Source organism: Chlorocebus sabaeus, chromosome 6 (genome assembly GCF_047675955.1).
Source record: "Chlorocebus sabaeus isolate Y175 chromosome 6, mChlSab1.0.hap1, whole genome shotgun sequence".
Lineage (NCBI taxonomy): Eukaryota > Metazoa > Chordata > Mammalia > Primates > Cercopithecidae > Chlorocebus > Chlorocebus sabaeus.
In genome coordinates this window covers 44,158,842-44,434,672 of record NC_132909.1, presented here as the reverse complement: position 1 = coordinate 44,434,672, position 275,831 = coordinate 44,158,842, and the positions used below count along the sequence as shown (strand labels likewise).

The following is a 275,831-nucleotide window of genomic DNA, read 5'->3' as shown; positions in this document are numbered from 1 at the left end:
GGCTGGAGTGCAATGGCGCGATCTCAGCTCACCGCAACCTCCGCCTCCCAGGTTCAAGCGATTCTCCTGCCTCAGCCTCCCACGTAGCTCGGAGTAGAGGCATGCACCACCACGTCTGGCTAATTTTGTATTTTTAGTGGACACGGGGTTTCTTCATGTTGGTCAGGCAGGTCTCAAACTCCCAACCTCACGTGATCCTCCCACCTCAACATACCAAAGTGCTGGGATTACAGACGTGAGCCACCATGCCTGTCCTTTTTTTTTCTTTCTTTCTTTTTTTTTTTTTTTTTTTTTGAGACAGGGTCTTGCCCTGTCACCAGGCTAGAGGGCAGTGGCATGATCTCAGCTCACTGCAACATCCACCTCCCGGGTTCAAACGATTCTCCTGCCCAACTAATTTTTATATTTTTAGTAGACACAGGGTTTCACCATGTTGGCCAGGATGGTCTGGAACTCCTGACCTCATGATCTGCCTGCCTCGGCTTCCCAAACTAGTTTACCTATATCTCTGCCTTTTTTTTTTTTTGAGATAGGGTCTTACTTTGAAACCCAGGCTGGAGTGCAGTGGCACAATCTCAGATTCTCAGATCACTGCAACCACCTCTACCTCCTAGGCTCAAGCAGTCCTCCCACCTCAGCCTCCTGAGTAGTTGGGACCACAGGTGCAGCATCATGTCCAGCTATTTTTTTTTTTTTTTTTTTTCTGAGACAGAGTCTCGCTCTGTTGCCCAGGCTGGAGTGCAGTGGTGCAATCTCGGCTTACTGCAAGCTCTGCCTCCCAGGTTCACGGCACTCTCCTGCCTCAGCCTCATGAGTAGCTGGGACTACAGGCGCTGGCCACCACACCTGGCTAATTTTTTATATTTTTAGTGAAGATGGGGCTTCACCGTGTTAGCCAGGATGGTCTTGATCTCCTGACCTCGTGATCCACCCACCTCGGCCTCCCAAAGTGCTGGGATTACAGGCGTGAGCCACCGCGCCCAGCCCAATATTTATATTTTTTGTAGAGATGAGGTTTCCCCCATGTTACCCAGGCTGGTCTCGAACTCCTGGACTCAAACAATACTTCCACTTTGGCCTCCCAAACTGTTGGGATTATAGGAGTGAGCCACTGCCTTGATTTACCTCTGCCTTGCCCTCTACGCTGGAAGAGCCCCGAAGTCTGGGAAGCCTTTGTTGTTTCTCATTGTTATAGCTAGGAGACTTGCACAGTGCCTGTGGCACAGAAGGTAGTGGTGGGGTCTCATGAAAACCACTGAGGAAGGAAGGGAGGTTGGACAGCCAGAAAAGATGGCAGCACAGCAGAGCTATGTAAGAAATCACCTGGGGGGGGGTGGTGTGGTGGCTTATGCCAGTAATCCCAGCACTTTGGGAGGCCAAGGTAGCTGGATCACTTGAAGTCAGGAAATCTAGACCAGCCTGGCCAACATGGTGAAACCCCGACTCTACTAAAAATACAAAAACTAGCCGAGTATGGTGGTGCACACCTATAATCTGAGATACTGGGGTGGCTGAGGCATGAGGATTGCTTGAACCCCAGAGATGGAAGTTGCAGTGAGCAAGACCCTGTCTCAAAGAAAAGGAGAAAGGCCGGGTGCGGTGGCTCACACCTGTAATCCCAGCACTTTGGGAGGCTGAGGCGGGTGGATCAGGAGATCGAGACCATCCTGGCTAACACGGTGAAACCCCGTCTCCAGTAGAAATACAAAAAATTATCCGGGCATGGTGGCGGGCGCCTGTAGTGCCAGCTACTTGGGAGGTTGAGGCAGGAGAATGGCGGGAACCCAGGAGGCGGAGGTTGCTGTGAGCCAAGATTATGCCACTGCACTCCAGCCTAGGGGGTAGAGCGTGAGACTCCACCTGAAAAAAAAAAAGAAAACGAGAAAAAATCACCTGGGAAGGGGCATGAAATAATCCCTGGGCGACTCCACGGTCTGAGGGATTTAGACTATTCCCCATCTATCACTGAACCCCAGTTTTTAACTGTTTTTATTTTTTTAACTTTTTTGTTTTTATAACCTACCTGAACCCCTATGTTTATATCTGCACAGTGGAGTTCCTTCTGCATCTCTGTTACAGGGGCAGGAGGAATTGCACTAAACAACAATACTAATAAAAGAAACAAGTCTCGGCTGGGCACAGTGACTCACGCCTGTAATCCCAGCACTTTGAGAGGCTGAGGCAGGTGGATCACCTGAGGTCAAGAGTTCGAGACGAGCCTGGCCAATGTGGTGAAAATTGTCTCTACAAAAATTACAGAAATCATCCTGGCTAACACAGTGAAACCCCGTCTCTACTAAAAAATACAAAAAAAAAAAACTAGCCGGGCGAGGTGGCGGGCGCCTGTAGTCCCAGCTACTCGGGAGGCTGAGGCAGGAGAATGGCGTAAACCCGGGAGGCGGAGCTTGCAGTGAGCTGAGATCCGGCCACTGCACTCCAGCCTGGGCGACAGCGCGAGACTCCCTCTCAAAAAAAAAAAAAAAAAAAAAAAAAAATTACAGAAATTAGCCGGGTGTAATCCCAGCTACTTGGGAAGCTGAGGCAGGAGAATCGCTTGAACCCGGGAGGCAGACGTTGCAGCGAGCCAAGATCACGCCACTGTATTCCAGCCTGGGCAACCTAAACCTGGGTAACATAGTGAGAGCCTGCCTCTACAGAATATTTATTAATTTATTTATTTGGAGACACAGTCTCCCTCTGTTCTCCACGTAGAGTGCAGTGGAGCAATCTGGGCTCACTGCAATCTTTGACTCCCAGGTTCAAGCGATTCTCCTCCCTCAGCCTCCTGAGTAGCTGGAATTACAGGCGCCTGCCATGACACACGACTAATTTTTTTTTTTGAGATGGAGTCTCATGAGGCTGAAGTGCAATGGCATGATCTCGGCTCACTGCAACCTCCGCCTCCCGGGTTCAAGCGATTCTCCTGCCTCAGCCTTCCTAGTAGCTGGGATTACAGGCACCTGCCACCATACCTGGCTAATTTTTTGTATTTTTAGTAGAGATGGAGGTTCCAATATGTTGGCCAGGCTGGTCTCGAACGTGTAATCTGACCTGACCTCGTAATCTGCCTGCCTCAGCCTCCTGAAGTGCTGGGATTACAGGCATGAGCCATCACGCCCAGCTTCTACAGAAAATTTAAAAATGTAGTCCCAGATAAATAGGAGGCTGAGGTGGGAGGGATCCCTTGAACCCAGGAGGTCAAGACTGCAGTGAGTTATAATCAAAGCTCTGTACTGCAGCCTGAGCAACAAGGCAAGACGCTGTTTCTAAAATAATAATAATTATTATTATAAATAAACAAGCTACTAAAATAAACCACAAAATAACACCACCACCACCAATAATAATGGCTGGCACTCATTGAACAGGTATTTGCAGGCAAACATTTTACTTATATTTACTTTTCCCTTTTTTTGAGACAGAATCTTGCTCTGTCACCCAGGCCGGGGTGCAGTGGCATGATCTCGGCTCACTGCTACCTCTGTCTCCCAGGTTCAAGTAATTCTCCTGTTTCAGCCTCCGGAGTAGCTGGGACTACAGGCGCTAGCCACCAAGCCTGGCTGATTTTTGTATTTTTAGTGGAGACGGGGTTTCACCATATTGATCAGGCTGGTCTCGAACTCTTGACCTCAGTTGATCACCTGCCTCAGCCTCCCTAAGTGCTGGGATTACAGGCGTGAGCCACCATGCCCAGCCTACTTTTCCCTTATAAAACAAATACTTGGCTGGGTGCAGTGGCTTACACTTGTAATCCTAGCATTTTGGGAGGCCGAGGCAGGTGGATCACCTGTGCTCAGGAGTTTGAGACCAGCCTGGCCAACATGGTGAAAACCCGTCTCTACTAAAAATACAAAAATCAGCCAGGTGTGGTGGCAGGCGCCTGTAATTCCAGCTACTCAGGAGGCTGAGGCAGGAGAATCGCTTGAACCCAGGAGGCAGAGGTTATAGTGAGCCAAGATCACACCACTACACTCCAGCCTGGGCGACAGAGTGAGACTTGATCTCAAAAACAAAACAACAAAAATACGCTACTTGGAGGCCATATCATTGGCTTCATGCAGAGTTGTAGTTGTTGTGTTTCCTGGTGAACTGAACCTTTTTTTTTTTTTTTTTTTTTTTTTTTTTTTGAGATAGAGCCTCACTCTGTTTCCCAGGCTGGAGTGCAGTGGCAAGATCTCAGCTCACTGCAGCCTCTGCCTCCTGGGTTCAAGTGATATCTCATGCCCCACTCTCCCGAGTAGCTGGGATTACAGGCACCTGCCACCACGCCTGGCTAAGTTTTGTATTTTTAGTTGAGACGGGGTTAAACCATGTTGGCCAGGGTGTTCTCGAACTCTTGACCTCAGGTGATCCACCTGTCTCGGCCTCTCAAAGTGCTGGGATTGCAGGCATGAGCCTCAGCGCCGGGCCTGAACCGAACCTTTCATTGTTAAGATGTGCCCCTCTTTACTTCTTTCATTTTTGCCTTAGAGTGCACTTTGTTAAGATTGCACACCTGGTTGCGGTGGCTCACTCCTGTAATCCCAGCACTTTGGGAGGCTGAGGCGGGCTGATCACGAGGTGAAGAGATTGAGACCATCCTGGCCAACATGGTGAAACCCCGTCTATACTACAAATACAAAAATTAGCTGGGTGTGGTGGCACACTCCAGTAATCCCAGCTACTCAGGAGGCTGAGGCAGGAGAATTACTTGAACCTGGGAGGCAGAGGTTGCAGTGGGCAACCTCTTTGAGGTTTTTACTTTGACTTTGTGTCTATTTTTTTAAATATTACAGTGTTGAGGATTTCAAAAAAACTTAGACCAAGATTGTCAGAAAATAACCACAGTAATTATCCTATTCAACATTCTAATCAACGCATTAATCTGTACAATATCTACAAAAGTAGACTTTCAGATTCCAATTGGGCCTATTAATATACACACATATACATACATCCTTTTATTACCTCAGTGAATCTGATTCTTATTTGGGACAATTATAAAAATTGAAACCAGTGCGCCACTGCACTCCAACCTGGAGACAGAGCTAGACTCCATCTCAAAAAAAGAAAAAAAGAAAAATTACACACCATTTCTCCTTGGTTGATGTTTTCTTTCTTTCTTTCTGACACAAGGTCTCACTGTGTGGCCCAGCCTGGAGTGCAGTGGCACAATCAACAGTCACTGCAGCAGCTTCAACCATCCACGCTCAAGCAATCCTCCCAGCTCAGCCTTCCCAGTAGCTTCAACTACAGGTGTGCACCACCATGCCCAGTTACTTTTTTTTTTTTTTAATATATTTATTGTTTGTAGAGATGGAGTCTTGCTATGTTGCTCAGGCTGTTCTCAAACTCCTGGGCTCAAGCAATCCTCTGACCTCGGCCTCACAAAGTGCTGGGATTAAAGGCATGAGCCACCATGCCCGGCTCCATCTTTTTTTTTTTTTTTTTTGAGATGGAGTCTTGCTCAGTCGCCCAGGCTGGAGTGCTGTGGCAGGATCTCAGCTCACTGCAACCTCCGCCTCCCGGGTTCAAGCGATTCTCCTGCCTCAGCCTCCTGAATAGCTGGGAGTACAGGCACATGCCACCATGCCCAGCTAATTTGTGTGTGTGTGTGTGTGTGTTTAGTAGAAACGGGGTTTTACCATGTTGGCCAGGCTGCTCTTGAACTCCTGACCTCAGGTGATCCACCCGCCTCAGCCTCCCAAAGTTCTGGGATTACAGGTGTGAGCCACCGTGCCCGGCCTCCATCTTTGTTTTTTAACTGGGGGATTTGGTCTATGGGTATTTAATGTAATTATGGACATATCTAGACATAAATCTGTCTCCTTAGGTGGTTTTTCTATCTCTCTCTCTTTTTTTTTTGAGATGGAGTCACTCTGTTGCTAGGCTGGAGCAGTGATCACGCCATTGCACTTCAGTGCAGGCAACAGAGTAAGACCCTATCACACACACACAAAAAGAAATGAAATGGAAAAAAGTGGCAGAGAAACCCTTCCAGTCCCCAAACCTGACCCCCCAATGTCCCCATCTCTGAGCAGACTGAATGTTCCCATAACTTTCTATCCTCTCCCCTGATCACACAAAAAAACATGTTTTTGTCTCAGGTCCAGTGTGTAGAAAACATCAGGGGAGCTGGGCGCTGTGGCTCAAGCCTGTAATCCCAGCACTTTGGGAGGCCGAGACGGGCGGATCACAAGGTCAGGAGAGTGAGACCAGCCTGGCTAACATGGTGAAACCCTGTCTCTACTAAAAAATACAAAAAACTAGCCGGGCGAGGTGGTGCCTGTAGTCCCAGCTACTTGGAAGGCTGAGGCAGGAGAATGGCGTAAACCCGGGAGGCGGAGCTTGCAGTGAGCTGAGATCCGGCCACTGCACTCCAGCCTGGGCAACAGAGCGAGACTCCATCTCAAAAAAAAAAAAAAAAAAATACAAGAATTATAGCCAGGCGCAGTGGCTCATGCCTGTAATCCCAGCACTTTGGGAGGCCGAGGCAGGCGGATCACAAGATCAGGAGTTCAAGACCAGCCTGACCAACATGGTGAAACCTGGTCTCTACTAAAAATACAAAAATTAGATGGGCATGGTGACGGGCACCTGTAGTCCCAGCTACTCGTGAGGCTGAGGCAGGAGAATCGCTTGAACCCGGGAGGTGGAGGTTGCAGTGAGCCTAGATCGCACCACTGCACTCAAGCCTGGGTGACAGAGTGAGACTGTGTCTCAAAAAGAAAAAAAAAAAATTGTAGCCAGGTACAGTAGCTCACACCTGTAATCTCAGTACTTTGGGAGGCCAAGGCGAGTGGATCACCTGAGGTCAGGAGTTTGAGACCAGCCTGGCCAACATGGTGAAATCCTATGTCTAGTAAAAATACAAAAATGAGCCAGGTGTGGTGGTAGGCGCCTATAATCCCAGCTTCTGGGGAGGCTGAGGCAGGAGAATCGCTTGAACCCAGAAGGAGGAGGTTGCAGTGTGCTGAGATCGCACCACTGCACTCCAGCATGGGTGACAAAGTGAGACTCTGTCTCAAATTAAAAAGCAACAGGCTGGGTATGATACCTCATGCCTGTAATCCCAGCACTTTGGGAGGCCAAAGTGGGTGGATCACAAGGTCAGGAATTCAAGACCAAGCTGGCTAACATGGTGACACCGTCTCTACTAAAAATACAAAAATTAGCTGGGCGTGGTGGCGTGCACCTGTAATCCTAGCTACTTGGGAGGCTGAGGCAGGAGAATGGCTTGAATCCGGGAGGCAGAGGTTGCAGTGAGCCAAGATCATGCCACTGCACTCCAGCCTGGGCGACAAATCGAGACTCAGTCATCTCAAAAACAACAACAACAACAACAACAAAAACCAATTGTTGAATTAAATATATAAGAATTCCAGGCCGGATGTGGTGGCTCACGCCTGTAATCCCAGCACTTTGGGAGGCCGAGGTGGGTGGATCACGAGGTCAGGAGATCAAGACCATCCTGGGTAACGTGGTGAAACCCCGTCTCTACTAAAAAAAATACAAAAAAAATTAGCCGGGGGTGGTGGCGGGCGCCTGTAGTCCCAGCTACTCAGGAGGCTGAGGCAGGAGAATGGTGTAAACCCGGGAGGCGGAGCTTGCAGTGAGCCGAGATCCGGCCACTGCACTCCAGCCTGGGCAACAGGGCGAGACTCCGTCTCAAAAAAAAAAAAAAAAGAATTCCAGTCCTCATTGACTTCTTTTTCTTTTTTCTTTCTTTTCTTTTTTTTTTTTTTTTGAGACTGGGTCTCCCTCTGTTACCCAGCCTGGAGTACAGTGGTGCAATCCTAGCTTACTGCAGCCTATCCTAGCTTACTGCAGCCTGGAACTCCTGGGATCAGGTAATTCTTCCGCTTCAGCCTCCCAAGCATATGGGACTACAGATGTGCACCACCATGTCCAGTTAATTTTTTTTAGAAACAAGTTCTCAATGTTTCCCAGGCTGGCCTTGAACTCTTGGGCTGAATGGATCTTCCAGCCTCTGCCTCCCAGTCGTTGACTTTCCCATGAATGATGACAGCAGAACCTGGGAGCGATATTATCAACAGTGTACTGTGGGCTTACTGTGTTCCAACTCTTGTAAGGATTTTGCCTACGTGATTTCATAAAGTTAAGCCTCTTGCCCAAGGCCATTCAGTTAGGATGTGACAGAGCTGGATTTAAAACTCAGGTATGTGTAATTCCAGGGCTCTGAAACAGTCTTCATGTGCCCAAGAACTTGTGTGTTTATCTTCCAAGCTCTCAACAACCGTCAGAGATAGATGTTGTGATTACACAGACTTGCAATTAACAGAGACTCAGAGAAGTTATAAATATAATTCATAACATACACACCGTATGGAATCTCAATAACAATAATTACTTGTAAATATTAATTTTATTTATTTATTTATATTTTTAGACAGCATCTCACTCTGTTCCCAGGCTGGAGTACAGTGGCACGATCTCGGCTCACTGCAACCTCTGACTCTCTGGTTCAAGCGATTCTCCTGCCTCAGCCTCCCGAATAGCTAGGATTATGGCCATGCGCCACCACGCCGAGCTAATTTTTGTAGTTTTTTTTAGTAGAGACGGGGTTTCACCATGTTGGCCAGGATGGTCTTGATCTCCTGACCTCGTGATCCGTCCGCCTCGGCCTCCCAAAGTGCTGAGATTACAGGCGTGAGCCACCGCACCCGGCCTAATTTTATTTATTAAACCTAATGACACACTTCTCAAAAGCAAACATTTATGTAGCGATTACTATTCACCTTGTTTTGTTCAAACATTTAACTTGGATTATCTCACTTTAAAAAAGGCATCCTAGCGGACAGGAGTGGTGGCTCACACCTGTAATCTCAGCACTTTGGGAGGCCGAGGCCAGTGGATCACCTGAGGTTGGGAGTTCGAGACCAGCCTGGCCAACATGGAGAAACCTCGTCTCTACTAAAAATACAAAATTAGCAGGGTGTGGTGGCGCATGCCTGTAATCCCAGCTACTGGGGAGGCTGAGGCAAGAGGATCCCTTGAACTCGGGGGGCGGAGGTTGTAGTATGCTGAGAGTGCACCATTGCACTCCAGCCTGGGCAACAAGAGCGAAACTCCATCTCAAAAAAAAAGGCATCCTAGGTAGGGTGCGGCGGCTCATGCCTGTAATCCCAGCACTTTGGGACGTCTAGGTGGCCGGATCACCTGAGGTCAGGAGTTTGAGACCAGCCTGACCAAATGGAGAAACCCCACCTCTACTAAAAATACAAGATTAGCTGGATGTGGTGGCACATGCCTGTAATCCCAGCTACTCAAGAGGCTGAGGGAGGAGAATCACTTGAACTGGGGAGGCAGAGGTTCCGATGAGCCAAGATCCTGCCATTGCACTCCAGCCTGGGCAAGAAGAGCAAAACTCCATCTCAAAAAAAAAAGGCATCCTTGTCTGGGCGCGGTGGCTCACTCCTGTAATCCTAGCACTTTGGGAGCCCGAGGCAGGTGGATCACGATGTCAGGAGTTCAAGACCAGCCTGGCAACAGTGTAACCCCGTCTCTACTAAAAATACAAAAAATTAGCTGCGCATGGTGGCAGTAATGTCTCACTTTGTCACCCAGGCTGGAGTGCAATGGCATGATCTCGGCTCACTGCAACCTCCGCCCTCCGGGTTCAAGTGATTCTCCTGCCTCAGCCTCCTGAGTAGCTATGATTACAGGCACCTGCCACCACGCTAGGCTAAATTTTTTTTGTATTTTTAGTAGAGACGGAGTTTCACCATGTTGGCCTGTCTGGTCTCAAACTCCTGACCTCAGGTGATCCACCTGCCTTGGCCTCCCAAAGTGCTGGGGTTACAGGTGTGAGCCACTGCGCCTGGCCTGTTTGTTTTTTGAGACTGGGTCTCACTCTGTTGACCAGGCTGGAGTGGGATCTTGGCTCACTGCAACTTCTGCTTCCTGGCTCAGAAGATCCTCCCACCTCAGCCTCTTGAGTAGCTGGGACCACAGACTCGGGTCACGGGCCCATTTTTTTTTTTTTCCCCCAATTGTAGCTGTGAGGCATTTTTATTACAGAAACCTGGTGCTCGTATACACAAATTAGTATGAACTTAAAATTCATCATACATTTTCTTCCTTTTTTTTTTTTTTTTGAGACAAAGTCTCACTGTTGCCCAGGCTGGAGTGCAGTGGCGCCATCTCGGCTCACTGCAACCTCCGCCTCCTGGGTTCATGCCATTCTCCTGCCTCAGCCTCCAGAGTAGCTGGGACTACAGGCGCCCGCCACCACGCCCGCCTAATTTTTTTGTATTTTTAGTGGAGATGGGGTTTCACCGTGTTAGCCAGGATGGTCTCCATCTCCTGACCTCGTGATCTGCCCACCTCGGCCTCCCAAAGTGTTGGCATTACAGGCGTGAGCCACCGCGCCCGGCCCATTTTCTTCATTTTTTAGTTTGTCCTTCTTTGTTTTTGAGACATGGTCTTGCTCTATCGCCCAAGCTGGAGTGCAGTGGTGCGATCTTGGCTCACTGCAACCTCTGCCTCCCGGGTTCAAGCGATTCTCCTGTCTCAGCCTCCTGAGTAGCTGGGATTACAGGCTCTCGCCACCACGCCCGACTTATTTTTTTTATTTTTAGTACAGACGAGGTTTCACCATATTGGTCAGATTGGTCTCGAACTGCTGATCTCGTGATCCGCCCGCCTCGGCCTCCCAAAGTGCTCGGGTTACAATTACAGGATGTGAGCCACTGCGCCCAGCCCGTAAACCCTTTTTTAAAAATTCCCCAGCGCATTCCTCCAAAACAACGTGGAAGTGTAAATGGAAACCAGTATTGGGCGCGGTGGCTCACGCCTGTAATTCCAGCACTTTGGGAGGCCGAGGCGGGCGGATCACCTGAGGTCGGGAGTTCAGGACCAGCATGACCAACATGGAGAAACCCTGTCTCTACTAAAAACACAAAATTAGCCGGGCATGGTAGCGCATGCCTGTAATTCCAGCTGCTCGGGAAGGCTGAGGTAGGCGAATCGCTTGAACCTGGGAAGCGGAGGTTGCGGTGGGCCAAGATCGCGCCATTGTACTCCAGCCTCGGCAACAAGAGCTTAACTCTGCCTGGGGAAAAAAAAAAAAAAAAAAGGAAACAGACTAAAATCAGCAAAAGTGGAGCAGGTTTGTCTGAACACAGATGAGTCTGATTCCCTGCCTGGAAAGCAGGACACCTGAGTGTGCTTTGGTCGCTGACCACTGTAGCATTTACGACCTTGGGGAGGGTTACCGCTCTGGTACGCCAGTCAGTTACACCATCTATAAAAATGGGACACTTCCCAGCCTTCCTTCTTCCGGGCTGCTTTGAAGTCTGGGCTTCTGGAAATACGCAGGCGCGAGACGAACTGTTTGATTGGCTATTCATTGTGACGCGCCCGCGAGCTGCCCCTCCGTCTAAGCCCCGCCTTTTCCTGTCGTGACTCCACGCACGCAAGCGGCTCCAGGGTACGCCGCCCCCACGCGCGCTCGCACGATCGGTGCGTGGTGACGTTGCGCCGGCGCGGGCGCCATCCCGGAAGCGCGAGCAAGGCCGCCAGATGTGCAGGTGCAGCCGCTACCGACGCCGGGGCCGAGTTTGGGGTGGGGCTGGGGACTCCAGGGCCTCGGGGAACCGGTCCGGGTTGGGCGCGGCCCCCGGGCTGCGGTCGGATGGGGTGCGCCGCTGGCCACATCTGGTCATTCCTGCTGCGCACAGGCATCAGTTTCCCCGTCTGCTCAATGGATACGCAGGCGGCGCCGCGGGCTGGATCTGGATCCGGATCAGGGGCATAGAAATTGGGGCCGCCTGTGTTCTGGGTGTGTCGTGTAACCTGGAGCTGGGCGTTGCCCGGTCTGTGCCTCAGTTTCCCCGTATTGTAGGGGACGGGGCGTGAGGGGGTATTTGAGCCCCTCCCCACTTGGGGTTTTTCAGAGCTTGGATGGCTGAGTTAAATTCTGTTAAATAACCTGGATATAGAACCGTGGTGCTTCTCTCTCTCTCCGTGTGAGTTTTGGCAACTGAGCCCGCCCCTGTGAGCCTCAGTTTCACTCGGAGATGATTGTGTTTGCCTCGTAACAGTGATTGAGGATTAACTGAAGTGCTCTACAAGTGTTTGCCCGTAATATGTTCTTAGAGACCCCTGGGATGCTGTCAAAATGTTGATTCCCGGACCCTGTCCCGGGACTTCTTCACACTCCTCTTGGAGAAACAGCCTGTCCTGAGCTCCACTCATTATCACATTTGGTTTCAGTTGCCACAGACAGCACTGTGAGATCGTCATTCTACCTTATTCCCGTTTTATGGTTGAAAAAAACTGATTCAGAAGGGTGAAGTGGCTCTCCCATGGTCAAACAGCCTACCTCTCTGCGTTTCTTCAATAAATCTACATTTGGAGTTGGGATCAGAGCTTTTGCTGGGTCAATTTCACTGTGTATGTGGAGCAGACTAGCAGTAATCAGAGAAGGCTTCTTGTGATAGGAAGTTGCTGAGGGACGGGAGGGAAGTGCCAGGAACCCCCCAGCCCTCACATCTAGGAGCCAGAGACAGAAAAGAGTCCTGTTTTGAAGCAGGAGTGTATCCTAGAAGGTCCCAATACTGTGCGTCTGTGGCACTAGCTATGGACCTCCCTCTCCAGGTGTCTTTCTTTTTTTTTAAGTTGAGATGGAGTCTCCCTCTGTCGCCCACACTAGAATGCAGTGGCTTGATCTCAGCTCATTGCAACCTCTGCCACCTGGGTTCAAGCAATTCTCCTGCCTCAGCCGCCTGAGTAGCTGGGACTACAGGTGCCCGCCATCATGCCTGGATAATTTTTGTATTTTTAGTAGAGATGGAGGTTTCACCATGTTGTCCAGGCTGGTCTTGAATTCCTGACCTCAAGTAGTCTGCCCACCTCAGCCTCCCAAAGTGCTGGGATTACAGACGTGAGCCACCACGCCCGGCCTCTGAAACCCTTTCTGATCCAGTAGAAGTAGGTTTCTCTGTTTCTTGGCTATTAAGTGTGTGGGCCTCAGAGGCAAACTATATCAAGATCCTAGATTTTTCCTGAACTCCCTAGGAGGGTTAGTGCAGTAGCCCCTCCTCCCCTCGTTGCTTCTGGAAGTCCCTGCCTGCCATTACAGTCATCTGTGTGCCAGTAAAACTGGGAACCTCAGAACCATCTGGGTTACTGGGGCCCACGGATTGGCTGTGAGTGCCTGCAATTATTGGCTTTAGTTTGCTAATAAAAGTGTCATGTCATGTAATCTCAGCACTTTGGGAGGCCGAGGCGGGCGGATCACGAGGTCAGCAGATCGAGCCTGGGCAACAGAGTGAGACTCCGTCTCAAAAAAAAAAAAAATTAAATTTAAGAAAGTGTCATGTCAGAGCTGAGTTTGAAAAGTTCTGTTGCCCTTCCCTACAACAACATTCTGACATTCTGGCAGCCCCTTGCTATGAACCAGGTTCCGGGTCAGGCTCTGGTGACAGACATGCCTCTTCCTTTTTTTTTTTTTTTTTTTTTTTTTTTTGAGACAGAATCTGTTGCCCAGGCTGGAGTGAAGTGGCGCAATTTTGGCTCACCACAACCTCTGCATTCCGGGTTCAAGCGATTCCCCTGCCTCAGGCTCCCAAGTAGCTGGGAGTACAGGTGCCTGCCACCATGCCTGGCTAATTTTTATATTTTCAGTAGAGACGGGGTTTCACTATGTTGGCCAGGCTGGTCTTGAACTCCTGACCTCAGGTGATCCACTGGCCTCGGCCTCCCAGAGTACTAGGATTATAGGCGTGAGCCACCGTACCCGGCCACCTCTGCTTTTTTGGAGCTGACATTGTTGTGGGGGTGACAGGCAAATGGGTTAGCTGATGACTAGGATAATTTCATGAAGATGTGAACCAGTGAAGCAATTAAATCAAGGTAAAGTGTGGCTGGGTGCGGTGGCTCATGCCTGTAATCCTAGCACTTTGGGAGACCAAGGCAAGAGGGTCGTGTCAGCCTAGGAATTTAAGAGCTGCCTAGGCAGCATAGCGAGATCCTGTCTCTTAACAAACAAACAAAAACAAGGTAAAGTAGGCTGGGTGCAGTGGCTTATGCCTGTAATCCCAGCAGTTAGGGAGGCTGAGGCGGGTGGATCGCCTGAAGTCAGGAGTTCAAGACCAGCCTGGCCAACATGGTGAAATCCCGTCCCTACTAAAAACTACAAAAATTAGCCAGGCATCGTGGCAGGCACCTGTAATCCCAGCTACTTGGGAGGGTGAGGCAGGCGAATCGCTTGAACCCGGGAGGCGGAGGTTGCAGTGAGCTGAGATCGCGCCATTGCACTCCAGCCTGGGCAACAGGAGTGGAACTCCGTATCAAAAAGAAATAAAAAAGCAAGGTCAAGGAGTAAGAGAAGCAGTAAGAGTGACCGGAATAGGGGTCCCTGACCTCTTGGGAGAGGAGACATTGGAGGTGGTGATGATTTGCTGAGGCAGCCACACACGTTCAGCTTGTGAGGACAACAGGTGTGTGACGGGGGATGAGGGAGGAAGCTGGCAGATCTGTGCAGATGAGAGGTGCCTATGGCCTTGGGCTCATGGAAGTGGGAGGTGATGGGATTCTAATGTGCTTGGGTACAGTTTACAAATACAACCTCTCCTAGTTTGCCCAATACCTCCAAATTCCTGGGCTGGCACACCTGAGGTTCAGGTGGCATGACTGAGCCACAGTCACACATCCCCACTGTAGGATACCACCACGGTTGGGTTAGATTCCAGCACATGGGGTTCCCGGCCTGGCCTCTTGGTCCCACCTCACCTGGTGACTGGTGCAGACCACTCTGTTCTTGCCTGTTTCAGGCAGCGGAGGAGGAGGAAGAGATGGACCTCCCGGACTCGGCCTCGAGGGTCTTCTGCGGCCGCATCCTGAGCATGGTGAACACAGATGATGTCAACGCCATCATCCTGGCCCAGAAGAACATGTGAGTGGCGGCTGGGGGATGTGAGTGTGGGAAGGAATCCACGGGCTGGCCAACATTCTTGTCTTGCCCGCCCCTACCCGGGGCCCACACTGGTGATAAAATGAAGGAAATGAGCAAATCTGTCGCTGGCTCCAAAGTAAATTCCTTGTCTGCCTGGAGGCGAGGCCTTGGCATGGGAAGCAGGGCTTTGGGGAGGTTTTGCAGCTGCGGACGGCTTGGCGGGGGCCGCAGGGGCTCCTGTCCCGAGGCCTGGGGTGGGGAGAGTTGAAGGACCAGAGGGGGCCATATGCAGTGTTTTTTGTTTATTTGTTTCTTGTTTTTGAGACAGAGTTTCACTCTTGTTGCCCAGGCTGGAGTGCAATGGCTCGATCTCGGCTCACTGCAACCTCTGCCTCCTGGGTTCAAGTGATTTCTCCTGCCTCAGCCTTCCAAGTAGCTGGTATTACAGGCATGTGCCACCATGCCCAGCAAATTTTTGTATTTTCAGTAGAGGCGGGTTTCAAGTCAGATTCAGATGTGACTCTGGGGAACTTCCAGACTGAGGGGAGACAAAGCCAGACACAGACCCTCCTGGCCCTATGGTGTCAGGGCTGGGCCAGAGGAACAACCTGGGGCTAGTGGAGTTAAAAGAGTCTGATTGGGCTGGGCGCAGTGGCTCACGCCTGTAATCCCAACACTTTGGGGGGCCAAGGTGAGCAGATCATGAGGTCAGGAGATTGAGACCATCCTGGCTAACATGGTGAAACCCCGTCTCTACTAAAAATTAAAAAAAAAAATTAGCCAGGCGTGGTGGCGGGCACCTGTAGTCCCAGCTACTCGGGAGGCTGAGACAGGAGAATGGCCTGAACCCAGGAGGCGGAGCTTCCAGTGGGCTGAGATCGCACCACTGTACTCCAGCCTGGGCAACAGAGCAAGACTCCATCTCAAAAAAAAAAAAAAAAGAGTCTGATTGAATGAAGAGGTAGACAAGGCTACATGAGAAGGACACCCTTAAGTAGGGTTTTGAAGGTTGAATAGGAGTTTGCTAGGTGGCTCAAAGAGTAGGTAGAACTCTGCAGGACAAGGGAACAGCCCATGCAGAGGTTGTGAAGCAGGCAAGGGCTTGGCATGAACAGTCAGCTGTGCCAGGTTGGGCAGGGCCCCGAAGCTGGGCAGCTCATGCCCTCTCTCCACCATCAGGCTGGACCGCTTTGAGAAGACCAATGAGATGCTGCTCAACTTCAACAACCTGTCCAGCGCCCGCCTGCAGCAGATGAGCGAGCGCTTCCTGCACCACACAAGGACCCTGGTAGAGATGAAACGGGACCTGGACAGCATCTTCCGCCGGATCAGGTGGGTGCTCAGCCCCACCCCAGGGCCCCAGCTGACCTCTGCCTCCACCTCCCCATCTAAGCCTCAGTTTCCTTCACATACCAGTATAAAGGGGAGATTTCTGTTTGTTTTACAAGGCTTTGCTGTGCACTTAAGTGTCTGGGACAATTCCAACCTTGGGATAAAATCTTGACGTAAGTTTATTTACTGATTGATTAATTGATCAAGACAGAGTCTTGATCTGTGGCCCGGCTGGAGTGCAGTGGCGTCATCTTGGCTTACTGCAACCTCTGCCTCCCGGATTCAAGCGATTCTTGTGCTTCAGCCTCCTGAATAGCTGGGATTACGGGCATACTCTACCATGCCCAGCTAATTTTTGTTGTTGTTGTTTTATTTTCGAGATGGAGTCTTGCTCTGTTGCCCAGGCTGGAGTGCAGTGGTGCAATGTCGGCTCACTGCAACCTCTGCCTTCTGGGTTCAAGCGATTCTCCTGCTTCAGCCTACTGAGTAGCTGGGACTACAGGTGCATGTTGCCACGCCCAGCTGATTTTTTGTATTTTAGTAAAGATGAGGTTTCACCGTGTTGCCAAGGCTGGTCTCGATCTCCTGAGCTCCGGCAATCCACCTGCCCTGGCCTTGTAAAGTGGTAGGATTACAGGTGTGAGCCTAATTTTTGTATTTTGTGTAATTTTTGTATTTTTTTTAGTAGAGACAGGGTTTCCCCATGTTGGCCAGCCGCATCTCAAACTCCTGGCCTCAGGTGATCCATCCACCTTGACCTCCCAAAGTGCAGGGATTATAGACATGAGCCATCACGCTCAGCCTTGCAGTTTATTTATTCTTCAAAAACGTAACATAGTGCAGCTGAGCGTGGTGGCTCACACCTGTAATCCCAGCACTTTGGGAGGCTGAGGCAGGCAGATTACAAGGTCAGGAGATCGAGACCATCCTGGCTGACATGGTAAAACCCCGTCTCTACCAAAAATACAAAAAATTAGCTGGGCGTGGTGGCGGGCGCCTGTAGTACCATCTACTCGGGAGGCTGAGGCAGGAGAATGGTGTGAACCCGGGAGGTGGAGGTTTCAGTGAGCCAAGATTGCGCCACTGCACTCCAGCCTGGGTGACACAGCAAGACTCCATCTCAAATTAAAAAAAAAACAAACAGGTAACATACTGCTAGACACATAATGAAAAGGCAGGAATGGCCAGGCACAGTGGTGCATGCCTGTAATTCCAGCAGTTTGGGAGGCTGACGCAGGCAGATCACCTGAGGTCAGGAGTTTGAGACTAGCCCGGCCAATGTGATGAAACCCTGTCTCTATTAAAAATACAAAAAATCACCAGGCGCGGTGGCTTACGCCTGTAATCCCAGCACTTTGGGAGGCCGAAGCAGGTGGATCACGAGGTCAGGAGATCGAGACCATACTGGCAAACACGGTGAAACCCTGTCTCTACTAAAAATACAAAAAAATTAGCTGGGCACAATGACGGGTGCCTGTAGTCCCAGCTTCTCGGGAGGCTGAGGCAGGAGAATGATGTGAAACCGGGAGGCGGCGGAGCTTGCAGTGAGCCGAGATCGTGCCACTATACTCCAGCCTGGGCGACAGAACGAGACTCCATCTCAAAAAAAAAAAAACAAAAAATCAGCTGAGCATGGTGGCACGTGCCTGTAATCCCAGGTACTCGGGAGGCTGAGGGAGGAGAATCATGTGAATCCAGAAGGTGGAGGTTGAAGTGAGCCAAGATGGCACCACTGTACTCCACCCTGGGTGACAGAGCGAGATTCTGTCTCAAAAAAAAAAAAAAAAAGTTAAGTAGAGGCGGCCACATGTAAGAAGGGGCCTTGTAGGGGGAGCCCCCAGCCAGTGCCTAGGCTCAGAGCACCCAGAGTCTTAACTAGTTGGGGGTTGTTGCCTACCCTGGGGCTGGAGGCCGGCTGGTGGGCGACTGTCAGGGCTGTGGCTGTTGGGCCACTCTGTTAGAGAGAATGAAGATGTGAGGTGATGAACAGTGTGGCGTTCTCACTGCCGTCTCCCCTTGCCCTCAGCCGGCAGCAGGGGCCTGTGACTGGCACAAGGCCTGGCCTGCCTGCTCAGCAGGTTAAGCCCTGTGTGCCTTCTCTCCCCTGCAGGACGCTGAAAGGGAAACTGGCCAGGCAGCACCCAGAGGCCTTCAGCCGTAAGTGTCACGCAGGGCTCCGGCTCCCGAGCATGTCAGCACTCTCCGCCCAGGGCAGGCTTCTGGAAGGCCACCTTGGGGCCTGATACTGAGACCAGGCTGTAATGGGCAGTGGGTCTGGAGAAACCTGGGGCAGGGTCGGGGGCGGGGTGCTGGCCTGGTCTTCTCGGCAGCCTACAAGGCTGGCGCTAGGACGGGAGTCCGTGCCCTGTGGGGAGGCCGCACAGGGAATGTGGATAAGCGGCATGATGATCCTTATCCCTGTGTGCATCATGAGCCCCTGTGAACCAGGCTGTTACCCACAGTCACCCATGAAGTGAGGACTGTGAGTATCCCCGTTTCATGGAGAGGGAAACAGAGGCCCAGAGGGGCAGGACTTGAGTGCACATCCGTCTGGCTAGAAAGCTCGTCTGTTCTCTGGGGTACCACTCCATGTTGCCACCACCTTAAAGGGCTCTGCAGGCTGAGCCTGGGTTCACCCCACCTGTTGAAAAGGCCGACGGCTCTCCATCCTAGGGCCTCCAACAGCAAGTTTACAGAGCAGAGAGCCGGGCTGAGGGGAGGTCATGTACCTAGCCCAGGTAGTGCAGTGAGCCAGGCTTGCCCTCACGGCTCCTGTAGGCCCAACCCCAGAGCTTGTGTCCCTTCCTCACCTCACCTTGAAGAGAGAGCTCTTCCCTGCCTGGACCTCAGTTCCCTCCTCTACAAAATAAAAATGGGCCAAGTCTGCCGGGCGCGGTGACTCATGCCTGTAATCCCAACACTTTGGGAGGCCGAGGCGGGTGGATCACCTGAGGTCGGGAGTTCGATACCAGCCCTACCAACATAGAGAAACCCCGTTTGTAGTAAAAATACAAAAGTAGATAGGCGTGGTGACGGGCACCTGTAGTCCCAGCTACTCGAGAGGCTGAGGCAGGAGAATTGCTTGAAACCGGGAGGCGGAGGTTGCAGTGAGCTGAGATTGCACCATTGCACTCTAGCTTGGGCAACAAGAGTGAAACTCCGTCTCAAAAAAAAAAAAAAAAGGGCCAAGTCATGCCCCATGGGGTGAGGGCAGCCATTATGGGTCACATGGACAATAAATCCTACATCACAGTGCTCGGCAAGGTGACAAAACCAACTCTTGGGCCTCCTTCCTCCAGATATCCCAGAGGCATCCTTCCTGGAGGAAGAGGATGAAGACCCCATCCCACCCAGCACCACGACCACCATCGCCACCTCAGAACAGAGCACGGGCTCATGTGACACCAGCCCCGACACTGTCTCGCCCTCCCTGAGCCCTGGCTTCGAGGACCTGTCCCATGTCCAGCCTGGCTCCCCAGCCATCAACGGCCGCAGCCAGACAGATGATGAGGAGACGACGGGCGAATAGACCTACTGCCCAGTGCCTTGAGGGGTCTCAGGACAGCGGCATACAAGGTGGCAGCGGGTAACCCTGCCTTGTTCTGTCACCCAGGGCTCCTTTGCTGCCCCGTTCTGTCACCCAGGGCTCCTAGGGGAACAGGGCTGTCTCCCGAGGGGTGTGAAATTCCTGGGGGGTCTTTAATTCTGGCTCCTTCCTTCCTCAGAACACCTCTCTTCTGCAAGACCCCTCTGCCATGCCAGGGCACGCCCATTCCGGCTGGAGTCGCAGGGCTGGGCACGGGAATTTTTCCAGAGCTGAGCCTGACATCTGCTCTGAAGAATGCTTGAAAGGTTCCCAGAGACCAGAGCCAGATGTCCCCCACCCCCGGTCAGGACCTCCTTGAGGTGCACAAGCACGGTCTCCTCTGAGTTCACCCCAGCCCACCCCTGCACCTACTAATTCTGCTTTTCCTGCCCCTTGCTCCGTAAAAGTATCAAATACTGTCTCCTTGGTATCTCAAAGAGGTTTCTGAGACAGGTAGAAGTCTTGAGATGGAGGCTGGCCATCCATTCAGCCCTGAGCATGCTGAGGCCTGTGTTTCTCTGAATAGAGGCGTGGAACCTGAGGGGCCAGCAGGCCTCTCTGAGGGCCTCCATGGAGCAAACGGAGCCACCTTGGGAAAGAGTTTAATGGAATATTTTTGTACCCAATGTTTACAGATGCTGTTGGGAAGTTATCAATAAAAAGATACCATTACTAAAAAGGGAAAAGTACACCTAGCCATGGCTTCTTCCATCCTTAGGCCAGGCAACCCAAAAGATGGGCAAGTGCTGGATGTGGGGCTGGGGACCCTGCTGGAGGGAGGTGCAGACAGTCAGGCACCACAGACCTAGAAAGAGACGTGGCCCTTTTTTGGAATCCCCCTGGTGGGAGCTAGAACTACCCAAGTTCCCATCACCTGCTAGGTCTTCCCTCACGCTGCTCTCAATGCTCACAATACTACCGTTCCCATCCTCCTTTCATAATTCCTCCTCCAGATCTCAGTCTTCCTCCAGATCTGGGAGCCACACTAAATCCATTCCCCATCAGACACACTCCGAGGGTTACCTCATCTTCTGAGTACTTAGAAATTATGTTGTTACGACCGGGCTTGGTGGCTCATGCCTGTAATCCCAGCACTTTGGGAGGCTGAGGCGGGTGGATCACCTGAGGTCAGGGGTTCGAGACCAGCCTGGCCAACATGGTGAAACCCCGTCCCTACTAAAAATACAAAAATTAGCTGGGCGTGGTGGCGCACACCTGTAAACCCAGCTATTTGGGAGGCTGAGGCAGAATTGCTTGAATCCAGGAGGCAGAGGTCACAGTGAGCCAAGTTCGCATCACTGCACTCTAGCCTGGGCAACAAGAGCGAAACTCTTGTCTCAAAAAAGAAAAAGAAATTATGTTCCTAAAGGCATCTTCCCAGACATGAGAGTATCTGCTTTTGCCTGGTATAGTAGCGCCTGCAAATGTTCAAGGAAATAAACAGGTACCCCTGTCAAGCCTATAGGTGACTTCACATTGCTCCCCATCTTCTCAGTACTCAGCACTTTTGTATTTTTTATTTTTTTGGAGACAGCATCTCTCTTTGTTGCCCAAGCTGGAGTGTAGTGGTCCAATCATGGGTCACTGCACCTCAAACCCCTGGGCTCAAGCAATCCTCCAACCTCTTAAGTAGCTGGGACTACAGGTGCGCACCACCACACCTGGATAATTAAAAAAATTTTTTTGTTTTTTTGTAGATTCAGGGTCTCGCTATGTTTTCCAGGCTGGTCTTGAATTCCTGGCCTCAAGTAATCCTCCCTCTTTGACCTCCCAAAGTGCTGGGATTACAAGTGTGAACCACTACACTCGCCCTGGCACTTTCTTTCTTTTTTTTTTTTTTTTGAGATGGACTCTCACTCTGTCGCCCAGGCTGCAGTGCTGTGGCATGAACTCAGCTCACTGCAACCTCCACCTCCCAGGTTCAAGTGATTCTCCTGCCTCAGCCTCCTGAGTAGCTGGGATTACAGGCATGCACCACCATGCCCACCTAATTTTGTATTTTTAGTAGAGATAGGGTTTCTCCATGTTGGTCAGGCTGGTCTCCAACTCCCCACCTAAGGTGATCCACCTGCCTCTGCCTCCCAAAATGCAGGCGTGAACTACCGGGCCCAGCCTGCCCTGGCACTTTTTAGCCACCCACAAATCTGGATCCTACGTTGAAAAGAGACCCTCCCGGGTGCAGTGGCTCACGCCTGTAATCCCAGCACTTTGGGAGGCCGAGGCCGGCGGATCACCTGAGGTCGCGAGTTCGAGACCAGCCTGAACAACATGGAGAGACCCCCCCCCCCCCCCGTCCCTACTAAAAATACAAAATTAGCTGGGCATGGTGGCGCACACCTGTAATCCCAGCTACTAGGAAGGCTGAGGCAGGAGAATTGCTTGAACTCGGGTAGCGGAGGTTGCGGGGAGTCGAGATCCCGCCACTGCACTCCAGCCTGGGCAACAAGAGCGAAACTCCGTCACAAAAACAAAAGACCTTGAGTCCCGCTTGGAACCTTTTGTCAGGCACCACCACCTTTCTGGTCGAATGCGGTAGTTCCGTCAGCTCTCCCTGCTGCTGTCCTGAAATCCATTTAGGCACAGCGGCCGAGAGCTTGATAACAACCGATTCCAGGTGTTAGGTGCTTTCCAAGCCCCGATTCGTGCGTCCTGGACCCGCAGTCCTCTGCTTAATACCTTTGCTTTATTAGAAAATGTTCTCCTCTACTCCGTTCAAGTATTCGCTGAGGGCCCGCCAAGCGTCAGCGGTTGTCAGTGGCCCAGAGGCAGCGGGCGCAAACACCGGGAGAGGTGCAATCATTTCCTCTAGTGACTCGGCGGGCGGGGCCCATACCCGGAAGCGGGTGGGCGACGCTCACCCACGTGCGCTACGGCTTCGTTTGCCAGCATCCAAGATGGCGGCAGGACGCGGCCCAAGGCGCGGCGCGAATTGTGACGCAGGCGTCCGGCGTGCTCCGTGCGCAAGCGCCTTCGGCGGAGATTAGGTGGTTTCCGGTTCCGCCGTCCTCTTTTTCTTCAGCGAGGCGGCTGAGCTGGTTTGGTGGCGGCGGTCGAGCGGGTGGGCGCCGGTCCGAGGGCGGGTGGGGGCCTGCGGAAGGCCGCAGGGGCCTGGGTGGCAGAAGAGGTGGCCCTGAACCGGCTCATGCGGGCCAGTCTCGGCGGGGTGACTGGGCAAGGCTCTCGAGGTCGCGGCTCCGAGCCCAAACTTGGGCCCAGGAGGCGAGCGCCGTTTTGGAGAGGAGCCTGTGTGCTCTGCCTGCCAGCGTGACCCCACGAGGCCTCGGGCGGGAAGGCGTCCTCTGGGCAGATCCGAGTTAATGAGAGAGGGGTATTGAGCGTGTAGCGTTAACTCTGCCAGTCACTGCGTGTAAATACTTTGGAAATACTAAATTCCTCGAGCTGAGTGTTCATACCTGGCTCCATTACTGTGTCTGTAAGGAGGGGCTGGTGGTAGCGTCTGCCTTTTAGATTCTTCTTTAGACTATTTGTATTTTTTTCAGAAGGAGTCTCGCTCTTTCGCCTAAGCTGGAGTTCTCGGCTCACTGCAACTTCCACCTCCCGGGCTCGAGCGATTTTCCTGCCTCAGCCTGCCGAGTAGCTGGGATTACAGGCGCCCGCCACCACGCCCAGCTGATTTTTTGTGTTTTTAGTAGAGACGGGGTTTCACCATGTTGGCCAGGTTCATCTTGAACTCCTGACCTCAAATGATCCGTCTGCCTCGGCCTCCCAAAGTGCTGGGATTACAGCCTTGAGCCCCTGCACCCGGTCGATTCTTTTGCCTTTTTAAGTCAACTTTTATATGTAAACAATGCTTGGCAAGTGGTTGGTAGATACTAAGTGATGTTTGTGGTTTGGGGTCAAGGCAAGAAGTGGGGTCTGGAGAGTTTTGGCGTAATTGAGAAGGAAGCTAAGAGTGTTGGGTGCCCCAGCTTGGAGTTGGAGAGAGGAGAGACGCTGCGACAGGAAGGCATGTGTGTTGTAGGGGATGGCTTCCCATCCAGGCTGGCAGCAGGAGCAACTTGTGGAGGAGATCAGGACGTGGCTGTGGTGGGAGAGGGTGGGACGGTTCTCAGGGAAGATGGATCTGGCAAGATGATGCCAAAGGGTATTTATTCCATCAGGAGATACTGACGAGTCCTGCTGCTGCTAAGCCTAAGGAGAATAACCACAGTCTGTGTTCCTGAAGAGCGCCCATGCAGTCAGGAGGGTGGAGGACATGTGGTCCTTAGTTCCAGGACATGTGTAGACTCCAGGCCAGGGTGTGTGAGAAGCTTAGTAGGGCCAGGCTTGGAGGAGTGGAAGGAAGACAGGTACTGGGGCAGGACCAGTTGGGCTCGGTGCAGGCAAAGGGATAGCATCTGGGGTGTAGGCACCTGAGCTTGCGCCACTCAGGCATGCATTGCTCACCAGTCTCTCCTGCCTCCCTTCCTCCAGCAGACGCAAACATGCAGATCTTTGTGAAGACCCTCACGGGCAAAACCATCACCCTCGAGGTCGAGCCCAGTGACACCATTGAGAATGTCAAAGCCAAAATTCAAGACAAGGAGGGTGAGTCGGGACTGGGTGTGGGGGCTTTGGCTATGGACTGGGAATCCCTCTCTGCCCAGGGGAGTTTCAGTCCTGAGTGGGTTGCTGCTGGCTTTAGACAGACCTGTTTTGCCCATGTTTCTCCATGTGATCTGAAGAACATCTGTTATCTCTACCTCAGTTCGCCTTTTGAGAGACTGGGGGTAGTGCTGGAACTCCCCTGCCGGGGACACTGCCAGTAGTATGCTCCACAGAGCCTCTAACTGAGCCTTCCTCCCCCTCAGGTATCCCACCTGACCAGCAGCGTCTGATATTTGCTGGCAAACAGCTGGAAGATGGCCGCACTCTCTCAGACTACAACATCCAGAAAGGTACCAGGGTTGGGGTTGCTGGGCAGGAACCCAAGATCCCCAGGTTCTAGGAAAAGAGCATTGATGGCTTTAGTCAGGGGTTGGGGAGCAGTTCAGATGACTTGTGTTTTGTTAAAAATAATGGGACTGGGCACAGTGGCTCACGCCTGTAATCTCGGCACTTTGGGAGGGTGAGGTGGGTGGATCACCTGAGGTCAGGAGTTCCAGACCAGCCTGGCCAACGTGGTGAAATCCTGTTTCTATTAGAAATACAAAAATTAGCTGGGTGCAGTGGCTCAGGCCTGTAATCCCAGCACTTTGGGAGGCCAACGCAGGCAGATCACGAGGTCAAGAGATAGAGATAATTCTGGCCAACATGGTGAAATCCTATCTTTACTAAAAATACGAAAATTAGCTAGGCATGGTGGTGCATGCCTGTAGTCCCAGCTACTCAGGAGGCTGAGGCAGGAGAATTGCTTGAACTTAGGAGGCAAAAAAAAAAAAAAGAGTCCGGTGGCTCACGCCTGTAATCCCAGCACTTTGGGAGGCTGAGGCGGGCGGATCACAAGGTCAGGAGATCGAGACCATGATGAAACCCCGTCTCTACTAAAAAATAGAAAAAAATTAGCCGGGCGCAGTGGCGGGCGCCTGTAGTCCCAGCTACTCGGGAGGCTGAGGTAGGAGAATGGCGTGAACCCGGGAGGCGGAGCTTGCAGTGAGCCGAGATTGCGCCACTGCACTCCAGCCTGGGCGACAGAGCGAGACTCCGTCTCAAAAAAAAAAAAAAAAAGTCATAATGTGAATTTTTTTATCATTGCAATAAGGAAATTAGTGTCACTTATTGGAGTGACAAGAATTCAGTGTTCTTTTTTTGTGAGACAGTCTCACTCTGTCACCCAGGCTGGAGTGCAGTGGCGTGATCTCTGCTCACTGCAACCTTCGCCTGCCGGGTTCAAGCAATTCCTCTGCCTCAGCCTCCCAAGCAGCTGGGATTGCAGGTGCCCCCCACCACGCCCGGCTAATATTTTTTGTATTTTTAGTAGAGACAGAGTTTCACTATGTTGGCCAGGCTGGTCTCTTAAAGTGCTGGGATTACACGCGTGAGCCACTGCGCCCAGCCTAGACTTCAGTGTCTGACCTTGCCTGAACCACTTAGAAGTCGGCTTCCATATTAGAAACTCAGATGGATACCTCAGTTGGCATGTGTGTCTCAGACTCCCCCAGAGCTCGTGGTCAGTGCTGAGATGGAGATTTCATGGGGCAGGCCTGGCTGGGACAGTGTATCTTCCACACATAGAACACTCGGGGGATCCCGACTTGGTGTCCCCATCACACTTGAGAAAGCACCAGACTATAGGCCCTGGAGGGCCCTGCCCCTCTGACTGAGAAGCTAGGGCTGGGCTCAGTCGCCGTCCTTCTGGCTGTCTCCTGCAGAGTCCACCCTGCACCTGGTGTTGCGCCTGCGAGGTGGCATTATTGAGCCTTCCCTCCGCCAGCTTGCCCAGAAATACAACTGCGACAAGATGATCTGCCGCAAGTATGTGTGCTCCGATGCTTGGGAGGCTGTGGGGGCTGCCACAGTCGGAGTATGCCCTCATCTGCCCCTCCTGTCTCTTTGCAGGTGCTATGCTCGCCTTCACCCTCGTGCTGTCAACTGCCGCAAGAAGAAGTGTGGCCACACCAACAACCTGCGCCCCAAGAAGAAGGTCAAATAAGGCTCTTCTTTCCTTGAAGGGCAACCTCCTGCCCAGGCCCCGTGGCCGTGGAGCCTCAATAAAGTGTCCCTTTCGTTGACTGGAGCAGCAACTGGTGTTCTCATGGCTGGTCTGTCCAGGGAGGTAGCTAAAGAGTGGGCATCTCCCTTAGGGACTCTACTTAGCACTCCATTCTGTGCCACCTGTGGGGTCCTCTGTCCTAGATTCTGTCCCACCTGCATTGGTCCCTGTCCTATGCCCCTGACTCTGGATTTGTCATCTGTACTCCATCCTGGCAAACACGGTGAAACCCCGTCTCTACTAAAAACGCAAAAAAATTAGCCGGGTGTGGTGGCGGACGCCTGTAGTCCCAGCTTCTCGGGAGGCTGAGGCAGGAGAATGGCGTGAACCTGGGAGGCGGCAGAGATTGCAGTGAGCCCAGATCGCGCCACTGCACTCTAACCTGGGCGACAGAACGAGACTCCATCTCAAAAAAAAAAAAACAAAAAAAACCTCAGTCCTGTAATTGGTGGGACTGAGGATTAGTTTTGTCATTGCTGGGATCCATCAGGCACTTTCAGGTGTCCCTCAGGCCTTGGCCCTGAAGTGCCTAGGTGTGTGGAAATGGGTAGAAAATTAGGTACACCCAATGGTGTAGAACATTGGTTCTCAAATTTTTTTATTTTATAGAAATGGGGTCTCACTGTGTTGTCCAGGCTGGTCCTGAACCTGGGCTTAAGCTATCCTCCCACCTCAGCCCCTCAGTGTTGGGATTACAGGCAAGAACTGCCATTCCTGACCCAGTTCTCAGTTTTTTTGGGGTTTTTTTGAGACGTAGTTTTCATCTCTTGCTCTATTTTATTCTCCTTTTTTTTTTTTTTCCTTTTTTTGAAACGGAGTCTTGTTCTGTCGCCCAGGCTGGAGTGCAGTGGTGCTATCTCGGCTCACTGCAAGCTCTGCCTCCTAGGTTCACGCCATTCTCCTGCCTCAGCTTCCCGACTAGCTGGGACTACAGGTGCCCACCACCACGCCTGGCTAATTTTTTGTATTTTAGTAGAGACGGTGTTTCACCATGTTAGCCAGGATAGTCTCGATCTCCTGACCTTGTGACCCGCCTGCCTCGGCTTCCCAAAATGCTGGGATTACAGGCGTGAGCTAGCATGCCTGGCCCAGTTCTGTTTTGAACCTGAGGCCATGACATCACTCTCAGTCTGCAGTCAGTGCTGTGCCTCTTAAGAAGGGCAAGCCTTGGTGTTTTCCCCTTAAGGTCACCCAGGCTGGAGTGCAGTGGTGTGGTCATGGCTCCCTGTACCCTGGAACTCAGGCTCCGGTGATCCTCTCTCCTTTGCCTCCCAAGTAGCCAGGGCTACAGGTGTGCACACCACCACGCTCAGATAATTTGGTGTTTTTAAAGTTTGTAATTAGTAGGCTGAAGCGGGTAAATCATAAGGTCAGGAGTTTCTTAGATGTGTTGGGGTGAGCAAAGACTTAATTCCTGTTGTATTATTTACTGATGTAAAATTTTGAGACAGTCTCACTGTCACCCAGGTTGGGGTGCAGTGGTACGATCATAGCTTGCTGCAGCCTTGATCTTCCGGGATCTTGCCTCAGCCTCCTGAGTAGCTGGGACTACATGCTTGTGCCACCACACTCGGTTAATATTTTGTAGAGATGGGGTCTTGCTATGTTGCCCAGGCTGGCTTCAAATTCCTCAACTTAAAAGCCTCTTGTTTTTTTATCACTGTTTTTTTTTTTTTTTTTTTTTTTTTTTTTTTTTTTTTGAGATGCAGCCTTGTGCCCATTGTGCAGGCTGGAGTGTGGTGGCGCAATCTCGGCTCACTGCAGCTTCCACCTCGGATTCAAGCGATTCTCCTTTCTCAGCCTCTTGAGTAGCTGGAATTTATCGTGTACGCCACCATGCCTGGCTAATTTGTGTTTTTGTTTGTTTGTTTGTTTGTTTGTTTTGAGACGGAGTCTTGCTCTGTTGCCCAGGCTGGGGTGCAGTGGCCGGATCTCAGCTCACTGCAAGCTCTGCCTCCCAGGTTTACGCCATTCTCCTGCCTCAGCCTCCCGAGTAGCTGGGACTACAGGCGCCCGCCACCTCGCCAGGCTAGTTTTTTTTTTTTTTTGTATTTTTTAGTAGAGATGGGGTTTCACCGTGTTAGCCAGGATGGTCTTGATCTCCTGACCTCGTGATCCACCCATCTCGGCCTCCCAAAGTGCTGGGATTACAGGCTTGAGCCACCGCGCCTGGCCCCTGTTTGTTTTTTTTTTTTGAGATGGAGTCTCACTCTGTCGCCCAGGCTGGAGTGCAGTGACCAGATCTCAGCTCACTGCAAGCTCCGCCTCCCAGGTTCACGCCATTCTCCTGCCTCAGCCTCCCGAGTAGCTGGGATTACAGGCGCCTGCCACCTCGCCCAGCTAATTTTTTTTTTTTTGTATTTTTAGCAGAGACGGGGTTTCACCACATTAGCCAGGATGGTCTCAATCTCCTGGCCTCGTGATCTGCCCGTCTCGGCCTCCCAAAGTGCTGGGATTACAGGCTTGAGCCACCGCGCCCGGCCTAATTTTTCTATTTTTAGTAGAGATGGGGTTTTGCCATGTTGGCCAGACTGGTCTTGAACTCCTGACCTCTTGTGATTCACCTGCCTCGGCCTCCCAAAGTGCTAGGATTACAAGCGTGAGCCACGGCACCTGGCCTTACTACGTTTTTTGTTTTTGTTTTTTTTTTTACATACATAGTCTTGCTATGTTGCCCAGGATGGTTTTGCACTGATTTCAAGCAGTTCTGCCTCAGTCTTCCAAAGTGCTGGGAATACAGGGGTGAGGCACCTTGCTGGCCCGTTTTCAGTGTCAGTGAAGCCAGTGCATGGGCAATGATGCATGCTAGCAAGGGGTGGAGTTGGTGGGACTTCCTGGGCCACTTTGGGGACTTTCACAAAAGACCCCCGTGACTCAGGGTTTTGAGTTTTTTGTTTTTTTGAGACAGAGTCTCGCTCTGTCGCCCAGGCTGGAGTGCAGTGGCGCAATCTCAGCTCACTGCAAGCTCCGCCTCTTGGGTTCACGCCATTCTCCTACCTTAGCTTCCTGAGTAGCTGGGACTACAGGTGCCCGCCACTACGCCTGGCTAATTTCTCGATCTCCAGACCTTGTGATCTGCCCACCTCAGCCTCCCAGAGTGCTGGGATTACAGGCCTGAGCCAACGCGGCCGGCCCTGAGTTCTTAACCAATGGAGTGAAGGATTCAAAATTAACCACTCCAAGGGGGGACTGAAAGAAGAACCACTCTTGATGGACAGAAAGGGGAGGAAGTAACAGTGCCAATGAGCCCTAGCCACCCAAGCCAGCAATGACAACCCTTCTGGGTCCCCTTCCAGCGCATGGAAGCTTTCGTTTTGTTCACTAAACTGAACTGCTGCTCACTCTCCTGGTCCGTGGACTCTTTTTGAACTGTTAACACTCACTACAAAGGTCCTCTGCTTCATTCTTCGAAGTTACCGAGACCAGGAACCCATTGGCAGGAAAAACTGACTCATCATGGGGGCTCACCTGGGATTTCCAAAGCAGTAACATTGGAACTCTTCCGCTTGCTACTCTGCTCTATTTTACTTTAGAATTGAGGACAAACACCAGACACCTGTTGGCCATTTAAAAACAAGCAGCATGGCCGCCAGACTAACGACACAGGTGTAAGGGTTTCTGAGAAAGGGCTGACAACTCCCGTTTTGCCTAAAAACCAGTTTCCACTTCCTCTGCATTTTCTGGGTTGAACCAACGGCTGGCCAAGGGTGGAAAACAGTATCCCTGAGCTCCCAGTACCGCCCGGTCGAAATGATGGTGCTGTGTGAAACCTTTGTTAAACAGCCGCCCACACGTGCTTCACCCACCCTTCTAGAGGCATGCCTCCTGGATCCAAACATCTGTAGGGAACTCTTGAGACCCTGTCTCCAGGATTCTCTCTATCCCCGGGATGAAAACCCTCTAGATTAGGAATCTAAAACAATTAGGATGGCAACCCTCAGATTCATGTTCCTGATGTCCCATGGCTTATTGATTTATTTTGAGATGGAGTCTCGTTCTGACGCCCAAGCTGGAGTGCAGTGGTGCGATCTCGGCTCACTGCAATCTCCACCTCCAGGATTCAAGCAATTCTGCCTCAGCCTCCTAAGTAGCTGGGATTACAGGCATGTGCCACCACGCCCGGCTAATTTTTGTATTTTTTGTAGAGATGGGGTTTCACATGTTGGTGAGACTGGTCTCTGTCTCCTGACCTCATGATCCACCCACTTCGATCTCTCAAAGTACTGGGATTACAAGCATGAGCCACCGTGCCCGGTCCCCATGGCTTATTCTAATGTAGATGGGCAACAATACAAATATACAGGACCTGTTCCCCATATTCGATACCCAAGGCAACACCCAGGACAATATAGTGTGTGCCAATGGCTACTGGAAGGCTTAGGCCATTTTCTGTCGTCCCCACCTCACTGGGAACCATATCACCTATCATCTCTCTTGTTTGGGATCAGCAGTTCGAACTGTGGAGCTCTTCCATTTGGGATACCACTCGCATTTGTGGGAGTTAAGTAATATAATAGACCATGGACAGGGAGATCAAAAGTCGTATTCTTTTTTTTTTTTTTTTTTTTTTATTTTTTTTGAGACGGAGTCTTGCTCTGTTGCCCGGGCTGGAGTGCAGTGGCCGGATCTCAGCTCACTGCAAGCTCCGCCTCCCGGGTTTACGCCATTCTCCTGCCTCAGCCTCCCGAGTAGCGGGGACTACAGGCGCCCGCCACCTTGCCCGGCTAGTTTTTTGTGTTTTTAGTAGAGACGGGGTTTCACTGTGTTAGCCAGGATGGTCTCGATCTCCTGACCTCGTGATCCGCCCGTCTCGGCCTCCCAAAGTGCTGGGATTACAGGCTTGAGCCACCGCGCCCGGCCAAAAGTCGTATTCTTATGATGGAAGGTTGGGACAAAAGGCCTTAGTATATGAGATGCCATTTCAGCCTTGGCCCAATGCCCCATTGCCCTCCCCACCTTAAAATTGCTATGTCTATGTACAATCTTTAAGGAGTTCATCTTACTGGGAAGATGAGGGAAGTATAAACTATAATACCATCCTGCAACTACATCTGTTTTGTAAACGAGAAGGCAAGTGGAGCGAGGTACCGTATGTTCAGACCTTCTTCCCATTAAGGGATAACCCACGATTGTGTAAGACATGTAACCTGCACCCCACAGGGAGTGCTCAAAGTCTATACCCCATACCCAGGCCTCCCCACGGCTCCTCCTCCTAATGCTGAACCTCTCTGGCTTCTACAGCCCAAAAGGGAACAAAGAGCCTTCAAAGAGCCAAGAGACCCCATTGGCCCCTGACTATGTCCTCTTCAGGCTGTAAGAGGGGAATTTGGCCCAACCCGAGTACATGTTCCCTTTTCCCTCTCTGATCTAAAGCAAATTAAGACAGACTTAAGAAAGTTCTCAGATGACCCCGACAGATACATAGATGTCCTACAGGGTCTGGGACAATCTTTTGACCTTTCCTGGAGAGAGGTCATGTTACTGCTTGATCAGACCCTAACCTCTGATGAGAAGAATGCTGCTTTAACAGCAGCCTGAGAGTTTGGGGACACCTGGTACCTCAGTCAAATAAGTGATAGAATGACATCAGAAGAGAGCGGTTTCCTACTGGCCAGCAAGCAGTCTCCAGTATGGATCCCCACTGAGACCCTGACTCAGATCATGGGGACTGGAGTCGCAAACATTTACTGACCTGTTCCCTAGAAGGGTTAAGGAGAACTAGGAAAAAGCCCATGAACTATTCAATAATGTCTACCGTAACCCAAGGGAAGGAAGAAAACCCTATTGCCTTCCTCGAAAGGCTGAGGGAGGCCTTGAGAAAGTATACTCCCCTGTCACCAGATTCCCTCAAAGGCCAGTTAATTTTAAAGGACAAATGTATTACTCAGTCAGCTGCAGACATTAGGAAAAAGCTCCAAAAGTTAGCCTTGGGCCCCGAGCAAAATTTGGAGGCATCATTAAACCTGGCAACCTCGGTGTTCTATAACAGGGACCAAGAGGAACAGGCCAAAAAGGAAAAGCGGGATAAAAGAAAGGCTGCAGCTTTAGTCGTGGCCCTCAGACAAACAAACCTTGGCAGTTCAGAGAGGAGAAAAAAATGGAGCAGGCCGATCGCCCAGCAGGGCTTGTTATCAGTGCAGTTTACAAGGACACTTTAAAAAAGATTGTCCAGGCCGGGCGCGGTGGCTCAAGCCTGTAATCCCAGCACTTTGGGAAGCCGAGACGGGTGGATCACAAGGTCAGGAGATCGAGACCATCCTGGCTAACCTGGTGAAACCCCATCTCTACTAAAAAATACAAAAATCTAGCCGGGTGAGGTGGCAAGCGCCTGTAATCCCAGCTACTCGGAGGCTGAGGCAGGAGAATGGCGTGAACCTGGGAGGCGGAGCTTGCAGTGAGCTGAGATCCAGCCACTGCACTCCAGCCTGGGCAACAGAGCGAGACTCCCTCTCAAATAAAAGGAAAAAAAAAAGATTGTCCAGTGAGAAATAAGCCGCCACCTCACCCATGTCCACTTTGCCAGGGTGATCACTGGAAGGCACACTGTCTCAGAGGACGAAGGTTCTCTGGGCCAGAAGTCCCCAACCAGATGATCCAGCAACAGGACAGAGGGTGCCGGGGGCAAGCACCAGCTCATATCATCACCCTCACAGAGCCCCGGGTAAGTTTAACCATTGAGGGCCAGGAAATCGACTTTCTCCTGGACACTGGTGCGGCCTTCTCAGTTCTACTGTCCTGCCCTGGATGGCTGTCCTCAAGGTCTGTTACCATCCAAGGGATCCTGGAACAACCTGTAACCAGGTGTTTCTTCCACCCCCTTAGCTGTAACTGGGAAACCTTAATTTTCTTGCATGCCTTTCTCGTCATACCTGAGAATCCCACACCTTTACTGGGGAGGAACATACTAGCCAAAGCAGGAGCTATCATCTGTATGAATACAGGGAACAAAACATCTATCTGTTGTCCCCTACTTGAGGAAGGAATCAACCCTGAGGTTTGGGCATTAGAAGGACAATTTGGAAGGGCAAAGAACGCCTGTCCAGTCCAAATCAAACTAAAAGACCCCACCTCTTTCCCTTACCAAAGACAATACCCCCTAAGACCTGAAGCTCAAAAGGGATTACAAGGTATTGTTAAAAATTTAAAAGCCCAAGGCCTAGTAAGATGTTGTAACAGCCCCTGTACCAACCGCAATTCTAGGGTTACAAAAACCAAACAGTCAATGGAGGTTGGTGCAGGACCTCAGGCTCCTGAATGAGGCCGTAATTCCTTTATACCCAGCTGTACTCAACCCTTATACATTACTCTCTCAAATACCAGAAGAAGCAGAGTGGTTTACAGTCCTGAATCTTAAAGATGCCTTTTTCTGTATCCCTCTATACCCTGACTCTCAATTCCTATTTGCCTTTGAGGATCCCTCAGATCAAACATCGCAGCTCACCTGGACCGTCTTGCCCCAGGGATTTACAGATAGCCCTCACCTGTTTGGCCAAGCAGTCGCCCAAGATTTAAGTCACTTCTTGCACCCAGGGACCCTAATTCTTCAATATATGGATGACTTATGTCTAGCTACGTGTTCGGAGACCCTGTGCCATCAGGCTACCCAAAATTTTTTAAACCTTCTAGCTGATGGAGGTTACAAAGTATCTAAATCAAAGGCCCAGCTTTGTTTACAGCAGGTCAAATACCTAGGGCTGGTTTGGGCTAGAAGAACCAGGGCTCTCAGCAAAGAACGTATCCAGTCTCTATCTCTATTGGCTTATCCTCACGCTAAGACATTAAAACAGTCGTGAGAGTTTCTTGGAATAACCGGCTTTTGCTGACTGTGGATCCGCAGATGTGGCGAAATGGCCAGGCCACTTTACGTTCTAATTAAGGAGACCCAAAAAACTAACACTCATTTGATACAATGGGGACCAGAGGCAGAGGCAGCCTTCAGAACCCTAAAACAGGCCCTCACACGAGCCCCAGTTTTGAGTCCAGCTACGGGACAAAATCTCTCTTTATATGTCACAGAAAGAATGGGATAGCTCTTGGAGTCCTTACCTAGACTCAAGGGACTACCACACAGCCAGTAGCATGCTTGAGAAAAGCAATTGATGTGGAGGCAAAGGGTTGGTCTCATTGTCTACGGGTGGTAGCTGCAGTGGCCATTTTAGTATCAGAGGCCGTCAAAATAATACAAGGGAGAGACCTCCCTGTATGGACTACTCATGATGTAAATGGCATGCTAAGTGCTAAAGGAGATTTGTGGCTGTCAGACAATCGCCTACTTAGGTACCAGGCCTTATTATTTGAGGGACCAGTGCTTCAGATGCGCACTTGTGCAGCTCTTAACCTGGCTTTCTCCCAGAAAAAGAAGGACCAATAGAACATGACTGTCAACAGGTCATAGCCCAAACTTAGGCTGCCCGGGAGGATCTTTTAGAGGTACCCTTAACCAACCCTGACCTCAACCTATATACTGATGGAAGTTCATTTGTAGAAAAGGGATTACGAAGGGCAGGATATGCCATAGTTAGTGATAAAGCAGCTTCCCCCAGGGACCAGTGCCCAGTTAGCAGAACTGGTGGCGCTTACCCGAGCTTTAGAGCTGGGAAAGGGAAAAAGAATAAATGTGTATATGGACAGCAAATGTGCTTATCTAGTTCTATATGCCCATGCTGCCATATGGAAAGAAAGGGAGTTCCTAACCTCCGGAGGAACACCCATTAAATACCATGAAGAAATTATGAAATTATTACAAAAACCTGGCTGGGTGCAGTGGCTCACGCCTGTAATCGCAGCACTTTGGGAGGCTGAGATGGGCAGATCACAAGGTCAGGAGATCGAGACCATACTGGCTAACATGGTGAAACCCCGTCTCTACTAAAAATATAAAAAATTAGCTGGGCGTGGTGGCGGGCGCCTATAGTCCCAGCTAGTTGGGAGGCTGAGACAGGAGAATGGCGTGAACCCAGGAGGCAGAGCTTGCAGTGAGGTGAGATCGCGCCACTGCATTCCAGCCTGGGCGACAAAGCGAGACTCCGTCTCAAAAAAAAAAAAAAAAAAGAAAAAGAAATTATTACAAAAACCCAAGGAAGTGGCAGTCTTGCACTGCCGAGGCCATTGGAAAGGCAAAGGAAAGGAGGCAGAAGGAAATTGCTGGGCAGACGCCAAGGCCAAAGTTGCCACAAGACGGGACCGCCCATTAGAAACACCTATGGAGGGACCCTTGGTATGGGATAACCCTCTTCAGGAGACCAGGCCCCAGTATTCCCCTGTGGAAATGGAATGGGGACTTTCTTTTTTTTTTTTTTTTTTTTGAGACGGAGTCTCGCTCTGTCTCCCAGGCTGGAGTGCAGTGGCTGGATCTCAGCTCACTGCAAACTCCGCCTCCCGGGTTTACGCCATTCTCCTGCCTCAGCCTCCCGAGTAGCTGGGACTACAGGCGCCCACCACCACAGCCGGCTAGTTTTTTGTATTTTTTAGTAGAGATGGGGTTTCACCGTGTTAGCCAGGATGGTCTCGATCTCCTGACCTCGTGATCCACCCGTCTCGGCCTCCCAAAGTGCTGGGATTACAGGCTTGAGCCACCGCGCCCGGCGGAATGGGGACTTTCACAGGGACATAGTTTTCTCCCCTAAGGATGGTTAGCTACTGAGGAGGAAAAGGTGCTCATACCCGCAGCTAATCAATGGAAAATACTTAAAACCCTTCACCAAACATTCCATATGGGTATTGAGTATGCCCATCAAATGGCCAAATCTCTGTTCACTGGACGAGACCTCCTTAAAACTATCCAGCAGATAGTCAAGGCCTGCTAAGTGTGCCAAAGGAATGACCCCCTTGGTCCATCACCAACCCCCTCAGGGAGAACAAAGGACAGGCCGCTACCCTGGAGAGGACTGGCGGTTAGATTTCACTCATATGCCTAAGTCACGAGGACTTCAATACTTACTAGTTTGTGTTGATACCTTCACGAATTGGGTTGAAGCCTTCCCCTGTAAGACAGAAAAGGCCCAGAAGGTAATCAAAGCCCTGGTCCATGAAATAATTCCTAGGTTTAGACTTCCCTGTAGTTTACAAAATGATAATGGCCTGGCTTTCAGAACCACGGTGACTCAGGGAATTTCCAAGGCGCTAGGAATACAGTATCACCCTCATTGTGCCTGGGGACCACAATCCTCAGGGAAAGTCAAGAAGATGAATGAAATACTCAAAAGGCACTTAAGGAAATTAACACATGAAACTCACCTCCTATGGCCTGCCTACCTTCTTGCCCATAGCATTATTAAGGATCCCAAATTCTCCCTACAAGATAGGACTCAGTCCTTATGAAATGCTATATGGACGGCCTTTTCTCACAAACAACCTCTTACTTGATCGAGAAACTGCCAACTTAGTCAAGGACATAACTTCTAGGTACCAACAAATCCTTAAGACATTACCCGAGGGATGCCACTGAGAAAAGGGAAAAGCATTGTTCCATCCCGGGCATCTAGTATTAGTCAAGTCGCTCTCCTCTACCTCCCCATCCCTAAATGTATTCTGGGAAGGAAGATATTCAGTTACCCTCTCCACTCCAACTGCAGTCAAGTAAAGTGGAGTCTTGGATCTATCACACCCAAATCAAACCTTGGACGCAGCCTGAAAAACCCACAGAATCATTAGTTCGAGAATCTAAGAGTCAGCCAGACAAACCTTCTTATACTTGTGAGTCATTGGAAGACCTACGTATCCTCTTTCAGAAGGAAAAACCACAGGAAATTAATCAGTGCTCGTAAGTTCTACCTCAGTTCTTGCTTTAAAATCAGAATGTACTCTAACATTCTACCTTTCCTTGCCTTTGCCCAAGTCTTAACCTTTTCCCGTTCAACCTCTTCCCCTAATCTTGAGGGAATTATAAACATGTCCTCCAGGTTTTTTTTTTTTATTTTTATTTTTATTTTTTTTTGAGACGGAGTCTCGCTCTGCCGCCCGGGCTGGAGTGCAGTGGCCGGATCTCAGCTCACTGCAAGCTCCGCCTCCCAGGTTCCCGCCATTCTCCTGCCTCAGCCTCCCGAGTAGCTGGGGCTACAGGCGCCGCCACCTCGCCCGGCTAGTTTTTTGTATTTTTTAGTAGAGACGGGGTTTCACTGTGTTAGCCAGGATGGTCTCGATCTCCTGACCTCGTGATCTGCCCGTCTCGGCCTCCCAAAGTGCTGGGATTACAGGCTTGAGCCACCGCGCCCGGCCCAGGTTTTTTTTTTGTTTTGTTTTGTTTTGAGAGGGAGTCTCGCTCTGTCGCGCAGGCTGGAGTGCAGTGGCTGGATCTCAGCTCACTGCATGCTCCGCTTCCCGGATTTACGCCATTCTCCTGCCTCAGCCTCCGAAGTAGCTGGGACTACAGGCGCCTGCCACCTCGCCCGGCTAGTTTTTTGTATTTTTTAGTAGAGACGGGGTTTCACCGTGTTAGCCAGGATGGTCTCGATCTCCTGACCTCGTGATCTGCCCGTCTCGGCCTCCCAAAGTGCTGGGATTACAGGCTTGAGCCACCGTGCCCGGTTGTCCTCCAGGTTTTTATTTGAAGCACATCCCAGCCAGAGTAACTCATCCGATTGGGTTTTCATGAACGCTCATTCCCCCTTATATATAGCAGTTCCGGCCCCCCTCAACATATGGGTGGAAAGCTCTACAGCCTTATACATAGCTAACACTTCTAAGGGCCCAGGATTTTTTCATCCTAGTGATAGGTCCAATTTCCCTGACAGGGCTCAAGCAGCCTTAAAAGCAGTCGCTGCCATTCTCCGACAATTCACTATATCAGTCATCCCAATCATAGGTTCTGTGGGCACAATAACCTCCTTCTCTTCGCCTCTACTCCTTTGTATCTCCCGTCAAGTGTTCCCAGGATCACAAGATGTGGGACACATGGCTGGCTGCAACTATACGCTTCCCTTGGATCTAGAGTTCAAATATCCTAATTCCTACAGTATCACTACTGGCACCCCTACGTTTTGTGGAAATAAACATGAGCTCCTTGGAAACCCTATTTCAGTCACCTGTCCCTTAAGATTTACCAACCCAAGTCACATAATTTCCCCACCAGAGGCCAAAACAAGCAATTACTGCTGGGGCAGACTTCCCTTTGCCCAGGATATTCCCCTCCTGGGACTTTGTTCCTCTCTCACAGGCGAAGGGTTAAAAAAACCCCATTGCTCCCTGCTTCCTGTCTGTGGAGCATGAGTTTTTCTTATTGCTGCTAGCCACCGGTTTGCCTTAGAGGAACCCCGTAATACGTCCTTGGCAAATTATATTCAGCTCCAACCGCAAGGAGTCGTCTGTTTGTCCCAAACCCTCAAATCATGGGAATGAGAAATGAATTTAGACCAACCCCAGCCCTTATGAGATTTTCAGCTACAGGGGTGTATAGAACCCTGACAAGGAGTTTTCTTTGTGTGTGGAAGATCCTTCTATATTTGCCTCCCACCAACTGGACAGGAACTTGTACTTTAGCCTACATAGTACCTCCTGTGACTTATTCCTTTTCAGAAGAGGCAGTAGCTGTGCCCATTCATGGTAAGCTTCAGCGGAGAGCAATCTCACTACTTCCTCTATTGGCTGGTTTAGGATTTACTACCACCCTAGGAACTGGAACCACTGGGCTCACAGTATCCTTAACTCTCTCTAAAGAACTAAGAGAAAGCCTAGATGAAATCTCTCTCCAACTTACTCAAATCCAGGACCAAACAGCCTCATTAGCAGCCGTGGTTCTCCAGAACCGGCGAGCACTAGATCTCCTCACTGCTGAAAGGGGAGGAACATGCCTTTTTCTGAGCGAGGAATGTTGTTTCTTTGTCAGTAAATCAGGCATAGTCAGAGATGGAATTAAATTACTTCAGAATAGAGCCAGCAGACTACACAGTGGGACAACCGAAGCTACCTCAGGGTTCTCACAGCGTGTTCTCTCCTGGCTTCTTCCATTTTTAGGTCCCCTCCTTATTCTTGGAGTAACCTTTGGCCCATGTCTTTTCAATTCCCTCATCTGCTTCGTTTCTTCCTGAATAGAATCAATGAAACTAGAAATGGTACTGCAGATGGAACCTTGGATAACTTCAACCAGCACCTATTATCAGCACCCTAGATGGCCAGCCCATACCCGGACGTTGACACCCAAACCACCTCTCACGAGGAAACCTCAGCTACAGGACCCGTTCTATGCCCCTATTTAGCAGGAAGCAATTAGAGCCGTCATTGTCCCACACCCCAACAGCAGTTGGGGTCTCCCGTTGAGAGAGGGGACTGAGGGGTGGAGTTGGTGGGACTTTCCGGGCCAGTTCAGGGATTTTTACAGAAGACCCCTGTGACTCAGGGTTTTGAGTTCTTAACCAATGGAGTGAAGGATTCAAAATTAACCACTCCAGGCCGGGTGCGGTGGCTCACGCCTGTAATCCCAGCACTTGGGAGCCCAAGGCGGGTGGATCACGAGGTCAGGAGATTGAGATGATCCTGGTCAACACAGTGAAACCCTGTCTCTACTAAAAATACAAAAAATTAGCTGGGCGTGGTGGCACCCTGTAGTCCCAGCTACTCGGGAGGCTGAGGCAGGAGAATGGTGTGAACCCAGGAGGCGGAGCTTGCAGTGAGCCGAGATGGCGCCACTGCACTCCAGCCTGGGTGACAGAGCGAGACTGTCTCAAAAAATAAAAAAAAAGAAAAAAAGAAAAAAAAAAAACAAAAAACACTCCAAGGGAGGATTGAAAAAAGAACCACTCTCAATGGACAAAAAGAAAGGGGAGGGGGTAACACCGGGATATAAGCCCTAGCGAGCCAGTAACTGCAACCCTTCTGGGTCCCCTTCCAGCTTGTGGAAGCTTTCCTTTCGCTTTGTTCAATAAACTGCGCTGCTGCTCACTCTCCCGGTCTGTGGACTCTTTTTGAGCTGTAACACACACCGCGAAGGTCCACAGCTTCATTCTTCAAAGTTAGTGAGACCACGAACCCATCAGCAGGAAAAACTCCTGACTCACTAACAGCCTAGTCCCTTCCCCCTTGAAGGCTGGTGTCTGTCACCCCATACCTGAGCTGGTCCCTCTTCACTAGGTTAGGCTACCAGCATCTTCCTACTCCTCCGGCTGGGCCCCTGGAAGAGGAAGCTTTCCAAAGCTCAATCTAGCCCCTGGATCCCTCCAGCAGGAAGCTCCAAGGCCTTCTCTGTACTTTGAGGTCGTACTGGCCCCTGCTATGCCCCAGGCTCAGGGCTATTACATAAGACACCCAATTCAATTCGGAGGGCCGTTGACACCGTCCCTGTCACTGAATCTTGTCTTCACCCCTGTGATTCTCTGGAGAGCCAGTGAATCTCTGTTAATGTCGGTGGAGTTCCAGCCACTGCACTTTTATTGAGGCAGTCTCACTGTCGCTCGGGCTGGAGTGCAGTGGCACGGTCATAGCTCATGGCAGCCCCCAACTTCCAGGCTCAAGCAATCCTCCCACCTCAGCCTCCCGAGTAGCTGGGACTATAGGCGGGAGCCACCATGTCGGGCTGTTTTTTCTGTAGAGAGCGGGCCTCCCTAGGTTGCCCAGGCTTACTTAACGCTCTTGAATGTCAAAACCCACGCTCAATACCCGCTTCACGTGGAAGTCGGTGTTGAGATACAAGCATAGAAACGAACTCAAGGCTAACAGCTGTTCTGTATTCAGAGCCGCACATTCAAGGAAAAACGCGATCGCTGGACCGGAACAAGAAGGGTGGGTGGAGGATGGAGGGCTTGCTTGGGCGGCCCGCGGTCTTGGCTGGCCTTTCTTCCCCGAGGTCTCGTGGCTGGCCAGCCGCAGGGTGGGGGGGTCCGTGGACCTCCCGGCCTGTAGGGGGCGTCGGACGCAGTGGAAGGACCTGCTCCGGAGCCTGGCCAGGCTGCGCAGTCATGATCACCGAGACCGCGGCGGAGCCCACGGTCCCCGCAGCGCCCGCTGCTGAGGAGACCACCGAAGCTCCCGGACGCAAGGAGCCGGCGTGGCCCTGGGTGAGTCCAGGCCCGAGTGGGAACGGGCGCGGGCCGGGCGGCGGAGACCCAGGGGCGCCGGTTACATACCCCAGCCGTGTCCCCCGCCCCACAGAAAGACGCCCCGATCCGGACGCTGGTGCAGCGCATCCACCAGCTGCAGGCTGAGCGCGCGCAGGGCTTCCGCCGACTGGAGGAGTGAGTGGGGGTGCGCAGGGGTTCAGGGTTCAGTTCCCCGCCCGCTCTGGGCGTGGGCGTGCTTTCGGCGGGCGTGCCTGGAGGAGGAGTTGGGTCCTCGCGCGGCTGCAGAGTCAGATGCGGCGGGGATTTCGGGGCACCGAGTCCTCACCTTCACGAGAAAGGCCCCACAGCACGTCCTCACTACCCGACGACCCACTCCTCGTGGCTTCTCTCTCCTCCCCAAGAGCAGGGGTGGGCCTGTCTCGGGTTCCCCTGCGGAAGTCAGGAAGCGTCCTTCCAGCTACCAGTCCTCCCCTCTGGGGTCCGGGGACACTTCCTGGGGGCCTTTTAGGTGGTTGGCGCGGGTGCAGAGCCTGAGAGCCGGGGGGCGCGGCCTCAGGGTCCCCACCTGCCGCAGAGGCCACCGCCAGTACCTGCGCAGCGGCCCGGACTACGACTTCGCGCGCTACCGGAGCACAGTGCACGAGGTGACTCAGGCCTTCGCCGCCGCCTCGCGGGAGGTGCTGGCGGTGGAAGCAGAGCTGGCCGGGCCTCGCAGGCAGCCGCTGCTCGCCAGCCATGTGCGCAGCCTGCAGGAGCTGGAGCAGACGCGGCTGGGCACGGTGAGGCCACCACCCATTCCCCGCCGCGTCCCTAGTACCCTGAATGGTTCCTCTCGTGGCGCACCCCTGGTTGGTGGACTTGGGGGTGGTCCCAGTATCTCATACACAGACGTCACCCCTTACAGTCCCACATCAATCCTGTATTAAGTCTTCACTTGAGGATTCTTGGACCTTGCCCTTGCTGTTTATCCCCAATTTTTTTCCAAGTTTTGTTCTTATTCCTAGAGCACTCCCACTTTCTCCCAGCCCCGCCTAAATGCTATTCCAGCACGCCCAGGTCCCGCCCCAACAATGCTCCACCCACACTCTTCCGCTTCTGCTGTCCTACCCTCAACCTCCCGTAGATACAGGCGAGGGGGTTCCCAGGCTATGCCTCCTCCGTATTCCTCCATCACAGCTTTAGTTTTTTTGCCTATTTCTCTCCTGCGATCCGCCTACTAGGCCCTGCAACCATGCGTGTGTGTGTGTGTGTGTGTGTGTGTGTGTGTGTGGCCGGTCACATCTACGTAAAGCCACGCCCACACCGATTTCTGCTCTGGAATTCCTAGGCCACGCCCCCCATGAGCTACCCGTCTCAGCCTCTTTTTGGCCTTTTTTCTTTTCTATTTAAAGACAGGGTCTCGCTCTTGTCACCCAGGCTAGAGTGCAATGGCGCGATCTCGGCTAACTGCAACCTCTGCCTCCCTGGTTCAAGCAATTCTCCTGCCTCAGCCCCCTGCGTAGCTGGGATTATAGGTGTGCCCCGCCACGCCCGGCTAATTTTTGTATTTTTTTTTTTTTTTTTAGTAGAGACGGGGTTTTGCCATATGGGCAAAGCTGGTCTCGAACTCTTGGTTTCAAGTGATCCGCCCTCCTCGGCTTTCCAGAGTGCTGGGATTTCAGGCGTGAGCCACCGCATCCAGCCTTTTTGGCCTACTTTTATCCTGGAATTATACCAATAACACCCTGGGTCCAGTCCTTGGGACCATGAGGCGCAGCCTAACCCACCCCTACAGCCACTGCCTGGCTAAGACGTCACTTTTCTTCCCAGGCCACGCCCACATCACGCTCAGCACTGCCTCTGGCATGCTCGCTGTCTGCCTTCTGAGAGCCCCTCTAAACTGAATTTCGGACTCTTCCTACACAAAGCACTGCCCCTTGTGGTTCTACCCGGGCACTGCCTTTCTGGGTGCCTCTGTCTTTTCCTGAACATCCTGGGAGGACAGGGGGTGGCTTCTGCCGGTGGAGACATCCTTCGCGTTGCTCATTCCCCCACCAGGTGGCCCTGCTGCAGCTGATGGAGACGCCAGAGCTGGCGGGGCAGGAGGACGCTGTACAGATGCACCAGCTGAAAATGAAGTGAGCGCTGCTGCCCAAGCCGCCTGGCTATGCTTGATTTGCACCAGGGTTGGCACGGTCAGACCCAGCAGAGGAACCCTCTGCCTCTGTACAATGGTGTTCTCATCTGGTGGCCCTCAGATATACACTTCTCCAGACGGCATAGTCGTGAAACTTCACGTCAATTTCGCCGTGCATTGCTGGGACACTGCTGTATACCTCGACACATGCCAATCCTGCACACGTGGCCGTCCGTGGAGCTTGGATATTGTCGCCCATGCCCCACTGAGCACAAACCTTCAGATGCCTGTTCTCAGCCCCCAAGCACACACACTCATGTACATACACATTTGACAGTCATGCTTCATAACCTCCTGATGCTACACATCCCACCAAGATGGCCTTTTTTTTTTCTTTTTTGCTGAGACGGAGTCTCACTCTGTCGCTAGGCTGAAGTGCAGTGGCGCGATCTCAGCTCCCTGCAACCCCCGCCTCCTGGGTTCAAATGAATCCCCTGCTTCAGCCTCCCAAGTAGCTGGGACTACAGGCATGTGCCCCACGCCCAGCTAATGTTTTGTATTTTAGTAGAGACGGGGTTTCTCCATGTTGGCCAGGATGGCCTCGATCTCCTGACCTCGTGATCTGCCCGCCTCAGCCTCCCAAAGTGCTGGGATTACAGGCATAAGCCAGCACTCCCGGTCCTTTTTTTTTTTTTTCGTTTTTTTCTTTCTATTTTTTGAGACAGTCTTGCTCTGTCACCCAGGCTGGAGTGCAGTGGCGCGATCTTGGCTCACCTCAACCTCTGCCTCCCAGGTTCAAGCGATTCTTCTGCCTCAGCCTCCCAAGTAGCTTGAATTACAGATGCCTGCCCCCACGCTTGGCTAGTTCTTGTATTTTTAGTAGAGACGGGGTTTCGCCATGTTGGCCAGACTGGTTTTGAACTTCTGACCTCAGGTGATCCGCCTGCCTCTTCCCAAAATGCTGGATTACACGCGTAAGCCACTGTGCCCAGAGCCCAGATGGCCTTTTCTTTCAGCCCACTGTGACCTATGGGGCCACCCCTTCTCCCAGGCACCTAAGCGGTCCCTCTTGCTGCTAGTGCTGCCTGGAGGTTTGGCGGCGGGCAGGAGGGCCCGGGGCTCACCACAGCCACAGCCCTCTTGCAGCTTCGCGGCAGCAGCTAATTCGCCCCATCTGGGTTTTATTTATAGTTCCCATCCGCTCTTGTAGGGTAATTAAAACCATGGAGGCGATCAGCGAGGTTCTCCAGGACCTCAGGTTTGATGCGGAATCTGCCGAGTGATGGCGGCTCCCCAGGGATGCGCCGAGGGAGATGGGAAAAGGGGCGGATGGAGTCCAGCCCAGCCCTAACCGCCAGCTGGCTGGGGTCGCGCCCCACTGCGCTGCTGACCTTTGTGCAGTTCCAGACACCTCCCACAATAAAAAGCCCTTCCTCTGTAGCTGCTCTGCCATCTCTGTGTCCTAGGGTACTGCAGCCAGTGTGCCTGGGGAGGGGAGGACCCCCACAGGGCCAGGGATTATGGGTAGAAGACTCCCACCCTCCCTAAAAACTCTGAGGTTTTTTTGCTTGAGACAGGGTCTTGCTCTGTCACCCAGACTGGAGTGCAGTGGTGAGATCACGGCTCACTGCAGCCTTGGCTTCCCCTGGCTCAAACGATCCTCCTGCCTCAGCCTCCCAAGTAGCTGGGACTATAGGCACATGCCACCATGAACCCAGTTCTTTTTTTTTTTTTTTTTTTTTTTTGAGATAGAGTTTTGCTCTTGTTGCCCAGGCTGGAGTACAGTGGTACCATCTTGGCTCACTGCAACCTGCACCTCTTGGGTTCAAGTGATTCTCCTGCCTCAGCCTCCTGAGTAGTTGGAATTACAGGCATGCGCCACCACGCCCAGTTATTTTGTATTTTTAGTAGAGCTGGAGTTTCTCCATGTTTGTCAGGGTGGTCTCCAACTCCTGACCTCATTTGGTCCACCTGCCTTAGCCTCCCAAAGTGCTGGGATTAGAGGTGTAAGCCACCGCGCCCAGCTGATTTTTTACTTTTAGTAAAGATGAGGTCTCCCTTTGTTGCCCAGGCTGGTCTCCAACTCCTGGCCTCAAGCAATGCTCCCAGCTTGGCCTCCCAAAGTTCTGGGATTATAGGAATGAGCCTTAGGGACCAGCCGACTCAGGTATTTTGAATCACATTCTCCAAGGAGTTCAGAATCAGACCTTGCAAATACTGGAGAGACAGTCTGAAGTCCTGGGAGGTGAAAATTCTCATCTCAAAGGGTCATTAAGATGCCTCACATTCCCCTAAAATCTTACAGCCCCCACCCCAGGCCAAGTAGGCCCCAAACTCACCTTCACAATCACAGCACCTAAATAGCTCATTTATTTAAAAGGACTCTTGGAGGGGTCCTAGGTAGCGGGGAGTAATGACTCCCCTTCTCACCCCCAGCCCTGGCAGGGGTTCTAGGCAACTCAACCAACCCTCACACACACACACACCCCCAATGGGGTGCACCCAAAGGTGGCCTCACGTGGGAGTCAGAGCTGTTATGGCCGTTGGAGCTCAGTGGCCACCCCAGCTCCTGCTGAGGGTGGCTCAGGTGCCCTGAAGTGAGGGTACAGAGGTGGCCCAAGTTTAGGTTCGGCCTCTGCATCTCCATGTGGCAGGGAGGGTGGCCTGCGCCCCTAGAGCTTATCTGGCAGGACCTGCAGGCAGAGGGGAAGCCGAGCTAAGCAGGGAGCCCGGGAGAGGGCTGCACCACAGAGCCACTGAAGGAGCCCTCATTCGGGTCCTGTTCCCACCGTTTCTGGCTGTGTGACTTTGGGCAGGATCCTGCCCCTCTCTGGGCCTTGGCGAGGCTATCTGAGCTGCAGGTAAAGCATTTGGTGCGGGGCCAGTATGCAGTAGGTGCCCATACATTGCTAACTAGGGTGAGTATGTTCATTCATTTCGGAGGAGATTCCACTCGGACATTTTCAGGGCATTGAATGTTCTTAGGCTAAAGGAGACAATACCAGTTATACAGTAAGTACTAAATAAATGCTGATAAATAACAAAGGAAGAGGACGGATTCCATCTCAGCGACTCTAAGGCTGGGGTTGGGAGGCGTGGGGGTGTGAACAAGACCTGCAGCCACCGGAAGGGGCCCTCCCCTTGCTCCCTCCCGCACACCCATTCAGGCCCACCTTACCTCTCGCCGTGCCCCGTCTGCCCGAGAGCAGGATCCCCTCGTCCTGTGCTTGGAAGGAAGGCAGAGGTGTCGTGGGGACTGCAGACCTGCGTCCACAGCCTGCTTTCTTCCCCCTCCCCTGTTTCCTGGGCCCCCCAGCTCCCTGTCCCCACCCACGCCCGCGGGTCTCTCCTTCCTACCTGGTTGCGGGTTTTGTGCGACTTCTGCATCCAGGCACGCCACTGGTCGTAGAGGCGGAAGCTGAGGTTGGAGCAGTACGCGTGCTTCTTGAGCCAGCCCAGGAACTGCTTGAGCTCGCGCCGCACCGGCCCCGAGCTCGGCTCTCCGCCCCGCGGCTCGCACGCCCCGCCGCCCGGGCCCGAGCGCTCTGGTGGTGGGCGGAGCGGCAGTGTCAGGGCGCGCCCGGCAGGGGGTGCGCGCGAGCAGGAGAGGGAAGACCCCGGCGCGGCAGGACCATGTTCCCCTCGGGGAACCTCCCTCCCGGTTTCTCAGGGACCGAGTCCTCCCCAGGCCCTGCACAGCAGCCCAGCTGCGCCCCTGGCCCGGTTGCGCCCCTGGGGAGGTGGGGGGGGCGGGGGAAGGAAGGGGCTCCTCCTCCACATCTCCTCCAGGAACCCGATTCCTGTGGCCTGAGCCAGGTGCGAGTGTAGTAGGGGGAGGGGAGAATGAGAGAGGCCAGAGCCGGGGGGGATGAGACACAGAGACAGACAGAGCAGGGGGCTGAAAAAGAGAAAGGAAGAAAGATGCACGGATGAGAGAGCCGAGGCCAGGGATGGAGAGATGGAGACGCAGGGTAGGTGAAAGCGAAGGGGGTCAGCCCAGGAGGAAAAGGCCTGATCAGGGTAGGACAGAAACCCTGGGGACATAGGGACAAAGAGATCGAGACATAGACACAGAGGAAGAGTGACAGATGAAGGGAGACCAAGTGCAACATGACCCCATGGGACAGTCCCCAGCATGGGCCCATGGGACAGGGAGTGGGCCGGGAGGACCAGGTGGGAGGCCTGCCTGTCGGTCCAGCTGCCGGCTGCAGCCAGCCCCCCAGTAGGCCGGCGGATAAGGACATCGGCCTCACGTCATAAATAAAGCCGGGGACCCGCTGACAGGCCCTGGCACGGCCCCGGCCCCCGCCGCCCCTGCTGGCCTTCCCCGGCCTCCCCAGCCTCCCCTGCGGACGCAGCGGCCTGCTGGCTCCTGTGCAAGAATCGCAGGTGCCGGGCACGAGCAGGGGCCAAGGCTCAGGCCCCTCCCGGCTGCGCTTGCTCCCGCCCACCCCCGAACCTGGAGGGGCCCGGGATAGGGGCTGGGGAGCTGACTGGAGCCTGACTCTACCCCTCCCTAGCTCTGGGACCCTCTCAGGGCCTCAGTTTCCCTATCATCTCTCATGCCAGAGTGAGCTTGGACTTCCCTGTGAACTAAGTTCAGACCCGTGTGACCTCCTAGAGCCTCAGTGTCCTCACCTGAGAAAAAGCGGTCTCCCTTGCAGTGAAACCCTGGGGGGACGGGACAATAAGTACCTCCATGCCAACTGCCTGCAAGCACTTAGGTGGCACCCACCATGTGGGCATTTGCCACAAATTATGTCATCCAACCCTCACGACAGCCCAAGGCAAGTGGGATTCTCGACCCTACCTTCCAGATAGGGAAACGGAGGCCAGACATTCCAAGTAACAGCTTTTGTTTCATTTCACAAAAGAGAGAGTAGAGGCCTGTGGACCCGGAGAAACCCCAGACAGCAAGAGGAGGCAGATCTAGGCACCTAATCATTCCCATCCCCCTGCCTTGATCAGAAGGGGAAACTGAGGTCCATCAAAGTGGGAGTTGGCAGCCCATTGGCCTTAGAAGCAGGGGTCTCAAACTCGCTGGCCCTCTTTTTTTCTTTTTTTTCTTTTTTTTTTTGAGACGGAGTCTCTTGCTCTGTTGGCCAGGTTGGAGTGTAGAGGCGCGATCTCGGCTCACTGCAAGCTCTGCCTCCCAGGTTCCTGCCGTTCTCCTGCCTCAGCCTCCCAAGTAGCTGGGACTACAGGCGCCTGCCACCACACCCGGCTAATTTTTTGTATTTTTAATAGAGATGGGGTTTCACTGTGTTAGCCAGGATGGTCTCTATCTCCTGACCTCGTGATCCGCTAGCCTCAGTCTCCCAAAGTGCTGGGATTACAGGCATGAGCCACCGTGCCTGGCCTCACTGGCCCTCTTAGGAGGGAGTCTGAGTGTCCAAAACAGGCCAGGTGGGGATGGGCAAATGGAGAGTGAGGGTCCTGGGAAGGGGTGACCACTGCTGATGGGGGCTGTGGGCCATGCTGTTACATTTTCTAGAGAATTTGTTTTTCTAAGGAATCTAGGATATTTGTGTAAAAACTTCCTGGTTTTAAATTTCTACTACTTGGTCGAACTTTTTTTTTTTTTTTTTTTTTCCCCAAACAACAGGCCAAAGAAAATAGATCCAAGGGCCACATTCAGCTCTGGGGGGGCCACAAGTTTGAGACCTCTACTCTCTTGGAGACAACCAGGAAACAGGCTGGGCATGGTGGCTCACACATGTCATCCCAGCACTTTGGGAGGCCGAAATCGGCAGATCACCCGAGGTCAGGAGTTCGAGGCCAGCCTGCACAACATGGTGAAACCCCATCTTTACTAAAAAATACAGAAATTAGCTGTGCATGTTGGTGCGTGCCTGTAGTCCCAGCTACTCGGGAGGCTGAGGTAGGAGAATCCCTTGAAACCGGGAGGCAGAGGTTGCAGTGAGTGCAGATTACGCCACTGCGCGACAGAATGAGACTGCATCTCAAAAGAACAAAAAAAAAAGAAAAGAAAACAAAACAAGGAAACAGAGGCTCTAGCTGGTTTGGGACTGGCCGCTGGATCACCCAGCCCTAGGGGGTTGCTCACCACTGCGGGGGGTGGAGGCGGCTGTGGGGTGGCTCCACTCACTCCAGATCCCGGCTTTCTTGGAGCCGTAGATGCCAAAGGGGTTGCAGCGCACTTGCACGAAGTACACGGTGCCGGGTTTCAGGCCGGCCAGGCGGCAGGAGGTCTGGTTGCTCACATCGTCCACCACCTGGACAGCCAGGACAGGGTCAGAGTAGAGGGCGGGGCCTGGCAGGAGCGGGGGCGGGGCCTGGCAGGAACAAGGGCGGAGTCAGGGAATGAGCGGGTCACCTTCCAGTCCACACTGTCCTCCACTCGGTAGCGGATCTGGTATTTGGCTTGAAAGAGGAAATCCTTGAGGGCGGGTGGCGACACCCAGCGCACGCTCAGCTGGTCCTCCAGGCCCCCAACGCGGCTCACGTGCACATCGGGCGGGGGGTCCGTGGTCACTGCGGGGCGGAGGAGGGCCCCTTTCAGCCTGGAACTGTTTGCGTTTAACTCCCCCCAGCAGTGTGACCCAGGGCACTTGGCCCAGATGGCACCTGCCTCTGTTTTCCTCCGCCTCCCTCTGCCCCCACTTCCAGGATTGGTGGATTACACCATATATAATATTGGAGAAACACTCAGCACCTAATTAATGTTAGCTGTTATCACCATTATTATCTGTGACGGGCGAAACATAATCCTATCTTCAACTGACTATGGGAAAGCAGACATTGCCGGGTTGATGATATTATTATCATGCTTAGGAGGTCAGGGGACTGTCAGGCCGTCAGCCTTCTGGGAACCCCCCTGCCACCCCCGCCCGACGCTCACCTCCCTTCCACTCTTACTGAAATCTTTGATGTGACATTTTGCTGGGTGCAGAGAAGCAACTGAGGCTTAGAACTTTCCCACTGTAGCTTTAGGATGTGGGGAAGAGTGAGGCTGCGGGGGTAGGGATGGGGGCTACAACCCTGGAGTACGTGTGTGTTGGGGGGGCTGAGGATCCTTCTGGGGGCCCCTGAGGGCAGCAGGGTGAGGTGGCCTCTCCCCCTGAGGCCTTGGTGAGGGGCCTAAAGGGTTAAGGCACAGGCCTGCTTGGGGCTGAGAAACACCCTAATTAGATTAGGCTCAATTCTGCTCACAGATCATCCATTTCCTGCCTCCCGCCCTGCGCCCCCCAGCTCCAGGCCTCGGCTTCCTGGGGCGCCTCCCGACCTGGGCGTCCCCTCCCCTCTCCCCAGGGCCCCCTCCTGCACACCTGGGCTGCCGAGGGGGAGGTGGCCAGGCCAGGTGTTCTCCGTGGAGTAGGGGTATCCTGGCTGTTTCTGGGGGCTGCGGACTGATGAGCGGATGCTCAGCTACTTACCTACCTTCCCTCTAACTAACAGGGACAGCCCAGGAGTTGCCGGGCTGGGGAGGGGCAGGCGGGATCCCAGGAAAAATGAGAAGGCGCAGGGACCTCTTGGGATGCCCAGTGGGCGGGGCTGGTGCCGAGGGAGGGGCCTAGCAGACACTGGGGGCTCACCCACATCCAGGATATCCAGCGTGAGCACATCGGAACGGGCAGAGCCCAAGCGGTTGGTGGCCTCCACCCAGATCTCATAGGGCGTAAAGAGAGCCAGGTCCTTGGGGATGTGGCAGGAGTGGGGCCCCACTGTGTGGTACTCCTCACACGTGTTGTCCTGCCCATACCACCTGCAGGGATGGGAGGGGGACAGGACATATGAGGGTTCCTTCTGGCCCCCAGACCTCACCATGGCAGTCTCAGGGTGCAGACAGCGCATGGGGGCTCAGAGAGGGTCCACGTTGGTCAAGGTCACACAGCCAGTCTGGGACACACATATCGCCCTCGGGCCACCACTAACCTAAGCTTGTACTTGAGGGAGTAGTTGGTGTGGAGGAAGGTCTCCCCGTGGGCCCCTGGCGTCCAGCGGCAGGTCAAGTCCTTCATGTTCTTGGACCAGCAGCTGATGTTGACAGGTTTCTCTGGGGGCACTGGGAGAGGGGGAGGGTGCAGGAAGCAGGCTGAGGGTCTGGACCAGCTGAGCCTGGGCCAAGGGGTTGCTGCCCACCCGCCAGGCCCCCACCTTGGAGTGGAAGGAGGGCAGATAGGACAGTCTCAGCCCTGTGCTGAGAAGTGTCAGCACAGTTGGTGTGACACCTGCACGGGCTCTTGACAGGCTGGTGATCCGATCTCCAGGTTCTTTTTCTTTTTTCAAGGCAAAGTCTCGCTCTGTCCCCCAGGCTGGAGTGCGATGGTGCCATCTCAGCTCTCTGCAACCTCCACCCCCGGGGTTAAAGCGATTCTCCTGTCTCAGCCTCCCAAGTAGCTGGGATTACAGGTGCCTGTCAGCACACCTGGCTAATTTTTGTATTTTCAGTAGAGATGGGGTTTCTCCATGTTGGCCAGGCTGGCCTTGAACTCCTGGCTTCAAGTTATCCACCCACCTTAGCCTCCCAAAGTGCTGGGCTTACAGGCATGAGCCACCTCGCCTGACCGGGTCTCCAGGTTCTCATTCCCACCTCAAAGACCTGCATAGCCATGCCAGTGTGCCCACCACTCATCCCCCGGCCAGAAGGCCCACGATTCATGCCTCTCTCCAGAGGGAGATGCCGCTTCCAAGGGCTACCCCTGGGGTATTCTGGGTGCCGACTTACAGCCAACATAGAGGCAGGAGCCAGCCAGGATGCTGCCGTCGCGGGCGTGGCACACAAGGTTGTCCCCTGACTGCTGCCTGGACCCGTTGAGGTTGGCCAGGGCCAGAGCCAAGGTAGAGGCGTTGAGCACACGGGAGAGCTCGGGGGGCAGGCGGCGTCCGTTGAGGGTCCAGTAGAGGCCCTCAGCAGTGGCTCCTGGCGGGTCTCCGTGCACTGAGCAGGTGGCCAGCAGGGAGGAGCCGATGAGAAGCGTGGGATCCTGGGGGCTGATTACAGCTGTGTCTGGGGTCAAAGAGGAGCACGTGTCAGGCCAGGGTGGGGACCCTTCAAGCCCCCGACCGTGCCAGGACCTCCAGGGTTCATGGCGGTCCTGAGAAGGCACTGTTAATAATTGTCCCCCATTTTACAGATAGGGAAGGTAAAGATCAGTCGGGTTAAATGCCCAGGGCAACACTGGTGGACAAACTGACAGACCTAGAGTTGTCCAGGTCTGTCTGACTCCAACACTGGAGCCTTTCAAAACTCTTCATCACTGGCCCGGCGCGGTGGCTCAAGCCTGTAATCCCTGCACTTTGGGAGGCCGAGAGGGGCGGATCACGAGGTCAGGAGATCGAGACCATCCTGGCTAACATGGTGAAACCCCGTCTCTACTAAAAAAATACAAAAAAAAAAACTAGCTGGGCGCAGTGGCGGGCGCCTGTAGTCCCGGCTACTCGAGAGGCTGAGGCAGGAGAATGGCGTAAACCCGGGAGGCGGAGCTTGCAGTGAGCTGAGATCCGGCCACTGCACTCCAGCCTGGGAGACAGAGAGAGAGACTCCATCTCAAAAAAAAAAAAAACAAAAAAAACAAAAAAAAAACTCTTCATCACTGACGTGCTTAAGGTTCTCTGAGGGGTCACACAACTCGGGCATACAGGCTCATTCGGGTCCAAGTGACTCTTGCTTAGCACATCGTTATGATAAACACTATGCTTTGCTTTTTTTTTCCGAGACGGAGTCTCGCTCTGTCACCCAGGCTGGAGTGCAGTGGCGCGATCTCAGCTCACTGCAACCTCTGCTTCCCGGGTTCAAGCAATTCTTCTGCCTCAGCCTCCAGAGTAGCTGGGACTACAGGTGTGCACCATCACGCCTGATTAACTTTTGTATTTTTAGTAGAGATGGGGTTTTACCATATTGGCCAGGCTGGTCTCGAACTCCTAACCTCGTGATCCACCTCCCTCGGCCTCTCAAGTGCTGGGATTAGAGAAGTGAGCCAACACACCCAGGCATGCTTTGCTTTTTATTTTTTTAGTGACAGGGTCTCACTCTGTCGGCCAGGCTGGAGTGCAGTGGCATGATCACAGCTCACTGCAGCCTCGATCTCCTGGGTTCAAGCGATTCTCCCTCATCTCAGCTCCCGAGTAGCTAGGACTACAGGTGTGCACCACCACACCTGGCTTTTTAAATATTTTTTCAGAGATGAGGTCTTGCTAGTTTGCTTAGGCTGGTCTTGAACTCCAGGCCTCAAGCGATCCTCCCACCTTGGCCTCCCAAAGTCCTGGGATCACAGGCATGAGCTACTGTGCCTAACCTTCTTTATTTTTCATTCTCATTTTGTTTTTCTTTTTTGGCAACTAGAAACAAAAGATTGTGGGTTCTTCCTGTGATACTCCCAGAGCCTCACACATAGGTGTTTCTGTGGGGGAAGGGCACTGCTTAAAATGAAAGCCCTGACCCTTACTTGAATCATTAAGAGCACCATTTATGGTTATTATTATTATTATTTTTTGAGACAGAGTCTCCCTCTGTCACCCAGGCTGGAGTGCAATGGCACTATCTTGGCTCACTGCAACCTCCACCTCCCAGTTTCAAGCGATTCTCCTGCCTCAGCCTCCCAAGTAGCTGGGATTACAGGCGCCCGCCACCATGACCGGTTAATTTTTGTATTTTTAGTAGAGATGTGGTTTCACCATGCTGGTCAGGCTGGTCTCGAACTCCTGACCTCGTGGTCTGCCTGCCTCAGCCTCCCAAAGTGCTGGGATTACAGGGGTGAACCACCGCACCCAGCCTGTATTTTTAGTAGAGTCAGGGTTTCGTCATGTTGGCCAGGCTGGTCTCGAACGCCTGACCTCAAGTGATCTACCCGCCTCAGCCTCCCAAAGTGCTGAGATGACAGGCATGAGTCATCGCACCCGGACTAAGAGCACCATTTATTGGGCACTTGTTGTGTTCTGAATACAGGGCTAAGACTTTACCTACATTTTCTCGGCCAATCCTGCTCATGTTAAGGATGAAAAAACTCTGGCTCTGAAAGATTGAATTTCCTTGCAGGAATGAGGGAAGGCCATACTAGTTAGGCCCAGATTTTCTGGTCTCCAAAGTTCTGCTCCACACTGCCTACCTCTGGGACTAAAGGCAGCCCTGGCAAACTGCACGTCCCCAACTTCCATCCAAAGGGACTTGACATCATTGCTCTTTCCCTCCACTCAGTTTTCCTCATCTGCAAAGTGGGAACGAGAAAGCTCTTTGTCTCCTGGGCTACTGTGAAAGTCAGAGGGGAAAGGACTTCCTGAACCAGATTGTGTGTGAGTCGGGTGCTAGGCACAGGAGCCTTGGAGATGCCCATGGGTGGTTGATGCCTCCTCTCCTGCTGGCCATCAGGGCAGCCCAGGAGTTCCCCTTCTGGAGACCAGAACCTAAGAAGAACCTATTTTGTCCATAGGGAAACCAAGGCCCAGAGAAGGAGGAGGGGGTGCATAGGCCAACCTCCCAATGCCTCTCTGAGTCTCAGTTTCCCCATCTGGGAAGTGGGCATCATGGCATCAATGTCATAGGGTTGGCTGGATGTGGTGGCTCACGCCTGTAATCCCAGCACTTTGGGAGGCTGAGGTGGGAGTAATACCTGAGGTCAGGAGTTTGAGACCAGCCTGGGCAACATGGTAAAACCCTGTCTCTACCAAAAATACAAAAATTAGCCAGGTGGGGAGGGGGTGGTGGCCCATGCCTGTGGTCTTAGCTACTTGGGAGGTTGACGCAGGAGGATCACTGGAGCCTGGGAAGTTGAGGCTGCAGTGAGCCATGACTGCACCACTGCACTCCAGCCTAGGTGACAGTGAGACCGTGTCTCAAAAAAGAAACAAAAAATTTAAATTAAAATTTAAATTTATAAAAACCAACAAAACAAACCTCACGGGGTTGTTTGAGTAGAGTGAAAATACTGTTGGAGACAACATTTTCCCACGAGATCTTTAAACCAAGTTGACCCGGGCTCGAATGCCCACAGCCTGACTCAGTGTTTTACCTTTTTTTTTTTTTTTTTGAGACAGAGTCTAACTCTGTCACCCAGGCTGGAGTGCAGTGGCACAATCTCGGCTCACCGTAACCTCCACGCCCAGCTAGCTAATTTTTGTATTTTTAGGAGAGACACAGTTTCGCCATGTTGGCCAGGCTGGTCTTGAACTCTTGACCTCCAGTGATCCACCCGCCTTGGCTTCCCAAAGTGCTGGGATAACAGGCGTGAGCCACGGCACCCGGCCTCAGTGTTTACTTCTCTGAGCCTCTGGAAAGGGGCTTCTCCTTCCACCCAGAGTGGTTGTAAAGACTCATCCACTCCTTTGTTCCCTCACATGTTCATCTATTCTTTCACAGAGTACCTACAGTTGTGTCAGGATCTGTGGGCACTGGGATGATGACCAAGACACACAAAAGTCCTGCCCTTGTGGGCATCAAATCCAAGGAAGCAGCAGGAAAAATAAATAAATAAATATCTAAGACAATAAATAGGGGAGAAAGTACAGCAGGAGCTGGAGGAAGACAGAGCAGCGGCAGGAGCTCCGGAGGCCTGTCTGGGGAGGTGACCTTTGAGTAGAGACCTGAATAAAGTAAGAGAAGTAGCTGTGACATTATCTAATAGAGCATGTCCAGGCAGTGGGAGCTGCAAGTGCCAAGGTCCTGGGGCAGAAGCGGTGGGAAATGAAGTTTGAGAGGTCCGAGATCCTGACCTGCAGGGAGGAGGGATTCCAGGGTTCTCAGCCGGGGAGGGAGGGATGCGGTGAGATTTGCATTAAAAGGACTCCCCAGGCGGCTGGAAGAACGGACTGCAGGAGGCAAGGGCAGCCCAGCTTCGCAGAGATGGCAGCCAAGGACAGGGTGATCCCGGCCCCCCGGGAGGCCCCCTGAATGCCAGCGCTGCCCGGCACTTGCCCTCACTGCCCCAGATGGGCGAGGTGGGGTGGACACGGTTCTTGGGACGGCCCTGATGATTTTCCGGGGCAAACTTGGCTCGAGGGCTCTGTCTTGCTGGAGCCTGGAATCGCAGTTGCGCTTGGGGCTTGGCCCAGGGCTCGCCGGAGGTCTCCCCGTCCGTGCGAAGGAGCCGGCTGAGCGGGCCAGAGCCGAGGAGGCGGGGGCGGCCGAGGGGGGCGGGGGGCTGGGGGCCAGGGGGCCGCCCTGGAGGTCCCAGGCAGCCAGCCGCCCGCTAATTCGGAATTCCTTCTGCATGAACTCGGGCGTGCCAGCGTCTCTGCCCTGGCCCACCCACCGCTTCCTGCCTGGGCCCCCCCAACAGAGTGGGAGGCACGGCCAGGCCTGCCCAGACCCCAGGCCCCTCTCAGCCCTCCTAGAATGGGTCTCGCCCCTCCGGCCTCCACACCCGCCACCATGGCCTGGCTAGGAAGGGGCTCTCTGGGGGGTCCTGGCTGGGGGGCACTGCCCCTCTGCCACACCCGCCTGGCCTGGGCTGGCGTGGCTCACTTGCCAGCAGCTGCAGCTGCCCTCCCGGGGCTGGGCGGGGGACACGGAGCGGTGACGGGTTGTGGGGGGAAGGCAAGGCCAGGCGGGCCTGGACAGGCCAGTCTCCCACCCTCTTAGCCCCAGCCGGTAAGGTCAGAAGGACACTTTCTCCTCCCAGGATATGGGTGCAACCCCAGTGGGAGAACCTGGGCAATTGACTTCCCCTCTCCAGTTCTCAATTTTCTCCTCCATAAAATGGGAGGAGAAATATGTTCTACTTGCTGGGGAGATCAATGAGATGTGATTGCAATCCAATGTCCAGAGGGCTCAGAAGCCTGCAGCCCCCAGGAACTACAAAGATGACAGCCCCTCCCAGTTCTGGGGTCCCGGCTGACTAGGCACTCCCTCCAGGCCTCCACAAACAATGGGCTAAGGCACTGGGGACAGGGACGCACGCATTCCAGGCCAGGCGGGGGAGCAGCTCGGAACAGCCCACTGAGCTGGAGTTGGTGGGGGCTTGGCTTGGTTTGGAGGGCCTCCTAGAGGGCTCCCCAAAGCAGATCCCTAGGTTGCGCTTTTGAACAGCCCCCTTTTCACTCCCTGCCTCCCCTCCTTTCCCGCAGAGCTGGGGCCTTTAAAAGTTTTTTCTCTCCTCTTTTCCCAATCTGGAGCCACTGCCGTTATTAAAAAGGAACACCATGTGTTTTAAAAGGGAAAAGTGTGAGATTCTCTGCAACCAGGGCGGAAGGGTGGCCTCCATCCCAGGGTCCCCACGGGGGTCCCCATCTCCCGTTCTGCTGGTACCTGCAGACACTTTACGACCCACCCGCCTGCTGGTCAGGTGCTGAGACACACCGTAAGTAGAAACATATTGCCGAGGTGTGAGAATCTTTTATTTAATTTCTTCCCCCCTTAAAGGAAAAAACACACTTACAACACCCCCCCCACCCCCACACACCTTTGCCTGCTGCTCTACTGGCTGAAAACAAAGCTTGGCGCTCACAGTGGCACTCACAGGCGCTGCCCACTGCCTGGCAGAGCCATCAGGGGCCCTGGGAGGGCCCGAGGTAGCCCCTCACCTGCTCAGATGCCAGAGGAAAGCCAGGCTTTCAGCAAGTGCCCCTAGAGGATGCCCGCACTCTGCCCCTTCTCGGAGGAGCCCTACAGGCAGCCCGAAAACAGCCCAGCACAGGGTGGGTGAGCCTGGGAGCCGTGTGTGCTCGTGGACCCCCGGGGTGGCCCCTGCGCCTGGATGGGGTGCGTGGACTGAACGTCTAGGGCGAGTGGTGCCTGCCTCTGAGCCCCTGGGTCGCCTCCCCTGTGGGATGTGTGTGACCATGAATGTGTGTGTCGGGGATGGAATGTGTGCGTCCGCGATGGTGTGCGAATGTGCATCTGGGATGCAATGTGCGCGAGTTTGAGGGCGAGGGTGACGGGCCACAAGCCAGTGTGATTCTTTGTGTGTCTCTGGGTGTGTCCCAGAGCGGGTCTGGATATGGAGACGTATCCTTGCGGGGGTGTTCCTTGGATGGGGGGCCCCAGAGTGCCTGAGGCCAGAAGTCCCTCCAGGGCGGGGGTCTTGGCCCGTAGGGCAGCGGATTCCCAGTGGGCCCCCTCAAAGTTTGGGCCCGCCGGTGCCCGGACTCACTGGCTCCCGCTCCCTCTCCCTCTCACCCACTCTCTCACAAAGATTCCTCTCGCTGGAGGTTCTCTGCCCGACACAGCCTGGTCGAAAACAGTTCTAAGCGCCGCTGGTGGCGGGGACTCCGCGGATCCCCGCGCACCGGGTCCCGCAGGGGGAGGGCGGTGGCGCCGGCCCGTGGAGAGGCAAGTCCCCGGGGACCCCGGGCTGCGCGCCAGGCGGCCAGAGCGGCCCCCCTGCAGCCCCGCCCTCCCCGTGGGGCTCATCCCTCCGCTTGGGGGGGCCCGCTGGGGGCCCGCACCCAGCGCGCCAACCGCGTGCGCCCCCGCCTGGGAGCGGTGCCCTGCAGTCCCAGCGGCTCAGAGTCTACCGAAGCAGACGCGTGCGCCCGCCACGTCCTGGCGTGCAGAGGGTCTCAGGCCGCGATCTTTCCAGCCCCCGGGGGCCTGGCCTGGAGCCCTCGGCCCAGCTGCCCAGGTAACAGGGCCTCGGGCGCGGAAGCAGGACTCTCTGGGCAGTGGGCTGCGGCGCCGTGTGCCCCGCAGGTGAGGGCGCCCCGAGGGCTGCGCCGGGGGCGCCTTCCTTTGTTTCCCAGCCGTCCAGGTGGCGCCCGCGCCCCCTCCCCCCGCGGCTGCCCCCGGGGCGCCCGCCCTCTGCTCTGGCAGGGGGGAAGGAGCGGGGCGCAGGGTACTCACGGGCTCCTGATCCGGCTTGCGGCGCCCCGAGGACGCAGAGCAGCAGCAGGGACAGCAACAGCGGCGGCCGCCGCGCGGATTGGGCGGCGGGGCCCCGGCGGCCGGCGGGCATGGGGCCGGCGCTGCCGGGGGCGCGCGGTGGGCGGCGGCTCGGCGGCGGCGGCGCAGGGCGCGGGACGCAGGCCGGGCGCGGGAGGGCGCGGGCCAGGCCGCCCGCACGTCGCTGGGCGCGGACGCGGAGGCCGGAGCAAGTCTGAGCAGCCGAATTGACAAGGCGCTAATGCGCCGCTGGCCCCGCCCGGCCCCGCCCCCGGCCCGGCCCGGCCCCGGGGGGGCGGCGGGCCCCGCACCGGCCTCCCCGCCGCCCGCCAGCCCGCGGGCACCGCGCGCCCCGCCCGTCCGGCCTCCGCCCCTCTGCGAACCGCGCGCACCCTATCCCGCGGCCCAGAGCCCACTTACTCAACCCCTACCGGCCCAGGACCTCCCTCTCCAACCCTGCCAGCTCCAGGCTTCCCACCCCCAGTCTGGGACCCGGCACCCGCAATCCCGTTTCCATAACCCTGCCCACTTCCCTGCACCCTCCTCTCAGCCCAGTGCCTCTTCAGTGGCCCCTTTGGTCCCCAGCTCCTCCATTCCCCCCTCCACCGCCCAATCTTCTGTCTCGGCCCCCACCCCAGCTCTGGCCCCGCCCCCCCACCGAGCGGTCCCTGAGTCCCGCCTACCCCCATCTCCAGCCCCTCTGCCTTCCCAGGGGCCTAAAAGTCACCCCCAGCCCCACGCCCTCGGCGCGCGGGTCCCAGCCCTCCCACCTCATCCTTCCTCTTTTCGATTCTCCGCGGGTAGCCTCGGCCCCAGGCTTTGCTGGAAGAAAGGAGAAAAAGCAGGAAGGCACGGAGTCCTTCGCCTTCTCCCTGGCTGCGCTGTCCCCCTCGCGCGCGGGATGGGTTTGAGGTTGCTCTGGGCGCCCCGGGGGCCTCGGGAGGGAGCTCCTGCGTGGGCAGACGGGGAGATGTAGTCCCCTGTGGGAGCGGGGACCCAGGCCTGCGCGGGAACTGGGTCCCGCACCGCAGTAGTAGGGATTCCCAGGAGGAGAGCGGTAAGAAGCTCTCCCCCCGGGACCTATTCACACCCCGCCACGGAAAAATCCACTCAGCGGCCCGCGGGTGGGGTGCGCCACGCGGTGAGTAATCGCTCCGGCGGCCGCCGCCCGCCGACTCCAGGTAACGCCGGCTGCCCGGAGCGACGCAGTTTGTCTTCCTTCTTTTGCGCAAAGAGCCTTCTCCGTGTTATTATTTTTGGCCATTGCTCGAGTTTCGGGACCCCTCCCGGCCCGGGCGTCCCATCTCCCTCCTCCCGGTCCCCACCCCCATGCGGCCCCCAAGAATAAAGGGTTCCTGGCCTCCAAGGCTGCTGCGGATGGGGGTGCCTGAAATGAGAGTTGGAGGGTGCAATTACCCACTTTGGGTCGCAGCCCCGCCCCCAGCTGCAGCGCCCAGGGAACGGAACGGCTCCAAGTCCCCTTTTCCAGGAGTCCCTTAGAGGCCTGGATTATTTCCCCAGGTCCCCAACCAGTCAAGGGGGCAAAAGTGTCTCAGGGGGGCTCCGGAGCCCCCATTTTTCTGCCCAATACTGAAGCCCCACCCTCTTCTACTTAAATCTCCAGTTCAGACTCCAGACTATCAAAAAACAAGATTGGGGGATGGGAGCCCATACGGGCCCAGGGCGCCCCTGCCCCATCTGAACTCTGGATGGAGAAGAGAGACAAGGAGAGACGCTGGCATTTACTTTGGAAAACCAGGCCTTTTGTGCCTCAGTTTCTTCCTCTGCACAGTGGGCACCACCCAGCCTAAGAGCTTCCGTGGGAAGACGCAAGGCAGCAGAAGTCTCTACAATCCAAGCCCTTAGCACAGCACTGGAGGATCTCCTGGAGCAGAGGTGACCCCCAGGCCTGCTTGTCCCCTCTGAAACATGGAGCCATAGTCCTACCTGCCAGGGGACCTTGAGGTTAAGTGGAGGTGGCAGTTGTTGGCTGGAATTGAGTTTTTAGGATACTCACCACTACTCCCCCATGGCTCCTGTTTGCAGATGCTCTCAGCCCCTTCCGGGAAGAGACGCCTCACCCCCTTCTGGGAGGATTTCAGGCTTCTGGAGCAAAACCTTGATTTTATTCCCCCCTCCATTTCTACTTCTCTTCCAGTCATTTTGGTTTTGGGAAAGGGCTCCCGCATCCATCCAGGTGCTCAGGCCAGAGACCTGGAAGTGCACGTGACAACTCTCTCCTTCGCTCATCCCTCATGTCCAATTCATCAGCAAATCCTGTTGGCTCTGATTCCAAAACACATCTCCATTCTGAGACTCCGACCCCTTCTCCCCACCCCATTCAGATCCAGGCCCCACGGTCTCCCTCAGGGATCCTTCCCGGCCTCCTCGGGGCTTCTCTGATAACCCTTCTGCCTTTCTCTGCACACCAGGCAAAGGGAGCTTTTAAAAGCAGAAAAAGCAGATCTTTGCCCTATCACCCTCTCGCCATGCTCTCCCCTCCTCTTCTTTCCTCTCCTCTTCCCCCTCCTCTCCCTCATTCCGCCCCAGCCACTGGAGCCTTGTTTCCCCAAACATACCAGGCTTGTTACTATCGAACAGCTTCTGCGTATTGGCTGTTCCCTCTGCTGGAATGCTGTTCCCCACAGGTTCCCCAGTTAGCTCCTTCTCCTCCATCAGGTCACAGGTCCAGTACCACCTCCTCAGAGAGGCCCTCCACCCTTCCCCCAGCACTCTCCCTCTCCTTCACTTTGTTTTATTGTTTTTGAAACACAACTCTTCCAACCATTTCATTTCTTGTGCAACTGATTTTCTTTAGACTGTGGGCAGCCTCAGCCCCTTTGGACCCCATGGTGGGCCCAGTGAGGGCTGAAAGCAAAGCACTCACTAAATATTTGCAAAAGCAGAGGATGGAGAACTTAGTCCTTCCAAGGAAACTCAGTCCCAGCAAGTCATGCTGCCTGGGGTCCAAGCCTGGAACACACTCTCTGTCTTGCTGTGTGACCCTAGCCAGTAGACATCCCTCTTGTTCTTACCCATAGAAAGGGAGGGACCATTTTCCAATACTGCCCAGCCCCACCCTGGAGTGTGACCTTTGCCCTTGGGTGACCTTTACCCCACACCTTTGACTTCAGGGAAAGGGAGTTGACCCCAGAGTGCCCTTAGGGCCCCCAGAAGTTTAACCCATTCCTCCCCAGTTCCATCATCTCCTTGAGGACAAAAGGGAGCTAGCGTCAACGGAACTTCTGACAAATATTGACCCAAGTACTTGAAGTTGGCTGGGAACGTATAAGGGGCAGATGGAGGGAGGGCCTCCCCTCGGGCGGAGGGAGGGCCTCCCCTTGGGGTGGGGGAGGGACCCCTCCTTAGTCCTGCACCCTCCACTCAAAAACGTCACTTCTGGATTAGAGGTATTAGGTTGGGGGGTCCTCCATTCCCAGCTCCCTCATGATTCCAGGGCACTGAGGGTGCACCAGGGAAGGGGCAGTGGAAGTGGCACCTTCAGGGTCCTGTGGGGACCCACAAGCACTGGGAGGGAGCAAGGCTGAGAGCTGCCTCTCCCATTCTGAGAGCCCCATGCTCAAGACCCCCCCAGTATGGTGTTCCAGGCAGGTGCTTTCAGGAACTAAGGGGCAGTGAAGGTCTGGACACCTGGTTCAGGGTCTGTGGCATAGGAAAGTAGGGCCTGTGTGTACCCTAGGCTTTATAATTTCTGCCCTGGAGGCTGAGTCTGGAGAGAAGGGATGCCTGGGTCCTCAGTTTAATGCACTCTGGACTTCAGGAACTGGAGGCGGGGCCTGGGGAGTTGCAGACCTGCCTAGGGGATCTGCCTAGAAAGTTGCAGACCTGCCCCAGGGAGGCCAGTTTCCCTGCCCATCTGTACCCTGAGAAACCTCTGAAGTCTGGATCCCAGGAGGCACCAGCTGCTTTAGGGGGGCAGCCACATCCCTCCTTCCTCCCCCAACAACCCTCAGCAACAACCACCGGCGCCATGGTACCCTGCCTCCTCCCCAGCCTGTACCCTGCTTGGAGGTGGGGGTCAGCAGGGTCGTGGTGAGGGCGGCAAGGGACAAAGGGCGCTTGTCCGCTGCCTGCCTTGACCTCGGCTGCTGTGGCTTCCCGGACGCCTGGCCTGCCGCTGATTCACGCCCAGGCCGGCCTCAGCGCCCCCCGCCTGCCGCCCCCGGCCAGGCCGCCCCGGGGGGTAGGAAGTGGGGGGGGGCGAGGGCGGCGCCGAGTCAACTTTCCCTCTTAAGCCCCGAAGGAATGTCGGCGGATTTCCTGAAACCCGACCCTGGCCGCCCGCCGGCCCGCCCGCCCCTCACCTGGACCGGCTCCCCCGGGAACAGCAGGAGGGGCGCGGGGGCTCACCTTGGGGGCCGGGGTCAAGTCCTCTTTCCGCTCAACCCCCCCAGCGGCCTAGTGCAGCGGAAAGGGGGCTGGGTGGGCGGTAATCAGCCTCTTTCCCTTCTCCCCTCGGGCAACCTGGGTGATCGACCCACTCCTCCAGCCTCAGTTTCTCCTTCTGCAAAAGGGCGCGGGGTGTCCCTCCTCCCTGATGAGCTTTAAGCAATGCCTCTTATGCCCAAAGGTCCCCTCCCATCATTGGCAGGGCTCTGCCGGCTTTTCTTTGCTTCTCTCCTTGTCACCTGGACAGAACCACTTTGCAGTCTGAGCATGTTTCCTCACCCCTATAAAAGGGCAACGCTGCTGGTACCTATCCTATAGGGTTGTTGCAGGAAAAAGTGTTTTGTTGGAATGAATGAAGGACAGTAATTGTGGAGGGGTTAGGCGCACGCGGGCCTCTGGAATTAACATGTGTGGGCTTGAATGCTGTCTTTGCCAACGCGTCCCGGAGCCTAAGTTTCCCACCTGTGAAATGGGGGACAGTATTGGTCACAAGGCACAGGGCTGTTTCCCAAGGTGCGGACCTGGCGCGCTGGTGGGTTAGAAGCGGAATTCTGCTGGATTCTGGCGCAAACTGCGGGCTGGAGGCCCTAGCCGCCGGGTCGCAGCGGCCTAGCATGGGAGGGGAGGGGCGGGGCGGGGCGGGGGAGGGGCCGCACCGGGATCCAGATGTTCGGGGTCCGCCAGGCACAGCCGCGCCTGATTAAGCCACGTGGGGGCCGGCCCGGGGCAGCTGAGATGAAAGCGCGGCCGCAGGCCGGGGGAGGGGGTGCGCCAGGCCCCCACCCGGGACAACCTCCTCCCGGGCCGGAACCTGAGCCGCCCTCTGACCCGCCGACCCTGCGAGGCTGTCGCCCCGTCTGCAGGGGCGGAGCGTAGGTGGGGGACCCGCGGGCGGCTGCGCGGCTCTGCAGGCACCTGCGCCAGGCATGCCAGCGAAAGCGGCGGCATCTTTGCAGAGGATCCGGGTTTAGAGGGGCGTCCCCACTCCCGTGCCTGGCGGAAAGGAAGCTGGGGGTACCCCCTAACCCGAGATTCGACTCCTGGGGCTACAGTCCATCGCCCTGGGGTGTGATGGTTATGGAGGTCAGAAGTGTCGCTATTTGCCCCGTTTTCCCACGAGAATTAGAAATGTTAGCATCTCCCCCTCCCCTCCTGAGCATACCTCTGTGTTCCCTCCCACTAAGCCCCAGCCCAGGGGTCTCCAGCCTTGCGGAGATAGGGCCAGATCCCCTAGGTCAGTGGATCAGGGCTGGGCCAGAGGCAGGCGAGGTTGAAGGAGAAAGGGAGGGGCTCAGAGGGCTTCCCGGAGGAGGCAAACTGCGCACAAGTTGTCTCCTTTCTAACCTGGGTGTCAAAGGAGAAGATGCCAGGCTTCAGCTGCCAGGTCCTGCGACCCTCACCTTCCTCCCTCTCCCTTCCCTGGTTGGACTCCAGCCCCATCGCCCTCCCTCCTCCTGCAACAAGCTCTTCGCCTCAGGATCCTCGCTGACCCTTGTAGCCTGGACACCTCTTTCTCCTCTTTCCCGCGTGGTAGGCGCACACATCGCCTTCTCCTCCAGGCTTTCTACTCTCCTCGACATCCCTGGCCAATAGCCCCCTCCATCCCATCCCCCTATATATTTCCTTTTGGCACCAAGCGCCAGCAGAGATCCACCCCCCCCACCGTGGGCACCAGGGAGGTGTCCTGGGATCCCCGCGATGGGATAGACAGTGGGGGCCGTGATGCACCTGCCCTGCCCGACCCGCACCCCGCGGGTGCCGCAGCTCGGCTCCCCCGCCCGCTCTCCGCATCTCCCACCCCCCCTTCCCAGGCTGCCTCGCTCGGGTGACGTCAGCGCCCCGGTCCCCGCCGCAGCCGCTGCATCCTCCGTGCCCGGCCTGAGCCGGAGTCCCCCGCAACCCCCGCGTTCCGCCCGGCCATGGCTGCGGTGGCACTGGTGCCACTGCCGCTGCTGCTGCTGCTGCTGCTGCTGTTGGCATCGCCGCCCGCCGCCTCCGCGCCGTCCGCCCGCGATCCCTTCGCCCCCCAGCTCGGTGACACGCAGAACTGCCAGCTGCGGTGCCGCGACCGCGACCTCGGCCCGCGGCCCTCGCAGGTGAGGCGCGTGCGGTGCCAGGTGCCAGCGGGGGACGCGTGATCTCTCCGAAGGGGGAGGCGTTGGGATGGGCTTATCTTGGATGACAGCAGGAGACTTTGGTGGTGGTGGGGTATCCCTGGGGAGGTAGGGGTCGGGAATGCGGAGATTCCTCCGGTGGAGGACGGGATGGGGTTCCCTCTGATGGGGAAGGGCTTGGGGATGCAGGTCCTTGTGATAAAGGGCTGATACCACCTCTCGGGCTCCCTCCACACACTGCTGCGTAAGGACCCTCCAGCACCCAACCCCCAGCTCCCTCAGGCCTGACGGTCCCCCCACCTCACTCTTCCTCCACATCGTCTTCCCTCCCCACTCAGAGCTACAGCCCCTGCTCATATCACCACTCCCCAGGATTCAAGCCTGATCTGAGTGTGACCAAAACCCCCTCCTGTGAGCCTCCCCCTCCTCCTCCAGGTCTGAGAATCTTTCTCCATCTCTCCCCTCCTCCCTGGAGCCTGGTTGGGGGAAGGCTCATTTCTCTCCACCTTCACTGTCCAGTTCTCTTCTCAAGCTCCCTCCCCATCTCCCTCCTCAGAGCTAAGAGCCCCCACTATTTGTAGCCTCTCCCAACTTCATCTCCATCTAGCTAGATTTGGTGGGGAGCGGGGAAGCCTTCCCCTGCCTCTCCTGAATGCTCCAGTCCCCCCACCCTCCTCCCACCCCTCCCCATGACTTAAGCTCCGTGTCCCACCCTCCCCCAGGCGGGGCTGGAGGGCGCCTCGGAGTCTCCCTATGACAGAGCTGTTCTGATCAGCGCTTGCGAGCGTGGCTGCCGCCTCTTCTCCATCTGCCGATTCGTGGCCAGGAGCTCCAAGCCTAATGCCACCCAAACTGAGTGTGAAGCAGGTGAGGGCCCGCCGGCAGGGTGTACCAGGGTGGGAAGAGGTGACCTGGGAAGGGCCGTCCCCAGTCACCCCCTCCCACTTCCCACAGCCTGCGTGGAAGCCTATGTGAAGGAGGCAGAGCAGCAGGCCTGTAGCCATGGCTGCTGGAGCCAGCCTGCGGAGCCTGAGCCGGAGCAGAAGGTGGGCCTCTGACTGCGCCTGGGTCCCTTTTCCCAGTACTCCCCCCTGCTTGACCCCATGGGTAATCTTCATTCAAAAGCAGAGACTCTGCCAGACTCTGCGTTCTTTACCAGGCCTGCCGGGCAACCCCCATCCAGCCCCGTCATGTCTCCAGCCTTAGTTGTCATCTCTGTGACATGCAACAGTGCCCCCCATGCCCCACCACCTTTTGAGGAATAAGTGGCAGAAAACAGCCACCGTTTATCAAATATCTGTCCTGGTTCGAGCCTGACTTCAACCTGTCCCAAATGTCTTTGTGTCTCTCGGAGGCACCAGGGACAATGTCACCCCCATTTAGTGTCCAGGGGGCAACCTCCCAGGTCATACACAGGGCTGTGCAAGGGGTGAGATTTGAAGCCACCAGGGCTGTGGCCACTCCTCACCTCACTCATCTTAGGCACCCCCTTCCCCTGTGATTAGCTGGTGGTCACTGTCACCTGGAGGGGCTCAGAACTGCGACTCAGAGTGGAGCAGCCTTGCCTTGTGAGCATGCACACGCTGCCTTGTGGGAGAAATAATAACGGCTCGTCGATGTAGTCCAAACAATGCTGCATCAGGGGAAACTGAGGCACAGAAAGTCATGTAGCATAGCCAGAGACCTAGGGGCTGGGACTCTGCAGAAAGCCCTTTTACCATTTCTCCCATTTTTCCTCCACCCCTTCCCAGCTTTCACTGCTGTTCAGAAAAGCTCACTGCACTGTCAGCCCTTCCGATTCAGAGCTCCCTCTTTTTCGTTTTGTTTTGTTTTGTTTTGTTTTGTGTTTTGTTTCGAGATGAAGTCTTGCTCTGTTGCCCAGCCTGGAGTGCAGTGACACAATCTCGGCTCACTGCAGCCTCCGCCTCCCTGGTTCATGTGGTTCTCCTGACTCAGCCTCCTTTGTAGCTGAGATTACAGGCACCCACCACTACAATCGGCTAATTTTTGTATTTTTAGTAGAGACAGGGTTTCATCATGTTGGCCAGGCTGATCTTGAACTCCTGACCTCAAGTGATCTTCCCACGTTGGCCTCCCAAAGTGCTGGGATTACAGGCGTGAGCCACCATGCCTGGCCATTAGAGCTCTGTCTTGACGCTGTCAAAATAAGAATAATGAGGATGATGATATTTTTAGTCATAGGGACTACTACGCATTAAGTGCCTGTGCTGTGCCAGGCACTTGGCAGGCATCCTCTAGTTGAAATTTCATGGCTACTCCATGAGGGAAGAGAATGGTACACATTTTAGGGCTCAGAGAGCACAATCCACTTCCCTAAGGGTACACAGGAAGCCAACTGCCACGCTGAGATCTGTGTTCACTGTAAGAAGTCCAATTGGCTCAAATCACTTAGCCACATCCAATCCAAGTGAATTCTCCCAGCTCCCCTCCTGTTAGTTTATTTATTCATTTATTTATTTGAGATGGAGTCTCACTGTTTCACCCAGGCTAGAGTTCAGTGGTATGATCTTGGCTTACTGCAACCTCTGCCTCCCGGATTCAAGTAAATCTCATGCCTCAGCCTCCCGGGTAGCTGAGATTTCAGGCGTGCACCATCATGCCTGGCTAATTTGTGTATTTTTAGTAGAGACAGGGTTTCGCCATGTTGTCCAGGCTGGTCTCGAACTTCTGGCCTCAAGTGATCTGCCTGCCTTGGCCTTCCAAAGTGCTGGGAATTACAGGCATGAGCCACCGCACCCTGCCCCCTCCCATCATTGGTTAATACCCTATTTTGGTGCCATCTTTGTGTCTTGGACCTTTTTTCATCAGAGAACGGTCCTGGAGGCTCCAAGTGGGGCCCTCTCCCTCTTGGACTTGTTTTCCACCCTCTGCAATGACCTCGTCAACTCAGCCCAGGGATTTGTCTCCTCCACCTGGACATACTACTTGCAGACTGACAATGGGAAGGTGGTGGTGTTTCAGGTGAGACCCCTGACAGGGGCCATGCCACAGTGGCAGATGGGTGGGCAGGGTAAGAAGCTGGGATGCATTTACTCTTGGCTCATGAGATGCAAAGTCCACAGTGGGTGAGCTTCAGGCACAGCTGGATCCAGGGGCTCAGTGTTGCACTCCATGCCTTGACTCTGCTTTCTTCTGTGATGGCTTCATTCCCAGGCATTTACTTCCTCTTGGCAGTAAAGTGGATGCCAGAGGCTCTAGGTCATAAACACTTTGGTTTTTTTTTTTTTTTTTTTTTTGAGATGGAGTCTCATTCTTGGTGCAATGGCATGATTTCAGCCCACTGCAACCTCTGCCTCCCAGGTTCAAGTGATTCTCCTGCCTCAGCCTCCCACCTCAGCCTCCTGAGTAGCTGGGATTACCGGTGGCCACCACCACACCTGCCTAATTTTTGTATTTTTAATAGAGATGGGTTTCCACCATGTTGGTCAGGCTGGTCTCGAACTCCTGACCTCAGGTGATTTACCCGCCTCAGCCTCCCAAAGTACTGGGATTACAGGCGTCAGCCACTGCGCCCAGCCCCATCTGGGGTTTTAACTGAGCTGGGATTTACTCTGATTGGCCCTGGATGGATCATATGATCATCTCTCAGGCAATCCACTGGCTTGGTCTGGATCATGTTCCTACTTCCAGAGCTAAAGGATGGGGTTAAGGCAAATGGAGGAGTCCATGAAAGCAGAAAACAACATTCCTGACATCAAGCCCACAGCGCATGGGATGGTGTCCTCTCTACTGTCTCCCCAGGAGAACTGGGTATCAGCTGGGCGTGGGACATGGCAGTCACAGAGGGTCTGCCTGGGCCCAGGAATGCTGTTCTCACAGGCCTCTCTGTGCTGTCTTGTTCCCGGCCCAGACCCAGCCCGTAGTGGAGAGCCTCGGCTTCCAGGGGAGCCGTCTGCAGCGCGTGGAGGTGACCTGGCGAGGCTCCCACCCTGAAGCCCTGGAGGTGCACGTGGGTAAGGAGCAACCTAGACCAGTGTTCCTTCCATGGGTGACCCCACTGCCACAAGGAGTCTGCCTGGCAAGCAGACCCTCTAGGATTGGGATCTCCATCTCTCAAGTCCTGGGTTCTATGGCTCATCCCCCAGGGCTCCACGGCCCATCTCCCGGGGTTCCATGGTCCATCTCCCAGGGTTCCGTGGTCTACCTCCCAGGATTCCATGGTCCACCTCCCAGGGTTCCATGGTCCATCTCCCAGGGATCCATGGTCCACCTCCCAGGGTTCCATGGATTCGTCTCCTAGGGTCATCTCCTAGGGTCCATATCCCAGGGTTTCATGGGTTCATCTCTCAGGGTTCCATGGTTCATCCCCTAGGATTCTGCAGTTCATCTCCCAGGGTTCTGTGGTCCAACTCCCAGGGTTCTGTGGTTCATCCCCGAGGGTTCTGCAGTCCATCTCCCAGGGTTCCATGGTCCCTCTCTCAGCATTCTGTGGTCCATCTCCCAGGGCTCTGATCTCCATTCCAGGACTCCATGACCCAGGTCCTGACCTCCTCCCTCCTGGTCATGGTTATTGTGGCTGCTTGGCAAAAGACCTAGTGGTCGCTGAGTGGTAGCTGATCTCTCAGACCCTGTAGGCCCCCTGGACAAGGTGAGGAAGGCCAAGATCCGAGTCAAGACCAGCAGCAAGGCCAAGGTGGAGTCTGAAGAGCCGCAGGACAATGACTTCCTCAGTTGCATGTCCCGGTGGGTGGCAGGACCCTGGGGGTGGGAGGGGGGTGGGACTGGAGGTGCGGGTCTCCCTGGTCCCGGCCCGGGCAGCTGAGTGGTGCCTGCCGGGCGGGGCAGGCGCTCGGGTCTGCCTCGCTGGATCCTGGCCTGCTGCCTCTTCCTCTCCGTGCTGGTTATGCTGTGGCTGAGCTGCTCCACCCTGGTGACCGCGCCTGGCCAGCACCTCAAGTTCCAGGTGGGTGGGATCTGTGAATGGTGCTGGGCTGAGGGAGGGGATGGAGGCAGAGAGAGCTGCTTGCTGGCCCTGGATTTGGCCACCTGCTCCCACAGACACCAGGACCTCAGACTTTTTTTTTCTTTTTTTCATATATATATATGTATATTTTGAGACAGAGTCTAGCTCTGTCGCCCAGACTGGAGTGCAATGGCACCATCTCGGCTCACTGCAACACCCACCTCCCGGGTTCAAGCAATTCTGCTGCCTCAGCCTCCCCAGTAGCTGGGATTACAGGTGTGGGCCACCATGCCCAGCTAATTTTTGTATTTTTAGTAGAGATGGGGTTTCACCATGTTGGCCAGGCTGGTCTTGGACTCCTGACCTCAGGTGATCCATCCGCCTCAGCCTCTCAAAGTGCTGGGATTACAGATGTGAGCTACCACGCCCAGCCTACATATATATATACATATACATATATATACACACACACACACACACACATATATATATATATTTAAGACAGGATCTCACTCTTTCACCCAGGATAGAGTGCAGTGGTGCAATCACAGCTCACTGCAGCCTCGGCCTCCCTGGCTCAAGCGATTCTCCTGCCTCAGCCTCCTGAGTAGCTGGGACCACAGGCACTTGCCACCATGCCCCACTAATTTTTGTATTTTTTGTAGAGATGGGGACTGTGTTGCCCAGGCTGGTCTCAAACTCCTGGGCTCAAGCGATCCTCTCGCTTTGCCCTTCCAAAGTGCCAGGATGACAGGCATGAGCCAACTCACCCAGCCAGGACCTCAGACTTGCTGCATGACCTGGAGCCAGTTTCACTGCCCTTTGAATTGGCAGAAGAACCTCCACTCTTCTTCTGCTTTTTTTTTTTTTTGAGATGGAGTCTGTCTCTGTCACCAGGCTAGAGTGCAGCGGCACAATCTCGGCTTACTGCAACCTCTGCCTCCCGGGTTCAAGCAATTCTCCTGCCTCAGCCTCCCGAGGACTAGAGGCACACACCACCACACCTGGCTAATTTTTGTATTTTTAGTAGAGATGGGGTTTCACCATGTTGGCCAGGATGGTCTCGATCTCTTGACCTTATGATCCTCCCACCTCGGCCTCCCAAAGTGCTGGGATTACAGGCATGAGCCACTGCACCCAGCAGAACATCCACTCTTAGTTGGGGAGACAGGAAGTCAGAGGTGGCCACACTTCTGTGGTGTGGGCCTCACCTCTGTGGTGCCCAGGTATGTTGGTGACACCTCTGTGGTGCCCAGAGCCTGGGCAACATAGTGAAACCTAGTCACTACAAATAATTTAAAAATTAGCTAGACATGGCCAGGCACAGTGGCTCAAGCCTGTAATCCCAGCACTTTGGAAGGCCGAGGTGGGCGAATCACCTGAGGTTAGGAGATTGAGACCATCCTGGCTAACACATTGTTAAACCCCATCTCTACTAAAAATACAAAAAAATTAGCCGGGCGTGGTCACGGGCGCCTGTAGTCCCAGCTACTTGGGAGGCTGAGGCAGGAGAATGGTGTGAACCCGGGAGGCAGAGCTTGCAGTGAGCCGCGATCACGCCACTGCACTCCAGCCTGGGTGACAGAGAGGAGCACGACTCTGTCTCAAAAAAAAAAAAAAAAAAAAGAAAGAAAGAAAGAAAAGAAAACAAAAAATTAGCTAGACATGAAGGTGCATGTTTGTGATCCCAGCTACTTGGGAAGCTGAGATGGGAGGATCACTTGAGCCTGAGAGTTCAAAGCTGCAGTGAGCTGTGATGGCACCACCGCACTCCAACCTGGACAACAGAGCAAGACCCCGTCACACACACACACACACACACACACACACACACACACACACACAGAGTCCAGGTGGCTCACACCTGTAATCTCAGCACTTTGGGAGGCTGAGGTGGGCAGATCACTTCAGGTCAGGAGTTCGAGACCAGCCTGGCCAACATGGTGAAACCCTGTCTCTACTAATAATACAAAAATTAGCTGGGCGTGGTGACGTGCACCTGTAGTCCCAGTTACTCAGGAGGCTGAGAAAGGAGAATCCCTTGAACCCGGGAGGCGGAGGTTGCAGTGAGCCGAGATGGCGCCACTGCACTCCAGCCTGGGCGACAGAGAGAGGCTCTCAAAAAATAAAAATAAAAAAAATCAGAGGTGGGAAGGAGACTCGTCAGGGTCGGGGGCTTGGCTGCTCTGCTTCTCTCCACTTCCCTCCTCCCCTCTCTTCCTGCAGCCTCTGACCCTGGAGCAGCACAAGGGCTTCATGATTGAGCCTGATTGGCCCCTGTACCCTCCGCCGTCGCACGCCTATGAGGACAGCCCGCCACCCTACAAGCTGAAGCTGGACCTGACCAAGCTGTAGGCCTCCGCCGGCCCCATCATTGCTAACTGCAGGGGCCCCTCGGGCCTCACTTGCCCTGAGCCCAGAAGTCCAAGGGCAGGGTGGGTCCAGCCTTGAGCCCCTCCACCCCCAAATCTTTCCTCTCTTCCCAGTCCCACCCCTTGCCCCACAGAGTCCTGGGGACGCAGTGACCCAGCTGGGAGGAGGGTGGGATTGGGCGCTGGTTCTTCCTTGTCCCCGCTTTCTCCGGGGCTTGCTACTTTTTGTCTTCTATTGTGTGGCTTTCTCAGTATTTGAACCCCAGTCCTGTGTCGCCATCCTTTTTCCTTCTCTGTCCCCTCTCTGGGGGGGCTGAGGCCAAGGGGGAGCTGCATCTTGCTAAGGCTTCCCCCTTCTCCCCATCCCGATCTCCAGAGACCCAGCTTCCGAAAGATGGGGTGTGGGCATCTCCATGCCCTGACAGTGTGTGCCTGGGGCTTGTCTGGGGCTGGGGAGGAATAAACCATGTATATAAAAGAGTCTCAGGCTGAGCCTGCTTCTGTTCAGTTGCCTGTCTGCCCTTGGGGTGTGGCCCATGCATAGCTGTGACCCCTGCCGAGCAGGACCTTTCTGACATGGGAAAGTCCTGGAAACCCAGGTGGCACCAGGGACTGAAAGTAGCTGTCCCTCGGAAGGGCACTCCCTCTGCTCTAACTTCCCTGTGCTGAGAGTCACCCTCTCAGCTACAGATATACCTGGAAAACTGGCTTGTGGCCAGGCGCAGCGGCTCATGCCTGTAATCCCAGCACTTTAGGAGACCGAGGCAGGAGAATCACTGGAGCCCAGAAGTTCCAGACTGTCCTGGGCAACATAGCAAGTCTCCATCTGTACCAAAAAAAAAAAAAAAAAAAAGCATATATGTATATAATTAACTGGGTGTGTGTGGTGACTTGAGCCTGTGGTCCCAGCAACTCGGGAGGCTGAGGTGGGAGGATTGCTTGAGGCGGGGAGGTGGAGGCTGCAGTGAACTATGATTGCGCCACTGAACTCCAGCCTGGGTGACAGAGCATGACTCTGTCTCAAAAAAAAAAAAAAAAAAAAAAGGGCTTGTGCCACCCATCTGACAGGGGCAGTTCAGCGTCCCTTCCTGTGCCTGATGTCCCTCCTATGAAGGGACAAGTTGCATGTTGAAGAGGACTTGATTTTGTAGCCACCTGGCTTCCAGTCTACTTTTTCTTGAGACAAAATCTAGCTCTGTCGCCCAGGTTGGAGTGCGGTAGCATGATCTCAGCTCACTGCAACCTCCGCCTCCTGGGTTCCAGTGATTCTCCTGCCTCAGTCCCCAAGTAGGTGGGATTACAGGCACATGCCACCACGCCCAGCTAATTTTGGTATTTTCAGTAGAGACGCAGTTTCACCATGTTGGTCAGGCTGGTCTTGAGCTCCTGACCTTAGATGATCCGCCCACCTCAGCCTCCCAAAATGCTGGGATTACAGGCTTGAGCCTCTGCGCCCAGCTAGCTTGATTTATTTATTTTTCAAAAAATGAGACAGGGTCGGCCGGGCGCGGTGGCTCACACCTATGATCCCAGCACTTTGGGAGGCCAAGGCAGGCGGATCATGAGGTCAGGAGATCGAGACCATCTTGGCTAACACGGTGAAACCCCATCTCTACTAAAATTACAAAAAAATTAGCTGGGCACAGTGGCAGGCCCTTGTAGTCCCAGGTACTCCGGAGGCTGAGGCAGGAGAATGGCGTGAACCCAGGAGGCGGAGCTTGCAGTGAGCCAAGATCGCGCTACTGCACTCCAGCCTGGGTGACAGAGAGAGACTCCGTCTCAAAAACAAAACAAAACAAAACAAAAAATAAGACAGGGTCTCACTCTGTCACTCATTCCTGTCTGTTCTGCAGACTCCTCCAGATTCATCTCGTAATTCCGCTTTGAGATTCAGTTAACTTGAGTTGGTTCCTGTTGCTCGAAACCAGAGATTCCTGATTGATATAGGGCCTCATCCCCTGGGCAGAGCTCGGGATGAGGAGCATGACGGCCCCAGCCCACAGGCAATGGGGTGGAGATTCCCAGCGATTCCAGGCTGTCAGAGTGACAGTGGGTTGGCAGGTTGGAGCAGCAAATTAGATGATGGCTACTAGGGCTGCGTGTAAGACTCTCCACCCTTCACCCTACCCTGATCCTGGAAGGTTGATCCACTTGGGCCCTATTCTTTCCACTGGAGTCAGTCAGAGGGACCACTGGCAGGAAATGAGAGGAGGGAGGAGTCAAGGTCTTTCCTGGTGTCCTTCCCAGCATCCCCTGACCCAAGACCACAGCTTGACCAAGTGGCCTCCCCTGGAGATATTCAAGATCTCTGGAGGGGATGGGCGTGGTGACTCACGCCTGTAATTCCAGTACTTTAGGAGGCAGAGGAGGGTGGATCAACTGAAGTCAGGGGTTCAAGACCAGCCTGGCCAACGTGGTGAAACCCCTGTCTCTACAAAAATACAAAAATTAGCTGGGCGAGGTGGCGCAAGCCTGTGTAAACCTAGCTACTCGGGAGGCTGAGGCAGGAGAATTGCTTGAACCCTGGAGGCAGAGGTTGCAGTGAGCTGAGACTAGACCATTGCACTCCAACCTGGGCAACAAGGGCAAAACCCTGTCTCAAAAAAAAAAAAAAAAAAAAAAAGCCCCTTGGCCTGGCACGGTGGCTCATGCCTGTAATCCCAGGACTTCGGAAGTCTGAGGCGGGAGGATCACTTGAGTATAGGAGTTTGAGACCAGCCTGGGAAATATAGCCAGACTCATCTTGACAAGAAATTAAAAAATTTAGCCAGGCCTAGATGTGGGCACCAGTAATCTCAGCTGCTGAGCTGAAGCAGAGGCGGAGGTATCACTTGAACCCAGGAGGACAAGGCTGCAGTGACCCATGATTGCACCAATGCACTCCAGCCTGGCTGAGAAGAGTGACCAAAAATAAATAAATACATACATAAAAATAAAAGGCTGGGTGCGGTGGCTCATGCTTGTAATCCCAGCACTTTGGGAGGGTGAGGCAGAAGGATTACTTGATGCCAGGAGCTCGAGACCAGCCTGGCCAACATGGTGAAACCCCATTTCTACTAAAAATACAAAAAAATTAGCCGGGCGAGGTGGCGCATGTCTATAATCCCGGATACCTGGGAGGCTAAGGTATGAGAATTGCTTCGACCTGGGAGGCGGAGGTTGGAGTGAGCCCAGATCACGCTACTCTACTCTAGCCTGGGCGAAAGATTGAGACACTTTCTCAAATAATAACAATAATAGGCCGGGTGTGGCGGCTCCCGCCTGTAATCCCAGCACTTTGGGAGGCTGAAGCGGGCAGATTGCCTGAGCTCAGGAGTTCAAGACCAGCCTGGGCAACATGGTGAGGGACCTGTCTTTTTTTTTTTTTTGAGACTGAGTTTCACTCCGTCTCCCAGGTTGGAGGGCAGTGGCGTGATCTCAGCTCACATCAACCTTCACTTCCCAGGTTCAAGCGATTCTCCTGCCTCAGCCTCCCGAGTAGCTGGAATTATAGGCACATGCCACCATGCCCAGCTAATTTTTGCATTTTTAAAATTTTTTATTTATTTATTTTTTTTGAGACAGAGTCTCGCTCTGTTGCCCAGGCTGGAGTGCAGTGGCGCGATCTCGTCTCAGTGCAAGCTCCGCCTCCCAGGTTCACACCATTCTCCTGCCTCAGCCTCCTGAGTAGCTGGGACTACAGGCACTCGCCATCATACCCAGCTAATTTTTTGTATTTTTAGTAGAGACGGAGTTTCACCTGTTAGCCAGGATGGTCTCGATCTCCTGACCTCGTGATCTGCCCTCCTCGGCCTCCCAAAGTGCTGGGATTACAGGCGTGAGCCACTGCGCCCGGTCAGCATTTTTTTATTAGAGATGGGGTTCCGCCATGTTGGCCAGGCTGGTCTTGAACTCCTGACCTTAGGTGATACGCCTGCTTCGGCCTCCCAAAGTGCTGCGATTACAGCGTGAGCCACTGCACCCAGCTGAGGTACCCGTCTTCATTTAAAAAAAAAAAAATTGACCAGTTGTGGGGGCATGTGCCTCTCGTCCCAGTTACTAATGTGGCTGAGGTGGGAAGATTGCTTGAGACTAGGAGTTTCACATTAGCTCGGGCGACATAGCAAGACCCTTTCTCTAAAACAATTTTTTAGGCCAGATGCAGGCAACAAAGCAAAGCCTTGTCTCTACAAAAAATATACATATATACAAAATTAGCCAAGTATTATGGCAGCTGCCTGTAGTCCCAGCTACTCCCAGATGCTTGGAAAGTTAAGGCGGAAGGATTGCTTGAGCCTGGGGAGGTTGAGGCTGCAGTGAGCTGTGTTTGCACCACTGCACGCCAGCCTGGGTGATAGAGTAAGATCCTGTCTCTGACAAGACATCATGTCAGGCTAATTTTTTAATTTTTTTTTTTTTTTGAGACACAGTCTTTCTGTTGCCCAGGCTGGAGTGCAGTGGCACGATCTCGGCTCACTGCAGTCTCTGCCTCTTGGTTTCAAGCGATTCTCGTGCCTCAGTCTCCCAAGTAGCTGGTATTACAGACACCCACTATCATGCCTGGCTAATTTTTTGTGTTTCTAGTAGAGACGGGTTTTCACCATGTTTTCCAGTCTGGTCTTGAACTCCTGACCTCAAGTGATCCACCTGTCTCAGTCTTCCAAAGTGCTGGGATTACAGGCATGAGCCACTGCGGCCAGCCCCACTGTGGATTTAAATGGCTACTGTCACTGGTCAGCCCAGTTTGAAAGGGACTTCATTTGGACTCACTCTGTCTCCTTGCCTGGCCCCCACTTTCTCATCTCAGTGGCTCTAGACATCTGGGCTGCATCTTGATTCTTAACTGTCCTCACCTCACTTCATTCCATCAGCACGGCTTGTCCCCTAGGCCTGCAAAGCATACCTCTAGCCCACAAGCATCTCTTTGTCTCCATGGCAACCACCGAGGTCCAAGCTGCCCCAGCCTCTCACTCAGCAACGGTGCCCACTTCCTCCTCTTGGGGCTTCCGGCCTCTCCAGCCGCGCTCTGGTTCCATCTTGGATAAACCAAATCTGATCCCAGAGTTCACACCTTTCTGGGGTTTACCGTTGTCTTGAGGAGCCCAAATATCACCAGACAGCAGAGATTCCCACGATTGGGTCTCACTAACACCTCCAAGCGCTTCTGTGAGACTCTGCCCCTCACTCCTTCTGCGTGAGGTTCTATCTGGATTTCTTGAGCCTATCTTTTTCCTTCCAGCCCCAGGGCCTTTGCACATGCAGTCCCCTCTGCAGGAGCACACTCCTGGTCCTGCTTCACCAAGTTCTCAGCCACGTCAGCATCCCCTAGGATCCCCATGTTTCAATTCCTGTCCATCTTCCCTGCTCTGATGACATTCATCATTGATTAAGAATTAATTGTTGGCTGGGCGCAGTGGCACATGCCTTTAATTCCAGCACTTTAGGAGGCCGAGGTGGGCAGATCACCTGAGGTCAGGAGTTAGAGACTAGCCTGGCCAACATGGTGAAACCCCGTCTCTACTAAAAATACAAAAATTAGCCGGGCGTGGTGGTGCGTGCCTGTCGTCTCAGCTACTCAGGAGGCTGAGGCAGGAGAATTGCTTGAACTGGGGAGGCAGAGCTTGCAGTGAGCCGAGATCACGCCACTGCACTCCAGCCTGGGCAACAGAGCAAGACTCCATCTTAAAATAAATACATAAATAAAAATAAAAATAATACAGGCCAGGCATGGTCGCTTATACCTATAGTCCCAGCACTTTGGGAGGCTGAGGCAGGTGGATGGCTTGAGGTCAGGAGCTCGAGACCAGCCTGGCCAACATGACAAAATCCTGCCTCTACTAAAAATACAAAAATTAGCTGGACGTGGTGGCTTAGGCCTATAATCCCAGCTACTCAGGAGGTTGAGGGGGGAGAACCTAATTCTCCTGCTCACCTATGAAGAGCTTTTGATCTTTGCCAGCCTGGCAGCCACCTCTTCTGTGCCATCCCTCCTGCCTTTTGGTCTTGGAGACCAAAATGCGCTTGTCCTCATTTTGAATCAATGGTCCGGCCTCGGAGTCTTTTCCACAGCTCCCCTTTGCTTTGCAATGCTGTTACGGACTTGGTAGGCATCTGCCCGGCACCTGCAGTCTTCCTCCTTCCTTTGTTTTGTTTGTTTGATTTTTGTTCTTTCACCTGTTGTCCAGGCTGGAGGGCAGTGGTGCAATCATGGCTCACTGCAGCCTCGACCTCTCAGGCTCAAGTGATCCTCCCACCTCAGCCTCCCAAGCAGCTAGGATGACATGTGAGTGCCACCACAAGGGCTAATTTTTTAAGTATTTTGTATAGACATGATCTCCCTATGTTGCTCAGGTTGGTCTTGGTCTTGAACTCCTGGGTTCAAGCGATCTACCCGCTGTGGCCTCACAAAGTACTGGAATTCCAGGTATGAGCCACCGAGTTGGGCTGGCAGTGTTTTTGTTTGCTCTTTTCACAGCTGTGTGTAGTTGATCACTTTTTTTTTTTTTGAGACAAATTCTTGCTCTGTCGCTCAGGCTGGAGTGCAGTGACGTGATCTCAGCTCACTGCAAGCCCCGTCTCCTGGGTTCAAGTGATTCTCCTGCCTCAGCCTCCCGAGTAGCTGAGGCTACAGGAGTGAGCCACCACGCCCGGCTAATTTTTGTATTTTTAGTAGAGATGGGGTTTTGCCATGTTGGCCAGGCTGGTCTCAAACTCCCGACCTCAGGCGATCTGCCCTTTTTGGCCTCCCAAAGTGCTGGGATTACAGGTGTGAGCCACTGGGCCTGGCCTTGATCACTTCTTGAATCCTGTGACCAGCCTAGGATTAGGTCTAGAGTGGATGCCTCACAAATGTAGAATGAGTCATGCCAGGTGGTATGGGCACAAACAGTGAGCTCCATAGGTGTGTGGAAGTGGGAGGGGAGTCCCTTCCAACCAGGTGGTGAGTGATGGCTGCCTGGAGGAGATGGCAGTCAAGTTGGGTTTTGAGAGATGAATATGATCTGGGGAGAAGGGAGGGTATCCCAGGTGGAAGGAAAAGCATTGTGTGGGTGTGTGCGTGTGTGTGTGTTAGATCTGTCTGTGCATGTAGGTGTGTCAGAGGCGTCCTGGGGTGTCTGTGTTTGCCTACAATGTCTTCAACCCTTTCTCTCTCTCTTTTTTTTTTTTGAGACCAAGTCTTGCTCTTGTTGCCCAGGTTGGAGTGCAGTGGCACAATCTCGGCTCAATGTAACCTCCGCCTGTCAGATTCAAGTGATTCTTCTGCCTCAGCCTCCCAAGTAGCTGGAATTACAGGCGTCTGCCACCACGTCAGGCTAATTTTTTGTATTTTTAGTAGAGACAAGGTTTCACCATGTTGGCCAGACTGGTCTTGAACTCCTGACTTTGTGGTCTACCTACCTCAGCCTCCCAAAGTGTTGGGATTACAGGCGTGAGCCACTGTGCTCAACCTATTTACTTCTTTAAGGGTTCATTTTCTGCCTCCTACATCACTCAATACTGGGCTCACTGGGAGGGCAGGGCTGGGTCAGCTGTGATCCCAGCACCCATAAACGCAGATCGCAGAGGAATGACCCAACAAAGGTGTCTGGGAGAGAACCCTGCATGCCATGCAGAGGCCTTAGGGCTGCTCTGCCCAGTAACCAACCCCTGACCCTATCCTGACTCCCAGGAGAGAAAGGCCCCTTTGACCATGTGGCTGAAGGCCAGACTCACCGCAGCTCTGTCTCCGAGCTTCAATTTCCTCTTCTGTCCTAGAGCCCTGCCCCTCCCTCCATTTTCATCCTGAGCTGCACACAGACCTGGTGGTGGGTGGGTGGGTGGCTGGCGTCATGGCAATGGTAGCACAGGGTTGCCATGGCAACTTGGTTCCCTAGTGACAGCCCTGAGTTTCTTAGCCCAGGGGTGGCAATCCACCGGGAAGAGATGGGGAGAGGGTGTCCCCAGCATCCAGCTGGCACGCAGGGGACATTCTGTAAACACTTGGGGGGTAGGATGGGGATGTCTTTTCCTGGGGCACAAAGAGGAGACTTCAGGTCCCTGCTGGACTCCACACAACTCCTGGCACACTCTCCTTCCTCAGGGCCCCCATCCAGGCTGTTCCCTCTGCCTAGAGGCTGTGCCCTCTTTGCTCCTTCTGGCCAACTCTTCAGCCTGACCTCCTGGCTCAGCCTCAGCTTTTATCATGGTGACAATTAAGTGATGGCTTGTTTGCTTGTGCGATGATTGGTTTAATAAATGTTCCCTCTGCCAGATGCGACGCGCTAGGCGTCTCGGTCACAGCTGTGTCCCACACACCAAGGAGGCTGCTCTCAATACATCTTTGTCGACACTCTGCATCCTTGCTCTGCCTTGCCCACTTCCTCCGAGCCAGTGCAGCCTCATCTCTATCCCTTGAGCTTTTCCTGGCACTGGGCTTAGGTTCTTCACATTATGTCCTCTCAGAATATTATGGAACTTTGCACAACGTTCTGGAATGTCCTGGAATATTCTAGAACATTCTGTCCCCTGCTTTTACTGAAGCTGGGACATCATCACCTCTTCAGGGAGGCTCTCCCTGATCTCCTGGCTGAAGCAGTACTCCCTCACCCAACACACACTTGATCACTCTCAGCTCATTGCCTTCAAGGCAGTTATTGCCATCTGAAATGGCCTTGGTCATTTATCAATTATGTATCTCAGATTTGTCTTTCCCATGAGAATGTACCTTTCAGAATATCTTGGAACATGAGGTCAAGGGTTTTTTTTTTTTTTTTTTGAGGCGGAGTTTCGCTCTGTCGCCCAGGCTGGAGTGCAGTGGCCGGATCTCAGCTCACTGCAAGCTCCGCCTCCCGGGTTCACACCATTCTCCTGCCTCAGCCTCCCGAGTAGCTGGGACTACAGGCGCCCGCCACCTCGCCCGGCTAGATTTTTTGTATTTTTTAGTAGAGACGGGGTTTCACTGGGTAGCCAGGATGGTCTTGATCTCCTGACCTCGTGATCCGCCCGTCTCGGCCTCCCAAAGTGCTGGGATTACAGGCTTGAGCCACCGCGCCCGGGCGGTTTTTTTTTTTTTTTTTTAGACGGAGTATCTATTGCCCATGCTGGAGTGAAGTAGCGAGATCTTGGCTCACTGCAACCTCCACCTCCTGGGTTCAAGCAATTCTCCTGCCTCAGCCTCCCGAATAGCTGGGATTACAGGCATGCGTCACCACGCTTGGCTGATTTTTGTATTTTTAGTAGAGATGGGGTTTCACCATGTTGGCCAGGCTGATGTCGAACTCCTGACCTCAAGTGATCCGCCTGCCTCGGCCTCCCAAAGTGCTAGGATTACAGGTACGAGCCACCATGCCCGGCTAAGGTCAAGATCTTGTCGGATGGGCTGACAGTTGAATCCCCAGCAGCCTCTCAGCACCCTAGTCCCCAGAGCTGGGGGATCCCAGTTGGTCACCCCCCAAGAGGTAGTCCTAGTTCTATCACATTGGGTGGATTTCACCTTTTTTTGTTTTTCTATTGGGTTGGGATCTCTCTATGTTGCCATGGCAGGTCTCAAACTCCTGGACTCAAGTGATCCTCCTGCCTCGGCCTCCCAAAGTGCTGGGATTACAGTCTTGAGCCACTGCAACTGGCCTGAGTTTTTTTTAGTAAATCAGCTTTAATAAGACATAATTTATATCCAATGGCACACCCATTTTAAATGCCCAGTTCAATGAGTTTTGGCAAATGTAATCCTCTTAAGATACCCCTATAATCAAGATATACACTAGGTGTGGTGGCTCACACCTGTGATCACAGTACTTTCGGAGGTTGAGGTGGGAGAATCACTTGAGGCCTGGAGTTCGAGACCAGCCTGAACAATATAGTAAGACCGTCTCTACCAAATTTTTTTTTTTTTTAATTTTGGATGGAGTCTCGCTCTGTCGCCCAGGCTGGAGTGCAGTGGCCGGATCTCAGCTCACTGCAAGCTCCGCCTCCTGGGTTTACGCCATTCTCCTGCCTCAGCCTCTGGAGTAGCTGGGACTACAGGCGCCCGCCACCTCGCCCGGCTAGTTTTTTTTGTATTTTTTAGTAGAGACAGGGTTTCACCAGGTTAGCCAGGATGGTCTCGATCTCCTGACCTCATGATCCGCCCGGCTCGGCCTCCCAAAGTGCTGGGATTACAGGCTTGAGCCACCGCGTCTGGCCCAAAATTTTTTTTTTTTTTTTTTTTTTTTTTTGAGGCGGAGTCTCGCTCTGTCGCCCAGGCTGGAGTGCAGTGGCGCGATCTTGGCTCACTGCAAGCTCCGCCTCCCGGGTTCACGCCATTCTCCTACCTCAGCCTCCCCAGTAGCTGGGACTACAGGCGCCCGCCACTGCGCCCGGCTAATTTTTTTCTATTTTTTAGTAGAGACGGGGTTTCACCATGGTCTCGATCTCCTGACCTTGTGATCCGCCCGCCTCGGCCTCCCAAAGTGCTGGGATTACAGGCGTGAGCCACCGCACCCGGCCCAAAATTTTTTTTACAAAATTAGCCAGGTGTACTGGCACACACCTGTGGTCCCAGCTACTCCAGAGGCTGAGGTACGAGGCTCATTTGACCCAGGAGATCAAGGCTGCGGTGAGTTATGATTGTGCCACTGAACTCCAACCTGGGCAACAGAGCGAGACCTTATCTCTAAAATAAATAAATAAATAAATAAATAAATAAATAAATAAGGCCTGGCGTGGTGGCTCATGCTTGTAATTCCAGCACTTTAGGAGGCTGAGGTGGACAGATTGCTTGAGCTCAGAAGCTCAAGAACAGCCTGGGCAACATGGTGAAACCCCAACTCTACAAAAAAAAAAAAAAAAAGCAAAAATTAGCTGGGTGTGGTGGCCCATGCCTGTGGTCTCAGCTACTCGGGAGAGTGAGGTGGCAGGATCACTTGAGCCCAGGAAGTCAAGGCTGTAGTGAACTGAGATTGCACCACTGCACTCCAGCCTGGGTGACAGAGTGAGACCCTGTCTCAAAATAAATAAATAAATAAATAAATAAATAAATAAATAAATAAAAATAATAAAATTAGAAAGGCATGGTGGCACGTGCCTTATAGTTCCAGCTACTCAGGAAGCTGAAGAGGGAGTATGACTTGAGCCCAGGAATTGGAGGTTACAGTCAGCTATGATCGTGCCACTGCACTCAGCCTAGGTGACAGAGCAAGATGAAGACCCTGTCTTTTTTTTTTTTTTGCGCCAGAGTTTTGCTCTTGTTGCCCAAGCTGGAGTGCAATGGCGTGATCTTGGCTCACTGAAACCTCCGCCTCCTGGGTTCGAGAGATTCTCCTGCCTCAGCCTCCTGAGTAGCTGGGATTACAGGCATGCGCCACTACGCCCGGCTAATTTTGTATTTTTATTTATTTACTTATTTATTTTATTTTTATTTTTATTTTTTTGAGACGGAGTCTTGCTCTGTCACCCAGGCTGGAGTGAAGTGCTGTGATCTCGGCTCACTGCAAGCTCCGCCTCCTGGGTTCACGCCATTCTCCTGCCTCAGCCTCCCAAGTAGCTGGGACACCACCACACCCGGCTAATTTTTTGTCTGTTTTAGTAGAGATGGGGTTTCACCATGTTAGCCAGGATGGTCTCGATCTCCTGACCTCGTGATCTGCCTGCCTCGGCCTCCCAAAGTGCTGGGATCAGAGGCGTAAGCCACCGCACCCTGCCAAGACCCTGTCTTTTAAGAAAACAGATAAATAAAACATAAAAAAGAAGGTAGCCAGGCAAGGTGGCTCATGCCTCTAATCCCAGCACTTTGGGAGGCCGAGGTGGGCAGATCACCTGAGGTTGGGAGTTTGAGACCAGCCTGGCCAACATAATGAAACTCTGTCTCTACTAAAAACACAAAAATCAGCCAGGCCTGGTGGTGGGCAACTGTAATTCCAGCAACTTGGGAGGGTGAGGCAGGAGAATCACTTGAACCCAGGAGGTCAAGGTTGCAGTGATACGAGATTGCACCACAGAACTCCAGCCTGGGTGACAGAGTGAGACTCTGTCTCAAAAAAACAAAACAAAACAAAAACAATAAAAATTTAAATAAATAAATCAAACATAAAAAAAGAAGGTGGGGCCCGTGCATTCATGACTTCAAGGAGGTGCAGGAGGCTGCTGGCTGGGGTGACAGAAAGAGATCATGGTGTTTTCAGCAAGCCCCACTCATGATCCTGAAAGGAGGTGCTGCCTCCATTAAAAATAATTTAGGGCCAGGCGCGGTGGCTCACACCTGTAATCCCAACACCTTGGGAGGCTGAGGAGGGCGGATCATGTGAGGTCGGGAATCCAAGACCAGCCTGGCCAACATAGTGAATCCCCGTCTCTACTAAAAATACAAAAATTAGCCAGGTGTGGTAGTGCATGCCTGTAATCCCAGCTACTTGGGAGGCTGAGGCAGGAGAATTGCTTGAACCTGGGAGGCGGAGGTTGTGGCGAGCCAAGATTGTGCCACTGCCCTCCAGCCTGGTGCCAGAGCAAGACTCCGTCACAAAAAAACAGAGTTTGTTAGGAGAAAAATCAAACAGGCCTGAGGACAGGGAGTTGGTGTCGGGGGACCTTGAGCTTGCCCCAGGACCACTCTGTGGTGACCACCCGACAGGGTAGACACTGTCCCCAGCCTAAAACCACAGGAACTCGAAGCCTTCCCCCAAGGCTTCACTTTCCTCCTCCATAACACCTGGGGATTATAAGGGCGGCCTCCAAGCTCTGACCTGGGAATGTGAGCCTTGCAGCTGGTCTGGAGTGGGAGAGCAGGTGGCGTGGCCCCTGCCTCCAGGAAAGCCATGTCAGCTGTGGGCCAGATGGTGGCCAGGCCTGTGGACGCTGCCTGCTGTGTTCCTGCCTGCCAGCTCTACCAGACCACAGGTCAGCATTATTGGATAAGCGTGTGCAGTCACCGGCGTAGGCCCTCCAGGTCCCCCCACTTGTCTCTGTTGCATCCCAGTGATAGTGGCCACTAGGGCTCAGGCCAACAGCTGTGGCAGAGGTCACTGGCCTCACTCTGCCTCGCTCAACATCCCATCTGTTCCATCTCTTTTTGGTCCCACCTGCAAAGTGCATCTCAGCTAGGACTACCTCCCACCCCTCCATGTCCACCACCCTGGGATGAGCCCTACCATTTTTCCCTGGATTATATGCCTCCTAACTCATGTCCCAAATTCAAGATATTGTCCCCCAATTGTCAGATACTGTTAAACAGTCAGACACTGTAACACTGTTAAATTGACACCATTAAAACCAATGTCAGCTGGGTGCAGTGGTTCACTCTATAATCCTGGCACTTTGGGAGGCCGAGGCGGACAGATCACTTGAGGTCAGGAGTTCGAGATCAGCCTGGCCAACATAGTGAAACCCTGTCTCTATTAAAAATACAAAAATTAGCTGGGCATAGTGGCACATGCCTGTAGTCCCAGCTACTTGGGAGGCTGAGGCAGGAGAATCACTTGAACCTAGGAGGCAGAGGTTGCAGTGAGCCGAGATTGTACCACAGCACTCCAGCCTGGGTGACAAAGTGAGACTCCGACTCAAAAAAAAAAAAAAAAAAAAAAAAAAAATTAGCCAGGCGTGGTGGCTCATGCCTGTAATCCCAGCTACTTGGGAGGATGAGGCAGGAGAATGGCTTGAACCTGGGAGGTGGAGGTTGCAGTGAGCCGAGATCGCACCACTGCACTCCAGGGTGGGCCACAGAGAGAGACTCCCTCTCAAAAACAAAACAAAAACCCAGTGTCAATTACATTGCCACTGCTTACAAGCCCCCTCTCCCTTCTCATTTCATGCAGAGGACCCCAAAAATGATCCCCAAAGCCCTCAGGACCTGAAGCACCTCGTGTTGCCTCCCACCCATTCTCCTCCCCCCTCCTCTCCCTCTTCCTAATTTTTCTTTGTCAGGCCACCCTCTAGGCACGCTCCTGGCCCAGGGACATTGCACTGGCTGCCCTGTGCTATGTGATCTTGGAGGACAGATCACACAGTGTGTCTAAAGTGCAATGAGTCTACAGCACACTGTGTGTGCACACAGCCAGAAGCCCAGAGAACCTCTTTTTTCTTATCTTCAGCTGTGTGTCTGTGTGTCTGACATATGGGTCAAATCTGGATGTTTATGAAGTGTGTATGCATATGGACACCATTGACTTCAGATGTTATTTGTGGCGGGTGTGTCAGCTGTAGGTCGCTGCTGAGTGAGGTTTGATGCCTGCATGTGGTTCGTCTGGAACAAAGACTTCCGCGGTGGTGCTGACTTGGGGCAGGCGAGGGTGTGTGTGTGTGTGTGAAGAGCTTGCCGGAACGTGAGCTGCTCATGCACGCGTGCATTCAACATTTGTGGAGTGCTTACTGTGTATTGGAGATGCTAGCAGTTCCCTTCAGCACTTGGTATCTGTCAACTTGCACACGGTCATCTGAGAGCATTTTGTGTAACAACTGGGCACCTACTATTGTATCAGGCCCTCTGTTGGAGATGCTGGTTGAGTGTGGTCCAACTGCAAGAGTCCACCCAAGCAGGCCCCTTCCTTCTTTCTATGGGGTCTCCAGCCCCATAGCCACCACCTTCTAGCACTGACTGGAGAGAGGGCTTTGAGCTCCTTCTGGATCCCTGCTCTCTGCCTGAGACTGCACAAGTCAGAGTTTTCTGACTTGGAGGGTAAAAGAATAAATGAGCTCCAAGCTACAGAGGGGATCCTGGGAGCTTGGACCCTACCGGAGTTGAGGGGGTGAGGGGTGCCCCCAAGAGCTCTAGATGCTTTAGATACCTATAGATGCAGGGCTTTGAGCCCAGGCTGAGGGTCAGTGTGTCGGGAGGGCTGGTGCTTGGGGATCTGAGGGTGTAGGGTCCGGTGGAATAGACTTTAGGGGTGTAAGGTTTGAAGGATCTGTGGGCAGGAATTTTGGGGAGTGGGAGTTGAGATTTGAGTAGAGGATGGGAGATAATTGGATGTGGAGGGTTTTAGAGTATGAGAAGCCAGAATGTATGAAGCAGGAGGCTTGGGAACCTAAGGGCAGATGATTGGGGTCTGAGGGTGGAGGCTCTGAAGAGAGTATGTCAGGGGAGGGTGGGGGCCCATGAGGGGCTGGAAGTCTGAGGCCTGGGCATGGGTGAGTTTCGCCCCTGAAAGAGGCCTGGGAAGGAGGTAAGACTGGAGTCGGGTGTGCAGGGTGGGGAGAGGGAGGGTGTGGTTCTCAGAGCTCAGAGACCCATTTCTCCATGCTCCATCTCACGCTACCGCCCACCCTACCCATAGCTCTCTTCCCTGTGGCTCTCACGCCTCAAAGTATAACCACGCCCAGCCAACGCCCCGGGCACGCCTGACAGCGCCCCAGGTGACTCACAGACACTCCTTAACACCTGCATGTGCCCCGCCCCTCCTCAGATCTGCCGTTCACTTAGCCCGGCCCCACCCCCATCAGATTAGGCTCCGCCCCTCAGGCCCCGCCCTTCCGCAGACCAGGCCCTCTCTTCGCTTGACCACACCTATCCTCACATTCCTCCCCTCTCCTGCCCAGACCCGTCCCATCCTCAGACCCATCTTCTCCTATCTACCTCCCCGACCACGCCCCCACCGCATTCCTAACCTCCACCTTGTCCCTTCTCAGACCTGGCCCCGCCCTTCAGCCTGCGCCCCGCCTCCTCCGCAAGCCGGACCCTTGTCCCTCCTCCTCTTGCCCTGGGCCTGCCCCTTCTTCAGACCCCGCCCCGCTCCTCAGCCCAGGGACCAACCCCATCCCGCACCTACTTGTCCTGGCTCCGCCCCGGCCCCACCTATCCACAGACAGCACGCCCTCTCAGCCCAGAAAGGCCTCCATTTCAGACTTGGTTCCGCCCCTCACGCCAGGGCCCCGCCCCAATTCCGCACCCCTAGCCCAGGCCCCGCCCTGGACCCGCCCTCTGCATAGCAGGCCCCTCCCTTTATCCCAGGCCCGCCCCGGCGCTCCGTAGGCCACGCCCCGCTGGTTCCGGGCCTGCCCCAATCCTTGGTTTCTGGTCCCGGCCCCGCCCCTCCACAGACCTGGCCCCGCCCCGCCCCCCGCGTCTCGGTTTCCCGGGCCTGCGCGCGCGGCTCCCGTCACTCGAACGCGCGACGGCGGGGGAAAGATGGCGGAGTCCGGCGGTAGCAGCGGCGGTGCTGGTGGCGGAGGTGCTTTCGGCGCGGGCCCCGGTCCCGAGCGCCCGAACAGGTGAGACCCGGCCCGCAGGATAGACCTGCACCTGTCTTGGAGCCCAGGGCACCTGTGGGCAGTCTTGGGCGTCCTGAGGGGTTAAGGGGAGGCCTGGCACGGCTCGAGGGTCTTTCGCTGAGAATTTGGACTTCACAGGGCCGTGGGGTACTGGAGGAGCCGAGGGCTACTAAGGAGGTAGCTGGAGCGGGGCTGTCTCGAGGCGTCCCTCGAGCGACCCTAGGTGCCTGAGAATCGTGGGGGTCTGAAGGGAAACCGAGGGGCTCCTGACTGTGTTGGGCCGTGGGGCAACTGGGGATGTCAAAGGGCCTGGGCAGCAGAGAGGGCCTGAGCTGGGGCCATGGCCAGTCTGAGGGTGGTAAGGTGTCTTGGGGGCTCTGAGGAAGGGGCTAAGGCCCAAGGCTTCCTGGGAGGTGCCGAAGGGCCCCGAGGTGGCTAAAGGTGGTCCTGAGAGCGTGCTGAGGGGCCCTGGGAGGAGTGGAGACTGTGGGAGGCTCTCGGTGGGGGACTCAGGTGAATCTGGGAGCCTGAGATGGGGAAGCTGAAAGGGCCTGGGGGTGCCAGGGCCCCTGAGGGGCTGGGGTGGGTCTAGGGAACCTGAGGTGGATGGGAGAACTCCAGGGGTTTATAAAGAACGTAAAGAGGGTTCTTCTTTAGTTCTCATCCCTTCCATCCCCATGGGGTCCAAATCCACATCCCCAACAGGCTAAAGGACTTATAGAAAGGTCTTGCCCTCAGACAAGGGGACAGAATTCACCCCTTTTGTCAGAGGGAGGCCCTCTTTCCCCATGGCCCAGTCCTGATATGGATTGCTTGAACCTCAAGGTTTACATGACAATTAGTTATCATCGGTAACTAATGATATGTGCATGCATGCATTGTATTGAATTGTCGAAGGGAAAGAACACCTGCCTTAGGGAGTGTGATCTCCTGCTCTTTTCCTATTGGGCAAAGCCAGACCCTCCCACCCCAGCTCCTCCTCTAGCCTGCCACCCGGGTCAGGCCAAGGAGGAAATTCAGGCTTTTTCTTGTTGGTGAGCTTCCAGGAGCCAACAATTTCAGTCAACATGATAAATGATGAAGTTATTGATACTTACGTGCTGTGGAGTTTTGGACCTCTGGGCTGGTGCTGGAGGGAATGGCCTGATAACCTGGCTGTGTGATTTGGTACTGAATGGAACATGCATGGGATGGGTGAGGAAGGGAGGAGGGATGGCTGGGCTGGGGCACAGAGGAGGCAAAGACCCTGCCTGTTCCTGAGGATGCTGAGTGGCACGTTGAGACTTAGGTCTGTGGGCATTGAGTCTGGTCTGCCAGAGGGGCCGTGGGGAACCCAGGACGTTTGTGTCCAGAGGGGTGATCAGCCTTCTGGGGTATGTATGGGGCAAGATTGTCTTGCAGTAGGGAGCCAGGAGATATCAGAGGATTTTCAGAGATATTCAGGGAGTGGCCAGGGCTTGAAAATTGGGTATGAGGGCCGGGTGCGGTGGCTCAAGCCTGTAATCTCAGCACTTTGGGAGGCCGAGACGGGCGGATCACAAGGTCAGGAGATCGAGACCATCCTGGCTAACACGGTGAAACCCCGTCTCTACTAAAAAATACAAAAACCTAGCCGGGCGAGGTGGCGGGCGTCTGTAGTCCCAGCTACTCGGGAGGCTGAGGCAGGAGAATGGCATGAACCCGGGAGGCGGAGCTTGCAGTGAGCTGAGATCCGGCCACTGCACTCCAGTCTGGGTGACAAAGCGAGACTCTGTCTCAACCAAAAAAAAAAAAAAAAAGAAAATTGGGTATGAGTTGGCAAGTAAGGGACAGGGAAGAGGGACAGTGAACCCCAGGTCCCTGCCTTGGGCACTGGAGTGGGATAACCTGGGGCTAGGGCTTTTATTTTCTTTTTTTTTGAAACCTGGTCTCGCTCTGTCACCCAGGCATATAGGCTGGAGTGCAGTGACACCATCAAGACTCATTGCAGCCTGAAACTCCTGAACTCAGGTGATCCTCCCACCTCAGTCTCCGGAGTAGCTGGGACTATAGGTGTGCACCACCACACTTGGCTAATTGTTACATTTTTTGTAAAGACCAGGTCTTGCTCTGTTGCCCAGGCTGGTCTCAAACTCCTGGGCTCAAGCAATCTTCTTGCCTTACCCCTCACTAAGTGCTAAGGTTACAGATGTGAGCCACCATGCTGCGCATGGCTCTTTTTTATAAACAGCTTTATCGAGATATAATTAATTGCATGACATACAATTCATTCATTTTGTTTTTATTTATTTATTGAGACAGAATCTTGCTCTATCGCCCAGGCTGGAGTGCAGTGACACAACCTCTGCCTTCCAGGTTCAAGGGATTCTCCTGCCTCAGCCTCCTGAGTAGCTGGGACTACAGGTGCGTGCCACCACACCCAGCTAATTTTGTTTGTTTGTTTGTTTGTTTTTTGAGTCAGAATCTCGCTCTGTCGCCCAGGCTGGAGTGCAGTTGCATGGTCTAAAGCCCAGCTAACTTTTTATATATATATATTTATTTATTTATTTTATTTATTTATTTTTTTTTTGAGATGGAGTCTTGCTCTGTCGCCCAGGCTGGAGTGCAGTGGCCGGATCTCAGCTCACTGCAATCTCTGCCTCCCGGGTTTACACCATTCTCCTGCCTCAGCCTCCTGAGTAGCTGGGACTACAGGCGCCCACCACCTCACCCGGCTAATTTTTTGTACTTTTAGTAGAGATGGGGTTTCACCGTGTTAGCCAGGATGGTCTCGATCTCCTGACCTTGTGATCCGCCCGCCTCGGCCTCCCAAAGTGCTGGGATTATAGGTGTGAACCACTGCGCCTGACCATTTTTGTATTTTTTAAGTAGAGACAGGGTTTCAGTGTTGGCCAGGCTGGTCTGAACTCCTGACCTCAGGTGATCCACCCGCCTCAGCCTCCCAAAGTGCTGGCGTGAACTACTGTGCCCAGCTAATTCATTCATTTTAATTTATCAGTTCATTAAGTTTTTTTTTTTTTTTTTTTTTTTTTGAGACAGAGTGTTATTCTGTTGCCCAGGCTGGAGTGCAGTGGTGTGATCTTGGCTCATTACAACCTTTGCTTCCTGGGTTCAAGCAATTCTCCTGCCTCAGCCTCCTGAGTAGCTGAGACCACAGGTGCACGCTACCATGCCCAGCTAATTTTTGTATTTTTAGTAGAAATGGGGTTTTGCCATGTTGGCCAGGCTGATCTTGAACTCCTGACCTCAAGTGATCTGCCTGCTTCAGCCTCCCAGTGTGCTCAACCCAGATCATTAAGTTTCAGTACATTTACTGAGTTGTGCATCCTTCACTACAATCCAGTTTTTTGGAATGCTTCCATCAACCTAAAGAGTTCCCCCAACCTCGTTTGCAATTAACCCTGCTCCCCCAACATCTAGCCCCGGGGACATCCTGATCTGCTTTCACTCTCTGTAGCTTTGTCTTTTCTAGAAATTTCCTAAGAATGGAATCAGACATGTGGCCTTTGCGTCTGGTTTCTTTCCTTAACATAATGTTTTTGAAGTTCATCTGTGTTGTTGTATCAGAAGTTTGTTCTTTTTCACTGTGGAGTGAAAATAAACAAACTATGTCCATCCAGACGAGATTGTATGGATGGACACAGTTTGTTTATCCATTAACTGGTTGATGGACCGTTGGGTTATTTCCATTTTGACAACTGCAAATAAAGTTGCTATGAACATCTGGGTATGTGTCTCTGTGTGGACATATACTTTCATCCTCTTGGGTAAATACTTAAGAGTGGAATGACTAGCTCATATGGTAGATGTGTTTAAATTTTTTTTTTTTTTTTTTTGAGACAGGGTCTCACTCTGTTGCCCAGGCTGGAGTGAAGTGGTGCAATCACAGCTCACTGCAGCCTTGACCTCCTTGGGCTCAGGTGATCCTCCTACCTCAGCCTTCTAAGTAGCTGGTAGGTACCACAGGTGTATGCCACCACACCCAGCTATTTTTTCTGTGCTTTTGTTGAGACAAAGTCTTGCCATGTTGCCCAGGCTGGTCTTGAATTCCTGGGCTCAAGCAATCTTCCCACCTTGGCCTCCCAAAGTGCTGGGATTACAGGTGTGAGCCACCACACCTGGCTATGTTTCTATATATGTGTGTGTGTGTGTGTGTGTGTGTGTGTGTGTGTGTGTGTGTGTGTGTGTTTTGAGATGGAGTCTCTCTCTTTGCCCAGGCTGGAGCGCAGTGGCGTGATCTTGGATCACTGCAACCTCTGCCTTCTGGGTTCAAGCTATTCTCCTGCTTCAGCCTCCTGAGTAGCTGGGATTGTAGGCATGCGCCACCACACCCAGCTAATTTTTGTATTTTTAGTAGAGACGGGCTTTCGCCATGTTGGCCAGACTAGTCTTGAACTCCTGACCTCAGGTTATCCACCCGCTTTGGCCTCCCAAAGTGCTGGGATTACAGGTGTGAGCCACCGAGCCCGGCCATGTTTTAATTTTTAAGAAACTGCCAAACTCGTTCCCAAAGTGGCTATACCATTTTGCATCCCCACCAGCAATGTTCAAGAGTTCCAGCTCCTCCTCATCCTCACTAACACCTGGTATGGCCTGTCCTTAGTTTTAGCCATTCTTAAGGTGTATGCTGGTGTCTTCATTTGGTGTTTTTATTTATTTATTTATTTATTTGTGAGATGAGGTCTCACTCTGTCGCCCAGGCTGGAGTGCGATGGTGCGATCCCAGCTCACTGCACCCTGGAACTCCTGGGTTCACGCAGTCTTCTGGCCTCAGCCTCCGGAATAAGTGGGATTACAAGCATGCACACCACTGTTCCCAGTCTTATTTTGGTTTTAAGTTGCATTTCTCTAATAACTAATGATGTTGGACAGTTTTTCATGAGCTTCTTAGCTATTCGTATCTTTGGTAAAGTGTCTTTTCAAATCTTTGGCTTATTTTTAAGTTGTGTTGCCTGTATTTTTTCTGTTTTTTTTTTTGACTGAGTCTCGCTTTGTCACCCAGGCTGGAGTGCAGTGGTGTGATCCCGGCTGATTGTAACCTCCACCTCTCGGGTTCAAGCGATTCTCATGTCTCAGCCTCCCGAGTAGCTGGGATTACAGGTGCATGCCACCACACCTGGCTAATTTTTGTGTTTTTAGTAGAGATAGGGTTTCTCCATGTTGGTCAGGCTGGTCTCGATTTCTTGACCTCGTGATCCGCCCGCCTCGGCCTCCCAGAGTGCTGGGATTATGGCATGAGCCACTGCGCCCGGCCCTCTTTCTTAAAAGACATCTTTGTCATTGTCCCCTTTCCTCTATCCTAGTGAAAAATCACTGTTTGGAGCAACTGATAGGGGTGTCTCATGCCTCAGGTGCCAGTGTGGGGAGAACCCCTAATGTGGCAAGATGGAGCATGCAGAAAATGGATCATATTTTGACGGAGATTGGTACAAGACATTCTCCCAAAAGTCATTTTGAGACATTGAGTCTTTGTAGAGTTGTTCGTCTGTTCCTTCATTTATTGCAAGTAGGACAGCCAGGCCTGGTGCACGACCCACCTCCTTTTCTCAACTTGCCAACACCTCCTTCCTCTTCATCCTTCCACTCTCCAAGGTTCTGACTCCTCAGAGCTACCTGCCTGACCGTGCAAGCTCAAGTAGTCCCCAGGACACTTTTTCTAGTTACCTAGTTGTGTGTGTGTATGTGTGTGTGTGTGTGTGTGTGTGTGTGTGTGTGTTTGAGATGGAATTTCGCTTTTGTTGCCCAGGCTGGAGTGCAGTGGCATGATCACTGCAATCTCCACCTCCCGGGCTCAAGCAACTGATTATCCTACCTCAGCCTCCCAAGTGACTGGGATTATAGGCACCTGCCACCAAGCCCAGCCAATTTTGTATTTTTAGTAGAGATGGGGTTTCTCCATGTTGGCCAGGCTGGTCTGGAACTCTTGACCTCAGGTAATCCGCCTGCCTGGGCCTCCGAAAGTGCTGGGATTACAGGCGTGAGCCACCACGCCCAGCTTGTTGTGGTTTTTTGTTTGGTTGGTTGGTTTGGTTTGAGGCAGAGTCTCTGTCGCCCATGCTGGCATGCAGTGTCATAGCTCCCTGCAGCCTTCTGACCTCCTGGGCTTAAGCAATCCGCCTGCTTCAGCCTCCCGAGTAGCTGGGACTACAGGCATCTACTATTGCACCTGACTAATTTTTTTTTTTTTTTTTTTTTTTTTTTTTTTTTTTTTTGAGACGGAGTCTTGCTCTGTCACCCGGGCTGGAGTACAGTGGCCGAATGTCAGCTCACTGCAAGCTCCGCCTCCCGGGTTTACGCCATTCTCTTGCCTCAGCCTCCCGAGTAGCTGGGACTACAGGCGCCCGCCACCTCGCCCGGCTAATTTTTTGTATTTTTAGTAGAGACGGGGTTTCACTGTGTTAGCCAGGATGGTCTCGATCTCCTGACCTTGTGATCCGCCCATCTCGGCCTCCCAAAGTGCTGGGATTACAGGCTTGAGCCACCGCGCCCGGCCTGCACCTGACTAATTTTTAAAAATTGTTTTGGGCTGTGGGCGGTGGCTCACACCTGTAATCCCTGGACTTCAGGAGGCCGAGGTGGGTGGATCACTTGAAGTCAGGAGTTTGAGGCCAGCCTGGCCAACTTGGTGAAACCCCTTGTCTACTAAAAATACAAAAAGTAGCCAGGATTGGTGGCACGTGCCTGTAATCCCAGCTATTAGGGAGGCTGAGGCAAGATAATTGCTTGAACCTGGGAGGCAGAGGTTGCAGTGAACTGAGATCACTCTACTGCACTCCTACCTGGGCGAGAGAACCAGACTCTGTCTGAAAAATATATATATATTATTTTATAGAGACAGGATCTCATTTTTGTTGTTGTTGTTGTTTGAGACGGAGTTTTGCTCTTGTGGTCCAGGCTATAGTGCGATGGCACGATCTCGGCTCACTGAAACCTCCACCTCCCAGGTTCAAGCAATTCTCCTGCCTCAACCTCCCGAGTAGCTGGGATTACAGGCATGTGCCACCATGCCTGGCTAATTTTGTGTTTTTAGTAGAGACGCGGTTTCTCCATGTTGGTCAGGCTGGTCTCAACTCCCAACCTCAGGTTATCTGCCCACCTTGGCCTCTGAACGTGCTGGGATTACAGGCGTGAGCCACTGTGCCCAGCCGAGACAGGGTCTCATTATGTTGCCCAGGCTGGTCTTGAACTCCTGGGCTCAAGTGATCTTCCTGCCATAGCCTCCCAAAGTGCTGGGATTACAGGCATGAACCACTATGCCCAACCTGTATTTTTGTTTTTTGTTTTTGAGGTAAAATATATATAACAAAATTCACCCACTTTAAGTGAACAATTCAATGGCATTTAGTACATTCACAGAATTGTACAACCATCACTGCTGTCCAGTTCTAGAACATCTTTGTCCCCCGCAAAAGGTGACCCCATCTTCATTAGCGCTGACCCCCTATTCTCCATTGCCCAGCCCCTGGCAATCACCAATCTGCAGTCTGTCTCTATCTGTTTTCAAGTTTTATAAATAGAATCATATACTATGTGGCCTTTTGAGTCTGGCTTCTTTTACTCAGCATGATGCTTTGGGGGTCATGCATGTTGTAGCCTAAATCAGCACTTCATTCCTTTTTATGGCTGAGTAATATTCCACTGTGTGGATGCACCACATAGTTATCCATTCATCTGTTGATGGACACTTAGATTGGTTCCACCTTTTGGCTATTATGAATCATGCTGCCATGAACGTGAGTGTACACATTTTTGTCTAAACACTCATGTTCAGTCCTTTGGGGTACACATCTAGGAGCGGAATTGCTGGGGCGCATGCTTGTTGTATATTCTTGATCATGCTGGTCACCACCTAACGTAGTTGTTGTGTTCCTCTGCAAGTGCCTTGAGGTTGGAGAGCCTGTCTCTCTTGTGTCCTCTTGTGTGCCTGGAACATGAATGACACAGGAGGAAGTGTCCCAGAGACGTGGCCGAGAGAGAGGGAGGAAGGGAGTGATGGGGGTGTGCAAAAACTTCTTGCTCTCTGAGGCTTGCAGTCTGGCAGGTGGGAATTCCCTTCTATGGGATCAGGTCGATCTTTGGCCTTTCCAGGGAGGCTTGTGGGGCTGCTGGGGGGCACTGGGGGCTGGTCTTAGTCTCTGTGACTGCCTTTCTAGCCTGCCAGGCAATGCCCGCATCTGCCTTTTTGTCCCACGAAGGTTTTGTCTTTTGGCCAGGGGCGGGGGCAGTTCCTGTCTTCCCCTTGGCCCTTCCAGCGGTACCACAACTCAAGAAACTGTCCCCAGGAGGGACTGTGCTCCCCCACCTCCCACCGCCCCCAACGTTATATAACTTGTTTGTTCCAACTTCTGTCTTCTGCAACCAAGGGGGAAAAAAGAAAGAGAAAAGCTTATTCTCCTTCCTTCCTATCTCGAGGGATCAACAAAAAACCCGTTGCCTAGTAGAGATGGTCGTTAACGACTGAGCCGAACCTCAGGGATGGACAGAGTGGGGCTGCCCTGGCTGAGGTGCACGGAGAGGAGGTGGGGTCCTTGCTGCAGGCACAAAGGACACTTGTTCACCAGCTGGCCTCCTCCCAGCTTGGGCCGTGGGGTCTAGACTCCTTGGAGGGAAAGGAGGCCTGGGCCACTTGGGGTGTTGCAAGGGGAGGCAAACCCTCTGGGGAGTTGCACCTCCCCAACTAAAATTCTGTGACTGTGAGGTACCTGGCTACCAGAGTTTTGGAGGAACCTTCTGGCCTCGCAGCCTCTCCAACATGGACCTTTGGCATCCACACTTTTTGGCCTACGCTTCCTGGAGATGTCTGGGTAGGGCCCGGGCTTGCTGAGTCATGCTGTTCCTGGGGGTGAGATGGGGGGATCTGGGTGAGGGATGTGCAGTCTTCAGGCGTTTGCATAAGAAGTGGTGGCTAGGCTGGGCGTGGTGGCTCACGCCTGTAATCTCAGCACTTTGGGAGCCTGAGGCAGGCGGATTACAAAGTCAGGAGTTTGAAACCAGCCTGGCCAACATAGTGAAACCCCATCTCTACTAAAAATACAAAAATTAGTAAGGTGTGGTGGTGGGCATCTTTAATCCCAGCTACTCAGGAGGCTGAGGCAGGAGAATTGCTTGAACCTGGGAGAAGGAGGTTGCAAGCCGAGATCGTGCCACTACACTCCAGCCTGCGCGACAGACTGAGAGTCCATCTCAAAAAAAAAGAAGTGATGGCTGGCTGGGACGTTGTGCCCAGGGGCTTTGCTGCCTGCTGAAAGTGTTTGCATGGAAAGTTGTGGCCGAGACGCTGCGCCCGGTGGGTTCGTCACAGTCAGTCTGGCTCAGTGGACTTTGCCTGTCGAAGATTTCTCCACAATCTAGATCATCTCCACCAAGCCCAGAGGCCTTGGAAGGGTCCAGCCCCCCAGCTCCTGCTAGGAATACCTGGGGGAAGAGGTGGCTTTCCAAGGAGGTTCTTGCTACTTTGGGGAAGTTCTCTTTCCTTTCGCCTCTTGCCCCTTTCTTTTTTATTTTATTTTTTTGATGTCACTCTGTTGCTCAGGCTGGAGTGCAGTGGCATGTTCTTGGCTCGCTGCAATCTCCGCCTCCTGGGTTCAAGTGATTCTTCTGCCTCAGTCTCCCAAGTGGCTGGTACTACAGGCGCCCGCCACCAGCCTGGCTAGTTTGTATTTTTAGGAGAGATGGAGTTTCGTCATGTTGGCCAGGCTGGTCTCGAACTCCTGACCTCAGGTGATCCACCTGCCTCAGCCTCCCAAAGTGCTGGGATTACAGGCATGAGCCAGCGTGTCCAACCTCGTGCCCCTTTTAGAAGGAAGATTTTGACCCTTCCAAGACATGGACTCAAGTCCTTCTCCTGGAAAATGTGGTCAGATATCGCGGCATGAGGTGTCTCATCACACCCATGGGTGACTGTGGGTCCCTCTTTGTGGGGTGTGGCTGTGACAGATTCCTCATCTGGGAAATGGGGCTCTAGGCCCACCAGGTGGGGGGTGTCTGGGAGGAAATGAGTGGGGAGAGGCCGCATGTGCCTCATCAGTGTTACTGTGGCGGTGCTGACATCGCCCATGATGGGGACATTGCCATCCTGCCTGCCACGCCCGCATGGGCCTTGAGGGGATCATCGGTGCCAGCAAGGCTTGATGTGGCGTGCGTGTGTCAGGCAAGGAAAGGAGAGGGTCAGCTTGAGCTTTTGGGAAGACAGTAGTGCCATGATTTGGTGGCCGTGAGAGGGACAGCAGCAGGGGCAGCAGGAGAGTAAAGCACATCCAGCGTGAGCTGGAGAGGGCAGGTCCGGCCAGGAGCAGGCCTGGGAGCAGGAGCTCAGTGGGGGAGGGGGCGGGAGCATCTCAGCAGGGATGGGGGCAGGTGGAACTGGGCCAGCTCAAGAGGGGCACTGACCTGCAGGCCAGGCCATATCCAGGCCACTCGATCTGCCCCTCACAGCTGAGCCCCTTCTCTGGGAGGGAGGCCACCGTCTCCTCCCCTCCTTGTTGGCAGGTCCCGAGAGCTCTGGGAGTGGAATTGCTCTGAGAGCACTCACTTCACCCTGAATCGCACAGTGCGATCGTCACAGCTGGACTGTTTCCACCCGGTAGCTGTGACCTCCGGGACGGCCTCCTTGTCGTGGTCCATAGTTACTGGGGAAGAAAGGTTTTATTACCCTCCCCCACAATCGCACCATCTCCAGGGAGCCCGTGCGAATGTCATCCCACCTCCCCCACAGCGATTACTTTTTATCTCACCCATCTCTGTTCAGACACTATAAAAGTGAGGCTTTCTCCTCACTCCAGCTCTTTCGTTTTTTCCTTTTTCTGATATTTGCGTGTGTGCATGTGTGTGTGTGAGAGAGAGAGACCTACCCTTTGGTTTTAGGGGATGTTTTAGATTTGGTGTTGAGAGGCCCTGGAGGAGGAAGAGAGCAGGAGGAGGAAGAGTGGAGGAAGAGAAGGAAGAGATAAGAGAGAGGAGGAGGAGAAAAAGGAGGAGGAGGAAGAGGGAGGAGGAAAAGAGGAGGAAGAGGAAGAGAGGAGGAGAGAGGAGGAGAAAGATGGAGAACAGGAGACTGAGGAGGGAGAGAGGAGGATGAAGGGGAAGGACAAAGATAGAAATAATTCAGCGACTTGGGGCCTTGGATCCTGGAAGAAGCGGGTGGGATCTACTGAAGGCATGGGGTGACTGGATAGCATGTGTCCCGGCATCCCCAGCTCTTTGCTCTGTGGACAGGATTTGTTACACACCTTTCTCTGCCTTTGTGTGGGTGCCACAGTCTCCTGTGTCCTCCTGTGCCAGGTGCTGGACATGCAGGGTCCATGGGACAGATGGGTCCTGCCCGTGGGGCGCATACATGCCAGCAAGAGTTAGAGAACATCGTGCGGTCATTTCTGGGCTGGCTGGGCCAGGGGGCCAGGGCAGGGTTTGGGTGAGGGGCATATCGGTCAGCCTTCTGTTTTGAAAGGATCCCTCTGTAGGCCGAGTGCGGTGGCTCATGCCTGTATTCCCAGCACATTGGGAGGCCGAGGCGGGTAGATCACTTGAGGTCAGGAGTTAGAGACCAGCCTGGGCAACATAGTGAGACCCAGTCTCTACTAAAAATAGACAAAACTAGCCAAGCGCGGTGGCGGGTGCTTGTAGTCCCAGCTGCTCTGGAGGCTGAGGCACAAGAGCTGATTGAACCCAGGAGCCAAGATTCCACCACTGCACTCCAGCCTGGGCGACAGAGCAAGACTGTTTCAGAAAAGAAAGGATCCCTCTGGCAAGAGACAAGGGAGCCTCAGCCAAGGTGGGCCCTGGAGGGATGGAGAGGCGCGCGCAGGCTTGGGGATGCTTGGAGGTTGAGCTTGTGCTGACCGATAGTGGTGGCTGGTTCCTCCCCACTGGGCAGGCTGAAGGTCCAGGTTGTCCTTGGTCCTGCGAGGCTGTATTGCCTGCAACAAGCAAGGGACTTGGAGACGCCACCTGGCCTGGGGGATTCGCAGCCCTGCCTGTGTTCCAGAAAAGCCCTTCATGCCTCTCCTTGCTCAGGGTTCGTGCCACGTGGAGCTCCCACAGTCCTTGAGGGCTTCAGGTCTTCCCACCAGCGGGTCCCAGTCCTGGGAATGTCCCTCCTCCTGAGAGAAGGCCTCAGTCTGGCTGCAGCTGCCCGGGAGGTCCCCAGGTAGCATCTCTCGTGTGTTCCACCTTCGAGCCACAGCCTGGAGCCAGCCCCTCCTGCCGTCTCCTCCCCATCCCAGCTCAGAGCCACTCCTGGCTCTTCCCCTCCTGGGTGTCATCCCTAACTCCAGCCAGCAGGACCCTCCTCAGGCAGGCATCAGACCACCTCACTGCACCGCCGGACACCTGCCAGTGGCTCCCTCACTCTCAGAACAAAATCTACTTCTTGATGTGACCCGCCGGGCCCCTGAGCTTCTGCAGCCCTGATGGCTCTGCTGGGCTCTGAAGCACGCTCACTGGAATGTCCTGTCCCAGCGATTTGCACGGCTCAAGTGTTGTCTCCTCGGGGCCTGGCCACTGTGTCCGCCGTGGCGCCACTGCTCGCCCTGTCGTCATGGTACATTCTCTGTGCTTGAGGACCCATGTCCCTGTAGAATGTGCGTTCCCCAAGGGCAGGGCTTTATCGGTTCTCTTTATAGTGGTGGTCCTGGTGCTGGCACAGCTGCTGGCACAGGGTGGATGCTCTTGAGTACAGCTCCAATGAGTACCCCACCCCGCACAGTCTTCGACGCATACCGGAGGGGAAGCCTCCTGGCCTAGCTCTGCATGCCCAGGCTGGCCGAGGGTCATCCACCTCTTCCTCTTCGCTTCATTGAACCAGCAGGGTGTGGGCAGAGCAGCAGAAATTCACAGGCGTGTTGTCAGTAACCCAGCCCTGTTACAGAGCCCAGGGCACCGTACCATTTTCCGTGTGCTGTCTTTAGTGAGTGAGCAAAACCTCAGCCCTGCATGTTAAAGCAAAGGCGGCAAACGACAGCCGCTCTCTCCCTGTCCAGCTGTCTGAAGTGGAAGTGGGGGCCAAGCCCACTGGGTTCCTGCTGCCGGCAGCCCCGCCCTCCTCCTCTGGTAGCCGCTCTGCAGCTGTGCGGACCTGCTCTCTTAACACTTGTTAACCCCAGCCTCCAGTCCCTTCCTGCCCCCCACCCCGCCCCTTCCACATGTCTCTCCGGAGAGGGCCGTGCAGAATTCACAGGACTCGTCTCCAACGGCAGCGCCAGCAATTCCCTAGCATTCCTCCTCTGCAGAGCGGATTTTGGTGCATGTCCAGCGTGATTTCAGACCCCTCACCGCGCAGCGGAGCGCCTGATCGCTCTGTATGCACCACCACGGTGCACACTGAAAATATTGTGATCCGGGAGGAAGTAACCGGCACCTTGGGGGAATCACAGACCTTTCCTGCGAGGGCAAGGGCTTCCGGAATTGAACAGGCTGGGCCTGGAGGAGACCTTGAGGGGTGGACCTTCAGGCTTGTAAAGGCCTGGAGGGGGGTCACCCGAGGATCGAGGCCGAAGATGTTTACTGACGCCACAACTGTGAAATTCCACAGGGGTCAAAGACGGACTCGGGCGGGCGGGAGCGGTCTGGGCTGGATATCCGGAGAGTTCTGCTCTCCACGGGATGTTAGAATTTGAGGCAGTCTGCCGAAGGAGGCAGAGCAGAGAGGCATGTGATCACCCAGATCGTCTGTTACTGGAGCTGAGAGCGGGACATTTTCCCGGAGCGGGGTAGAAGGAGTGTCAAGGTGACTGTGAGGTGACAGACACGTAGGGGAGCCCCACAGAGGACCCCCAAGGCACCCTCTCTGTTGCCATCAACCTGAGTCATCCTCTCTGAAAAACTTCCAGGACTGAGGTTCGAGTCAGAAGTGTGCATTCTTCTTGGTGAAGTCTGTCCTGTCCCAGGAGGGCTTCTCTAGGTCTCTCCTCTGGCTCCCCCTCCTCGGGTCCTCGTGGCTCTCTGTCGTGTGAAGCGGGGGGTCAGGAGCACACAAATGTTTACACTCCACGTGAGTCACTTGCACAGATGACGGGTGATGTTTTCCTCGCCAAGGCTGATGGCACCGGGCCCCTCTGCCGTTCCAGGCTCAGTCACGCCTCCAGTCTGTTAGCATTTAGAGCTGCTGAACTTTCGCATTGGTCAGGGGCGCGGGCAGCTTGCTGACCTTTTCTGGGAGTCGTGGCGGACGGAGTGGAGCCGTCTGTCTTGTCACAGACAGGCGGGGCTGCGGCTGGGGATGGCCACCGCCCACTCGCCCTCAGAATGGCCTTCGTCGGGGCTTACTCGCCCCTCAGCCTGGGTAGGAAGCTCGTGTGCACTGTAGGGATAGGCGGCAGCTGGAAAAGTGTTAAGGCCACAGCGGTTTTTCCAGAGGCTCGTCTGGAATGCTGTGGACGGATCTGAGGCTCCTGACATCCGAGGCCCCTCTTGGTGGGGAGAGCCAGAAACCCAAGACACTGCTGTCAGTTAAAGACTCGAAGTTCACATTTTAAAAAGTGCAAGGAGACACCCGGTTTTAGGTACGTTGGGGTGCGAGGTCTGAAGGCTGGAATCTGTGGTTCCCTTCTTTCAGCCCTGCCATTCCTCTTGTCTGGGTGCTGCCCACCTGGTAGAAAGGGGACCTCACTTTGCCACTCCTCTAGCCCGCCAACACCTCTGGGAAGGTGACCCTTCATCCTGGTGGCTCCAGTAAAAATCCCAGGGAAGGCTCTGATTGGATCAGAAAGGCCAAGTCCCAAGTCCCCATCCCAGGATGAATCCCTACGACCAGGGGCCCCAGAGCCTCTGTCCAGTCTGCGTCACATCCATATTTTCAGCCCAGCAATGGGGTCTGCCTGATCTCCAACACTGGGGCTAAGAATAGACAACAGGAGGTTCCTGAGGAAAACAGGGTGGCCTTATGAGAAGAGGCGAGGGATGGTAAACACCCCAAAAATGAAGATATTCATGACAGACCTCCTCTGACACTGAAATTTGTGTTGTCTTTGGAAGGCTCTGGGCTAAGCTGTGGAGTGCCTGCATCTGGCCCGGCTCTGCTGGGGATGAGCAGTGCCGTGTGGCAGCCCTGTCCCTTCTGGGGCTTCAACACCTGTCCTGCCAGTGGAGACAGTGGAGTGGGCTGCCTTGCAGCACGTTGCCACCCCGAGATGCTAGATTTCAGCAGTGCTGGAATTTCGCTGGGTTTCCAAGCAGTGCTCTGGGGCTGTGCAGTCATGTACCTACTTGCCTGAACTGTAGAGTGAAGGGATTTGCTCATTCAAGTGGTCCCTGCTCCTGGCCCAACGCAGTGGGACCGAGTTGGGGGATGGGCTGTCACAGAAGCAGTCTCCCCTCAGTGGGAAGGAATGGGAAAGGGAAGCCTCAGGCCGAAACCTGCCCACTCATCAGCCCTGGATGGGCACCCAACTGGGCCATGAGGGTGAGGAAGGCCATGGCAGAGAAGGCTCTGGGGTGGAGGCAGCAGAGGGGCTGAGCGCAGAAATGCTGGTGGGCTCAGGAGTGCAGTGGAGAAGGGAGGGTCTGAAGGCAAGAGGGTCGGCCACTGAGCACAGAGCACAGCATGAGCAAAGGCCCAGAAACTGGATGTGCAGGAGAGTCCCGCTGCAGGCTTCGTGTGGATCCCAAAGGATCACATGCACTAGGACTCAGGCCAGGAGGTCACATGGAGAGGAATGAGCAGTGAGCTAAGATAAGAGTTGGGCTCCAGCAGGCCAGGTGCGGTGGCTCGCACCTGTAATCCCAGCACATTGCGAGGCATGAGGCCGAGAGTTTGAGACCAGCCTGGTCAATGTGGTGAAACCTCATCTCTATTAAAAATACAAAAATTGGCTGGGTGCGGTGGTTCATGCCTGTAATCCCAGCACTTTGGGAGGACGAGGCGGACGGATCACGAGGTCAGGAGATCAACACCATCCTGGCTAACACGGTGAAACCCCGTCTCTACTAAAAATACAAAAAAAAAAAAATTAGCCAGGCGTGGTGGCGGACTCCTGTAGTCCCTGCTACTCAGGAGGCTGAGGCAGGAGAACGAACCCAGAGGCGGAGCTTGCAGTGAGCAGAGATGGCGCCACTGCACTCCAGCCTGGGCCACAGAGGGAGGCTCCATCTCAAAAAAAAAAAAAAAAAAATTGGCTGTCGTGGTGGCAGGCGCCTATATTTCGGGAGGCTGAGGCAGGAGAATCACTTGAACCTGGGAGACGGAGGTTGCAGAGAGCTGAGATTGCACCACTGCACTCCAGCTTGGGTGACAGAGCCAGACTCCATCTCAGAAAAAAAAAAAAAAAGAAAAAAAAAAGAGTTGGGCTCCAGCCCAGTGCTGCCACCTGGGAGCCATCCACCTGCCACCTCACCCATCCACTCACCTTCAAACCCCACCTCCCTTGCCAGCAGCAAGCTCTCTGCCGCCACGGCACCCCTCCCATCCTGGCTTGTACCTGGACCACAGTGTTGGGGTGTCCCCATCAGAACAGCCCCCACGAACCGAGGGAGCGCCCACTTTGTGCAAGGCCATCAGCTGGGGTGGTGCAGTTCTGGTTCCTGGCTCTGTTGTTGGCAGGCAGCCTAGAAAAGGGGCACGGCTATCATCCCATTTTACAGATGGGGAAGTTGAGGCACAGAGAGGTTCAGGGGCTCATCCAAGGCCACACAGTAAACAAGAGGCAGAGGGACACTAGGTGTGGCCAGCAGAGACCTTCCTTGGCCAGCACACAGGTGCTTTTTGGCCTTTTCCTGGTCCCAAGTGGGTGGGCCCTATGATCATGACCATGATGCAGATGGGGAGACTGAGGCTTAGAGGGCTGAGACTGCTCACCAAGGCTCTGCCTGATCCTGGAGGATGGATGTGGAGCAGGAAGAACAAGACAGGGGCTCTTCAGGGAAGGCCCAGTGCAAAGATGCGGATTTATCTGTCCATCCATCCACTCACCCTTCATCCACCATTCATCTGTCTGCCACCCACTCACTCCTTACCCACCTGTTCACTCCTGTGTCCACCAGTTCACCCACCCACCTGACCATCCATACCTCCACCTGTCCATCCACCCAACCACCCATCCACCCACCTGCCCCCATCCAGCCATCTTTTCATCAGTCCACCCTTCCATCCACCACCCACCCACCCTTCCATCTACCCACCTACCCATCCAACCACCCATCCATCCATCCATCCATCCATCCACCCATCCATCCATCCACCCACCCGCTCTTCCATCAGTCCACCCTTCCACTCACCCATCCACCCACCCTTCTGTCTACCCACCCACCCATCCACCCTCCCTTCCATCTACCCACCCACCCACCCACCCACCGAACGTTCCATCTACCCACCCACTCATCCATCTACCCACCCACCCATCCATCAGTCCACCCTTCCATCCACCTACCCACCCACCCTTCCATCTACCCACCCTTCCATCTACCCACCCACCCACCCACCCACCCTTCCATCTACCCACCCACCGACCCACCCACCCTTCCATCTACCCACCCACCCATCCATCTGCCTGTCTGTCTGTCACCCACCCACCTGCCCTTCCATGCACTCATCCATTAACTCATCTACCTGCCCATCCAGCCACCCTTCCATCTATGCATCCACCTACCTACCACTATCCATCTACCAACCTACCCACCCATCCACCAATCCACTCATCCACCATCTGCCCACCCATCCATCCACCCATCCACCTGCCCATCCAGACACCCTTCCATCTACCCACCTATCACTATCCATCCACCAACCCACCATCCACCAATCCACTCATCTACCATCCACTGACCCATCCATCCACCAACCTATGCACCTGTCTATCCACCCATCCACCCATTCTTTCATCCATTTATTCACCCATCCATCCATCTACCCACCCAGCTATCCACCCATCCATTCATCTGTCCATCCAGCCATCTATTAACTCACCTATCAATCCACACGCCCTTTCATCCACCCATCCATCCACCCACCCATCCATCCATCCACTCATCCATTCACCCCTCCATCCACCTACTCACCCATCCATTCACCCACCCATTTACCCATCCACCCACCGATTCACCCATCTACCCACCCATTCATCTGTCCATCCACCATTCGCCCATCCACCCATTCATTTACCCATCCATCTACCTGTCCATTCACTTGACTGCTTGTCCACCTATCCAGCTGACAAGCATGACTGAGCTCCAGCCATACTCTAGGCATGGTGGTGAGCACCAGGACATTGCAGGAGACAGAACCCTGCCTGCCCAGCTTCCATGGGGTTCCCCTTTCAGCTGTGGGGAGACAGGCTGGAAACAGATGATGTGGCAGATGGAGTGAGGAGCAGGGAAGACAAAAACGGCCCAATTGGGGATCAGGGAGGTGGGGTGGCTGATGAGCTGTAGACTGAGACTCTCCCAGTGGGACCTGGCAGGCACTGCCCCCTCGTCTACAGAGTGGGGTTCCCTCTCTTGCAGGGTAGCTGGAGGACTAGTGGGGTAAATCCACATTCTTGCCTGGGGCCAGCCTTGAAAAGCCCATCTTGCTCTTCCTGCTGTTCAGCTCCATGTCCATCCTCCCAGCTCAGGCAGAGCCTTGGTGAGGTGTCTCAGCCCTCTGAGCTTCAGTCTCCCCATCTGTGATGGTCACGATCAGAGGCCCACCCACCTGGGGCTAGGGAGAGACCAACCAGCACCCGTGTGTTGGCTGAGGAAGGCCTCCTTTGGCCAAGCCTGGTGTCTCCCCTCTCTGTTTACTGTATAACTTTGGGTCAGTGGCTGAACTTGTCTGTGCCTCGATTTCCCCATCTGTAAGATGGGATGGTAGCAGTGCCCCTTCAGAGACTGCCTGCCAGAAGGTGGGCCAGGAGCCAAGATTGCACAGACTGGGTGTTCCCTTGGTCAGTGAAGGCTGTTCTGATGGGGACACCCCAGCATTGTCATCTGGACATGAGCCAGGATGGGAGGGGTGCTGTGGGGGCAGAGAGCTTGCCACTGGTCAGGGAGGTGGGGTCTGAACACCCCCTTGTCTTCGTGCTGTGGAGGCAGAGAGCTTGCAGCTGGTCAGGGAGGTGGGGTCTGAACACCCCCTTGTCTTCTGGGCCTTTGTCTGGATGGTGGGGCTTCCTTCTTGATGGCCTTGAGAAGTGGCTGGAGTTGGGCAAGGCCAAGATGAGGGGCGCTATGCATAGCATCTTCCTGTCCATCGGCCGCAGTCAGAGCCCCACACATCCTGGACTCCCGGTGGCATTGGTCAGAGGCTGGGATTAGGGCAGGAGATCACAGCCTGGCCTTGAGGGCACTGGGCTTATGGTGACCCCTGAGGAGCGGGTGAGAGGTGGCCACATCCATCCATCATCCACCCACCCATTCCTCCAGCCCACTTCCTCATCTAGAATGCCCCCATGCTCCTGAGATGACAGCTTGCAAAGCACTGCACCTCTGACCCCCTGTCTTCGGGAAGGTTTAAGCAAGGCTCAGGGAACAGGAGGCCACGAAGCTTGCCCTGGCTTCATAGTGGGGTTTGCGGGGGAACTGTAGGATGGGGGTGGGCGGGCCTCAGCCTTCTACTCCCAGCTCTGTGGGCTTCACCTCTCAACCTGCAGAGCCTGAGAGGAGGGAGTGTCTTCTGCCACCTCACTGGGTCCTTGGGGTCATTGGTGGTGGTCCTTTCCAGTTGATCCTGGATTCCGAAACCTGCCTGCCTGCCCTCCCTGAACAGCTCGCCACCCTCTCTGAGCCTTGGCGTCCCTGGCCGTCACTTGGGGGCTGTCTGGGGGTGCCAGGTGGTACAGTGGCCTCCTGCTAGGCACTCCCAGATGCCCTGTCTCCTGTCATTCTGTCCCCACCCAGCAGGCACAGACAGGCTGAAGCCAAGGACAGACAGGCAGGGAATGGCTCCGGATCAGGAGGCTGGGAGGAAGGGGAAGGCCAGGGCTCCTTCACAGGGGTCAGAGGGCATCCATGCAGGACGCTGTGAGTTGGGCCAACAGGTGCAGCTCATGGCAAGCCCTGTCTGCCTCAGTGGCGCGGGGCTTTTGGAGGAGGCTTGAGGGTGGGTGGGTGGGGAGGCTGCGAGGTTCGGGTGGCTCTGACCCTGCCTGGCCTGCCCAGCACACCTGCCCTCCCAGCACAGAGGGGGAGTGTGGGGTTCCTGTTCAAAATGATTTGTGAGGATATCGGAGAAAACCAGCATGTCAAGCAGGAGGGAGACACAGACAGCTGCACCCTGGCGGCCCCTGAGCTGCAGTCTCTGTCTCCCTGTCTCTGAGTCTCTGTCCCTCTCTCCCTGGGTCTCTGTCTCCCTGTCTCTGGATCTCTGTCCTTCTGTCTCTGTGTCTCTGTCTCTGGGTCTTTGTCCCTCTGTTTCTGCATCTCTGTCCCTCTGTCTCTGGGTCTCTGTCTCCCTATCTCTGGGTCTCTGTCCCTCTGTCTCTGGGTCTGTGTCTCCCTGTCTCTGGGTCTCTGTCCCTCTGTCTCTGGGTCTCTGTCCCTGTCTCTGGGTCTCTGTCTCCCTGTCCCTGGGTCTCTGTCTCGCTGTCTCTGGGTCTCTGTCTCCCTATCTCTGGGTCTCTGTCCTCTGTCTCTGGGTCTCTGTCTCCCTGTCCCTGGGTCTCTGTCTCGCTGTCTCTGGGTCTGTGTCTCCCTGTCTCTGTCATGAGAGAAGGTATCAGTGTGGTTGGAGTCTTTGTCTCCCTGTCTCTGGGTCTGTGTCTCCCTATCTCTGAGTCTCTGTGTCTTCATCTCTGGGTCTTTGTCTCCCTGTCTCTGAGTCTCTGTGTCTCTGTCTCTGGGTATATGTCTCTGTCTCTGGGTCTCTGTCTCCCTGTCCCTGCGTCTGTGTCTCCGTCTGTGAGTCTCTGGATCTCTGTCTCCCTGTCTCAGAGTCTCTGTGTTTCTGGGTCTCTGTCTCCCTGTCTCTGTCTCTGGGTCTCTCTTTGTCTCTGTCACTGTGTCTCTGTCTCCATCTCTGTGTCTCTGTCCCTCTGTTTCTGGGTCTCTGTCTCCCCATCTCTGTTCCTCTGTTCCAGTCTCTGGGTCTGTCAGTGACTGAGTGTCCTGGCCTGCTGGGACACTGCAGTGGGGCCCTGCACCCGCTCCTGGGCTCTCCCACTTGTCTATCCAGAAGCCATTATCTTTCCTCCACTCCCACGGGAACCCAGGGAGGCAGAGAACAGCAGGTGCCTTGGAAGGGGCGGCCCCTTATCAGGAGGAATAACCCCAGGAAGTAGCCTTGGGCAGTCTGGGGGAGAAGCAGGGCGGGCCAGCCTCAGGGGCCTCTGAACTGTCCCATGGGAAAGCTTGCTGACGTGAGTGTGGGGGCCGGAGCGTTTGAGGGCCAGCATGAGGTGCCGGAACCCAGCGACTCCATCCTGTGGGCTGGGAGCTGTCCCCAGTGCGGCGAAGCATTGTGGTCACCATGGCAACAGTACTGGGGGAGCTGCCTTTGTGGAACGGGTGGGACCCTGCCTCTTTGTACCTTTTACCCTCGAGGCGCGTGCCCAAGAGCCAGCGAGGACTGCAGCTGCTGGTGGCCAGGGGTGGGGGGAGGGCGGGGGCACGCTGGGCCGAGGTGTTCTCATCTTGGAGAAGGATACTGAGCCTGTGACCTCCCCGGCTGCTGGGGATTTGCGAGGCTGCGTGTGAAGACCTGTGCCTGCTTGGTGAGGTCAGAGTGGGTGGGAAGGGTCATGAGAGAAGGTGTCAGTGTGGTTGGAGAGCAGGGTGGTGGCTGTGAGGCTGAGAGGTTGGTGGTGGGACTCCAGGCCCCCCACAGCTCTGGCACCCAAGCCCCACACCACCTCCCACACTGCCAGGTTGCTGTCACCCCCACCCCTGCCACCATCTCTGCTTCCCCTCCTTTCACTGGCTCTCTGTTCCTCTCTCCCTATCTCTCTCTCTCTCTCTCTCTCTCTCTCTCTCTCTCTCTCGGTCTCTGTCTCCTCTCTGGGTCTCTCTCTCCCTCTCCCTCTCTCTGGGTCTCTATCTCCCTGTCTCTGGGTCTCTGTCTCCCTCTCTCTAGGTCTCTGTCTTCCTCTCTCTCTGGGTCTCTCTCTCCCCCTCTTGCTGGGTCTCTGTCTCCCTGTCTCTGGGTCTCTGTCTTCCTCTCTCTGGGTCTTTTTCTCCCCCTCTTGCTGGGTCTCTGTTTCTCCCTCTCCCTCTGGGTCTGTCTCCCTGTCTCTGGGTGTCTGTCTCTCTCTCCCTGTCTCTGTCTCCCTCTCTCTGGGTCTCTCTCTCCCTCTCCCTCTCTCTCCCTCTCCCTTTCTCTGGGTCTGTCTCTCCCTCTCCCTCTCTGTGGATCTCTGTCTCCCTGTCTCTAGGTCTCTGTCGTCTTCTCTCCCTGGGTCTCTTTCTCTCCCTCTTGCTGGGTCTCTCTCTCCCTTTCCCTCTCTCTGGGTCTCTCTCTCCCTCTTCCTCTCTCTGGATCTCTTTCTCCCTGTCTCCCTGTCTCTAGGTCTCTGTCTTCCTCTCTCTCTGGGTCTCTTTCTCCTCCTCTTGTTGGGCCTCTGTCTCTCCCTCTCCCTCTCTCTGGGTCTCTGTCTCCCTCTCTCTGGGTCTCTGTCCCCCTCTCTGTGGGTCTCTGTCTGTCTCCCTGTCTCTGGGTCCCTGTCCCCCTCTCTGTGGGTCTCTGTCTGTCTACCTTTCTCTGGGTCCCTGTTCCCCTCTGGGTCTCCGTACCCTCTAAGTCCTGTCCCTTTATCTCTGAATCTATTTCTCTCTCTCTGGGTCTCTGTCCCCTTCTCTCCGGGTTCTGTTTTTCTTTCTCTGGGTCCCAGTTCCCCTCTGGATCTCTGTCCCCTCTCTCTAAGTCTCTGCCACTCTCTCTCCGAGCCTCTGTTTCCCTCTCTTGCTGGATCTCAGACAAAGCTCTCAGGATGGTCTTGGTCCAGTTGCCGACCTGGGACTGGCTGGGAGAGAGGCTAGAGAGTGGGCAGTGGCTTCTCAGCTGGCCCTGATGTCCCCTGCTGTCCCCTGAAGTACAGACTCTTCCTCACCCATGCACTGGGACCCTGGGGCGGCATCGCATCAGCCGGGGTGGGAGCCAACCAGCTGTGCTGCGCTGCTGCGCTCCTTCGAGCCACATGGACAATAAAACCAAAATTGGCTTTGAAAGTGGAAGTGCTCTCCTCATTGAGGGGAAGTGAGGGACTATGCGCGTCAGAACCGCCTGTCAGGGGCAATGCCGGCAGGCTCCGTTCTGGCCCAAGCACTGGGCTCCGCGTGGGGGTGGGAAAGGATTTTACAAAACCCCAAAGAAATGTTTCCATGAAATTCTTTCTTGTTCTTGCCTTTTTTTTTTCTTTTCTGGACATTCCAATGAAAAGAACCGTTCTGGGGCTTTGGATCGCTCCTCGTGTATTGGGAAGCCGACCATGGAGATGAGGCCAGCCCGGGGCCAGAGGAGGGGCGCCTGCTCTGACAGGTGCGTGCCCCTCACTGTTGGCTCCCGAGGCAGCCCCCACCTCCCCCGCTCCTAATCCTCCCACGAGGCTTCATCACTAGGGCGCCGGGCCACAGCCCCTGCAACTCTGAGCTTCCTGTGACCTACCCCACATGGCCATCCTGCCTTGGGCTGGGTTCCCCCAGAGCAGACTCTCAGGCAAGGGTTCGAGGGCCCCACGGAGGACCTGTGTGGGGAGGGAAGGAGCCTCCACAGAGTGTGTCAGTAGCAGGCAGGTGGTCCCCGGGCAACCCTTAGAGATCTGGGGAATCCCATAACAGGCGGTCCACCTGGGGGAGTTTACCCTACCCGGGCTCCATGGACGTCAGCCCCAGCACACCCCTGCACCGGGACATCTGAGAGAAGCAGGGGTGGTGTCGCCAGGGCAGACCTGGGCGTGTCCTCGGGTCCAGCACAGGCCTGGGCCTGGCTAGGGTGCCCGATGATATTGCTGAGGGGATACAGTGGCAAGCGGGTGTCAGAATGGCCCCCAGCCTGGGCCAGGCCTGTAGCGGGGGCGTGTGGCCACTCAGAGGCCAGATTCGGGCAGAGGGTGCAGCCAGGGCGGGCAGCAATGGCCTCTTGAGACGGCCCTGACCGGGGCTGCTGACGCATTGGCTCCGATGACTCACGTGCGGGTGACCGTGACTTGAGTGGCCGTCTGGAGACTCGGACCAGCTCAGGGCCACCGCCTTCCTGGGGGCCTGTGGCCCCGTCGTGCCGGCCGCCCCCTGTCTGGACCGGCCTGAGTAATGGGTCCTTCCCCTCCTCCCAGTGGCCGGCTGGAGAGGACCTTAGTCATCAGCCCTGGCCCCAGCCCTCCCTCCTCCTCCGCCTGCCCACCTCCGCCCAGGCTGCGTCTCGCTTCTCTGTCCAGGCTGGGGGACTCCTGCCCCTACTGGCCTCCTCCCTCCCTGAGTTCCCCAGGAGGGGCTGCAGCGGGGTGGGTTTGGCTTCATAGGGGCAGCAGTGAGGATGACGTCAGGGGCCTCAGGGACAGTTGTCCCATCCCTAAGATGAGAGGAAGGAAACAGCCATGTGGAACGCGTCAGGCATCACCAGGGCACGAGGAGGAGGCCTGGGGAGGACAAGCTGCTTCCTCCCCTCTTTGGTCCAGTGTGGGCCCTGCGCCCTGTAACCAGCAGTGAATGGGCCTCACCCTGCTTTCTGGGCCTGGGGTGTCCTAACTTCCAGATGGGAGCATCCAAATTCTCCGAGTGTGTAGTCGTCACGTGCTGGTGGCAGCCTGGGTCCCAGGGCTCTGCGTTTGCTCATCTCATCCTCCAGTGGCCCCGGGGCTGGGGAGCTGGATGGTCATTTGCCCCTGCTTTGTAGCTGAGGCCTGGGTGGTTGAGTGACTGCTGAGTTCCCACTACCCAGAGCTTGCTTGGCCCAGGCTGCTGGCCCCTGATGTCTGCTCTGAGATGCCCTGCCAGCCAGCTGAACTGATCTTGCCTTCTGGGTTCTGGGCACCCTCTCCGCTTGCTGGGGAACCCAGAGATCCCATGCTTGGAACACCGGCCCACCTCCCTGGTTTCCTGTTCCTCAGTCATCAGAACAGCAGGGGGCAGGGCAGCGGCCCCTCTCCTCCCCAGAGGGAGGTTCTCTCTGTCCAGCTTCTCAGTTCTCCAGGTATGTTCTGTGCACTCATGGGCAGATGCATATGTGTGGCACTTTGAGCCCAAATCGCATCCCACTGTGTGCACTCTGCCTCTTCCTTCCTCCTGCAGCCTTGACGTCATCCCCTGGATGCGACATCTTCCCAGGATGCGTCGGCCTCCTCACCCAGCTATAGGGCAGCCCTCTCTTGGAAGGTGCTGTGATTCTGCATATCTCCTCTAAGGGTGGTTAGCTTATTTCTCGTCTGTGGCCCCTAGAGACTGTATTTGGGTAAGTTTCAGAAATGGAGTTGTTGGGTAAAGGACATGAACCTTTAGAGTATTGCTGGGTCTACCCAGCTGCCCTCCGGGGGGTCACCTTGCTTCATAAACCCCCCATGAGTGTGCTTCCCTGACTGCAAGCGAGGCTGACTCTTACATCCTTCCAGCCAGCTCTGCTTGCTTTCCTGGGAACCATCAGCCCACATTCTTTGTGCATCTTTCGTTCTCACTCTGTCGCCCAGGCTGGAGTGCAGTGGCACAAACATGGCTCACTGCAGCCTCCACCTCCTGAGCTCAAGTGATCCTCCCACCTCAGCCTCCCAAGTAGCTGGGACCACAGGCTCACGCCAGCATGCCTGGCTCATTTGTATTGATTTCTTGATGCTCTTTATATATGGAGGAGCATGGTAAATATGCTCCTAAGGACTGAGTGGCCCCATGATGAACTTGCCCCAGTGCGACGCGTTTCCTTTGATGAAAATGTACACATGCACACCTGCCTCCAAGGGCTTTAGAGGAGGCACAAGAAGTCCTCCCATCCTTCCCCCCAAATCTCCTTGAACTTTTAAGGAAAAACCAGAACAAAAGCAAAATGGCAAAGGCTGGCAAGGCCCATGCATACTTCTGGGAGACAAGTGTCCACAGAAAGACCGCAGGAGTCACCTGGAGCCCAATGGCACAACCCTTGCCACAGCTGCAACATGAAGCTGATTCTGGGTGATCTGACCTCTTTTGGTTCCCGTTGCCTGGACCACATGCCCATGAGGACGGGGCCTACTTTATCTCATTCACGCTGCATCCCTGCACGCATGGGCAGGGAAGAGGAGTTGGCAAAGCCAGTGAGGCAAGCTAGGGACAAAGAGGGACGTGGTCACCTTGAGGGTACTCAGAGGCACATGCAGGATGCGGCTTTGGCTCCAGGCAGCCTGGACACCTCTCGAAGGGTGTCGGTGAGAGGGCGTGGCATTCATGGGAAGCAACAAGACCCTGCCCCTGGAGATGTCCAGGCAGGTGCTGGACCCCTGTTGGGGAGGCTGGACAGGGGAGGGCAGCCCATGAGCCTGTGACATGTTCCTCACAAGCCTCGGAACTGTGGATCTGTCATGGGTCTAGGGAAAAAAGAGCCGAGGCTTGGCTCACCGCAGCAGCCTGGTCAAGTGCGATTGGGGCGGATGTGTGGGGAGGGGAGGAAGGGAGGAGTAAAGGTGAGTGTCCCCTCCACTTGGCAGGGGAAAGGCCATGGGGACAAGCCAGAGTCTCAGGATGCATTTGAACCCCTTTCCTTCCCTGCCCTTGTCAGCTTTCAGAAGGCTGCACCCCCACCCTCCGCGGCAAACTGCACCCCTGGCACCGCATCATTCCTGGCCAGCCCAGATGACCGTGGCATTGGGCTCTGAGTAGCATATGTCCTGCCTCCCCAGGGACTCAAAGGCTTTCCACTGAGCATAGGCCCCACACTGGGTCCTCCGTGCTGTGTCCCCACCCTCTAGGACATGGAGCGCCTTGCAGGCAGGGATAGGGCTTGGGCAACTTCTCTGCCTGCAGTGCCTTGCAGGCCTGTGGTCAGCGCCTGGCCCTTCAGCCCCTCTCCCCAGCAATTTGTCTTGGTCACCTACCCTTTCCCAAGGGTCTCTGGAAGGGTGGCCTGAGGGGAAGGTCAGAGCCTTCTGGTGGCAGCTGCTATGTTGACTGAATGCCCACTGTGCACCCTGTGTTTGACGTTGGCTCTTTAATGCCCACTGTGGTTTTGGGGCTGGCTGGCAGTGGGGCCAAGGAGCCTTCCGTCTCCTCCCGCTTTCTTGGAAAGATCAGTGCCCGCATTCCTGGCCCTCGCTTACGGGCAGGCGTGGGTCCCAGGAATGGGAGAGCAAATTCCAGAGGGCAGAGGCCACGAGGACACAGCAGGGTGCCTCAGCCCGGTGGGGGTGAGGGTCTTGGAGGGAACTGACCCTGGAGGTGGCACCAGGGTCCACCCCCTGTTGTGTTGTGAGGAACAAGTGGTGTGTTAATGGCTCCTAAGGTATTCATTCATTGATCCGTTCAACAGTTTTCTCAAATGAAATTGCAAAGGGTTGGTGGGGCTGGAGAAGAGGGGACAAGGGGGCAGTAGGGGCAGTGGGGGCTGGACCACAGAGGGCTTGTATACTCTGGGTTGCGAGGGGCTGTGGCGGGGCTTGCAGGGGACTCAAGAAGGCTCCCATGTGTCCTTTGGTTTTTTTATTGAAGTGAAATTCACATGACATAAAACTGTCTTAAAGTGGACAATTCAGTGGCATTTAGTAGATTCACATTTAGTAGAGTGGTGTGCAAACACCACCTCTATCTAGTTCCAGAACATTCTCATCCCTCCAAAAGGAGACCCCACCCCATCAGCAGTCACTCGCCCCTCCCCTCCCCCAGCCCTTGGTGGCACCATGTGCTTCCTGTCTCTGCCGATTTACCTGTTCTGGGCATTTTGCGTCGGCGGAGTCATACGCAGTGCGGCCTTTTGTGTCTGGCTTCTTGCACTGAGTGTTGTGTTCAAGGTCGTAGTGTGTGTGTGAACCTCTGGGCTGTGTCCCCACCTCTGCTCTCCCCACAGCACGGCGGACAAGAACGGGGCCCTCAAGTGCACCTTCTCGGCACCCAGCCACAGCACCAGCCTCCTGCAGGGCCTGGCCACCCTCCGCGCCCAGGGCCAGCTCCTCGATGTTGTGCTGACCATCAACAGAGAGGCCTTTCCTGCACACAAGGTTGTCCTGGCCGCCTGCAGCGACTACTTCAGGTAAGCGCTGGCCCTGGACAGCTGGAAGGGGTATCTGCCTGTGGGGACAGGGACAGGGCAGATGGCACCCACTTTCTTTTGTTTTTTTTCGAGACGTAGTCTCGCTCTGTCACCCAAGGTGGAGTGCAGTGATGCAATCTCAGCTCACTGCAAGCTCCACCTCCTGGGTTCACGCCATTCTCCTGCCTCAGCCTCCCGAGTAGCTGGGACTACAGGCGCCTGCCACCATGCCCAGCTAATTTTTTTGTATTTTTAGTAAAGACGGGGTTTCACCGTGTTCGCCAGGATGGTCTCGATCTCCTGACCTCATGATCCACCCGCCTCGGCCTCCCAAAGTGCTGGAATTATAGGCGTGAGTCACCACGCCTGGCCCGATCTGTCTCTACTTGATGCCTGCTGTATGCCAGGCACTATTCTAGGCCTTGGGATCCAGCAGGGATGAGAGAGTGAAACGGGCACAAGCCCCTACCCTCAGGGCATCCTCTCAGGACACCTGGAGCAGGACAGCTGAGGGACTGGAGGGGCATCAACGGCCGCAGGGACCCTGTGTCTGCCAACGCCGTGTCCCAAGCTCTGTCTGAGGCCCGAATGAGTTCTCCTGCCTGTCACCCTGAGCCGTGGACACTTCCCCCATGTGACAGGAGAGGCCATGGCAGGCACGAGGGTCTGTCTGTCCCTGTGCCATGGCCAGGCCAGAAGTGAGAGCACCACAGAACAGGGCTGTGGGGTGGGGGGTGCATCTTCCTCACCAGCTGGGGGCTGTTACAGGGCTGGGTGATCTCCCTCCCTGGGTGACCAGCAGGTGAGCCTCCTTTCTGCCAGGCAGTGACCCTGCCAGAGAGAGCTGGGCCGCCCTGGGGCGGTTCCCAGGCCCCAGGCCAGGTGTGCCACTCAGCCGCACGTTCCCCGAGGCCTGGGCCGCCTGCCCCATGGGCTCAATGAGGCTGTTGTGGGGGCCGCAGCAGCCGAGCCAACTGGGGCGCTGCTTCTATTTTTATTTTGGATTTGGGGACGGGTGGGCCAGCCCAGCCAGCCATGCCCTTTAAAGGCTCCCCTGTGCTGGCACTACAGCCAGCGAGACCTTAAAAGGCAAAGCTCCCTCCTGTCGCCCGCGACCGCCTCTGCCTTCATCATATCATGCCCAAGGGCCAGCGGGGACCCGTGGGGACAAGCGGGGCAGGGTCTGGATTGCTGGCAGTGTAGTTCCTGCTCCTGGCCCGCTCAGAGATGCTGAAGAGCGGCTCGTTGGGCAGATGTCAGTGGGCAGCCCAGAGACAGCGCCCTGGTAGCTGTCTTTGCCCCTGTAGCCCTGAACCTGGCTCACATGAGGCGCAAGACTAGGGGACAGTCCTCTGTAGGTCAAAATGCACAAGGGATGTTCTGTCCTCCTCAGACAGCCATCAGGGGAGGTGCACCGACTGGAGTGAGAGTTGCTATGCCATGCCAGTGCACCTCCTGGAAGGAACCACCCATTCCCCTGGAGCTGGGGTGCTCTCCCCTCTTCTGCTGGGGAACACCCTAAACGCCGTAGGGGAACTGTGACCTAGAGCCCTGTGCCTCCCCACTGCCCTCCCTCACGGGGGCCTGTGTCACCTCCCCCTCTCATGTTCTGCCTCCCAGAGCAGAGCAGTACAAAGGCGGAGCTGGGGTCTCAGTGGAGGCTGGGGACATAGCTGTTGGGTGGGAGGCACTTCCCTGACCACCTGAGCCTGTCTCTGGAGACAGCAGTCACCCCAACACAGCCTCCTGGTGGGGGATCCATTCCTGGGGACCCACATTACCTTCCCCTCTTCACATGATGATTGTTGAGACTCGGGCTGGGCATGTCAGAGCTGCCTGCTTAGGTCAGTGAGCAGGTGAGGGCTGAACTGTGGTGCACGGCACCTCCAGAGCACTGGCCTTGTAGCTCCTGAGCTCAGGTGTCAGGTGGGGCTGCATATCTGTCCCCAGAGCCACAGGGTGTGTTCTCTTCCTGCACTGCCATACCTGGCCCCTCCAACTGCCCCCCACTAGGCACATTGTGGGTGAGGCTGACCCGGGCCACTGCTCCTGCAGCTCCAACACAAGAGTCACGAACTAGTCATGAAGGGGCAGGGGCAGGGCTCCCTGCAGAGGGGCCAAGCAGGGAGTTGCTGTTTATAGGAAGATGCATGGCTTGGGTGGGATTCAAAACCTTTTTTTTTTTTTTTCACGTTTTGTTTGTTTGTTTGAGACACAGTTTCGCTCTTGTCGCCCAGGCTGGAGTGCAGAGGCATGATCTCGGCTCACTGCAACCTCAGCCTTCTGGGTTCACGCAATTCTCCTGCCTCAGCCTCCCGAGTAGCTGGGTTTACAGGTGCCCACCACCATGCCCAGCTAATTTTTTGTATTTTTAGCAGAAACGGGGTTTCACCCTGTTGGCCAAGCTGGTCTTGAACTCCTGACATCAGGTAATCCACCCACCTCAGCCTCCGAAAGTGCTAGGATTACAGGTGTGAGGCACTGCGCCCAGCCTTTGCATGTTTTTTTTTGTTTTGTTTTGTTTTTTGTTTTTTTGAGACTGACTCTTGCTCTGTCTCCCAGGCTGGAGTACAGTGCCCTGATCTCGGCTCACTGCAAGCTCCGCCTCCTGGGTTCACACCATTCTCCTGCCTCAGCCTCCAGAGTAGCTGGGACCACAGGCACCTGCCACCACGCCTGGCTAATTTTTTGTATTTTTGGTAGAGATGGGGTTTCACCTTGTTAGCCAGGATGATCTCGATCTCCTCACCTCATGATTCACCCGCCTCGGCCTCCCAAAGTGCTGGGATTACAGGCCTGAGCCACCGCGCCTGGCCTCTTTGCATGTTTTTAATGAGCAGTCCGCCTACTTTCCTCTTGCTGGTTGTGCCCTGCATTCTGTGTCCCGGGGCCACTGTTCCCCAGGCCAGATCATTCCTGGCTGGCCATAACGCCCCTCAGCCACTGTGAGCCACACACTGTGTTTCTGCCCTCCAGGGCCATGTTCACCGGCGGCATGCGGGAGGCAAGCCAGGATGTCATCGAGCTCAAGGGCGTGTCAGCCCGCGGCCTGCGGCATATCATCGACTTCGCCTACAGCGCCGAGGTGACCCTGGACCTGGACTGTGTGCAGGACGTGCTGGGCGCGGCTGTGTTCTTACAGATGCTGCCCGTGGTGGAGCTGTGCGAGGAGTTCTTGAAGGCGGCCATGAGCGTGGAGACCTGCCTCAACATTGGCCAGATGGCCACCACCTTCAGTCTGGCCTCGCTTCGGGAGTCAGTGGATGCCTTCACCTTCCGGCACTTCCTGCAGATCGCCGAGGAGGAGGACTTCCTCCGCCTGCCGCTGGAGCGCCTGGTCTTCTTCCTGCAGAGCAACCGGCTGCAAAGCTGCGCCGAGATCGACCTGTTTCGCGCGGCCGTCCGCTGGCTGCAGCATGACCCGGCCCGTCGGCCGCGCGCCAGCCATGTGCTCTGCCACATCCGCTTCCCGCTCATGCAGTCGTCTGAGCTGGTGGACAGCGTGCAGACGCTGGACATCATGGTGGAGGACGTGCTGTGCCGCCAGTACCTGCTGGAGGCCTTCAACTACCAGGTGCTGCCCTTCCGGCAGCACGAGATGCAGTCTCCACGCACCGCCGTGCGCTCGGATGTGCCCTCGCTGGTCACCTTCGGCGGCACACCCTACACCGACAGCGACCGCTCGGTCAGCAGCAAGGTCTACCAGCTGCCTGAGCCAGGTGCCCGCCACTTCCGCGAGCTCACGGAGATGGAGGTAGGCTGCAGCCACACGTGCGTGGCTGTGCTGGACAATTTTGTGTACGTGGCCGGGGGCCAGCACCTGCAGTACCGCAGCGGCGAGGGCGCAGTGGACGCCTGCTACCGCTATGACCCCCATCTGAACCGCTGGCTGCGCCTGCAGGCCATGCAGGAGAGCCGCATCCAGTTCCAGCTGAATGTGCTGTGCGGCATGGTGTACGCCACGGGCGGCCGCAACCGCGCCGGCAGCCTGGCCTCCGTGGAGCGGTACTGCCCCCGGCGCAACGAGTGGGGCTACGCCTGCTCGCTGAAGCGCCGTACCTGGGGCCACGCTGGGGCCGCCTCAGGGGGCCGCCTCTACATCTCGGGTGGCTACGGGATCTCGGTGGAGGACAAGAAGGCCCTGCACTGCTACGACCCCGTGGCTGACCAGTGGGAGTTCAAGGCGCCCATGAGCGAGCCCCGCGTGCTGCACGCCATGGTGGGCGCCGGCGGCCGCATCTATGCCCTTGGGGGCCGCATGGACCACGTGGACCGCTGCTTCGACGTGCTGGCTGTGGAGTACTATGTGCCGGAGACCGACCAGTGGACCAGCGTCAGCCCCATGCGGGCTGGCCAGTCAGAGGCCGGCTGCTGCCTGTTGGAGAGGAAGATCTACATCGTAGGGGGCTACAACTGGCGGCTCAACAACGTCACGGGCATCGTACAGGTGTACAACACGGACACCGACGAGTGGGAGCGGGACCTGCATTTCCCCGAGTCCTTCGCGGGCATAGCCTGTGCCCCTGTCCTGCTGCCCCGGGCCGGGACCAGGAGGTAGCCCCCAAGACCCTTGGGACCCTGGCCTGACCGCATGTTGTCTCCAAGTGGGGCTTGGCGAGTGCACGTCTGCCTGAGAACCCCAGTGCCCCCCCTTTGCCCGGGCTGCCCTTGAGGGGCCTGCTGCGTTGATAGGCCCCCCTCCCAGGGGTCCCTCCCTCCTTCCCAAAGCAGATCCTGGCTCTAAGTCCATCCGAGGGAGCCTGCCCGCAAAGCATCAGACGTGGTGGCAGCAAATTTGTCCCCGGTGTGGTTTCCTCGCCTGCCCCCCACCCCTGAGTCCCCGCGGACTGGCGGGTGGAATCTCAGGTCTCCAGGGGGTCCCTGTGCAGCTCCATCTCACTTCTCTGCCGCCTCCCAGCCCCACAGTTTCAGGCATTCAGATGTGAGCTCATCAGCATTGAACCCAAAGTCAGTGGTATATGACTCACCCTCCTTCCAAGTCTCCTGCGCGCGCGTTTTTAAAATAAACTCACCAGAAACCTCCATAACACACGGACCTCCAGGAGCAGTGAGAGGCAGCTTGGAAGCCCCTGGTTTAGAGTGGGTGGAGGACGAGGGCACGTGTCTGCCTCCCCTGGGGTACCCTCCTTCCCCCATTCCAAGCTGCTGAGGGGAGGCCCTGGTCATGCCTCAGTTTCTGTCTTCATCTGCTTTCCGGAGGAAAAACCATATCAACTCCTAGAAACGGTCTTTACGGGCCTTGGACCTTCCATTTGGCACTAGGCATCTTGTGGGGCCCTAACTGGTTGAGACATCCTGGCCCTCTACATTTGCCCTGTTGGCTGGGCGGTCTCCTTCCCACAACTGGAGGGGGACGCTAACTTCAGAATCCCACAGTGTTGCTTCCCGCAGGTCTGGTGGGGTGTCTTTATTCTCCTCCCTCCTTTCCACCCCTCCACACCCCACCACTCCCCAACCTGCCCTGTTTTTGGGTCAACATTGCTACCGAGCCGGCAGTGAGGCCTTTCCCTTCAAGGGCTCTGTGGCATCTCTAGCCACATTTGTTTCAATGTATGAACCTCTAAACCTTTTCTTTTTGATTGGTTTTACTTTTTTTTTTTTTTTTTTTTTTTTAAGAAGCCAGCACTGCTGTCTCATAGATGGGATTTGTACTCTCGGGGCAACTTGAAGTGTCTCTCTCGCTGCTAACAGACGATTGATGTCTTGTCTCTGTGACCCACTCACCGTGTAGAGAATTAACCTCCTATCTTAGCAGACGTCGTCTCCTAATATTTGCCTTTATTTAATAAAAATGTTATGGTGAAGAGATGGAGCCGGCCCAGCACTGAGCTTGTGCGGCTTGGGTTTGATTGGTCACAGATTCCTCGTGTGTCCTCCGCGTGTCTGGGGGCTCCTCTCCCCCGCCTCAGCCTTTTCCAGCCTTGTAGAGGAGTTGGCAGGGGGCTGGGCTTTGGCTCAGGGGTGCAGAGGCAGCAGGAAGTGTGACCAGGACTTTCACCCTGGCGTTTTTTGTTGTTTTTTTTGTTTTGTTTTTGTTTTTCTTTTTGAGATGGAGCCTCGCTGTGTCACCCAGGCTGGAGTGCGGTGGCACAATCTCGGCTCACTGCAACCTCCACCTCCTGGGTTCAAGCGATTCACCTGCCTCAGCCTCCCAAGTAGCCAGGATTGCAGACGCACACCACCACACCCGGCTAATTTTTGTATTTTTAGTGGAGACGGGGTTTCACCATGTTGGCCTGGCTGGCCTTGAACTCCTGACCTCAGGTGATCGGCCTGCCTCTGCCTCCTAAAGTGCTGGGATTACAGGCGTGAGCCACCATACCCAGCCCACCTTGGCACTTTGGAAGAGCCTTCAGCCCCCTACTCTCATCATGGCCAGCCAAACTATGAACCGGGCTGCCCAGAGCAGGCCACTTACTGGTTGCAGGTTAGCAGAGAAAGCCTGATGTTCCCGGACGGCCTTCCTAGAGGGGAGGCCCTGGGATATCACACACGCTTGGATGTGCATAAGTCGCTGCGCCCGCATGCCTGGTGCTCCTGTGTGGCAGCCATCGGGGCTGGGGTAACACTAGAGGGTGAGGGGGTGGGCAGTGCTAAAATAAGAACATGGTTGGGAACCTAAAAGAAGCCCACATTGTCAGGGGGCATCAAAACGAAAGCCGAGTTCCTTGGGACTTACCAGAACATTCCAGCCCCACCCCCGACCTGAGCTCCCTCAAAGAGAACCCTTCCCCACTGGAGGCATGGCCCCTTCAGGGGGCAGTGAGAAGCTTTGCCAGCTGCAAGTCCCCCAGATCAGCTCACACCTCAGAACATCTTGTCCCCAACGAGCTGGCAGGGGCGCCGGCCCAGGGCGGGGGTGCTGCTGTATCTAACCGGATCGATTGTGCATAACCGTCTAGGCCGGTTCGTGGAATGTTCTTGGGGCCCCCTGCCCCTCCCTCAGCCTCCCCCCGCATCCCCCCAAGAAAGGAAAATTATTTTTCGTATTGTAAACTTTAAACACGAAAAAGCTGTTTTTAATTTAGCAGAAACTGGCTTGGATCTTCACTTTGTGAACGTTTGTGTCCTTCAGAGAAAGGCAGAATACGCCTGCGCACACTCACACATACGCACACACCTGCACACGCGTGCCGCAGCGCACACATTCACATGACCGTGCTCGTGCACGCCTGCACATGCATGCTCGCCCATACTCACACACTGCAACGTGTTCACATGCTCACCCGTACACGGTGAAACGCACACACACACACACAAGTGTGCACACACACGTATCTGTGCATGCACCCCTGGAGTGGCGTAGCCCACTCTGCCTGGTGGCTCAGAGGGGTCTGGAACCCGGCACCGCCCCGAGCCTGGGGGAAGCCTGTCTACTTCCAGACGCCCTGCCTCCTCGCTGAGGCCTGGACGCCGGCCGCAGGATCCTCCCTCGCACCTGGGCTCGGGCTGTGGGAAAACGCTGTCTCTCGGGACGGTCAGATGCAGGCCCGCAAGAGGGAGGCCAAGTGTGACTTCTGGGGCCTCTCAACAAGTGAGGGCCAAGGGGGCCTCTGGGGAGCCGTGTGAGGTGGGAATCCGCCCCGGACCTGGCCAGCTTGGAAACCAGCCCCTGGCTCCCTCTCCGAGGAAGCAGCTCCAGCTCGTCCGTTCTCACGGGCCCTGGAGATTCACTTTGCACGGTGCAGCCTCAGGCTCTGCTCTTCCTCGGGGCGCCCAGCCGTGGATCTCAGCAGCCCAGCGCCTACACAGAGCCTGGCACAGACGGGGCATAGCTCGAATGTTTGCTGCACAAAGGAGAGGTGCTGGGGTGGGAAGGTGAGGGCAGCCTTCTTCATACTAGCGGCCATGGGCACCTTCTGTGTGCACACCCCGGGGGAAGGAGGACACCAAGCGGTGCTCCACCCCCAGCAAGGCCCCTGCTTCGTTCTCGTCTTCCTGTCACTCTCATTCTGATGGCCAGCCGGGCAGCCATTCCTCCCTCCTCACCATCAGAACCCAGCAGCAATGTGCCCAGCCTCTGGAGTTAAGATTCAGCTGAGCCGTTCTTGGCAATGCCTTTTGCTGGGGTTGTTTGCAATCTGGGCACGTTTCCCAGCTCTGGCCAGCAAGCTTGAAGGGGTCGGGTGTTTCTGGACAAGGGAGAGAGAGGTCTTGTTGCCCCCTTCCCTCCCTTACTGCTTCTTATGAGGACACAATGCCAGGGGCTTCTGCAGCCATCTTGTGGCCAGGAGGAGCAAGTTAAGAGAGCACACTCAGGTTGGGCGCAGTGGCTCATGCCTGTAATCCCAGAGCTTCAGGAGGCCGAGGCAGGAGGATCGCTTGAGTCCAAGAGTTCAAGACCAGCCCTGAGTGACATAGTGAGAACTTATCACTACAAAAAAAGAAAAAAAGAAAAGAAAAAGCTGGTCAGGGTGGCGCACACCTGTAGTCCCAGCTACTGGGGGAGGCGAAGGTGGGAAGATCACCTGAGCCCAGGAGTTCTAGGCTGCAAGGAGCTGTGATTGCAACACTGCCCTCCAGCCTGTTTTTCTGAGCCTAGTTTTCCAGCCTTCTCATCACTTCTGTGAGCTACCAAACAATTTTTTGTGTTTCGTTTTTGAGATGGAGTCTCACTCTGTCGCCCAGCCTGGAGTGCAATGGCGCCATCTCAGTTCACTGCAACCTGTGCCTCCCGGGTTCAAGCAATTCTCCTGCCTCAGCCTCCTCCTGAGTAGCTGGGATTACAGGTGCACGCCACCACTCCCGGCTAATTTTTGTATTTTTGGTACAGATGAGTTTTTCGCCATGTTGGCTAGGCTGGTCTTGAACTCCTGACCTCAAGTGATCTGCCTGCCTTGGTCTCTCAAAGTGCTGGGATTACAGGAGTGAGCCACCACGCCTGGCCTTTTTTTTTTTTTCTTTTCTTTTCTTTTTTTTTTTTTTTTTGAGACGGAGTCTTTGCTCTGTCGCCCAGGCTGGAGTGCAGTGGCACGAACTCGGCTCACTGCAAGCTCCGCCTCCCGGGTTTACGCCATTCTCCTGCCTCAGCCTCCCGAGTAGCTGGGACTACAGGCGCCCACCACCTCACCCGGCTAGTTTTTTGTATTTTTTAGTAGAGACGGGGTTTCACCGGGTTAGCCAGGATGGTCTCGATCTCCTGACCTCGTGATCCGCCCGTCTCGGCCTCCCAAAGTGCTGGGATTACAGGCTTGAGCCACCGCGCCCGGCCTTCTTTTTTTTTTTAAATAGAGACAGTCTCACTATGTTGTCCAGGCTGGTTTTGAACTCTTGGGCTCAAGCAGCACTCCTGCCTTGGCCTCCCAAAGTGCTGGGATTACAGACATGAGCCACCGTGCCTAGCCAACCAACCAGTTTTGCAATACACACGTTGTCTATTTAAATTGTCCAGACTGAATGCAGTGGCTCACACCTATAATCTCAGTGCTTTGGGAGGCTGAGGCAGGCAGATCACTTGAGGTCAGGAGTTCGAGACCAGCCTGGTCAACATGGTGAAACCCTGTCTCTACTGAAAATACAAAAATTAGCCAGGTGTGGTGATTCACGCCTGTAATCCCAGCTACTTGGGAGGCTGAGGCAGGAGAATTGCTTGAACCTGTGAGGTGGAGGGTGCAGTGAGCCAAGATTGAACCACTACACTCTAGCCCAGGCAACAGAGCAAGACTCCAAAATAAATAAATAAATAAATAATATAAAATAAATAAATAGTCTAGAGTCAGTTTCTGTTGCTTGCAAGTAAAAACCCTGACATGAGGCCGGGCGCGGTGGCTCAAGCCTGTAATCCCAGCACTTTGGGAGGCCGAGACGGGCGGATCACGAGGTCAGGAGATCGAGACCATCCTGGCTAACACAGTGAAACCCCCTCTCTACTAAAAAAATACAAAAAACTAGCCAGGCGAGGTGGCGGGCGCCTGTAATCCCAGCTACTCGGGAGGCTGAGGCAGGAGAATGGCGTGAACCCGGGAGGCGGAGCTTGCAGTGAGCTGAGATCCGGCCACTGCACTCCAGCCTGGGCGACAGAGCGAGACTCTGTCTCAAAAAAAAAAAAAAAAAAAAAAAAAAACCCTGACATGAGATGGGAAAACTCCAGCATCTGCCACATTTACATTATAATTTTGGAACTGTTTGGGGTGACAAGCATATCTGGCCATTAGTGTTTTCTGCAGTGCAGACATTATTTCTCATAACGAGGAGACTGGAGGTCAGAGGCGGTGGGATGTTATGACTGGTGGCCCATGATTTCTGGGAGGGGGCACGACTATGCCTCTCTCTTTTTTTCTTTCTTTCTTTTTTCTTTTTTTGGTTTAGAGACTGTATTCCCAGCATTTTGGGAGGCTGAGGCAGGCAGATCTCTTGAGCCCAGGAGTTGGAGACCAGCAACACAGCAAAACCCCGTCTCTACAAAAAAATAGAGAAATTAGCCTGGCATAGTGGCGTACACCTGTAGTCCCAGCTGCACAGGAGGGCGAGGTGAGGATCGCTTGAGCCCCGGAGATCAAGGCTGCAGTGAGCTGCGATTGTGCCACTGCACTCCAACCTGAGTAACACAGTGAGACCCTGTCTTAAAACAAAAAAAAGAAAAAGAAAAAGAAAACAATGGTATCAAAGGGGTGAGGCAGCTAGGCCTTCAGCTGAAATTGTGCCAGAGGACGATCCTGCCACCACTGCAGAATCCAGACGCCTCCGTTGGCACTGCCATCTGCCCTGGGCACTCAGCCACAGCTGCCCCTGGAAAACAGATGGCCCTGCCCTGATGCTGTTTCTCTGTAGCACTTGTGCCTGCATGGAAACATCCCAGTGGCCCAGCCAGTATCCCATGCCATTCCCCAGCTGTCCCAGGAACGGTGAAAGTGAGTACATTCATGTGTATTAGTCAGCCACTGCTGTGCAACAAACACCCCCAAGTCTCAATGGCATGCAACAATAAACGTTTGTTTTTCACATGTCTGTGAGTCAGCGGAGGTGGTGTCTGCTCAGGCTGGCCTTGGCCGGGCAGCTCTGCTTCCAAGTGCAAGGATGCAGAGTGGTCCAGAGGCCCTGCTTCACGGGTTCTTGCCTCCTGCTGGAACAGCAGCTAGCCAGGGCACGTTTTCCTTCTGCAGGTGTCTAAGGACAAGTGGAATCACGTGAGGCCTCGTAGGGTCTCAATTCAGGACTCACACACTATCATATCTGCCCGTAAGTCTTTTTTTTTTTTTTTTTTTTTGAAATGGAGTCTTGCTCTGTCACCCAGGCTGGAGTGCAGGGGTGCAATCATGGTTCACTGCAGCCTCAACCCCCTGGGCTCAAGTGATACTCCCACCTTAGCCTCCCGACTACCTAGAACTATAGGCGCATGCCACCAAGAGCAGCTTATTCATCTATTTATTTATTTGAGACTGAGTCTCCCTCTGTCACCCAGGCTGGAGTGCAGTGGCGCAATCTCAGCTCACTGCAACCTCCACCTCCCGGGATCAAGCGATTCTCTTGCCTCAGCCTCCCGAGTAGCTGGGATTACAGGTGTGTGCCACCACGCCTGGCTCATTTTTGTATTTTTAGTAGAGATGGGGTTTTGCTTTGCTGGCCAGGCTGGTCTTGAACTCCTGGCCTCAAGTGATCCACCTGCCTCGGCCTCCCAAAGTGCTGGGATTACAGGCGTGAGCCACTATGCCTGACCTGCCCATAAGTCTTTGGCCAAGCAAATGACATGGCTGAGCCCCACATCAGGAATGGGGAAGTGCCTTCCACCTGGAAGGAAGAACTGGAGAGGGCAGGGACGCAGGAACAGGTGGGAACCGGGGCCAGTAGTTCCATGGGTCACCCTTGGCTTGGGGGCCTCTCTCGTTAGCAGGGCGACCAACTTCCCTCTGTGGGGGGACTCCCCAAACTTGGATGGGGACCCAGATGCTGGCAACCAAAACGAAAAGCCCGTTCTGCATCTCCTTAGCAGCCACTGCCCCCTGGAGGTCGAGGGATCCCTCTCTCTCTTTTTTTTCTTTTGTTTCAGGTGAGTGGGGACTGTGAGTGCCCCAGGCTCTTGGACAGTAGGATGGGGGTCTGGATGTTGGGAGGTCAGTGGGGCCTTGGCCAAGTTTGAGGGCATGGACACTGTAGGTGTCCCTGGGAGCCTGTCCCAGTCTCCCTATGTTGCCCAGGCTGGTTTCGAACTCCTGAGCTGAAGCAGTCCTCCTGCCTCTGCCTCCCAAAGTGCTGAGAATATAGGCACAAGCCACTGCACCCAGCCAACCAACCGGTTTTCCAACACACACTTCAGCTATCTACCCCTCAGTGCAAGTGGCTGGGTCCCTAGGCTTGAGCCCTGGGTCCCCTGCCTGCCCAGTTCCAGCCCCTCACTACCCTCCTTGGCAGCCCACCCTGTCCCACCCTCCACCCACCACTCAAGCCTGGGTGGGAGGATGAGGGGACTGGGTCTTCCTGTAACCTTATCGTAAGGAGGGGCGTTGCTGGCTTCTCTTGGGTCCTTTCCCTCTCCATGATCAGACCTGGCTTTTGCTTTGCCCTTTAAAAACTCTGGACGATGAGAGCCTCTTTTGGAAGTCAAAGACAGACCAGGGATTGTTTTCCTCTTTGCCTCTCAGCTCCAATGGCCCTAATTCACCTCCACACAATGTGGGTACCCCAAATCGACTAAGATCCCATATAAGGAAGAGCTGAGAAGCAAAGCACGAAAACTAACATTGTGAAGTAGCGTTTTGCTTTCCTAACAGTTGCTAAGTGCTTGGATGAAGCAGGCACTGAGCTAAGTGCTTTCCATGTGTTATCTGTTTAATCTTTCCAAAAGCCTACTATGAGGAGCACCACGTCCACATTTAGCAGAGGAGGGCAATGAGGCTCAGAGAGGCGAAGACAGTTTTCCATTGTCACACAGCTTGAGCACTGATAAGTGGTGAACCCCACAGAAATGCTCAAGAGTTTCTTGACCTCCCCAGGTCAAGCGATTCTCCTTCCTCAGCCTCCCGAGTAGCTGGGTTTACAGGCCTGCGCCACCACGCCGAGTTAATGTTATTTTGTATTTTTAGTAGAGATGGGGTTTCACCATGTTGGCCAGGCTGGTCTCAAACTCCTGACCTCAGGTGATCCGCCCCCCTCAGTCCCCCAAAGTGCTGACATTACAGGTGTGGAGGTGGAGGTTTCAGTGAGCTGAGTTTGCGCCACTGCACTCCAGCCTGGGTGACAGAGCAAGACTCTGTCTTAAAAACAAACATACAACTGAGTCCAGCAGATCACGAGGTCGGGAGATCAAGACCGTCCTGGCTAACACAGTGAAACCCCATCTTTACTAAAAATACAAAAAATTAGCCGGGCATGGTGGTGGGTGCCTATGGTCCCAGCTACTCGGGAGGCTGAGGCAGGAGAATGGTGTGAACCCGGGAGGCGGAGCTTGCAGTGAGCCGAGATTGCGCCACTGCACTCCAGCCTGGGTGACAGAGCGAGACTCCATCTCAAAACAAAACAAAACAAAAAACAAAACCACACAAACGAACGAACAAAAACACATATGAAATCATGTGTGTCTGTGCCCTTTCCACATTCCACAGGCACACAGGGAACTCTGGCCTGGCCCTGGCCTCTTTGAGAAAGGTGAACATAATCTCAGCTCAATCTACAAGGGATGAGACCCTAGAAACAGCTGCCTTCAGAGAGTGGGATGTTTCTGGGTCATGGAAAGAGACACTGGAGGGCCACTTCAGCTAGACCCTTCAGGAGGGTCTCTCAGAGCAGAGGCCTGCAAGTCGAGAAGGAGCCAGCCATGAAAGCATCTTGGAGGAGCGCAATCCAGGCAGAGGGAACAGCGAAGAGGCCCATGTGGCTGGAGTGAGAACAGAGCCGGGCATAAGCATGGGGGGCTGCCAGGAGGAGGGTTTTTTTTTTTTTTTTTTTTTTGAGACGGAGTCTCACTCTGTCGCCCAGGCTGGAGTGCAATGGTGTGATCTCGGCTCACTGCAACCTCCACCTCACAGGTTCAAGCGATTCTCCTGCCTCAGCCTCCCGAGTAGCTGGGATTATAGGCACCCGCCATCGTGCCCAGCTAATTTTTTTTTTTTTTTTTTTTTGAGACGGAGTCTCGCTCTGTCGCCTGGGCTGGAGTGCAGTGGCTGGATCTCAGCTCACTGCAAGCTCCGCCTCCCGGGTTTACGCCATTCTCCTGCCTCAGCCTCCCGAATAGCTGGGACTACAGGCGCCCGCCACCTCGCCCGGCTAGTTTTTTGTATTTTTTAGTAGAGACGGGGTTTCACCGTGTTAGCCAGGATGGTCTCGATCTCCTGACCTCGTGATCCGCTCGTCTCGGCCTCCCAAAGTGCTGGGATTACAGGCTTGAGCCACCGCGCCCGGCCTTTTTTTTTTTTTTTTTTAGAGACGGGGTTTCACCATGTTGGTCAGATTGGTCTTGAACTCCTGACCTCAGGTGATCCACCACCTCTGCCTCCCAAAGTGCTGGGATTACAGGCGTGAGCCACTGTGTCAAGCCATGGGAGTGTGGTATCTGCCCTGCTTTGCAAAGACCCAGGGCTGCTGTGAGGAGCAGTGTTGGACCACACTGGGTGGCAGCAAGTTCCTTTGATGAAGGAAGAAAGTGAAAACCTCAGGGTCGGCTTCTGCCCGGGTCACTGGACACTGAAGCCTCGCCCTTCTCAGGGCTGGGGGTCAATGGAGCAAGAAGGGGGGCTTGGGCTGCTGTCTGGCCATTGCACAATGAGCCGGCTGGCTGCTTCCTCTGACTCATCACCAGGGTTTAGGATGGATCAAGTTTCACGCCAGGCAGGCGCGGGGTGAATGGGGGTGAGTAGGAAGAGCAGCAGACTTAACTTCTGCACATGCCCAGGATGGCTCCTTGCTGTAACCCCTGCTAGCCCCCGAATTCTTTTCTCTTCCATCTTCCTGTGTCTGGAAGCTGGCTTAGTGCAGATATATGTAAGTGATCAGGGTAAGTGGCATTTATGGAGCACCTCTTAGGAGCGAGACACATATTAACATTAATATATGTTGACACATATTAATTTCATTTAAAGCCTACAGGGCCAGGAGCGGTGGCTCACGCCTGTAATCCCAGCACTTCGTGAAGCTGAGCCAGGAGGATCACTTGAGGTCAGGAGTTCGAAATCAACCTGGCTAACATGGCGAAATCCCGTCTCTACTAAAAAAAAAAAAATTAGCCGGGTGTGGTGGCCTACACCTGTAGTCACAGCTACTTAGGAGGCTGAGGCAGGAAAATCGCTTGAGCCTGGAAGGTGGAGGCTGCAGTGAGCCGAGATCTCACCACTGCACTCCAGCCTGGGCGACAGAGTGAAACTCCATCTCAAAAAAAAAAAAAAAGGGCCGGGCGCGGTGGCTCAAGCCTGTAATCCCAGCACTTTGGGAGGCCGAGACGGGCGGATCACGAGGTCAGGAGATCGAGACCATCCTGGCTAACAGGGTGAAACCCCGTCTCTACTAAAAAAAAACACACACACACAAAAAACTAGCCGGGCGGGGTGGCAGGCGCCTGTAGTCCCAGCTACTTGGAAGGCTGAGGCAGGAGAATGGCGTGAACCCGGGAGGCGGAGCTTGCAGTGAGCTGAGATCGGGCCACTGCACTCCAGCCTGGGCGACAGAGCGAGACTCCGTCTCAAAAAAAAAAAAAAAAAGAAAAGAAGAAAAAAAAAATTAGCTAGGCGTCGTGGTACACACCTGTAATCTCAGCTACTGGGGAGGCTGAAGTAGGAGGAGAATTGCTTGAACCTGGGAGGCAGAGGTTGCAGTGAGCCGAGATCACAACGCTGCACTCCAGCTTGGGTAACAGAGCGAAACCGTGTCTCAAAAAAGAAAAAAAAAAAAAGATATATATAATTGATCAGGGTAAGTGGCATCAATTACGGAGCACTTCTTAGGAGTAAGGCAGTGGACGCTTATTAACTTCATTTAAAGCCTACAAAACTCAGTGTGTGGAAGCAGCTGAGGTCAGCTGTGAGGCATGAATTTTGGTGCATAAGTTGCTAGGGCAGCTGCTGTCCCTGCTCTTTGTCTTTATTTCTTCTCTGACCTCACAGGATGCTGTCAAGAACTAGAAGCCGGTCAGGTGTGGTGGCTCACGCCTATAATCCCAGCACTTTGGGATGCCAAGGCAGGAGGATCATCTGAGGTCAGGAGTTCGAGACCAGCCTGGCCAACAAGGTGAAACCCCATCTCTACTAAAAATACAAAAATTAGCTGGGCTTGGTGACGCACACTTGTAGTCCCAGCTACTCTGGAGGCTGAAGCAGAAGAATTGCTTCAACCTGGGAGGCAGAGGTTGCAGTGAGCCGAGATCGTACCACTGCACTCCAGCCTGGGAGACCTAGTAAGACTCTGTTTCAAAAAAAAAAAAAACCTTGAAGCCACATATGTAGCAGGCCCAGTCTTGCATCGGACTCACAGAAGCTGCAGTCTCAGTCAGAACCAGGAACAGAAAAAGGACTTGAAATAGATTTCGGCAGGCCAGGCGTGGTGGTGCACACCTGTAATCTCAGCACTTTGGGAGGCTGAGGGGAGTGGATCACTTGAGCCCAGGAGTTTGAGACCAGCCTGGGCAACAGGGTGAATCCCTGTCTCTACAAAAACCACAAGACATTAGCCACGCATGATGGTGCACACCTGTCCCAGCTACCTGGAAGGCTGAGGTGGGGGGATCACCTAAGCCTAAGGGTTGGGGCTTCAGTGAGCATGATCACGCCACTGCACTTCAGCCTGGGCGACAAAGTGAGACCCTGTCTGAAAAAACAAGCGAACAAACAAACAAGAAAACAAATAGACAAGCACAAAAGGGAATAAATTTTTGGCTCACATAACTGAAAAGGCAGGTGAGTCTAGCTTCAGGAATGGCTGGATCCAGAAGCTCAGGCTGGAGTACAGTAGTGCGATCTTGGCTCACTGCGACTTCTGCTTCCTGTGTTCCAGCCGTTCTCCTGCCTCAGCCTCCCAAGTAGCTTGGATTACAGGCATGTGCCACCATGCCTGGCTAATTTTGTATTAGAGATGGGGTTTCACTATGTTGGTCAGGCTGGTCTCAAGCTCCTGAGCTCAAGTGATCCACCCACCTTGGCCTCCCAAAGTGCTGGGATTATAGTTGTGAGCCACCGTGCCTGGCCTGGCTCTGTTTTCCTCTGTGTGGGTCCACTCTTTTGGCCCAGCTGAACTAACCTTTTGTGTTTGAGACAAAGTCTCCCTCTATTGCCCAGGCTAGAGTGAAATGGCGCTATCTTGGCTCACTGCAACCTCCATTTCCCGGATTCAAGTGATTTTCCTGCCTCAGCCTCCCGAGTAGCTGGGATTACAGGTGTGTGCCACCATACCTGGCTAACTTTTTTTGTATTTTTAGTGGAGACGGGGTTTTACCATGTTGGCCAGGCTGGTCTCAAACTCCTGACCTCAGGTGATCTGCCCGCCTCTGCTTCTGAAACTGTAGGGATTACAGTCATGAGCCAGCACCCAGCATTTTTTTTTTTTTTTTTTGAGACAGGGTCTTGCTCTGTCACCCAGGCTGGAGTGCAGTGGCATTATCATAGCTCACTGAAGCCTCCATCTATCAGGCTCAAGCAATCCTCCTGCCTCAGCCTCCTGAGTAGGTAGGATTATAAGCAGGCACCACCACGCCCAGGTAATTTTTTAATTTTTAGTAGAGATTAAATCTCACTATGTTGCCCAGGCTGATCTCAAGCTCCTAGACTCAAATGATCCTCCTGCCTTGGCCTCCCAAGTGCTGGAATTACAGGCATGAGCTACAACACCCAGCCTGGTCTGAACCAATCTTGATGGCCAGCGCAATGGGCTATGCTGATTGACCAAGACTTCCACCTTAGGGAGGGGTGTTTGTGTGGTGGGAGAGTGGTGAGACCAGGCCATTCACATCTCACAGACTGAAAGTCAGAACCAGTGTTCCCCAAATGCAAGTTGTTGACACTAAAAAGTTGAGGGAGTAGGGTGGTGGAAGGAATATGCTTGTTAGGCAAAAAGTATAGGAGGTTACCAAAGTTCGCAAAATCATATCAAGAAACAAGATGGCTAGGCGTGGTGACTCTCGTCTGTAATCCCAGCACTTTGGGAGTCCGAGGCAGGCAGATCACCTGGGGTCAGAACTTCAAGACCAGCCTGGCCAACATGGTGAAACCCTGTCTCTCCTAAAAATACAAAAATAAGCCGGGTGTGGTGGCAGGTGCCTGTAATTCCAGCTACTTGGGAGGCTGAGGCAGGAGAATCACCTGAACCCCGGAGGCAGAGGTTGCAGTGAGCTGAGTCCATGCCACTGTACTCCAGCCTGGGCCACAGAGACTCCGTCTCGCTGGGCGCGGTGGCTCAAGCCTGTAATCCCAGCCCTTTGGGAGGCCGAGATGGGAGGATCACGAGGTCAGGAGATCGAGACCATCCTGGCGAACATGGTGAAACCCCGTGTCTACTAAAAAGTACAAAAAAACTAGCCAGGCAAGGTGGTGGACGCCTGTAGTCCCAGCTACGCGGGAGGCTGAGGCAGGAGAATGGTGTAAACCCGGGAGGCAGAGCTTGCAGTGAGCTGAGATCCCACCACTGCACTCCAGCCTGGGTGACAGAGCGAGACTCCGTCTCAAAAAAAAAAAAAAAAAAAAAATCACATAAAAATTAGCTGGGCGGGCCGGGCGCAGTGGCTCAAGCCTGTAATCCCATCACTTTGGGAGGCCGAGACGGGCGGATCACGAGGTCAGGAGATCGAGACCATCCTGGCTAACACGGTGAAACCCTATCTCTACTACAAAAATACAAGAAACTAGCCGGGCGATGCCGCGGGCGCCTGTAGTCCTAGCTACTCAGGAGGCTGAGGCAGGAGAATGGCGTAAACCCGGGAGGCGGAGCTTGCAGTGAGCTGAGATCTGGCCACTGCACTCCAGCCTGGGCGACAGAGCGTGACTCCATCCCAAAAAAAAAAAAAAAAAAAATTAGCTGGGCATCATGGTGCATGCCTGTAATACCAGCTACTCAGGAGGCTGAGGTAGGAGAATCGCTTGAACCTGAGAGGCGGAGATTGCAGTGAGCCAAGGTCACACCACTGCACTCCAGCCTGGGGGACAGAGTGAGACTCTGTCTCAAAACAAAGATAAAGTAGGGCAGTGGCAATGTCCAAGGCATTCCAAATGAAAATCGATGTATATATCTATATATCTATATCTATATCTATATATTTAACCTGGGCATTTTATTACTTGTTGTAAAGCGTGAATCAAATCATATTTGGAAAATGTCAGCATCCCCTCCAGCCATCCTCAGTCCAATAAAATGTGTGCTTGTTGTGCAGTTAGAGCTACCGTGAATTCCCCCAGCTGACCTTCCTAGCTTCCACCCAGCCCCTAGCTCTGAAATCCCTGCAGCCTCCTGAATATAAACTTTCAGTATAGGTGGCTGGGGGTCCCTCTCTTGAGGAAGGGAGGGTCAGAGCCCCTCCTGCTCCCCTGGCTCACCACCCTGCCATCAGGGAGTCTCTGCTCATTCTTTCACTGCTGAGTCCTTTTTTTTTTTTTTTTTTTTTTTGAGAGGGAGTCTTGCTCTGTCGCCCAGGCTGGAGTGCAGTGGCCGGATCTCAGCTCCACTGCAAGCTCTGCCTCCTGGGTTTACGCCATTCTCCTGCCTCAGCCTCCCGAGTAGCTAGGACTACAGGCGCCCGCCACCTCGCCTGGCTAGTTTTTTGTATTTTTTAGTAGAGACGGGGTTTCACCGTGTTAGCCAGGATGGTCTCGATCTCCTGACCTCGAGATCCGCCCATCTCGGCCTCCCAAAGTGCTGGGATTACAGGCTTGAGCCACCGCGCCCGGCCCACTGCTGAGTCCTGACGGGATTTCTGGACCCTTCTGTTAGCACCTTTTTGCAAAATAGACATCCTTGAACAAGACTGGACTGGAGAAGTATGCAGAGGGAAGGCTGAAGCTCTGTAACTCCCGTTCTTTGGGCTCAGGTATCCAGAGAACAGCAACATGCCCATTGCAAGGGAATGTGAAAAGACCGTCGTTGGCTGGGCGTGGTGGCTCACTCCTGTAATATCAGCACTTAGGGAGGGCGAGGCGGGTGGATCACCTAAGATCAGGAGTTCAAGACTAGCCTGGCCAACATGGTCGTTAGTCTCTACTAAAAATACAAAAATTCGCTGGGCATGGTGGCGCATGCCCGTAATCCTAGCTACTGCAGAGGCTGAGGCAGGAGAATGGCTTGAACCCGGGAGGAGGAGGTTGCAGTCAGCCAAGATCGAGCCCCTGCACTCGTCTGGGCAACAAGGGCAAAACTCGGTCTCACGAAGAAAAAAAAAAAAAAAAAAGTCGTTAAAGGCAACGCTAGGTTTTATGGACTGAGGGGGCCGATTGCAGGGTTCAGGTCTTAGCTAAGATAACTTCCTGCCTCCCTGTCTGTGGTGGCTGCAGGAGCCCCCCTCCCGAATGTTCTGTGGCTGGCCACTGGTGTTATTTACCGCATCACATTTATCTCCATCTGAAAAGTTCTTGGTTATTTGTGTGCTATGTCTGCCCCCTCTCTGACTGTACACTCCATAAGCGCAGGGATCACCTCTGCTTGTTCACGCCTGTACCCCAGTTTGCCTGGCACATAGTAGGTGCTCAGTAAATATTCCTTGAATGAATGAATGCATGAGTGACCAACGCCCTAGTCTGTTTTCAGAGCTCTTAGTCCAAACCCAGGTTCAACTTTGGGGTGCTACCAATCCTTGGGGGAGTGCCTGGCCCCACCCTTGTGAATTGGGAGGATCTGGGTCAGGCCGTCTCCCTTTTGGGGGCTCCAGTGCCCCAGCCGGTTCACGGTCCTTGTCCAACAGCCAGGCGGCCGCTGTCCAGCGGGCCAGGCGGCGGATCACTGCGCCGGCGCTGAAATTTCCACTCGCGCCCCACTGCCCTTCCCGCGGGCCCCGAGCGCGCCGCCGGGGCGCGCGCATGCGCCTTCGCCCCCGCGCCGCGCGCCGCTCCCGTGCGCCTGCGCCGCGCTCACGACCGCCGGCGCGCCTGCGCACAGCTCGCCGCCCGTGGGCCCAGCCGGCGCTTGCGCGGTGGCACGGGCGAGTGGGGGGGCGAGGAGGTGGAGGAGGAGGAGGAGGAGGAGGAGGCGGCGGCGAGAAGATGGCGACTTCGAACAATCCGCGGAAATTCAGCGAGAAGATCGCGCTGCACAATCAGAAGCAGGCGGAGGAGACCGCGGCCTTCGAGGAGGTCATGAAGGACCTGAGCCTGACGCGGGCCGCGCGGGTAAGGGGGCTGCCCGCGCCGACCCTTCAGGGCCGGCGGAGGGAGGGAGGGGGCGCGTGTCCGGCGCGTGCACGGGGCGGGGGGGGGGGGCGCGGCGGGGGCGGGGCGCGCGCGACGGGGGCGGGGCTTGGCACGGCCCGAGGGGGACAGGTGTCCCCACGCCCCGGGCGTCGTGGGCGGGACAGGTGACCCCACATCATCCATACCTGATGGGGTACAGGTGCCCCCACATCACTGCTCCCCGGAGGAGATAGGGGCCTCTACATCATTACTACTAGGAGGGAACAGGTGCCAGTACCTTGTCGTTACCTGACAGGGGACAGGTGTCCCTACATCATTGTTACCCGAGGGGGACAGGTGCCCCACATTATTACTACCTGGAAGGGACAGGTGCCCCCGCATCATTGCTACCTGGGGGCAAGATGACACAGGTGTATGAGCTGGGTGCTGCTTGCAAGCACCATTGGTAGCTGGAGGTGAGGGTGCAAGTGCCCCCGCATCCTTGCTACCTGGGAGGGACAGATGCCCTTCCATCCTTGCTACCTGAGGGGGACCGGTGTCTCTACGTCATTGTTACCTGTGCCTTTACTCCCTGGGTGTTGGAGGAGGAACAGATGTCCCCACTTGCAGAGCTGAGGTGGGACAGGGATCTCTCCCTCTTGGACAGCTGAGGGAATGGTCAGATCCTGTCCTCCAGGGGATCCAGAGGGGGGCCAAGAAGGCAGATTGTGCTCGGTCCTGGAACTTGGAGTGGAGACAGCTGCCCCTTCTCCACGTAGCCCATATGGTGGGGACCAGGTGATGTTCCTCCTAGTGGAAGAGGGGACGCTGACCACGGATGGCCCCTGCCCTCTCAGGACCAGGGCAGAGGGCCAGGTCTGCCTCAGGTGGCTGGGTGCATTTGGTGTGCAGGAAAAGGCCAGGTTCTGCCAGGCTGGCAGAGCAGATACCCTGGAAATCTCACCTGGGAAGTCGTTGTGGGCCGGGAGTAGGGGCTTGATTGGGGCTGGTGTCTGAGCACGGCAAGGCACCTGAGTTCCTCAGGCCTCAGTTTCTTCCCTTGTCAGGCATTCTAGCAAGACCTTCCTCCTGGGCCAGGGCGGTGAGCACACTTTGCAAAGGTGATACTGAATCTCCACTTTGTTCTTGCAGTGTGGTGAGACCTCTCTCCTGCATCCTGGGGCCTTGGGGAGGGTTTGGGTGGGCTTTGCAGATGCTCATATCCCTGGTTTCTGGATTTGGCCACTGATGTGACTGGCTCAGGTGGACTTAACCTCAGTCTGTGATTCCTTTGGTAGCACTTTCAGGTTGTGTTACTTTGTAACTAGTTGTTTGTTTCTCTGAGAGATTGTGACCTTATAGACTAGGATTTGTGTCTTCATTTCTGTGTTGGTAATCACTGGGAGCTCGCTGTCAGCCAGGTACTGCTTTAGGCATGCTAGGTGAGTGTGCCACATCTGTCCCTCCAGCTCCAAGCAGCTACATTCTTGCTCCAGATGTAGAGAAAGAGATGGCTGATGAATGAATGAATGAATGAAAAAAAAAAAAGATGGCCAGGCGCAGTGGTTCACCCTGTAATCCCAGCACTTTGGAAGGCTGAGGCGGCAGATCACCTGAGGTCAGGAGTTCGAGACCAGCCTGGCCAATGTGGTGAAACCCCATGTCTACTAAAAATATAAAAATTAGCCAGGCGTGGTGGTAGGCACCTGTAATCCCAGCTACTCAGGAGGTTGAGGCAGGAGAATCACTTGAACCGGGAGGCGGAGGTTTCTGTGAGCCGAGGTCACGCCACTGCACTCCAGCCTGGGTGACAAGAGTGAAACTCCATGTCAAAATAAATAAATAAATAAGAAGAAAGTGTGCGACTTGAGCATCCTTCCACATGAGTGTCCCCCACATATCAGGGCTTCTGAGGTAGGAGTGGCCACTTCTTATCTCTAGCACATGGTGTGTGCTGGTATTCAGTTGATGTCAAATGTTTGCAGTGTGACCAGAAGAAAGGGGTCACAGTAGGTTCATGGGTGTCATTCTGATTAGAAGTCCAGTTTCTGCGTGGGATTGGAAATAGATCATTGTTGTTGAAAACATCTCTTTAAAATAATAGCTTTATTGAGATATGATTCACGCATCATACAATTTACTTGTTTAAAGTGTACAGTTTGGTGGTTTTTAGTATATTCACAGAGTTGTGCAACCACCGCTATTTTGTAATTCCAGAACATTTTTTTTTTTTTTTTTTTTTTAATTCTTTTTCTTGAGACGGAGTCTCGCTCTGTCACCCAGGCTGGAGTGCAGTGGCCGGATCTCGGTTCACAGCAAGCTCCGCCTCCCGGGTTCACGCCATTCTCCTGCCTTCGCCTCCCGAGTAGCTGGGACTACAGGCGCTCACCACCTCGCCCGGCTAGTTTTTTGTATTTTTTAGTAGAGACGGGGTTTCACCGTGTTAGCCAGGATGGTCTCGATCTCCTGACCTCGTGATCCGCCCGTCTCGGCCTCCCAAAGTGCTGGGATTACAGGCTTGAGCCACCGCGCCCGGCCCAGAACATTTTTTATCCACCCAGAAAGAAACCCCATCCCCATTAACAGTCACTCCCCATTCCCCCTCCCCCAGCCCCTGGCAAGCACTAAGCTGTCTTCTGTCTCTGTGGGTTTGCTTATTCTGGGCATTTTATATAAACGGAATCACACAACACGTGGCCTGTTGTGACTGGCATCTCTCACTCAGCATCATGTTTTCAAGGTTCATCTCTGTAGTATCATGGATCAGTGCTTTGTTCCTTTTTATGGTCAAGTAATATTCCATTGTATGGATATGTTGTATTTGGTTATCCATTCATTGATCAATGAATTTGGAAGAATTCTGAGGCCGGGTGCGGTGGCTCACACCTGTAATCGCAGCACTTTGAGAGGCTGAGGTGAGAGGAGTTTGAGACCAGCCTGACCAACATGGTGAAACCCGTCTCTACTAAAAATACAAAAATTAGTTGGACATGGTGGCACGTGCCCGTAATCACAGCTACTCAGGAGGCTGAGGCAGAAGAATCCCTTGAACCTGGGAGGTGGAGGTTGCCATGAGCTGAGATTGTACCACTGTACTCCAGCCTGGGCAACAGAGTAAGACTCTGTCTCAAAAAAAAAAAAAAGAAAGAAAAGATTCTGAACATATGCAGGTAGCAGTTCTTTCAGCTCTGGAAACCATTTCCCATCTTCTTCACCACGTGGGGTCAGAGGAGTGTGGGCTCTGGGCAGAGGTGAGCTTGTACTAGGTTTTTAAACACAAAGCATTGTTCTCTTTCTGGGGCAGGGGATGATTCTGCCCTCCAGGGGACACTTGGTGATGTCTGGAGACAGTTTGGGTCATCGTGATTAGGGGGTGCTCCTAGCATCTGGTGGGTGGAGACTGGGGATGCTGCCCAACCCCGTACAGTACACAGGATGGCACCATCGTGTGGTATAATCAGGCCCCAGATGTTAGCAGTGCCAAGGCTGAGAAACTTTTTTTTTTTTTTGAGACAGACTCTTGCTCTGTTGCCCAGGCTGGAGTGCGGTGGCACAATCTTGGCTCACTGCAGCCTCGGCCTCCCGGGTTCAAGTAATTCTCCTGCCTCAGTCTCCTGAGTAGCTGGGATTATAGGCACCTGCCACTATGCCCGGCTAATTTTTGTATTTGTAGTAGAGACCATGTTGGCCAGGCTGGTCTCGAACTCCTGATCTTAGGTGATTCGGCCACCTCGGCCTCCCACATTGCTGGGATTACAGGTGTGATCCACTGCGCCCAGCCAAGACTGAGAAACTTTTGATTAGAGGTGTAACAGTGAGGTGGGCCTAGGTGTGAACTTTGCACCTGGTCAGGTAGCGTTCCATCCTTTGCACCCACCTGTATGGCTGTGCCATCTCTGGCAGGCTGCGACCAGGGTGGGCAAGCTTATTCCCAGATTGACTGGCCACTGCACAGTCCAAGTGGCATGTCCACAGTGCCCAGAGCAGGTGACTGAACCTATATGATGCGGGCTTCCCTCCTGCAGCCGTGGCGTGCTGCCTCCTGTACTGTAGACAGCAGGGGTTTGGCCATACCTGCAGCCAGGTGAGGCATGGTCTGGTCATCACCTGCTCCTCTCCTGTGAATTCCAAAGGACAGCAGTCACTCATGCGTGTCTGTTCACAGTTGCCGGTGGTGATGGCACCTGAGGTGTCTTGCTGCCGTGGAAGGCCAGTCAGCAGATGTTTGGCTGGAAGAAGACAGGGACCTCACCAGGGCACAAGCACTGAAGGGCTGCGTCAGGTGGGGGGACAGGGCGTAAAGTTGGGGGAGTGTTTGCAGGTCTTAGGGCGGAGGGGTGGGTGTGCGGGCCTTCCCTCCCATTCTTAGGCTTGGGTCAGTGTGACAGGCAGGGAAAACTATGGCACTCTGCTGTGTGACATTGGGCGGGTTTCTCAACCCCTCTAGGCCGTAGAATCCTAACTTGTAAAGTTGGGGCAATGCGTTCCTTCCATCAAAGGACAATTTTCATTGTCTGGCAGGTCTCAGGAGACCGTGCGGTGCTGGGGATCCTGCAGTGTACAGGACATACTGGGGCTGTGTTCTTGGGGAGCCAGCATGGTTTTAGGGGGGACAGGAGAGCATCGCTGCACCCAAATGAAGCAGACGCCCTCAGAAGGTGGCACATGCTGGGAGAGAAGTGGCACAGCCACGTACTAGGAGTAGCTAGGACAAGGGTGACGTGGCGTCCCCAGAGAGCAGGGAAGGGATATCAGGGACAGGCACAGTCAGAGCGCTTTGGTGGGAAGGACTTGGCGAGTTTCAGAATGGGCACAAAGCAGGGAGGAGGGCAGGTGAGGCTGCAGGAGCTTGCATCTCCCTTGAGGCAGGGGCCTGGGAAGCTTCCCTGCTTATTTGTTTGTTTGTTTTTTGAGAAGGAGTCTCGCCCTGTCGCCCAGGCTGGAGTGCAGTGGCGCGATCTTGGCTCACTGCAACCTCCGCCTCCTGGGTTCAAGTGATTCTCCTGCCTCAGCCTCCCAAGTAGCTAGGATTACAGACATGCACCACCACACCTGAGTAAATTTGTATTTTTAGTAGAGATGGGGTTTCTCCGTGTTGGTCAGGCTGGTCTCGAACTCCCTACCTCAGGTGATCCTCCAGCCTTGGCTTACCGGAATGCTGGGATTATAGGCATGAGCCACCACGCCTAGCCCTGCTTGTTTTTGTAACAGCTTTATTGATTTGTCATTTCCATGGCATTCCACCACTCAGTGGCTTTTAGTATATTCACATTTGCACAGCCAACACCAGTCAACTTGAGAACATTTCGTACCCCCAGAAGGAGACCCTGCCCCCGTCAGCAGTTACTTCCGACTCCCCTTTGCCCAGCCCCTGGCAGCCACGAATCTGCTTTGCTTTCTTTCTTTCTTTTTCTTTTTTTTTGGAGACAGAGTCTCAACTCTGTCACCCAGTCTGGAGTGCAGTGGCACGATCTCAGCTCACTGCAATCTCTGCCTCCCGGGTTCAAGAGATTCTCCTGCCTCAGCCTCCTGAGTAGCTAGGATTATAGGCAGGTGCCACCACACCCAACTAATTTTTGTATTTTTTAGTAGAGACAGGGTTTTGCCATGTTAGGCATGCTGGTCTCGAACTCCTGACCTCAAGTGATTCACCTGCCTCGGCCTCCCAAAGTGCTGCGATTGCAGGCACGAGCCACCGCACCTGGTCTACTAATCTTTCTGTCTCTATGGATTTGCTTGTTCTGGACATTTCATATCAATAGAATCCTACACTGTGAGGTGAATCCTACACCACGAAGCCTTTTGTGTCTGTCTTCTTTTACTTAGCATAATATCTTCAAGCCTCTAACTTGGATCAGTGCTTCATTTCTTTCTTTCTTTTCTTTTTTTTTTTTTTTTTTTTTTTTGAGACAGAGTCTTATTGTGTCTCCCAGGCTGGAGCGTAGTAGCACGATGATGGCTCACTGCAACCTCTGCCTCCCGAATTCAAGTGATCTTCTGCCTCGGGCTCCTGAGTAGCTGGGATCAAAGGCACCCACTACCACATCCTGCTAATTTTTGTATTTTTAGTAGAGACGGGGTTTCTCCATGTTGGCCAGGCTGATCTTGAACTCCTGACCTCAGGTGATCTGCCTGCCTCGGCCTGCCAAAATGCTGAGATTACAGACGTGAACCACTAAACCTGGCCTTCATTTATTTCTTAAAATTGGTGGCATGGACATATGCAGTGGCTCATGCCTATAACCCCAGCACTTTGGAGGCCAAGGAGGTGGGCGAATCACCTGAGGACGGGAGTTCGAGACCATCCTGGCCAACATGGTGAAACCCCGTCTCTACCAAAAATACAAAAATTAGCTGGGCACGGTGGCGCACACCTGTAATCCCAGCTACTTGGGAGGCTGAGACAGGAGAAATGCTTGATCCCAGGAGGCAGAGGTTGCAGCGAGCCAAGATTATGCCACTGCACTCCAGCCTGGGCGACAGAGTGAGACTCTGTCTCAAAAAAAAAAAAACTGATGGCAATATGTGTATGTAACATAACATTTACTATTCTGACCTTTTTTAAGCATAAAATTCAGTGTTGTTGAGTTTATTCCTAGTGTTGTCCACCATCACCGGCATGGCTAAGTAATAGTTCATGTCGTACACCATGGTGCGGATCTACCCCGTTTTGTCCATTCATCCGGCCATGAACATGGGTTTCCACCTTTGGCTGTTGTGAATCATGCTGCTGTGGGCATCTGTGTCCATGTTTTTGGGTGGTTGTATGTCTTCATTTCTCAGAGCATGTGCTGGGGTGGAGTTGCCAGGTCTTCTGGTAACTCTCCATTTATCCATTTGAGAACACCGTGTGGTTTAGGAGGATGGCTGTGGCTGTGAGTGGGCTGGGTGTGGTGTGAGCAGCTGCTGCAGATGTCCAGATCAGGGGGAGTGATGGCTGGAGCAAGGGGGTGACCGGGAGCGGGTGGATTTGGTGGCATTTCTGCAGCAGAGCCACCCAGATGTGCTGGAGTATTGGTTGTTGGGGATGAGGGGAAGAGAGGAGGGGCGTGTCATCTGCTTGTCAGGGGCTCAGGACATTGGGGATTCCTCCTATGACTGATCACTGAGGACCGCAGGCAGCAACACCTGGGCCAGAAAAAGTACCCAGGCAAAACAGTCATGGTGGCACGGACAGGGCTGAAGGAGGGCACTCTCCTGCTCTTACCTACCCTGTGAAGCTGGTGGCTTTGCAGAGGCTGGAATAAAACGGGCCCCTGGGCTGCAGGCACAGCGCAGCGGTGGCTCAGTTAGCTGAGTGTGGAGCCCGCCCTCCAGTCCTGGCTTTGGCGCCGTTTGTTTCTGTGCCGGCTGCTTCAGCTGTCTGCTGCCATCCACAGCCTCCATATACAGGCAGGACTCCCTGAGCTGCTCCCCGAGCAGAAGGTGGGGCGAGCCGCCCTCATCTTCATCACTCCCCTGGCCCCTCCAAAAAGCCCAGCTGTCTCAGTACTCCCCAGGTTGCGAGCTGCATGCCCTGCAGCAGGCTGAATGGTGGCCCCTAAAAAACGTCTGCTCACTGCCTAGCCCTGTAACCTGGGAATTGGGCCTTAATTGGAAAAAACCTCTCTGTAGATGTCATTAAGGTAAGGATCTAGAGATGAGATCATCCTGGGGGGTGGCCCTGAATCCAGTGACTCGTGTCCTTATGAAGAGTGGGCCATGGCCGGGTGCGGTGGCTCACGCCTATAATCCCAGCACTTTGGGAGGCCGAGGCGGGCGGATCACGAGGTCAGGAGATCGAGACCATCCTGGCTAACAGAGACTAGTGAAACCCAGTCTCTACTAAAAATATGAAAAAATTAGCCGGGCGTGATGGCAGGCGCCTGTAGTCCCAGCTACTCCGGAGGCTGAGGCAGGAGAATGGCGTGAACCCGGGAGGCGGAGCTTGCAGTGAGCCAAGATCACGCCACTGCACTCGAGCCTGGGTGGCAGAGTGAGACTCCGTCTCAAAAAAAAAAAAAAAAAAAAAATTGAAGAGTGAACTGGGAGTGGTGGTGCATGCCTCTAATCCCAGAGTTTTCGGAGGCCAAGGCAGGAGGATTGTTTGATCCCAGTAATGTGAGGTTACAGTAAATTATGATCACATCACTGCACTCCAGCCTGGGTGACAAAGTGAGATCCTGTCTCAAAAAAAAGAAAAGAAAAAGTTGGAGGGGGACCAGGCACAGCGGCTCACGCCTGTAATCCCAACATTTTGAGAGGCTGAGATGGGATGATAACTTGAAGCCAGGAGTTTGAGACCAGCCTGGGCCACAAAGTGAGAACTCATCTCTATGAAAAAAATTTTTTTTAATTAACCGGGTGTGGTGGTGTGCACCTGTAGTCCCAGCCACTTGGGAGGGTGAAGCAGGAGTATTGCTCGAGCCCAAGAGTTAAGGGTGTGGTGACCCATGGTTGTACCACTGCACTCCAGCTGGGGCGAAAGAGTGAGACCCTTTTCTCCAAAAAAAAAAAAAAAAGAAAAGAGAGACAAGAAAGGACACAGAGACACAGGGGAGAGGACCATGTGACAACGGAGGCAGAGATTGGAGCGATGTGGTCACAAGCCAACAAATGCCCGGAGCCCCCAGAAGCTGGAAGGGATAGGAAGGGTCTTCCCTAGAGTCTCTGGAGGAAGCATAGCCCTGCCAGTGCCTTTTTTTGTTTGTTTGTTTTTGAGATAGAGTCTCACTCTGTCGCCCAGGTTGGAGTGCAGTGGCGTGATCTCGGCTCACTGCAACCTCCTCCTCCCGTGTTCAGGCGATCCTGCCTCAGCCTCCCGAGTAACTGGGATTATAGGCTCCTGCCACCACACCTGGGTAATTTTTCCATTTTCAGTCGAGATGGGTTTCACCCTGTTGGCCAGGCTGGTCTCGAACTTCTGGCCTCAAATGATCCACCTGCCTCGGCCTCTCAATGTGCTGGGATTACAGGCGTGAGCCACCGTGCCCGGCCCATTCCCTTGACTTCTGGCCTGCTGAATGGTGAGGGAATTAATTTCTGTTTTTCATGCCCCCCACTTTGTGGTCATTTGTGACTTCAGCCAGTGGCAAGGCCCCCCAGGCCTGACAGAGCCTGCAGCACCAGGTAACCTTGTGGACTTCGCATGAGGACAGGGCTGCGGCCGATTGCAGATGTGTAAGTCCAGCCAGCTCCAGCAGGCTCCACAGGTTCTGTGTGGGGTTTCCACTGAGGCCCAGGGTGAACCCTACATTCAGCCCTTTTTAGGAGCAGGGGCCCTTCCTCTACACTGGATGAGACAGAGGGAGACAGCAGGAGCAGGGCCTGGGGTGGAGGATCAGGACCACAGGGTCGGGGTTGGAGTGGAGGAGCTCAGTGTTTGGGTTTGGATTGTGTCCTAAGAGTGGGGGCGGGGAAGGCCGGGCGTGGTGGCTCCCACCTGTAATCCCAGCACTTTGGGAGGCCGAGGCAGGTGGATCACCTGAGGTCAGGAGTTCGAGACCAGCCTGACCAATATGATGAAACCCCATCTCTACTAAAAATACAAAAATTAGCTGGGTGTGGTGGCATGTGCCTGTAATCCCAGCTACTCAGGAAGCTGAGACAGGAGAATCGCTTGAACTCGGGAGGTGGTGGTTGCCGTGAACCGAGATCGAGATCATGCCATTGCATTCCAGCCTGGGCAACAAGAGTGAAACTCTGTCTAAAAAAAAAAAAAAGAAGAAGTGAAGAAGTGGTTAGGGTGTGCAGCAACCAGGCCCATCTGCTCTGGGGAATCTGGGAGGGCTTCCTCGACCCTCAGGGTGTGTGAAGCCAGGGACTGCAGGACTGGGTGAGGGGGGCAGGTGTCCCTGGCTCAGGGACAGGCATGGCACTTGTGGCTCTGCAGTGAGAAATTCATTTTTCTGGTCTGGGCACAGTGGCTCACGCCTGTAATCCCAGCACTTTGGGAGGCTGACTCGGGCAGATCACAAAGTCAGGAGATCAAGACCATCCTGGCTGACATGGTGAAATCCTGTCTCTACTAAAAATACAAAAAATTAGCTGGGCATGGTGGCACGTGCCTGTAGTCCCAGCTACTCGGGAGGCTGAGAAAGGAGAATCCCTTAAACCTGGGAGGTGGAGATTTCAGTGAGCCAAGATCGTGCCGCTGCACTCCAGCCTGGGCGACTGAGCGAGACTCCGTCTCAAAAAAAAAAAAAAAGAACTTTATTTTTCGGCTGGGCACGGTGGCTCATGCCTGAAATCCTACTACTTTGGGAGGCCGAGGTGGGCGGATCACGAGGTCAAGAGATCGAGGCCACCCTGGGCAACATAGTGAAACCCCGTCTTTATTAAAAATACAAACATTAGCCAGGTGTAGTGGTGTGCACCTGTAGTCCCAGCTACTTGGGAGGCTGAGGCAGGAGAATCGCTTGAACCAGGGTGGCGGAGGTTGTAGTGAGCCAAGATCGCGCCACTGCACTCCAGCCTGGGTGACAGAGTGAGACTCTGTCTTGGAAAAAAAAATTAAAAAAAGAAAATTCATTTTCATGGCTTGCCAGCACCTGCCACCAAATGTACAATCAAGACAGGTTTTACCAAGGAGCTTAACTCTTACTGTTTGCAGGCACACTGATGTACTCTGTTTTGTTCTAATAAGAGAATTAGCCTGGGCCGGGTGGGCACAGTGGCTCACACCTGTCATCCCAGCGCTTCGGGAGGGCAAGGCAGGCAGACCACCTGAGGTCAGGAGTTCAAGACCAGCCTAGCCAACATGGTAAAACCCCATCTCTACTAAAATATAAAAATTAGCTGGGCATGGTGGCGGGCACCTGTAACCCCAGCAGGAAAATCGCTTGAACCTGAAAAGCGGAGTTTGCAGTGAGCTGAGATTGCACCACTGCACTTCCCAGCCTGGGCGACAGAGCGAGACTCCGTCTCAGAAAAAAAAAATTAAAAAAATTAGCCTGGCATGGTGGCTCATGTCTGTGGTCCCAGCTGCTTGGGAGACTGAGGTGAGAGGTTCTCTTGAGCCTAGGAGCTTGCGGCTGCAGTGAACTGTGATCGCACCGCTGCACTCCAGCCTGGCCAACAGAGAGACTCCATCTCAAAAAAAAAAAAAAAAAGTAGAAGAAACAAAGAAGAAAAAAATAAAAAGTGCCAGTTGGGACCCACTGAACTGATAATTTACTAATCCAGAGCTCTGTAAACTACGTCTCTTTATTTTATTAGAGCAGGGGCACAACCATTTATTCGTTTTCTGTGGCTGCTTTTGTGGAACAACAGCATAGTCCCACGCAACAGAGATCATGTGGTCCACTGTGGCTTTGACCTCCTGGGCTCTAGTGATCCTCCCACCTCAGCCCTCTGAGTAGCTGGTACCACAGGTGTGAGCCCCCATGCCCGGCTAATTTTTTTATTTTTGGTCGAGACATGGTCTTCTCACTGTGTTGTCCAGGCTGGTCTCAAACTCCTGTGCTCAAGCAGTTCTCCCATCTTGGCCTCCCAGAGTGCCGGGATTATAGGTGTGAGTCGCTGCGCTGGGCGCATCTGGCCCTTCACAGAAGGGATTGGCTGGCCTCTGGGACTCCCACACAGTTTAAGGCCCACTGACCTCAAGTGTTAAGGAACATCAGCTGCAGGGACTGGGGGTGGTTAGCAAGGAGAGTGAGGTTGGCGGCAGTTCTCCCACTTTTAGGGACCTCTTTTCTTTCTTTCTTTTTTTTTTTTTTTTTTTTTTTGAGAGAGGGAGTATTGCTCTGTCGCTCAGGCTGGAGTGCAGTGGCGAGATCTTGGCTCCCTACAACCTCCGCCTCCTGGGTTCAAGCCATTCTCCTGCCTCAGCCTCCCAAGTAGCTGGGATTATAGGCACCCGCCACCACACCCTGCTAATTTTTGTATTTTTATTAGAGACGGGGTTTCTCCATGTTGGCCAGGCTGCGCTCCAACTCCTGACATCAAGTGATCCGCCCGCCTCGGCCTCCTAAAGTGCTGGGATCACAGGTATGAGCCACCGCGCCCAGCTGATTTTTGTATTTTTGGTGGAGACAAGGGTTTCACCGTGTTTGCCAGACTGGTCTCGAACTCCTGGTCTCGAGATCCGCCCGCCTCGGCCTCCCAAAGTGCTGGGATTACAGGTGTGAGCCACTGCGCCCGGCCTGGGGCTTTCTTTTTTTTTTTTTTTTTTGGAGACAGAGTCTTGCTTTGTCGCCCAGGCTGGAGTGCAGTGGCGTGATCTCGGCTCATTGCAAGCTCCGCCTCCCAGGTTCATGCCATTCTCCTGCCTCAGCCTCCTGAGTAGCTGGGACTACAGGTGCCTGCCACCGCACCCGGCTAATTTTTTGTATTTTTAGTAGAGACGGAGTTTCACCGTGGTCTCGATCTCCTGACCTTGTGATCCGCCCGCCTCGGCCTCCCAAAGTGCTGGGATTACAGGTGTGAGCCACGGGGATTTCTTTTTTTAAATGGGACTCTGTAAAATGCCATATGGACAGCACGAGTGGGGTCTGCCCTGGGGAGAGTAGAGAGACTGGCCTGAACCCAGGGTCAGAGAAACATCAAAATCCACAGGTTATTCCGTGCAGAGTGTAGGGCTCACCTGGGTCCGATTCTGCCCCTGGGGGCATTTGGCAACTTTTGGGGACGTTTGTGGTTGTCACGACGGGGGATGGTGGTGCTACTGGCATCCAGTGGGCAGAGACTGAGGATACTGCTCAACACTACAGCCCATAGGACATAGGACAGCCCCACTGTGGGGAATTATCCAACACTAAGTGTCAGCAGTGTCACAATCCAGAAGCCCTGGTGTCAGGCCCTGTGTGTGCCGGGAGCGTGTGTGCCGGGAGCGTGTGTGCCGGGAGCGTGCAGGTGCAGAGGGATGGGCGGAGGCTGCTGGCTACACGAGATGCAAACCTGGATCCTGCAGTACGTGACTGCCCCAGGCAGCCAGTGGCATCCTCCTGAGTTTACAGAGGGAGAGGCAGGCCTGGAGAGCGAATGTCACAGAGCGCTGGAGTGGAGAGGCTGCCATCTGACCCAGGTCAGACTAACCCTGCAGCCTGTGTGTTTCTGCCGGGTCACGGAGTTCTGGGTGTTAGCCGGCGGGTCAGGGTGGGGCAGGGCGGTTCAGGCTGCTGGAAGTCTGTGTGCCGAGGAAGTGGCCCTCAGAGGAGGTATGACAGTGGGTGGAGGGCCCGGAGCCAGGCCCTGCCACGTGGAGCCATGGAAGGTTCTAGTGGGATAGCAATGTGAGTGACAGTGGCAGGAACTGGCCTTGCTAGAATCCATGTATTTGTGCACAGTGGATTGTTGCAGTAACTCATGAGAAAGGGCCTGTTGCCTGCCCCCATGGCACAGATGAGAAGTTGAGGCACAGGAGGTCACATGGCTGACGGTGGGAGGAGGAGCTGGGATTGAACCCGTGTCTGACTCCAAGGCCCATGTGGAGGACCTTGTTGTACGCTGAGCCTCAGTTCATATTCATCTGTTGAGAAGCATAGAGGTCGTCCCTGGTTTTTTTCAACCTAAACATTCCTTGTATTTGTCCCAGTGCATGTACTGGGGGAGTGGGGGCCTCTCCAAGGTGCCTGCCTGGGAATGGCCCCATCTGTGTGTCCCTGAGCCCCCTGCAGTAGGGAGGAGGGCGAGCAGCTGGAGGTGTGCCACTCACGGAGGAAGACTGGGCATTTGGGAGGTGATGGTGACAGGGATTATTGGGAGAGTGGGTGGGGGACTCCCAGGCTGCAGTGTGGGAACCAGAATCACAGGGGAGGGGTGGGGGGTAGGAGAGTCCTGCTTCGCCTTTGAGCTCATGGGATGGAACAAACCCCCACTTTATTTCTGGTTGGGGTATGTCCCTGACCTTCAACAGGTCCTGCGTGGCCCCTGGGTGGAGGTGGGTGCCCTTTTCTTCTGGGTGTGGCTGTGGTGCCAGCAACTGGATGGGGGTCTAGGTGTATAAATAAGGAAGTACCACATGCATTGAGGGCCAGGGATGCCCGAGAGCCAATGTTTATTATTTGCCAACTAGAAACGAAGCGTGGCCGGGGCCTCCTCCTTGGGGTTCTTGCACGGAGGGATTCAGAAGCACTTGGCACCAGAGGGAAGCAGCCCCATCGGTGCCCAGCCAGGGCCACACAGTCAGCCTCAGCCCCCACCTCACCTCCTTCTGGGCGGGTTTAGACCTGGGAGGCATTTTTTTTTTTTGGAGTGTTGTAGTGCTCACTGCACCCTCTGCCTCTCGTGTTCAAGCAATTCTCCTGCCTCAGCCTCCTGAATAGCTGGGATTGCAAGCGTGCACCACCACACCTGGCTAATTTTTGCATTTTTGATAGAAATGGGGTTTTACCATGTTGGCCAGGCTGGTCTCCAACTCCAGACCTCAAGTAATTTTCCCTCCTTGGCCTCCCAAAATGCTGGGATTATAGGCATGAGCCAATGCACTTAGCCCAACCCAGGAGGCCCTGCTGTCTTTGGTGAAGTAGGGGTCGCAGTGGTCTCTGCCTCATTGGATCATGGTGAGACGTGAATGCCTATGTGGTGTATCTGGAATGGGGCCTGGCATAGATACTCACTAGGTGCTCACTACTGCTGAGATGCTGGAGGTGTGGCCACTGTGGACACATGGTGTACCCAGTTGGCACTGGGCAGGCATTTGGCAGGCATCCAGCAGGTGCTTGACGGGGACACAGCAGGCCTGCAAGAGGCACTTGGTGCCCACACAAGGAAATGTTTAGCAGACGTTCAGTAGGTGCTCACTAGATGCTCAGCAGGCACACGGTGTGTACTCAGCTGGTGTTCAACAGGCTAATGGTATGTATTCAGCTGGTACTCAGCAGGCGCACAGTGTGTGTTCTGCAGGCGCTCAGCAGGCCCATGGTGTTCTGCAGTGTGTACTCAGCAGGTGCTCAGCAGGTGCACAGTTTGTGTTCTGCAGGAGCTCAGCAGGCGCAGTGTGTACTCAGCAGGCACTCAGCAGGCACACAATGTATACTCAGCAAGTGCTTAGCAGGTGTAGTGTGTACTCATCAGGTGCACAGTGTGTACTCAGCAGGTGCTCAGCAGGCACAGTGTGTACTCAGCAGGCACTCAGCAGGCACAGTGTGTACTCAGCAGGCACTCAGCAGGCACAGTGTGTACTCAGCAGGTGCTCAGCAGGCACAGTGTGTACTCAGCAGGCACTCAGCAGGCACAGTGTGTACTCAGCAGGCACTCAGCTGGCACAGTGTGTACTCAGCAGGCACTCAGCAGGCACAGTGTGTACTCAGCAAGCGCTCAGCAGGTGCAGTGTGTACTCATCAGGTGCTCAGCAGATGCACAGTGTGTACTTATCAGGTGCTCAGCACATGCACAGTGTGTGCTAAGCAGGTGCTCAGCAGGTGCAGTGTGTACTTAGCAGGCACTTGGCAGGCGCACAGTGTGTATTCTGCAGGTGCACAATGTGTATACAGGTGCTCAGCGGGCGCACAGTGTTCAGCAGGTGTGCCCAGCGTATATTCAGCAGGTGCACAGTGTGTATTCAGGTGCTCAGCAGGTGCACACTGTGTACTCAGCAGGCGCAGTGTGTGCTCTCTTTGGCACTCCGTGGGTGCACAGTGTGTATTTAGCAGGCACTCAGCAGGTGCACAGTGTGTATTTAGCAAGTACTCAGCCGGCACACAGTGTGTGTTTAGCAGGCGCTCAGCAGGTGCAGTGTGAACTCAGCAGGTGCTCAGCAGGTATCAGCAGGCTCTGGAATCTGACCTCCCTGTGGGCAGGCCTGTCTCCAGTTCATTCTGGAATCTCCTAGAAGCAGGTGCTCTCTAAGAGGGCCAGTACCTCACCACATGATCCAACGTCCCCACTTTAGTCCTGGGAGGGGTGTGTGGGGTCTTCTTCTCAATCCCTCCATCCAGGAACACGTACCAGCTGTTGAGGGGCCCTGAAGTGGGAGAGTAGTTTGTGGTCTTCCTGGAGCTGAGATTTTCCTAAGCGAATCCCAAGCCTGTATACCTGTACGGAACACAGTGTGTTCCACGGTCAAATCCTTGGGGTGCGATGGCCCTGGGGCTGCATGGTGATGCCCATCCAGCCCTCTGAGTGCCTGAACAAGAAGCACCAGGGTGGCCTGGCGAGTTTTCCCCACAGCAGTGCCGGTTTGGACAGGAAAGTCCATTCCTCGAGTCAGTTTGTATTTCCTGAGCATCTCCTGTGAGCTGGCCCTGGGGACGCCTTGGAGAGCAGGTCAGCTGGAGACCCTGCCCTAGGGAGTGACAGGAAGCCACACCTGTGCCAGCTGGCCCTGGCCCTGAGGTTGTGGCTCTGAGCCAAGGCGAAGAGCCTGGCCTGGCCTGGCTCTGGGAGTGATGCCTCGTGGGCCGGGATGAGGGGTTGAGGTCTGGTCCTCGGGTGGGGAGGGTTTTGAGCAAGGATCCCATTGGCTGCCATGTGGGGACAGGCCTGGGAGGAACGAGGAGGGAGCAGCAGGAGGTTTAGGAGGGGCCAGGGCAGGTGTCCCTGGAGATAGTGGGTTCTGGGGCTCCATGATGACCTGGGGCTTGGCAAAGGCGGGCTTGTGGCAGACTTGAACCTCACCTCTGCAGCTCTCACACCTACGGATCCTGAGCCTGATTCCCCAGGAGGGTTGGCGACAGAAGGGTTATGTTAAGTGGCTGTGTCTTCCATCTCAGGGAGCCCCATACCGGAGAAAGTCACCACTATAGCTGAGAGGCTTCAGGTCCTCATTTACTACATAAAATTCTCCCTTCTCTGTACTTGGGTCCTGACACCTCTGCTGGTCCCAGGAGTTTCACCCTGTGGGGTGGGGTTGAAGGATGGGGTGAGGCCCAGAGAGAGGGGCTGAGTCTGCTTGGAAGGGTGGGCCTTCTCCCACTGAGTGTGCTAATACCCTGTGCCTATATCCTGGCCACCCCGTCCCTTATCCATATGCCCCACTCTGGTATTTGAACAGCCCAGAGACCACCACAATGCTCGGGGGGTCCTGGCAATGGGGCGAAGCCTCCCTGAGAACTTCTGCAGGCTTCCCTTCTCTTCCCTTTCCTGCCAGGGTTCTTGCTGCAGAGAAGCTGTCTGCCACACTTTTTTTTTTTTAAATAAAAAAAATGAAAATAAAGAAATCATTTATGTTTCAAAACTTCGATTAAAATTGAAAACAGAAACACCACAGCACTTCCCGTTTCCTCTGCATCTGGCACCACTCACCTGGGTGCAGAGGGTGGGTGGGTGCATGCCAGCTGGTCATTCGCCCGGAAATCTCTGGGAGGAAGTATCAGCACAGCCAGGCAGGGCGCCCGGGACTGGCTCTGTGGGGCTGGCCGTCCCTCTGGCTGGGGACTCGGGGAGGCCGAGCGTGTCCGCAAAGACACGCGAGCTGTCCGCCTTCCTGGGCTGCAGGGACCTGCGGAATCTCGGAACCTCGGAGGGGCTCTGTGTCTGCTTCAGCGTCTCTTTCTCAAGTGACTGAAGGCAGAGGCTCCCTGCTGCGTTACACCATTGAGTCCTTTCACATCTGTGCGCATCCCGCTTCCATCGCTGCGGGGATCCCTTCTGTCCTTCCAGGCAGGCGGGATTGGTGGCTGTAGTTAGGACAGGAGTGGCTCATTAAATCATCACTGAATAAATACACAGACCCCGGGGATGATTTATGGTCCCAACAGCCTATCTTTGCACCCAGGCGGCCTTGGCCTCTGTTCGGCAAGGAGCCTGCTAATCCCCTCACTGCCGGCTCAGCCAGGGCAGAGGGAGGAGCCTGAAGGTCCACCGTGGGGTGGAGGCTGCCTGCTGGGGGGCTCCCCGGCACTGAGTCCCGGAGCTCATCACGCTGCTCTGTGCACCTCTGTTGGCTCCTGCCAAACAGTCCGTCCCTTCTGTGCCTGAGTTTCCTGGCTATAAAAAGGGGGTGCTCACAGAGCCCCCTTGAGGAGTCATCACATGGATTTTAGATGATGCATCCAGGCAAAGTGCCTGGCCCCATGCCCAGCAGTGGTGGGTGCACACCTTGAAAGATGCCTGCTTGGCCAAGACCAGCTGTTGAGCTGCTACTCGGGGCAACAGTGAGAGCAGGATTGCACCTTGTTCACCTCTGTGCCTTGGCCCAGAGTGTGACAGCTGCCACTCTGTGGCTTACGGGTCATCTGTTTAGTTTCACCTGGGGAAGTATTCATTGCTGTTAACTGTTTCTTTTGAGTTAGGATTTTTTGGTGTTTTTTTTTTTTTTTTTTTTTTTTTTTGAGACGGAGTCTTGCTCTGTCACCCGGGCTGGAGTGCAGTGGCCGAATGTCAGCTCACTGCAAGCTCCGCCTCCCGGGTTTACGCCATTCTCTTGCCTCAGCCTCCCGAGTAGCTGGGACTACAGGCGCCCGCCACCTCGCCCGGCTAATTTTTTGTATTTTTAGTAGAGACGGGGTTTCACCGTGTTAGCCAGGATGGTCTCGATCTCCTGACCTTGTGATCCGCCCATCTCGGCCTCCCAAAGTGCTGGGATTACAGGCTTGAGCCACCGCGCCCGGCCGATTTTTTGGTTTTTGTTTTTGAGACAGAGTCTCACTCTGTCACCCAGGCTGGAGTGCAATGGCGCCATCTTGGCTCACTGCAGCCTCCACCTCCTGGGTTCAAGCGATTCTCCTGCCTCAGCCTCCTGAGTGGCTGGGATTACAGGCATGCACCACCACGCCCGGCTAATTTTTTTTTGTTTGTTTTGTATTTTTAGTAGAGATGGGGTTTCACCATTTTGGTCAGGCAGGTCTCCAACTCCTGATCTCAAATGATCCACCCGCCTTGGCCTGCCAAAGTGCTGGGATTATAGGCGTAAGCCACCGCGCCTGGCGGTATTTTTTTTTTTTTTTTTTTTTGAGACGGAGTTTCACTCTTGTTACCCAGGCTGGAGTACAGTGGCGTGATCTTGCCTCACCACAACCTCCTCCTCCAGGATTCAAGGAATTCTCCTGCCTCAGCCTCCCGAGTAGCTGGGATTACAGGCATGCGCCACCACGCCCAGCTAATTTTGTATTGTTAGTAGAGATGGAGTTTCTGCATGTTGGTCAGGCTGGTCTTGAACTCCCGACCTCAGGTAATCTGCCCGCCTCAGCCTCCCAAGGTGCTGGGATTACAGGCATGAGCCACCCTGCCCGGCCTTTTTTTTTGAGACAAGATCTAGCTCTGTCGCCCAGGCTGGACTGCAGTAGTGCGATCTCGGCTGACTGTAGCCTCAACTTCCTGGGCTCAGGCAGTCCTCTTGCCTCAGCCTCCTGAGTAGCTGAGACCACAGGCATGTACCACCACACCTGGCTAATTTTTAATATTTTTTTTTTGTAGAGACAGGAGTCTCCCTGTGTTGGCCACGCTGGTCTCAAACTCCTGGGCTCAAGTGATCCTCCTCCTGCCTGGGCCTTCCAAAGTGCTGGCTTGAGCCACCATACCCGGCCTCTTAGGAGATAGTCTTTTTTTTTTTTTAGATGGATTTTCACTGTTGCTGCTCAGGCTGGAGTGCAATGGTGCAATCTCGCCTCACCACAACCCCCGCCTCCTAGGTTCAAGCGATTCTCCTGCCTCAGCCTCCCAAGTAGCTGGGATTACAGGCATGCACCACCACACTCAGCTAATTTTGTATTTTTAGTAGAGATGGGGTTTCGCCATGTTGACTGGGCTGGTCTTGAACTCCTGACCTCAGGTGATTCGCTTGCCTTGGCCTCCCAAAGTGCTGGGATTACAGGCTTGAGCTACAGTGCCTGGCTAATTTTTGCATTTTTAGTAGAGATGGGGTTTTACTATGTTGGCCAGGGTGGTCTCGAACTCCTGATCCCTGGTAATCTGCCTACCTCAGCCTCCTGAAATGCTGGGATTGCAGGCGTGAGCCACCGCGCCTGTTGATGTGTTGCGTTTAGTCAAAGCATCTCCTTTGACCCCTCCAATCTGTGACGGTTCCTCAGTGTCTCCTCATCATCCATGACCTTCACCCTCTTGAGGAGAGCTGGTCAGGTGTTTTGTGGAATGTCCTTATTGTGGTCTTGTGGGGATTTTCTGGCAATTGGACTGAGGTTGTGGGATTTTGGTGGGGATCCCACAGAAGTGAAGTGCTCGTTTTCTTTTTGTATTTTTTCTTTTTTTATATTTAAGATAGGGTTCTCCCTCTGTTGCACAGGTTGGAGTGCAGTGCTCACTGCAGCCAGGAATTCCTGGGCTCAAGCAATCCTTCCACCTCAACCTCCCAAGTAGCTGGGACTACAGGCACACACCATCACACCTGGCTAAGTTTTAAAATTTTTTTGTAGAGACGGGGATCTTGCGATGTTGCCCAGGCTTCAGTGATCCACCCTCCTCGGTCTCCCAAAGTACTAGGATTATAGGCGTGAGTCACCACGCCCAGCCGTTTTCTTTTTTTTAAATTTAGTAAAATACACATAACATGTGGCCCAATGTGGTAGCTCATGCCTGTAAGCCCAGCACTTTGGGAGGCCGAAGCAGGTGGATCACCTGAGGTGAGGAGTTTGAGACCAGCCTGGTCAACATGTTGAAACCCCGTCTCTACTAAAAATACAAAAATTAGCCGGGTGTGGTGGTGGGTGCCTGTAATCCCAGCTACTCGGGATGCTGAGGCAGGAGAATTGCTTGAACCCTGGAGGCAGAGGTTGTAGTGAGCCGAGATCACGCCACTGCACTGCAGCCTGGGCAGCAGAACAAGACGCTGTCTCAAAAACAAACCAAACACAAAACAAATACATGTAACGTGTAAGTTACTATCTTAACCTTGTTAGGTGTGCAGTTTAGTGGCGTTTAGTAAGTACCCTCACATTGTTTTGCAATCATCAGCACCATTTGTGTTCAGAGCTTTTGCATATTCCCACACTGAAACTCTGTCCCCATTAAACACCCACCCTCCGTCCCCTCCCAGATCCTGGCAACCACCATCCTACTTTCTACCTCTATGAGTTTGACGACTCTAGGGACCTCATGTAAGTGGAATCATCCAGGATCTGTCCTTTTGTGTCTGGCTTATTTCACCGAGCATAATATCCTCAAGGTTCATCCACATTGTAACGTGTCAGAACGTCCTTCTCCTCTAAGGCTGTTATTCCACTGTATGGATGGGACACATTTTGTTTATCCATTCATCTGTTGACGGACACTTGGCTGGTTTCCACCATTTGGCTGTTGTACATAGTGCTGCTGTGAACGTTGGTGTACATCTCTTTGAGTCCCTACTCAGAATTTGTTTGGGTAAATTCCCAGACGTGGCATTGCTGGATCGTGTGTAACTGTATGTTTAATTTTTTTTGAGACGGAGTTTTGCTCTACCGCCCATGCTGGAGTACAGTGGTGCGATCTCGGCTCACTGCATCCTCCGCCTCCCGGGTTCAATCAATTCTGCCTCAGCCTCCTCAGTGGCTGGGATTACAGGCGCGCGCCACCACACTTGGCTAACCTTTGTGTTTTTAATGGAGATGGGGTTTCACCATGTTCGGCAGGATGGTCTCGAACTCCTGACCTCAGGTGATCTGCCTGCCTTGGCCTCCCAAAGTGCTGAGATTACAGGCGTGAGCCACCACGCCCAGCCAGCATGTTTAATTTTTTGTGGAACTGCCACACTGTTCTCTGTAGTAGCTATACCATTTTAGGTTCCTACCAATGGTGCATAAGGATTTTAATTTCTCCATATCCTCAACAACACTTGTTATTTTCTGACTTTTCGATAGTAGCCATCCTAATGTCTACTAATGTCTACTAATCCTAATATCATTTTTTTCCTGCAAAAAATGATATTTTGATAAGGATTGTGGTTTTCGTTTGCATTTCCCTAATGATTAGTGATGTTGAGCATCTTTTCATGTGTTTCTTGGCCATTTGTCTGTCTTTGGAGAAATGTGTATTCAAATCCTGTGCCCTTTTCCTGCTCCTCTCTCTCTCTCTTTTTTTTTTTTTGGTGCTTTTTAGTATATTCATACTTTATCTATTTTTAAATTGGGTTGTTTTTCTTTTTGCACGTGGAGATCCTGTTTTCCCAGAGCTATTTGTTGAAAAGACCATCCTTTCCCCATTGAATGGTTTGGCACCCTTCTTGAAAATCACTTGACCGTATATGTGACAGTTTATTTCTGGGCTTTCTATTCTATTCCATTGGTGATTTTTGTTTGTTTGTTTGTTTGTTTGTTTTTGAGACAGAGTCTTGTTCTGTCTCCCAGGCTGGGGTACAGTGGTGCAATCTTGGCTCACTGCAACCTCCTCCTCCCGGGTTCAAGCAATTCTCCTGTCTTAGCCTCCTGAGTAGCTGGGATTACAGGTGCCTATCACCACACCCAGCTGATTTTTGTATTTTTAGTAGAAACGGGGTTTCACCATGTTGACCAGGCTGGTCTCGAACTCCTGACCTCAGAGGATCCCCACGCCTTGGCCTCCCAAAGTGCTGGGATTATAGGTGTCTGGCCCCATTGGTCTTTATGTTTCTCTTTATGCTAGTATCACACTCTTTTGATTACTGTAGCTTTGTAGTTAAGTTTTGAAATCAAGAAGTGTGAGTCTTCCAATTTCATTCTTCTTTTTCCATATTGTCTTGGCTATTTGAGGTTTTTTGAGATTTCGTATCGATTTTAGGGTGGATTTTTTTCTTTCTGCAAAAAAGGATATTTTGATAGGGATTGTGGTTTTGGTTTGCATTTCCCTAATGATTAGTGCTGTTGAGCATCTTTTCATGTGCTTATTGGCCATTTGTGTGTCTTTGGAGAAATGTTTATTGAAGTCCTTTGCCCTTGTTTTTTAGGGCTTTTTAGTATATTCACATTTTGACTATCTTTAAATTGGGTCGTTTTTCTTTTTGTTGGTGGGTTGTAAGAGTTCTTTATATAGTCTAGATATTGATCCCTTATCATCTATATGATTCGCAAATATTTTCTCTCGTTCTGTGGGAATGGGGCCTTTCATTCTGTTGATTACGTCCTTTGATGCACAAGTGTTTTTAATTTTGGCAGCATCCAATTTATGTATTTTTTCTTTTGTTGCTTGTGCTTTTGGTGTCAGATCCAAGAAATTATTGCCAAATCCAGTGTTATGAAGCTTTTCCTCTATTTTCTTCCAAGAGTTTTATAGTTTTAGTATATATAGTTTTAGCTTTTATGGTTTTAGTTATAGAGTTACAGTTTTAGTTTTTTACTTTTATAGTTTTAGCTTTAGATCTTTGATCCGTCTTGAGTTAATTTTTGTATATGGTGTTAGGTCAGGGCACAGCTTCATTCTTTCGCATGTGGAGATCTTGTTTTCCCAGAGTCATTTTGTTGAAAAGACCGTCCCTTGCCTGTTGAATGGTTTGGCACCCTTGTTGAAAATCACTTGACCATATATGTGAGGGTTTATTTCTGGGCTTTCTATTCTATTCATTCTATTCCATTGGTCTTGATGTCTGTCTTTATGTCAGTACCACACTGTTTTGAATACTGTAGCTTTGTAGTTGAGTTTTGAAGTCATGAAGTGTGAGTCCTCCAATTTGGTTCTTTTTCAAGATTGTCTTGTCTTTTTGACATTCCTTGAGATTCCATGTGGATTTTAGGGTGGATTTTTTTTCTATTTCTTCAAAAAATGGTATTTTGGTAGGGATTCCATTGAATCTAGACTGCTTTGGGTAGTATTGCCACCTCTAAAATATTAAGTTGTGGCCAGGCGCAGTGGTTCATGCCTGTAATCCCACCACTTTGGGAGGTCAAGGCAGGAGGATCACTTGAGCCCAGGAGTTCAAGACCAGCCCGGGCAATGTAGTCAGATCTGTCTCTGTTTAAAACAACAGCAACAAAAAGAAGTCACGCTCTCCTCCTCCCAGCTATGTGACCCTGGGCAAGCTCATAATTGGCCCATGCCTCAGTTTCCCTGTCTGTAAGATGTGCCGTGAAGGGGGTTAACTCTGTCAATGCATGAACAGTCCTCAGGACTGTAGCTCGCACAGATAGTGCTCCATGAAGGGAGCCATGTTTGCTGAGAGGGCTGCCTGGAGGAGGAGAGCTCTGTAGTGGGACATTAGGGGTTTCTGGCTTCTGCATCAGCATCAGGAAGATCGTGGCTCTGTCTGCCAGGGCCGGGTGCATTGGGCACGTGGGATGGGGGAATTGGGGCCATGATGAGCCTGGCAAGGGGCTGCTGGGCTGGAGGAGTCTCCTGGGGCATCTCAGGGAATATTCTGGAAGCAGGGCTGGGGTGGCACTTGGGAGTTAGTTGACAATAAGGAGTGACGTGAGAAGCACAGAGGCCGAATCCTCTGGGAGCCAAGTTTGAGGGGCAGACAGAGCGTGGGGACTGAAGTCAGGGCTCCTGCGGGGCCGGCCCTTCCTGTCCCACTGCTGTTCAGGACCCTGTGGTATCTTCCGTGCATGCTGGCCCTGCCCCCAGCTGAGCGGTGCCCAGAAGCAGGAGGACCCTGGTTTCCTGCCCCTACTTGGCCACTCTGCCCTCCTACCAGCGTCCCACACCGTGGCAAGCCCAGAGCTGTGCTCAGTTCAGGCAGCCATGTGGCCACCCTGGCAACTCCTCCCTTCTGCTCCCTGCTGCCCTGTCTTCCATGGGGTGCTGTCTCTAGGCCCGGGAGGAAGGCCGAGGGGAAGGCGTCATGGGTGCAGTGGGGTAAATATCCGCCCAGTACCTCCTCTGAGCCCGCATGGCGCCCGGAGGTGCAGGGTCCCGGGGCTGTTCCTGGAGCAGCAGGTGCCAGGCATGGCATGGGAGGAGCCTCGTGGAGCCCAGAGACACAGGTGCACCTGGCAGTGGGCACAGCAACTGCAGAGGCTTGGTGTTGGCAGGGTACACATGAGGAGGTGGTAGCCGAGGGGACAGGGCCTCCCAGTCTGGTGCTCACGGCCTCCCTCACACAGGGACCACCTTTCCCCTCACCTGGTCCCTCATCCTCTGTCCTGATGTCCCCTCATGTGCCTTTTTATGCACACCTTGTCCCCACACCTAACCCTCAGGCAGCGGGAGAAGGGTTGCAGCAGTGGGGTGTGGCTCCTGGCGCAAGGAACAGGCCAGGTGGCAGGAGCCAGGACAGCTTCAGTGGGAGAAGCCTCCAGGCTCAACTTGGGGCCTGAACAGAAAGGAGGGAGACAGCAGGGTAAGAAGGGCAGTATCGCCGGGCGTGGTGGCTCAAGCCTGTAATCCCAGCACTTTGGGAGGCCGAGACGGGCGGATCACAAGGTCAGGAGATCGAGACCATCCTGGCTAACATGGTGAAACCCCGTCTCTACTAAAAAAATACAAAAACCTAGCCGGGCGAGGTGGCGGGCGCCTGTAGTCCCAGCTACTCGGGAGGCTGAGGCAGGAGAATGGCGTGAACCCGGGAGGCGGAGCTTGCAGTGAGCTGAGATCCGGCCACTGCACTCCAGTCTGGGTGACAAAGCGAGACTCTGTCTCAACAACAACAACAACAACAACAAAAAGAAGGGCAGTATCTGCCTGGGGCTGAGAGGGAGCAGAGAGGGCGTCTGAGGGTGGCTGGGGGCTGTGTCTGAGCAAGGCCTTGGATGGGAGTTGGGATGAGCCTCTGTACCTGCGGACACCCCTCCTGAGGTCCTCTGGGAAGCTGGCAGTGCACCTAGGACTCCACCTGGGGGAGATGGGTCCCATCTGCCCTGGGCGGGCTTCCTCATGCTGGGACCCCCAGCCTGGAGTGCAGCCAGGATCAGGAGCCCTGAAGTTAGAACCTGAGGGCTCCAAGGGCCGAGGCCTGGGACAGGCCTGGGACAGGCCTGGGATGTCTCCCGCCATGGATGGGCTCCTGCTCCCATGTTGCCTCCCCTGCCCTGGCCCCTTGGTCCTGCCTCCTCCAGCAGCAGTGACTCTGCCGCAGGGAGGGCAGCTCAGGTCACTCCTGTTTAAATCCTTCCGGTGGCTTCTTGTCCCACCCAGGGTGGGGTCCCACAAGGCTCAGCTCTCTTGAGGCTCTGAGCCCGCCAGGCCCCACCCCCAACTTCTTTGCCCACCCTGGCTTCCTTGGCGGGCCCCTGTCATGGTCACTGTGTGACCCCAGGGCCTTTGTGCTCACGGGGCCTCCTGCCTGGAGTGCTCTTCCCAGGTCCAGCGCCACCTCTTTGGCCACCTTCCCCCGACTCCATTTCCGGCTTGCTTTCTGCATAGCCCCACTCACTCGGAAATCCCCCACTTCCTTCCTCCATCTACCCACCCAGCTGCCCGGCCCATGCCTGTCTGAGCCAGCACAGCTTGTCCTGGGCCATCAAGGACTTGTGGCTTCCCCTGCTATGGACTCCCTGTGCCTCGACGTCCCTCCCTGGCCTTCCGTCCTACTGCCTGGGGGCAGTGCCTGGCCAGCAGATCCTTCTTGAAAGGGACCATCCGTCCGGGTGAGCTGGACATGCAGGGTTTTCTGGGGCTGCTGAAGGGGGTGGGAGCCAGGAGCCAGTGTGAGTGGGCGGCTGGCTGGGCTCCTGGCCGTGTTTAGCTGTTCGCTCCCGTGGGGGCTTTGGGTCAGAGGGTAGCGAGGGTCACACCCTCAAGCACCCTGGACTGTTTATTTTTTACATTTATTTTGAGACAGTCTCACTCTGTCGCCCAAGCTGGAGTGTAGTGGCTCGATCTTGATTCACTGCAACCTCCGCCTTCAGGGTTCAAGTGATTCTCCTACCTCAGCCACCCCAGTAGCTGGGATTACAGGCACCCACCACTGTGCCCAGCTAATTTTTGTATTTTACTAGAGATGGGATTTGGGTTTCGCCGTGTTGCCCAGGCTGGTCTCGAACTCCTGACCTCAAGCGATCCACTGCCTTGGCCTCCCAAAGTGCTGGGACTGCAGGTGTGAGCCACCGTACCTGGCCTCACCCTTGACTGTTTAGAAAGCCCATGACCAGGCTTGGCCAGTCACCCCTCTTTCTTCTCCCTGTCCTACCCCATAGTGCCCCCTCCCCAGGGCTTTGTAGGCTTCCAGCTGATGGGGATCCACTGTGGCCAGGGCCGCTAACAGTTAACTGCTGGATGAGCTGCAGTGAATTTCCTTGGGGTTTTGGCTCAGGGTGAGACCTGCATTCCCAGCTTCGCTTGGCCACATGCGGCATCCTAGCTGAACCTTCCCGTCCCAGGTGGCCCACTTCTCAGGGAGGGGCCTGGGAGGACTTCTTGTTCGGGGGCTGGCGAGGGCGTCCTTCCCTCCAGGCCTTGGGTCAGCCCACGCAGCTGCCGACCCAGAGTGAGGGGCAGTGGGACGTGTTGGCCTTGGCGGCCCCAGGGCTGCCTTGGAGGGGAGCATGAGGGCACCGATCCTGCGCCTCCGTGCCTGGGCTGGGCGGGAGCTGGGGATGCATCCATCGCTTGCCAGGAATCCGGGCCCTGAGTTGTCGGCACTTCCAGCGTTTCAGGAGAAGCCAAGCAATTCTGATGTTTAAGTTAACTTAAAAAAAAAAGTAACAGTTGGCCACCAGTTTGCATTTTTATAAAAATGCTTCTCAGACCTCAGGAAGGCCACAGCTGCGGCCGGCCACACTCCTGCTCCTGCCTGCCAGGTTACAGGCTCTGACGTGGGCCCGAGAGCCTCTGGGCTGTAGTGGGTGGGGCGGCCGCGCCCATTCCCGGCTGCCTTGGGAGGGGGTGTGTGATGGCTGAGAAGCTTATGGCCAAGGGTCTTGGATCAGCAGCTGATGGATCAGCAGCTGATGTCTTCTTCCTTATACACATGTGGGGCCGTGGTGGCTTCCTGGTTAGAAGGCACTAGGGTGGTCTACTTTGGGCCCCTCCACCCACCCCCACACTGCTAGAACCTTGGGTATACTTTTTATTTCTCCTTTATACTTCTTTCACTGAGATAAAATACATATAACATAAAAATTAGCCTTTATTTAATTTTTTGAGACAGGGTTTTGCTCTGTTGCCCAGGCTGGAGTACGGTAGTTCTATCCCAGCAGCCTCGATATCCAGACTGTAGTGATCCTGTCACCTCAGCCTCCAAGTAGCTGGGATTACAGGTGTGTACCACCATGGCCAGCTAATTTTTAAAATTTTTTGTGGAGATGGATCTCACTATATTGCCCAGGCTGGTCTGAAACTCTTCCTGGGCTCAAGCCATCCCCCTGCCTCAGCCTCCCAAAGTGCTGGAATTACAAGCATGAGCCACTGTGCCTGGCCCAATTAGACATCTGTTTGGTTGTATGTTTTTGAGACAGGAGCTCACTCTGTTGACCAGGCTGGAGTTCAGTGGCGTGATGTTGGTTCACTGCAGCCTCTGCTTCCCAGGTTTAAGTGATTCTCCCACCTCAGCCTTCCTGGTAGCGAGATTACAGGCACCCACCACCACACCCAGCTAATTTTTTTGTATTTTTAGTAGAGATAGGGTTTCACCATGTTGGGCAGGCTGGTCTAGAACTCCTGACCTCAGGTGATCTGCCTGCCTTGGCCTCCCAAAGTCCTGGGATTATAGGCATAAGCTACCATGCCCAGCCCTAATTAGCCATGTTAAAGTATGCAATTTAATGGCATTTAGTACCTTCTCAATATTGTGCATTGATCACCTCTACCTGGCTCCAGAACATTTCATCCCCCCAAAAAGAGACCCCTCTTAGCTGGGCGCAGTTGCTCATTCCTGTAATCCCAGCACTTTGGGAGGCCAAGGCGGGCAGATCGCTTGAGGTCAGGAGTTTGAGACCAGCCTGGCCAACATGGCAAAACTCTGTCTCTACTAAAAATACAAAAATTAGCTAGGCGTGGTGGCATACGCCTATAATACCAGCTACCTGGGAGGCTGAGGCAGGAGAATGGCTTGTACCTGGGAGTACAGTGAGCCGAGATTGTGCCACTGCATTCCAGTCTGCGTGATGGAGCAAGACTCTGTCTCAAAACAAAAAACAAAAACAAACAAAAAAAACCCCACCCTCTATCTCCATCAGCAATTACTCCCTGTTCCCCTCCCCCGCCCTGGCAGCCAGCAGTCTGCTTCCTGTGTCTATGGATTTGCCTGTTCTGGACATTTCAGATCAATGGAATCTGACACTGTGTGGAGTTTTGTGTCTGGCCTCTCTCAGTCAGCTTCGTATCTTCAGGCTTCTTCCACGTTGTAGCGTGCATGAGATGAGTGCTTCATTCCTTTCCATGGCGGAAAAGCATTCTGCTGTATGGATGGAGTACATCTGGCTGAAGCGCATTCTACTGTATGGATGGAACACATTCTGTTCATCCACTTGTCTGTTGATGGGCATTTGGCCTGTTTCCACATTTTGGCTGTCACGAACAGAGCTGCATGGACATGTGTGTTGCAGGGTTTGTGTGGACGCTATCTTCAGTCCTCTTGGGTCTATACTGAGGACTGGAATTTCAGGATCATGCAGAGACTCTGGGTTTAACTGTTTGAGTAGTGGCCGGGCTGTCTTCCCGGAGTAGACCGGTTTTGTAGGCTCCTCTTCCATGTTCTCTGCTATGACCCTTCTGTGGGAGCTGAGGCCCTGCACTCTTAGGCGTCCTCCTCATGCCCCTCCTCCCTCCAGTGTTACTGGGCCTGTTGTTGGGGTTTGTGGTGTTTCTGTACAGCTCTGCAGAGGCCAGGCTCTCCGCCGGCTGGCCTTAGCTCAGGGGACAGGTTCGTGTTGGCTGGGATTCCTGCCCAGGTCCATTTGGAATATTCCACTTGTGCGTGAAGCAAAGGCCCAAGGATATTAAGTGGCGTGCCCAGGCACAGAGCCCCTTTCTGCACGCCCAGCTGCACATGAGGGGAGGAGCTGACATCCCGAAAGGCCGCGCAGAGGTGGGAGCTTGAGGACACAGCCCTGCGGTGTCTGCTGGGGTGAGCCCTGCACCACCGGCAGCCCTCTCCCCAGCCTGGTGGGTAGAGCTGTGTTGGGAGGGCCTGCAAGTGTGGAAACCTATGCTAAAAATAGCAGCCACATGCCTCCTGTGGGCGGCCCACGCTCACCTCTCCTGGCACCCTAGTTTGCCCGGAAGCAGCAGGGTGGGAGGGCACGCTGGGCCCCACGCAAGCCCATACTGTCCTTTCACGTATGCATGAGGCTGGGTGAGCCATGCACACCCAAGGCCACCCTCCACAGCACTGTATCCCAAGCTAGGGTTTGGGGTGCCCCAGCAATCGCAGGAATCAGAATAGCTCCGTTTGCAGGAAGACTTGAGAGAGCACATTGCAGCCGTGACACGGTATCCCCAGTGGGTCCTGGGAGGTGCACTCCATCCACCTGCTATTTGCTTTGCAACAAAACTAACACTCTTTTTTTTTTTAAGACAGAGTCGTGCTCTGTCACCTAGACTGGAGTACAGTGGCATGATCTTCGCTCACTGCAACCTCTGCCTTCTGGGTTCAAGCAATTCTCCTGCCTCAGCCTCCTGAGTAGCTGGGATTATAGGCATGTGCCACAACGCCCGGCTAGTTTTTGTATTTTTAGTAGAGAGGGGGTTTCACCATGTTGGCCAGACTAGTCTCGAACTCCTGACCTCGTGATCCGCCCGCCTTGGCCTCCCAAAGTGCTGGGATTACAGGTGTGAGCCTCTGCACTCGGCCTAAAACTAATGCTCATTAAACAGACAAGAGCAGCTTCCCGTCCACCGGTCAGATGTGGCTACTGGCCAGCTTGTGCTCTGATCGCCAGAATGGTCTCTCCAGAACGCTCTCATTTCAGCATGGCAGGTTAGGGATTGAGGTGTCGTTCTCACCCCCGAATGTTGATGACCCCCAGGGAACCTCCAACCTCCTGGCCACATCCCGCTGTCTGCACCCTGAATATTGGGGCCTGTATACTCCCTTGCCCTCCCTCAGCCCTTTGAGGGGCCTCTCCTGCCTGCACTGGGCTCTGGGTCCTGCAGCTCCCAGCCTGGGCTTCGGGAAGGGTTTCTGTGCCTGTTCAGGGGCCTTTCAAGCACAGTTTTTGTTGGTGTCCTGGGGCTGCCGCTACAAATGACCACAAAATCTGGTGGCTTAAGAAACAGAAATGTACACTCCCCCAGTTCTGGAGGCCAGAAGTCCAAGATCAAGGTGTGGGCAAGGTTGACTCTATCTGTAGAAGGCTCTAGGGGCGGATCCCTCCTGCCTCTGGGGGCTCCAGGTGCTCCTTGGCTTGTGGCCGCATCACTGCAGTCTCTGACTCTGTCTTCACCTGGCCTGTGTGTCTGTGTCTCTTTCCCCTTCTCCTCTCTCTCTCTCTTTTTTTTTTTTTTTTTTTTTTTTTTGAGGCAGAGACTCGCTCTGCCATCCAGGCTGGGGTGCAGTGGTGCGATCTTGGCTGACTGCAACCTCCAACTTCTGAGTTCAGGCAGTTCTGCTGCCTTAGTCTCCTGAGTAGCTGGGATTACAGGTGCATGCCACCACGCCCGGCTAATACCCCTTCTCCTTTCTTGTAAAGACCCTTGCCATTGGATTAGGGCCCACCCTACTCCAACATGACCTTAACTCAATTATAGCTGCGAACACCTTATTTCCAAGTAAGTTCCCATTCCAGGTACCGGGAGTCAGGACTTGGACATACCTTTCTAGGAGCACGTCCCACAACAGAAAGTAAGTCCTGTGGTGCAGGCCCCATGCCCAGCAGGGAGCTGCAGCCTCCCCTCAGCCGCCTGTGGCCCCAGGGACCGGCCTGTCCTCCCCTCTTCCCCTGCTTCTCAGGGTGTGGACATCATGATGCTTTTGCTTTCATCATTTGTGTGATCGCGTCTTGGAACCAACTGCTATTTGCACGTGCAGGTGGGCTCCCAGGCCCGGGGTCTCTCTGGGTTGGCCTGTTTGGTGGTTTGTCCCAGCCAAGGGGCCCGTCTGGCTGAACCTACCCTTCTCAGGGCCGCATCCCATTTCCCTGTTGACTTTGCTGCCGTCCATGCTCCTTCCTGCCACTGCTTGCGGTTGGCTGCTGTTTGGAGCTGCCTCCAGCATTCCTGCACCCAAAGCCTGGGACAGGTGTACGTTTATGTGCTGGCAACTGGGGGGTGGAGGGTGTCGCCAAAGAGCGGGGATGCTGAGAATGGGCCCCATGCTGGGCTGCAGGTGGGGAGGGATGCCTCCAGGACTCCCAGAGACACTGATGGCATGTGCTCCCTGCTGCCCAGTGCCCCGCTGTGGGGACCCCGTAGTGAGTGCAGCAGCCACAGCCCATCCGTGGTGGGGGGTGTGGTCTTAGGATGGGGACATGAGCCTGAGGTTCACTGTTGGAGGTGGGGCAAGAATGTGGCTCCCGCCTGACTCTTTTTTTTTTGAGACGGAGTCTTGCTCTGTCGCCCAGGCTGGAGTGCAGTGGCACGATCTCGGCTCACTGCAATCTCTGCCTCCCAGGTTCAAGCAGTTCTCTGCCTCAGCCTCCCAAGTAGCTGGGATTACAGGCGTATGCCACCACGCCTGGCTAATTTTTGGAATGTTAGTAGATATGGGGTTTCACCATGTTGGCCAGGCTGGTCTCAAACTCCTGACCTCATGATCCACCCACCTTGGCCTCCCAAAGTGCTGGGATTACAGGTGTGAGCAACTGCGCCTGGCCGGCTCCCACATGACTCTTAGCCCAGGCGTAGCCCAGCAGGCATTAGTGTGTGGAGAGGGCGCGGCCAGGATAGGGGCCGGCGAGTAGAGCGTGCTGTGGGGTCTTTCCTTTAGAGCTGGAGTGACCTGCTCAGGTGGGAAGTTTGGAGAGACTCCAGCTGAGTGGTTTGGGGGCCACAGGGTTAACTTGAGACCCCAGTAGGAGGCTTCTGTATTTGTCCAGGCAAGAGACGATGTGGCTTGGGCCAGAGTGAGGACAGAAGAGGTGGGAGGGCAGAAGAGGCGTTGGGGCATGGGGGAGCCAGGTGGGGCATGGGGGGTTCCTAAGAAAGGGCCAGGTTTGGGCAGGTGTGAATGTGCTCGCGTGCATGCAAGTGAGTGGGAGCTGGCGCACACATCATGTGTGAGCGTGCGTGGACGTGTGTATGGTGTGGTGTGCATGCACACATATAAACAGGCATGCAGGCAGGACAGGATTGTGAGCCTGTGTGTGTGCACGTGAGCATGTGTGCATGCACATGCATGAATGTGTTGATAGATACAATGTGACTATGTGCATGGCTGTGAGTGTGCACACGTGACTGGGTGCATGTGTGTGAACACCAGTGATGTCTGTACAGCCTCCCTGGGAGGGTGACTGGCGCTGGGCTGGAGACATGAGTTCGGGGAGCCTTGAGTGAGGGGTGATGGTGGCACTCCCAGGGTGGGGCTGAGAGGGGGTTACTGGGCTTGGGAGTGGAGGGCCCAGGGGAAGGCTTTCCCCCAGCCCCCTCTCCCAGGGTCTTCAGGCTGTGTGAGAGCCAGGACTGGGTCTGTCTCCTTGTGGCCTCTGTCCCTGGTGCAGTAATGACCACTGGGTGATGGCCCTTGGGGTCAAGGGCAGCCCTGGAGCCCTTGCCATAGATGCTGAGCTGGAGCGGGGCTGCCACACCATACTGTTCAGGGGTCAGTCCCTCCCCTCCGGAGCCAATTGCCTCAAACGCTGTGCCCGCAGAAGGGTCGTAGTGCTCACTCACAGGAGCCTGTGTTTCTGCCTGAGTGTGGGGCACTGAGGCCCAGAGAGGTGGCCACCAGCTTGGATGCAGGACCCCTGGGCTCAAACACTGCCCTCCAGCCTCAGCCTACAGTAAGTGGGGGCAGGACTGGAGTTTGCAGCTCAGAGAGGAGGGTGCAGGGTTCCGGGGTGGGCCGAATGCCGGGCGGGAGCAGAGCAGGGCCTCTTGCAGGACGGTTTCGCTTGCCAGCCCTGGTCAAGGCAGCAGTGGTTTCCAGACACGGGGCTGTGTGTGTGAGGCAGGAACAGCACAGGCAGAGGCCCCCTGGGGAGAGGGCCTCGGACAGCAGGAAGAAGACCTGGCAGTGGGGACAGGAGTGAGGGAGAAGAAAAAGACCGCAGGGCCTGGGCAGCCCTGTCATGGGGCCGGCTTTGAATCTTACTTATCTATTGTTGAGGTGAACGCCACGTAAGATCCACCATCTAAAAGTGAACAGTTCCGTGGCGTTCAGCGCGTTCACAGTATTGTGCAGGCATCACAGCTATCTAGTTCCAGAACATTCTCATCATCAAAAGGAGACCTTGTCCCCATTAGCAGTCCCTCCCCTCCTCTCCTCCCCAGTCCCTGGCAGTTACTAATCTGCTTCCTGTCTCTGTGGATTTGCCTGTTCTGAGCATTTCAGATCAATGGAATCTCATACTCTGTGGCCGTCTGTACTTGGCTTCTCTCACTCAGCGTTGCGTGTTCAGGTTTATCCACGTTGTAGCATGGGTCAGTGCTTCTTTCCTTTTTTGTTGTTCCTCTTGAGACAGGGTCTCACTCTGTCACCCAGGCTGGAGTGCAGTGGTGCGATCACAGCTCATTGCAGCCTCCACCTTCTGGGCTCTATCCAACCTCACACCTCAGCCTCCTGAATAGCTGAGATTATAGGTGTGCACCACCATGTATGCCTGGCTAATTTTTTTTGTTGTTGTTGTTGTTTTTAGAAATGGGGTTTTGCCATGTTGGCCAGGCCGCTCTCAAACTCCTGGCCTCAAGTGATCTTCCCGCCTCCACGTCCCAAAGCGCTGGGATTACAAGTGTGAGCCACTGTGCCCAGCCTTCATTCCTTTTCATGGCTGAATCCTATTGCATTGTATGGACAGACTACAGTCTTGTTCATTCATCCCTTGGCGCACACTTGGATTTTCCCACCTTTTGGCTGTTGTCCATTGTGCTGGTGCACACGCTCACGTATGATTGTCTTCATTTCATGGGGGCGTCTGCCCAGGAGTGGGATTGCTTGGTCAGACAGCAGCTCGGCATGTCACTTGTTGAGGAACCGCCACACGGATTGGGGGTTTATTTTAAATAGGATGGAAGCCTACTGGTGTATTTAAAACAGGAGCATGACACGATTTGAACTGAATTAATAAAGAAAAGAAAACGAAGGAGTCTCAGCGGCCACTTGCAGAGGGAGCAGGGAGGCCGGGGAGGAAGTCACACAGGTGTCTGGGTGTGAGATGACACGGGCTATTTCTAGGGAGGGGGCTGACGACAGGCCCTGGAGGTCGATCTGCTGGGAAGTGATGGTGGGAGTGACGAGGCAGGCAGAGGAAAGGGACACCTCCATCCTCTGTCCCTGCTTCCTCTACCCTGGTGGGTGCAGCCCCCAACTAGTAACCCCTCCTGTAGGCCTGGTCCTTCCCTGCATGTTTGCGCCCTCGGGGCAGTCCGAGTTGGTACCTGGCCCCGCTGGCCCAGAATGTGGCCTGAAGATGGTGAGACAGGCAAGGGCCGACCCCACCGGGTCCCTAGGGCCTACAGCAGGTGCCTATTGGGACCCGACTAGGAGTTCGGGGGCCTGGGTGAAGCCTTTGGGACGGGGCCGTGAGGACACTCGAGGGGTACCAGGTGGGCGCTGGCAGGCCCAGGATCTGGCCTCCCAAATCACAAAATGACTTTTGGTGTTATGTAACTCCATAGTCAAGCTATGTCTAAAAAATGGAGCATAAAAGCTATTTTGGGCCCATGGTAATGAGGGCATGTCGCCTTTGTCTTAGCCGTCCTGGGGGGAGGCAGCGTCGAAAGAGCTGCTCAGAGACGCGGGTTCAGCCCAGACCCCAAGCAAGCCTTGTGTCAGCAGGCAGACGCCGTTTTCAAAAATCATTTGTTCCGCCTCGACCGGAGGTGGCTCCTGGCAGATCGCCCTGCAGTGCTCAGAATCCCAGAGGCCTGCGGGCGGCTGACCCTGGGCGAGCAGGGCCGGGCCTCCGCTGCCGCATCTGGGATCTGACTTCCCTGAGGTTAGGTCCGGCACCTGTCAGAAACCAGGCCTGACATTTTCAAGACGGGCACAGGCCGGCTCTGGGGAGGCCCTAGGCGCATCCATGTGGGCGGCGTCGACGTCGGCGTTGGGCTTCTTGCCCGGGACCGAGAGGCCACTCTCGGGGAGGGAGACCCTGTTTCAAGCGGCCAGAATCCCCCACCAGTGGTTTGTGTTATTCAGTTGGTGATAAGATTTTAAATTAAACTGCAAAGGATCTGTTCCCCCAGCTACAAATAGAGATGTGTGCTTGCACATTCCAGAAGCCAAGTGTGCACCGAGATGTGTGTTTTGAGTCAAGGTGGAGAAAAAGTGAGTTGGTTTTTTTTGTTTTGTTTTGTTTTTGAGATGGAGTCTCACTCTGTCTCCCAGGCTGATGTGCAGTGCCGCGATCTCGGCTCACTGCAGCCTCTGCCTCCCGGGTTCAAGCAATTATCCTGCCTCAGCCTCCCGAGTAGCTGGGATTACAGGTGTGTGCCACCACCCCTGGCTAACTTTTGTATTTTCAGTAGAGACAGGGTTTCACCATATTGGCCAGGCTGGTCTTGAACTCCTGACCTCAAGAGATCCACCTACCTTGGCCTCCCAAAGTGCTGGGATTGCAGGTGTGAGCCACCGCGCCCGGCTAAGTTTTGGAATTCCGTTTCTCTCTCTGCTCATGTACACTATGTGCATGCATGCATGGGGCGGTCTCTCTCTAATTATATATACTACGTGCACGCATGCATGGGGCGGTCTCTCTCTAATTATATATACTACGTGCACACATGCATGGGGCCCTTTCTCTCTGCCCATGTGCACTGCGTACACACATGCATGGGGCCTCAGTCCTTCCTTTCTTTTTTTTTTTTTTTTGTTTTGAGACGGAGTCTCGCTCTGTCGCCCAGGCTGGAGTGCAGTGGCGCAATCTCGGCTCACTGCAAGCTCCGCCTCCCGGGTTCACGCCATTCTCCTGCCTCAGCCTCCCGAGTAGCTGGGACTACAGGCGCCCGCCACTGCGCCCGGCTAATTTTTTCTATTTTTAGTAGAGACGGGGTTTCACCATGATCTCGATCTCCTGACCTTTGTGATCCGCCCGCCTCGGCCTCCCAAAGTGCTGGGATTACAGGCGTGAGCCACCGCGCCCGGCCAGTCCTTCCTTTCTTGTTGGCTGCTGTGACAAATGACCACAAACTGGGTGTCTTAAAACAATAGAAATGTATTCAGTGCAGGTGTCAGCAGGGTTGGTGCCTGCAGGAGGCTCTAGAGGAGGATCCTTCCTGCCTCCTCCAGCTTCAGTGGCTCCAGGCCCTCTTTACATCACTCCAGTCTCTGCCTTCATTGTCGTGTGGACACCTCCTTCCTCTCCCTGTGCCCGTCTTTGTGTCTTTTCTGAGGATACTAGTCGTTGGATTTAGGGCGTATCCTACTTCAGTTCAACCTCATTTTTTTTTTTTTTTTGAGATGGAGTCTTGCACTGTTGCCCAGGCTGGAGTGCAGTGGCATGATCTCAGCTCACTGCAAGCTGCGCCTCCTGGGTTCACGCCATTCTTCTGCTTCAGCCTCCTGAGTAGCTGGGACTACAGGTGCCCGCCACCACGCCCAGCTAATTTTTTGTGCTTTTAGTAGAGATGGGGTTTCACTGTGTTAGCCAGGATGGTCTCGATCTCCTGACCTTGTGATCTGCCCACCTTGGCCTCCCAAAGTGCTGGGATTACAGGTGTGAGCCACTGCACCTGGCCTTTTTTTTTTTCTTTTTAAGAAGGTCTCACTCTATTGCCCAGGCTGAAGTGCAGGGGCACAATCAACTTGCTGCAACCTCTACCTCCTGCAGTCCACCTGCCTTGGACTCCCAAAGTGCTGGGATTACAGGTGTGAGCCACTGCACCTGGCCTCGACCTCATCTTAACTGATGACATCTACAAAGACCCTCTCTCCAAATATGGTCACATTCACAGATCGGGGGGTTAGGACATGGCTATGTGTTTCCAGGGTACTCAGCAACCACAGCAGACATTCTGCCATGTCCATAGTCACTGGCCCTTACTGAGGTCCCCAGCCTCTTCTGGTCTGCCCAGGAGGTGCCGTGACGTACTCCACCCCATGATCCAGCACATGGGAGTACCCAGGTCACTGTGCAGCCGGGGTCTCAGCAGAGGCCAGAGTCTGCCGTGATTCGCCAGGGGCTGTGGGTTTTGGGGACATGCACCGGAGACCCCCACACCTATGCATCCGCTAAGTCCCAGACGAGATTCATCCCAGCCCTGCTGCCATCCTACCAGGAAGAGCTTGCAACCCTGAGTGTGAGACGAGAAAACACGCCAAGCAGTAACCAAGGTGTCTGGGGCCCCTTGGCCAGGGAGAGGACACCTGGGGTGTGGACACAGGCCACAGGCATGCCAGGTGCCTCCCAGCCAGCTTCAGAGATGCTGGTGGAGTGGATTGGAGAGTGTCCCCCAGACATATGTGCCCATGTCCTAAGTCCTGGAACCTGTGACTGTGGCCTTCTGTGGAAAAAATATCTTTGGGGGTGTGATGAAGTGAAAGACCTTGAGATGAGATCATCTTGGATTTAGGATCGGCCCCGAATCCCATGACCGGTGTCCTTATTTAAAGAGGAGAAGACACAGGCATACAGCCAGCAGGCCATGTGATGAAGGAGGCAGAGGCCAGAGTGATGCGGCCACAAGCCAAGGAGGCCAAGGACAGCCACCAGTGTTTGAATGGACGTGATGTTCACGTAACATAAAATTAAGCATTTTAGAGTATGCTGTGGTGGCATGTAGCACAGTCCCAGTGCTGTGCAGCTTTCACTTCTGTCTGCACCCAGAACATTTCCATCTCCCCAGAGGGAGACCTCGCCCTGCAGGCAGTCACTCCCCATTTCCACCCCCAGCCCCTGGCAACCACTAATCTGTCTCTGTGACTTTGCCTGTTCTCAACATTTCGTATCAATGGAAATCTCACACCATGTGGACTTCTGTGTCTGGCCTCTGTCACTCAGCATCATGTCTTCGAGGTTTGTCCATGCTGTAGGATGAATCAATACTACAATCATTTTTTTTTTTTTTTTTTTTTTTTGAGACGGAGTCTCGCCCTGTCGCCCAGGATGGAGTGCAGTGGCCGGATCTCGGCTCACTGCAAGCTCCGCCTCCCGGGTTCAAGCGATTCTCCTGCCTCAGCCTCCCAAGTAGCTGGGATTACAGGCGTGGGGCACCACTCCTGGCTAATTTTTGTATTTTTGGTAGAGATGGGGTTTCACCATGTTGGCCAGGCTGGTCTCGAACTCCTGACCTCAGGTGATCCACCTGCCACAGCCTCCCAAAGTGCTGGGATGACAGGCCTGAGCCACTGTAATTACCCGGCCTACACTCATATTTTGTTGTATGGATGGGCCACATGTTGTTTATCCATTTATTTGGTGGGTTTTGTCTTTTGGGTGTTGTTAACCGTCTACCTGCAGTTTGTAAGTCTGTTGACATCTCATCTCCAATCTCCCCATGGGGAGAGACGGAGACCTGTCTCTTCCCATCTGCCTTAGCATCCTTGCTTCTGAAGACAGCTCTCAGGAAGTAGCAGGGCGTGAGGAAGGGATGAAGGGTGGGTGTCTGTGTCACCACGGCCCAGAGGTGCGGAGCCACGTGGCGTCTCCATGCCGTGGCTTAAAGCGTTGGAAGTTTGTGGCCAAGGCTGGTTCACCGGGTTCCCCAGGTCCAGGACGGGTTTTCTAACGGTGGGCTTGCATCACATTAGATAAAGGACCTCAGAGAGGACTCTGGAGGGTGAGAGGGCATCTGGTTGGTATTTCTGCCTAATTGCCATTTGTTTGGGGGCTGGAGAGGGAGCCTTAGCTGTGTGCTTCAATGTAGTCACACGGCCTGTGGACAACAGGGCAGTGGCCCTGCAGGGGTACTGGTCCTAGATGGAGTGAGACAGCTCCTGCATCGACCTACCTTGCCTGTGCCAGACCTACAGCAGCCTCATCAGTGTAGGGCACATTGCACACATCACCGTCCTCTCAGTTGTCCCCGTGCTCCAGGAGCCCCCAGGAGGGAGGATGCATGTTGGTGTGTTAATGGCGATGGCATTCCACCATCACCCCAGGCAGAAGCAGACACCGTGTGCTGCACTTATGAGACGTGTGAAACCTCCCCGCACAGAACAGAGCATCCCGCGTATGTGGTCATGGGAGTCGAGAGAGCGACACCGTGAGCTGAGGGTGTCCCCTGGGCTCCAGGTGGGATCTGGTGGGGCGGATGAGCTCCTTGGCAGCATCGACACGGCTCCCTCATCCCCTCTGTAGATGGCAAGGTCCCAGGAGGGAGCAGTGACAGCTGATCAGTCTGTGGGGTGGGATGTGTGGGTGCGTGGGGTGTTGTTCTCTGCACTCGCTAGGAGTCAATTTCATTTTCATCTTAAAAGAAAGAGAGAGGTAACGGGTTGTTGCTGTGCGTGGGGGGATTCCGTGATGAGCCGGCTCTAGGATCGAGGGACCTGGGGTTTTCGGGTTCTCAGCCCTGCCCTGGAAGGGGAGACAGCAGCACCTGTTGGGACTGGGGGACCATGTGTGTTTCTGGTGGCTGCTGTAACATATTAAAGTACTACACCTGGGCTGCTTAGAACAAGAATGTCTTCTCTTGTGGTTCTAGAGCCCGGAAGTCTAAAATCCAGGTGTCGGCAGGGCTGAGCTTCCTCTGGAGACTCTGGGGAGGAATCTTTCCTGCCTCTTCCAGCTTTCAGTGGCTCCAGCCGTTCCTTGGCTTGTGGCCGCATCGCCCCAATCCCGGCTGTCCCGCTCTGCATCTGTGTCTCATCTTTTGTCTCTTAAAAGGACAGAGCAGCCACCCGATGTAGGGTCATCCCGGCTAATCCAGGATGATTTCTTCATCCCATGATCCTTCCCTTAATTATGTCTGAAAAGACTCTTTTTTCAAATAAGGTGATACTCTCAGGTTCCAGGGATGAAGAAGTGGATATGACCTTTTGGGGATACCATGAACTCACTCCCCAGTACCTGAACTGACCCGCATCAAGCGCTTGGGATCTGCCTCTCACCCTCTTGGTTGCCTTGGCGGTTCCCTAAGGCCTCTGACCCTGTCACCCCCTTCCCACCTTCCCTCAGCACACTGGCCCCACCTGGGAACACTCCTGCTGGTCCATCCTTTGGACCCACCTGGAGCTGGGGAATGTCCCCTTTGTCCTGAGTACGCCCAGGAGAACCCTGTATGCTTCACCTTGGGGAGCTCAGTGTCTTTTCTTCCTAGTGCTCTAGGCCAGTGTCCCTGTGTGAGAACCCCCTCGCTACCTAGTGCCCCCGCCTGTCCCCTCGTGGCAATGCTGAGGGGGAGGCCTCCTGTGACCTCTGACTTCTGCAGGCCTCTGCACCTCTCGCCGCTTCTCTCCCCCAGCTCAGGCCTGAGGCCAGCACCCCTTAGGCGGCTTGATCCATCTTGGTTGACCCTCCCTGTGGCCTCCAGGGAGCCCCTGTCCAGCTCCCAGAATCCTTGCTCTCCATCATTGCTTGGTTTCTGGGTTCCTGCCTGTCTCTATCCTGGAGAGGAGGAGCGGGAGTCTTTAGTCCCCACCCAGAGCCTAGGAGGCCTCGGGCACCCTCCTGGAGCAGAGGTCAGGGCAGCCTGGCCAGCTGGCCCCACACACGGGCCCCTGGGTCAGCGCTGGAGAAGACATCAGTGCCAGACCTGTGGCTATGCGTGCTCACAGGGGCACCAGGCTGCCAGCTGGACACATCTTGGCCACTTGCATCCCTGGGGAGGCCTGGCCATCCTTGGCACCAGCCCCTCCTCCTTCTTCCTGAGCCTTCCACCTCTCTGGCCTGGGTCAGGGGCTTCTCCCTGCTCTCCTGGGTCTAATTCTCTCTCTCTCTCTCTCTCACGTGGCTCAGGTGTTCCGCCGCCTTCCCCCAACACAGCCTGGCTTACGGGATCTGCCTCTGTCCTCCCGTGTTCTGGAGAATTCGTCTCTCCCCGTGTATGGAGCTTCCAGGGCTGCCGGTCACCCTGGCCGCTCCTGCTGCCCAGACCCCCTTGGGGACATCCCAGGGACGGGGGCCACCCAGCCTCAGCCCAGGTCTGCCTGTGCCCATGCAGATCTGCAGTAAAGATGTTCTAGAAAGTACTTCCTCCCGACTCATGTACCACGCCCTCTATCTTCTCTGGAGTTGAGGCTGGGCCCTGGAACAGGCTCCAGCTCCTTGCTCTCCCAGCTGGTGACGCAGGAACATCTTCGCGCATAAATCTGCGTTCTGGACGATTTCCCTCAGGAGAGCTTCCCAGAAGTGGGATTACCGGGTCAGAGGGCAGGAACGTTTCTCAGGCACTTGGTGGACGCTGCCAAATGACTCGGCCGGCACTCCCAGCCACCTGCCTCTCAGAGCCCCACACATTTCCAGCACCGCTGACGTGTGCCGGCCTCGCTTCACCCCTCGGTCCCCGGGGGACAGGAGAGGAGGCCCAGGCCCAGGAGGGGAGCTGGCTGCCCTAGAGGAGCCCTCAGGTGGCCGGCTACAGGGATGAGGTGAGAGCCATGTCATCTGCTTCCCTGGAATGGTTCTTAGTGTGGGCTGGAGGTGACATGGGGTTTGGTGAGTGTGGAGGGTTGAACAGTGTCCCCTCAAAAGTTCATGTTCATCCAGAACCTGTGAGTGAGCTCATTTGGAAATAGGGATTTTACAGATGGAATTAAGTCATGATGAGGTCATTATGGAATAGGGTGGGCCCTAAATCCAGTGACTGGTGTCCTTATAAAGAAGGCAGAGGCCGGGCGCGGTGTCTCACTCCTGTAATCCCTGTACTTTGGGAGATTGAGGCGGGCGGATCGTGAGGTCAGGAGTTTGAGACCAGCCTGGCCAACATGGTAAAACCCCGTCTTTACTAAAAATACAAAAATCATCCAGGTGTGGTGGTGGGTGCCTGTAATCCCAGCTACTTGGGAGGCTAAGGCAGGAGAATTACTTGAATCCAGGAGGCAGCGTTTGCAGCGAGCCGAGATCATGCCACTGCATTCCAGCCTAGGTGACAGAGCAAGATTCCGTCTTGGAAAAAGGAAAAAGAGAAAAGAAGGCAAAACAGGCCAGGCACAGTGGCTGAGGCCTGTAATCCCAGCACTTTAGGAGGCGAAGGTGGGAGGAGTCCAGGTCTAGCCTGGACAACATAGCCAGACCCCATCTCTGCAAAAAATTAAAAAATAATTGGCCAGGCATGGTGGCGTGCGCCTGTAGTCCCAACTACTCAGGAGGCTGAGGCAAGGGAATCGCTTGAGCCCAGGAGTTCGAGGCTATGAGCTATGATTCTGAGCTATGATTCTGCCACTGCACTCTGGTCTGGGTGACAGATTGGGACCCTGTCTCAAACAAACAAACAAGGCAAAACAGAGGCACAGGGACAGAAAGGGAAAAGGACAAGGCCAGGCGCAGTGGCTCACGCCTGTAATCCCCACCACTCTGGTAGGCTGAGGCAGGCGGGTCATGAGGTCAGGATATCGAGACCATCCTGGCTTACACGGTGAAATTCTGTCTGTACTAAAAATAAAAAAACTTAATCGAGTGTGGTGGCACGCATCCGTAGTCCCAGCTATGTGGGAGGCTGAGGCAGGAGAATCGCTTGAACCTGGAGGCAAAGGTTGCAGTGAGCCGAGATCGCGCAACTGCACTCCAGCCTAAAAAAGAAGCCAGGGAAAGGACACAAGCAGACAGAAGCAAAGAGTTAGGCAATCCATCTACAAGCCAAGAGGCGCTGAGGACAGCCAGCAGCCGCCACAGCTGGGAGAGAGGCCACCTTGCTTTTATTTTATTTTCTTTTTTTTTGAGATGGAGTCTCACTCTGTTGCCCAGGCTGAAGTGCAGTGGCATGATCTCGGCTCGCTGCAACCGCTGCCTCCTGGATTCAAGCAATTCTCCTGCCTCAGCCTCCCAAGTAGCTGGGATTACAGGCGCCTGTCACCATGCCTGGATAATTTTCTTTTGTAATTTTAGTAGAGATGGGGTTTCACCATGTTGGCGAGGCTGAACTCAAACTCATGATTTCAGGTGATCTACCCACCTCAGCCTTCCAAAGTGTTGGGATTACAGGCATGAGCCACCGTGCCTGGCCTCCACCTTACTTTGAGAGCCTGCAGAGCTGTGTGGGAACACGTCTCTGTTGTGTCAGCCTCCTGGTTTGTGCTCATTTCTTACTGCAGCCCCAGGAGACTATCATGCCCAAGAGTTGGGGATGGACCAAGGGGGACTCTGGGGTCAGGACAAGTGCCCCTTCCCCTGGTGTCCTGGCCCTCCCGGTGAGGTTGCCCAGAGGTTGGGGGAGTGTCCCGTCCTGGCCCATCTCTGCCTCTCCACCCCCCTTTGTTACTAGGTGAAGAACTGTACATTAGCCTTGTTTGAAACTTTATTCCCAGGCCTCTTCAGCTTCAATCGCTGCCCGGGATGCATTGCGGGTAAGCAAAATCAGGACAATAGGCTTGGGCTTAAAAGTATCAGAGATCCCGATTTCATTCATTCCTGACACCAAGTCACTTGAAAAAGCAGTCGTAACATCACAGAGCAGCTCCGGGGAACTTCTCCGTGCCTTATCTTCTTCTTCTTCTTTTTTTTTCCCCCCGAGACGGGGTTTCTCTCTTGTGGCCCAGGCTGGAGTGCAATAGTGCGATCTTGGCTCACTGCAACCTCCGCCTCCTGGTTTCAAGTGATTCTCCCACTTCAGCCTCCTGAGTAGCTGGGATTACAGGCATGTGCCACCACACCTGACTAATTTTGTATTTTTAGTGGAGATGGAGTTTCACTATGTTGGCCAGGCTGGTCTCAAACTCCTGACCTCAAGTGATCTGCCCACCTTGACTTCCCAAAGACCTCCCAAAGTGCTGGGATTACAGGTGTGAGCCACCTTGCCCGGCCTAATTTTGTATTTTTAGTGGAGATGGAGTTTCATTGTGTTGGCCAGGCTGGTCTCAAACTCCTGACCTCAAGTGATCTGCCCACCTCGACCTCCCAAAGTTCTGGGATTACAGGTGTGAGCCACCTCGCCTGGCCTTTTTTTTTTTTTTTTTTTTTTTTTGTTGAGACAGAGTTTTGCTCTGTCACCCAGGCTGGAGTGCACTAGTGCGATCTCAGCTCACTGCAACCTCCGCCTCCTGAGTTCAAGCGATTCTCCTGCCTCAGCCTCCCAAGTACCTGGCATTACAGGTGCCTGCCATCATGCCTGGCTAATTTTTGTATTTTTAGTAGAGATGGGTTTCCACCATGTTGGCCAGCTGGTCTCGAACTCCTGACGTCAGATGATCCACCTCCCTCGGCCTCCCAAAGTGCTGGGATTACAGGTGTGAGCCGCCGCACCTGCCTGCCTTATTTTCTTTAGAAGTTGGTTCAGGCTGGGTGTGGTAGCTCACACCTGTAATCCTAGCACTGTGGGAGGCCGAGGCAGGAGGATTGTTGGAGCTCAGGAGTTTGAGACCAGCCTGGGCAACATAGGGAGACCACGTCTCTACTAAAAATAAACTAGCTAAGCGTGTTGGCCTGCGGCTGTAGTCCCAGCTACTGGGGAGGTTGAGGTAGGAAGATTGCTTGAACCTGGAAGGTTGAGGCTGCAGTAAGCCATGATTGCACCACTGCACTCCAGCCTGCCTGACAGAGCAAGACCCCATCTTTAAAAGAATAATAATAATAAGAAGAAGATGTTGGTTCAGTTTCATTTGCTTGAAGCCTCTTCAGTTCCCAGCCCTGCAGCCCTGTGGCCTTCCCCAGAGGTGGTGTCCACACTCCTTATCCTTCTGCTTGGCCCCGCTGGAGCCTGTGGCTGCAGGTGAAGCCAGGAGCTGTGACTCCTACCTGGCCCTCAGTGATTATGATGGGGTCACGTACTGGGTGCCAGGGTCTGCCACACTCCGCCCAGGGGCCACTGCCCAGCAGCAAGTGTGCTTAACCGTGCAGCTCCCCACACAGATTGAGGTGGGATGGTGCTCCATCCTGTGCCTATATCCTGTCCGGGGCTGGCCACGGCCTTTGCTGGCTCACTCTGGGAAGGTGGCCTGCATCTCCAGCTGGCCCTGCTGGTGGCGTTGGTGGGGATGGGCTCTCCCGGGGGCCTCAGCAGCCCTTAAACAATGTAAGGGCTTTTTGCCGTGTGTGGACCCAACAAAGCACATCGCCAGCATGAGGACACTTGGGGTCCCTCCTGCCTCCCCTGGGTCTGCTGGGGCATGTTCCAGTCAGCGGGTGCCTAGTGAACACTGAGCCCCCTTGCTTCACGCGCTACCCGGTACAGCCCCTGGACTTTGGGGTGGAGTCGGGGTCACACCCACAGGGCCTTCCGGGGAGTCGTGTATTCTGGGAGGGGCGCTTCTCCCAGTGTACTGAGTCCCCCCTACTCCCCACAGGCCTGCCATAGAGTCACTGGCTGGGCATTCGCCACCCCTTGTGCTGTCCTGGTTTGAACTTCATCTACATCCTCCCCGTCCCTCTGCAGTGACCACCATGAGTGCTGGCCTGGCCTGGTCTCTGCTCCCTGTGTCCAGCCTCCACTTCCATCCCTGCAGTTCCTGCCTCCCGACCCGCTGCCTACCTCATCCTTCACCCTGGATGGTTCCTGTAACCACCCCTCCCAACTCCCTAGTCTCAGGATTCCTGCCCCCCTGGGCCCTTATTGACCCTACTCTGCAGCCAGTGGTGCCCCCCTTGGTCCCCCTACTCCTGGGGACCAGCCCAGGGGCCGCCAGTGGTCCCCGTGGCCGTCTCCTCCTAGTGTGCCCGCAGTTGCGGCCTTAGTTGAGTACCGTGTCCAGAGGGAGCTTGGAGAGGAAAGGGTTTGTCCCAGGCCCTTCACAGTTCAGGGGCTGGGTTTGTTTCCTTCTCTCCTCCTTCCTTCCCTCTCTCTCTCCTTCCTTTCTTTTATTTTTAAGAGACAGTGTCTCGCTCTGTTGCTCAGGTTGGAGTGGAGTGGTACAATCTTGGCTCACGGCAGCCTCCACCTCCTGGACTCAAGCAGTCCTGCCTCTGCCTCCCGTGTTGCTGGGACTACAGGTGTGTGCCAGTGTGCTCAGTGTGCCAGTGAGCTAATTTTCTTAGGCTGCCATAGCGAAGCACCATGAGTCAGGTGGCTTAAGACAATAGAAATGTATTGTCTCTCATCTCCAGAGGGCAGAAGTCTAAGATCAAGGAGTCAGCACGGTTGGTTCCTCCTGAGGCCATGAGGGAGAGCCAGTCTCAGGCCTCTTTCCAGCTCCTGGTGGCCCCAGCAATCCTCAGCAGGCCCTTGGCTTGTAGATGCAGCACCCCGATCTCTGCCTCTGTTGCTGCTTGGCCCACTTTCCTCAGTGTCTCTGTCCTCCCCTCTCATGGGGGCACCAGTCATTGGATGCAGGGACCTCCTTAATTCCAGGATGATCTCATTTCAAGATCCCACACTAATTACATCTGCAGAAACTCTCTATTTTCAAATAAGGTCACATTCCGAGGTTCTGGTGGACATGAGTTTCGGGGGGGCCGTGAGTCCATCTAGCACAGGACCTTATTCATCCCGGGCTGCCTGGCCTTGAACTCTGGGCCGCTCCTGCTACCTTGTGCTGCCTCCAGGTGGTCGGCAGGCCCCCCGCCAGCCCCCATGCGTCCCCAGCCCGTGAACCCCAGAGTAGGCACGTTGCTTATCTTTGGGAGACTCGTTCCCGAAACACCACCCACAGCTTCCTGCTTGTCACATCTTGGCTGCCTGGCTGCCCTGGGGGGTGGGGGGCAGGCACTGCTGGTCACCCTTGTATCACAGACACTTGGCCCTTCAGGGCCAGGGCACACTGGAGCCCGGCCCAGAAACCCCCTCTACTCACCCACCCTGCGCCCCATGGGCTCCTGCAGAGAGAATCCTGGGCTCCCTGGGCTTCGCCTGGGTTTGGCTGCCTGTGGTTGCCCCCTGATGACTTGGGATGTGGGGTGGTTCTGGGCTGCCCAGTTGCAGATACACCTGTTTATGGACAGTGCCTGGGGGTGGTGCTGGGCCCCCGGGGGCAGGGCATGTTGGCCTGTGGAAAGACACAGGCGGCTTATTTGTGAGCAGGTGCCGCAGACTGAATTCTGTCTCCCCCAAACTCACATGTTGAAGCCTTCACCCCCAGCGGGGCTGTCTTTGGAGGTGGGCTGTTAGGAGGTAGTTAAAGTTAAATCAGGCCATAAGGGGGTTCCTGATCTCTAGGATTGGCGGCCTTGTAAGAAGAGGAAGGGAGATCTCTAAGCACACACAGCTGGGAGAGGCCATGCGAGGACTCAGAAGGCGGCCCCCTCCTGGGCCAGGAAAGGCGCTATACCTGGAACCTGGTCTGGGTACTGCTGGGCCCAGATCTTGTACTTCCAGCCTCCAGAAGGAAGGCATTCTGTCCAGAGGAAGACATTTCTGTCATTTAAGCTGCTTGGTCTTTGGTATTTTCTTATGGCAGCCTGAGCTGCTAAGACAGAGGGTTATTTTGGATGCAGGGGCTAGGGGTCCGGCAGGGCTTGCTGGGTAGGTAGTGCTTGAACTGAGTCCCAGATGATGAATGGGAACCATTGTGGAAGGTTCCAGACAAGGGCTTGGTGGGTACAGGGCCCAGAGGCAAAAGGCGGGGGAAGGCCCTGAGTGCCGCCAGTGGGGAGTTGGGGTTTGCCTCTGGGAGAAGGAAAAGAGAGCTTTAAGCCTGGGGATACTCCAGAGGCCCTTCAGAATAACAACAGGGGGCCAGGTGTGGTGGCTCACGCCTGTAATTCCAGCACTTTGGGAAACCAGGCGGGAGGATCACTTGAGGCCAGGAGTTCAAGACCAGCCTGGGCAACACAGGAAAACCCCATCTCTGAAAATAAAAAACTTAGCTGAGTGTGGTGGCGTGCACCTATAGTCCCAACTACTTGGGAGGCTGAGGCAGTAGGATCATTTGAACCCAGAAGGTCGAGGCTACAGTGAGTCGTGTTCACTCTGCTGCACTCCAGCCTGGGCAATAGGGCAAGACTCTTAAAAAAAAAGAAAAAAAAAAAGATGACAAGAGACAGTCCTCCCAGCTGGGGAAAGAGCCTGGATTGTAACTGAGGCCCCTCCTGTAGTCCCTTAGTGCCTCAGTTTGCCAGCTTGCAAAATAAGGGTACAGCTATGTCTCCCCCCTCTTAGGACTGCTGCAAGGCCCACCCAGGGTGGGCGCTTGGCCAGCTGGCAGGGCTGGAGTCTCCTTTGTGGGGAGGGAGGCCCCTGTGAGCCAGCTGTGTGTACTCAGCCCCCAAGGAACCTTCACACATCCCAGCCACCACCTACAAGAGAAACAAAACGTGCTCACGGCGGACCCTCTGTTCAGCTGGGTCTGGAAATTTGGCAGCAGCAACCATGCCTGATAAAAGGCATTCCAAGGCAGCCCTGGTGTTTGTGTATGTGGTTCTGTATTTACACGATTGGAGGGAGGGAGGAGGCAGCAGGGAAGTGTCTCCAGGGCCCAGGAGACTCGGCCTGGAATCCACGTGCCCATGATGCTCTCATCATCATTCCTTATCGCTTCCCAAGCTCGGCAGATGTTTACTGAGGAACTCTGGTGGACCAGGCATGCAGCAAGGGGTCAGCTCGGCTCTTCTCACTGGGCCCTCAGTGAACGTGGGTGGGGATCCACAGCGTGGAGGGACTGAGGCAAAAACAAAGTTGACAGCCAGAATGAACTCAGAATGGACCAAAGACCTAAATGCAAGAACTAGAAGTGTAAAACTCCTGTAAGAAAACAGAGGGGCTGGCCAAGCATGGTGGCTCCTGCCTATAATCCCAGCACTTTGGGAGGCCTAGGTGAACAGATCACTTGAGGTCAGGAGTTTAAGACCAACCTGGCCAACATGGTGAAACCCGTCTCTACTAAAAATACAAAAATCTACCAGGCTTGGTGGCACGCGCCTGTAATCCCAGCTACTCAGGTGGCTGAGGCAGGAGAATCTCTTGACCCTGGGAGGTGGAGGTTACAGTGAGTCAAGATTGCACCACTGCACTCCAGCCTGGGCGACAAGAGCGAGACTCCATCTCAAAAAAAAAAGTCGGGAACAGATAAATCCACAGAGACAGGAAGCGGATTAGTGGCTGCTAGGGGCTGGGGGATGGGGAATGGGGAGTGACTGCTGATGCGTACGGGATTTCTTTAGGGAGTGATTGAAATGTTCTAGAACCAGACAGAGGTGATGGTTGACAGTGTACTAAACGCCTCAGAATCATTCACTTTCAAACAAGATCATGGTAAATTTTTTATGTGGATTTTATTGCAGCTTTTTTGAAAGCATATTTTTCACGTAAAAGATTTTTAAAAAATAAAAAGGAACAGGCCACAAAGAGAAACCAATGGTGGGCCGGGCGCAGTGACTTACACTTGTCATCATCCCAGCACTTTGGGGGCCAAGGTGGGAGGATTGCTTGAGGCCAGCCTGGACAACCTAGGGTTTTGTCTCAACAGACAAAAAAAAAGAAAAAGAAAAAAAAAATAGCCATAGTGGTGTACACCACTACTCCCAGCTACTTAGGAGGCTGAGGTGGGAGGATTGCTTGAGCCTGGGAGGTTGAGGCTGCAGTGAGCCCTGATCGTGCTGTTGCACTCCAGCCTGGGCCATAGACCAAGACCCTGTCGCAAATAAAAAGAGAGAGAAAGAAAACAGACACGGGACATCACAGGCCGTGGCCTTGCCGCTGCGAGCTGTGTTCCCACACACACAGTCTCCAGAGGTGGGCAGTGGCAGCTCCCTGGGGAGCATCTGTCAGGGCTGGCAGCTCCTGCTACACAGCCGGGGATCCCCTCAGTCACCAGCCTGTTCGCCTGGGACCCAGCGCCTGGAGGTGGGCAGCAGCTTCCACATTCCCTGTGTACCCGGCAGCCATTACCCAGCCCCGGCCTCTGGGAGAATGAATTGATCAGGGGATGCCGGGCATGCATCCCTTACCCCTACAGCGAGGTGTCCGGGCAGAAAATCCTCCCCCACAACACGCACAGGCGATTGGCGACGGGCATGCGAGCAAAATGCGTGAGATCTGGGGCTCTTTGCTGGGCCCTTGGAGGAGCGCAGGAGGAGGCTTGAGGGTCAGACATGGGAAGTTCTGTGTCCACAAGTCAGAGGCACAAGACTTTGCTGCAGCCTCCGACATCACTCGGAGCTTTGAGGGTGCTTGTCAGAGACTTGGACGCCCCAGGGCAGGGCAGAGGCCCGAGGGCTTTCGTCCTTGTCTCCCTTCTCAGGCTGGCACTGGCCCCTCCTGGCATTGGGGATGCCGTCCCTGCTAGTGCGTCTGGTTAAAAGCCGGCCCGGAGGGTGTTCACCTCCTTGGTTTTTCTTGATTCAGGGCAGTGACAAGGGGAACCCCTGGGGAGCGGGGGATCCTGAGCGTGGCGCTGGATCAAGGCGCATGCCAGCTCCTGCAGGCCTCATTTTGAAGCCGAGGTCTCAACTGCAGGGAGCAGATGGCATGTCCCCCGGGAGAGCTGGGGCGGGGGCGGTGACAGGGCTGTGGGGCCGGCTCCTTCACCATGGGCCTGGGCAGCAGGCAGGTGAGGCCTCACAGTGGAGGCCTGGAGCCTTTAAGAGAAGAGTCCTGCTCTGGCTGTTGATGCTGAGTGGCATCCAGAAGCTTCTGTTCCATCGGTGACCGTATTTCACCCCTGGTGGCCCATCTCAGACCCTATGAGCTCCCAGTCCTGGGCCTCTGCATCTGCTGTTCCTCCTCCCCTTCAAGACTCCCCCATGCTGTGTCTCTGCCAGTCTGCCGCCGCACAGTGGCTCAGGCTGAAGCTCCAGCATTCACCACTTGCCTGGAGATCTAATGCTTGCTGCCCGCTCTGGGCTACGGGCTTGTGTGAGCAGTGCCCGTCTGGCTGGCTGGCAGCCACTTCCACTGAACCTAGAACCGTGCCCAGTGCTGGGCAGACTCTCGCCTTGAGTCTGGGAGGGGAGGTGGGGACGCTGCTGTGGTGGGGGAGCCGGACTGGCTGAGCGGGTGGGTGCCTGAGCCTCAGTTGGTTCTCAGCTATTGGCCCAGCTGGGCTTCGCGCCAGCAGCAGAGGTTCCAGCCAGCGTGGACATGAGAGGATGAAGTCTCCTGCCCTGTGGGGGTGTCCTTCAGGTCACCACACATCCCTGCCTGTGGCTGCTGGGACACTTGGAGAGCCCTCCAAGGCCCAGGCCTCCTTCCCCATTCCAGGGTCCCTCTGCCCTCATCAGCCTTCCCCGAACTCCATTTTGGGAAGCCCTGAGTTATGGGGCTGCAGGGTCAAGGGGTGCGAATCCCCGGAGTCCTGGTCAGCTCCCAGGATCCAGGATCCAGGTGCGTCCTGTGCATTCACTGGGCTGAAGAAAGTGTTCGCTCCCCCGGTTCCTCTTGTAGGGCCATGCCCCAGGCTGAGGTGCATGCTGCCTCTGCACTTAGGCAGTCCCTGTGCTTTCTTGAGCCTCAGTTTCCCCATCTGGACTGTCAGGGGAGGGGCTGTGCAGAGGGTGGCCCCTTGGGGGAGGCTCAGTGCTGGGCAGTGGTGGGCCCAGGGGGAAGAGCCTTCTGGTGCAGGCAGCGCCAGTACAAAGGCCCAGAGGTAGCGACTGGTGGCTCTGGGAGGAAGCATGTGAGCTGGAGCTTAGTGGTCAGGGAGAGTGGAGACTAGACCTTGAAGCCTAGAGGTGGGGAGGGGGGGAAACTGAGGACTGCTTGGCACAGACAGCGCCTCCCTCCCTGGCCCCCCACAGGGAGGCCCTGGCCTGCCACGGCTTTGCAGGGCCAAGCTCAGCCATCAGCCCGTCTGCTTCCCTCAATCTCATTAGAAGGTTGGCCAGTTGCCATGGCAATTGCTTCTGGGCCTGACCAAGGCTGGCCCCGTCTGCAGAGCGAGCTCCAGGGAGGGCCAGCGGGTTGGGGTGTCTCTGTGTCCTGTGCAGGGTTCCCGGGAGACTGGGTGCTGCCCGAACATCTCTCCACGTCCTGGAGAAGTAGCCACAGCCGTATTACACTGGGGCCACCCCAGGGCCACCCGGCCCCCATTCCCCCACCTCACGGCCCCTGCTCCATCCAGCCCTGTGGATGCCGCCTGGACGGGGCAGGGGATGTAGACTCAGCAGGATCATGGACGTGGGCACAGACAGAGGCAGAGGTGGGCGTTCTCCAGGGCGAGGGTCCTGTCAGCAAGGGGTGAGGGTCAGCGGAGGCCCGAGAAGCCACCTTTACACAGGGCTCTGTAGAGGGGTCAGCGGAGGCCCGAGAAGCCACCTTTACACAGGGCTCTGTAGAGGGGTCAGCGGAGGCCTGAGAAGCCACCTTTACACAGGGCTCTGTAGAGGGGTCAGCGGAGGCCTGAGAAGCCACCTTTACACAGGGCTCTGTAGAGGGGTCAGCGGAGGCCCGAGAAGCCACCTTTACACAGGGCTCTGTAGAGGGGTCAGCGGAGGCCTGAGAAGCCACCTTTACACAGGGCTCTGTAGAGGGGTCAGCGGAGGCCTGAGAAGCCACCTTTACACAGGGCTCTGTAGAGGGGTCAGGTGCGGAGGTAGGACTTTGTGTGAGGGAGTCCTGGTGCAGGCTGTATCAGGAGCAGGGGTCCCTGCGGTCAGCTTGTAGCATCAGAGCTGGGCCCACATCTGCCTCCCACGTGCCTCCATTGATGCTGGCGAGTTCTCATCTGAGATCGGGTGGCTTCAGTAACACTTGTCCCAGGAGGGGCCATGTGACTTCAGTCATGCTGGTCATGCAGGGGTTAAGTTCCAGGTGTGTGGGGCCTCAGTTTTCCCATCTGGAGAGTGGCATGTACTGGTACCCCCTCAAAAGCCCTGTAGAGGGGTGAATCATGTCCCACAAAAAGGTAGTCCACACCCTCACTCCTGGAACCTGGGAAGGTGGCCTTACAGTTGACTCTTGGATCAGTGGTTTTGAGCCACACATATCTACTCATACGTGGATTCTCTCCTGCCTCTGCCATGTGTGAGACAGCAAGACCAAGCTGCCGCCCTCCTCCTGCTGCTGCTGTTCCTCCTCCCCCTTTTCCTCCTCTTCCTCCTCAACCAGCTCTACATGAAGGACAGTGAGGAGTGAGGACGAAGACCTTTGGGATAATCCCCTTCCACTTGACAAATAGCAAACATTTTCTCTTCCTTAATGATTTTCTTAGTATCATTTTCTTTAGCTTTATTGTAATACAGTAAGTAATATATAGAACATACCAAATCTGTGTTAATTGACCATATTATCAGTGAAGCTTCCAGTCAACAGCAAGCTATTAGTTAAGTGTTGGAGGAGTCAGAAGTTATACTGGCGTGGGGCACGGTGGCTCATGCCTCTAATCTCAGCACTTTGGGAAGCTGAGGTGGGAGGACTGCTTGAAGCCAGGAGTTGGAGACCAGCTGGTCAACATAGTGAGACTCCATCTCTACAAAAAATTAAAAATTAGCCAGGCATGGTGGTTCGTGCCTGTGGCTTCAGATACTCAGGAGGCCAAAGCGGGAGGATCACCTGATCCTGGGAGGCCAAGGCCGCGGTGAGGTGTGACTGTGCCACTGCCCTCCAGCCTGGGCGACAGAGTGAGAGCCTGTCTCAAAAGAAATAAATGAAGAAATAAATAGAAGTAAAAAGTATAAAAAGAAAAAAAATTATACTTGGATTTTTGACTGCATGAGGGTGGGCTCCCCAATCCCCTGTCGGGGGCCAGGGAGGGAGGCGCTGTCTGTGCCAAGCAGTCCTCAGTTTCCCCCCCTCCCCACCTCTAGGCTTCAAGGTCTAGTCTCCACTCTCCCTGACCACTAAGCTCCAGCTCACATGCTTCTTCCCGGAGCCACCAGTCGCTACCTCTGGGCCTTTGCACTGGCGCTGCCTGCACCAGTTGTCTCAGGGTCAACTGTAGTTGGAAATAGGGTCTCCAGATGAGACTGTCCTGGATTAGGGTGGGCCTTTCTCTTTAATTATAAGAGAAAGGAGAGCTGAGCCAGGCCCAGTGGCTCACTCCTGTAATCCCAGCACTGTGGGAGGCTAAGGCAGGCGGATCACCTGAGGTCAGGGGTTTGAGACTAGCCTGGCCAACATGGCAAAACCCCGTCTCTACTAAAACTACAAAAATTGGCCGGGTGTGGTAGTGTGCCTGCAATTCCAGCTACTCAGGAGCCTGCGGCAGGAGAATCGCTTGAACCCAGGAGGCGGAGGTTGCAGTGAGCCGAGATCGCGCCATTGCACTCCAGCCTGGGCAACAAGAGCGAAACTCCATCTCAAAACAACAACAACAAAGCCAGAGTCTGGTGCGATTGTGACTTGGGGGGGCTGCTTCTTGAGCAGGGGTGTTGGAGATGCCCCTCTAAGTTAAAGCAGGGGCTGTCAGGCCCTGCATGGGGGTCAGCGGGGAAAGGACAAGCTCGGGGCACTTTGGGGCTTGGGCGGCTGGAGGGAGTGAGGCTGGGGAAGCCGGAGGCAAAGTGTGGTTAGCGGGGCACCCACCCATCCTCAGCAGGGCCCTCCAAATCGCCAGTGGGGTCTACTATCACAGCTGGGGAGCTGGGACCAGATACCCATCTATCTGGCCCACAGGCCATGAATGAGGGGTGCCCTGGGAGCTGCAGCTTTCCCGACTCCTGTGAGATGCCTTCTCCAGGCCTCAGCTGTTTCACCTGTGGCCCCGCTTGTTGATAGCCGTGGGGATGGTGTGGAGACGGGACACCTGAGTCCCAGGTCAGCCCCGAGCCTCTGTGTAGGGCAGGCTGGAGCTGCTGTGGCATCCTAGCCGCTGGTTCCAAGTGAGGGTTACACCTTGAGGTGGCTTGTGTTGCCTGGGCCAGCTGTGGAAGGGGGTGGCCAAGCTGCCGCCTGAGGCCTCCTGGGTTCTAATCTTAAATGCTTGTACAGCCTCCAGACAGGCCTGTCACCTGGCTTGTGAAGTCAGCTGTGGAGGGAGCGCAGCAGCGTTCATTCATTCATTCACCCCCTCACATCTTTGTTTACTTGTGGATTCCGCTGGCAGGTGCTGCTGAGCAGCAGGCCCTGGGCTGGCTGCTGGGTTCATGGAGCTCATCCTCAGGGTCTCAGTGGTTTGGGGAGCACAGCGGGAGGGGGAGTGCAGGGGATTGCGGTGTGGCAGTGAGAAAAGCTGTGATGTTGCCTGCAGTGCCGTGACATCTGGCAGTTCTTCCATCTGAGGCCAGAGGTCCGTGGGGGCAGAGCCCAGGCTGGCGTCCCACCACCCTAGGACCCCAGAGAAAGGAGGACCCTGCTCCCAGGGGTTCCAGCTAGGCCGGGGAGGACAGTCAGCTCCTGCAGACTCAGGAGTCCCTGTGCCCACCCTCTGGCTAGAAAATTCACTGGAGGGACTCCCCAGAAGCCGTTTTGTTCATGCTTACGGTTTATTGCAGCGAAAGGACACATTAAAATTACCCAAGGGAGGCTGGGTGTGGTGGCTAACACCTGTAATCCCAGCATTTTGGGAGGCTGAGGTGGGCGAATTTCTTGGGGTCAGGGGTTCGAGACCAGCCTGGCCAACGTGGTGAAACTCCATCTCTACTAAAAATACAAAAATTAGCTGGGTGTGGTGTTGCACATCTGTAATCCCAGCTCCTTAGGAAGCTGAGGTGAGAGAATTGCTTGAACCCTGGAAGCAGAGGTTGCAGTGAGCCGAGATAGCACCACTGCACTCCAGCCTGGATGACAGAGCTAGACTCCATCTAAAAAAAAAAAAAAAAAAAAAAAAATTCATCCAAGGGAAGAGGCAGATGTGAACAGTGCACAATTCTCCCAGCATGGAGCACTGCCAGCTGCAGAAGCTCCCCTGGCCTGCATGTCCAGGGTCTGTACTGGGGGCTGGTCCTATAGACGTGGCTGAGCACCCTCATGGCCAACCTGTCTCTAGTCCCTCCAGATGTCAAGCTGATGTGCCCAAACCCCCACCCTAAAACCACAGTATGAACACACTCTGCCATAGCCCGAGGCCTCAGGCACCCAATGACACTCTTATCAGGCATGATATTCTCCTGCAGGTCACCTACCAGGAGCTGGGGACAAAGGCCAGACCTCTCGTTGGGCCAGGTTAACCCTTTACTCTACAACTCATGCAAAACCAAGAATGAGCATGGGCTTCCCCAAAAGAAGAGCAGAGACCAGGCGTGATGGCTCACTCCTGTAATCCCAATACTTTGGGAGGCCGAGGCGGGTGGATCACTTGAGGTCAGGAGTTCAAGACCAGCCTGAGCAACATGGTGAAAAACCCCATCTCTATTAGGAAAAAAAAAAAAAAAAATTAGCCAGGCATGGTGACTTGTGCCTGTAATCCCAGCTACTTGGGAGGCTGAGGCAGGAGAATCACTTGAGCCTGGGAGGTGGAGATTGTAGTGAGCCAAGTTGACACCACTGCACTCCAGCCTGGGCAACAGAGTGAAAACTATATCTCAAAAAACAAAAACAAACAGCGTCAACAAAAAAAAGAAGAGCACAGTCCCTGCTCAGTGTCCACTCCTGGCCTGGGGGCTATGCTCCGAAGTCTGAGTGCCTACAGCAAAGTGGGCAGGAGCTGGATATTGTGGGCAAGGTTTGGACAGAGATGGGGCTTGGGAACCATGAGAGTTCTGTGTGTCCCCAGTCCTGTAGATTGTCCCTGCATCCCAGGTTTCCTGTGGCCCGGGGACATAGTGCAAATAAAGCTGCTCCAGGGAGTTCTTGTCCCTGATGTCTGGCCTCCTGGGAGCTGGCGGCTCAGCCCGTGTAGAAAACGCATGTGGCATGAGTACCTGCTGTGTCACACATCGTGTGTCCCTCTCACACCCGCCTGTAGCACTCACTCTAGGTGGGGAACACAGGTACAGGAGGGGTCACGCCTCTGGGGCCATGCAGTCAGTGAGAGGTGAACGTAGCACAGGTTTCTGTCATGCTACTTGGACACAGAAGAGGGTGGAGAAGGTCACGGGAGGCCACAGGCGACCTATGCCCAGGTAGGCGTGGGGTGGGAGCTGAGGGACCCCTACCCTGCACCCCATCCCCTTGCTGCAGCCCGGAGCTGGCTTCTTTCATCTGGTGTGACTGCTGGGAAGGACACTTTGGGTGTTCGTCATGTATGTGTCCGGCCACCGGCCACCAAGGGTTCCCAGCACAGACCTTGGGCCGGACCCCCAGACCCTTGAGAGCCACCCAGTAACACACAAGGTTAATCTTACCATCGGCTCCACTGCAGCTCACAGGAAACAGCTGTTTACCTGGGCGAGGTGCTCAGCCGGGCAGGCAGCCAGTTCCTGGGCTTTACTTCCGCCTCCGATGTCCAGGGCCCCCCAGGAAGTTGGGGCGGTGGGGCGGCCAGCTCTCCACACACTGCCAGGAGCTGTTTGTAAGGAACGAGTCGGCCTTGTTGTGTACACAGTATCCACCCTAGCAACCGCCCCTGCTGGGCCAGAGTGGACAACCACCCCTCCCTCCTGCCTACCCAGCCCCCGCCTCTCCTCACGGTGGCTGCCTCCCCTGGTTGCATGGCAGGCATCATGGACCAGCATCCCCAAGGGCCTCGGGTCGTGCCACCTGGGTCAGGGGCCTCTGTTACTGGCAAATCAGCGTCAGCCACATGAGGGGGAGGAGGCCAGATTCCAGCCCTGCTCAGAGTCAGCGTGACCAGTCAGGGAGCTCCTGGCCCCTGGTTCTGTGCCCCGATGCAATCAGGGAGTGGGAAGCAGGGATGCAGCTGAGATGAAGGCACTCAGCTGGGCCCAGTCCCCAAGAGCCTGGGAGGTACCATGAGGAAGGAACATGGAGCTCAGGACCCCCTAGAACTCAAGCTGGGTCTGGGGGACTGACTTGGCTGCCCTGGCCCTGTGCGGGCTGCCATCAGGATCACAAGTCTCACCCTTTGAAGGCCATCACCACACTTCTGAGACAGCTCCCTCTGATTGAGGCCAGTGGAAAGCCGCCTGGTCTGCCAAGTCACAGCCTCTGGCCGTGATAAGAAATAGCTCCCCTGGGCTGGTGAGGGGCCTTCTTGGCAGGCTGCAGGCCCGCCAGTGCCTCTCTTGCGCATTCATTGACTGGCCGAGTCAGCAGCAAGGCAGCCAGCTCCCCAGGTTCGCAGCCACGGGTTTCCGCACAGTGCATTGCCCTGCCTGGGGAGCCGTCCCGGCACCTCGGGTTTCTGATTCTGCCATTTTTGGTGGAGGGACACCTGGTTTCCTTAAGCATCTGGGTCATGAGGTCCTGCAAACTTCTGCACTTATGCTGTCAATCCCACCACTTGGGTCTTTTTGTGCCTTTGAGGCTGGCACTCCGGGGTGAGCCTGGGAGGTGACGCCTCCTGCAGCTGCTGGCTTCTCTCTCGCAGCTCCAGCTCCAGAAATCCCAGTACCTGCAACTGGGCCCCAGCCGCGGCCAGTACTACGGCGGGTCCCTGCCCAACGTGAACCAGATTGGGAGTGGTACCATGGACCTGCCCTTCCAGGTGAGTGCCCCACCCCCTGGCCCTGCCCCCATGGTGGGGAGCTTCCCCCAGCCTCCCACCGGGGGCCAGACATTCAGGACAGCTGGGGTCACCAGACAGTTGCCGGAGCCCACCCAACCCCTGCCTTATCCTTGTCTGCCCTGGGAACCGGAGGAAGCAGAGTGGCCCCGCCAGGGTGCACCAGGATCCCCCCCAACCCATTCCCCATCAGCAGACCCCGAGGCGAGCCCTCCATCTGGCTTCCAGCATTTCGGCAGCCGCTACACCTGTTGGCCGGCTGTGCGGCAGCGGGAACCGCTCGGGGCCGCTGGGGCTTGGCTCTGTCCTGCCTCACTAATCCACAAGCCCAGCAATTCTCAGAAGGAGGCCCGGCGGCCTGACCCCACTTGTCTGCAAACGTTTCTTGGCAGAGGCCCACACAGCGCGGCTCCCGCAGGCCGCACAGCCGCCGTGCACAGCCTTATCGTAAACAGGAGATAAGGCCCACAGCGGCCCTCTTCCCTGTCCCTGGTCTGCAGGTGGAAATGGGGATGGGGTGGGGCCAAGGGAGCTGGCCTGTGAATCAGGGCCACCCCCAGGATGGTGTATGGGCTCTGCATGGACAGGTCCCCCTGGGGGTCACACCTACTCTGTGGCTGAGAAAACCGGCTCGGACACAGTCATGGCCACTGACAGGCCAGATGGAGCCGGGGCCCCTCCCGAGTCACCCACCAGCTCCAACCCCACCTGCACCGATGCTGGACAGGGCAGGGATCCTTGGACTGGCCCCACGGTGCACTTCCCCTGGCACACTGAGTGCGGGCCATCACTGATGCTGGGCCTGTTCATTGTCACAGCCTTTCCTGGCTGGGTTTTCTCCCCTCTTGCCCGTCTCTCCCCTTCCTGTTTCTCCTGTCCCCTCTTCCCTAGAAGACAGTCTCTCTCTGGGGACCTCCCAAGCTCAGCCTGAGTGGGGCCAAGGGGCACAGGACCCTGTTGGGTGTTTGTCGCCCGAGGCCCACAGCCTGGGGGGGTCCCACGCATCCCGCCTTCTGGGCCAGGCAAGGCAGCAGCGTCTCAAAGTCTCGGTTCTTTGCATTTTCAGCCCAGCGGATTTCTGGGGGAGGCCCTGGCAGCGGCTCCTGTCTCTCTGGTAAATGAGCCCCCAGGCTGAGGCCGCGGCGTCCCCGGCGCCAGCCTGCAAGACCCCGACCCGTGTGCGGGCGCTGGGGATCCCTGAGCTCCCCAAGCGGCCGCCCCCGCGGCTCCCAGGGAGGTGGAGGTGTCCCGTCTGCCAAATGGAAACGGATCCACTCCGCACCCCCATCTCGGGAAGTGCGTATGGTCGCGTCGAGAGGCCCTGGGGACTCTTGGGGTCCATCTGGGGCAGATGCCACAGCCGCGTATCCCCATCTGGGGTCCAGCAGAGCAGAATCCAAGCATGTGCCCCAAAGCTGCATGGTCTGTCCCTGTATACATACACAAATACAAACACAAACACACACACAGACGTGTGCACGCATTTCCCAAACCAGGCCAGCAGGCGGGACGTGGCGAGCCAGGGCGTGGCCAGCCCCCACTTCATTATGCCTCTGACTCTGCTTCAGCTGCCTCAGTTTCCCCTCTGGGCTTCAAGGCATCTCTGGAAGGAGATGAATGGCCCCTGTCCTCGGGAGCCTGTGCGCTGGACAGCATAGTTCCCACCCTCATCGTCACAGGCCCACGTCTCCCATGCGCATAGCCTTTAGGGGGCAAGAGCCACAGAAAGACCCAAACCAGCAAAGTTCATGCTGGATCAAAGACAAACTTGGGGGTCCCCAGGGCTGGGGACAGCAGTCAGCCCTGAACTCTGGCCGAGACTGGGACAAAGCAGCGATCCCAGCCATGGACAGGCTTCTGGAGGGGAGACTCACTTTAGTATCAGAGTCTCATTTTGCCTGGCTGCCCAGAGAAGGCATAAGGGCTCAGGGGCCAGATGGCCGGACCGGGGGATTGGCTGCATCCAGAGCTGGCAGGACTTGCTGATCTCACCCCGGTCAGATGGCAAGTGGGGAACACAGGGTCAGGGCGGGCTCCTGGCAACCCCAGGGGCATGAGGCCGGGCATGTAGCAGGGCCTGGGGAGGGCCGGCCCCGTGCCAGCCCCAGGTGCTGGGAGAAAGCCCCGTCCAGTCAAGCAGTGGGCCATGGCTCCGGAAAGTGCCTGTACTTGGCTCCGGTGGTGCCTGGAGTGCCTGGAGAAGGCTGCAGGGGAGGGCGTGTGGGGGCCGTGTCTCAATCAAGAGCAGCCCTGGGCTCCACAAGGAAGCCTCCCGGGAACTCGCGCTTGGCCAGGTGGGCCCCGAAACAGTCCTGGGCTGGAAGCCCCTGGGCTGTCTCTTGGCAGGCCCCTCCAGGGATGACGTAGGTGGGGGTAGGAGGCCGGCCAGGCCCGGAGAGAGAGGGTGGAGGCCTGTCTGCACCTGGTGAGGCTGGGGAGGAGGGCTGCCCAGGCCGGCTACACCCCTGGCACCCGGCGGGCGCTGGCCCCGAGCTTGTGCCGCTCTGCCTGGCCTGTGCATGCCAGCTGCACTGCACGCCCCTGCCACCCTGGCTCCCAGGACCCCGGCTCACACCCCCTCCCTGCCCCCCAGTGCTTGGAGAGCTGGGGAGCTGGGGCTGAAGGAAGAAGCCCATCCCAGGCTGTGGAGCGCTGGCCGAGGGTGCTCCGGAGTGGGGGGCCCTATGATCAGACTCTGGGGTCAGCGCTGGGGCCACAGCTGGTAACCATTGTTTGGGTTTCTCTCTCTCTGTTTCCATCTCCTCCCCCAGACCCCCTTCCAGTCCTCGGGCCTGGACACCAGCCGGACCACCCGGCACCATGGGCTGGTGGACAGGGTGTATCGGGAGCGCGGCCGGCTCGGCTCCCCCCACCGCCGGCCCCTGTCAGTGGACAAACACGGACGACAGATATCCTTTTCCCCAGAGGATGAGGGTGGGGGGCCAGGCCCTGTCGGTGCCGGCAGGACCCCAAGTTTACCCAGCAGGTTCTGACAGGGCTGCCTGCTTCCAGCTCTGGGGACAGAATCAGAGCAGCACCAACTGGGAGGCTTGATCTCAGGGCAGCCTGGGGGACTTCCTGGAGGAGGCTGTGCCACAAGCCCTAGAGCCTTTGGCCAGACTTGGGGGCTCAGGGGGCACAGAGAACAGCTCCCAAGGCAGGAGTTGAGGAAGGTGATACCTGACCACAGAGGGCTTAGACACCTGGCGGCGCAGTGGGGTCAGCAAGGCCGTGAGCAGGGAGCCCACAGTCAGAGCTGTGAGCTGATGAGGACTCTCCTGAGTGCTGCATGGAGGGCAGCCCAGCCAAGGCAGTGGGGCTGAGGGGGTCTGTGTGAGATCTGGATGCATCCAAGGGAGGCTCCATCTCTATAAGACAGGAGTAAAATTTGCCTCTGCAACTCGGTCAAGCAGAGATCAGCCAGAGTCCCCCTCCCCCGACAACTCAGCCGCCCCTTGGTGCTCAGCCAGCCAGGCCCCGCAACACCAGAGTGAGCGGCCTCAGGTTGCTCCCGGGATCCCCTGGCTCTCCAGAACAGAGAAGCTTGTTCTCCGGTTCTCATTTCCGTGGGCTGGGGGAGCTCGACCAGCTGGGCCCCAGACCCAGCCCTTGGGCCTCGGGAGCCACCCTGTCAGCCCAGGATGGAGAGTCCAGACCGGGGTCAGCTGAACTCAGACTCCCCAGCGCCCCCACGGGCCCCACTTTCACGGCCCAGAACCCCCTCCCTTGGAAGGGGTGCAGCCCGCACGTGTGCTCACGGAGCAGAGTGCTGAGTGCTAGGTGGACAGGGCCATACCCCTGGGGAGCCCCTGGAACGGGGGCTGCTTGTAGCCAGGCAGGAAAGGCCGCAGGAAACGCCTCCCCCCGCCCCGCCCTACTGGTCCCAGCTGTTTGCAGGCTCCAGGCTGAGCCCAACCAGCCAGTCGGGGGCAGGAAGCCCTGGCTGAGAGTGTGTTGATGGAGGCGGGGTCTCAGCCAGCGGCACTGCCCCCTTAACTCACGCTCACGCTGACAGCTGCCCCTACGGCACTGTGTACCTCTCGCCACCCGCGGACACCAGCTGGAGAAGGTCAGTGGCTGGGGCCCCCCCCGCCCCCTTCTCATTGGAAACAAAACCAAACTGTCATCATGGTTACATGTGGAAAAGCAGGACAGTCACTTAAAAAAATGACCAAACTAAGATGCATCCAGAAGTTTCTAGAAATTAGCCCTCACCCTGAAAGACAGGAGTTCCAGCTTTGGGGGGGGTCTTCTAACATTTCCCTTCCCCCCACTTAGACTTTAAAAAATAACAAAAGTGGGACCAGGCGTGGTGGCTCAGGCCTGTAATCCCAGCACTTTGGGAGGCCGAGGCAGGCGGATCACTTGAGGTCAGGAGTTCAAGCCCAGCCTGGCCAACATGGTGAAACTCCATCTCTAATAAAAATACAAAAATTCGCCAGCGTGGTGGCACATACCTATAATCTCAGCCACTCAGGAGGCTGAGGCAGGATAATCGCTTGAACCCGGGAGGTGGAGGCTGCACTGAGCCGAGATCGAGCCACTGCACTCCAGCCTGGGCGACAGAGTGAGACTCCATCGCAAGAAAAAAAAAAAGTGGGACGATACCACATATTCAGCACTGTAGCTTGCTCTTTCCTACTTAATGCTGTATTCAGAGAAGGTACCCATGTTACTCAACAGCCACTGAAAATGTGATGATACTTTTTTTTTTTTTTGAGATAGAGTCTCGCTCTGTTGCCCAGGCTGGAGTGCAGTGGCGGGATCTCGGCTCACTGTAAGCTCCGCCTCCCGGGTTCACGCCATTCTCCCATCTCAGCCTCCTGAGTAGCTGGGACTACAGGCGCCCACCATCACGCCCGGCTAATTTTGTTTTTGTATTTTTAGTAGAGACGAGGTTTCACCGTGTTAGCCAGGATGGTATCGATCTCCTGATCTCGTGATCCGCCCACCTCGGCCTCCCAAAGTGCTGGGATTACAGGCGTAAGCCACCGCGAAGGGCTGATAAAATTATATTAATACATTTAGGATGGAAGATGAGGAAAATACAGGCCAGGCACGGTGGCTCCCATGTGCCTGTAATCCCAGCACTTTTGGAGACCAACGGAGGCAATCACTTGCGCCCACAAGTTCAAGACCAGCCTGATCCCGTCTCTATGAAAAATGAGAGAATTAGCCAGATGTGTGTATGCCTGTATTCCCAGCTACTTGGGAGGCTGAGGTGGGAGAATTGCTTGAGCTCAGGAGGTCAAGGCTGCAGTGAGCTGTGATCATGCCACTGCAGTCCAGCCTGGGCCACAGAGCGAGACCCTGTCTCAAAGGCCTAAAATAACAATAATATAGTTAATATAAAAACATACAATAATATAGATTATGGTTGCACAACATGAATTTACTTAATGTCACAGAACTGTACACTCAAAAACAGTTAAAACTATACATATATACACACATATACATACGTACACAAACGTGTGTGTGTGTGTATATATATATAATTTTTTTTGAGACATGGTCACACTCTATTACTGAGGCTGGAGTGCAATGACGTGATCACAGCTGAGTGCATCCTTGACTTCCCAGGCTCAATCGTCCCACTGCTGCTTCTAGCTAATTTTTTTTTTTTTTTTTTTTTGCAGAGACAAGGTCGCGCCACATTACCCAGGCTGGTCTCAAACTCGTGGGCCCAAGTGATCCACCCGCCTCGGCCTCCCAAAGTGCTGGGATTACAGGACATGAGCCACTGTGCCTGGCTGTTATATATATTTTACTACAATAGAAAAAATATGTAGCCAGGCACAGTGGCTCATGCCTATAATCCCAGCACTTTGGGAGGCTGAGGCGGATGGATCACTAGAGCTCGGAAGGTTGAGGCTGCAGTGAGCCATGATGGTGCCACTGTCCTCCAGCCTGGGGGGCAAAGTGAGACCCTGTCTCAAAAAAAAAAAAAAAAACCATATACATACATACACACGCGCACACACCACACATATACACACACACATACGCAGGTTAAGTAACAGAAGAAAAGTAAGCAAGCTGTTCAAAATATGTATGTCTATATATACAATATATAATATTAAATTCTCACCAAGCCCGTATCGTAAGTCAGGCCCTGTTCCCACCATCACATTCATTAACTTCTGTAAAACGAATGGAGCTTTATGGAATGGGCACTGTGTTCATCTCCATCTTAGACATGAGGAACTTGAGCACAGAGAGGTCAGAACACTTGCTCAGAGACACACAGCTGCTGGTGGCTGTACCCACATTTTGCTGGGCAGCCAAAGAGGCTTTCTGGGGACCCACTCTTGAGGCACCTGCAGCCAGGAGCAGATTGGGTTGCCTTGTGCCTTCTCCCCATCAGTTCCCAGAGGGAAATGGGGTCCCTGGAGGCGGAGGGAAAAGCATCTCCTGGGCTGGTTGAAGGAAGACCTCCTGCCTCAGGTTGGCTTCCCAATCACGGGGGCCTCTAAGTGGCTTCATTCCTTCTGGGGCCTTCTCCAAGCCTCTTACACCTGTCACACTGTGTGTGTGTGACACTGAGCATCCCAGAGGGCAGTCACCCGATTGTGTTTGTCACCAAGAGGGGACCTGGTAACAGGTCTCCAGCCCAGCCTCATACCCCAAGGCTGGGCACCTGTGGGGCTCCTTCTTTGGGAGGTTTCAGCAGGAGGGCACCATTCTTTCCTCAAAGCCAAGAAGCCTTGCTTTATTGTCCAGGCTGGTCTTGAACTCCTGGGCTCAAGTGATCCTCTCACCTCCGCCTCCTGAGTCGCTGGGACCACAGGCGTGCGCCACCTCGTCCGACTCCTTTTTGTTTTTCATGGGCTTTGCAGATGAACACCACAGTCACTCTGGTGCCTCTTTTTAGAATGAGGTCCTGAGAGCTTTGCTTAGGTGCAGCAGCTCGCAAAAATGACCCACAGCTGCCACCCTGTTCATCCAGCATGTCCCGGCTGGGATCAGGACTGTCGCATTGTCTGCCTTGGGCTCAGGCTCATTGTCTCTTCCTCCCTCCCTACCAGGACCAATTCTGACTCCGCCCTGCACCAGAGCACAATGACGCCCACGCAGCCAGAATCCTTTACCAGTGGGTCCCAGGATGTGCACCAGAAAAGAGGTATGGACAGGGGACTCGGGTGTCTCTGCTGGGGTGAGGCAAGTCCAGCAGGAAACCCCTGTTCTCCAGGAGGTCACAAGCTTGTGGGCAGATGGCCCTTCAAAGGAAGACTCAGACCATGCTGAGGGATCAGGGGAGGGGATCGGAAACTTTCAGAGGTGGTGCTACCTAAGTTGGGTTTTGAAGAGTGCATAGGAGTTTTCTAGGCAGAGAAAACAACCCTGCAGGCGAACGTTGGCTCCCATTCCTGGATTGAGGGTGTGGCCATGAAGTCTGGGTGCTGCACAGGTACTTCTTTCAGATGTAGCAGCAGCAAGCCCATGCAAAAGGAGCATTTGTCTGCTCACGATAGAGCAGGCCAGGGGTCGACCTTCAGCCGCAGGTTCAGCTCCTTCCATGGCTTCCAGCTGGACTGTTTCCTGGCTCTGCTGCTGAGAACTCTCCTCACCTGCAGCCCCTGGGCCCGTCCTAGCTATAGCGAGTGAGAAAGAGGCCATCTCTTCCCAACTCTTGGCCAGAGTGTCGCCTCCAGCCGAGCCATGCACACCCCTGTGGCGGGGGCAGATCTGTACCCAGGTCCTTGGCTTCGATTTGAAGCCAAGCGTGGAGGCGGCACCCTGGGAACGTTCAAGGAGGGCATATGCTGTCTTAAAAACTGGGGCGGTGCCATCAGAGGAGGGAGCGTGGAGGCTGTGAGGCCAGCCCCAGGGAACCTGCTGCGGCCCAAGGCGCTGAAGCCAGGGAGTTGCACATGCTTAGGGCTCACATACCTATGCTTGTATCGCTGTGATTCACTGAGTGGGTGGTTAACACGCAAGGGAGATTCTGCTGATAGGAGGAGGAGGAGGAGGAGGACTGTTGGCCAGAACCTCACTCTGGGGTTCCGGCTCAGCGTGCGGCAGAGACGGGAGGGAGAAGAGAATGTCTCCATAATGAAAATGAGGCTTCTGGAACACCCGGGGTACTGAGGACGGAATAGTGCCTGGGGCTTCCCTGCTGTTCCTAATGAGCAGGCTGTTCTAAGGCTGCTGCCTGTCCTACTAGGTCCCCGCAAACACAGGACATCCGAGGGGTGGGCACCAGGATGTCACCATCCCCTGGGACACTGTAACCCGGGAAAGGAGCTGTGACGTGGGACCCCTGGTGGCCTTGGAGTGGGGGCTTGGCGGGGACACATCGTCTATCCCCACTCTCCCAGGAGGGCCTGAGATGGTGACAGGGCTGGGGTTGGCTTGGCTGCCTCCTCGCAGCCTGGCTTTCAACAAGGAAGGGTTGGTCTATCTGGCTGTGCTCATCATTGGTCTCCCAGTTACAAGTAAAAAAAATGAAATGTGCAACAGGCATAAAGAAAATGGGGAAATGGGCTGGGTGTGGTGGCTCACACCTGTAATCCCAGCACTTTGGGAGGCCGAGGCGGGTGGATCACGAGGTCAGGAGATCGAGACCATCCTGGCTAACATGGTGAAACCCCGTCTCTACTAAAAATATAAAAAATTAACCAGGCGTGGTGGCGGGTGCTTGTAGTCCCAGCTACTCTGGAGGTTGAGGCAGAATGGTGTGAACCCGGAAGGTGAAGCTTGCAGTGAGCTGAGATCGCGCCACCGCACTCCAACCTGGGCAACAGAGCGAGACTCCATCTCAAAACAAAACAAACAAAATTAGCTAGGCATGGTGGCACACGCCTTTAATCTGAGGCTGGGGCAGGAGAATCTCTTGAACCCAGTAGGGGCAGGTTGCAGTGAGCCAAGGTGCCACTGCACTCCAGCCTGGGTGGGAGAGCAAGACTGTCTCAAAAAAACAAAAAAAAAAGAAAGAAAAATATACACATAAGCTAGGCAGCTGCTCTTGGGAGAGATTCTTGGCTGTTCTCTGCAGCCTGAGGCCTCTGAGGCCCGTGTTGGTTCAGCGTCCTCTGTGGGAAGCAGAATCCACACATCCTCAGGCTCCAGAGCTGCTGTTTTATATTATTTTATTTTAGAGACAGGGTCTTGCTCTGTCACACAGGCTGGATCGCCATGGCACGATCACAACTCACTGCAGCCTCCACCTCTCAGGCTCAAGCAATCTCTCCACCTCCGCCTCTCTCGTAGCTGGGACTACAGGCGTGCACCACCACACCTGGCCAACTTTCTTTTTTTTTTTTTTTTTTTTTTTGAGACGGAGTCTGGCTCTGTCGCCCAGGCTGGAGTGCAGTGGCCGGATCTCAGCTCACTGCAAGCTCCGCCTCCCGGGTTTACGCCATTCTCCTGCCTCAGCCTCCGGAGTAGCTGGGACTACAGGCGCCCGCCACCTCGCCCGGCTAGTTTTTTGTATTTTTTTAGTAGAGACGGGGTTTCACCGTGTTCGCCAGGATGGTCTCGATCTCCTGACCTCGTGATCCGCCCGTCTCGGCCTCCCAAAGTGCTGGGATTACAGGCTTGAGCCACCGCGCCCGGCCCTGGCCAACTTTCTTATTTTTTGTTGAGATGAGGTCTCACCATGTTGCCCAGGGTGGCCTCAAACTCCTGAGTTCAAGTAATCTGCCTGCATCGGCCTCCCAAAGTACTGTAATTACATGTGTGAGCCACTGTGTGCCCAGCCTTGTTTCTCTTTGTCTGTCTTTTTTTTTTTTTTTTTTTTTTTGAAATAGAGTTTCACTCTGTCACCCAGGCTGGAGTACAATGGCATGATCTCAGCTCACTGCAACCTCTGTCTCCCTGGTTCAAGCGATTCTCCTGCCTCAGCCTCCTGAGTAGCTGGGATTACGAGTCCCCACCACCACGCTCAGCTAATTTTTGTATTTTTAGTAGAGAGGGATTTCGCCAGGTTGGCCAGGCTGGTCTTGAACTCCTGACTCCGGGTGATCTGCCCACCTCAGCCTCCCAAAGTGCTGGGATTACAGGTGTGAGCCACCGCGCCCGATCTCTTTTTTCTTAAGTCACAGATTCTCTGACTTATTTAAAGTTGATTGGCCGGGCACGGTGGCTCATGCCTATAATTGCAGCACTTTGGGAGGCCAAGGTGGGCGCATCATGAGGTCAGGAGATCGAGACGATCCTGGCTAACACGGTGAAACCCCATCTCTACAAAAAATACAAAAAAAAAAAAAAAAAAATAGCCAGGCGTGGGGGTGGGTGCCTGTAGTCCCAGCTACTCGGGAGGCTGAGGCAGAGAATGGCATGAACCCGGGAGATGGAGCGTCCTGTGAGCTGAGATTGCGCCACTGCACTCCAGCCTGGGCGACAGAGTGAGACTCTGTCTCAATCAATCAATCAATCAATCAATAAATGAAGTTGATGTTTGTCATGAAGCCCTTTTTTGTGGTTTTAGTACAGTCCACAGAAGTTCCTGTTAGGACAGTTGCAGTCTTACCGTGGCCGTGACTCTGTGTGTCAGGGACGTGTCCTCCTGGTGCCACTATGCGGCGGCAAAGAAATTTCTTCTCTGATTCTCCTTCTCCCCCTCCCACCTCCCCAGTCTTACTGTTAACAGTCCCAGGAATGGAAGAGACCACATCAGAGGCAGACAAAAACCTTTCCAAGCAAGCATGGGACACCAAGAAGGTAAGAGCCTGTGAGCTTTCAAAAACTTTTTTTCTTCTTTCTCTTCTCAAGCATCACCCTGGCAAAGGTGACAAAATGGCAGGTTGGGGTGGCTTCACCTTCCCGAGATAGGGAACCTCACTCCGATTTTTCCATCTTCAAATTCAGAGAATCTGTGAGATCTGTTGATCACTAACAGCAGGCCTTATCCAACAGGCCGGAACTGCACGAAGAATTACAGCCCAGGCCGGTCGTGGTGGCTCACACCTGTAATCCCAGTACTTTGGGAGGCCGAGGCAGGCGGATTGCCTGAGGTCAGGAGTTCGAGACCAGCCTGGCCAATATGGTGAAACCCTGTCTCTACTAAAAATACAAAAAATTATGGCTAGACGTGGTGGCTCACACCTGTAATCCCAGCACTTTGGGAGGCTGAGGCGGGCGGATCATGAGGTCAGGAGATCGAGACCATCCTAGCTAACACGGTAAAACCCCATCTCTACTAAAAATACAAAAAAATTCGCCGGGCGAGGTGGTGGGCGCCTGTAGTCCCAGCTACTCGGGAGGCTGAGGCAGGAGAATGGCTTGAACCCAGGAGGCGGAGCTTGCAGTGAGCTGAGATGGCGCCACTGGACTCCAGCCTGGGCAACAGAGCGAGATTCTGTCTCAAAAAGAAAAAAGAAAAACTTAGCTGGGTGTGGTAGTGCACGCCTGTAATCCCAGCTACTTGGAAGACTGAGGTGGGAGAATCGCTTGAACCCAGGAGGCAGAGGTTGCACTGAGCCGAGATCGTGCCATTGCACTCCAGCCTGGGTAACAGAGCGAGACTCCGTCTCAAAAAAAAAAAAAAAAAAAAAACCCGTTGCTGGTCAAGTTGCAGTGAAAGGGACAGCAATGCAAATTACTCCTCCCCTGTGGGAAAGTGATGGACCAACCTGTGCCAAAATCCTTTCAAAAGGGTTTGCTCCAGGCTGGGCATGGCTCACACCTGTCATCCCAGCACTTTGGGAGGCCGAGGTGGGAGGATTACTTGAGCTTGGGAGTTCGGGAGCAACCTGGTCAACAAAGTGAGACCCTGCCTCTACAAAAAATGAGCCAGGCGTGGTGATGTGTACCTGTACTCTGAGCTACTCGGGAGGCTGAGGCGGGAGTATCGATTGAGCTCAGGAGATCAAGGCTGCAGTAAGCTATGACTGTACCATTGCACTCCACCCTGGACAATAGAGCAAGACCCCTTCTGTCCGGAAAAAAAAAAAGTATTTGCTCCAGCAATTTCTTATTTTTATTTTTTATTTTTTATTTTTTGAGATGGAGTCTTGCTCTGTCACCCAGGCTGGAGTGCAGTGGCACAATCTCGGCTCACTGCAAGCTCTGCCTCCTGGGTTTACACCATTCTCCTGCCTCAGCCTCCCGAGTAGCTGGGACTACAGGCGCCCACCACCTCGCCCGGCTAGTTTTTTGTATTTTTAATAGAGACAGGGTTTCACCATGTTAGCCAGGATGGTCTCAATCTCCTGACCTCGTGATCCGCCCACCTCGGCCTCCCAAAGTGCTGGGATTACAGGCTTGAGCCACCGCGCCTGGCCTGCTCCAACAATTTCTACTTCGGGAATTCAGTAATTGAGAGCTGAGGAACAAGTAAGGAGCGATGTGTTTAAAGGTATTTTCCAGAGCTTTTGCAATAAACTAGAAACAGCCTGCACATTTCAGGAATGAGGGATTGATTGAGGAAATTGTCTTCAGTCCCTCGAGGAGATGGGATTTTGAAGAAATTTTAAAATCATGAGAGACGCTCCTGATACTATTGTCATGTGGACAGAATAGGATAAGAATATTGGAAAAGGCATAAAACACGCAGAGATGCAGCTGCACAGATACCGGCAGGCAGACCTGACTGAGGGGCGTCTCACAAGGGTTGTGCATCCTCTGTCCTGGTGAGTGTGGGTGGTGCTGTCAGCCCTTTATATCCATCTGTGTATTTCTTTTTCTTTTCTTTTTCTTTTTAAATTTTGTTATATTTATTTTAATTAATTATTTTTATTTATTTATTTTTTGAGAAAGAGTCTTGCTGTGTCACCCAGGCTGGAGTGCAATGGTGTGATCTCAGCTCACTGCAACCTCCGCCTCCCAGGTTCAAGCGATTCTTCTGCCTCACCCTCCTAAGTAGCTGGGCTCACAGGTGTGCACCACCACGCCTGGCTAATTTTTGTATTTTTGGTAGAGACAGGGTTTCACCATGTTGGCCAGACTGGTCTCAAACTCCTGACCTCAAGTGATCCGCCTGTCTCAGCCTCCCAAAGTGCTGGGAGGCTCTTTTTCTTTTTTTAGAAATAGGGTCTCTCTTATACCTAGGCAAGAGTGCAGTGGTACCACCCTCGCTCACTGCAGCCTTGGAGTCCTGGGTTCAAACAGTCCTCTGCCTCAGCTTCCAGAGTAGCTGGGACTGCAGGCGCATGCTACCACGCCTGACAAATTTTTGTATTTTTTGTTTTTTTGAGGCGGGATCTTGCTCTGTTGCCCAGGCTGGAGTGCAGTGGTGGGAACATGGCTCACTGCAGCCTCAACCTCCTGGGCTCCAACGGTCCTCCTGCCTCAGCCTCCTGTGATGCTGGGACTACCGGAGTGTACCACCAAACCTAGCTTTTTTTTTTTTTTTTTAAGATGGAGTTTCACTCTTTCGCCCAGGCTGGAATGCAATGGCACAATCTGGGCTCACTGCAACCTCCGCCCCCCAGGTTTAAGTGAGTCTTCTGCCTCAGCCTTCCGAGTAGCTGGGGTTACAGGCGTGAGCTACCATGCCTGGCCAATTTTTAAATCGTTTATAGAGACAGGGGCTCACTTCGTTGCGCAGGCTGGTCTCGATCTCCTGGGCTCAAGCAGTTCTCCGCCTCAGCCTCTCAAAGTGCTGGGATTACAGGCATGAGCCACCTCGCCTGGCGTATTTTTAAATTTTTGTTAAAGACTGGGGTCTCACTGTATTGCCCAGGCTAGTCTCAAACTCCTGAGCTCTGTCTCTGTGTTTCAGTTTGGCACAAGGAGTCACTGGGATTTCCACACTTGTGGGAAAAAAACTTTAAAAAAGAACTCTTGGCCGGGTGTGGTGGTCACGCCTGTAATCCCAGCACTTTGGGAGGCCGAGATGGGTGGATCACAAGGTCAGGAGATCGAGACCATCCTGGCTAACACGGTGAAACCCCGTCTCTACTAAAAATACAAAAAAAAAAAAAAAAATTAGCTGGGCGTGGTGGCGGGTGCCTGTAGTCCCAGCTACTTGGGAGGCTGAAGCAAGAGAATGGCATGAACCTGGGAGGCGGAGCTTGCATTGAGTCAAGATCATGCCACTGCACTCCAGCCTAGGTGACAGAACAAGACTCGGTCTCCAAAAAAAAAAAAAAAAAACTCTAGGCCAGGTGCAGTGGCTTACACCTGTAATCCCAGCACTTTGGGAAGCCGAGGCGGGTGGATCACCTGAGGTCAGGAGTTTGACACCAGCCTGGACAATGTGGTGAAGTCCCATCTCTATTAAATACAAAAAATTACCTGGGCGTGGTGACTACATGCCTGTAATCCCAGCTACTTGGGAGGTTAGGGCAGGAGAATCGCTTGCACCCGGGAGGTGGAGGTTGCAGTGAGCCAAGACTGTGCCACTGCACTCCATCCTGGGTACCAAGAGCAAAAACTCCATCTCAAAAAAAAAAAAAAAAAGAAAAAAGAACTCTAGGCTAGACACCGTGGCTCATGCCTGTAATCCCAGCACTTCGGGAGGCTGAGGTGGGAGTATTGCTTGAGCCCAAGAGTTTGAGACCAGCCGGGGCAACATACTGAGACCTGGTCTCTACAAAACATTTTAAAACAGTTAGCTAGTGTGATATGTGTGTGTGCCTGCTAGTTGGAAGGCAGGAGGATCACTTGAGCCCAGGAGCCCAGGAGTTCGAGTCCAGCGTGGGCAACAGAGCAAGACCCTGTTTCTAAAAAAAAAAAAAAAAAAAATTCTAACAGCAACCAAAACTAGAAAACAGATGTCCAGCAGCAGAGAGGTGGGTAAGCAGGCCACGGTCCATCCACACAGCTGGATGTTCTGCCGTTACTCAGGAGAAGGAAGATGGCGACAGTCACCTTGCAGAGGGGAGACACACCCCTGATGGTGGAGTGGGGCGGTGGGTGAATTTTTGATACTGCTCAGAAATCCATTCATGTCTCCATAATGTTGGTGGAATGCTTTTCAAAGTATTCTTGAGAACGTGATCGCCAGTGTGCTTTGCAGAAATCCAGTATTGAAGCGAATGTTTACTCTCAGAATGAAGGAGGCTCTGGCCAAGTAGAAACCCGTTCAGCCGGCGTTCCCCGCAGAGGCTTAACGCCCACCGGTCGCACGCCACCCCTTGGGCGCCCCAGTGGCTGCGGGTTGGGCATTGCCCCCTCACGGTGTGTGCACTTTGAGGCCAGCTCCACCCTCTGCCAGCGCGTTCGCCTTTTTCATCTGATAATCCTGAAAGAACTCAGCCAGAAGTGTTTGCCCCAGGGCCCCAGGGCGGAAACGTGTCACACTGGGAGGCCTCATCCATGGCCAGGGTTCTGTCTGGTCATGCCTGCCGAGAGCAGAAGACGGTCCTGCCTTTGTCCTTGAACAGGAGTCTCGGGGGCCCCTACCTGGAGCCTGTAGTTCCCCAGGGCCTGCAGTGATCCCATTGTCTTGGCTGGTGTTAGTACCCCCAACTCACACGGGAGGAAACACTGGTTTTCCGGAAAGGTTTTCCTGGGCACCCCCTCCACAGGACCCACTCACCGGACTCTGTCCATGAGCGGTGGGGGTTCGGAGGCTGCCCTGCTACCCTACTGTGTCCTCACAGCCAGAGCCGGACCCCACCCTGCCTCAGAAGCCCTCAGAGGTACCTGGCAGATCTTTCTGCTGGGATTATGATTTTCTTTCCCGTTGCTGTAGAAGTCCACACCTCAGGCCGGGTGCCGTGGCTCACACCTGTAATCCCAGCACTTTGGGAGGCCGAGGCAGGAGGATCGCTGGAGCCCAGGAGTTTGAGGCCAGTGTGGGCAACACAGTGAAGCCTCATCTCTAAAAAAAAATTAAAAAATAAAAATTAATCTGGGCATGGTGGCTCACACCTGTAATTCCAGCACTTTGGGAGGCCAAGGCAGGCAGATCATGAGGTCAGGAAATCGAGACCATCCTGGCTAACAGTGAAACCCGTCTCTACTAAAAATGCAAAAAAATTAGCCAGGCGTGGTGGTGCGCATCTGTAGTCCCAGCTACTTGGGAGGCTGAAGCAGGAGAATGGTGTGAACCTGGGAGGTGGAGCTTGCAGTGAGCTGAGATGGTGCCACTGCACTCCAGCCTGGACGACAGAGCAAGACCCCGTCTCAAAAAAAAAATTAAAAATTAAAATTAAAATTAAACATTTTTTAAAAAGGCAGAGGAGGCTGGGCACGGTGGTTTATGCCTGTAATCCCAGCATTCTGGGAGGCCGAGGCGGGCAGATCACGAGGTCAGGAGATCAAGACCATCCTGGCTAACACGGTGAAACCCCATCTCTACTAAAAATACAAAAATTAGCCAGGCTTGGTGGCAGGCGCCTGTAGTCCCAGCTACGTGGGAGGCTGAGGCAGGAGAATGGCGTGAACCTGGGAGGCAGAGCTTGCAGTGAGCCGAGATCCCGCCACTGCACTCCAGCCTGGGCGGCAGAGTCAGATTCCATCTCTGAAAAAAAAAAAAAATGGGGAAGAGCCCTTCCCAAGACTCTGAACTTCAAAGACTCTGTGGGCCACAGTCCAAGAAGAGCCCATTGTGGGCCCTTTCCATATACCACGTCCCAAAAGTGTCCTGACAGTGCTCCGCAGCCAAGCAGAAAAACCAGTGTCATGCTGAGGACTACCCAAGCCCTAGTCACTGGGGATGAGTGTGGCTGCCTGCAGAGCAGAGGGACGTCTCGGGACTCTCAGGAAGTAGCAGACCCTCAGGGTCCCTGGGGAAGTCATATGTCTAGATCTCGCTGCAAAGCTGGTCAGCCCCAAGACAGGGGCAGTGACCTCTGAACTGAGTTTAGGGCATCAGGTCCAAGCCTCCTGGGGCTCCCCTGACTCAGTTCTTCCCTCCTTTGGGCCTTGGGCTTGATTCACTCCCTGGAGACTGGTGGCTGCTCATAAACTCGCCCGGTGGGCACTGGACAGAGGGAACTCCTGCCCCCGGCACCCCTGCCACCATGATCTGGGAACGCCATGGATGATTCGGGACGGCTCTAGGGACACGTAGCCTCGGGTACCAGGGCTTATGGCGGCCAGCTCAGCAGAGGCCCCTGTGCTGAGCTGGCCGCTGACTGCTGTGGTACAGCCTTGGGAGTGTCAAGAGGCGCTTTACACAAAATTTAAAAAGCAGCCAGGCGCAGTGCAGTGATGTGTGCCTATGGTCCCAGCCACTCGGGAGGCTGAGGCAGGAAGATCACTTGAGCTTGGGAGGTTGAGGCTGCGGTGAGCTGTGATCACACCACTGCACTCTAGCCTGGGTGACAAAGTGAGATCCTGTCTCTATGAAATAAAATAAAAATTTAAAAAGATCCACATACCATGTTCTCCCCTGGCTCCTTCTCTGAAAAGAGACTTCCCACTGAGGGCAGGAGCAGGGGGAGGGAACCCATAGGGAAACCCTGTCTCTGCAACTCTTGGCTTCACCCTGGGCCTGTCTGGGGCCCGCCCCTCTACCCTGGGGGGTGCCCCTGTCCTCCATCTGCGGGGCTCTGTGGCCCCAACAAGCTTGGTTCCCATGGTGCATCTCTGGGCTTTGTGGGAATATCAGCCGTTTCAAGGAGGCCCAGTGCCCAAGAGGAGGGCCCCACAGGGCGTGCCCCAGGGCTCAGGCTCTGCTGTCTTCTCTTTCAGACGGGGTCCAGGCCCAAGTCCTGTGAGGTCCCCGGAATCAAGTAAGTCTCCACAGGGCCCCCCACCGCACACTGCAGCTGCTGTGCTGCTCCATCCACCCTGGGGCATTCCGTCCACTCTCTTGAGGTTGCAAGTCCCTGCAAGAGGGACACCATGTGACTGGAGGCCAGTGACAGAGCCCCCACATGCCCACCCCTCAGGCACCTCATTTCCGGGGATGATACCCTCTCCTGGGTTCAGGGAAGTCGTTGCCCCCGGGCCCCCACTGTCCCCACCGGGTGATAGGCTGCTTTCCAAGGTCCCAGCCAGGTGCCAGCCGACAGTGGTTTCCCAAACACACAGCACCTGATGGGGGGTGCCCTTTTGCACCGCTGATTTTCTCCCGCCAGCCCCCTGCCCCCCGACCAGCCCCGCCGCACGAGCTCACTCCTGCCTCCCTCTGGCCTTTCCCCAGCATCTTCCCATCCGCCGACCAGGAAAACACTACAGCCCTGATCCCCGCCACCCACAACACAGGGGGCTCCCTGCCCGACTTGACCAACATCCACTTCCCTTCCCCACTCCCAACCCCGCTGGACCCCGAGGAGCCCACCTTCCCCGCACTGAGCAGCTCCAGCAGCACCGGCAACCTCGCAGCCAACCTGACGCACCTGGGCATCGGCGGCACCGGCCAGGGTAAGGCAGGGACACTCTGCCCTCAGAGCACCAGCTCGTGGAGACAACACGGGCATCTGCAGGATGACTTGGCAGGGTCCTGTCCCAAACACCAGGGCATGGGAGAGAGGGCTGGGGGGTGGCCAACAGGCTGACCCAGTGGGCACAGGTATCCCAGGTAGGGGTGGGGCCTGAGTGCAGGCCTGGTAGAAGGGAGCGTGTGGTGCCCCCAGACACCAGACAGTGGGTTTGAGGGTGTGTGGTGGTGCTTTGGGGAGTTCAGGAGGGGAGCCCTGGGGGTTTTAACCCAGCTGGGGTGGGCTAGGCCTTCCCTCCGCCCCTCCTCGCCCCCAGCCCCTCATTGGTGGGCGGGATCAGGCCTGACCTGCTTCCTCCACCCGACATCTGACAGCGACCACCTGCTTGTCACACTCCAGTCTCCCCACTCCCACCCCGTCTCCAACTCCACACTCCGTTCTTCCTCAGCCACATCCACAGGGACATCATCGCACAGGCCCCTCACCTGTCCCAATAGCTCCTGGCACTGCTGCTGCCTTGCTTCCCCTGGGACCCCCCTTCTGTGGCTACACTGATTGCAGAGGTGTCCTTTCCCAGACCTGGACCTCTGTCCTTTCCCAGACCTGGACCTGGCCCATTGTCAGCATATCCTGTCGGTTCCGCCCTCAGGACCTGGCCTAACCTGGCCCCTCTCCCCAGGCCCCCAACCCCCTCTCCACCCAGAACAGCCACCAGCCATGGCTTCCTCTGCTTGGGACCTTTTTTTTTTTTTTTGACAGGGAGTCTCTCGCTGTCGCCCAGGCTGGAGTGCAGTGGCCGGATCTCAGCTCACTGCAAGGTCCGCCTCCCGGGTTTACGCCATTCTCCTGCCTCAGCCTCCCGAGCAGCTGGGACTACAGGCGTCCGCCACCTCGCCTGGCTAGTTTTTTGTATTTTTAGTAGAGACGGGGTTTCACTGTGTTAGCGAGGATGGTCTCGATCTCCTGACCTCGTGATCCGCCCGTCTCGGCCTCCCAAAGTGCTGGGATTACAGGCTTGAGCCACCGCGCCCGGCCTGCTTGGGACCTTGCATGGCCCCTAGCTCCCTTTCAGTGAAAGCCTGAGGCCTCCAGGGCCTGGGATGTCCACCCTGGCCCACCCTCCACCCTCTGACCTTAGCCCCACCTCAGGGCCTCTGCACATGTAGTTCTTCCCCTCCAGGCGGCCGCAGCCCTCCCTCCCTCCCCTGCCCTGCCCCACTCAGAGCTAGTCCCTTTGGCAAGGCCATTCCGGCCCTGGCCTCTCCTGCCACATTGCTTTCCTGCACCCCTGCCCTGGCCCACGTTGCTGCTCTGTCCTTAGCTGTTGCCTGTGTCCCCCGTTGGCTGTGCAGTGTGTGACCTGCATCCCGTGGGTGGCAGGCACCTGGCTTCCAAGGAAGAGAAATGGCGTGGCCCCAACTAGCCCCAGCGGGTGGGACAGCTGGGGGATGCACTGGGGGTGGGGGTAACACACGCCACCTCGCTGTGCTCTGTCCTGCCCCAGAGCTGCAGAATGAACCGGCCCTGGCCCAGTCCACAGCCCATCCTGCCTCTGCCGCAGGCTGGGAAGGCAGCACCAGGCAGGGCTTTCCATGAGACAGTCACATGCTTACATTTGTAACTGGCAGAGTCCCCCTGGCTGCCCTGGAAGAAGGAGCTGTTGGGAGGGGTGGCCGCTGGAGCAGGACAGCACCCCAATCCGGGGCTCTGCTGGGAGACTCCAGGGTGAAATTGGCCAGCCTGGGAGCCAGGTTGATGCAGGGAGTGAAGGAGAGGGAGGAGCCTGGAGGCACTCTTGGCTTTGGTGCCAGCAGGGCCAGGGGCAGGCAAGGGGTGTGGAGGGTGCCGTGAATGTTCCTGGGTGTTTTGGAGGAGGGCATGGGGACCAGAACAGTGAAGAGGGGACAGGGCCCCAGCCCGAGTGCATCAAGGCTGTGTTCTGACTCCCACACCTGGGCCCTGGGCCCAAGGGGCTCTGCCACTGGACAGAGGGCACCAGAGAAGGCCCAGAAAACACAGCCGATTTGGAGGAGCCGTGTTCCTTGTCTCCAGATAGACAGGGCCAGGCAGGCAGCATCCAAACGCACTTGCGCGGAACCAGAAAGCCAAAGGCCAGCGCTGGGGCTGCAGGTACCTCTGCCCCGCATAGAAGCCGCCATCTCCCAACCCCTGCTTTTCTCCTCACATCTCCTCACGGCCACCAGAGCACATAGCCCCCCTTCCCGCTGGAGGGTCCTTGGCAAGTCCCCAGCGCCCGCCCAGGAGCCGCGCATCTCCTAGCCGGCGCCCAGTCTAAACAAGCGCAAGGAAACACACAACACATGTGGAAGCCGGAGCCGGTGCTGGCCGGAGCGGCCCGATAATGCCTGACATGTGTTGGGTTGTTTGTGAACCTGCCGCCCAAGCAGCTCGCCTGGCATGGGCTTTGCTTTCTCGGCGCCTTTTAAATCAAGCCGAGCTGCCGGCCCCTGGCACACACGAAGGTGGCCCCCTCCCTTCCCCGAAGCCCACCCGCCAGTCAGAACGTGAGCTCCTCGGAGAGGAAGAGGCCTTCGTGGCTGGGGAGACAGTACCCCCCTTGGCTCCATCTACATTTCCCGTATCCCTGGCTGCTTCCCAGAGTGCAGGAGGAGGGCAGGCCCTGGCTTCTTATTCCTGGCCCAGCTTTGAGTCCGGGCGGGCCCTGCCACCTGGCCCGCCCTCCCCTGGCAGCTCTCCCTGCCCGCCCCAGACTTCCCCTCCAGCTGGCTCTGCGCCTGTTCCCGAAGGTGAGCCAGGTTGCCAACAGGAATTCAACAGCAAGGCGCCCGTCCGCCCTCCTGGGCCAACTGGCCTCTCTAGGGGTGGCCGAGAGCTCACTTTGTAGCCAGTGGAAGATTAAAAACCCCCTTGTATTCAGGGCAGACGTTAGAGACTGGCAGCCCAACGGCCAAATCCACCACATGATATGTTTCGTGTAGGCCCGCAGTTGTGCATCTGTGATATAGCCACAGGCCACATCTTGACGTTTCAGACAACAGCAAACTACATACTCGGCAGTGGCCCCATCAGAGTATAATGCCATGTCTTACTGCTCCTTTTCTAGGCTTAGCTACACAAGACACACAAGTCCTTACCATTGTGCTACAGTTGCCTACTGTTTGTTGTTGTTGTTTTTTTTTTTGAGACAAAATCTCACCCTGTCACCCAGGCTGAATTGCAGTGATGTGATCTCGGCTCATTGCAGCCTTTACTTCCCAGGTCCAAGCAGTTCTCCTGCCTCAGCCTCCCGAGTAGCTGGGAGTACAGGTGCCCGCCACCACGCCTGGCTAATTTTTGTATTTTTAGTAGAGATGGGGTTTCACCACATTGGCCAGGCCGATCTCAAACTCCTGCCCTCAGCCTGCCCCAGCCTCCCAAAGTGCTGGGATTACAGGCGTGAGCCACTGCTCCTGGCCAACGGTATTCAGGACACTCACCCTGTGCAGGTTTGTAGCCTGGGAATAAGGGCCCTACCATCTGGCTGAGATGTGCAGAGGCTCTGCCGTCCAGGTTTGTGTAAGTTGCTCTGTGATCCTCATGCACAGCCATGAAATTGCTGGACAACGCATTTCTCAGAAGACATCCCCATTGTTAAATAGTGCGTGACTGTACTTAGAATCAACATTAAAAAACCAGGGGAGTGCCAGTAGAACACCAAATTTCTGGCTGCTCTTGAAGAATTAGACAGCCCAGTGGCCATGGACAATGTCCTGCACCTCAAGATGGGCCACAGTGCTCCGGTTTGCCTCAGGCCTCACCCGCCCCTGTCGTCCCACATCCATACCCTCACACACTCCTGACATTTGCCCCTACTTTTATACCGAGCCTGACCTCTGCTTCTGACCTGGGCACTGAGCATCTCTTGGCCTGCTGGATGCACGAAGTGGTGGATACTCAGGAGAAGATGAGGGAGTGGCCCAGGGTCATGACTCTGAGTGTGCTCTGAGCAGGCTTCCCCCAGATCCTCCTGCCCAGGCGTCTGTTGATGCCTCCCTGGACGCCAGGGTCTGCAAAGGGCGCTTGCTGCCTGGGGAGCAGTCGACAGCACCAGGCTTCCTCCCACACGAGCAGCCAAGCAGAGCTGCCAGGGCATCTGAGGGGAAGTGCAGGCGTGACCAAGCTCGCCCCGGTGAGCAGCTGCCCTAGGCACGGACAAGGCTGTCTGTCATCTCCCCTCGGCGCTTGTCGGGTGTGTTCCGTGGGCCCACTCACCCGCCGTCTCATCTGCCGGAACAAGGTTAATCTGGTGCCCGGATCTACTGGGGTGAGTCAGGCGGCTTCACCCCCGCCTTGACTGCAGGCCAGATGCTCCTCAGAGCCTGCTCCTGACCTCACCAGGGCCTCACTTTGAACCAGAGAGGGCGGCTGTTATCGTCGCCATCACACCAGCCAGGAAACCGAGTCTCCAGGGTGGATGGGGGTCAGGCCAGGCCCCCAGGGCTCCTCTTGTCATTGAGGGACCTGTTGCCTGTCTGGCATGGTGCCCACGATAACCCAACCAGCCCCAGCTACTGCCACGTTGAACTTGTCCTCACCCAGCTCCATCACTGCAGCAGAATCCAAGGATTGGGTTGCTTAGTGCAAGGGCCTCTGGGGCTGGGGTGAGGGAAGGGGTGATGAGGCATCACCTGGCAGGACTTCCAGCAGGAATGAATGTGTCAGACCCTAGGGCAGAGAGGGGGTAGGATGTTGAGGAGTGACACTCTTTAGTTCAGGCAGCCTGACAGGTGGCACTGCAGCTCGGGGAATGCGCCAGGTCAGGGGAGGAGGAAGGGGATGTGGGACATGGGGGACAGCAGGTGCTCAGGTCTGGGGGCCAAGAGACGCAGCTACAGGAATGGACACATTCACCAAAGGAGGGCAAGATCCGTGAGGCAGTGGACAAAACCACAGCATTGGGCAGGACCTGCTGGCTTGAAGCTAACCACAGCCCAAGCCATTTTCAACCAAAAGAAAAAAAAGACATTTATTGTCTCCTAAAAGTGGGAAGCAGGCTCAGATGCTGCCTCTCCCCCACAGCCCTTCAGCTAGCTCCTCCCCTCGCCACAGGATGCCCCACGCATGGCTTCAGACAGTCCTTCCTGGAATTCCATCCAAAGTCCCTGGGAAGACTCTCATTGGGCCAGCCTGGTCACATGTCCATCTGGGGGCCAATTGTATGCTCCAGAGATGGGGATGTGCTGGTTGGCTGGCTGTGAGACACCCGCTTCGTGGAAGGAAGGAAGAACAGACTATGCAGGACTGTGGGACCCCTGGGTTAGGGATCAGGGCCTTCGGGGTGCCCAGGTTTGGCAGTTGGGACATGCCCACGGGCTTCTGTCTGAGCAGTTAAGCTATTCCCATGCAGTGTGACTGTGGGTGTGCAAGCAGCCCTTTCTCAGTCATCGGTCTCACACCCACTCTCCCTCCCTCCCACTTCCTTTCCAGGGATGAGCACACCTGGCTCCTCTCCACAGCACCGCCCAGCTGGTGTCAGCCCCCTGTCCCTGAGCACAGAGGCGAGGCGTCAGCAGGCATCGCCCACCCTGTCCCCATTGTCACCCATCACTCAGGTGCGAGGGCAAGGTGGGGGGCAAGTGGGAGGGGGAAAGGTGGACCCCTGGCTCTACCTCTCGGCAGGCCTCCTGCTCCTTCCAGGAGGCCCTGAAACCTTGAGAATGCTCCCAACACTTCTAACTGTTGTTATCGTATTTTCAGGCCGGGCGCCATGGCTCATGCCTGTAATCCCAGCACTTTGGGAGGCTGAGGTGGGTGGATCACTTGAGGTCCGGAGTTCAAGCCCAGCCTGGCCAACATGGTGAAACCCTGTCTCTACAAAAATACAAAAAATTAGCCGGGCATGGTGGTGTGCGCCTGTGTTCCCAGCTACTAGGGAGGCTAAGATGAGAGGCTCACTTGAACCCAGGAGGTGGAGGCTGCAGTGAGCCATGATCACACCACTGCATTCTACCCTGGGAGACAGAGTGAGACCCTATTTCAAAAAAAAAAAAGACTCAAGAGCTTAGCTTTTGATTTTTCAATTTGCTGTATTTGCTTATCTACTTTCCTGGGTAGTTTGTATGTGTCTCGGAATTTGTCCATTTCGTCTTTGCTATCCAGCTTGATGGCAGAAAATTGTTCATGATACTCTTTTGCAATCCCTTTTTTTTTTTTTTTGAGACAAAGTCTTGCTCTGTAGCCCAGGCTGGAGTTCTGTGGCACGATCTCAGCTCACTGCAGCCTTGCCTCCTGGGCTCAAACCATTCACCTGCTTCACCCTCCCAGGTAGCTGGCACTACAGGCACCACGCCCAGCTAATTTTTTTTTTTTTTAATTTTTAGTAGAGATGGGGTTTCACCATGCCGGCCAGGCTGGTCTCGAACTCCTGACCCCCAAGTGATCCGCCTGCCTTGGCCTCCAAAAGTGCTGGGATTGCAGATGTAAGCCACTGCTCCCGGCTGTAATCCCTTTTTTAAAAAAGTTTTGAGACTGAGTCTTGCTCTGTCACCCAGGGTGGAATGCAGTGGCGTGATCTTGGTTCATTGCAACCTCCGCCTCCCAAGTTCAAGCAATTCTTGTGCCTCAGCCACCTGCGTAGCTGGGATTACAGGCGCCCATCACCACGCCCAGCTAATTTAAAAAAATAAATAATAGAGATGGGGTTTGCCATGTTGGCCAGGCTGGTCTCGAACTCTTGGCCTCGTGCAATCTGCCCACCTCGGCCTCCCAAAGTGCTGGGACTATAGGCGTGAGCCACCACACCCGGCCTTGTAATCCTTTTTATTTACGTAAAATTGGTAGCAAAGTTCCCATTTTCATTTTCTGATTTTAGTAATTTGAGTCTTCCCTCTTTTTTACCTAATCAGTGCAGCTTCATAGAATGAGTTAGGAATGTTCACTTCTCTTCTATTTTTTGGAAGCATTTTTAATTCCTCTTTAAATGTTTGGTAAAATTGGGCTTGTGTAATGGTAAATTCCTGTAGTCCCAGGTACTTGGGAGGCTGAAGTAGGGATTGCTTGAGCCCAGGAGTTTGAGTCCAGCCTGGGGAATATAGTGAGATCCCATGTCTTAAAAAAGAAAAAAAAAAGAGTTTAGTAAAATTCACCAGTGCAGCCCCCTGTGTCTTAGCTCAAATCTGTTGGGAAGTTTCCAATCTCATCTCCTTGTTATAAGGCTATTCAGGTTTTCTGTTTTTTCTTGAGTCAGTTTTGGTCATTTGTGCATTTCTAGAAATTTATCCATTTTGTCTTTTTAAAAACAAAAAAACCCTAACAGAACTTTGACATTAAAAAAATTTTTTTTTTTAATTTTAATTTAATTTTACTGTTTTGAGACAGAGTCTCACTCTGTTGCCCAGATTGGAGTGCAGGAGCGTGCTCTTGGCCCTCCTATAGCCTCTGCCTCCCAGGTTCAAGCAATTCTTGTGCCAGCCTCCCAAGTAGCTGGGATTACAGGCATGTGCCTACCACGCCCAGCTAATTTTTGTATTTTCAGTAGACACAGAGTTTCACCATGTTGACCAGGCTGGTCTCAAACCCCCGACTTCAAGTGATCACCCCACCTCAGCTTCCCGAAGTGCTGAGATTGCAGGTGTGAGCCACTGCACCTGCTGCTTGTTTGTTTTTAATGTAACCACAGTAGCATTGTTCACCTACAACCAAGTTAATGGTAGTTCCTTGGTACCTGGCAATGCCCGGCCGGAACTCCATTTCTCCCCGCCCCTCAGCCCTCATGTCTCCTGTCTGCTTACAAAGTTGTCTTATTCAGATCAAGATCCAGACAGAGCTGTGGGTGCTGGCTCCTGGCAGCTGTGTCTTCAGCCACTTTATGAGCTAGGCTGTCTTAATCTGACACCTGCCCCTTCCCTCTATCTGGAAACTCTTTTCCCTTCACAAATGACCCACTGGTCCTCAGAGGCCAGGCATCCTGCTAAGCGATTTTTGTCCCATAGCTCCTGAGCACGCTCAGCCTTTCTTAGAGGGCAGGGACCCTACCTTCCCCAAGGACTGTCAGCTTGGTAGCACCTGGCTGTGAGTTTCCACCCAGACAGCCAACGTCACACACTTCCCTCTCATTGATTTTCCTCTTTCCAGCTCTGTGAAGGCCTGAGCCAGCCCTTGGTGAGGGGCCATGCTGGTATCTCCAGCAACGCCATCCTCTCCAGCATCCCCAGGGTGGGCAAGGCTTTGGGAGGCCAAGGCAGGTAGATCACTTGAGGTTCCCCGGCGGCACCCACAGGGGCTGGGAGCTGGCTGCTCACTGAGCCACCAGGGATGGCCATCCTGGGCTTGCCCTGCAGCTGGTGGAGCGGCCTGAGCTGCACGGCATGTAGTATGGGTGCAGGCACAACAAGCTGGAGGAGGTCAGGTCCTGCACAGCTCCAGCTGACCCCTGGGGCCCTGGGTGAGGCCCACCCTCTCTAGCCTGGGCTTCCTCATCGTGAGGAGCACTGATCCCAGGGGCTGTCCGTGATCACAGGCACTTCCACCCCACCTGCTGAGCATGCCAGGCTGTGGGGGCCTGAGGGGACCAGGCACTGACAACCAGGACCCGCCCTGCCTGACGTTCTCCTCTCCTGCAGGCCGTAGCCATGGACGCCCTGTCTCTGGAGCAGCAGCTGCCCTACGCCTTCTTCACCCAGGCGGGCTCCCAGCAGCCACCGCCGCAGCCCCAGCCCCCGCCGCCTCCTCCGCCCGCGTCCCAGCAGCCACCACCCCCGCCACCCCCACAGGCGCCCGTCCGCCTGCCCCCCGGTGGCCCCCTGTTGCCCAGCGCCAGCCTGACTCGTGGGCCACAGCCGCCTCCACTTGCGGTCACGGTACCATCCTCTCTCCCCCAGTCCCCCCCAGAGAACCCTGGCCAGCCGTCGATGGGGATCGACATCGCCTCGGTAAGCCCAGGGTGGGGGCCCTCAGGGCCTGGCTGGGGGTCTTGTGAGGACAGCCCAGGGGCTGCAGAACAGTCAGGTTACCTGCTGCATGGGCTAGGGGTCAGGACCCCAGTGAACGCTGCCCAGGCCCAGCCCTCCACGGGGCTACCCTTGGAATCAAACTGAGACTGTCACTCCCTGTAGAGATGGAGAAACTGAGTCATGAGCAGATGGCTGGCCCCAGACTCCACCCAAGGTGGGCCACCCCATGTTTAACTGCCGAGCACCCCCTCTTGGCCTGTCTGACCTCTCCCATCCAAAGCCAGGCTTCCTTGGAGGCAAGAAGAGTACAGCATTCTCAGGGCCGGGGTGCAGGCCAGGGGCCAGGGGTGACGTAAGCTCATCAGGGAAGGAAAGGCGAGGCCAGTCTGAGAGGCGGCAGCCCACTGGGCACAGCGCCTGGGGCCCAGGGCTGGGGGCTGCATCTCAGACCATTGGACTTTCTGCTCAGGGTCAGCTCAGGCAGACAGGGCTGGGCTTTGACCCCGTACCCACAAATCTTCCTGACTGCAGACCACCTCCTTGCTCCAGTGGTGCAGGCTGGGTGGGAAACAGCTGCATTGGGCCACATCCAGAGAAACAGGGACCTGTGTTTGGGGCATGAGTCCTCCCACTTGACCCGGCTGCCAGCCGCAGGCTAAATGTCCTCCAAAAATTTGTGTGCTCTGCAAAGAACAGCCCCCTGAGCTGGGCGGGGCAGGCGGGTGAGCCTACAGGTAGAGACCCACGTTCCCAAGCTGCTCTGACCTCTTGGAGGGTACCACCCAGGGCCTCCGGGTGTGAAAGTGCCCAAGTTTTTCCTTTGGTGGAAACACACCAGGTCCTGGGGGAGGCTCCCAAGGTGGGGCCTCGCCTTGGAGCTGGGTGTTGTTGGAGGCACAGGGTGTCTGGGCTAGGTGCAGGGACGACCCTCTAGGGCTCTTAGGTCAGGTTGTCTATGCCCAGCACCCCCCAGAAGAAAGACGGCTTCCTGCCCCCACTTCAAGTCAGTCATCCCTAAGTAACAGTGCTGGCACTTCTGTCACCCACACAGGAGAGCTCACTGCCACCCCCCGCCCTGCCTCGCCCCACCCCACCTGGACTCAAGCCCTACCCCACACTGCCCAGAAAGTGCCACCAAGGACATGGGGGAGACAGCAGTTATAGGCCCTGGACTGGTCAGGCTGGGCCTCATTCAGTGACCAGCTCACACAGGTCAGGCACATTGTCTGCAGGCACACAGCATGGCTGGGCCGTGCCAGGACCAGAGCATGGTCTGAATCCAGGGCCTGGCCTGGCCCAGCCTGCCTCTCTGAAAGGTCTGGGTCATAGCAGTGACATGCCCGGGCCTTTGGTCCCTCGAGCAGGTGGAGGAAGTGGCTGCCCCTTGCAGGTCTCAGACGGCATAACCCAGGCAGGTTTGTCCTGCAGTAGGGCAGGGATAGTGACTTGGCTGCCCCGTGCTGGGAGCCTGGGCTGCTAGCAAGATGGCCTTCACTCAGTCCCCACCCTTAGAGACGAGCCAGACCGCTGGGCTGCAGACTTGGGGGCTTAGAGAGGCAGAGGACCTGCCCAGGGCACACAGTGAGGGAGAGCGGGGAATAGGAGACAGCACCCGCCTGCCCAGCCTTGGATTTTCCCTGCCCGTGAGGCTGTGTGTGTGTGGGTTGTGGGTGTGCACAAGTGGGTGGGTGCAAGTGTATGTGGTGTGCACCTGCATGGGTGTGCATGCATGTGGATGTGTGTGCACGTGTGCATGCCTGGGTATGTACATTTGTGGGTGTGTGGACATTTGTGGATGTATGGACATTTGTGTGTGGGTATGTGTGCATGTGTGAGTGTGTACATTTGTGTGGATGTGTGCATTTGTGGGTGTGTACATTTGTGTGTGGATGTATGCATGTGTATGCATTTGTAGGTGTGGGTAGACGTGTGTGCATGTGTGGGTGTGCATGCGTGGGTATGTACATTCATGTATGGATATGTGTACGTATGTGGGGGTGTCCATATGTGCGTGGATGTGTGTGCATGTGTCTGTGTGGGTGTGCATGCGTGGGTATATATATTCTAGTGCGGATATGTGTGCACGTGGGTGTGTCTCTGTGTCGGTGTGCATGCATGAGAGTGCACGCGTTGCTATCTGGGTCTGAGCCTGCTGAGTCAGGGCCAACCCTCTGATCACCCTCCTGTAGCTCTAGGAAGGAGGGCAGTTCTCCACCCTCCACACCGTTCCTTCCTCGGAAGCTGGGTTTGGGGGCGGCTCCCCCTAGGTCTCAGGGACCCACCTTTCCTGCAGGTGCCCAGGCTCCTCTGCCTACCAGTGGGGTGGCGACATCACCAAGGTGTGAGGGGTGGGGGGACCTGCCTGGGGGCTGATCAGGCTGCTCCCGGGAAGTAGGGACTGGAGCCCGGGCTTGGGGCAGCTGGGCTGCGGCGTGCTGACCTGTCTGTCATCGCAGGCGCCGGCTCTACAGCAGTACCGCACTAGCGCCGGCTCCCCGGCCAACCAGTCTCCCACCTCGCCAGTCTCCAATCAAGGCTTCTCCCCGGGGAGCTCCCCGCAAGTAAGGGGCGTCGCCTCCCCCTTGGCCTGCGGGCGCCAACGCTTGTCTTGTTCATGCCCCGTGTGTTCCCTGCCCGCTGTCTGTTCTCATGCATCTCATCCCGTCCACACCATCGGATCTGAGCTGTGCACCCACCAGGCTGCACCAGGGCAGGAACCCCACAGGCCCCTTCCCAGGAGCCACCAGGGCCTGCCTCTGCTGAATACTAGGTGGGGGTGACAAGGGTGCCTCAGGTACATTAGTGACGTTAGCGATGGCTGTGGCCCTGCCTGGATGTCCGCATTGAGTGGCCCGGGGCGATGCCCTCCACATCCAGTGTGCCACCTGGAGAGTGAGCTGGAGCTTTGGGGGCTCCCCCGATTTGGGGGTGCAACTGAGATGGCTGGCTGGCCCGCAGGGAAGGCGCTGACTCTTCGGCCCTGCTTTCCCCTTCACCCTATAGGCAGCTGTGTTTCTCCAGAACCACTGGCCCAGGAGGCTTCTCTGAGCCACTCTGCAGTGTCTCAGGGCCCTTGTCCCCATTCCACAGATGGGAGACTGAGGCCGGCCTCAGACCTCACCCATCAGCCCTGGCTTTTCCTGCTGTACCCAGCACCGTAGGAGCCTGGCTCGCTGATGCCCCAGCCCCTCCCAGGTTCAGGTTCCTCGGAATGTCCCTCCGTTCTGCCTGGCCGGTGGGAGCGGCCAGCCTGGTTCCCCACTCAGCCTCCTCGTGTTGTACTTGGACATCAGGTGTGGCCAGTAGACCCCACATTCCATCTAGAACATGTGTCTGGGAAAAGGGGTACCCACAAGGCCAACATCCAGCCCCCAACTTTTTTTACCCTGGCAGCAGAGCCTCCCCAGAACTCCACTATCTTGGGACCATCTCATCCCCACAATTTCACCGAGCTGAGAAGCCCCCAGCAGCCACTGCTGTGCCCTGGGTGCTGAAGCCATCCCTGTCCCTGGTAGACGGGATGCTCTCGTCCTACTTCCCAGCTAGATAGAAGAGTCGCCCCTCCAGGGCTGAGGTTGGGCTCCCTTGTCCCAGGGCAAACTGTGAGTGCCACAGACAAGGACAGCGAAGCCCCTCTGCCCCCATCTCCAGCTCTCACACGTGTGTAGGGACATCTGCCCCATCAGGCAAGGGCTGTCTGGGGTCACTGCCTGTAGCCCCGTGTTCTGGAGGCGACGTGGGGGGCAGCAGTGGTCTCGGGGAGGCATGGGGGTCAGCCTGGTGTCTGCGCACGCTCAGTCTGTCCACACTGGTTCTCTGAGCTCTCGGGCTCTGGCAGCGTGTCTGGTCTCGTCGTGTGGTGCTGTTGGGGATGGCACTGGGGGCGCTGGAGAAGCGGCAGGTGAGGCCTGTTGCAGGTGGGCAGCCCAGTGGGGGCTGGTTCCTGAGTGAGGTCCCTCTTGCGTGTGAGACAGGACAGGAATTAGGGGTGAAGCCAGTTTCTCTCAGGAGAGAGTCACCAGAACATCTGGTGAATTTTTGGGCCCCAAGCCAAAGCGGGTTAGTTTGCCGGGCAGCGAGCAGGTGGCGGTGTTGTCAAGCCCACGTCTGTGTGTCTGGTGTCCGTCGTGTGCTGATGCGGGAGGCAGGCGGCTCTTGGAGGTGTGGGGACATCAGGATGGGGCTCTCAGGGGCAGATGGTTCTAGGTGGAGGCCAGACCTGCCTTCCCTCTGCACTGTGTCTCCAAGGACTCACCCATCGGCCCCACAGGCCCAGACCACCCCACACCTGCTGTGTCCTGCCTCGAGCAGGCGCTGTGTGCACCCCAGCAAGGCCCTGGGCCGCAGGCAGCTACCATTTGGTCCGGTTTGTGGCTTTCTCCCGACTTCAAGCTCACCTTTCTGGCAAGCCCTCATGGCAGCCTCACAGGGAAGCCTCAGCCTGTGTTCCCCCGCATATGCCAGGTCTTTTTGAGCCCAAGCCCACAGGGACAGGATCAGGCACTGTCCTGGAAGCCTGGGCCCACCCCACACCCCGAGCCCCAGGACAGACCCAGCTTTGGACCAGCTCTACAGCAGCCAGGACATTAGCTATTGCCTGCCTCCCTCGCCTCGGGCAAACCAAGCCACAAGCTTGCAGTCCTTGTTTCCAAAACCCGAAACCGTTGATTTTTAGGGCCAAGATAGCATTTTTGCCACACGGGCTGGCCTTCCCTTCCTTGGCTTACCTTTTTACCTCTTCCCTGGCGTTTGAGTAGGATGTCCAACCTCACAAGCCCTCTTGCCCCAGGATGAGCATGTTTGTCTCTGCTGTCTGCCCACTGACCACCAGTAGCAGCCGGTGGGTTTGTGGCCGGCCCCTCTCTGGGATTGAGGCCAGAAGCTAAGGCGTTGGGATCTTCCTGGAACACAGGGGATCGCTCTAGAGCAAAGCTCAGATGGGGAGCTCCAGGGGAGAGGGCCAGGGCTTGGGTCTGTGGAGACGTTCACCTGGATGCCTTGACGGGCACATGCCTTATGTTGTAGCTCTGAGAATGGCTGGGGGACAGTGGCTTCCTGGGGACACCAGCCAGAGCTCCCAGCCCCTGGGATGCTGCCAGGCCTCCTGCAGCCTCAAGGTCACACTGCAGCTGCGGCTCCCGAGGCCTCGTCCACAGCCACCGTCTCCTCGCCTCCACACCCCACCCAGGCCTCATCCCACCATCTCTTGGGCAGGGGCTCCGGGTGCCTCCTTTCTAGCGTCTCCACCACCTGCAAGTTCCGCTAGCCCCCTGCTCCTGTCACAGGGACAGCCCCTGTCCCCCTGCCTCTGAGAGCCCTGCTGGCCTTGGATAGCAGGAGTAGGGCTCCAGGTCCTGCAGGCCAGCAGCCCTGGGCAGGGGCTCTCCCTGTGCCTGTCCTGTGCTCTCTCAGCTGGTGGCTGGCTCTGCACGCCCATCCTGTCCATGTACGTGGCCTGCATCCTGTCCTTTGTCTCCGGTCAGGAGTCACCAAGTGCACTTTCGGTCCTGAATGTAACGTCTGGGCACTTCCTGCCTTGGCCCTGGTGACAGGGTCTCCTCTGGGGCCTGTTGGGTGGGAGTTCCTCATCCCTGTGGCCCCCAACTTCCCTATGATGGAAATGGAGGCTCCCTTAGCCCGACTTGAGGAGAGGAGATGGGGATGGGGCCTTGGGAAGGGGGTTTCGGTGTGCAGAGGCCTCCCAGGATCAGGTGGTGGAAAAAGTCATCCAGGATTGGGGGGTACTTCTGGAACCCTAAAATAAACATCATCATCAGCCTTCTGCCATCCCAGGCACCATCTGGGAGGTTCCAGGGGCCTCTTGTCTTCCAGCTGGGCTTGGGAGGTGCCGACTTCCTGCCTGGCCTTGGGCCATAACCACAGCAGGCCTCTCTTCTGTCTGCAGCACACTTCCACACTGGGCAGCGTGTTTGGGGACGCGTACTATGAGCAGCAGATGGCGGCCAGGCAGGCCAATGCTCTGTCCCACCAGGTGAGCGGGCGCCCAGGCCGCCAGTCGGCTGGTGCCCAGGACAGATGCTCGCTGGGACCCTTGCTGGGACCTGGGCCTTGCGAGTCAGAGCTGCGCATGCTCGGGGGGCCCCTGCCTGCCCCACAGCTTTGGCCCTTGGCCCCCACCCTGTCCCATCTGCAGGCTACAGAGGCTGAGTCCCCGGCAGGGGTGGCCTAGCGCTGCCTCCCCTGGCATCTGTGCCTGCCCACAGAGTGGAGGCCAAGGGCAGAGGGTGAGGAGGGGCAGGCAGCGAACGCCGGGCCAGACAGGGATGGGACCGTGGCTATGGACGCGGCGCCTAGGCATGGACTGTGCACGCGGGTTTGCCGGGAGGTTGTGCTGGCTTTTCGTGGAGGCCAGGATCGGGGGCATCCAGGGGGCTTGGTGGCAGCCTGGAGCTGCTCACTCACTTGCTCATCCATTCATCCATTCATCCGGCCAGCCTCCAGGGTGGCGGGGAGGCCCCAGGTGGCGGGCGGAGCGGGGCTCGTGCTTGGCAGCCTGGGTGCCGGGCATCCTGCAGGGACATCATCCCCAGCTGTGGGCAGGCCAGCCACAGCAGCCAGGGGCCTGGGGTGGCCAACCGGGCAGGCCCGTGGTGGCCCTCACAGCCTGGTGTGCCTCCCTTCCCAGCTGGAGCAGTTCAACATGATGGAGAACGCCATCAGCTCCAGCAGCCTGTACAGCCCCGGCTCCACACTTAACTACTCGCAGGCGGCCATGATGGGCCTCACGGGCAGCCACGGGAGCCTGCCGGACTCGCAGCAGCTGGGATACGCCAGCCACAGTGGCATCCCCAACATCATCCTCACAGGTGAGGCCAGGCCGGGGGCAGGTGTGCGGCGCCCCAAGGGGCCTCAGCCCACGTGGAGACAGCCAGAGACTGCTGCCCCGCAGCATGAGGGTTGACAGGGCCAGGGCTATGACCCAAGCCTGGGGGGGGCCCGAGGAGGCCACACCCCCTCTCCCCCAAATTTGACTCATTCCTGGGCTTCGGGCCAGGCCAGGGAGACACCCCTGGACCAGACGTCCTGTGCATAGGACAGAGATGGTCACTCTCGCCTCTCGCAGCCTCCTGTGTGGCCGAGCAGCCCGGGTAAAGGTCAAGCAGTCGGGTACACAATGTCCACTGCCCAGGCCCCGGACCTGAATGTGCACCAGGGTCAGGGACGGCCATGGGGTGGGCCCTGCCTGGTGAGCCCAGCCCGGGCAGCCAGCTAACAGGTCAGGGCCATGATGCTCCGTGACAACCGCACCCAAGCAGTCTGAGCCGGCACCTGGGCTCCTGGGGACAAGCCAGCCCCATCCTGCATGGCACATGTCAGGAAGACCCGACTCCATCTAGCACAGAACCCAGACCTTCCTATGGCCACCCAGAGCTGGTCTCCCTGCTAAAGAAGGTGATTCCCTTATGAGCCAGGGCTGCTGGATTGAGGGTGATGCCCCCCAACCCCCCGAGCAGTCCTCACTGGCCTCTTCCAAACTGGAAGTGTCCGTATTTAGTGCCACCCACTGTGGCATGGGCTCTGAGTGCAGAATCCACCACCTCGTTCCCACCCCGCGGGTGTAGGCAGCAATTGGCAAGAAATTCAAGGGTGGACGTGCCAGCCTCGGACTCAGGAGAAGAATCTGAGAATCTCACCCCTGCAATGGCCTCAACAGCCCAGAAAGACAGGGCCTTTCAGACCCATTTCTCAGACCTGGAAACTGAGTACAGGTGGAAGCCTAGGTTTGAACCCGGGTCTTTGTGGGGAACCGAGAATTCCCTCCAGCCCTAGCAGCAGCTGGGTCCACTCAGTCACCCCAGCCTACTTCTCAGTGACTGGTGCCGAGGAGACCTCATGGCAGAGCCTGGGAGGTCCCTGTCCCCACCAGGTCACACTGACGTGTGTCAGTGACACAGCCCTTGGCCTGAGGCTTCTCCTTGGTGCTCCTGACATCTGGGGCCAGACTGGTGTCTGGGGTCCAGGCACTGTAGGGTGCTGAGCAGCATCTCGTGTGCCAGTAGCGTCCCCTTCCCCAGTCATGACAGCCAGAATGTCCCCAGACATTGCCAGCATACCCAGGGGACAGAGTTGCCCAGCAGGCATGCCTGGTCCAACCCATGGATGCGAGCAATGGAGCCAAGGCTAAGCAGTGCCTTTTGTCCCCACCCCACCCCCCAGTGACAGGAGAGTCCCCCCCCCAGCCTCTCTAAAGAACTGACCAGCTCTCTGGCCGGGGTCGGCGACGTCAGCTTTGACTCCGACAGCCAGTTTCCCCTGGACGAACTCAAGATCGACCCCCTGACCCTCGACGGACTGCACATGCTCAACGACCCCGACATGGTTCTGGCCGACCCAGCCACCGAGGACACCTTCCGGATGGACCGCCTGTGAGCGGGCACGCCGGCACCCTGCCGCTCAGCCGTCCCGACGGCGCCTCCCCAGCCCGGGGACGGCCACGCTCCGTCCCTCGCCAACGGCCGAGCTTGTGATTCTGAGCTTGCAATGCCGCCAAGCGCCCCCCGCCAGCCCGCCCCCGGTTGTCCACCTCCCGCGAAGCCCAATCGCGAGGCCGCGAGCTGGGCCATCCACCCACCTGCCTGCCCGGGGCTGGGCTGGGATCGGAGGCTGTGAGCCCCCCACCCCTGCAGACCCTCCCTGCACTGGCTCCCTCGCCCCCAGCCCCGGGGCCTGAGCCGTCCCCTGTAAGATGCGGGAAGTGTCAGCTCCCGGCGTGGCAGGCAGGCTCAGGGGAGGGGCGCGCATGGTCCGCCAGGGCTGTGGGCCGTGGCGCATTTTCCGACTGTTTGTCCAGCTCTCACTGCCTTCCTCAGTTTCTGGTCCCCCGACCCATCCGCCATCCCCAGCCCGTGGTCAGGTAGAGCGTGAGCCCCACGCCGCCCCAGGGAGGAGGCGCCAGAGCGCGGGGCAGACGCAAAGTGAAATAAACACTATTTTGACGGCTGTCTTTTATATTTCTGAGCACACACAGAGCCCTGGTGTCCACCAGGGCAGGCGCAAAGTGGACAGAGCATGCAGGGCGGCGGACCCCGCACGACCCTCCTCGCCCTGTCTCCATCCCCTCCAAGCCCTGCCTCACCCCGGGCAGGCCCACTGGTGGCCACCTTTGCCGGGAAGTGACCGGAAGGCCCCGTGAGGGGTCGCACGCGGAGACAGGGGTTACCTCTTGGGGCTTTACAACCCGTGGCCCCTCCTGTCCCGCACTGTGGTCACCGGTCCTGTTAATTAGATGCTGTTAATTTAAGGTACAGGGAGAGGTGGCCAGGGGAGTTTCATTGTATGTTTTGTTTTCCTTTTAGTTTCTATTTACATTTTGGTTGTAGATGAGTGGCTTCACTTTTTAAGCCAACACTTGCCTGAGAGCATGTTTTTATTTCAGAAATCCAACTTTACCTATTTTTTAAGCTAACTGGAAATGGAGGCCACGCGCCCCAAAGCAGCCCGTCACCCACCTGAGTCTAAGCAGTGTGTCCAGCTTTTGGGTTTCACCCCAAGTTATCTCAAAACGAAAGGGCTGGTCGGCGGGCAGGGACTTGTCAGGAGCTCACGGTAGGCAGAGGTGCCTCTGCCAGGGCCACGTAACAGACTTCCGGGAAGGGGCCTCGCCTTTTATTGATGGTCTCTCCCAGAGGTGCCTGCTAGTCCTTAGAGTGTGTGTATGAAGACGCCACGACCAGTGGCAGCTGAGACCTCTCTGCTCCAAGAGTGTGGGGGACTGGCAGGGAGCGAGGGTCCCCGAGATGAGGAGCACGGTCCTCCCTGAGAACCTGGGTGGAGCTGGCATTTCATCCCCTCCCCGCCCAACCCTCTGGCTCCCAGCCCACGCCCCCTCTTTTGGGCAGTGTGGTCTGCCGGCCAGCCCTTCTTGGCAGCTCAGTGTCATGTCAGGTGGACGTGGAGACACACAGCAGTGTGCGTTTTAGTTTCAGGAGCACCTCCAAGACCAGGGTGACAGGGTCCTTGGGAGCCGTCCTGAACCCTCCATACCACGGGCCCTGTGAGGGAGGCATCGGGGTTAGCTTCGTTTCCTGCTGTTCTCCTTGGAATAGGAACCGCCGTTCTGATCCCCCCAAAACTGCATCGCAGCTCTCGCTCGCTCCTGCCTGCCAGGCCAGCGCCTTCTGCTGAGTCCGTTTATTTGTGGTGTTATGGCCGCTGCTTTCACTGGGGTCCTGGGCACCCTGGCTTCTGTCCTCGAGAGCTGGGTTTGATCCTAGCGACTATCCCTCCCTCTCTTTCCCCGGCAACGCCTTTGGCATGTGTCTGAGCAGCCAAGTGGCCACTCATAGGAGAAGGCTCCCTGGTCATGTTGCTCCTGCTGCCGTCTTGTTCCAAGGTATGGCGGGGGCAGAGTGTCGGTCTGTCCAGGTCAAGGTCACTTTCTCTTACCATGACGGAGGCTGGGGGCAGACAGCGGGGATTTTTTTTTTTCTTTTTTTTTTTTTTTAAGAAAAACTACATGTACATAGGGGAGTTTGATTACCATTAAACTTGTATGTAGGACTTTTTAAAAAATGGCCTTAATAAAATTACAAGCAACCCGCCTGGATGCGGTTTTCAAAACAAGGCCTTGAGGACCACGCTAGGAAACCTCATCAGCCCTCATTCCCCATCTGTCCAGCCTCCGGTGGGCACCACTACTTGTCCCCTTGTCTTCGGTGTAGACAGATAGGAGAGGAGGGATGCCCACCTCGGAGCATCCCAGGCCTGTGGCCCATTTCCAGCATCCTGAAGCCAGATTCACAGTGACATTGTGTTAACGTGACAACCTTGGTCCGTTATGGAGTTCTTTTTCCAATGAGAACCTGGTGGACCAAGGTCCAAGCTTGCCAGGGAAAGTGGGGCCCATTCAGGTCCCCAGGGCCCAGCCAGGAGCCAGCAGCCAGGCATCCCCGCGTTCCAAAAGGGTTCATGCCCCTTCTGGACCTGGGCGGGCCTCCCATGGCCTTTTGTGTGTGTGTACGTGTGGTTTTTTTTTTAAATATCACTACTACATATTCTTGAATTGCCAAGACTTTCTGAAAAAAGACAGCTTAAGGAAATCAACCTTTTGCTTTGTGATGTGAAAATACTGTGATTTGATGAGCCACTTCCTGAGGGGCAGGCCCATGTCGGGGGCTGTGGCATGTACGTTGACCTGCCACCTGTGTGCTTGGTCTGCGCTGAGTTAGAGGCTGCTCTCCCCACCCACCCGTGTGCTCATGGCTTCCGCAGACCCTCCACTGGGCACACCAGTCCCCTACGGTGAAATTCGGCCAGGGCTCTCCCTCCTGAGAGCATGGCATCCCCACCTGCCTGTTTTGCTGATGTCACTCCCCAGGGTGGCGAGTCTGGCAGGCAGAGAGTGTAGCCCGAGCTCAGCCTCTCTCTGTGTCCTCCAGAGAAGAGGGTTCTTTGCCCCCGTCAGGGCCCTGCTTGTGGGTTTTCGGCTCTGGGTAGGAGAGTGTTGGCATTGGTGTATTTGGCCTGATTTCTTCAGGGGGCCGAGCTCACAGGAGGACCCTTAGCCAGGAGGGCCTCCCATGTCCATCCATCCCTCCTGCTGGGGCTTGGATGTCAAGCTTGGGGGCTGTGAGCTGGGACCTTGCCTGAGCCCAGTCAGGTGGGACAGGCCCATGGGGGGCAAGGCAGGGTGGCTTCTATTTTATTTTTTTAGAGATGGGGTCTTGCTGTGTTGCCCAGGCTGGTCTCGGACTCCTGGGCTCAAGCAATCCTCCCTCCTCGGCCTCCCAAAGTTCTGGGGCTACAGGTGTGAGCCTCTTCTGCCCAGCATCCCAGGCCTGATCAGGCTCAGCGGGACCTGTCCCTAAAGGGGGCTCTGGTGCCCCCGTTAGGTGGGCCTTGAGCTGTTTTTTAACCAAACATCCTTCTAAACTCAGGCTGCGACCTGCTTCCTGAGTTTTCTGTATTTCCAAGGAGCCCTCCAACCAGGGATAGACTGGCAGAGTGAGGTCTAACAGTATTCAGGGGTCCTCTGTCGCCTCGCCCTGAAAACAGCAGCTCCCATCACCTTCACTGGGTCCTGATGGAGCCGTCTCAGAGGCCGAGGGGCCCTCCCTGTGGGGGTGGGATGCAAGGGCTCTCAGAACAAGGGCCACAAAGCCGATGGCACAGATGTGCCCCTGGGCCTGGCCCGTCACCTGCGTGTGGTGCTCTGGGTCAGGGCGTGCGGGCGCCAGAGCCTTCCCTACACAGCCTAAAAGCAGGGGCAAGACTCGGCCCCTCACCCTGGGAGGCCTGCCTGGGCTACATGGACACCTGGTTCTCTTTCTATCCCCATTCGCCATGGACCAGTGGCCTCCATTTCCTGGGGGGTCTTGCGGTGTGTGATTTGGGGGTCCCTGGGATGTTCCCCAGCCAGCTCCACCTGAGTGTCCTGTTCCCTGTGGCCCTTGGCCTTCCAGGGTCCTGACCAGGCAGGGGTCAGGCACCCCATACCTTTCTGTGTGGCACAGGTGTCCACCCACCCCCACTGGCCACAGACACTGTTCTCCCCTGGGAGCAGGAGGTGGAGTAAGTTGTACCCCCAGGCCTGGGTGCTGGGGAGCTCCAAAGGGCATAGGTGGGGCAGGAACGAGTGCCTCGTGACCCGAGCCTCAGTTTCTCTCCTGTCACTTTCTCAGACCTGCAGGTCTCAGGGCCCTGGCTCCTCCTGGGCAGGATGGGGGGCAGGGGCTGGGCCTTGGGGTGCTGGCTTTGACGATTCCAGAGGCTCTGTCCACCTTCTGGGCTCCTGGCCAGCACCCCATCCCCAGAAGCCAGGGACAGGTGGCATGTGTTGGGGTCCAGGGGTGGCCCCCATCTTGAAGTGTTCTGGAATTTGGGGGCAACCCTTGCCCAGCCCAGCCATCAAGCACTTCTGACCTCCTGCCCATCAGGGACAAGGGGACTTAGCCATGGCCTTGGCCAGCAGGCCTGGGGAAAGAGGGCTTTGGCAGCCAAAGTCCACTGGCCCTGCCGTGCCCCTGAGTAGGAAACTCCCCCCGAGGGGCTGGGCGGCCCCACTGATATATGCAAACCCGCCAGTCCGAGCCCTGTTCCCGCCTGTGCCCCTCTGTGCCCAGGCTGGCTCTCCCCCAACCCCAGCATGTATACTCTGCCACGGACGTCCCGTGGGCCATGATTGTGGGCGGCCACAGCGGGCGGGGGCAGGCGGCTCAGGGCACACTCGGCCGTCCCTGCCCCACCCTCTGGCGTGGCCGCTTTTGTCTTTGTACCTTTGCATCCTTTGTAATGAAACGTAATAAAAATCCAACGTTTTCGTCACTGGCTCTTCCTCTTTTATCTGAGCCCCTCCCTCCTCCCTTAGGGATGACACAAGGGCATGGCAGGTGCACCTGGCAGGTGCCTCAGCCCTTCTGAACACACACACACCCCAGACCAAGCAAGGGAAGGGGTCCCCAAAGCTGGGGTGACTGCAAACCTGCCCCCCAGAATCCTGGGGCGGACACCGTATCAGGGGTCTCAGCTCTTCCATGGCTGGCATCCAGGCCTGTGCCCATGAGGTGGTGGGTCGTCCCCAAACCCCAAATCACAGTTGGACAGTCCCTGGCAGGCCACTGGCACTCAGCAGCAGCTGCAGCACTGAGGCCTGGGTTTGGGGTCCCCTGGCCCGACCCTCCCTCAGAGGCCCATCCCTACTGTCTCGCCGCAGCAAAAACCACAGCCGCCACTCCCCACACGCACACTTTATTTTGTCCTCTCTGAGCCCTTCTCGCTTCCCCCTCAGAACGGCCACCCCTTGGGGATGGGTGCAGAGCCCCCATCCAGCCACAGTGAGGGTTGCTGTCATCTGGCGGTGGGTCCCCACCCTGGTCCCTAGGCTCGCCGCAGCTGATGGGTCTCATAGTCCTCTGGAATGGTGTCTGCAGGGAAAGAGCAAGCGGATGAGGGCTGAGAAGGCCAGCAGGGCCTGTGTGCAGACTCCCCGCCTGTGCCCCGCCGGCCCTCGGCTCACCATTGCAGCGGTAACGCAGGTTGGCCCAGATGATGTTCTCCTGGGAGAAGCAGAAGACCCCCAGGCGGCCACCCCGCATGGTTGTGTCCAAGACCACATTGCTGTCGGCCACCAGCTCAGGACCCTCATAGAATCGCACCCTGAGGGTCAGACATGGTGAGGGGTGGGGGACCTGGGCTAGGCCCTTCCCTTTCAGAGCTTCAGTGGCCAGCCCTGGAAGATGGGTACCCCTGACTGGGCTGCACTGGGAGCAGGTGAGGCCTCTGCCCTGGGCCTCAGTTTCCTGGACATAGTTGGTGCTAAACACCATCAAGGGCCCTGGACATAGTTGGTGCTAAACAGAGCGCCTGGGCTTGCTAGCAGCATGGAATAGAGACTGAGAAACGGACTGGGTGAGGCCCCATTTCTAGCTGGATACACACCGTGTGCTGTGTCCTTGCCAGGATTTCGCTCTGTCACTCAGGCTGGAGTGCAGTGGTGCAATTACTGCCACCTTAACTCCTAGACTCAAGTGACCTCAGCCTCCCTAGTAGCTGGGGCCATGGGCATGTGCAAGCACACCTGGCTTTTTTTTTTTTTTTTTTTTTTTTGAGACAGAGTCTCACTCTTGTCACCCATGCTGGAGTGCAATGGCACGATCTTGGCCCACTGCAACTTCCGCCTCCCAGGTTCAAGCAATTCTCCTGCCTCAGCCTCCTGAGTAGCTGGGATGACAGGCCCCCACCACCACGCCTAGCTAATTTTTGTATTTTTAGTAGAGATGGGGTTTCAACATGTTGGCCAGGCTGGTCTCAAACTCCTGACCTCAGGTGATCCACCCGCCTCGGCCTCCCGAAGTGCTGAGATTACAGGCGTGAGCCACTGCACCTGCCCTAAATTTTTTCTTTTTTGTAGGGACAGGTTACCCAGGCTGACCTCGAACTCCTGGGCTCAAGCAATCCTCCCACCTTGGCTTTCCAAAGTGATGGGGTTACAGGTGTGAGCCACCACGCCTGGACCAGCATAGGTTCATTCTAACTGCACTGTATCTTTCCTATTGTACAGATAAGGGGACTAGGGTCGCACAACCCCTGCCTGGCCAGGGGACTCCCACCTGGGCCTACGTGTCCCCGGCCCAGCCCACCGCAGGGGGTGGAGTCCCCACCTGATGTAGCCCACTTGGGGCCGGTGCTGCAGGAACCAACGATAGGACTTCTTGTCCTTCCAACCCACGTTTCGCGGGTCCTTCCAGAGCAGCCGCACCTGGGAGTCTGTGTCTCCAGTATGCCACAGTGCGTTCCGCAGCTGTTCCCCAGGGCCCGTGGAAGATTTCACAGCCTGCCAGTACCCAGGAAAGGTGGTTAGAGACCTCACGGGCCACCGGAGTCCCCCTAGACACCTTCCTGGAGAGACAGTGGGGAGCAGCAGGTGGTGGGCGGCCAGGAGGGTTCTGGATAAGAGACCCACAAGGAAGCCTTCTTGAGGGGCCAAATGGCAGCTTATGGATAGGTCACAGGGGGCAGCAGTGGCCTGCAGGTTCGTGAGAGGATTTGGGAGTCTGTGGACAGGTTCAGGGTCTGGGAGGACTGGGGGGCTCTGCAGAAGGTCTTGGAAACGAAGGAAAAGTTTAGGGCTCTGCGAGAGGGTTTAGGGTCCATAGGAAGACTGGGGGACCTTGAGAATGTTGGAGGGCTTGTGCAAGGAACTGGGAGGATTTGGGGACTGCGGGAGCCCAGAGGAGGACTGGGACAGCTCTGAGGTCCATAGTATGAAGCTGGGAGGCTGGAGGGCTATAAGGGCTGTAAAGGGTTGTAGAGAGGGGCATGGGAGGGCATGAGAACCACAGAGGTCAGGCACGGACGGCCCTGGCACCTTGAGTTGGATGCCGGGTTCGGCCACAGCACGGAAGGGGTTCGCCTGCCAGTACGTTTGCTCCATCTGCTTCCACATGACCACGTAGAAGCTGGAGCTGTCTTGGTAGCCAAAGATGAAACCCGCGTAGTCGTCATCCGTGACCGTGTTCACATGGAACGTGCCCTCGAAGTCTACGCCATTGAAGGCAGTGTAACCTAGGGATGGGGAGAGAGCAGTGGCCTTTCCGAAAGCCAGCCCCAGCCCCCAGAACCTGGCACCCAGAGTTCAAACCTGCCCCCTGGGTCTCTATCTCCCTGCAGACCCGCCCCATCCCCGCTCGCGAAGCCCAGACTCAGCCACGCCCTCCTCTACCATTGGCCACGCCCCACCAGAGTCCAGCTCCACTCGGCCCCGCCCCTCCCGAGCCCGCCCCTCCTCTGGCCCCGTCCCTCCTCTACCCGGACCCGCCCCCATAACCCCGCCCCACCTGGCCCCGCCCTTCCTCAGTCCGGGCCCGCCCCCTCTGACCCCGCCCATCCTCAGCCCGGGCCCGCCCCTTCTCTGGCCCCTCTCCCTGAGCCCGCTCCGTGCAGGGCTGCGCTGCTCGCCGCTTCTCACCCACAGCCAGGCCTGGGTCGCTGTTCATTGTCTGCACGATCTCCCTTCCCTGATGGGGTCAAAGAAAGGAGGGCCTCAGGCTGGCCGTGACAGCCCTAGGCACCCCGTTCTCAGCATAGGCCTCACTATGGGGGTTCTAGGGTCCCATCACCTCCCACTTGGATCCCGCTCCCACCTGGTTGAGCACCACCCAGTTGGGGTCAATCTGCGCGTCACCCTCCGGGTCCAGCACGACTGTCTGGAAGGCCCGGAAGTCGGTGAGGGTGACTTCAGCGTTCTCCGGACACACGTCGATCTTGTCTACCACCTTGTCTGCATCAAAGTCGCCCTGGCACACGTCGCCCACGCCGTCCCCTGAGAGGTGGGAGACTCCCTCGGTGGGCTCAGGTCAGGCCCCTCCCACCCTAGATCCCGCCCCAGGAGCCCCCACTGGCCCCGCCCCTACTGCAGGCCCCGCCCCCGCCGTACTGTCTGCGTCCTCCTGGCCAGGGTTGGGCACTAGGCGGCAGTTGTCCCGACTGTCAGGAACTCCGTCATTGTCGTCGTCGTTGTCGCAGGCATCACCCTGGCCGTCGTGGTCTGAGTCCTGCTGGGCACTGTTAGGCACCGTGGGACAGTTGTCTCGAGAGTCCTGATGTCCATCTCCGTCCCTAGAGTGGATAGGTGGGATCCAGAGACAATGAGCTCTCCAGAGCGTTTTGTCAAGGGCTACCCGGACACCCGCCCCAGGTGGTGGCCTCCTTACTGGTCTTGATCGCTGTCACAAGCATCTCCCACAAAGTCGTGGTCCACATCCCCCTGCGGGGAGCAGCATACGGGGGTCCACAATCAGACAGAGGAAATCAGAAAGCCTCCCACCCAACCCAGCCGCATAGCCAAAATCCTCCTGACCCCAAGGAAACCCCTGCCGCAGGCTGCTCGGACCGGGAGGTCATTTCTCTGGCAGTGTGAAATGCTCTAAGCTTGGCTGTGGGCTGGGTAATCCAACTTGCAGCTCACCCAGAGGGCTTACCCAGCTGGAGTCTGGCCTGCCCTCACCTGATCCGGGTTGCTCTTCTGGGGACAGTTGTCACAGGCATCCCCTATACCATCGCCATCACTGTCCTTCTGGTCTGAGTTGGGTACCCTGGGGCAGTTGTCGGCCTGGTTGCGGATCCCTGCGGGAATCCACGGGACCAGAGTCCCAAGATTGGGACCAGGACAGGATGACTTCATTAGGATGAGGCCAGGCCTGAGGCTGGCCTGGAACAGAGCCCCAGCTTCATGGGATCTTTTTTTTTTTTTTTTTTTTGAGACAGTCTCACTGTGTCACCCAGGTTGGAGTGTGCAGTGTCGCGATCTGGGATCAGCGCAACCTCCACCTCGCGGGTTCAAGTGATTCTCCTGCCTCAGCCTCCCTAGTAGCTGGGATTACAGTTGTGCACCACCACGCCCAACTAATTTTTGTATTTTTAGTAGAGACGGTGTTTCACCATGTTGGTCAGGCTGGTCTCGAACTCCTGACCTCGTGATCCACCCGCCTCAGCTTCCCAGAGTGCTGGTATTACAGGCTTGAGCCACCACGTCCGCCCACGGGAACTTTAAGAATGGATGGTCCCATCCAAGGGGAGGCCAGAGAGGGGGACTGGCTTTCACTCCCGGGGTGACTCAGCTGGGTGCCTGTGTATGCCACCCTGAGCCCCTATGTCCCCATCTGTAAAGTTGTCACCTCCCAGGTCCTAAACCCCAGGCTCGAATCTCTGTACTTTTAATTCCTGCCTCCGGCATTTGATGCAGGGACCACCTTCCCTTCCAAATACTCCTGCCTTTTTCCCAGCCTCCCAGCCCAGCTTGCATTTTTCTGTTGCGCCACCATGGTCTTTGGTCCAGGGCGCCCTAGTCCAGCTCACCCCATCCGGCTTCCAAAACCGACCAAGTCCCGTCCAGGAGCCGAATCCCGCCCTTCGGTGCCCGCCGCCTCTCCTCGCCCCCCAGCCCCCATCGAGCTCACGGTCGCCGTCGATGTCGTCGTCGCACGCATCGCCCCGGCCGTCCTGGTCTGTGTCCTTTTGGTCGTCGTTCTTCTGGGTCCGGCAGTTGTCGCACGCATCGCCCCACTTGTCCTCGTCCGCGTTGCGCTGGTCTGGGTTCCGCACCAACGGGCAGTTGTCCTGTGTGACAGGGTGGGATCAGGTCGGGAAGGGCAAAGGTCACGCTCCTCAGATTCCCAAATCTCCGAGGTCCGGTCTCCTCTGCAGGGAACCTTTCGCCCCTCCTAGACCACGGAGACCACGCCCCTCATCCAAGCCACGCCCCATCCCACTTCCCTAGGCCCCGCTCACAGCTCTCTGCCTTTTCTTTTTTTCTTTTCTTTTCTTTCCTTTTTTTTTTTAAGACAGAGTCTTGCTCTGTCACTAGGCTGGAGTGCAGTAGTGCGATCTCGGCTCAGTGTAACCTCTGCCTCCCGGGTTCAAGCGATTCTCCTGCCTCAGCCTCCCGAGTAGCTGGGATTATAGGCGTGCGCCACCACGCCCAGCTAATTTTTGTATTTTTAGTAGAGACGGGGTTTCACCATGTTGGCCAGGCTGGTCTCGATCTCTTGACCTCGTGATCCGCCCGTCTCGGCCTCCCAAAGTGCTGGGATTACAGGCGTGAGCCACCGCGCCAAGCCGTAGATCTACCTTTTCATTGGGGACCCCATCCCCGTCGGCATCCGGGTCGCAGGCGTCTCCGATGCCATCGCGGTCCACATCCTCCTGCCCTGAGTTGGGCACAGTTACGCAGTTGTCCTGGGGGCGGGCACAGCAGGTGTGAGGGGCGTGGTCATGAAGTCCCGCCCTCCCTCCTGCCCGGCCCAGACCCGCTCCGCCCCCACCCACCTTACGGCACTGGCGCTCTGGGCAACGCAACTTCTCGTCCGGGAAGCCGTCCAGATCAGTGTCGCGGCCACAGAGGATCCCGTTGCCAGCCCAGCCGACGGCACACTGCGGGAGAGAGTAAGTGGGAGTCCCGGCGTGGCCGCCTCCCAACCCCGCCTCACGCCCAGCCCGCCCGCACTCACCACGCACGACCGCGAGCCATCGCGCTCCAGAACGCAGTCCGCATGCTCGTGGCACTCGCTGGGCGAGCCGTCGGGGCAGAAGCGCTGTGCGCGCCGCTGGCAGCCGGACTCCTGGTCGCCCACGAAGCCGGGCTGACACGGGCCGCACTGGAAGGAACCCTGCGCCCGAGCCGCTGGAGGTCAGCGCAGGCCGCTGGCCGCTCGCCCCACCTCTCGCTATCCTTTCTTCCCGGTGGGCCTTACCCGGGTGTTGATGCACACGGAGTTAGGGACGCAGTTATGTTGCCCGGTCTCACACTCGTTGATGTCCGTGCAAACCTAGGGGAGGGGAACTCAGAGATCACCACCCCACGCAGACACCCCCGGACCTCCTGCCTCGTCCACGCTTCCTCCGCATCCAGCCTCTCGCCTCCATCCTGCCGCAAACCGAGCAGCCCTGGCGCAGAGGACCCCTCCTCTCCCCACCCCTCCCGCTGGAAGGAGGCTGGAAAAAGAGCAAGAGGCTGGAAGAGGAGTTTACTGGTAAACAAAATGGACGCCCCCTTCCCTTCTGCTGCAAGAATGGGACCCCCACACCCCTCACCTGCTTGTTGGCCTTGGCGAAAGCCAGCCCCACGCCCTCGTGGGTGGGGCCGCTGTACCCCGGCGGGCAAGCCTCGCAGCGGAACCCCGGGCTGGTGTTGATACAGCGGACTCGAGGGAAGCAGGGGTGGGCGTTGCACTGGGGAAGGAGGGGCCACAGAGGGTCAGAGGGCTTCGAGCTGGGCCCTGGGAGCCGCACCTCGGAGTGTCTCGGATGATGGAAAGTTCAAGGGCCATAAGCCAGTGCTTGGAGCTGTTCGCCACGTGAGATGGAAACCATTGTCGCAGGGGTCAGACACGACTTTGCCTTGATGACGGCAAGGGCGCAACCGGGAGAGGAGAGGAGAGCGCCTCCAAGGGGCTGTTCCCTCATGGGCGAGGGGAGGAAGGATGAGGGCGGGCATCCCCAGCAGAGGGGGGCAGGGGTCGTCGGGGCGTGCGTGCCCGGCGGTGGCGGGGTCGTCCGGACGTGCGTTCCCTGGCTGTGGAAGGGTCGTTGGGACTGGCGATCCCCTGCGGCGAGGAGGGTAGCTGGGGTGGACCACCCCCGGCGGTGAGGGAGTTGTCGGGGCGGGCGTCACTAGCTATGGAGGGGGTTGTGGGAGCGGGCGTCCGGGGTGGTGACAGGGATGGTCCTAGGGGTGGGCGTCCCCCTGCAGCAGGGAGGTGGTCTGACCGTGCGCCTCCGGAGGTGAGAGGCTCGTCGGGGCGAGCACCCCCAGTGGAGGAAGGGGTCTCCGGGGCGGCGAGAGATTGGGGGTCGGTAGAGGGGGTCGTCAGGGCGGTGGAGTGGCGGGGCCGGCGCACCTCGTTGACGTCGGTGCAGTGCGAGCCGTTGCCCGTGAAGCCCGCGGGGCAGGGGCCGCAGCGCGCGCCGCTCTCCGTCTGGATGCAGGCCACGCCAGGGAAGCAGAAACCGGGCGCGCAGTGGAGCAGGGGCCGCACGCTGGGTAGGCCGGTGCGCACTGACTGCTGCATCCCTGTCGGGGGAGGGGGGGACGGGGGCGGGGCTGACCGGGGGCTCGCCTGGGGGCGGAGACTATCATGGCCACGCCCCGGGGCTGGAGGCTTCCCCTCCCCCCCGACCCCCCGCCCCAGGCAGCCCGAAATCCTGCGCTCTCCGCGATCCCGCCCCAGAGGCTGTGCGCTCTGCCCGCAGCGTCTCCCCGGTCTCTCCATGAGTCTCAGTCTCGCTTTTCTGCCCCGTGGCGTCTCTCACTTCCCCAAAACTCTCGCACCGCTCTTTTTGTCTCTTTTTGTCTCTTTGTCGCATCTGTCTCTTTTTGTCTCTGTTTCTACCCCCTCATTCCCGTTCGTCTCTCCACCTCTCCGACAGCCTCCATCTCCTTCCGTCTCTTTTCCTCCCCAGCTTTCCCTCGCTCTCTGTCTTTGTCTCTGCGTCTCTGTCTCCCGTCTCTTCTCTCTCCCGCCCGCCCCGGCCGCGCTCACCGCACGCGTCACACTCCATCACCGTGTTTTTCAGGAACGTGATCTCCCTGACCTGCAGGGGTGGGGTGGAATCAGCGGGGTCCCAACCTCTCCTCGTCCCTCGAGTCTCCCCTCTCTGTACCCCGGCCTCCCTTTCCACAGCCTCTTTTCGCCGGACACTCCCTACCTGCCGATCCCCTTCCCTTCCCAGCTCATCTCCACCTTCTCGGGCACCTTCTCTCTCCTTGCTGGGAACGGAGACCCCCTTCCGCTCCCTGGTACTCTCTGCCCCGCACCCGGGCCCCGCACCTGCTGCCGCAGCAGCTCCCGCACATCCTGCAGCGCCGCATTGGTTTCCTGCAGTTCCCGAAGCATCTGCGGGCCCAAGTCTGAGCCTGCGGCGAAGGGGACCTGGTGAGGGTCATGGGGCGGGGAACCCCACCACCAACTCCCACCGTCGCAGCGAACCCGGACCTCCGACGCCCCACTGCGCTCCTCTAGTCTCGGTCCCGCCACCTGCTTTCTGCGCCTGGCACGTCCCCTACTAACAGTCCGTGAGCCCCAAACAGCCAGGACCCCGGGCCTCTCACGGGTCCCACAGTTCGTTTTGGGGCCGCGGGCACGGCGCGGGTGGTAACGCGGCTTACCCAACGGGATCTGGCTCTGTCCGGACGCGCCGAGGGCAGCCAGGGTGAGCAAAAGAACGCAGGCGGTGTCGGGGGCCATGGCGGTGGCGGGAAGCTGGGTGTCTGCTCGCTTTCTACCGCCCACGAGACCCGCGGGGTCTATTTATCCCCAAGGCACGGCCGGCCCCAGGGACGGCCCACCACAGCCCTGCCCAGCGTCCAGCCTCAAGGTAAACAGATGGCGCTGGCCCCTGCTTTCAGTCCCCGCCCGGAATGCCCCACTAAGTCTGCTGCAGCTGAATCCGACATGGTGGGGAAACTGAGTCCCAGGGTCTGTGGAGAGAGCTGGTGAGGCAGGGAGTCAGGGGGTACTGCCTCCACTTTCATTCACTCTGTGTGTGTGTGTGTGTATGTGTGTGTGTATGTATGTGTGTATGCATGTGTGTGATGGGGTGTGGCTATATCGCATCCTCTTGCTTCCCTCTCCCAAGTAGCTGGGACTACAGGCCTGCACCACCAAGCCCAGCTAATTTATTTTTATTATTTTTTTAATTTTTAGAGACCAGGTCTGGCTATGTAGAGCGGGCTAGTAGTCTCAAACTCCCCGCCTCAAGTAATACTCCCCATATAACTGGGATTACAGGCTGTAGCCATAGCATTCAGTTTATTCATTTATTGATTGATTGAGTGCTTGCTGTATGCCAAACCCAGGTTCCAGTGCCAAACAAGGCAGGCTCCATGCCCTCAGCTCACACTTGGGGAAACAGAGTCACCAGTGTCTGAAAAAATAGGCCCACCCACTATGGATCAGACTGACTGGCCCTCCATTCCTCCTGATGTGCTTCAAAACTGGGTAAATTGCCGGGGGCAGTGGCTCATGCCTGTAATCCCAGCACTTTGGGAGGCCAAGGCAGGCAGATCACCTGAGGTCAGGAGTTTGAGACCAGCCTGGCTAACATGGTGAAACCCCGTCTCTACTAAAAATACAAAAATTCCCCGGGCGTGGTGGCGAGTGCCTATAATCCCAGCTACTCGGGAGGCTAAGACAGAGAATCGCTTGAATCTGGGAGCTGGAGGTTGCAGTGAACAGAGATTGTGCCACTGCACTCCAGCCTGCGTGACAAAGCCAGACTCTGTCTCAAAAAAAAAAAAAAAAAAAAAAAAACCTCGGTAAATTATGCCTGTGCCTCAGTTTCCTCCTTGCACAATAGAGGTAATAAGTTAATAATTATTAATTAATGATTAACAACAATGATGATCATGATGATGAATGGAAAACAGGGGAGGGGCAGGTGAGACCGGGGACTCTCAATTTTCCTGCCTCTGTCCAAGGAGGCCAACTTCTGGCCCCAACACTGGAGGGCTGCAAATGGCTCCCCCCAACCCAACTCATTGCCGGTGTTCCCTCCCCTCCTCGTGGTCCCTCGGCTGGTGGAGGAGGGGACAGCGTTCAAGATCTTGCCCCGCCTCCTGTCCAAGGGGACAGGCCCACTTGGTTTTCCAATTTGTGCAATGGGGTGTGAGGCTCCCATCTGGAGGGGAGTAAGTTAAAGGGCTCTAGCAAGGGGAGGTCCGAGGGTGGCGGCCGGGGCTTGTGTTTGTCCAGGCTGTGCCATACCTTCCAAACTGTACTCCAGCTGCTGTGGGAACAGCCTGTAATAAAAATAAAAGTGACCACTAACTGGCCACCTACAAAACCCCTTGGCCTCCTGGTGTCAGTTAACCCTCTCCACTCCCACCTTCCAGTACGCACAGCCTCTAGTCTATAGACAGGGAAACTGAAGCCCAGAGAGGAGAAGCGACTGGCCTAAGGCCACTGCCCGAGGGCAGGGGTGAAGCTAGACTCAGAGCCAGATCTGTTCTCTGGGGAGCCTCCAGAGAAGTCACTGAGGGCTTCCTGGAGGTGGTGGCAAGGAAACAGACATAAAAGAAAAGGAGGACTTGGATCAGCAGAGGGAAAAGATGAGGGCAGTTTTGGTGGAGAGAAGCACGTGAAGCTTCGAGGCGGGGAAATTTCCAGACATATTAATTATTCCACAAACATCAAGCCCTATTGTGTGGCATGTCCTGTGCTGGGCAATGGGCACACAGGGTGAAGAAGCCAGACCCAGTCTCTCCTTCAAATGGGGAACCCAGGGGGCCCATGGCTGTGATGGGGACACACAGACAATAGTAGAAGCCCCCAGGAGATTGATCTATTTGAAAGCGGATGGGTTAGGGAGGGCTTCTGGAGGAGGAGGGACCACCAAGCTGAGGACTGCAAGATGAGGAGGACACAGCCAGGCAGAGGGAGCAGAAAGGCATTCCGGGTAGAGGAAACAGCATAGGCAAAGGCCCTGAGGCAGGAACAAACCTGGCCCGTTGGACGGCCTGACCTCAAGGTGACAAGCTCTTGGGGCTCAGTGAGAAGCAGGAAATGAGGCTGTGAAAGGGCAGTGCTGGTGGTGTGGGGCTCCAGCAGTCTCCTGAGGGTAATGGGGAGCCACAGAGGGTGAGGGAGGAGAGACAGGCCTAGAAGTGGAGGGTGGGTGGGAGCAGCCGGTTGCGGCCAGAACATTTCCAGTGAAACCTGTCCCTCAATAGTGCCTGCCCTGCCTGCTGCCTGCGTTGGGGCCATGAGCTCACCTCCTGTTTTCCTTGGCCCTCAGCACACCTGGGGGCCGCTCCCGGCAGTGCTAGAATTCTCAGGAAAACCACGGCTCCAGCGGGGCCTGTGGGCTGGCATATGCTGCACGCAGCTAGGACAGGAGCACATGGAAGCCAGGCCCCTGCCACAGGCCGGTCACAGTGCTGGGGCTTGGACGCACGTGGCCTTATCCATGGCTGGGCCATGGGGAGTTGCAGGGAAGGGCATTCCAGGCGGAGGGAATTACAAAGGCGGAGCTCCTGAGGGTGTCCCCAGATCGGACAACAGAGGCCCAGAGAGGGGCTGTCTAGGGTCACACTCCTGCCTCCTGGATCTCGCCAGCCCTGAAATCCCCCTTCTAGGTAGCAGTCCCCTCCTCATGTGCACACCACACTTGTCTCACATTACAGAATAACTCACTCTAGGTGTTCTTCTGGGCCTTTGTACCTGCTGTTCCCACCACCTTGTACAACCTCCTCCATCCTTCAAGGTCCAGCTATAATGCCTCCTCCTCCAGGAAGCTGTCCCTGCTGATATTCTCTGGATAACCTTCCAGCCCAGCCCTGATCCTGGGGACTGTGAGTGTCTGTGGTTTGCTCTGTCCCTCTGAGCCTGAGGGGCTCCCACCCAGGGGCCTGGACTGGTGTAGAAAGGTTAGGTTGGAGGGTTTGGTGAGCTGGGATAGCATCTCTGTGATTGGTGTTCGTTACTATTCTTTTTTTTTTTTTTGAGACAAAGTCTCACTTTTGTTGCCCAGCTGGAGTGCGATGGTGCAATCTTGGCTCACTGCGACCTCCACCTCCTGAGTTCAAGTGATTTCTCTGCTTCAGCCTCCCAAGTAGCTGGGATTACAGGGGCCTGCCACCATGCCCAGCTAATTTTTTTGTATTTTTAGTAGAGACGAGGTTTCACCATGTTGGCCAGCTGGTCTCGAACTCCTGACCTCAGGTGATCCACCTGCCTTGGCCTCCCAAAGTGCTGGGATTACAGGGGTGAGCCACCGTGCCCGGCCATTACTATTCTTTATAATTAATGTAATGTCATTACTTTTTTTTTTTCTTTTTAAAAATAGAGATGGGGGTCTTACTATGTTGCCCAGGCTGGTCTCGAACTCCTGGGCTCAACGGATCCTCCTTCCTCGGCCTCTCAAAGCCCTGGGATTACAGCCACTGCACCCAGCCAACATTATTATATTAATCCTAGTAACCCCTGCCACCTCTGTACTTGATATGGCAGGCAAGGGGGCCACACAGCCTGGGTTCAAATATTGGTGAGCATGGCCTTACTGTGTGACCTGGGCCAAGTCACTTAACCTCTTTGTGCTTCAGTTTTCTCACCCATAAAATGGGGATGATCACCATTGAGAGGATTGAATGGGCTGACCCATGGGAAATCCTTCAGCCCAGCAGCCGGCTCCAGCACTACTAGCGTGCTTATTCCATATGAAATTTACACACCGTGGGCCACGGTGGTGGATCACACCTATAATCCCAGCACTTTGGGAGGCCAAGGCGGGCAGATCAACTGAGGCAAGGAGTTCGAGAAACCAGCCTGGCCAACGTGGTGAAACCCCATCTTTGCTAAAAATACAAAAATTAGCTGGACGTGGTGGCGCGTGCCTGTAATCCCAGCTAATCGGGAGGCTGAGGCAGGAAAATCGCCTGAACCCGGGAGGCAGAGGTTGCAGTGAACCGAGATCACGTCACTGCACTCCAGCCTGGGTGACCGAGTGAGACCTTGTCTCAAAAACAAAAAAACTTACACCCTATGCCTGTCGCTTACACCTCGGATCATTCTTATTTCTATGTTACTCAGAGAGGAGAGGAGACAGTCTGAGGTCACACAGCCAGAATTAGAACTGAGGCATGCAAGACCCTCAAGCCATTCAGACCCGCCCTCTCTGTCCTTGCCACAGAAACAGAATCCAGCATTCGCTGGCCCGAGCCCCTCATTAGCTGGGATGCCTTCTCAGCCCAGGATCTCCTGGCCAGAGCCTCTGGCCGGCGCCCCAGCCAGCCCCACACCAGGCCCCGTGGTTCCAGGAGCCTGGCCAGGCTGGGGAAGAGGGACGGGTGCCTGCATGATGGGGCCCCGGGGCCCTTCCTGGCAGACGCCTGCTCAGCCAGGAGACGTGTGGGCGCCCCGGCTCCCTGCCTCCCGCCCCCGTTGCCTGCCTTTGTGAATGCAGAAGGAAAGTATGTTGTGAAGGCAGCCGCCCTGCCTTGGGCGTGCCCGGCTGTAGGCCCCCAGTCTGCGGAATTCATCAGGGCAGCAGGGGAGGGCAGCTTGGCCACCTCTGCATCCTCAGCCTGCCTTGAACTGGGAGAGACGTACTGGAGGCATCTCTCTAGAAGGAACAAAAGGCAGGGGTGGGATGGGGGGCTCTGAGCATTGAAGTCCAGGAGACGCCCCCCGACTGGCCGTGTGACCTTTGGCAGGTGCCACCTCCTCTCCCATTCTCCCTTTTTTTTTTTTTTTTTTGAAACAGGGTCTTGCTCTGTTGCCCACCCTGGAGTGCAGTGACAATTATAGCTCACTCATTGCAGCCTCCAACTTCTGGGCTCAAGTGATCCTCCCACCTCGGCCTCCCAAAGTGCTGGGATCACAGATGTGCACCGCTGCACCCGGCCCCATTTTCCTTTTACTCTGTCCCTACCCCCATTACATCCCAGACTCTACTGGATGGCAATAAAGGAAGAAGACAACAATAAATATAGTGGCTACAATTTTCTTGAGCAAGCGCCAAATGCTTGAAACCTTGCCACTCAGCCTTTGTGGGTTTTCTCTTTCTGTCATCCCTGAAGTCCCAGAAGGCAGGAACTTGTCATCACGGGAGACAGTGGGGCACAGTGATGAAGGTCTCAGTCGCTGGCATCAGAGCCCGAGTTTCATATCCCAGCTCTGCTGTGGGACGTGAGGCAAGTTGCTTAACTTCTCTGTGCCTCCGTTTCTTCTTTTTTTCCTTTATTTCTTCTTTTTTTCTGCCACCTTCAAAAGTTTCTTATAATGTACAATTTTCCTTCTCAGGTTACTATACTGAATAATTGCTTCAGGAGAGAAAGAATTTCACTAGAGGCCGGGCGTGGTGGGTCACGCCTGTAATCCCACCACTTGGGGAGGCCGAGGTGGGCAGATCACCTGAGGTCAGAAGTTCAAGACCAGCCTGGCCAACATGGTGAAACCCTGTCTCTACAAAAATACAAAAATTAGCCGGGCGTGATGGTGGGTGTCTGTAATCCCAGCTACTTACTCAGGAGGCTGAGGTGGGAGAATTGCTTGAACTCAAGAGGCGGAGGTTGCAGTGACCCGAGATCACGCCATCGCACTCCAGCCTAGGCGACAGAGTACGACTCTGTCTAAAAAAAAAAAAAGAATTTCCTAGGAACAGATAGGAATTTCACAATATTCAATAGATACTGGTTTCTTTCTTTTTTTTCTCCTTCCTTCCTTCCTTTCTTCCTTCCTTCCTTTCTCCCTCCCTCCCTCCCACCCTCTCTCCCTCCCTCTCATCTTTCCTCCCTTCCTTCTTTCCTCCCTTCCTTCTTTCCTCCCTTCCTTCCTTCCTCCCTTCCTCCCTTCCTTCCTCCCTCCTCCCTGTCTGTCTCTCTCCCTCTCTATTTCTTTCTTGTTTTTGAGATAGGTTCCTACTCTGTCACTCCAGCTGGAGTGCAGTGGCACAAACACAGCTCATTGCTGCTCAAACTCTTGGACTCAAGCTGTCCTCACACCTCAGCCTCCTGATTAGCTGGGGCCAAAGTCATGTGCCACCACACCTGGCTAATTTTTTTTATTTTGTAGAGACAGGGTCTTGCTATGTTGCCCAGGCTGGTCTCTAACTCCTGGGCTCATGCGACCCTTCCGTCTTAGCCTCCAGGGTAGCTGGAATTACAGGCATAACACCCATATTTAATGAGGGTTTTGTGCAGTCAAATGAACTAGTATCTGTATTCTGAGGGGAGGAGAGTGCCTTCAGGGCTAACTGTAGAAGCTTTGTTCTCTCCTTCAGTCTCTCTGTCTAATGAAGTAAAAAATGGAAATGTGTAAAGTTTTATGCAAGGTAACTGTAGCAGTAAAAACCAAGGTGAAAGTAAGTATGAGAAGAATCCTCACCTGTCAGGGTCAGTGTAAGAACTGAATGAATTAGTGACCAGAAAGTGCACAGCCCTTACTCGGGAGGCAGAAGTGGGAGGATCGCTTGAACCTAGGAGTTCAAAACCAGCCTGGGCAATATAGCAAGACCCTGCCTCTAAAAAAAAAAAAAAAAAATTTAAAAATTAGCCAGGCATGGTGGTATGTGCCTGTAGTCCAGCTACTCAGGAGGCTAAGGTGGGAGGATATCTTGAACCCAGGAGTTTGAAGCTATAAAGAGCTATGATTCTACCACTGTATGCCAGCCTGGGTAACAGAGTGAGACCCTGTTTCAAAAAAAAAGACAGACCCGGGAGCGGTGGCTCACGTCTGTCATCTCAGCACTTTGGGAGGCCGAGGTGGGTGGATCACTTGAGGTCAGGAGTTAGAGACCAGCCTAAGCCACATGGTGAAACCCCATCTCTACTGAAAATACAAAAATTAGCCAGGCATGGTGTTGCATGCCTATAATCCCAGCTACTTAGGAGGCTGAGGCACGAGAGTTGCCTGAGCCCAGGAGGCAGAGGCTGCACTGAGTTGACGTTGCGCCACTGCACTCCAGCCTGGGGTGACGGAGTAAGACCGTCTCGAAAAACAAAAAAAAAGGAAGCACTGAGCCCTCAATCAATGTCAGCTATTAACATTCCCATTTTACAGGTTGGCAAACTGAGGCTCAGCAAGTCTGTCCTGTCCCTTCCATTTGGTCACTGGATGCTCAGAAAGAGGAGTCACCTCCTACCCCTGCCTAAGGCTCCGGGAGAGGGTCTCCCAGCCAGGCTTCTGCAGTTCCCGCTGGAGAAGGTGGGGCGGGCTGGCAGTGGAGAAAGTGGAGAGTGCAGGGACCAGAGTGCTGCTGTAGTTCCTCAGTACCCCTTGTGCCCCTCCCAGCCCCTACCTGGGCTCATTAACAGGAGGCCCTTGTTCGGGGAGTGATGGATGGCGTGGGAGGCAGAGGGCGGGGTGTGTTTACCCACCGGCGGCTGCAGACAGGAGCCCAGGCCAGGGCCAGGCCAGTGGGGGAGGGAGGCTGCTAGGTAGGGAGGAGCCCAGCCCCAATACTGCTGCACGGAAAGGGGCCAGCTGGGCCCCTTCTGGAAACAGAGGCCAAGGGTCAGGGAGGCCACTCTGCTGGGGGCAAACAGGTGCTGGCAGAGCAAAGCCCCAGGCAGAGGGCACAGCAGGGGCAAAGGCCCAGAGGTGGGTACAGCTTGATGTGTTGGCAGTTCCGCGAGGTGATAGTAGTGGCTGCTGCAGGCGGGGAGGGGAAATGGAGGAAATCTGCCAGCTGTGAGCCATGTTTAGGCTCCATGGGCATGTCCATTCCCACATTTTACTGCACGCCAGGCCCTTACCTGGGCTGTGACTGCTCCCTGGTGCCCTGTCTCCTTTTCACATGGCTCACTCCTTGCCCCAGCTGGGTTAGAGGCTCCTACTGGCCTTCACAGGCCCTTGGTGTGCCCCATCAGAGCTGTGACCATGCTGTACGGGCACTGCCAGGTTACACGGGTTATGGGGCTGCCTCCTCCATCAGACTGAGCTCCACCGTCTTGTTCCCCTCTGTGTTCCCTGCGTATACTCATGATGGAATACTGCAATGACGGATGGATGGATGGATGGATGATGGATGGATGGATGTATGGATGGATGGATGATGGATGGATGGATGAGTGGATGGATAAATGAATGGATGGATGGATGGATCGAAAGTGGTTTGATGGATGGATGGCTGAGTGGATGGATAGATGGATGGATGGGTAAGTGGATGGATGGATGGATGGATGGGCAAATGGATAAATAAGTGAATGGATTGATTAATGAATGGATGATGTATAAGTGGATGGATAGATGGATGGATAAGTGGATGGATGGGTAGAAGGATGAATAGGTGGATGGGTGGATAGATAAGTGAATGAATTGATGAATAGATGGATGAATGGATGGATAAGTGGATGGATGGAAAAATGAATGGATAATGAGATATATTGTATGGATGAATGAACAAGTGGATGAATAATGGATAAATGTATACATTTATACACATGGATGGATAATGTATAAATGGATAAACAGGTGAATGGATGCGTAAGTGGATGGATGGACAAATGAATGAATGAATGGGTGGATGGATAGATAAATGGGGAGATAGATGAATAAGTGGATGGATGGACGAATAGGTGGATGAATGGATGGATGGATAGGTGGATAGACAGCTGAATGGATAGATGATGTAGAAGTGGGTGGAGGGATGGATGGAGAGATGATGGATTAAAGAAAAGCCACAAGACCACAAAACAAGGATCCACAGGACTAAGGAATGACAGAATCATGACATCACTGGTTAATGGAGCCACTGAACTGTCCTCTATGACCACAGAGTTGGAGATCCACACAGCCCAGTCAACAGAAGCACAGAACCAAAGGGTAGTTGGAAGCTATAGGACCCCAGTGGGGGTAGAGACAAGCCATTGGGACATCCCACATCCACGGTGCTACCAGGACAGAGTCTCAGAGTTAACCCCAACAGAACCAGCCTCTGGCCACACCCTCACCTCTCAGCTCTCCAAGGAGCCTCCCAGGGGCCACGGAAGCCACAGGGTGCTTTTCCCCCCAATCTGTGGAGCAGCCTTGTGGGACAGGACCATGCCATCGCCAATGCCTGCAGCCAGCCAGCCTCCAAACATTCAGTGAGTCCTGGCACCAGGGGCCAAGTGAGGCTGTCCAAGTACCAGGAAACACTGCCAGCCTCCGGCCAGGCTCCCCCGGACGCCGAGTGCTCTGCAGCCAGGGGCAAAGGAATCAATGGGTAACGTTTACATCCATGTCCTTTCCAAAGCCAGCAGCAACATAGCATGGAAGAGAGGCCTTGCCCCAGCTGCGGCCCCTCTGGGCCACGGTGCACTGACAAGCTGCCCGCTCCATCGCCGGGAGTCACAGCTCGGCTCGAATTTCTTGACACATCCATGTATTAATGAGCTCTCCAGAGACAGCACCCGTTTGCCCAGCAGAACTTGCACCCAATGCCCAGAACGACCAGCCCATTTGAGATGGGGGAAACTGAGGCCCCCATCTCAGAGGTGAGCCCAGGAACACAGCGGGCTGGAGCTGAGTCTCAACCCCAAGCCTGCAGGATGCTAAACCTGAACTTATCATCACCCAGCTGGGTTGCCTCTCAGGCCCCAGCCCCTTGTCCTGGGACCCCCCAGATATTTGCTTCCAAACGTGGTGCATTGCAGAATGCCAAGAGCACGGGCTGCAACAGTTTCTTGCCTTCCATGGGCTCAGAATGCCTAGCTCACAGGACTGTGGGGGGGGGACAAACTGTGGTCATAGCACAGAAAGGGGACCTGATTGCTGGCCTGATAGGAGCCTTGCCCACACCATTTCCCCCTTCCTTCTTCTTCTTTTTTTTTTTTTTTTTTTCCCCGAGATGGAGTATCTCTCTGTCACTTAGGCTCCAGTGCAGTGGCATGATCTCTGCTCACTGCAACCTCTGCCTCCTAGGTTCAAGAGATTCTCCTGCAGGCCGGGCGCGGTGGCTCACCCCTGTAATCCCAGCACTTTGGGAGGCCGAGGCGGGCAGATCACGAGGTCAGGAGATCGAGACCATTCTGGCTAACATGGTGAAACTCCATCTCTACTAAAAATACAAAAAAAAATATTAGCCGGGCATGGTGGTGGATGCCTGTAGTCCCAGCTACTCAGGAGGCTGAGGCAGGAGAATGGCGTGAACCCAGGAGGCTGAGGTTGCAGTGAGCCAAGATCGTGCCATTGCACTCCAGCCTGGGTGACAGAGCGAGACTTTGTCTAAAAAAAAAAAAAGAGAGATTCTCTTTCCTCAGACTCCCAAGTAGCTGGGACTACTGGCATACACCACCACGGCCGACTAATTTGTGTATTTTTAGTAGAGACACGGTTTTGCCATGTTGGCCAGGCTGGTCTCGAACTCCTGGTCTCAGATAATCCGCCCACCTCAGCCTCCCAAAGTGGTGGGATTACAGGCCTAAGCCACTGCCCCAGCGACCTTTTTTTTTTTTTTTGGCCAGGTTCCGTTTGTTTGATTACCTCATTCCATCTTACATATGAGAAAGCAGAAGGCAAGAGAATGAGGTTCTAATCCTCCCAATACCCACCCTGGCAGCTTCAGGGAGGGTTTCTCTCATCTGCAGTGTAGTAAAAACATGGGCATTGCTGGGCACCGTGGCTCACTCCTGCAATCCCAGCACTTTGGGAGGCTGAGGCAGGAGGATCGCTTGAGCCCAGCAGTTCCAGACTGGCCTGGGCAACATATTGAGACCTCATCTCTACAAAAAAAAAGAGGCTGGAGTGCAGTGGTACAATCTCAGCTCACTGCAACCTCCACCTCCCGGTTCAAGTGATTCACTTGCCTCAGCCTCCCTTGTAGCTGGGATTACAGGTTCTTGCCACCACAACAGGCTAATTTCTGTATTTTTAGTAGAGATGGGGTTTTACCATGTTGCCCAGGCTGGTCTTGAACTTCCGACCTCAGGTGATCCTCCTGCCTCGGCCTCCCAAAGTGCTCGGATTCCAGGCATGAGCTACTGCGCCCAGTCTGCCTGCCTTTTCTGAATAGCAAGGATGGACCCCTGAAATGCCAGGCTGAAATTCCTCCAGCTCACTGAATCGGGAAACACCCTCTCCCTGACTAACTCAGCAAAGATCTCAGGGCTGACTCTCACTGGCTCAGCCCTGAACCAATCACTGTAGTCGGTGGGTGGAGGGCTTTGATTGGCCGGGCCAGGAGCCTGAGTCCCCTCTGGGGGTTGCAGGGGCAGGGGCCAAAGGAGGATGGTGTCAGTAACTTGTGGTGCAGGCGAACTTGATGGAAACTGAATCCCCATCTAGACTCTTGCCTTAGTGGGTCTCTGACACCACAGGCTACTCTGAGTGACTTTTTTTGGGGTTGCGGGGGGCGGGGGGACAGAATCTCACTCTGTCGCCCAGGCTGGAGTGCAGTGGCGCAATCTCAGCTCACTGCAACCTTGACCTCATGGGTTCAGGCATTCTCCTGCCTCAGCCTCCCAAGTAGCTGGGATTACAAGCACCCGCCACCGCACCCTAATTTTTGTATTTTTAGTAGAGACGGGGTTTCGCTATGTTGGCCAGGCTGGTCTTGTACTCCTGACTTCAGGTGATCCGCCCTCCTTGGCCTCCCAAAGTGTTGGGATTACAGGCACGAGCCACTGTGCCCGGCCTGGGGAGTCGGAAGTTGCAGTGAGCTATGATCGTGCCACTGTACTCCAGCCTGGGTAGCACGGTGAGATCCTGTCTCCAAACAAAGAAAAAAAAAAATTAAGGAAGGGCACTTCAGGCAGAGAGGTGGGTTTGTGCAAAGGCCCTGGGGTAGGAAGTAATTTTCTTTCTTTTTTTTTTTTTTTTGAGATGGAGTCTCGCTCTGTTGCCCAGGCTGGAGTGCAGTGGCCGGATCTCAGCTCACTGCAAGCTCCGCCTCCCAGATTTACGCCATTCTCCTGCCTCAGCCTCCCGAGTAGCTGGGACTACAGGCACCCACCACCTCACCCGGCTAGTTTTTTTGGTATATTTTAGTACAGACGGGGTTTCACCATGTTAGCCAGGATGGTCTCAATCTTCTGACCTCGTGATCCGCCCGTCTCGGCCTCCCAAAGTGCTGGGATTACAGGCTTGAGCCACCGCACCCGGCCGGAAGTAATTTTCTTGTTGGAGGAGGTGAGGAGGCCGATGTAACTGGAGCAGAGTGAGGGAGGAGCGGGGAGATGGGTTAGAGAGATGGGCCAAGGTGAGATCACATGGGGGACTTGCAAGCTGCTGCAAGGAGGTGGCTTTTATTCTGAGAGCAATAGGGAGCCACGGAGAGTGTGTGAGCAGGGGAGGAACATGATTTACAATTTTGAGACATCTCCTGTGGCTGCAATGGGGAAGAGGCCAGGCAATATCAAGGCAAGAGCTGGTGGGGCCAGGGCAGGGCCACAGGGTGGAGGGGAGAGGTTGGATTTGTTTGTTTTGAAGCCAGAGAGGACTAGAGCTGCCGATGAGCTTGTGGAGGAAGGGAGGGAGGAGTCTCAGACGCTGCCCAGATCTTGAACGCATCACAGGGTGGTTGGTAGAGCTGTTGCCCGACACAGGAAGACTTGAAGAGATGTTGGCAGAAAACCATGAATCCCACCTTGGCCATGTTGTTGCTGAGGTGTCTGGTTGGGGCTGGCCGGGCTCCAGATGGAACCGTGGACCTTGTGGGCAAAGAGTGGCCTGTGACTTCCAGGCCTGGGCTGTGTCCATTGCAGGGAGGTGGGCAGGGGGCTCTGGCTGAGCCCTTGACCCCCATCCTTTGTGCAAACAAGCGGGGTGGGGTGGGGGGACCCCATGTTTTCCCCATCCCGGGTCCTTTTGTTCCAGTTGGAAACCATGACCAATTTGAAAAGTCCAGATGTGGAGTTGGACCCGGCGCTGGGACCGTGCGGTCTGGGGAGGCCAGTGGCCCAGCATCCAACAGGTGAGGCCTCCATGTGGCCTCGCTGGCTGTGGCCCGGCTGGGGCTGGGGGGCAGAACGGCTTTGGTTTCGAGTGTCTGGCTGAAACTGCAAAGGTTAAAAAAATAATCACCAGCACCAAGGCGTTGTCCCTTCAAGACGTCAATCCCAGCACCAGGCGGAAAAAACAGGCCCTGGGGCCTCTGCCAGCCCACAGGCCTGAGACTTGCGGAGTGGCCGGATCAGAAGGCCACAGAGCAGGGTCCCCACATCTCTCCGGGCACCAGGGGAGACTCAGCTTCCCGTCTGGAACACGGGGCATTGCTGTACAATCGCATCCACATTCAGGGTCAAGTGCAGCATCTACCTGCATGCCAAGCCCTGGCCCAGGCGGTGGGGTCCCATGAGGCGAGTCAAGGTTGGCCCCGCTCTGTAGGGCTCCCAGGCCAGAGACAGCGTTTCCCCATGCTGGTTAGGCTGGTCTTGAACTCCTGACCTCAAGCGATCTGCCCACCTCAGCCTCCCAAAGTGCTGGGATGATGGGTGTAAGCCATTGCGCCCAGCCCCTTCCTTCATATTTACATAATACCCTTCTGTGACCCAGGACTTGGCTTAAATGTCAACATCTCAGAAGATCTTTCCCAACCCATGGGCAAAAATACCTACATCCAGGTATTTCTTTCAAAAACTCACTCTCGGAAATTATCTTCTCGGCTACATTTTCAAGAGGTCGGGAATGTAGTTTATTCCCAGTTCATGACATTGTGCCTGGCATATAGTAGGTGAGATTGTCTCCTTGGGGACAAAGGAGGATGCTGGCCATCACAACAAAGTTTCACAAACATATACCCTCTGAGAGCCCCAGACCCTCCCCCAGCAATGCCCCAGGATTTACAACCAGAACTGTATGTATGTATGTATGTATGTATGTATGTATGTATGTATTTTTGAGACTGAGTCTCGCTCTGTCGCACAGGCTGAAGTGCAGTGGTGCAATCCCGGCTCACTGCAGCCTCAACACCCTGGGCTTGGGTGTTCCTCAGCCTCTCGAGTAGCTGGGACCACATTACCCTGGTAGACATTACCCTGTCCAGCTAATTTTTGTATTTTTGTAGAGACAAGGTCTTGCTATGTTGCCCAGGCTGGTCTCAAACTCCTGGGCTCAAGTGATCCAACCAGCTTGGCCTCTCTGTAAGTGCTAGGATTACAGGTGTGAGGCACCACACCCGGCCTATAACCCAGAACTTCGCCCTCAATAAATGGCAGGGTACCAAGCCAGGGTACCGAGAGCCTCCCTCCCAGACCTGGGAACTCCATGGACTCAACATGCGTGGTAGACACATCTCAAAGCAGTTTTATGTGAATTCCTGCGGAGAGCTGTCTCCAACAGGCCAGGCCACCCGCTGTCCTTACCACCACGAGGCTGGGGAGGTCCATCCGTCCACAGGAGCCTCCCAGACCCAGATAATGCGCTGACAGCTGCCTGGCCCTGCCTGGGCCTCGAGGCCTCCCCACAGCATAGCCTGGTCACAGTGGCACACTGGTCACAGTGGCACACATCTGTAGTCCCAGCACTTTGGGAGGCCATGGTGGGAGGATCTCTTAAGACTAGAAGTTCGAGACCAGCCTGGGCAACATGGTGAAACCCTGTCTCTACTAAAATACAAAAGAAATTAGCCAGGTGTGGCAGCGTGCACCTGTAGTCTCAGCTACTTGGGAGGCTGAGGCAGGAGAATTGCTTGAACCCGGGAGGCAAAGATTACAGTGAGCTGAGATTGTGCCACTGCATGCCAGCCTGGGTGACAGAGCGAGACTCCTCTAAAAAAAAAAAAAAATTAGTCAGGTTGGTCTCGAATTCCTGACCTCATGATCTGCCTGCCTCGGCCTCCCAAAGTGCTGGGATTACAGGTGTGAGCCATGGCACCTCATCTCTTAAAAAAAAATTAGGCCAGGTGTGGTAGCTTATGCTTGTAATCCCAGCACTTTGGAAGGCTGAAGTGGGGCTGAGGTCAGGAGTTTGAGACCAGCCTGGCCAATATGGCAAAACCCTTTTTTGGCTGGGCGCGGTGACTCATGCCTGTAATCCCAGCACTTTGGGAGACCAAGGTGGGTGAATCACAAGTTCAGGAGATTGAGACCATCCTGCCCAACATGGTGAAACCCCATCTCTACTAAAAATGCAAAAATTAGCTGGGTGTGGTGGTGCGTGCCTGTAATCCCAGTCACTTGGGAGGCTGAGGCACGAGAATTGCTTGAACCCAGCAGGCAGAGGTTGCAGTGAGCCGAGGTCACACCACTGCACTCCAGCCTTGTGACAGAGCAAGAGTCTGTCTGAAAAAAAAAAAAAGAAACACTATTTCTACTAAGAATACAAAAATTAGCTGGATTTGGTGGCAGGTGCCTGTAATCCCAGCTACTTGGAAGGCTGAGGTAGGAGAATTACTTGAACTTAGGAGGCAGAGGTTGCAGTGAGCTGAGATTACGCCATTGCACTACAGCCCGGGTGGCAGAGCGAGCCTCCGTCTCAAAAATAAATAAACACAATGAAAAACAATAATAAAATAAACAAATGTTAGAATGGTTTGAGTCATGATGGAGGCACACAGGCAGCTATGGAGGGTCAGCAGGAGGGACTACTATGCTGCAACTGAAGGAGAGATGAGAATTGGCCTGGTAAGAGGCCTCAGAGGGTACTCGGGTGGGGGACCAGCGTGTGTAAAAGCTTGGAGGTGACAGAGAACAATGGACTGTTTCTGGAACTGTGTGTAGAGGGGCCCAACTCACACAGGGTGAGGGGAGAAAGGGCCATACTGCTGGAAAGGCCCACAAGCCCTGGGACAACGGGACTTGGACTCCATCCCCGGGCAATGGGGAGCCATGGGAGGTGTGTGAGCAGAAGGCACATCAGACCTGCACCCCGTCATCCTGCGCCAGGTACCGAGAGCCTCCCTCCCAGACCTGGGAACTCCATGGACTCAACATGCGTGGTAGACACATCTCAAAGCAGTTTTATGTGAATTCCTGAGGAGAGCTGTCTCCAGCAGGCCAGGCCACCCGCCGTCCTCACCACCACGGGGCTGGGGAGGTCCATCCGTCCACAGGAGCCTCCCAGACCCAGATAATGCGCTGACAGCTGCCTGGCCCTGCCTGGGCCTCGAGGCCTCCCCACAGCATAGCCGGGTTCCCCCGGGGCCTGGGTCTGACCACCCCTTCCCGGCCTGACCACCCCTTCCTGGCCCTCGGTGGATGCTGAAGACATTTCTTCTTATTCCGCTGGAATTTTCCTCGGGGTCCCTGCCAGCGCCTCCAGAAACACATGAAAGGAAAATGTTTCCAGTCCGAGCAGGGCTGTTTTATGGCTCTCCGGGCCGGGAGTCTGACCACAGAGTGGAAAGGGTTGGTCATACCGCTGTTCCTCTTGCTGAATGGCTCGGACCCGGCCCGCCCGCCCGTGTCCTCCTTGGAGGTCCAGGTTCTGCAGGGTTTTTCTTTTTTCTTTTTTTTTTGAGAGAGGGTCTTGCTCTGTCACCCAGGCTGGGCAGGCTGGAGTGCGGTGGTACGATCTCAGCTCACTGCAGCCTCCACCTCCTGGGCTCAAGTGACCCTCCTGCCTCAGCCTCCTGAGTAGCAGGGACTACAGTCTCTTGCCACCATGCCCAGCTAACTTTTCAAAACTTGTTATAGGGATGGGATCTCCCTATGTTGCCCAGTTTGGTCTTGGACTCCTGGGCTCATGTGATCCTCCTGCCTCAGCCTCCCAAAGTGCTAGGATGACAGGCATGAGACATTGCTCCTGGTGTCTGCAGGGTTTTTCCAGCTAAGGAAAGTTTCCCCTTCCCTCGTCCCCCTGACCAGGGAGCAACTCCCTCAAAAAGTAGAAGTTGGGGGCCGGGCACATTGGCTCATGCCTGTAATCCCAGCACTTTGGGAGGCTGAGGCGAATGAATCACCTAAGGTCAGGAGTTCGAGACTAGGCTGGCCAACATGATGAAACCCCATCTCTACTAAAAACACAAAAATTAGCCTGATGTGCTGGCACCTGCCTATAATCCCAGCTACTCAGGAGGCTGAGGCACAAGAATCTCTTGAACCTGGGAGGCAGAGGTTACAGTGAGCCGAGATCGCACCACAGCACTCTAGCCTGGGTGACAGAGTAAGACTCTGTCTCAGAAAAGGAGAGGAGAGGAGAGGGGAGGGGAGAAGAGGAGAGGGGAGGGGAGGGGAGGGGAGAAGAGGAGAGGGGAGGGGAGGGGAGGGAAAAATAGAGGTTGGCAGCTCAACCTTGGAAGTGATGCATTTTTCCATTGTTTATTCATTCAACAATCTACTCTTTTCCCAGAATGTGCCCATTTCTGCCTCGGGTGCTGGGGCACAAATGGGAACAAGGAGGATCTGTCACTGTTCTTTGGGAGCTCGTGGAAAGGTGGAAGGGGGGCTTCATGTGACCCCACGTCCCAGAGCTGAACATGGAGGCTTGGGGGACAGCAGTTTGCCTGAGATTGTGCAAAGGAATAAGTGATAGGGTCAGAACCCAACACACAGAGGGGCTCCAAAACCGGTTTTCTGGTGTGGTGGCCCATGCCTGTAATCCCAGCCACTCAGGAGGCGGAGGCAGGAGAAGTGCTTGAACCCAGGAGGCTGTACTCTAGCCTGGGCAACAGGGTGAGACTCAGTCTCAAAAAAATAAAATAAAATAAAATAAAATAAAGTGCAAAATTCCATGGTATTCAGTACACACACCATGTTGTGTAATCACCACCTCGATCTACTTCCAGACTATTTCGTCACCCCGTACAGACGCTCCGTTCCCATCAGCGGTCACTCCCCCTTCCCCTCCCCAGGCCCTGGCAACCACAAATCTGCTTTCCGTCTCTATGGATTTGCCTGTTCTGGCCGTTTCCTACAAATGGAATCACACGCTATGTGACATTTCGTGTCTGGCATCTTTCACTTGGCACATGTTTTTGGGGTTCGTCCACGCTGTAGCAGGGAGCAGTGCATTCTTCCTCTTTTGTTTTGTTTTGTTTTTGTTTTTGTTTTGTGCTTCATTCCTTTTTGTGGCTGAATCACATTCCATTGCATAGACGGACCACATTTTGTTTATCCATTCATCTGTTGAGGACATTTGGATCATTTCTACTTTTTGGTTATTTAATTTCCTTTTATTTATTTTATTTTATTTTTGAGACGGTGTCTCACTCTGTCGCCCAGGCTGGAGTGCAGTGGCGCGATCTCGGCTCACTGCAACCTCCCCCTCCCGAGTTTAAGAGATTCTCCTGCCTCAGCCTCCCGAGTAGCTGGGACTACAGGTGCATGCCAGCACACCCCAGTAATTTTTGTATTGTTTTGTTTTGTTTTGTTTTTCCTTTTTGAGACAGAGTCTGTCTCTGTCGCCCAGGCTGGAGTACAGTGGCATGATCTCGGCTCACTGCAACCTCCACCTCCCAGGTTCCAGTGATTCTCCTGCCTCAGCCTCCCGAGTAGCTGGGAGTACAGGTGCACATCACCACGCCCGGTTAATTTTTGTATTTTTTAGTAGAGACGGGGTTTCACCCTATTGGCCAGGCTGGTCTCGATCTCCTGACCTCAAGTGATCTGCCAACCTTGGTCTTCCAAAGTGCTGGGATTACAGGCGTGAGCCACCGAGCCCAGCCTTTTTAGGGGGGCAGCAGGGTAACTCTCTGGCACCCAGACTAGAGTGCAGTGGCGCGATCATGCCACTGCATGGCAGCTTCGACATCCCGAGCTCAAATGATCCTCCTGCCTCAGCCCCCTAAGTATTTGGGACTACAGGTGCATGCCACTATGCCTGGCTTAGTTTTTATTTTTATTTTTATTATTTTTTTATTTTTTGAGATGGGAGTTTTGCTCTGTCACCCAGGCTGCAGCGCAATGGCGCGATCTTGGCTCACCACAACCTCCGCCTCCGGGGTTCAAGTGATTCTCCTGCCTCAGTCTGCTGAGTAGCTGGGATTGCAGGCGTGCGCCACCACGCCCAGCTAATTTTGTATTTTTAGTAGAGATGGGGTTTCTCCATGTTGGTCAGGCTGGTCTCAAACTCCCAACCTCAGGTGATTTGCCTGCCTCAGCCTCCCAAAGTGCTGGGATTACAGGCGTGAGCCACCGCGCCTGCTTCCATTCTCAGTATTTTAAACAGTGCCGTTATTGGCCTGGCACTGTGGCTCACGCCTGTAATCTCAGCACTTCGGGAGGCTGAGATGGGTGGATCTCTTTGAGCTCAGGAGTTTAAGAGCAGCCTGGGCAATATGGTGAAACCCTGTTTCTACAAAACATAACAAACAACTAACAAAATTAGCCCGGCTTGGTGGCTCATGCCTGTAGTCCCAGCTACTTAGGAGGCTGAGGCTGGAGAATTGCTTGAGTCCGGGAAGCAGAGATTGCCGTGAGCCAAGATCGTGCCACTGCACTCCAGCCTGGGTGACAGAGTCCTTGTCTCAAAACAAACAAACAAACAAACAGTGCTGCTATGTTTTGTTTTTGTTTTTATTTTTGAGATGGAGTCTTGGTCTGTTGCCAAGGTTGGAGTGCAGTGGCACAACCTCGGCTCAGTGTAACTTCAGCCTCCCGGGTTCAAGCGATTCTCCTGCCTTAGCCTCCTGAATAGCTGGGACTATAGGCACCCACCATCCGGCTGAGCTAATTTTTGTGTTTTTAGTAGAGGAGGAGTTTCACCATGTTGGCCAGGCTGGTCTCGAACTCCTGACCTCAAGTGATCCACCTGCTTTGGCCTCCCAAAGTGCTGGGATTACAGGTGGGAGGCACCGTGCCCAGCCTGGAAGCTGTTTTCTGCAACAAAGCTGGGTTCATTGCAATGAGTTTGGCCAATGGGATACACGGCCCCTCTTTGGACAGCTTGGACAGTAGAAGCTGCCTGGTACCAAGCCCAGGAAATCAGCTGATGTGCTCAGGTGTGTCCGAGGAAATTGCCTTCACCCTGAGCAGAGATTCCTGCCGAAACCCTGGTGGCACAGGCAGGTTTCAGGCTTTGGTGGTCACCAACCTCTCCCACTGACGGCTCTGGGTCCCCTGGGGTCAGTTCAATGTGAGACCTAGAACAAGACCCCAGCTTCCATCCTGGCTAACACGGTGAAACCCCGTCTCTACTAACAATACAAAAAACTAGCCGGGCGAGGTGGCGGGCGCCTGTAGTCCCAGCTACTCGGGAGGCTGAGGCAGGAGAATGGCGTGAACCCGGGAGGCGGAGCTTGCAGTGAGCTGAGATCCGGCCACTGCACTCCAGCCTGGGCGACAGAGCGAGACTCCGTCTCAAAAAAAAAAAAAAAAAAAAAAAAAAAGGCCCCAGCTTGTCTCCCATCTAGACACCTCCAGGGACACCACGGGGGTGCTTTCTACATGTGGTTGCTCCTGCAGAGGGCGCTTGGACCTGTGGTTTGCACATTCGCATCCCTTCCCATGAAGGATTCACTTTTGTTTATTTATTTATATTTTTTGAGACAGAGTCTCACTTTGTTGCCCAGGCTGGAGTGTAGTGGCGCGATCTCGGCTCACTGCAACCTCTGCCTCCCAGATTCAAGCAAATCTCCTGTCCCCCGCCTCATCCTCCCAAGTAGCTGGGACTACAGGCGCCCACCACCACACACGGCTAATTTTGGTATTTTTAGTAGAGACGGGGTTTCACCATGTTGGGCAGGGTGGTCTGGAACTCCTGACCTCAGGTGATCCACCTGCCTCGGCCTCCCAAAGTGCTAGGATTACAGGCATGAGCCACCGCTCCCGGCCTCATTGTTGTTCTTCTTGAGACAGAGTCTCACTCTGTCACCCCAGCTGGAGTGTAGTGGCACAATCTCGGCTCACCGCAACTTTCACCTTTCGAGTTCAAGCAATTCTCCTGCCTCAGCCACCCGAGTAGCTGAGATTACAGGTATGCACCACCACATCCCACTAACTTTTGCTTTTTTTGTAGAGATGGGTTTTTGCCATGTTGCCTAGGCAGGTCTTCATCTCCTGGGCTCAAGTCATCCTCCTGCTTCGACTTTGCAAAGAGTTGGGATTACAAGTGAGAGCCTGAACATCTCTCGTTTGATCTTATTGCCTTGTAACATGTGACACCAGTTTGTTAGTCCTGATGGCTTTGCCTATTGTCCTTCTCTCTACTAGAATGTCGGCTACATGAGGCCACATGGTCGTCTGTGAATTGGGGGACAGTGACACCCACCTCGATGTGTATATAGGGTGGGGGTCCACAGGGCCCACAGGAAAGTGCATTTGGTTTCCTGCCATCACACCTTCCAAAATAGCCTCAGTAGCCAGATGTGGTGGCTCATGCCTGTAATCCCAGCACTTTGGGAGACTGAGGCAGGAGGATTATTTGAGGCCAGAAGTTTGAGACCAGCCTGAACAACATAACAAGACCCCTGTCTCCACAAAAAATTTAAAAAATTAGCTCGGTGTGGTGACCCATGCCTGTAGTCCCATCTACTCAGGGGGCTGAGGTGGGACTTCGTTTAGCCTAGGAAGTCGAGGCTGCAGTGAGCTATGATTGCGTAACTGCACTCCAGCCTGAGTGACAGAGCGAGACCTTGTCTCAAACAAGAAAACCAACAATAATAAAACAGCCACAGTGAACTTCCATCCAAAATATATCCCAGGCTGGGCACGGTGGCTCATGCCTGTAATCCTAGCACTTTGGGAGGCCAAGGTGGGCGGATCACTTGAGGCCAGGAGTTTGAGGCCAGCCTGGCCAACATAGTAAAACCCCATCTCTACTAAAAATACAAAAAAATTAGCTGGGCCTAGTGGTGCACGCCTGTAATCCCTGCTACTAGGGAGGCTGGGGCAGAAGAATCGCTTGAACCCTGGATGTGGAGGTTGCAGTGAGCTGAGACTGCGCCACTACACTCCAGACTGGGAGACAAAGCAAAACTCTGTCTCAACACAAAAACAAAAACAAAATCATAAAACAAAATCCATCCCAGCCTGAAGCCTGGCTCGGGAATTTCAAGGGGTCCCCAGGGGCTACCTTCTTCCCCAGACACTGTCAGCATCCTTTACCACCCTCAGTAGCAGCCTTGATTCTCTGCAGAAACCGAAGCATTGAGGCCAAGCCAAAACCCACCTCCCCGACACGCTAGCACATCCTTAAAAAAGCAACCTGTGATCGTAGAATCGAGGTGGCTGCCGGCTTGCCCTCCGCCACCTGAGGTTTACGCAGACCCACCATCCCCTTCAAAGACGCCGTTCAAAGCAAGGAGAGCTCTAACACAGACACACACACACCTATTTTTCTGTTCACTACCAGCATGCCCGGGTGTGCCTGAGGCTTGGCTATGTATCCAGATCCCACAAGGGGCTCCTTTGAAACAGGAATGGGGCCACAGAGGAGGGGCCCACAGGAACTCACAAACGCCCACTGTTCCTGGGGAGGAGTGCCCCACACAGAGGGTCCCGGGTCCACCCGAACTGGCCACACCTCTGCAAGGACAGTCACCGCAAGGGCCACATCTGTGGAAGCTGGGAGCTCAACAAAAAGGGTTCCTTTTTTTTTTTTTTTTTTCTTTTTTTGAGATGGAGTCTCGCTCTGTCACCCAGGCTGGAGTGCCGTGGCATGATCTCGGCTCACAGCAACCTCCATCTCCCTGGTTCAAGTGATTCTCCTGCCTCAGCCTCCCAAGTAGCTGGGATTACAGGTGCCCACCACCATGCCTGGCTAATTTTTGTATTTTTTAGTAGAGACGGGATTTCACCATGTTGCCCAGACTGGTCTCGAACCCCTGACCTTCAAGTGATCTGCCCACCTCAGCCTCCCAAAGTGCTGGGATTATAGGCATGAACCACCGTGCCCTGCCAACAAAGTGGATTTCAAAGAGACCTGAGCCTGGGCTGGGAGAAGCAGCCGCAAGATCCTAAATATCCTTTTCCCAAAGCTGTGGAATTTCTCTGCAGCGGCCAGGGCCAACGCTTACCCTCGAGGGACCTCTCTTGGTACAAAGGAAAAATTCCATTTTCCTGGACCTGGGGAAGCTGATGTGGAACTCAAGGAGGGGCCAGGCTACGTTGAGAGCAGACACAGCGTAGGTTATAAATTTAGGACTCCAGGCTCAGGGGCGTGACCAGGCTGATTTAGGTCTCCAAGCAGGACAGTGCTAGGGCTGGCCTCATTCAATTTTTTTTTCTTTTCTTTTTTTTTCTGAGTGGAGTCTTGCTCTGTTGCCCAGGCTGGAGTGCAGTGGCGTGATCTTGGCTCACTGCAACCTCTACCTCCCGGGTTCAAGTGATTATCCTGCCTCAGCCTCCCAAGTAGCTGGGATTACAGGAGAGCACCACCAGGTCTGGCTAATTTTTTTGTATTTTTTAGTAGAGACAGGGTTTCGCCAGGTTAGTCAGGCTGGTCTTGAATTCCTGACCTCAAGTGATCTGCCCACCTGGGCCTCCCAAAATGCTAGGATTACAGGCATGAGCCACAGTGCCCAGACTCATTTAATTTTTTTTTTTTTTGAGATAGGATCTTGCTATGTTGCCCAGGCTGATCTAGAATTCCTGGGCTCAAGGGATCCTTTTGCCTCAGCCTCCTGAGTAGCTGGGACTATAATTGCATGCCACCATGCCTGGCAAGGTTGGCCTCACTCTATCTGGAACCCGGCCTAGACTGGGAGAGAGAGACAGAGACTTCAGTGTTGTCTGAAACTTTAAAAAAGTTTCAATAATGAGCCGGGTGCAGTGGCTTATGCCTCTAATCCCAGCACTTTGGGAGGCCAAGGCAGGAGGATCACTTGAGCCCAGGAGTTTGAGACCAGCCTGGACAACATGATGAGACTCTGTCTCTACAAAAAAGTAAAAAATTGGCCAGTCATGGTGGCTCATACCTGTAATCCCAGCACTTTGGGAGGCTGAGATGGGTGGATTACCTGAGGTTGGGAGTTTGAGACCAGGCTGACCAACATGTAGAAACCCCATCTCTACTAAAAATGCAAAATTAGGCTGGACGCAGTGGCTCACGCCTGTAATCCCGGCACTTTGGGAGGCCAACGTGGGTGGATCACGAGGTCAGGAGATCGAGACCATCCTGGCTAACATGGTGAAACCCCGTCTCTACCAAAAATACAAAAAATAGCTGGGCATGGTGGCTGGCGCCTGTAGTCCCAGCTGCCGAGGCAGGAGAATTGCTTGAACCCGGGAGGTGGAGCTTGCAGTGAGCCGAGATCGCGCCACTGCACTCCAACCTGAGTGATGGAGCAAGACTCTGTCTCAAAACAAAAACAAAAACAAAAGTAGCTGGTTGTGGTGGTGCATGCCTGTAATCCCAGCTACTCAGGAGGCTGAGGCAGGAGAATCGCTTGATCCCGGGAGGTGGAGGTTGCAATAAACTGAGATCACACCATTGTACTCCAGCCTGTACAAGAGCAAAACTCCGTCTCAAAAAAAAAAAAGAAAGTAAAAAATTTAACCAGGCATGGTGGCCCGTGTCTGTAGTCCCACCTGCTTGAAAGGCTGATACAGGAAGATTGCTTGAACCCAAGAGGTCAAGGCTGCAGTGAGCCATCATGGCGCCACTGCACTCCAGCCTGGGCAACAGAGCAAGACCCTGTCTCTAAAAATATATATTCAATAATAAATTGTCACAATTTAGACAAAGAAAAGAACCCAAGCATTCATAAACAGCTGCTGCTCAGTGGCAGCTGGTCAGTTGCCAGGTGCCACCATATGCCCCCATGTATCACTCTCTGGGGTGTTGGGGGTGTCACTAGATTCCATTTCTCAGGTGAGGCACAGAGAGGCCAAGACATTGGAAAGAGGTCACACAGCAAGCATATGGCTGGGCAGATATGTGAGTTCAGACGTGATGTAGTTGACCCAGACTCACTAGCTCCATCCTCTGTGGTTTGAACACAGTCATGTATCATATGTCTGCCAGCACTTTCATCTTGAACTTCCCAGGCTCAAGAACTAACAGCGACACATCTCAGTTTTTCTTTTTTCTTTTTATCTTTTGAGATGGAGTCCTGCTCTGTCACCCAGACTGGAGTGCAATGGTGCAATCTCGGCTCACTGCAACCTCGGCCTCCCGAGTTCAAGTGATTTGCCTGCCTCAGCCTCCCGTGTAGCTGGGATCACATGCACTCGCCACCACACCTGGCTAATATATATATATATATATATATATATTTTTTTTTTTTTTTTTTTTTTGAGACGGAGTCTCGCTCTGTCACCCAGGCTGGAGTGCAGTGGCGCAATCTCTGCTCACTGCTAGCTCTGCCTCCCAGGTTCACGCCATTCTCCTGCCTCAGCCTCCCAAGTAGCTGGGACTACAGGCGCCCGCCACCACATTCGGCTAATGTTTTGCATTTTTAGTAGAGACAGGGATTTGCCATATTGGCCAGCCTGGTCTCAAACTCCTGAACTCAGGTGATCTGTCTGCCTCGGCTTCCCAAAGTCCTGGGATTACAAGTGTGAGCCACCATGCCCAGCCCAGTTTTCATTTTTATTTATTTATTTATTTATTTATTTATTTATTTATTTATTGAGACGGAGTCTCGCTGTATCGCCCAGGCTGGAGTGCAGTGGCCGGATCTCAGCTCACTGCAAGCTCCGCCTCCCGGGTTTTTACGCCATTCTCCTGCCTCAGCCTCCCGAGTAGCCGGGACTACAGGCGCCGCCACCTCGCCCGGCTAGTTTTTTTTTTTGTATTTTTTAGTAGAGACGGGGTTTCACCGTGTTAGCCAGGATGGTCTCGAACTCCTGACCTCGTGATCCGCCCGTCTCGGCCTCCCAAAGTGCTGGGATTACAGGCTTGAGCCACCGCGCCCGGCCTCATTTTTATTTTTGAGACAGGGTCTTGCTCTGTCACCCAGGCTGCAGTTCTGACTCTCCCACTTCAGTCTCCTGAGTAGCTGGGACTACAGGCCCACATCACCACGCCCAGCTAATATGTCAAAATTTTTTGTAGAGACAGGGTCTCACTATATTGCCCAGGCTGTTTTCAAACTCCTGGGCTCAGGCGATCCTCCGGCCTTGGCCTCCCAAAGTGCTGAGATTACAAGAGTGAGCCACTGCACCTGGCCCCTGTCAAATATTTTTAATCCCCACTTGGTTGCATCTGAAGGTACAGGGCCCATTGATACAGAAGACCACTGTATTGTTTGTTAGGTTTTTAAAAACAGCTAGAAAAAGAATCAGTACCATAAGACAGGTTGAGAAAAAATAACTAGTAGCCAAGAAAACAAAAGTGGTCACGGACCCTCCAGTGACGACTAGATGAAGCATTATTTTTATTCTCAGCCTCTCCATATGACATACTAGAAAATCCCTCTGGAGGGGGGATTAAATGCAGATGCCAGCCGGATGCGGTGGCTCATGCCTGTAATCCCAGTACTTTGGGAGGCCGAGGTGGGCAGAGTAATCTGCCTCAGGTAACTGAGGTCAAGAGTTCGAGACCAGCCTGGCCAACATGGTGAAACCCCTTCTCTATTGAAAATACAAAAAATTAGCCAGGCGTGGTGGTGGGCACCTGTAATCCCAGTTACTTGAGCTAAGGCCCAAGAATTGCTTGATCCTGGGAGGCAGAGGTTGCAGTGAGCCGAGATGGCGCCACTACACTCCAGCCTGGGTTACAGAGCGAGACTTGGTCTTAAAAATAAATAAATAAAGGCCGGACGCGGTGGCTCAAGCCTGTAATCCCAGCACTTTGGGAGGCCAAGGCGGGTGGATCACAAGGTCAGGAGATCGAGACCATCCTGGCTAACACGGCGAAACCCCGTCTCTACTAAAAAATACAAAAAAACTAGCTGGGCGTGGTGGCAGGCGCCTGTAGTCCCAGCTACTTGGGAGGCTGAGACAGGAGAATGGTGTAAACCTGGGAGGCGGAGCTTGCAGTGAGCCGAGATCCGTCCACTGCACTCCAGCCTGGGCGACAGAGCGAGACTCTGTCTCAAAAAAAAAAAATAAATAAAAATAAAAATAAATAATAAATAAATAAAATAAAAATAAATAAATGCAAATGACTGAGCCCACCTAGGATTCTCTTAAACTGAGTGCCTGGGTGGAGGCGGAGGGTGATCCTCAGAGACTGTGCCCCTTAAATCTGAGACATCTGCATCCAGGGGATGTCTCGGTGCCTTTGAAAGTCCTTTTGTTCCTGCTGGGACAAATTCTCTCTTTTTTTGTTTTTTGAGACACGGTCTTGCTCTGTCACCCAGGCTGGAGTGCAGTGGCTCGATCTCAGCTCGCAGCAACCTCCGCCTCCCAGGTTCAAGTGATTCCCCTGCCTCAGCCTCCCGAGTACCTGGGACTACAGGCGCCCGCCACCATGCCTGGCTAATTTTTTGTATTTTTTAGTAGAGATGGGGTTTCACCATGTTAACCAGGATGGTCTCAATCTCCTGACCTTGTGATCTGCCCACCTTGGTCTCCCAAAGTGATGGGATTACAGGCATGAAACACGGTGCCTGGTCTTTTTTAAAAAAAGGTTTTGAGGCAGGGTCTGGCTCTGTTGCCCAGGCTGGAGTGCAGCAGCATGATCTCAGCTCCCTGCAACCTCCCCCTCCCGGACTCAAGTGATCATCCCACCTCAGCCTCCCATGTAGGTGAGACTACAGGTGCATGCCATTATGCCCGGCTAATTTTTATATTTTTAGTAGAGACAGGATTTCACCACGTTGGCCAGGCTGGTCTCAAACTCCTGGGCTCAAGCGATCCTTCCAAGTTGGCCTCCCAAAGTGTTGGGATTGAAGGCATGAGCCACTGCGCGTGGCCCTTGTGATGGCCAATTTTCTGTATCAACTTGACCAAGCTAAGGGATGCCCAGATACCTGGTTAAACATGATTTCTGGGTGTATTTGTGAGGTTGTTTGAGGAAGAGGTTAGCATTTGCACTGATGGGCTGAGCAGGTCCCATGAGGGCCTGAATTGAACAGAAAGGCCCAGGAAAGTTAGATTGACTCACCTTCTGCCCACCCCCCTAAGCTGGGGCTTTGATCTCTTCCTGCCCGTAGTGCTCCTGGTTCTCAGGGCTACACACACACTGGAATCAGCCCTGTCTCTCAGTGCTTCCAATGACACTGCAGGACTTTCCTGGGTCTCCAGCTTGCCAGTGGCAGGCAGATCATGGGACTTCTCCATGACTGCGAAAGTCAGAGTCAGTTCCTTATAGGAAATCTCTTTGTGGCCGGGTGTAGTGTCTCATGCCTGTAATCCCAGCACTTTGGAAGGCCCAGGCGGGCGGATCATCTGAGATTGGGAGTTCGAGACCAGCCTGGCCAACATGGTGAAACCCCGTCTTTACTAAAAATACAAAAATTAGCTGGGTGTGGTTGTGCACACCTGTAATCCCAGCTGCTCAGGAGGCTGAGGCGGGAGAATCGCTTGTACCTGGGAGGCAGAGGTTGCAGTGAACTGAGATCGTACCGCTGCACTCCGGGCTGGGTGACAGAGCAAGACGCCGTCTCAAAAAGAAAAGAAAAGAAATCTCTTTCTAGGCTGGGTAGGTGGTTCACACCTGTAATCCTGGCACTTTGAGAGGCTGAGACAGGAGGATCGTTTGAGGCCCGGAGTTCAAGACCAGCCTGGGCAACATAGTGAGACCCCCGTCTCTATATAAAAAAAATTTTTTTTAAAGAAAAAAAAGTTTAGGCCGGGCGCAGTGGCTCAAGCCTGTAATCCCAGCACTTTGGGAGGCCGAGACGGGCGGATCACGAGGTCAGGAGATCCAGACCATCCTGGCTAACACGGTGAAACCCCGTCTCTACTAAAAA

The 275,831-nt window shown here is 55.0% G+C and overlaps 8 protein-coding genes across 26 annotated transcripts; 6 read left to right on the top strand and 2 right to left on the bottom strand.

The window, feature by feature from the left end:
* Window positions 1-11,378: 11,378 nt before the first annotated feature.
* On the top strand, window positions 11,379-20,506 carry KXD1 (KxDL motif containing 1). Of its 5 annotated transcripts, none has more exons than XR_005238477.2 (6): window positions 11,379-11,531; window positions 14,778-14,899; window positions 16,079-16,231; window positions 18,342-18,388; window positions 19,531-19,817; window positions 19,957-20,506. XR_005238477.2 is itself a non-coding variant. In XM_007995813.3 (6 exons), the coding sequence occupies exons 2-5, from the start codon at window positions 14,799-14,801 to the stop codon at window positions 19,758-19,760; spliced, it is 531 nt and encodes a 176-aa protein (XP_007994004.1). In that variant the 5' UTR covers window positions 11,379-11,531; window positions 14,778-14,798; the 3' UTR covers window positions 19,761-19,807; window positions 19,957-20,506. The 5 variants fall into 5 exon arrangements, 4 of the variants coding, with proteins under 4 accessions (XP_007994004.1, XP_007994003.1, XP_007994005.1 ...); XM_007995813.3 differs by having other exon boundaries at window positions 19,531-19,807; XM_073016788.1 differs by having other exon boundaries at window positions 11,488-11,566; window positions 19,531-19,807.
* A 2,182-nt stretch (window positions 20,507-22,688) lies between these two features.
* UBA52 (ubiquitin A-52 residue ribosomal protein fusion product 1) lies at window positions 22,689-26,500 on the top strand. 4 transcript variants are annotated; one of them, XM_037992434.2, is made up of 5 exons: window positions 22,689-22,801; window positions 24,255-24,365; window positions 24,629-24,715; window positions 26,129-26,231; window positions 26,316-26,500. In XM_037992434.2, exons 2-5 carry the CDS (start codon window positions 24,263-24,265, stop codon window positions 26,407-26,409), a joined length of 387 nt encoding a protein of 128 aa, XP_037848362.1. In that variant the 5' UTR covers window positions 22,689-22,801; window positions 24,255-24,262; the 3' UTR covers window positions 26,410-26,500. The 4 variants fall into 4 exon arrangements, with proteins under 4 accessions (XP_037848362.1, XP_072872890.1, XP_007994008.1 ...); XM_073016789.1 differs by having other exon boundaries at window positions 22,695-22,801; window positions 24,252-24,365; XM_007995817.3 differs by having other exon boundaries at window positions 22,695-22,875; window positions 24,252-24,365.
* A 14,827-nt stretch (window positions 26,501-41,327) lies between these two features.
* Window positions 41,328-45,015, top strand: REX1BD (required for excision 1-B domain containing). Its single transcript, XM_007995820.3, has 5 exons — window positions 41,328-41,456; window positions 41,551-41,633; window positions 42,034-42,238; window positions 43,497-43,576; window positions 44,786-45,015. The coding sequence occupies exons 1-5, from the start codon at window positions 41,358-41,360 to the stop codon at window positions 44,856-44,858; spliced, it is 540 nt and encodes a 179-aa protein (XP_007994011.2). The 5' UTR covers window positions 41,328-41,357; the 3' UTR covers window positions 44,859-45,015.
* Window positions 45,016-45,927: 912 nt separating this feature from the next.
* On the bottom strand, window positions 45,928-59,566 carry CRLF1 (cytokine receptor like factor 1). Of its 2 annotated transcripts, none has more exons than XM_007995823.3 (9): window positions 59,312-59,566; window positions 52,265-52,546; window positions 51,472-51,601; window positions 51,132-51,301; window positions 49,913-50,070; window positions 49,643-49,811; window positions 46,933-47,120; window positions 46,754-46,796; window positions 45,928-46,268 (listed from the first exon to the last, which is right to left on the bottom strand). In XM_007995823.3, the coding sequence occupies exons 1-9, from the start codon at window positions 59,421-59,423 to the stop codon at window positions 46,255-46,257; spliced, it is 1,266 nt and encodes a 421-aa protein (XP_007994014.2). In that variant the 5' UTR covers window positions 59,424-59,566; the 3' UTR covers window positions 45,928-46,254. The 2 variants fall into 2 exon arrangements, with proteins under 2 accessions (XP_007994014.2, XP_007994013.2); XM_007995822.3 differs by having other exon boundaries at window positions 46,754-46,801; window positions 59,312-59,442.
* A 6,008-nt stretch (window positions 59,567-65,574) lies between these two features.
* On the top strand, window positions 65,575-73,651 carry TMEM59L (transmembrane protein 59 like). The gene is made up of 8 exons (XM_007995825.3): window positions 65,575-65,856; window positions 66,597-66,741; window positions 66,829-66,920; window positions 68,704-68,856; window positions 69,746-69,848; window positions 70,461-70,578; window positions 70,681-70,798; window positions 73,025-73,651. The coding sequence occupies exons 1-8, from the start codon at window positions 65,680-65,682 to the stop codon at window positions 73,151-73,153; spliced, it is 1,035 nt and encodes a 344-aa protein (XP_007994016.2). The 5' UTR covers window positions 65,575-65,679; the 3' UTR covers window positions 73,154-73,651.
* Window positions 73,652-89,165: 15,514 nt separating this feature from the next.
* Window positions 89,166-124,393, top strand: KLHL26 (kelch like family member 26). 5 transcript variants are annotated; one of them, XM_073016787.1, is made up of 4 exons: window positions 89,166-89,304; window positions 91,585-91,686; window positions 117,140-117,322; window positions 120,299-124,393. In XM_073016787.1, exons 1-4 carry the CDS (start codon window positions 89,222-89,224, stop codon window positions 121,878-121,880), a joined length of 1,950 nt encoding a protein of 649 aa, XP_072872888.1. In that variant the 5' UTR covers window positions 89,166-89,221; the 3' UTR covers window positions 121,881-124,393. The 5 variants fall into 5 exon arrangements, with proteins under 5 accessions (XP_072872888.1, XP_007994017.2, XP_007994018.2 ...); XM_007995827.3 differs by lacking the exon at window positions 91,585-91,686 and adding an exon at window positions 112,563-112,660 and having other exon boundaries at window positions 89,195-89,304; XM_037992468.2 differs by lacking the exons at window positions 89,166-89,304; window positions 91,585-91,686 and adding exons at window positions 110,794-110,900; window positions 112,563-112,660.
* Window positions 124,394-138,406: 14,013 nt separating this feature from the next.
* On the top strand, window positions 138,407-238,064 carry CRTC1 (CREB regulated transcription coactivator 1). Of its 7 annotated transcripts, XM_073016785.1 has the most exons (16): window positions 138,407-138,567; window positions 197,513-197,629; window positions 198,714-198,761; window positions 200,419-200,556; window positions 201,655-201,716; window positions 204,676-204,770; window positions 208,227-208,312; window positions 215,177-215,217; window positions 215,631-215,851; window positions 221,317-221,441; window positions 224,451-224,759; window positions 227,237-227,341; window positions 230,686-230,772; window positions 231,427-231,607; window positions 232,613-232,620; window positions 232,968-238,064. In XM_073016785.1, the coding sequence occupies exons 1-16, from the start codon at window positions 138,442-138,444 to the stop codon at window positions 233,169-233,171; spliced, it is 1,953 nt and encodes a 650-aa protein (XP_072872886.1). In that variant the 5' UTR covers window positions 138,407-138,441; the 3' UTR covers window positions 233,172-238,064. The 7 variants fall into 7 exon arrangements, with proteins under 7 accessions (XP_072872886.1, XP_072872887.1, XP_007994021.3 ...); XM_073016786.1 differs by lacking the exon at window positions 198,714-198,761; XM_007995830.3 differs by lacking the exon at window positions 232,613-232,620 and having other exon boundaries at window positions 232,959-238,064.
* A 407-nt stretch (window positions 238,065-238,471) lies between these two features.
* On the bottom strand, window positions 238,472-247,018 carry COMP (cartilage oligomeric matrix protein). Its single transcript, XM_007995829.3, has 19 exons — window positions 246,904-247,018; window positions 246,566-246,651; window positions 246,278-246,329; window positions 245,636-245,808; window positions 244,830-244,967; window positions 244,490-244,564; window positions 244,247-244,405; window positions 244,065-244,169; window positions 243,867-243,974; window positions 243,197-243,356; window positions 242,245-242,363; window positions 241,952-242,004; window positions 241,675-241,856; window positions 241,382-241,560; window positions 241,207-241,255; window positions 240,607-240,803; window positions 239,900-240,072; window positions 238,756-238,895; window positions 238,472-238,663 (listed from the first exon to the last, which is right to left on the bottom strand). Exons 1-19 carry the CDS (start codon window positions 246,980-246,982, stop codon window positions 238,617-238,619), a joined length of 2,274 nt encoding a protein of 757 aa, XP_007994020.1. The 5' UTR covers window positions 246,983-247,018; the 3' UTR covers window positions 238,472-238,616.
* Window positions 247,019-275,831: the final 28,813 nt, after the last annotated feature.

What these genes read in the sequence shown, in the direction of transcription:
- UBA52 (XM_037992434.2), top strand. Translation starts at nt 24,263, where the DNA reads ATGCAGATCTTTGTGAAGACCCTCACGGGCAAAACCATCACCCTCGAG. An exon ending in CAAAATTCAAGACAAGGAGG is followed by an intron (nt 24,366 to 24,628) that starts GTGAGTCGGGAC and finishes CCTCCCCCTCAG; the next exon opens with GTATCCCACCTGACCAGCAG. An exon ending in GACAAGATGATCTGCCGCAA is followed by an intron (nt 26,232 to 26,315) that starts GTATGTGTGCTC and finishes GTCTCTTTGCAG; the next exon opens with GTGCTATGCTCGCCTTCACC.
- COMP (XM_007995829.3), bottom strand. Translation starts at nt 246,982, where the DNA reads ATGGCCCCCGACACCGCCTGCGTTCTTTTGCTCACCCTGGCTGCCCTC. An exon ending in TGTGACAGCGATCAAGACCA is followed by an intron (nt 241,857 to 241,951) that starts GTAAGGAGGCCA and finishes TATCCACTCTAG; the next exon opens with GGACGGAGATGGACATCAGG. An exon ending in CCCCAAGTGGGCTACATCAG is followed by an intron (nt 238,896 to 239,899) that starts GTGGGGACTCCA and finishes TCTGACCCTCAG; the next exon opens with GGTGCGATTCTATGAGGGTC.
- REX1BD (XM_007995820.3), top strand. Translation starts at nt 41,358, where the DNA reads ATGATCACCGAGACCGCGGCGGAGCCCACGGTCCCCGCAGCGCCCGCT. An exon ending in AGGAGCCGGCGTGGCCCTGG is followed by an intron (nt 41,457 to 41,550) that starts GTGAGTCCAGGC and finishes CCCGCCCCACAG; the next exon opens with AAAGACGCCCCGATCCGGAC. An exon ending in ATGCACCAGCTGAAAATGAA is followed by an intron (nt 43,577 to 44,785) that starts GTGAGCGCTGCT and finishes CCGCTCTTGTAG; the next exon opens with GGTAATTAAAACCATGGAGG.
- CRLF1 (XM_007995822.3), bottom strand. Translation starts at nt 59,423, where the DNA reads ATGCCCGCCGGCCGCCGGGGCCCCGCCGCCCAATCCGCGCGGCGGCCG. An exon ending in GCAAGCCGGATCAGGAGCCC is followed by an intron (nt 52,547 to 59,311) that starts GTGAGTACCCTG and finishes CTTTGACCCCAG; the next exon opens with ACACAGCTGTAATCAGCCCC. An exon ending in CAGACGGGGCACGGCGAGAG is followed by an intron (nt 46,269 to 46,753) that starts GTAAGGTGGGCC and finishes CTCTGCCTGCAG; the next exon opens with GTCCTGCCAGATAAGCTCTA.
- CRTC1 (XM_073016785.1), top strand. Translation starts at nt 138,442, where the DNA reads ATGGCGACTTCGAACAATCCGCGGAAATTCAGCGAGAAGATCGCGCTG. An exon ending in CAGCGGCTCCTGTCTCTCTG is followed by an intron (nt 198,762 to 200,418) that starts GTAAATGAGCCC and finishes CTCCTCCCCCAG; the next exon opens with ACCCCCTTCCAGTCCTCGGG. An exon ending in CATTGTCACCCATCACTCAG is followed by an intron (nt 221,442 to 224,450) that starts GTGCGAGGGCAA and finishes CCTCTCCTGCAG; the next exon opens with GCCGTAGCCATGGACGCCCT.
- TMEM59L (XM_007995825.3), top strand. Translation starts at nt 65,680, where the DNA reads ATGGCTGCGGTGGCACTGGTGCCACTGCCGCTGCTGCTGCTGCTGCTG. An exon ending in CCAAACTGAGTGTGAAGCAG is followed by an intron (nt 66,742 to 66,828) that starts GTGAGGGCCCGC and finishes CACTTCCCACAG; the next exon opens with CCTGCGTGGAAGCCTATGTG. An exon ending in GGAAGGTGGTGGTGTTTCAG is followed by an intron (nt 68,857 to 69,745) that starts GTGAGACCCCTG and finishes TTCCCGGCCCAG; the next exon opens with ACCCAGCCCGTAGTGGAGAG.
- KLHL26 (XM_073016787.1), top strand. Translation starts at nt 89,222, where the DNA reads ATGGCGGAGTCCGGCGGTAGCAGCGGCGGTGCTGGTGGCGGAGGTGCT. An exon ending in CTGAGTAGCTGGGACTACAG is followed by an intron (nt 91,687 to 117,139) that starts GTGCGTGCCACC and finishes CTCTCCCCACAG; the next exon opens with CACGGCGGACAAGAACGGGG. An exon ending in GCCTGCAGCGACTACTTCAG is followed by an intron (nt 117,323 to 120,298) that starts GTAAGCGCTGGC and finishes TCTGCCCTCCAG; the next exon opens with GGCCATGTTCACCGGCGGCA.
- KXD1 (XM_007995813.3), top strand. Translation starts at nt 14,799, where the DNA reads ATGGACCTCCCGGACTCGGCCTCGAGGGTCTTCTGCGGCCGCATCCTG. An exon ending in ATCCTGGCCCAGAAGAACAT is followed by an intron (nt 14,900 to 16,078) that starts GTGAGTGGCGGC and finishes CTCCACCATCAG; the next exon opens with GCTGGACCGCTTTGAGAAGA. An exon ending in GCACCCAGAGGCCTTCAGCC is followed by an intron (nt 18,389 to 19,530) that starts GTAAGTGTCACG and finishes TCCTTCCTCCAG; the next exon opens with ATATCCCAGAGGCATCCTTC.